Here is a 267,218-nt window from a genome sequence, read left to right on the forward strand (position 1 = left end):
AGAGCACAGTGGGATGGATGTTTAGAACACAGTGGGATGGAGGTTTAGAACACAGTGGGATGGAGGTTTAGAGCACAGAGGGATGGAGGTTTAGAACACAGTGGGATGGAGGTTTAGAACACAGTGGGATGGAGGTTTAGGACACAGTGGGATGGAGGTTTAGAACACAGTGTGATGGAGGTTTAGAACACAGTGGGATGGAGGTTTAGAACACAGTTGGATGGAGGTTTAGAACACAGTGGGATGGAGGTTTAGAACACAGTGGGATGGAGGTTTAGAGCACAGTTGGATGGAGGTTTAGAACACAGTGGGATGGAGGTTTGGAACACAATGGGATGGAAGTTTGGAACACAGTGGGGTGGAGGTTTAGAACACAGTGGGGTGGAGGTTTAGAGCACAGTGGGATGGAGGTTTAGAGCACAGTTGGATGGAGATTTAGAACACAGTTGGATGGAGGTTTGGAACACAATGGGATGGACGTTTGGAACACAGTTGGATGGAGGTTTAGAACACAGTGGGATGGAGGTTTAGGACACAGTGGGATGGAGGTTTAGAACACAGTGTGATGGAGGTTTAGAACACAGTGGGATGGATGTTTAGAACACAGTGGGATGGAGGTTTAGAACACAGTGGGGTGGAGGTTTAGAGCACAGTAGGATGGAGGTTTTGAACACAGTGGGATGGAGGTTTAGAACACAGTTGGATGGATGTTTCGAGCACAGTGGGATGAAGGTTTAGAACACAGTGGGATGGAGGTTTTGAACACAGTGGGGTGGAGGTTTAGAGCACAGCAGGATGGAGGTTTTGAACACAGTGGGATGGGGGTTTAGAACACAGTGGGATGGAGGTTTAGAACACAGTGGGATGGAGGGTTAGAACACAGTGGGATGGAGATTTGGAACACAGTGGGATGGATGTTTAGAGCACAGTGGGATGGAGGTTTAGAACACAGTGGGATGGAGGTTTGGAACACAGTGGGATGGAGGTTTAGAGCACAGTGGGATGGAGGTTTAGAGCACAGTGGGATGGAGGTTTAGAACACAGTGGGTTGGAGGTTTAGAGCACATTGGGATGGAGGTTTGGAACACAGTGGGATGGAGGTTTGGAACACAGTGGGATGGAGGTTTAGAGCACAGTGGGATGGAGGTTTGGAACACAATGGGATGGAGGTTTAGAGCACAGTGGGATGGAGGTTTAGAACACAGTGGGATGGATGTTTGGAACACAGTTGGATGGAGGTTTAGAACACAGTGGGATGGATGTTTGGAACACAGTTGGATGGAGGTTTAGAACACAGTGAGATGGAGGTTTAGAGCACAGTGGGATAGAGGTTTCGGACACAGTGGGATGGAGGTTAGGGCACAGTGGGATGGAGGTTTAGGGCACAGTGGTCTGGAGGTTTAGAACACAGTGAGATGGAGGTTTAGAGCACTGTGGGATGGAGGTTTAGAACACAGTGGGATGGAGGTTTAGATCACAGTGGGATGGAGGTTTGGAACACTGAGGGATGGAGGTTTAGAACACAGTGGGATGGAGGTTTTGGGCACAGTGGGATGGAGGTTTGGATCACAGTGGGATGGAGGTTTAGAGCACAGTGGGATTGAGGTTTAGAGCACAGTGGGATGGAGGTTTAGAACACAGTGGGTTGGAGGTTTAGAGCACTGTGGGATGGAGGTTTAGAACACAGTGGGATGGAGGTTTGGAACACAGTGGGATGGAGGTTTGGAACACAGTGGGATGGAGGTTTAGAGCACAGTGGGATGGATGTTTAGAACACAGTGGGATGGAGGTTTAGAACACAGTGGGATGGAGGTTTAGAGCACAGAGGGATGGAGGTTTAGAACACAGTGGGATGGAGGTTTAGAACACAGTGGGATGGAGGTTTGGAACACAGTGGGATGGAGGTTTAGAGCACAGTGGGATTGAGGTTTAGAGCACAGTGGGATGGAGGTTTAGAGCACAGTGGGATGGAGGTTTAGGACACAGTGGGATGGAGGTTTAGAACACAGTGGGATGGAGGTTTAGAACACAGTGGGATGGAGGTTTAGAGTACTGTGGGATGGATGTTTGGAACACAGTTGGATGGAGGTTTAGAACACAGTGGGATGGAGGTTTACAACACAGAGGGATGGAGGTTTAGAGCACAGTAGGATGGAGGTTTGGAACACAGTGGGATGGATGTTTAGAACACAGTGGGGTGGAGGTTTAGAACACAGTGGGATGGAGGTTTACAACACTGAGGGATGGAGGTTTAGAGCACAGTAGGATGGAGGTTTGGAACACAGTGGGATGGAGGTTTAGAACACAGTTGAATGGATGTTTCGAGCACAGTGGGATGGAGGTTTAGAACACAGTGGGATGGAGGTTTTGAACACAGTGGGGTGGAGGATTAGAGCACAGTAGGATGGAGGTTTTGAACACAGTGGGATGGAGGTTTAGAACACAGTGGGATGGAGGTTTAGAGCACAGAGGGATGGAGGTTTATAACACAGTGGGATGGAGGTTTAGAACACAGTGGGATGGAGGTTTAGGACACAGTGGGATGGAGGTTTAGAACACAGTGTGATGGAGGTTTAGAACACAGTGGGATGGAGGTTTAGAACACAGTTGGATGGAGGTTTAGAACACAGTGGGATGGAAGTTTAGAACACAGTGGGATGGAGGTTTAGAGCACAGTTGGATGGAGGTTTAGAACACAGTGGGATGGAGGTTTGGAACACAATGGGATGGAAGTTTGGAACACAGTTGGATGGAGGTTTAGAACACAGTTGGATGGATGTGTAGAACACAGTGGGATGGAGGTTTAGAACACAGTGGGGTGGAGGTTTAGAGCACAGTGGGATGGAGGTTTAGAGCACAGTTGGATGGAGATTTAGAACACAGTGGGATGGAGGTTTGGAACACAATGGGATGGAAGTTTGGAACACAGTGGGATGGAGGTTTAGAACACAGTTGGATGGATGTTTAGAACACAGTGGGATGGAGGTTTAGAACACAGTGGGGTGGAGGTTTAGAGCACAGTAGGATGGAGGTTTTGAACACAGTGGGATGGAGGTTTAGAACACAGTTGGATGGATGTTTCGAGCACAGTGGGATGAAGGTTTAGAACACAGTGGGATGGAGGTTTTGAACACAGTGGGGTGGAGGTTTAGAGCACAGCAGGATGGAGGTTTTGAACACAGTGGGATGGAGGTTTCGGACACAGTGGGATGGAGGTTAGGGCACAGTGGGATGGAGGTTTAGGGCACAGTGGGATGGAGGTTAGGGCACAGTGGGATGGAGGTTTAGGGCACAGTGGTCTGGAGGTTTAGAACACAGTGAGATGGAGGTTTAGAGCACTGTGGGATGGAGGTTTAGAACACAGTGGGATGGAGGTTTAGATCACAGTGGGATGGAGGTTTGGAACACAGTGGGATGGAGGTTTGGAACACAGTGGGATGGAGGTTTAGAGCACAGTGGGATGGAGGTTTGGAACACAATGGGATGGAGGTTTAGAGCACAGTGGGATGGAGGTTTAGAACACAGTGGGATGGATGTTTGGAACACAGTTGGATGGAGGTTTAGAACACAGTGGGATGGATGTTTGGAACACAGTTGGATGGAGGTTTAGAACACAGTGAGATGGAGGTTTAGAGCACAGTGGGATAGAGGTTTCGGACACAGTGGGATGGAGGTTAGGGCACAGTGGGATGGAGGTTTAGGGCACAGTGGTCTGGAGGTTTAGAACACAGTGAGATGGAGGTTTATAGCACTGTGGGATGGAGGTTTAGAACACAGTGGGATGGAGGTTTAGATCACAGTGGGATGGAGGTTTGGAACACTGAGGGATGGAGGTTTAGAACACAGTGGGATGGAGGTTTTGGGCACAGTGGGATGGAGGTTTGGATCACAGTGGGATGGAGGTTTAGAGCACAGTGGGATTGAGGTTTAGAGCACAGTGGGATGGAGGTTTAGAACACAGTGGGTTGGAGGTTTAGAGCACTGTGGGATGGAGGTTTAGAACACAGTGGGATGGAGGTTTGGAACACAGTGGGATGGAGGTTTGGAACACAGTGGGATGGAGGTTTAGAGCACAGTGGGATGGATGTTTAGAACACAGTGGGATGGAGGTTTAGAACACAGTGGGATGGAGGTTTAGAGCACAGAGGGATGGAGGTTTAGAACACAGTGGGATGGAGGTTTAGAACACAGTGGGATGGAGGTTTGGAACACAGTGGGATGGAGGTTTAGAGCACAGTGGGATTGAGGTTTAGAGCACAGTGGGATGGAGGTTTAGAGCACAGTGGGATGGAGGTTTAGGACACAGTGGGATGGAGGTTTAGAACACAGTGGGATGGAGGTTTAGAACACAGTGGGATGGAGGTTTAGAGTACTGTGGGATGGATGTTTGGAACACAGTTGGATGGAGGTTTAGAACACAGTGGGATGGAGGTTTACAACACAGAGGGATGGAGGTTTAGAGCACAGTAGGATGGAGGTTTGGAACACAGTGGGATGGATGTTTAGAACACAGTGGGGTGGAGGTTTAGAACACAGTGGGATGGAGGTTTACAACACAGAGGGATGGAGGTTTAGAGCACAGTAGGATGGAGGTTTGGAACACAGTGGGATGGAGGTTTAGAACACAGTTGAATGGATGTTTCGAGCACAGTGGGATGGAGGTTTAGAACACAGTGGGATGGAGGTTTTGAACACAGTGGGGTGGAGGATTAGAGCACAGTAGGATGGAGGTTTTGAACACAGTGGGATGGAGGTTTAGAACACATTGGGATGGAGGTTTAGAGCACAGAGGGATGGAGGTTTAGAACACAGTGGGATGGAGGTTTAGGACACAGTGGGATGGAGGTTTAGAACACAGTGTGATGGAGGTTTAGAACACAGTGGGATGGAGGTTTAGAACACAGTTGGATGGAGGTTTAGAACACAGTGGGATGGAGGTTTAGAACACAGTGGGATGGAGGTTTAGAGCACAGTTGGATGGAGGTTTAGAACACAGTGGGATGGAGGTTTGGAACACAATGGGATGGAAGTTTGGAACACAGTTGGATGGAGGTTTAGAACACAGTTGGATGGATGTTTAGAACACAGTGGGATGGAGGTTTAGAACACAGTGGGGTGGAGGTTTAGAGCACAGTGGGATGGAGGTTTAGAGCACAGTTGGATGGAGATTTAGAACACAGTGGGATGGAGGTTTGGAACACAATGGGATGGAAGTTTGGAACACAGTTGGATGGAGGTTTAGAACACAGTTGGATGGATGTTTAGAACACAGTGGGATGGAGGTTTAGAACACAGTGGGGTGGAGGTTTAGAGCACAGTAGGATGGAGGTTTTGAACACAGTGGGATGGAGGTTTAGAACACAGTTGGATGGATGTTTCGTGCACAGTGGGATGAAGGTTTAGAACACAGTGGGATGGAGGTTTTGAACACAGTGGTGTGGAGGTTTAGAGCACAGCAGGATGGAGGTTTTGAACACAATGGGATGGAGGTTTCGGACACAGTGGGATGGAGGTTAGGGCACAGTGGGATGGAGGTTTAGGGCACAGTGGGATGGAGGTTAGGGCACAGTGGGATGGAGGTTTAGGGCACAGTGGTCTGGAGGTTTAGAACACAGTGAGATGGAGGTTTAGAGCACTGTGGGATGGAGGTTTAGAACACAGTGGGATGGAGGTTTAGATCACAGTGGGATGGAGGTTTGGAACACTGAGGGATGGAGGTTTAGAACACTGTGGGATGGAGGTTTTGGGCACAGTGGGATGGAGGTTTGGATCACAGTGGGATGGAGGTTTAGAGCACAGTGGGATTGAGGTTTAGAGCACAGTGGGATGGAGGTTTAGAACACAGTGGGTTGGAGGTTTAGAGCACTGTGGGATGGAGGTTTAGAACACAGTGGGATGGAGGTTTGGAACACAGTGGGATGGAGGTTTGGAACACAGTGGGATGGAGGTTTAGAGCACAGTGGGATGGATGTTTAGAACACAGTGGGATGGAGGTTTAGAACACAGTGGGATGGAGGTTTAGAGCACAGAGGGATGGAGGTTTAGAACACAGTGGGATGAGGTTTAGAACACAGTGGGATGGAGGTTTGGAACACAGTGGGATGGAGGTTTAGAGCACAGTGGGATTGAGGTTTAGAGCACAGTGGGATGGAGGTTTAGAGCACAGTGGGATGGAGGTTTAGGACACAGTGGGATGGAGGTTTAGAACACAGTGGGATGGAGGTTTAGAACACAGTGGGATGGAGGTTTAGAGTACTGTGGGATGGATGTTTGGAACACAGTTGGATGGAGGTTTAGAACACAGTGGGATGGAGGTTTAGAACACAGTGGGATGGAGGTTTAGAACACAGTGGGATGGAGGTTTAGAGCACAGTTGGATGGAGGTTTAGAACACAGTGGGATGGAGGTTTGGAACACAATGGGATGGAAGTTTGGAACACAGTTGGATGGAGGTTTAGAACACAGTTGGATGGATGTTTAGAACACAGTGGGATGGAGGTTTAGAACACAGTGGGGTGGAGGTTTAGAGCACAGTGGGATGGAGGTTTAGCGCACAGTTGGATGGAGATTTAGAACACAGTGGGATGGAGGTTTGGAACACAATGGGATGGAAGTTTGGAACACAGTTGGATGGAGGTTTAGAACACAGTTGGATGGATGTTTAGAACACAGTGGGATGGAGGTTTAGAACACAGTGGGGTGGAGGTTTAGAGCACAGTAGGATGGAGGTTTTGAACACAGTGGGATGGAGGTTTAGAACACAGTTGGATGGATGTTTCGAGCACAGTGGGATGGAGGTTTAGAACACAGTGGGATTGAGGTTTAGAACACAGTGGGATGGAGGTTTACAACACAGAGGGATGGAGGTTTAGAGCACAGTAGGATGGAGGTTTGGAACACAGTGGGATGGAGGTTTAGAACACAGTTGAATGGATGTTTCGAGCACAGTGGGATGGAGGTTTAGAACACAGTGGGATGGAGGTTTTGAACACAGTGGGGTGGAGGATTAGAGCACAGTAGGATGGAGGTTTTGAACACAGTGGGATGGAGGTTTAGAACACATTGGGATGGAGGTTTAGAGCACAGAGGGATGGAGGTTTAGAACACAGTGGGATGGAGGTTTAGGACACAGTGGGATGGAGGTTTAGAACACAGTGTGATGGAGGTTTAGAACACAGTGGGATGGAGGTTTAGAACACAGTTGGATGGAGGTTTAGAACACAGTGGGATGGAGGTTTAGAACACAGTGGGATGGAGGTTTAGAGCACAGTTGGATGGAGGTTTAGAACACAGTGGGATGGAGGTTTGGAACACAATGGGATGGAAGTTTGGAACACAGTTGGATGGAGGTTTAGAACACAGTTGGATGGATGTTTAGAACACAGTGGGATGGAGGTTTAGAACACAGTGGGGTGGAGGTTTAGAGCACAGTGGGATGGAGGTTTAGAGCACAGTTGGATGGAGATTTAGAACACAGTGGGATGGAGGTTTGGAACACAATGGGATGGAAGTTTGGAACACAGTTGGATGGAGGTTTAGAACACAGTTGGATGGATGTTTAGAACACAGTGGGATGGAGGTTTAGAACACAGTGGGGTGGAGGTTTAGAGCACAGTAGGATGGAGGTTTTGAACACAGTGGGATGGAGGTTTAGAACACAGTTGGATGGATGTTTCGTGCACAGTGGGATGAAGGTTTAGAACACAGTGGGATGGAGGTTTTGAACACAGTGGTGTGGAGGTTTAGAGCACAGCAGGATGGAGGTTTTGAACACAATGGGATGGAGGTTTCGGACACAGTGGGATGGAGGTTAGGGCACAGTGGGATGGAGGTTTAGGGCACAGTGGGATGGAGGTTAGGGCACAGTGGGATGGAGGTTTAGGGCACAGTGGTCTGGAGGTTTAGAACACAGTGAGATGGAGGTTTAGAGCACTGTGGGATGGAGGTTTAGAACACAGTGGGATGGAGGTTTAGATCACAGTGGGATGGAGGTTTGGAACACTGAGGGATGGAGGTTTAGTACACTGTGGGATGGAGGTTTTGGGCACAGTGGGATGGAGGTTTGGATCACAGTGGGATGGAGGTTTAGAGCACAGTGGGATTGAGGTTTAGAGCACAGTGGGATGGAGGTTTAGAACACAGTGGGTTGGAGGTTTAGAGCACTGTGGGATGGAGGTTTAGAACACAGTGGGATGGAGGTTTGGAACACAGTGGGATGGAGGTTTGGAACACAGTGGGATGGAGGTTTAGAGCACAGTGGGATGGATGTTTAGAACACAGTGGGATGGAGGTTTAGAACACAGTGGGATGGAGGTTTAGAGCACAGAGGGATGGAGGTTTAGAACACAGTGGGATGAGGTTTAGAACACAGTGGGATGGAGGTTTGGAACACAGTGGGATGGAGGTTTAGAGCACAGTGGGATTGAGGTTTAGAGCACAGTGGGATGGAGGTTTAGAGCACAGTGGGATGGAGGTTTAGGACACAGTGGGATGGAGGTTTAGAACACAGTGGGATGGAGGTTTAGAACACAGTGGGATGGAGGTTTAGAGTACTGTGGGATGGATGTTTGGAACACAGTTGGATGGAGGTTTAGAACACAGTGGGATGGAGGTTTAGAACACAGTGGGATGGAGGTTTAGAACACAGTGGGATGGAGGTTTAGAGCACAGTTGGATGGAGGTTTAGAACACAGTGGGATGGAGGTTTGGAACACAATGGGATGGAAGTTTGGAACACAGTTGGATGGAGGTTTAGAACACAGTTGGATGGATGTTTAGAACACAGTGGGATGGAGGTTTAGAACACAGTGGGGTGGAGGTTTAGAGCACAGTGGGATGGAGGTTTAGCGCACAGTTGGATGGAGATTTAGAACACAGTGGGATGGAGGTTTGGAACACAATGGGATGGAAGTTTGGAACACAGTTGGATGGAGGTTTAGAACACAGTTGGATGGATGTTTAGAACACAGTGGGATGGAGGTTTAGAACACAGTGGGGTGGAGGTTTAGAGCACAGTAGGATGGAGGTTTTGAACACAGTGGGATGGAGGTTTAGAACACAGTTGGATGGATGTTTCGAGCACAGTGGGATGGAGGTTTAGAACACAGTGGGATTGAGGTTTAGAACACAGTGGGATGGAGGTTTAGAACACAGTGGGATGGAGGTTTAGAACACAGTGGGATGGAGGTTTACAACACAGAGGGATGGAGGTTTAGAGCACAGTAGGATGGAGGTTTGGAACACAGTGGGATGGAGGTTTAGAACACAGTTGAATGGATGTTTCGAGCACAGTGGGATGGAGGTTTAGAACACAGTGGGATGGAGGTTTTGAACACAGTGGGGTGGAGGATTAGAGCACAGTAGGATGGAGGTTTTGAACACAGTGGGATGGAGGTTTAGAACACAGTTGGATGGATGTTTAGAACACAGTGGGATGGAGGTTTAGAGCACAGTAGGATGGAGGTTTAGAACACAGTGGGATGGAGGTTTAGAACACAGTTGGATGGATGTTTAGAACACAGTGGGATGGAGGTTTAGAGCACAGAGGGATGGAGGTTTAGAACATAGTGGGATGGAGGTTTAGAACACAGTGGGATGGAGGTTTAGAACACAGTGGGATGGAGGTTTAGAACACAGTTGGATGGATGTTTAGAACACAGTGGGATGGAGGTTTAGAGCACAGTGGGATGGAGGTTTAGAACACAGTGGGATGGAGGTTTAGAACACAGTGGGATTGAGGTTTAGAACACAGTGGGATGGAGGTTTAGAACACAGTGGGATTGAGGTTTAGAACACAGTGGGATGGAGGTTTAGAGCACAGTGGGATGGAGGTTTAGAACACAGTGGGATTGAGGTTAGGGCACAGTGGGATGGAGGTTTAGGGCACAGTGGTCTGGAGGTTTAGAACACAGTGAGATGGAGGTTTAGAGCACTGTGGGATGGAGGTTTAGAACACAGTGGGATGGAGGTTTAGATCACAGTGGGATGGAGGTTTGGAACACTGAGGGATGGAGGTTTAGAACACAGTGGGATGGAGGTTTTGGGCACAGTGGGATGGAGGTTTGGATCACAGTGGGATGGAGGTTTAGAGCACAGTGGGATTGAGGTTTAGAGCACAGTGGGATGGAGGTTTAGAACACAGTGGGTTGGAGGTTTAGAGCACTGTGGGATGGAGGTTTAGAACACAGTGGGATGGAGGTTTGGAACACAGTGGGATGGAGGTTTGGAACACAGTGGGATGGAGGTTTAGAGCACAGTGGGATGGATGTTTAGAACACAGTGGGATGGATGTTTAGAACACAGTGGGATGGAGGTTTAGAACACAGTGGGATGGATGTTTAGAACACAGTGGGATGGAGGTTTGGAACACAGTGGGATGGAGGTTTAGAGCACAGTGGGATGGATGTTTAGAACACAGTGGGATGGAGGTTTAGAACACAGTGGGATGGAGGTTTGGAACACAGTGGGATGGAGGTTTGGAACACAGTGGGATGGAGGTTTAGAGCACAGAGGGATGGAGGTTTAGAACACAGTGGGATGGAGGTTTAGAACACAGTGGGATGGAGGTTTGGAACACAGTGGGATGGAGGTTTAGAGCACAGTGGGATTGAGGTTTAGAGCACAGTGGGATGGAGGTTTAGAGCACAGTGGGATGGAGGTTTAGGACACAGTGGGATGGAGGTTTAGAACACAGTGGGATGGAGGTTTAGAACACAGTGGGATGGAGGTTTAGAACACAGTGGGATGGAGGTTTACAACACAGAGGGATGGAGGTTTAGAGCACAGTAGGATGGAGGTTTGGAACACAGTGGGATGGATGTTTAGAACACAGTGGGGTGGAGGTTTAGAACACAGTGGGATGGAGGTTTACAACACAGAGGGATGGAGGTTTAGAGCACAGTAGGATGGAGGTTTGGAACACAGTGGGATGGAGGTTTAGAACACAGTTGAATGGATGTTTCGAGCACAGTGGGATGGAGGTTTAGAACACAGTGGGATGGAGGTTTTGAACACAGTGGGGTGGAGGATTAGAGCACAGTAGGATGGAGGTTTTGAACACAGTGGGATGGAGGTTTAGAACACAGTGGGATGGAGGTTTAGAGCACAGAGGGATGGAGGTTTAGAACACAGTGGGATGGAGGTTTAGAACACAGTGGGATGGAGGTTTAGGACACAGTGGGATGGAGGTTTAGAACACAGTGTGATGGAGGTTTAGAACACAGTGGGATGGAGGTTTAGAACACAGTTGGATGGAGGTTTAGAACACAGTGGGATGGAGGTTTAGAACACAGTGGGATGGAGGTTTAGAGCACAGTTGGATGGAGGTTTAGAACACAGTGGGATGGAGGTTTGGAACACAATGGGATGGAAGTTTGGAACACAGTTGGATGGAGGTTTAGAACACAGTTGGATGGATGTTTAGAACACAGTGGGATGGAGGTTTAGAACACAGTGGGGTGGAGGTTTAGAGCACAGTGGGATGGAGGTTTAGAGCACAGTTGGATGGAGATTTAGAACACAGTGGGATGGAGGTTTGGAACACAATGGGATGGAAGTTTGGAACACAGTTGGATGGAGGTTTAGAACACAGTTGGATGGATGTTTAGAACACAGTGGGATGGAGGTTTAGAACACAGTGGGGTGGAGGTTTAGAGCACAGTAGGATGGAGGTTTTGAACACAGTGGGATGGAGGTTTAGAACACAGTTGGATGGATGTTTCGAGCACAGTGGGATGAAGGTTTAGAACACAGTGGGATGGAGGTTTTGAACACAGTGGGGTGGAGGTTTAGAGCACAGTAGGATGGAGGTTTCGGACACAGTGGGATGGAGGTTAGGGCACAGTGGGATGGAGGTTTAGGGCACAGTGGGATGGAGGTTAGGGCACAGTGGGATGGAGGTTTAGGGCACAGTGGTCTGGAGGTTTAGAACACAGTGAGATGGAGGTTTAGAGCACTGTGGGATGGAGGTTTAGAACACAGTGGGATGGAGGTTTAGATCACAGTGGGATGGAGGTTTGGAACACTGAGGGATGGAGGTTTAGAACACAGTGGGATGGAGGTTTTGGGCACAGTGGGATGGAGGTTTGGATCACAGTGGGATGGAGGTTTAGAGCACAGTGGGATTGAGGTTTAGAGCACAGTGGGATGGAGGTTTAGAACACAGTGGGTTGGAGGTTTAGAGCACTGTGGGATGGAGGTTTAGAACACAGTGGGATGGAGGTTTGGAACACAGTGGGATGGAGGTTTGGAACACAGTGGGATGGAGGTTTAGAGCACAGTGGGATGGATGTTTAGAACACAGTGGGATGGAGGTTTAGAACACAGTGGGATGGAGGTTTAGAGCACAGAGGGATGGAGGTTTAGAACACAGTGGGATGGAGGTTTAGAACACAGTGGGATGGAGGTTTGGAACACAGTGGGATGGAGGTTTAGAGCACAGTGGGATTGAGGTTTAGAGCACAGTGGGATGGAGGTTTAGAGCACAGTGGGATGGAGGTTTAGGACACAGTGGGATGGAGGTTTAGAACACAGTGGGATGGAGGTTTAGAACACAGTGGGATGGAGGTTTAGAGTACTGTGGGATGGATGTTTGGAACACAGTTGGATGGAGGTTTAGAACACAGTGGGATGGAGGTTTAGAACAGAGTGGGATGGAGGTTTAGAACACAGTGGGATGGAGGTTTAGAGCACAGTTGGATGGAGGTTTAGAACACAGTGGGATGGAGGTTTGGAACACAATGGGATGGAAGTTTGGAACACAGTTGGATGGAGGTTTAGAACACAGTTGGATGGATGTTTAGAACACAGTGGGATGGAGGTTTAGAACACAGTGGGGTGGAGGTTTAGAGCACAGTGGGATGGAGGTATAGAGCACAGTTGGATGGAGATTTAGAACACAGTGGGATGGAGGTTTGGAACACAATGGGATGGAAGTTTGGAACACAGTTGGATGGAGGTTTAGAACACAGTTGGATGGATGTTTAGAACACAGTGGGATGGAGGTTTAGAACACAGTGGGGTGGAGGTTTAGAGCACAGTAGGATGGAGGTTTTGAACACAGTGGGATGGAGGTTTAGAACACAGTTGGATGGATGTTTCGAGCACAGTGGGATGGAGGTTTAGAACACAGTGGGATTGAGGTTTAGAACACAGTGGGATGGAGGTTTAGAACACAGTGGGATGGAGGTTTAGAACACAGTGGGATGGAGGTTTACAACACAGAGGGATGGAGGTTTAGAGCACAGTAGGATGGAGGTTTGGAACACAGTGGGATGGAGGTTTAGAACACAGTTGAATGGATGTTTCGAGCACAGTGGGATGGAGGTTTAGAACACAGTGGGATGGAGGTTTTGAACACAGTGGGGTGGAGGATTAGAGCACAGTAGGATGGAGGTTTTGAACACAGTGGGATGGAGGTTTAGAACACAGTTGGATGGATGTTTAGAACACAGTGGGATGGAGGTTTAGAGCACAGTAGGATGGAGGTTTAGAACACAGTGGGATGGAGGTTTAGAACACAGTTGGATGGATGTTTAGAACACAGTGGGATGGAGGTTTAGAGCACAGAGGGATGGAGGTTTAGAACATAGTGGGATGGAGGTTTAGAACACAGTGGGATGGAGGTTTAGAACACAGTGGGATGGAGGTTTAGAACACAGTTGGATGGATGTTTAGAACACAGTGGGATGGAGGTTTAGAGCACAGTGGGATGGAGGTTTAGAACACAGTGGGATGGAGGTTTAGAACACAGTGGGATTGAGGTTTAGAACACAGTGGGATGGAGGTTTAGAACACAGTGGGATTGAGGTTTAGAACACAGTGGGATGGAGGTTTAGAGCACAGTGGGATGGAGGTTTAGAACACAGTGGGATTGAGGTTTAGAACACAGTGGGATTGAGGTTTAGAGCACAGTGGGATGGAGGTTTAGAGCACAGTGGGATGGAGGTTTAGAACACAGTGGGATTGAGGTTTAGAACACAGTGGGATGGAGGTTTAGAGCACAGTGGGATGGAGGTTTAGAACACAGTGGGATGGAGGTTTAGAACACAGTGGGATGGAGGTTTAGAACACAGTGGGATGGAGGTTTAGAACACAGTGGGATTGAGGTTTAGAACACAGTGGGATGGAGCTTTAGAACACAGTGGGATGGAGGTTTAGAACACAGTGGGATTGAGGTTTAGAACACAGTGGGATGGAGGTTTAGAGCACAGTGGGATGGAGGTTTAGAACACAGTGGGATTGAGGTTTAGAACACAGTGGGATGGAGGTTTAGAGCACAGTGGGATGGAGGTTTAGAACACAGTGGGATGGAGGTTTAGAACACAGTGGGATTGAGGTTTAGAACACAGTGGGACTGAGGTTTAGAACACAGTGGGATGGAGGTTTTGAGCACAGTGGGATGGAGGTTTAGAACACAGTGGGATGGTGGTTTGGAACACAGTGGGATGGAGGTTTAGAGCACAGTGGGATTGAGGTTCAGAGCACAGTGGGATGGAGGTTTAGAACACAGTGGGATGGAGGTTTGGAACACAGTGGGATGGAGGTTTAGAGCACAGTGGGATGGAGGTTTAGAACACAGTGGGATGGAGGTTTCGAGCACAGTGGGATGGAGGTTTAGAACACAGCGGGATGGAGGTTTAGAACACAGTGGGATGGAGGTTTAGAGCACTGTGGGATGGAGGTTTAGAACACAGTGGGATGGAGGTTTGGAACACAGTGGGATGGAGGTTTAGAGCACAGTGGGATTGAGGTTTAGAGCACAGTGGAATGGAGGTTTAGAACACAGTGGGATGGTGGTTTGGAACACAGTGGGATGGTGGTTTGGAACACAGTGTGTTGTAGGTTTAGAGCACAGTGGGATTGAGGTTTAGAGCACAGTGCGATGGAGGTTTAGAGCACAGTGGGATGGAGGTTTAGGACACAGTGGGATGGAGGTTTAGAACACAGTGGGATGGAGGTTTAGAACACAGTGGGATGGAGGTTTAGAACACAGTGGGATGGAGGTTTAGAGCACAGGGGGATGGAGGTTTAGAACACAGTTGGATGGAGGTTTAGAACACAGTGGGATGGAGGTTTGGAACTCAATGGGATGGAGGTTTAGAGCACAGTGGGATGGAGGTTTGGAACAGAGTGGGATGGAGGTTTAGAGTACAGTGGGATGGATGTTTGGAACACAGTTGGATGGAGGTTTAGAACACAGTGGGATGGAGGTTTAGCACACAGTGGGATGGAGGTTTAGAACACAGTGTGATGGAGGTTTAGAACACAGTGGGATGAAGGTTTGGAACAGAGTGGGATGGAGGTTTAGAGCACAGTGGGATGGAGGTTTAGAACACAGTGGGATGGAGGTTTAGAACACAGTGGGATGGAGGTTTGGAACAGAGTGGGATGGAGGTTTAGAGTACAGTGGGATGGATGTTTGGAACACAGTTGGATGGAGGTTTAGGACACAGTGGGATGGAGGTTTAGAACACAGTGGGTTGGAGGTTTAGGACACAGTGGGATGGAGGTTTAGAACACTGTGGGATGGAGGTTTAGAACACAGTGGAATGGAAGTTTGGAACACAGTGGGATGGAGGTTTAGAGCACAGTGGGATGGAGGTTTAGAGCACAGTTGGATGGAGGTTTAGAACACAGTGGGATGGAGGTTTAGAACACAGTGGGATGGAGGTTTGGAACACAGTGGGATGTAGGTTTAGAGCACAGTGGGATTGAGGTTTAGAGCACAGTGCGATGGAGGTTTAGAACACAGTGGGATGGAGGTTTAGAACACAGTGGGATGGAGGTTTGGAACACAGTGGGATGTAGGTTTAGAGCACAGTGGGATTGAGGTTTAGAGCACAGTGCGATGGAGGTTTAGAGCACAGTGGGATGGAGGTTTAGGACACAGTGGGATGGAGGTTTAGAACACAGTGGGATGGAGGTTTAGAACACAGTGGGATGGAGGTTTAGAACGCAGTGGGATGGAGGTTTAGAGCACAGTAGGATGGAGGTTTAGAACACAGTTGGATGGAGGTTTAGAACACAGTGGGATGGAGGTTTGGAACACAATGGGATGGAGGTTTAGAGCACAGTGGGATGGAGGTTTGGAACAGAGTGGGATGGAGGTTTAGAGTACAGTGGGATGGATGTTTGGAACACAGTTGGATGGAGGTTTAGAACACAGTGGGATGGAGGTTTAGCACACAGTGGGATGGAGGTTTAGAACACAGTGTGATGGAGGTTTAGAACACAGTTGGATGGAGGTTTGGAACAGAGTGGGATGGAGGTTTAGAGCACAGTGGGATGGAGGTTTAGAACACAGTGGGATGGAGATTTAGAACACAGTGGGATGGAGGTTTCGAGCACAGTGGGATGGAGGTTTAGAACACAGTGGGGTGGAGGTTTAGAGCACAGTGGGATGGAGGTTTAGAGCACAGTTGGATGGAGATTTAGAACACAGTGGGATGGAGGTTTGGAACACAATGGGATGGAAGTTTGGAACACAGTTGGATGGAGGTTTAGAACACAGTTGGATGGATGTTTAGAACACAGTGGGATGGAGGTTTAGAACACAGTGGGGTGGAGGTTTAGAGCACAGTAGGATGGAGGTTTTGAACACAGTAGGATGGAGGTTTAGAACACAGTTGGATGGATGTTTCGAGCACAGTGGGATGGAGGTTTAGAACACAGTGGGATTGAGGTTTAGAACACAGTGGGATGGAGGTTTAGAACACAGTGGGATGGAGGTTTAGAACACAGTGGGATGGAGGTTTACAACACAGAGGGATGGAGGTTTAGAGCACAGTAGGATGGAGGTTTGGAACACAGTGGGATGGAGGTTTAGAACACAGTTGAATGGATGTTTCGAGCACAGTGGGATGGAGGTTTAGAACACAGTGGGATGGAGGTTTTGAACACAGTGGGGTGGAGGATTAGAGCACAGTAGGATGGAGGTTTTGAACACAGTGGGATGGAGGTTTAGAACACAGTTGGATGGATGTTTAGAACACAGTGGGATGGAGGTTTAGAGCACAGTAGGATGGAGGTTTAGAACACAGTGGGATGGAGGTTTAGAACACAGTTGGATGGATGTTTAGAACACAGTGGGATGGAGGTTTAGAGCACAGAGGGATGGAGGTTTAGAACATAGTGGGATGGAGGTTTAGAACACAGTGGGATGGAGGTTTAGAACACAGTGGGATGGAGGTTTAGAACACAGTTGGATGGATGTTTAGAACACAGTGGGATGGAGGTTTAGAGCACAGTGGGATGGAGGTTTAGAACACAGTGGGATGGAGGTTTAGAACACAGTGGGATTGAGGTTTAGAACACAGTGGGATGGAGGTTTAGAACACAGTGGGATTGAGGTTTAGAACACAGTGGGATGGAGGTTTAGAGCACAGTGGGATGGAGGTTTAGAACACAGTGGGATTGAGGTTTAGAACACAGTGGGATTGAGGTTTAGAGCACAGTGGGATGGAGGTTTAGAGCACAGTGGGATGGAGGTTTAGAACACAGTGGGATTGAGGTTTAGAACACAGTGGGATGGAGGTTTAGAGCACAGTGGGATGGAGGTTTAGAACACAGTGGGATGGAGGTTTAGAACACAGTGGGATGGAGGTTTAGAACACAGTGGGATGGAGGTTTAGAACACAGTGGGATTGAGGTTTAGAACACAGTGGGATGGAGCTTTAGAACACAGTGGGATGGAGGTTTAGAACACAGTGGGATTGAGGTTTAGAACACAGTGGGATGGAGGTTTAGAGCACAGTGGGATGGAGGTTTAGAACACAGTGGGATTGAGGTTTAGAACACAGTGGGATGGAGGTTTAGAGCACAGTGGGATGGAGGTTTAGAACACAGTGGGATGGAGGTTTAGAACACAGTGGGATTGAGGTTTAGAACACAGTGGGACTGAGGTTTAGAACACAGTGGGATGGAGGTTTTGAGCACAGTGGGATGGAGGTTTAGAACACAGTGGGATGGTGGTTTGGAACACAGTGGGATGGAGGTTTAGAGCACAGTGGGATTGAGGTTCAGAGCACAGTGGGATGGAGGTTTAGAACACAGTGGGATGGAGGTTTGGAACACAGTGGGATGGAGGTTTAGAGCACAGTGGGATGGAGGTTTAGAACACAGTGGGATGGAGGTTTCGAGCACAGTGGGATGGAGGTTTAGAACACAGCGGGATGGAGGTTTAGAACACAGTGGGATGGAGGTTTAGAGCACTGTGGGATGGAGGTTTAGAACACAGTGGGATGGAGGTTTGGAACACAGTGGGATGGAGGTTTAGAGCACAGTGGGATTGAGGTTTAGAGCACAGTGGAATGGAGGTTTAGAACACAGTGGGATGGAGGTTTAGAACACAGTGGGATGGTGGTTTGGAACACAGTGTGTTGTAGGTTTAGAGCACAGTGGGATTGAGGTTTAGAGCACAGTGCGATGGAGGTTTAGAGCACAGTGGGATGGAGGTTTAGGACACAGTGGGATGGAGGTTTAGAACACAGTGGGATGGAGGTTTAGAACACAGTGGGATGGAGGTTTAGAACACAGTGGGATGGAGGTTTAGAGCACAGGGGGATGGAGGTTTAGAACACAGTTGGATGGAGGTTTAGAACACAGTGGGATGGAGGTTTGGAACTCAATGGGATGGAGGTTTAGAGCACAGTGGGATGGAGGTTTGGAACAGAGTGGGATGGAGGTTTAGAGTACAGTGGGATGGATGTTTGGAACACAGTTGGATGGAGGTTTAGAACACAGTGGGATGGAGGTTTAGCACACAGTGGGATGGAGGTTTAGAACACAGTGTGATGGAGGTTTAGAACACAGTGGGATGGAGGTTTGGAACAGAGTGGGATGGAGGTTTAGAGCACAGTGGGATGGAGGTTTAGAACACAGTGGGATGGAGGTTTAGAACACAGTGGGATGGAGGTTTGGAACAGAGTGGGATGGAGGTTTAGAGTACAGTGGGATGGATGTTTGGAACACAGTTGGATGGAGGTTTAGGACACAGTGGGATGGAGGTTTAGAACACAGTGGGTTGGAGGTTTAGGACACAGTGGGATGGAGGTTTAGAACACTGTGGGATGGAGGTTTAGAACACAGTGGAATGGAAGTTTGGAACACAGTGGGATGGAGGTTTAGAGCACAGTGGGATGGAGGTTTAGAGCACAGTTGGATGGAGGTTTAGAACACAGTGGGATGGAGGTTTAGAACACAGTGGGATGGAGGTTTGGAACACAGTGGGATGTAGGTTTAGAGCACAGTGGGATTGAGGTTTAGAGCACAGTGCGATGGAGGTTTAGAACACAGTGGGATGGAGGTTTAGAACACAGTGGGATGGAGGTTTGGAACACAGTGGGATGTAGGTTTAGAGCACAGTGGGATTGAGGTTTAGAGCACAGTGCGATGGAGGTTTAGAGCACAGTGGGATGGAGGTTTAGGACACAGTGGGATGGAGGTTTAGAACACAGTGGGATGGAGGTTTAGAACACAGTGGGATGGAGGTTTAGAACGCAGTGGGATGGAGGTTTAGAGCACAGTAGGATGGAGGTTTAGAACACAGTTGGATGGAGGTTTAGAACACAGTGGGATGGAGGTTTGGAACACAATGGGATGGAGGTTTAGAGCACAGTGGGATGGAGGTTTGGAACAGAGTGGGATGGAGGTTTAGAGTACAGTGGGATGGATGTTTGGAACACAGTTGGATGGAGGTTTAGAACACAGTGGGATGGAGGTTTAGCACACAGTGGGATGGAGGTTTAGAACACAGTGTGATGGAGGTTTAGAACACAGTTGGATGGAGGTTTGGAACAGAGTGGGATGGAGGTTTAGAGCACAGTGGGATGGAGGTTTAGAACACAGTGGGATGGAGGTTTAGAACACAGTGGGATGGAGGTTTGGAACAGAGTGGGATGGAGGTTTAGAGTACAGTGGGATGGATGTTTGGAACACAGTTGGATGGAGGTTTAGAACACAGTGGGATGGAGTTTTAGGACACAGTGGGATGGAGGTTTAGAACACAGTGGGTTGGAGGTTTAGGACACAGTGGGATGGAGGTTTAGAACACAGTGGGATGGAGGTTTAGAACACAGTGGAATGGAAGTTTGGAACACAGTGGGATGGAGGTTTAGAGCACAGTGGGATGGAGGTTTAGAGCACAGTTGGATGGAGGTTTAGAACACAGTGGGATGGAGGTTTAGAACACAGTGGGATGGAGGTTTGGAACACAGTGGGATGTAGGTTTAGAGCACAGTGGGATTGAGGTTTAGAGCACAGTGCGATGGAGGTTTAGAGCACAGTGGGATGGAGGTTTAGGACACAGTGGGATGGAGCTTTAGAACACAGTGGGATGGAGGTTTAGAACACAGTGGGATGGAGGTTTAGAACGCAGTGGGATGGAGGTTTAGAGCACAGTAGGATGGAGGTTTAGAACACAGTTGGATGGAGGTTTAGAACACAGTGGGATGGAGGTTTGGAACACAATGGGATGGAGGTTTAGAGCACAGTGGGATGGAGGTTTGGAACAGAGTGGGATGGAGGTTTAGAGTACAGTGGGATGGATGTTTGGAACACAGTTGGATGGAGGTTTAGAACACAGTGGGATGGAGGTTTAGCACACAGTGGGATGGAGGTTTAGAACACAGTGTGATGGAGGTTTAGAACACAGTGGGATGGAGGTTTGGAACAGAGTGGGATGGAGGTTTAGAGCACAGTGGGATGGAGGTTTAGAACACAGTGGGATGGAGGTTTAGAACACAGTGGGATGGAGGTTTGGAACAGAGTGGGATGGAGGTTTAGAGTACAGTGGGATGGATGTTTGGAACACAGTTGGATGGAGGTTTAGAACGCAGTGGGATGGATGTTTGGAACACAGTTGGATGGAGGTTTAGAGCACAGTGAGATGGAGGTTTAGAGCACAGTGGGATAGAGGTTTCGGACACAGTGGGATGGAGGTTAGAGCACTTTGGGATGGAGGTTTAGGACACAGTGGTCTGGAGGTTTAGAACTCAGTGAGATGGAGGTTGAGAGCACTGTGGGATGGAGGTTTAGAACACAGTGGGATGGAGGTTTAGAACACAGTGGGATGGAGGTTTGGAACACAGAGGGATGGAGGTTTAGAACACAGTGGGATGGAGGTTTTGGGCACAGTGGGATGGAGGTTTGGAACACAGTGGGATGGAGGTTTAGAGCACAGTGGGATTGAGGTTTAGAGCACAGTGGGATGGAGGTTTAGAACACAGTGGGTTGGAGGTTTAGAGCACTGTGGGATGGAGGTTTAGAACACAGTGGGATGGAGGTTTGGAACACAGTGGGATGGAGGTTTGGAACACAGTGGGATGGAGGTTTAGAGCACAGTGGGATGGAGGATTAGAACACAGTGGGATGGAGGTTTAGAGCACAGAGGGATGGAGGTTTAGAACACAGTGGGATGGAGGTTTAGAACACAGTGTGATGGAGGTTTGGAACACAGTGGGATGGAGGTTTAGAGCACAGTGGGATTGAGGTTTAGAGCACAGTGGGATGGAGGTTTAGGACACAGTGGGATGGAGGTTTAGAACACAGTGGGATGGAGGTTTAGAACACAGTGGGATGGAGGTTTAGAGCACAGTGGGATGGAGGTTTAGAACACAGTGGGATGGAGGTTTGGAACACAGTGGGATGGAGGTTTAGAGTACTGTGGGATGGATGTTTGGAACACAGTTGGATGGAGGTTTGGAACACAGTGGGATGGAGGTTTACAACACAGAGGGATGGAGGTTTAGAGCACAGTAGGATGGAGGTTTGGAACACAGTGGAATGGAGGTTTAGAGCACAGTGGGAGTGAGGTTTAGAGCACAGTGGGATGGAGGTTTAGAGCACAGTGGGATGGAGGTTTAGGACACAGTGGGATGGAGGTTTAGAACACAGTGGGATGGAGGTTTAGAACACATTGGGATGGAGGTTTAGAGCACAGTGGGATGGAGGTTTAGAACACAGTGGGATGGAGGTTTGGAACACAGTGGGATGGAGGTTTGGAACACAGTGGGATGGAGGTTTAGAGCACAGTGGGATGGAGGATTAGAACACAGTGGGATGGAGGTTTAGAGCACAGAGGGATGGAGGTTTAGAACACAGTGGGATGGAGGTTTAGAACACAGTGGGATGGAGGTTTGGAACACAGTGGGATGGAGGTTTAGAGCACAGTGGGATTGAGGTTTAGAGCACAGTGGGATGGAGGTTTAGGACACAGTGGGATGGAGGTTTAGAACACAGTGGGATGGAGGTTTAGAACACAGTGGGATGGAGGTTTAGAGCACAGTGGGATGGAGGTTTAGAACACAGTGGGATGGAGGTTTGGAACACAGTGGGATGGAGGTTTAGAGTACTGTGGGATGGATGTTTGGAACACAGTTGGATGGAGGTTTGGAACACAGTGGGATGGAGGTTTACAACACAGAGGGATGGAGGTTTAGAGCACAGTAGGATGGAGGTTTGGAACACAGTGGAATGGAGGTTTAGAGCACAGTGGGAGTGAGGTTTAGAGCACAGTGGGATGGAGGTTTAGAGCACAGTGGGATGGAGGTTTAGGACACAGTGGGCTGGAGGTTTAGAACACAGTGGGATGGAGGTTTAGAACACATTGGGATGGAGGTTTAGAGCACAGTGGGATGGAGGTTTAGAACACAGTGGGATGGAGGTTTGGAACACAGTGGGATGGAGGTTTAGAGTACTGTGGGATGGATGTTTGGAACACAGTTGGATGGAGGTTTAGAACACAGTGGGATGGAGGTTTACAACACAGAGGGATGGAGGTTTAGAGCACAGTAGGATGGAGGTTTGGAACACAGTGGGATGGAGGTTTGGAACAGAGTGGGATGGAGGTTTAGAGTACAGTGGGATGGATGTTTGGAACACAGTTGGATGGAGGTTTAGAACACAGTGGGATGGAGTTTTAGGACACAGTGGGATGGAGGTTTAGAACACAGTGGGTTGGAGGTTTAGGACACAGTGGGATGGAGGTTTAGAACACAGTGGGATGGAGGTTTAGAACACAGTGGAATGGAAGTTTGGAACACAGTGGGATGGAGGTTTAGAGCACAGTGGGATGGAGGTTTAGAGCACAGTTGGATGGAGGTTTAGAACACAGTGGGATGGAGGTTTAGAACACAGTGTGATGGAGGTTTGGAACACAGTGGGATGTAGGTTTAGAGCACAGTGGGATTGAGGTTTAGAGCACAGTGCGATGGAGGTTTAGAGCACAGTGGGATGGAGGTTTAGGACACAGTGGGATGGAGGTTTAGAACACAGTGGGATGGAGGTTTAGAACACAGTGGGATGGAGGTTTAGAACGCAGTGGGATGGAGGTTTAGAGCACAGTAGGATGGAGGTTTAGAACACAGTTGGATGGAGGTTTAGAACACAGTGGGATGGAGGTTTGGAACACAATGGGATGGAGGTTTAGAGCACAGTGGGATGGAGGTTTGGAACAGAGTGGGATGGAGGTTTAGAGTACAGTGGGATGGATGTTTGGAACACAGTTGGATGGAGGTTTAGAACACAGTGGGATGGAGGTTTAGCACACAGTGGGGTGGAGGTTTAGAACACAGTGTGATGGAGGTTTAGAACACAGTGGGATGGAGGTTTGGAACACAGTGGGACGGAGGTTTAGAGCACAGTGGGATGGAGGTTTAGAACACAGTGGGATGGAGGTTTAGAACACAGTGGGATGGAGGTTTGGAACAGAGTGGGATGGAGGTTTAGAGTACAGTGGGATGGATGTTTGGAACACAGTTGGATGGAGGTTTAGAACACAGTGGGATGGATGTTTGGAACACAGTTGGATGGAGGTTTAGAGCACAGTGAGATGGAGGTTTAGAGCACAGTGGGATAGAGGTTTCGGACACAGTGGGATGGAGGTTAGAGCACTTTGGGATGGAGGTTTAGGACACAGTGGTCTGGAGGTTTAGAACTCAGTGAGATGGAGGTTGAGAGCACTGTGGGATGGAGGTTTAGAACACAGTGGGATGGAGGTTTAGAACACAGTGGGATGGAGGTTTGGAACACAGAGGGATGGAGGTTTAGAACACAGTGGGATGGAGGTTTTGGGCACAGTGGGATGGAGGTTTGGAACACAGTGGGATGGAGGTTTAGAGCACAGTGGGATTGAGGTTTAGAGCACAGTGGGATGGAGGTTTAGAACACAGTGGGTTGGAGGTTTAGAGCACTGTGGGATGGAGGTTTAGAACACAGTGGGATGGAGGTTTGGAACACAGTGGGATGGAGGTTTGGAACACAGTGGGATGGAGGTTTAGAGCACAGTGGGATGGAGGATTAGAACACAGTGGGATGGAGGTTTAGAGCACAGAGGGATGGAGGTTTAGAACACAGTGGGATGGAGGTTTAGAACACAGTGGGATGGAGGTTTGGAACACAGTGGGATGGAGGTTTAGAGCACAGTGGGATTGAGGTTTAGAGCACAGTGGGATGGAGGTTTAGGACACAGTGGGATGGAGGTTTAGAACACAGTGGGATGGAGGTTTAGAACACAGTGGGATGGAGGTTTAGAGCACAGTGGGATGGAGGTTTAGAACACAGTGGGATGGAGGTTTGGAACACAGTGGGATGGAGGTTTAGAGTACTGTGGGATGGATGTTTGGAACACAGTTGGATGGAGGTTTGGAACACAGTGGGATGGAGGTTTACAACACAGAGGGATGGATGTTTAGAGCACAGTAGGATGGAGGTTTGGAACACAGTGGAATGGAGGTTTAGAGCACAGTGGGAGTGAGGTTTAGAGCACAGTGGGATGGAGGTTTAGAGCACAGTGGGATGGAGGTTTAGGACACAGTGGGATGGAGGTTTAGAACACAGTGGGATGGAGGTTTAGAACACATTGGGATGGAGGTTTAGAGCACAGTGGGATGGAGGTTTAGAACACAGTGGGATGGAGGTTTGGAACACAGTGGGATGGAGGTTTGGAACACAGTGGGATGGAGGTTTAGAGCACAGTGGGATGGAGGATTAGAACACAGTGGGATGGAGGTTTAGAGCACAGAGGGATGGAGGTTTAGAACACAGTGGGATGGAGGTTTAGAACACAGTGGGATGGAGGTTTGGAACACAGTGGGATGGAGGTTTAGAGCACAGTGGGATTGAGGTTTAGAGCACAGTGGGATGGAGGTTTAGGACACAGTGGGATGGAGGTTTAGAACACAGTGGGATGGAGGTTTAGAACACAGTGGGATGGAGGTTTAGAGCACAGTGGGATGGAGGTTTAGAACACAGTGGGATGGAGGTTTGGAACACAGTGGGATGGAGGTTTAGAGTACTGTGGGATGGATGTTTGGAACACAGTTGGATGGAGGTTTGGAACACAGTGGGATGGAGGTTTACAACACAGAGGGATGGAGGTTTAGAGCACAGTAGGATGGAGGTTTGGAACACAGTGGAATGGAGGTTTAGAGCACAGTGGGAGTGAGGTTTAGAGCACAGTGGGATGGAGGTTTAGAGCACAGTGGGATGGAGGTTTAGGACACAGTGGGATGGAGGTTTAGAACACAGTGGGATGGAGGTTTAGAACACATTGGGATGGAGGTTTAGAGCACAGTGGGATGGAGGTTTAGAACACAGTGGGATGGAGGTTTGGAACACAGTGGGATGGAGGTTTAGAGTACTGTGGGATGGATGTTTGGAACACAGTTGGATGGAGGTTTAGAACACAGTGGGATGGAGGTTTACAACACAGAGGGATGGAGGTTTAGAGCACAGTAGGATGGAGGTTTGGAACACAGTGGGATGGAGGTTTAGAACACAGCTGAATGGATGTTTCGAGCACTGTGGGATGGAGGTTTAGAACACAGTGGGATGGAGGTTTTGAACACAGTGGGGTGGAGGATTAGAGCACAGTGGGATGGATGTTTAGAGCACAGTGGGATGGAGGTTTAGAACACAGTGGGATGGAGGTTTTGAACACAGTGGGATGGAGGTTTAGAACACAGTGGGATGGAGGTTTTGAACACAGTGGGATGGAGGTTTAGAACACAGTTGGATGGATGTTTAGAGCACAGTGGGATGGAGGTTTAGAACACAGTGGGATGGAGGTTTAGAACACAGTGGGATGGAGGTTTAGAACACAGTGGGATGGTGGTTTGGAACACAGTGGGATGGAGGTTTAGAGCACAGTGGGATTGAGGTTTAGAGCACAGTGGAATGGAAGTTTAGAACACAGTGGGATGGAGGTTTCGAACACAGTGGGATGGTGGTTTGGAACACAGTGGGATGTAGGTTTAGAGCACAGTGGGATTGAGGTTTAGAGCACAGTGCGATGGAGGTTTAGAGCACAGTGGGATGGAGGTTTAGGACACAGTGGGATGGAGGTTTAGAACACAGTGGGATGGAGGTTTAGAACACAGTGGGATGGAGGTTTAGAACACAGTGGGATGGAGGTTTAGAGCACAGGGGGATGGAGGTTTAGAACACAGTTGGATGGAGGTTTAGAACACAGTGGGATGGAGGTTTGGAACTCAATGGGATGGAGGTTTAGAGCACAGTGGGATGGAGGTTTGGAACAGAGTGGGATGGAGGTTTAGAGTACAGTGGGATGGATGTTTGGAACACAGTTGGATGGAGGTTTAGAACACAGTGGGATGGAGGTTTATAGCACAGTGGGATGGAGATTTAGAACACAGTGGGATGGATGTTTAGGACACAGTGGGATGGAGGTTTAGAACACAGTGGGATGGAGGTTTAGAACACAGTGGGATGGAGGTTTAGGACACAGTGGGATGGAGGTTTAGAGCACAGTGTGATGGAGGTTTAGAACACAGTGGGATGGAGGTTTTGAACACAGTGGGATGGAGGTTTAGAGCACAGTGGGATGGAGGTTTAGAACACAGTGGGATGGAGGTTTAGAACACAGTGGGATGGAGGTTTGGAACAGAGTGGGATGGAGGTTTAGAGTACAGTGGGATGGATGTTTGGAACACAGTTGGATGGAGGTTTAGAACACAGTGGGATGGTGGTTTAGGACACAGTGGGATGGAGGTTTAGAACACAGTGGGATGGAGGTTTAGGACACAGTGGGATGGAGGTTTAGAACACAGTGGGATGGAGGTTTAGAACACAGTGGGATGGAGGTTTAGAACACCGTGGGATGGAGGTTTAGAACACCGTGGGATGGAAGTTTGGAACACAGTGGGATGCAGGTTTAGAGCACAGTGGGATGGAGGTTTAGAGCACAGTTGGATGGAGGTTTAGAACACAGTGGGATGGAGGTTTGGAACACAATGGGATGGAAGTTTGGAACACAGTTGGATGGAGGTTTAGAACACAGTTGGATGGATGTTTAGAACACAGTGGGATGGAGGTTTGGAACACAGTGGGATGTAGGTTTAGAGCACAGTGTGATGGAGGTTTTGAACACAATGGGATGGAAGTTTGGAACACAGTTGGATGGAGGTTTAGAACACAGTGGGATGGAGGTTTTGAACACAATGGGATGGAAGTTTGGAACACAGTTGGATGGAGGTTTAGAACACAGTGGGATGGAGGTTTAGAACACAGTGGGATGGAGGTTTGGAACACAGTGGGATGTAGGTTTAGAGCACAGTGGGATTGAGGTTTAGAGCACAGTGCGATGGAGGTTTAGAGCACAGTGGGATGGAGGTTTAGGACACAGTGGGATGGAGGTTTAGAACACAGTGGGATGGAGGTTTAGAACACAGTGGGATGGAGGTTTAGAACACAGTGGGATGGAGGTTTAGAGCACAGGGGGATGGAGGTTTAGAACACAGTTGGATGGAGGTTTAGAACACAGTGGGATGGATGTTTGTAACACAATGGGATGGAGGTTTAGAGCACAGTGGGATGGAGGTTTGGAACAGAGTGGGATGGAGGTTTAGAGTACAGTGGGATGGATGTTTGGAACACAGTTGGATGGAGGTTTAGAATACAGTGGGATGGAGGTTTAGCACACAGTGGGATGGAGGTTTAGAACACAGTGTGATGGAGGTTTAGAACACAGTGGGATGGAGGTTTGGAACACAGTGGGATGGAGGTTTCGAGCACAGTGGGATGGAGGTTTAGAACACAGTGGGATGGATGTTTCGAGCACAGTGGGATGAAGGTTTAGAACACAGTGGGATGGAGGTTTTGAACGCAGTGGGGTGGAGGTTTAGAGCACAGTAGGATGGAGGTTTTGAACACAGTGGGATGGAGGTTTAGAACACAGTGGGATGGAGGTTTAGAACACAGTGGGATGGAGGTTTAGAACACAGTGGGATGGAGGTTTAGAACACAGTGGGATGGAGGTTTAGAGCACAGGGGGATGGAGGTTTAGAACACAGTTGGATGGAGGTTTAGAACACAGTGGGATGGAGGTTTGGAACTCAATGGGATGGAGGTTTAGAGCACAGTGGGATGGAGGTTTGGAACAGAGTGGGATGGAGGTTTAGAGTACAGTGGGATGGATGTTTGGAACACAGTTGGATGGAGGTTTAGAACACAGTGGGATGGAGGTTTAGCACACAGTGGGATGGAGGTTTAGAACACAGTGTGATGGAGGTTTAGAACACAGTGGGATGGAGGTTTGGAACACAGTGGGATGGAGATTTAGAGCACAGTGGGATGGAGGTTTAGAACACAGTGGGATGGAGGTTTAGAACACAGTGGGATGGAGGTTTGGAACAGAGTGGGATGGAGGTTTAGAGTACAGTGGGATGGATGTTTGGAACACAGTTGGATGGAGGTTTAGAACACAGTGCGATGAAGGTTTAGGACACAGTGGGATGGAGGTTTAGAACACAGTGTGATGGAGGTTTAGAACACAGTGGGATGGAGGTTTGGAACACAGTGGGATGGAGGTTTAGAGCACAGTGGGATGGAGGTTTAGAACACAGTGGGATGGAGGTTTAGAACACAGTTGGATGGAGGTTTAGAACACAGTGGGATGGAGGTTTAGAACACCGTGGGATGGAAGTTTGGAACACAGTGGGATGGAGGTTTAGAGCACAGTGGGATGGAAGTTTGGAACACAATGGGATGGAAGTTTGGAACACAGTTGGATGGAGGTTTAGAACACAGTTGGATGGAGGTTTAGAACACAGTGGGATGGAGGTTTAGAACACCGTGGGATGGAAGTTTGGAACACAGTGGGATGGAGGTTTAGAGCACAGTGGGATGGAAGTTTGGAACACAATGGGATGGAAGTTTGGAACACAGTTGGATGGAGGTTTAGAACACAGTTGGATGGATGTTTAGAACACAGTGGGATGGAAGTTTGGAACACAATGGGATGGAAGTTTGGAACACAGTTGGATGGAGGTTTTGAACACAGTTGGATGGATGTTTAGAACACAGTGGGATGGAGGTTTAGAACACAGTGGGATGGAGGTTTGGAACACAGTGGGATGTAGGTTTAGAGCACAGTGGGATTGAGGTTTAGAGCACAGTGCGATGGAGGTTTAGAGCACAGTGGGATGGAGGTTTAGGACACAGTGGGATTAAGGTTTAGAACACAGTGGGATGGTGGTTTGGAACACAGTGGGATGTAGGTTTAGAGCACAGTGGGATTGAGGTTTAGAGCACAGTGGGATTGAGGTTTAGAGCACAGTGGAATGGAAGTTTAGAACACAGTGGGATGGAGGTTTAGAACACAGTGGGATGGTGGTTTGGAACACAGTGGGATGTAGGTTTAGAGCACAGTGGGATTGAGGTTTAGAGCACAGTGCGATGGAGGTTTAGAGCACAGTGGGATGGAGGTTTAGGACACAGTGGGATGGAGGTTTAGAACACAGTGGGATGGAGGTTTAGAACACAGTGGGATGGAGGTTTAGAACACAGTGGGATGGAGGTTTAGAGCACAGGGGGATGGAGGTTTAGAACACAGTTGGATGGAGGTTTAGAACACAGTGGGATGGAGGTTTGGAACTCAATGGGATGGAGGTTTAGAGCACAGTGGGATGGAGGTTTGGAACAGAGTGGGATGGAGGTTTAGAGTACAGTGGGATGGATGTTTGGAACACAGTTGGATGGAGGTTTAGAACACAGTGGGATGGAGGTTTATAGCACAGTGGGATGGAGGTTTAGAACACAGTGGGATGGATGTTTAGGACACAGTGGGATGGAGGTTTAGAACACAGTGGGATGGAGGTTTAGAACACAGTGGGATGGAGGTTTAGGACACAGTGGGATGGAGGTTTAGAGCACAGTGTGATGGAGGTTTAGAACACAGTGGGATGGAGGTTTTGAACACAGTGGGATGGAGGTTTAGAGCACAGTGGGATGGAGGTTTAGAACACAGTGGGATGGAGGTTTAGAACACAGTGGGATGGAGGTTTGGAACAGAGTGGGATGGAGGTTTAGAGTACAGTGGGATGGATGTTTGGAACACAGTTGGATGGAGGTTTAGAACACAGTGGGATGGTGGTTTAGGACACAGTGGGATGGAGGTTTAGAACACAGTGGGATGGAGGTTTAGGACACAGTGGGATGGAGGTTTAGAACACAGTGGGATGGAGGTTTAGAACACAGTGGGATGGAGGTTTAGAACACCGTGGGATGGAGGTTTAGAACACCGTGGGATGGAAGTTTGGAACACAGTGGGATGCAGGTTTAGAGCACAGTGGGATGGAGGTTTAGAGCACAGTTGGATGGAGGTTTAGAACACAGTGGGATGGAGGTTTGGAACACAATGGGATGGAAGTTTGGAACACAGTTGGATGGAGGTTTAGAACACAGTTGGATGGATGTTTAGAACACAGTGGGATGGAGGTTTGGAACACAGTGGGATGTAGGTTTAGAGCACAGTGTGATGGAGGTTTTGAACACAATGGGATGGAAGTTTGGAACACAGTTGGATGGAGGTTTAGAACACAGTGGGATGGAGGTTTTGAACACAATGGGATGGAAGTTTGGAACACAGTTGGATGGAGGTTTAGAACACAGTGGGATGGAGGTTTAGAACACAGTGGGATGGAGGTTTGGAACACAGTGGGATGTAGGTTTAGAGCACAGTGGGATTGAGGTTTAGAGCACAGTGCGATGGAGGTTTAGAGCACAGTGGGATGGAGGTTTAGGACACAGTGGGATGGAGGTTTAGAACACAGTGGGATGGAGGTTTAGAACACAGTGGGATGGAGGTTTAGAACACAGTGGGATGGAGGTTTAGAGCACAGGGGGATGGAGGTTTAGAACACAGTTGGATGGAGGTTTAGAACACAGTGGGATGGATGTTTGGAACACAATGGGATGGAGGTTTAGAGCACAGTGGGATGGAGGTTTGGAACAGAGTGGGATGGAGGTTTAGAGTACAGTGGGATGGATGTTTGGAACACAGTTGGATGGAGGTTTAGAATACAGTGGGATGGAGGTTTAGCACACAGTGGGATGGAGGTTTAGAACACAGTGTGATGGAGGTTTAGAACACAGTGGGATGGAGGTTTGGAACACAGTGGGATGGAGGTTTCGAGCACAGTGGGATGGAGGTTTAGAACACAGTGGGATGGATGTTTCGAGCACAGTGGGATGAAGGTTTAGAACACAGTGGGATGGAGGTTTTGAACGCAGTGGTGTGGAGTTTTAGAGCACAGTAGGATGGAGGTTTTGAACACAGTGGGATGGAGGTTTAGAACACAGTGGGATGCAGGTTTAGAACACAGTGGGATGGAGGTTTAGAACACAGTGGGATGGAGGTTTAGAACACAGTGGGATGGAGGTTTAGAGCACAGGGGGATGGAGGTTTAGAACACAGTTGGATGGAGGTTTAGAACACAGTGGGATGGAGGTTTGGAACTCAATGGGATGGAGGTTTAGAGCACAGTGGGATGGAGGTTTGGAACAGAGTGGGATGGAGGTTTAGAGTACAGTGGGATGGATGTTTGGAACACAGTTGGATGGAGGTTTAGAACACAGTGGGATGGAGGTTTAGCACACAGTGGGATGGAGGTTTAGAACACAGTGTGATGGAGGTTTAGAACACAGTGGGATGGAGGTTTGGAACACAGTGGGATGGAGATTTAGAGCACAGTGGGATGGAGGTTTAGAACACAGTGGGATGGAGGTTTAGAACACAGTGGGATGGAGGTTTGGAACAGAGTGGGATGGAGGTTTAGAGTACAGTGGGATGGATGTTTGGAACACAGTTGGATGGAGGTTTAGAACACAGTGCGATGAAGGTTTAGGACACAGTGGGATGGAGGTTTAGAACACAGTGTGATGGAGGTTTAGAACACAGTGGGATGGAGGTTTGGAACACAGTGGGATGGAGGTTTAGAGCACAGTGGGATGGAGGTTTAGAACACAGTGGGATGGAGGTTTAGAACACAGTTGGATGGAGGTTTAGAACACAGTGGGATGGAGGTGTAGAACACCGTGGGATGGAAGTTTGGAACACAGTGGGATGGAGGTTTAGAGCACAGTGGGATGGAAGTTTGGAACACAATGGGATGGAAGTTTGGAACACAGTTGGATGGAGGTTTAGAACACAGTTGGATGGAGGTTTAGAACACAGTGGGATGGAGGTTTAGAACACCGTGGGATGGAAGTTTGGAACACAGTGGGATGGAGGTTTAGAGCACAGTGGGATGGAAGTTTGGAACACAATGGGATGGAAGTTTGGAACACAGTTGGATGGAGGTTTAGAACACAGTTGGATGGATGTTTAGAACACAGTGGGATGGAAGTTTGGAACACAATGGGATGGAAGTTTGGAACACAGTTGGATGGAGGTTTTGAACACAGTTGGATGGATGTTTAGAACACAGTGGGATGGAGGTTTAGAACACAGTGGGATGGAGGTTTGGAACACAGTGGGATGTAGGTTTAGAGCACAGTGGGATTGAGGTTTAGAGCACAGTGCGATGGAGGTTTAGAGCACAGTGGGATGGAGGTTTAGGACACAGTGGGATTAAGGTTTAGAACACAGTGGGATGGAGGTTTAGAACACAGTGGGATGGAGGTTTAGAACACAGTGGGATGGAGGTTTAGAGCACAGGGGGATGGAGGTTTAGAGCACAGTGGGATGGAAGTTTGGAACACAGTTGGATGGAGGTTTAGAACACAGTTGGATGGATGTTTAGAACACAGTGGGATGGGGGTTTAGAACACAGTGGGATGGAGGTTTAGGACACAGTGGGATGGAGGTTTAGAACACAGTGGGATGGAGGTTTAGAGCACAGTGCGATGGAGGTTTAGAGCACAGTGGGATGGAGGTTTAGGACACAGTGGGATGGAGGTTTAGAACACAGTGGGATGGAGGTTTAGAGCACAGTGCGATGGAGGTTTAGAGCACAGTGGGATGGAGGTTTAGGACACAGTGGGATGGAGGTTTAGAACACAGTGGGATGGAGGTTTAGAACACAGTGGGATGGAGGTTTAGAACACAGTGGGATGGAGGTTTAGAGCACAGGGGGATGGAGGTTTAGAACACAGTTGGATGGAGGTTTGGAACACAGTGGGATGGAGGTTTGGAACACAATGGGATGGAGGTTTAGAGCACAGTGGGATGGAGGTTTGGAACAGAGTGGGATGGAGGTTTAGAGTACAGTGGGATGGATGTTTGGAACACAGTTGGATGGAGGTTTAGAACACAGTGGGATGGAGGTTTAGCACACAGTGGGATGGAGGTTTAGAACACAGTGTGATGGAGGTTTAGAACACAGTGGGATGGAGGTTTGGAACACAGTGGGATGGAGGTTTAGAGCACAGTGGGATGGAGGTTTAGAACACAGTGGGATGGAGGTTTAGAACACAGTGGGATGGAGGTTTGGAACAGAGTGGGATGGAGGTTTAGAACACAGTGGGATGGATGTTTGGAACACAGTTGAATGGAGGTTTAGAACACAGTGGGATGGAGGTTTAGGACACAGTGGGATGGAGGTTTAGAACACAGTGTGATGGAGGTTTAGAACACAGTGGGATGGAGGTTTAGAACACAGTGGGATGGAGGTTTGGAACACAGTTGGATGGAGGTTTAGAACACAGTTGGATGGAGGTTTAGAACACAGTGGGATGGAGGTTTAGAACACAGTGGGATCGAGGTTTAGAACACAGTTGGATGGAGGTTTAGAACACAGTGGGATGGAGGTTTAGAACACAGTGGGATAGAGGTTTCGAGCACAGTTGGATGGAGGTTTAGAACACAGTTGGATGGAGGTTTAGAACACAGTTGGATGGAGGTTTAGAACACAGTGGGATGGAGGTTTGGAACACAATGGGATGGAAGTTTGGAACACAGTTGGATGGATGTTTAGAACACAGTGGGATGAAGGTTTACAACACAGAGGGATGGAGGTTTAGCACACAGTGGGGTGGAGGTTTAGAGCACAGTAGGATGGAGGTTTTGAACACAGTGGGATGGAGGTTTAGAACACAGTTGGATGGATGTTTCGAGCACAGTGGGATGAAGGTTTAGAACACAGTGGGATGGAGGTTTTGAACGCAGTGGGGTGGAGGTTTAGAGCACAGTAGGATGGAGGTTTTGAACACAGTGGGATGGAGGTTTAGAACACAGTGGAATGGAGGTTTAGAACACAGTGGGATGGAGGGTTAGAACACAGTGGGATGGAGATTTGGAACACAGTGGGATGGAGGTTTAGAGCACAGTGGGATGGAGGTTTAGAACACAGTGGGATGGAGGTTTGGAACACAGTGGGATGGAGGTTTAGAGCACAGTGGGATTGAGGTTTAGAGCACAGTGGGATGGAGGTTTAGAACACAGTGGGTTGGTGGTTTAGAGCACAGTGGGATGGAGGTTTGGAACACAGTGGGATGGAGGTTTGGAACACAGTGGGATGGAGGTTTAGAGCACAGTGGGATGGAGGTCTGGAACACAATGGGATGGAGGTTTAGAGCACAGTGGGATGGAGGTTTAGAACACAGTGGGATGGATGTTTGGAACACAGTTGGATGGAGGTTTAGAACACAGTGAGATGGAGGTTTAGAGCACAGTGGGATAGAGGTTTCGGACACAGTGGGATGGAGGTTAGAGCACAGTGGGATGGAGGTTTAGGACACAGTGGTCTGGAGGTTTAGAACACAGTGAGATGGAGGTTTAGAGCACTGTGGGATGGAGGTTTAGAACACAGTGGGATGGAGGTTTAGAACACAGTGGGAAGGAGGTTTGGAACACAGAGGGATGGAGGTTTAGAACACAGTGGGATGGAGGTTTTGGGCACAGTGGGATGGAGGTTTGGAACACAGTGGGATGGAGGTTTAGAGCACAGTGGGATTGAGGTTTAGAGCACAGTGGGATGGAGGTTTAGAACACAGTGGGTTGGAGGTTTAAAGCACTGTGGGATGGAGGTTTAGAACACAGTGGGATGGAGGTTTGGAACACAGTGGGATGGAGGTTTGGAACACAGTGGGATGGAGGTTTAGAGCACAGTGGGATGGATGTTTAGAACACAGTGGGATGGAGGTTTGGAACACAGTGGAATGGAGGTTTAGAGCACAGTGGGAGTGAGGTTTAGAGCACAGTGGGATGGAGGTTTAGAGCACAGTGGGATGGAGGTTTAGGACACAGTGGGATGGAGGTTTAGAACACAGTGGGATGGAGGTTTAGAACACATTAGGATGGAGGTTTAGAGCACAGTGGGATGGAGGTTTAGAACACAGTGGGATGGAGGTTTGGAACACAGTGGGATGGAGGTTTAGAGTACTGTGGGATGGATGTTTGGAACACAGTTGGATGGAGGTTTAGAACACAGTGGGATGGAGGTTTACAACACAGAGGGATGGAGGTTTAGAGCACAGTAGGATGGAGGTTTGGAACACAGTGGGATGGAGGTTTAGAACACAGTTGAATGGATGATTCGAGCACAGTGGGATGGAGGTTTAGAACACAGTGGGATGGAGGTTTTGAACACAGTGGGGTGGAGGATTAGAGCACAGTGGGATGGATGTTTAGAGCACAGTGGGATGGAGGTTTAGAACACAGTGGGATGGAGGTTTTGAACACAGTGGGATGGAGGTTTAGAACACAGTGGGATGGAGGTTTTGAACACAGTGGGATGGAGGTTTAGAACACAGTTGGATGGATGTTTAGAGCACAGTGGGATGGAGGTTTAGAACACAGTGGGATGGAGGTTTAGAACACAGTGGGATGGAGGTTTAGAACACAGTGGGATGGTGGTTTGGAACACAGTGAGATGGAGGTTTAGAGCACAGTGGGATTGAGGTTTAGAGCACAGTGGAATGGAAGTTTAGAACACAGTGGGATGGAGGTTTAGAACACAGTGGGATGGTGGTTTGGAACACAGTGGGATGTAGGTTTAGAGCACAGTGGGATTGAGGTTTAGAGCACAGTGCGATGGAGGTTTAGAGCACAGTGGGATGGAGGTTTAGGACACAGTGGGATGGAGGTTTAGAACACAGTGGGATGGAGGTTTAGAACACAGTGGGATGGAGGTTTAGAACACAGTGGGATGGAGGTTTAGAGCACAGGGGGATGGAGGTTTAGAACACAGTTGGATGGAGGTTTAGAACACAGTGGGATGGAGGTTTGGAACTCAATGGGATGGAGGTTTAGAGCACAGTGGGATAGAGGTTTGGAACAGAGTGGGATGGAGGTTTAGAGTACAGTGGGATGGATGTTTGGAACACAGTTGGATGGAGGTTTAGAACACAGTGGGATGGAGGTTTATAGCACAGTGGGATGGAGGTTTAGAACACAGTGGGATGGATGTTTAGGACACAGTGGGATGGAGGTTTAGAACACAGTGGGATGGAGGTTTAGAACACAGTGGGATGGAGGTTTAGGACACAGTGGGATGGAGGTTTAGAGCACAGTGTGATGGAGGTTTAGAACACAGTGGGATGGAGGTTTTGAACACAGTGGGATGGAGGTTTAGAGCACAGTGGGATGGAGGTTTAGAACACAGTGGGATGGAGGTTTAGAAGACAGTGGGATGGAGGTTTGGAACAGAGTGGGATGGAGGTTTAGAGTACAGTGGGATGGATGTTTGGAACACAGTTGGATGGAGGTTTAGAACACAGTGGGATGGTGGTTTAGGACACAGTGGGATGGAGGTTTAGAACACAGTGGGATGGAGGTTTAGGACACAGTGGGATGGAGGTTTAGAACACAGTGGGATGGAGGTTTAGAACACAGTGGGATGGAGGTTTAGAACACCGTGGGATGGAGGTTTAGAACACCGTGGGATGGAAGTTTGGAACACAGTGGGATGCAGGTTTAGAGCACAGTGGGATGGAGGTTTAGAGCACAGTTGGATGGAGGTTTAGAACACAGTGGGATGGAAGTTTGGAACACAATGGGATGGAAGTTTGGAACACAGTTGGATGGAGGTTTAGAACACAGTTGGATGGATGTTTAGAACACAGTGGGATGGAGGTTTGGAACACAGTGGGATGTAGGTTTAGAGCACAGTGTGATGGAGGTTTTGAACACAATGGGATGGAAGTTTGGAACACAGTTGGATGGAGGTTTAGAACACAGTGGGATGGAGGTTTTGAACACAATGGGATGGAAGTTTGGAACACAGTTGGATGGAGGTTTAGAACACAGTGGGATGGAGGTTTAGAACACAGTGGGATGGAGGTTTGGAACACAGTGGGATGTAGGTTTAGAGCACAGTGGGATTGAGGTTTAGAGCACAGTGCGATGGAGGTTTAGAGCACAGTGGGATGGAGGTTTAGGACACAGTGGGATGGAGGTTTAGAGCACAGGGGGATGGAGGTTTAGAACACAGTTGGATGGAGGTTTAGAACACAGTGGGATGGATGTTTGGAACACAATGGGATGGAGGTTTAGAGCACAGTGGGATGGAGGTTTGGAACAGAGTGGGATGGAGGTTTAGAGTACAGTGGGATGGATGTTTGGAACACAGTTGGATGGAGGTTTAGAATACAGTGGGATGGAGGTTTAGCACACAGTGGGATGGAGGTTTAGAACACAGTGTGATGGAGGTTTAGAACACAGTGGGATGGAGGTTTGGAACACAGTGGGATGGAGGTTTCGAGCACAGTGGGATGGAGGTTTAGAACACAGTGGGATGGATGTTTCGAGCACAGTGGGATGAAGGTTTAGAACACAGTGGGATGGAGGTTTTGAACGCAGTGGGGTGGAGGTTTAGAGCACAGTAGGATGGAGGTTTTGAACACAGTGGGATGGAGGTTTAGAACACAGTGGGATGGAGGTTTAGAACACAGTGGGATGGAGGTTTAGAACACAGTGGGATGGAGGTTTAGAACACAGTGGGATGGAGGTTTAGAGCACAGGGGGATGGAGGTTTAGAACACAGTTGGATGGAGGTTTAGAACACAGTGGGATGGAGGTTTGGAACTCAATGGGATGGAGGTTTAGAGCACAGTGGGATGGAGGTTTGGAACAGAGTGGGATGGAGGTTTAGAGTACAGTGGGATGGATGTTTGGAACACAGTTGGATGGAGGTTTAGAACACAGTGGGATGGAGGTTTAGCACACAGTGGGATGGAGGTTTAGAACACAGTGTGATGGAGGTTTAGAACACAGTGGGATGGAGGTTTGGAACACAGTGGGATGGAGATTTAGAGCACAGTGGGATGGAGGTTTAGAACACAGTGGGATGGAGGTTTAGAACACAGTGGGATGGAGGTTTGGAACAGAGTGGGATGGAGGTTTAGAGTACAGTGGGATGGATGTTTGGAACACAGTTGGATGGAGGTTTAGAACACAGTGCGATGAAGGTTTAGGACACAGTGGGATGGAGGTTTAGAACACAGTGTGATGGAGGTTTAGAACACAGTGGGATGGAGGTTTGGAACACAGTGGGATGGAGGTTTAGAGCACAGTGGGATGGAGGTTTAGAACACAGTGGGATGGAGGTTTAGAACACAGTTGGATGGAGGTTTAGAACACAGTGGGATGGAGGTTTAGAACACCGTGGGATGGAAGTTTGGAACACAGTGGGATGGAGGTTTAGAGCACAGTGGGATGGAAGTTTGGAACACAATGGGATGGAAGTTTGGAACACAGTTGGATGGAGGTTTAGAACACAGTTGGATGGAGGTTTAGAACACAGTGGGATGGAGGTTTAGAACACCGTGGGATGGAAGTTTGGAACACAGTGGGATGGAGGTTTAGAGCACAGTGGGATGGAAGTTTGGAACACAATGGGATGGAAGTTTGGAACACAGTTGGATGGAGGTTTAGAACACAGTTGGATGGATGTTTAGAACACAGTGGGATGGAAGTTTGGAACACAATGGGATGGAAGTTTGGAACACAGTTGGATGGAGGTTTTGAACACAGTTGGATGGATGTTTAGAACACAGTGGGATGGAGGTTTAGAACACAGTGGGATGGAGGTTTGGAACACAGTGGGATGTAGGTTTAGAGCACAGTGGGATTGAGGTTTAGAGCACAGTGCGATGGAGGTTTAGAGCACAGTGGGATGGAGGTTTAGGACACAGTGGGATTAAGGTTTAGAACACAGTGGGATGGAGGTTTAGAACACAGTGGGATGGAGGTTTAGAACACAGTGGGATGGAGGTTTAGGGCACAGGGGGATGGAGGTTTAGAGCACAGTGGGATGGAAGTTTGGAACACAGTTGGATGGAGGTTTAGAACACAGTTGGATGGATGTTTAGAACACAGTGGGATGGGGGTTTAGAACACAGTGGGATGGAGGTTTAGGACACAGTGGGATGGAGGTTTAGAACACAGTGGGATGGAGGTTTAGAGCACAGTGCGATGGAGGTTTAGAGCACAGTGGGATGGAGGTTTAGGACACAGTGGGATGGAGGTTTAGAACACAGTGGGATGGAGGTTTAGAGCACAGTGCGATGGAGGTTTAGAGCACAGTGGGATGGAGGTTTAGGACACAGTGGGATGGAGGTTTAGAACACAGTGGGATGGAGGTTTAGAACACAGTGGGATGGAGGTTTAGAACACAGTGGGATGGAGGTTTAGAGCACAGGGGGATGGAGGTTTAGAACACAGTTGGATGGAGGTTTGGAACACAGTGGGATGGAGGTTTGGAACACAATGGGATGGAGGTTTAGAGCACAGTGGGATGGAGGTTTGGAACAGAGTGGGATGGAGGTTTAGTGTACAGTGGGATGGATGTTTGGAACACAGTTGGATGGAGGTTTAGAACACAGTGGGATGGAGGTTTAGCACACAGTGGGATGGAGGTTTAGAACACAGTGTGATGGAGGTTTAGAACACAGTGGGATGGAGGTTTGGAACACAGTGGGATGGAGGTTTAGAGCACAGTGGGATGGAGGTTTAGAACACAGTGGGATGGAGGTTTAGAACACAGTGGGATGGAGGTTTGGAACAGAGTGGGATGGAGGTTTAGAACACAGTGGGATGGATGTTTGGAACACAGTTGAATGGAGGTTTAGAACACAGTGGGATGGAGGTTTAGGACACAGTGGGATGGAGGTTTAGAACACAGTGTGATGGAGGTTTAGAACACAGTGGGATGGAGGTTTAGAACACAGTGGGATGGAGGTTTGGAACACAGTTGGATGGAGGTTTAGAACACAGTTGGATGGACGTTTAGAACACAGTGGGATGGAGGTTTAGAACACAGTGGGATCGAGGTTTAGAACACAGTTGGATGGAGGTTTAGAACACAGTGGGATAGAGGTTTCGAGCACAGTTGGATGGAGGTTTAGAACACAGTGGGATGGAGGTTTGGAACACAATGGGATGGAAGTTTGGAACACAGTTGGATGGATGTTTAGAACACAGTGGGATGAAGGTTTACAACACAGAGGGATGGAGGTTTAGCACACAGTGGGGTGGAGGTTTAGAGCACAGTAGGATGGAGGTTTTGAACACAGTGGGATGGAGGTTTAGAACACAGTTGGATGGATGTTTCGAGCACAGTGGGATGAAGGTTTAGAACACAGTGGGATGGAGGTTTTGAACGCAGTGGGGTGGAGGTTTAGAGCACAGTAGGATGGAGGTTTTGAACACAGTGGGATGGAGGTTTAGAACACAGTGGAATGGAGGTTTAGAACACAGTGGGATGGAGGGTTAGAACACAGTGGGATGGAGATTTGGAACACAGTGGGATGGAGGTTTAGAGCACAGTGGGATGGAGGTTTAGAACAGTGGGATGGAGGTTTGGAACACAGTGGGATGGAGGTTTAGAGCACAGTGGGATTGAGGTTTAGAGCACAGTGGGATGGAGGTTTAGAACACAGTGGGTTGGTGGTTTAGAGCACAGTGGGATGGAGGTTTGGAACACAGTGGGATGGAGGTTTGGAACACAGTGGGATGGAGGTTTAGAGCACAGTGGGATGGAGGTCTGGAACACAATGGGATGGAGGTTTAGAGCACAGTGGGATGGAGGTTTAGAACACAGTGGGATGGATGTTTGGAACACAGTTGGATGGAGGTTTAGAACACAGTGAGATGGAGGTTTAGAGCACAGTGGGATAGAGGTTTCGGACACAGTGGGATGGAGGTTAGAGCACAGTGGGATGGAGGTTTAGGACACAGTGGTCTGGAGGTTTAGAACACAGTGAGATGGAGGTTTAGAGCACTGTGGGATGGAGGTTTAGAACACAGTGGGATGGAGGTTTAGAACACAGTGGGAAGGAGGTTTGGAACACAGAGGGATGGAGGTTTAGAACACAGTGGGATGGAGGTTTTGGGCACAGTGGGATGGAGGTTTGGAACACAGTGGGATGGAGGTTTAGAGCACAGTGGGATTGAGGTTTAGAGCACAGTGGGATGGAGGTTTAGAACACAGTGGGTTGGAGGTTTAAAGCACTGTGGGATGGAGGTTTAGAACACAGTGGGATGGAGGTTTGGAACACAGTGGGATGGAGGTTTGGAACACAGTGGGATGGAGGTTTAGAGCACAGTGGGATGGATGTTTAGAACACAGTGGGATGGAGGTTTAGAACACAGTGGGATGGAGGTTTAGAGCACAGAGGGATGGAGGTTTAGAACACAGTGGGATGGAGGTTTAGAACACAGTGGGATGGAGGTTTGGAACACAGTGGGATGGAGGTTTAGAGCACAGTGGGATTGAGGTTTAGAGCACAGTGGGATGGAGGTTTAGAGCACAGTGGGATGGAGGTTTAGGACACAGTGGGATGGAGGTTTAGAACACAGTGGGATGGAAGTTTGGAACACAGTGGGATGGAGGTTTAGAACACAGTGGGATGGAAGTTTGGAACACAGTGGGATGGAGGTTTAGAACACAGTGGGATGGAGGTTTCGAACACAGTGGGATGGAGGTTTAGAACACAGTGGGATGGAGGTTTGGAACACAGTAGGATGGAGGTTTAGAACACAGTGGGATGGATGTTTGGAACACAGTAGGATGGAGGTTTAGAACACAGTGGGATGGAGGTTTACAACACAGAGGGATGGAGTTTTAGAGCACAGTAGGATGGACGTTTGGAACACATTGGGATGGAGGTTTAGAACACAGTTGAATGGATGTTTCGAACACAGTGGGATGGAGGTTTAGAATACAGTGGGATGGAGGTTTTGAACACAGTGGGGTGGAGGATTAGAGCACAGTAGGATGGAGGTTTTGAACACAGTGGGATGGAGGTTTAGAACACAGTGGGATGGAGGTTTACAACACAGAGGGATGGAGGTTTAGAGCACAGTAGGATGGAGGTTTGGAACACAGTGGGATGGAGGTTTAGAACACAGTGGGATGGATGTTTACAACACAGAGGGATGGAGGTTTAGAGCACAGTAGGATGGAGGTTTGGAACACAGTGGGATGGAGGTTTAGAACACAGTTGAATGGATGTTTCGAGCACAGTGGGATGGAGGTTTAGAACACAGTGGGATGGAGGTTTTGAACACAGTGGGGTGGAGGATTAGAGCACAGTAGGATGGAGGTTTTGAACACAGTGGGATGGAGGTTTAGAACACAGTTGGATGGATGTTTAGAACACAGTGGGATGGAGGTTTAGAGCACTGTGGGATGGAGGTTTAGAACACAGTGGGATGGAGGTTTAGAGCACAGTAGGATGGAGGTTTAGAACACAGTGGGATGGAGGTTTAGAACACAGTTGGATGGACGTTTAGAACACAGTGGGATGGAGGTTTAGAGCACTGTGGGATGGAGGTTGAGAACACAGTGGGATTGAGGTTTAGAACACAGAGGGACTGAGGTTTAGAACACAGTGAGATGGAGGTTTTGAGCACAGTGGGATGGTGGTTTGGAACACAGTGGGATGGAGGTTTAGAGCACAGTGGGATTGACGTTCAGAGCACAGTGGGATGGAGGTTTAGAGCACAGTGGGTTGGAGGTTTAGAGCACAGTGGGATGGAGGTTTGGAACACAGTGGGATGGAGGTTTGGAACACAGTGGGATGGAGGTTTAGAGCACAGTGGGATGGAGGTTTAGAACACAGTGGGATGGAGGTTTAGAACACAGTGGGATGGAGGTTTGGAACACAGTGGGATGGAGGTTTAGAGCACAGTGGGATTGAGGTTTAGAGCACAGTGGAATGGAGGTTTAGAACACAGTGGGATGGAGGTTTAGAACACAGTGGGATGGTGGTTTGGAACACAGTGGGATGTAGGTTTAGTGCACAGTGGGATTGAGGTTTAGAGCACAGTGCGATGGAGGTTTAGAGCGCAGTGGGATGGAGGTTTAGGACACAGTGGGATGGAGGTTTAGAACACAGTGGGATGGAGGTTTAGAACACAGTGGGATGGAGGTTTAGAACACAGTGGGATGGAGGTTTAGAGCACAGTGGGATGGAGGTTTAGAACACAGTTGGATGGAGGTTTAGAACACAGTGGGATGGAGGTTTGGAACTCAATGGGATGGAGGTTTAGAGCACAGTGGGATGGAGGTTTGGAACAGAGTGGGATGGAGGTTTAGAGTACAGTGGGATGGAAGTTTGGAACACAGTTGGATGGAGGTTTAGAACACAGTGGGATGGAGGTTTAGCACACAGTGGGATGGAGGTTTAGAACACAGTGTGATGGAGGTTTAGAACACAGTGGGATGGAGGTTTGGAACACAGTGGGATGGAGGTTTAGAGCACAGTGGGATGGAGGTTTAGAACACAGTGGGATGGAGGTTTAGAACACAGTGGGATGGAGGTTTGGAACAGAGTGGGATGGAGGTTTAGAGTACAGTGGGATGGATGTTTGGAACACAGTTGGATGGAGGTTTAGAACACAGTGGGATGGAGGTTTCGGACACAGTGGGATGGAGGTTTAGAACACAGTGTGATGGAGGTTTAGAACACAGTGGGATGGAGGTTTGGAACACAGTGGGATGGAGGTTTAGAGCACAGTGGGATGGAGGTTTAGAACACAGTGGGATGGAGGTTTAGAACACAGTTGGATGGAGGTTTAGAACACAGTGGGATGGAGGTTTAGAACACCGTGGAATGAAGTTTGGAACACAGTGGGATGGAGGTTTAGAGCACAGTGGGATGGAGATTTAGAACACAGTTGGATGGATGTTTAGAACACAGTGGGATGGAGGTTTGGAACACAGTGGGATGGAGATTTAGAACACAGTTGGATGGATGTTTAGAACACAGTGGGATGGAGGTTTACAACACAGAGGGATGGAGGTTTAGCACACAGTGGGGTGGAGGTTTAGAGCACAGTAGGATGGAGGTTTTGAACACAGTGGGATGGAGGTTTAGAACACAGTTGGATGGATGTTTCGAGCACAGTGGGATGAAGGTTTAGAACACAGTGGGATGGAGGTTTTGAACACAGTGGGGTGGAGGTTTAGAGCACAGTAGGATGGAGGTTTTGAACACAGTGGGATGGAGGTTTAGAACACAGTGGGATGGAGATTTAGAACACAGTGGGATGGAGGGTTAGAACACAGTGGGATGGAGATTTGGAACACAGTGGGATGGAGGTTTAGAGCACAGTGGGATTGAGGTTTAGAGCACAGTGGGATGGAGGTTTAGAACACAGTGGGATGGAGGTTTAGAGCACAGAGGGATGGAGGTTTAGAACACAGTGGGATGGAGGTTTAGAACACAGTGGGATGGAGGTTTGGAACACAGTGGGATGGAGGTTTAGAGCACAGTGGGATTGAGGTTTAGAGCACAGTGGGATGGAGGTTTAGAGCACAGTGGGATGGAGGTTTAGGACACAGTGGGATGGAGGTTTAGAACACAGTGGGATGGAAGTTTGGAACACAGTGGGATGGAGGTTTAGAACACAGTGGGATGGAAGTTTGGAACACAGTGGGATGGAGGTTTAGAACACAGTGGGATGGAGGTTTCGAACACAGTGGGATGGAGGTTTAGAACACAGTGGGATGGAGGTTTGGAACACAGTAGGATGGAGGTTTAGAACACAGTGGGATGGATGTTTGGAACACAGTAGGATGGAGGTTTAGAACACAGTGGGATGGAGGTTTACAACACAGAGGGATGGAGTTTTACAGCACAGTAGGATGGACGTTTGGAACACATTGGGATGGAGGTTTAGAACACAGTTGAATGGATGTTTCGAGCACAGTGGGATGGAGGTTTAGAATACAGTGGGATGGAGGTTTTGAACACAGTGGGGTGGAGGATTAGAGCACAGTAGGATGGAGGTTTTGAACACAGTGGGATGGAGGTTTAGAACACAGTGGGATGGAGGTTTACAACACAGAGGGATGGAGGTTTAGAGCACAGTAGGATGGAGGTTTGGAACACAGTGGGATGGAGGTTTAGAACACAGTGGGATGGAGGTTTACAACACAGAGGGATGGAGGTTTAGAGCACAGTAGGATGGAGGTTTGGAACACAGTGGGATGGAGGTTTAGAACACAGTTGAATGGATGTTTCGAGCACAGTGGGATGGAGGTTTAGAACACAGTGGGATGGAGGTTTTGAACACAGTGGGGTGGAGGATTAGAGCACAGTAGGATGGAGGTTTTGAACACAGTGGGATGGAGGTTTAGAACACAGTTGGATGGATGTTTAGAACACAGTGGGATGGAGGTTTAGAGCACTGTGGGATGGAGGTTTAGAACACAGTGGGATGGAGGTTTAGAGCACAGTAGGATGGAGGTTTAGAACACAGTGGGATGGAGGTTTAGAACACAGTTGGATGGACGTTTAGAACACAGTGGGATGGAGGTTTAGAGCACTGTGGGATGGAGGTTGAGAACACAGTGGGATTGAGGTTTAGAACACAGTGGGACTGAGGTTTAGAACACAGTGAGATGGAGGTTTTGAGCACAGTGGGATGGTGGTTTGGAACACAGTGGGATGGAGGTTTAGAGCACAGTGGGATTGAGGTTCAGAGCACAGTGGGATGGAGGTTTAGAGCACAGTGGGTTGGAGGTTTAGAGCACAGTGGGATGGAGGTTTGGAACACAGTGGGATGGAGGTTTGGAACACAGTGGGATGGAGGTTTAGAGCACAGTGGGATGGAGGTTTAGAACACAGTGGGATGGAGGTTTAGAACACAGTGGGATGGAGGTTTGGAACACAGTGGGATGGAGGTTTAGAGCACAGTGGGATTGAGGTTTAGAGCACAGTGGAATGGAGGTTTAGAACACAGTGGGATGGAGGTTTAGAACACAGTGGGATGGTGGTTTGGAACACAGTGGGATGTAGGTTTAGTGCACAGTGGGATTGAGGTTTAGAGCACAGTGCGATGGAGGTTTAGAGCGCAGTGGGATGGAGGTTTAGGACACAGTGGGATGGAGGTTTAGAACACAGTGGGATGGAGGTTTAGAACACAGTGGGATGGAGGTTTAGAACACAGTGGGATGGAGGTTTAGAGCACAGTGGGATGGAGGTTTAGAACACAGTTGGATGGAGGTTTAGAACACAGTGGGATGGAGGTTTGGAACTCAATGGGATGGAGGTTTAGAGCACAGTGGGATGGAGGTTTGGAACAGAGTGGGATGGAGGTTTAGAGTACAGTGGGATGGAAGTTTGGAACACAGTTGGATGGAGGTTTAGAACACAGTGGGATGGAGGTTTAGCACACAGTGGGATGGAGGTTTAGAACACAGTGTGATGGAGGTTTAGAACACAGTGGGATGGAGGTTTGGAACACAGTGGGATGGAGGTTTAGAGCACAGTGGGATGGAGGTTTAGAACACAGTGGGATGGAGGTTTAGAACACAGTGGGATGGAGGTTTGGAACAGAGTGGGATGGAGGTTTAGAGTACAGTGGGATGGATGTTTGGAACACAGTTGGATGGAGGTTTAGAACACAGTGGGATGGAGGTTTCGGACACAGTGGGATGGAGGTTTAGAACACAGTGTGATGGAGGTTTAGAACACAGTGGGATGGAGGTTTGGAACACAGTGGGATGGAGGTTTAGAGCACAGTGGGATGGAGGTTTAGAACACAGTGGGATGGAGGTTTAGAACACAGTTGGATGGAGGTTTAGAACACAGTGGGATGGAGGTTTAGAACACCGTGGAATGGAAGTTTGGAACACAGTGGGATGGAGGTTTAGAGCACAGTGGGATGGAGGTTTAGAGCACAGTTGGATGGAGGTTTAGAACACAGTGGGATGGAGGTTTGGAACACAGTGGGATGGAGATTTAGAACACAGTTGGATGGATGTTTAGAACACAGTGGGATGGAGGTTTACAACACAGAGGGATGGAGGTTTAGCACACAGTGGGGTGGAGGTTTAGAGCACAGTAGGATGGAGGTTTTGAACACAGTGGGATGGAGGTTTAGAACACAGTTGGATGGATGTTTCGAGCACAGTGGGATGAAGGTTTAGAACACAGTGGGATGGAGGTTTTGAACACAGTGGGGTGGAGGTTTAGAGCACAGTAGGATGGAGGTTTTGAACACAGTGGGATGGAGGTTTAGAACACAGTGGGATGGAGGTTTAGAACACAGTGGGATGGAGGGTTAGAACACAGTGGGATGGAGATTTGGAACACAGTGGGATGGAGGTTTAGAGCACAGTGGGATTGAGGTTTAGAGCACAGTGGGATGGAGGTTTAGAACACAGTGGGTTGGAGGTTTGGAACACAGTGGGATGGAGGTTTAGAGCACAGTGGGATGGAGGTTTAGAACACAGTGGGATGGATGTTTGGAACACAGTTGGATGGAGGTTTAGAACACAGTGGGATGGAGGTTTAGAACACAGTGGGATGGAGGTTTAGAACACAGTGGGATGGAGGTTTAGAACACAGTGGGATGGAGGTTTAGAACACAGTGGGATGGAGGTTTAGAACACAGAGGGATGGAGGTTTAGAACACAGTGGGATGGAGGTTTAGAACACAATGGGATGGAGGTTTGGAACACAGAGGGATGGAGGTTTGGAACACAGAGGGATGGAGGTTTAGAACACAGTGGGATGGAAGTTTAGAGCACAGTGGGATGGTGGTTAGAACACAGTGGGATGGAGGTTTAGAGCACAGTGGGATTGAGGTTTAGAGCACAGTGGGATGGAGGTTTAGAACACAGTGGGTTGGAGGTTTAGAGCACAGTGGGATGGAGGTATGGAACACAGTGGGATGGAGGTTTGGAACACAGTGGGATTGAGGTTTAGAGCACAGTGGGATGGAGGTTTAGAACACAGTGGGATGGAGGTTTAGAACACAGTGGGATGGATGTTTAGAGCACAGAGGGATGGAGGTTTAGAACACAGTGGGATGGAGGTTTAGAACACAGTGGGATGGAGGTTTGGAACACAGTGGAATGGAGGTTTGGAACACAGTGGGATGGAGGTTTAGAGCACAGTGGGATTGAGGTTTAGAGCACAGTGGGATGGAGGTTTAGAACACAGTGGGTTGGAGGTTTAGAGCACAGTGGGATGGAGGTTTGGAACACAGTGGGATGGAGGTTTGGAACACAGTGGGATGGAGGTTTAGAGCACAGTGGGATGGAGGTCTGGAACACAATGGGATGGAGGTTTAGAGCACAGTGGGATGGAGGTTTAGAACACAGTGGGATGGATGTTTGGAACACAGTTGGATGGAGGTTTAGAGCACAGAGGGATGGAGGTTTAGAACACAGTGGGATGGAGGTTTAGAACACAGTGGGATGGAGGTTTGGAACACAGTGGAATGGAGGGTTGGAACACAGTGGGATGGAGGTTTAGAGCACAGTGGGATTGAGGTTTAGAGCACAGTGGGATGGAGGTTTAGAACACAGTGGGTTGGAGGTTTAGAGCACAGTGGGATGGAGGTTTGGAACACAGTGGGATGGAGGTTTGGAACACAGTGGGATGGAGGTTTAGAGCACAGTGGGATGGAGGTCTGGAACACAATGGGATGGAGGTTTAGAGCACAGTGGGATGGAGGTTTAGAACACAGTGGGATGGATGTTTGGAACACAGTTGAATGGAGGTTTAGAACACAGTGGGATGGATGTTTGGAACACAGTTGGATGGAGGTTTAGAACACAGTGAGATGGAGGTTTAGAGCACAGTGGGATAGAGGTTTCGGACACAGTGGGATGGAGGTTAGAGCACAGTGGGATGGAGGTTTAGGACACAGTGGTCTGGAGGTTTAGAACACATTGAGATGGAGGTTTAGAGCACAGTGGGATGGAGGTTTAGAACACAGTGGGATGGAGGTTTAGAACACAGTGGGAAGGAGGTTTGGAACACAGAGGGATGGAGGTTTAGAACACAGTGGGATGGAGGTTTAGAGCACAGTGGGATGGAGGTTTAGAACACAGTGGGTTGGAGGTTTAAAGCACTGTGGGATGGAGGTTTAGAACACAGTGGGTTGGAGGTTTGGAACACAGTGGGATGGAGGTTTGGAACACAGTGGGATGGAGGTTTAGAGCACAGTGGGATGGATGTTTAGAACACAGTGGGATGGAGGTTTAGAACACAGTGGGATGGAGGTTTAGAGCACAGAGGGATGGAGGTTTAGAACACAGTGGGATGGAGGTTTAGAACACAGTGGGATGGAGGTTTGGAACACAGTGGGATGGAGGTTTAGAGCACAGTGGGATTGAGGTTTAGAGCACAGTGGGATGGAGGTTTAGAGCACAGTGGGATGGAGGTTTAGGACACAGTGGGATGGAGGTTTAGAACACAGTGGGATGGAGGTTTACAACACAGAGGGATGGAGTTTTAGAGCACAGTAGGATGGACGTTTGGAACACATTGGGATGGAGGTTTAGAACACAGTTGAATGGATGTTTCGAGCACAGTGGGATGGAGGTTTAGAACACAGTGGGATGGAGGTTTTGAACACAGTGGGGTGGAGGATTAGAGCACAGTAGGATGGAGGTTTTGAACACAGTGGGATGGAGGTTTAGAACACAGTGGGATGGAGGTTTACAACACAGAGAGATGGAGGTTTAGAGCACAGTAGGATGGAGGTTTGGAACACAGTGGGATGGAGGTTTAGAACACAGTGGGATGGAGGTTTACAACACAGAGGGATGGAGGTTTAGAGCACAGTAGGATGGAGGTTTGGAACACAGTGGGATGGAGGTTTAGAACACAGTTGAATGGATGTTTCGAGCACAGTGGGATGGAGGTTTAGAACACAGTGGGATGGAGGTTTTGAACACAGTGGGATGGAGGTTTAGAACACAGTTGGATGGATGTTTAGAACACAGTGGGATGGAGGTTTAGAGCACTGTGGGATGGAGGTTTAGAACACAGTGGGATGGAGGTTTAGAGCACAGTAGGATGGAAGTTTAGAACACAGTGGGATGGAGGTTTAGAACACAGTTGGCTGGATGTTTAGAACACAGTGGGATGGAGGTTTAGAGCACTGTGGGATGGAGGTTGAGAACACAGTGGGATTGAGGTTTAGAACACAGTGGGACTGAGGTTTAGAGCACAGTGGGATGGAGGTTTAGAACACAGTGGGTTGGAGGTTTAGAACACAGTGGGATGGTGGTTTGGAACACAGAGGGATGGAGGTTTAGAACACAGTGGGATGGAAGTTTAGAGCACAGTGGGATGGTGGTTAGAACACAGTGGGATGGAGGTTTAGAGCACAGTGGGATTGAGGTTTAGAGCACAGTGGGATGGAGGTTTAGAACACAGTGGGTTGGAGGTTTAGAGCACAGTGGGATGGAGGTATGGAACACAGTGGGATGGAGGTTTGGAACACAGTGGGATGGAGGTTTAGAGCACAGTGGGATGGAGGTTTAGAACACAGTGGGATGGAGGTTTAGAACACAGTTGGATGGATGTTTAGAACACAGTGGGATGGAGGTTTACAACACAGAGGGATGGAGGTTTAGCACACAGTGGGGTGGAGGTTTAGAGCACAGTAGGATGGAGGTTTTGAACACAGTGGGATGGAGGTTTAGAACACAGTTGGATGGATGTTTCGAGCACAGTGGGATGAAGGTTTAGAACACAGTGGGATGGAGGTTTAGAGCACAGTTGGATGGAGGTTTTGAACACAGTGGGATGGAGGTTTAGAACACAGTGGGATGGAGGTTTAGAACACAGTGGGATGGAGGGTTAGAACACAGTGGGATGGAGATTTGGAACACAGTGGGATGGAGGTTTAGAGCCCAGTGGGATTGAGGTTTAGAGCACAGTGGGATGGAGGTTTAGAACACAGTGGGTTGGAGGTTTGGAACACAGTGGGATGGAGGTTTAGTGCACAGTGGGATGGAGGTTTAGGACACAGTGGGATGGAGGTTTAGAACACAGTGGGATGGAGGTTTGGAACACAGTGGGATGGAGGTTTAGAACACAGTGGGATGGAAGTTTGGAACACAGTGGGATGGAGGTTTAGAACACAGTGGGATGGAGGTTTCGAACACAGTGGGATGGAGGTTTAGAACACAGTGGGATGGATGTTTGGAACACAGTAGGATGGAGGTTTAGAACACAGTGGGATGGAGGTTTACAACACAGAGGGATGGAGTTTTAGAGCACAGTAGGATGGACGTTTGGAACACATTGGGATGGAGGTTTAGAACACAGTTGAATGGATGTTTCGAGCACAGTGGGATGGAGGTTTAGAATACAGTGGGATGGAGGTTTGGAACACAGTAGGATGGAGGTTTAGAACACAGTGGGATGGATGTTTGGAACACAGTAGGATGGAGGTTTAGAACACAGTGGGATGGAGGTTTACAACACAGAGGGATGGAGTTTTAGAGCACAGTAGGATGGACGTTTGGAACACAGTGGGATGGAGGTTTAGAACACAGTTGAATGGATGTTTCGAGCACAGTGGGATGGAGGTTTAGAATACAGTGGGATGGAGGTTTGGAACACAGTAGGATGGAGGTTTAGAACACAGTGGGATGGATGTTTGGAACACAGTAGGATGGAGGTTTAGAACACAGTGGGATGGAGGTTTACAACACAGAGGGATGGAGTTTTAGAGCACAGTAGGATGGACGTTTGGAACACATTGGGATGGAGGTTTAGAACACAGTTGAATGGATGTTTCGAGCACAGTGGGATGGAGGTTTAGAATACAGTGGGATGGAGGTTTTGAACACAGTGGGGTGGAGGATTAGAGCACAGTAGGATGGAGGTTTTGAACACAGTGGGATGGAGGTTTAGAACACAGTGGGATGGAGGTTTACAACACAGAGGGATGGAGGTTTAGAGCACAGTAGGATGGAGGTTTGGAACACAGTGGGATGGAGGTTTAGAACACAGTGGGATGGAGGTTTACAACACAGAGGGATGGAGGTTTAGAGCACAGTAGGATGGAGGTTTGGAACACAGTGGGATGGAGGTTTAGAACACAGTTGAATGGATGTTTCGAGCACAGTGGGATGGAGGTTTAGAACACAGTGGGATGGAGGTTTTGAACACAGTGGGGTGGAGGATTAGAGCACAGTAGGATGGAGGTTTTGAACACAGTGGGATGGAGGTTTAGAACACAGTTGGATGGATGTTTAGAACACAGTGGGATGGAGGTTTAGAGCACTGTGGGATGGAGGTTTAGAACACAGTGGGATGGAGGTTTAGAGCACAGTAGGATGGAGGTTTAGAACACAGTGGGATGGAGGTTTAGAACACAGTTGGATGGACGTTTAGAACACAGTGGGATGGAGGTTTAGAGCACTGTGGGATGGAGGTTGAGAACACAGTGGGATTGAGGTTTAGAACACAGTGGGACTGAGGTTTAGAACACAGTGAGATGGAGGTTTTGAGCACAGTGGGATGGTGGTTTGGAACACAGTGGGATGGAGGTTTAGAGCACAGTGGGATTGAGGTTCAGAGCACAGTGGGATGGAGGTTTAGAGCACAGTGGGTTGGAGGTTTAGAGCACAGTGGGATGGAGGTTTGGAACACAGTGGGATGGAGGTTTGGAACACAGTGGGATGGAGGTTTAGAGCACAGTGGGATGGAGGTTTAGAACACAGTGGGATGGAGGTTTAGAACACAGTGGGATGGAGGTTTGGAACACAGTGGGATGGAGGTTTAGAGCACAGTGGGATTGAGGTTTAGAGCACAGTGGAATGGAGGTTTAGAACACAGTGGGATGGAGGTTTAGAACACAGTGGGATGGTGGTTTGGAACACAGTGGGATGTAGGTTTAGTGCACAGTGGGATTGAGGTTTAGAGCACAGTGCGATAGAGGTTTAGAGCGCAGTGGGATGGAGGTTTAGGACACAGTGGGATGGAGGTTTAGAACACAGTGGGATGGAGGTTTAGAACACAGTGGGATGGAGGTTTAGAACACAGTGGGATGGAGGTTTAGAGCACAGTGGGATGGAGGTTTAGAACACAGTTGGATGGAGGTTTAGAACACAGTGGGATGGAGGTTTGGAACTCAATGGGATGGAGGTTTAGAGCACAGTGGGATGGAGGTTTGGAACAGAGTGGGATGGAGGTTTAGAGTACAGTGGGATGGAAGTTTGGAACACAGTTGGATGGAGGTTTAGAACACAGTGGGATGGAGGTTTAGCACACAGTGGGATGGAGGTTTAGAACACAGTGTGATGGAGGTTTAGAACACAGTGGGATGGAGGTTTGGAACACAGTGGAATGGAGGTTTAGAGCACAGTGGGATGGAGGTTTAGAACACAGTGGGATGGAGGTTTAGAACACAGTGGGATGGAGGTTTGGAACAGAGTGGGATGGAGGTTTAGAGTACAGTGGGATGGATGTTTGGAACACAGTTGGATGGAGGTTTAGAACACAGTGGGATGGAGGTTTCGGACACAGTGGGATGGAGGTTTAGAACACAGTGTGATGGAGGTTTAGAACACAGTGGGATGGAGGTTTGGAACACAGTGGGATGGAGGTTTAGAGCACAGTGGGATGGAGGTTTAGAACATAGTGGGATGGAGGTTTAGAACACAGTTGGATGGAGGTTTAGAACACAGTGGGATGGAGGTTTAGAACACCGTGGAATGGAAGTTTGGAACACAGTGGGATGGAGGTTTAGAGCACAGTGGGATGGAGGTTTAGAGCACAGTTGGATGGAGGTTTAGAACACAGTGGGATGGAGGTTTGGAACACAGTGGGATGGAGATTTAGAACACAGTTGGATGGATGTTTAGAACACAGTGGGATGGAGGTTTACAACACAGAGGGATGGAGGTTTAGCACACAGTGGGATGGAGGTTTAGAACACAGTTGGATGGATGTTTCGAGCACAGTGGGATGAAGGTTTAGAACACAGTGGGATGGAGGTTTTGAACACAGTGGGGTGGAGGTTTAGAGCACAGTAGGATGGAGGTTTTGAACACAGTGGGATGGAGGTTTAGAACACAGTGGGATGGAGGTTTAGAACACAGTGGGATGGAGGGTTAGAACACAGTGGGATGGAGATTTGGAACACAGTGGGATGGAGGTTTAGAGCACAGTGGGATTGAGGTTTAGAGCACAGTGGGATGGAGGTTTAGAACACAGTGGGTTGGAGGTTTGGAACACAGTGGGATGGAGGTTTAGAGCACAGTGGGATGGAGGTTTAGAACACAGTGGGATGGATGTTTGGAACACAGTTGGATGGAGGTTTAGAACACAGTGGGATGGAGGTTTAGAACACAGTGGGATGGAGGTTTAGAACACAGTGGGATGGAGGTTTAGAACACAGTGGGATGGAGGTTTAGAACACAGTGGGATGGAGGTTTAGAACACAGTGGGATGGAGGTTTAGAACACAGAGGGATGGAGGTTTAGAACACAGTGGGATGGAGGTTTAGAACACAATGGGATGGAGGTTTGGAACACAGAGGGATGGAGGTTTGGAACACAGAGGGATGGAGGTTTAGAACACAGTGGGATGGAAGTTTAGAGCACAGTGGGATGGTGGTTAGAACACAGTGGGATGGAGGTTTAGAGCACAGTGGGATTGAGGTTTAGAGCACAGTGGGATGGAGGTTTAGAAAACAGTGGGTTGGAGGTTTAGAGCACAGTGGGATGGAGGTATGGAACACAGTGGGATGGAGGTTTGGAACACAGTGGGATGGAGGTTTAGAGCACAGTGGGATGGAGGTTTAGAACACAGTGGGATGGAGGTTTAGAACACAGTGGGATGGATGTTTAGAGCACAGAGGGATGGAGGTTTAGAACACAGTGGGATGGAGGTTTAGAACACAGTGGGATGGAGGTTTGGAACACAGTGGGATGGAGGTTTAGAACACAGTGGGATGGAGGTTTAGAACACAGTGGGATGGATGTTTAGAGCACAGAGGGATGGAGGTTTAGAACACAGTGGGATGGAGGTTTAGAACACAGTGGGATGGAGGTTTGGAACACAGTGGAATGGAGGTTTGGAACACAGTGGGATGGAGGTTTAGAGCACAGTGGGATTGAGGTTTAGAGCACAGTGGGTTGGAGGTTTAGAGCACAGTGGGATGGAGGTTTGGAACACAGTGGGATGGAGGTTTGGAACACAGTGGGATGGAGGTTTAGAGCACAGTGGGATGGAGGTCTGGAACACAATGGGATGGAGGTTTAGAGCACAGTGGGATGGAGGTTTAGAACACAGTGGGATGGATGTTTGGAACACAGTTGGATGGAGGTTTAGAGCACAGAGGGATGGAGGTTTAGAACACAGTGGGATGGAGGTTTAGAACACAGTGGGATGGAGGTTTGGAACACAGTGGAATGGAGGGTTGGAACACAGTGGGATGGAGGTTTAGAGCACAGTGGGATTGAGGTTTAGAGCACAGTGGGATGGAGGTTTAGAACACAGTGGGTTGGAGGTTTAGAGCACAGTGGGATGGAGGTTTGGAACACAGTGGGATGGAGGTTTGGAACACAGTGGGATGGAGGTTTAGAGCACAGTGGGATGGAGGTCTGGAACACAATGGGATGGAGGTTTAGAGCACAGTGGGATGGAGGTTTAGAACACAGTGGGATGGATGTTTGGAACACAGTTGGATGGAGGTTTAGAACACAGTGGGATGGATGTTTGGAACACAGTTGGATGGAGGTTTAGAACACAGTGAGATGGAGGTTTAGAGCACAGTGGGATAGAGGTTTCGGACACAGTGGGATGGAGGTTAGAGCACAGTGGGATGGAGGTTTAGGACACAGTGGTCTGGAGGTTTAGAACACATTGAGATGGAGGTTTAGAGCACAGTGGGATGGAGGTTTAGAACACAGTGGGATGGAGGTTTAGAACACAGTGGGATGGAGGTTTAGAACACAGTGGGATGGAGGTTTAGAGCACAGTGGGATGGAGGTTTAGAACACAGTGGGTTGGAGGTTTAAAGCACTGTGGGATGGAGGTTTAGAACACAGTGGGTTGGAGGTTTGGAACACAGTGGGATGGAGGTTTGGAACACAGTGGGATGGAGGTTTAGAGCACAGTGGGATGGATGTTTAGAACACAGTGGGATGGAGGTTTAGAACACAGTGGGATGGAGGTTTAGAGCACAGAGGGATGGAGGTTTAGAACACAGTGGGATGGAGGTTTAGAACACAGTGGGATGGAGGTTTGGAACACAGTGGGATGGAGGTTTAGAGCACAGTGGGATTGAGGTTGAGAGCACAGTGGGATGGAGGTTTAGAGCACAGTGGGATGGAGGTTTAGGACACAGTGGGATGTAGGTTTAGAACACAGTGGGATGGAAGTTTGGAACACAGTGGGATGGAGGTTTAGAACACAGTGGGATGGAAGTTTGGAACACAGTGGGATGGAGGTTTAGAACACAGTGGGATGGAGGTTTCCAACACAGTGGGATGGAGGTTTAGAGTACTGTGGGATGGATGTTTGGAACACAGTAGGATGGAGGTTTAGAACACAGTGGGATGGAGGTTTACAACACAGAGGGATGGAGTTTTAGAGCACAGTAGGATGGACGTTTGGAACACATTGGGATGGAGGTTTAGAACACAGTTGAATGGATGTTTCGAGCACAGTGGGATGGAGGTTTAGAACACAGTGGGATGGAGGTTTTGAACACAGTGGGGTGGAGGATTAGAGCACAGTAGGATGGAGGTTTTGAACACAGTGGGATGGAGGTTTAGAACACAGTGGGATGGAGGTTTACAACACAGAGAGATGGAGGTTTAGAGCACAGTAGGATGGAGGTTTGGAACACAGTGGGATGGAGGTTTAGAACACAGTGGGATGGAGGTTTACAACACAGAGGGATGGAGGTTTAGAGCACAGTAGGATGGAGGTTTGGAACACAGTGGGATGGAGGTTTAGAACACAGTTGAATGGATGTTTCGAGCACAGTGGGATGGAGGTTTAGAACACAGTGGGATGGAGGTTTTGAACACAGTGGGGTGGAGGATTAGAGCACAGTAGGATGGAGGTTTTGAACACAGTGGGATGGAGGTTTAGAACACAGTTGGATGGATGTTTAGAACACAGTGGGATGGAGGTTTAGAGCACTGTGGGATGGAGGTTTAGAACACAGTGGGATGGAGGTTTAGAGCACAGTAGGATGGAAGTTTAGAACACAGTGGGATGGAGGTTTAGAACACAGTTGGCTGGATGTTTAGAACACAGTGGGATGGAGGTTTAGAGCACTGTGGGATGGAGGTTGAGAACACAGTGGGATTGAGGTTTAGAACACAGTGGGACTGAGGTTTAGAACACAGTGGGATGGAGGTTTTGAGCACAGTGGGATGGTGGTTTGGAACACAGAGGGATGGAGGTTTAGAACACAGTGGGATGGAAGTTTAGAGCACAGTGGGATGGTGGTTAGAACACAGTGGGATGGAGGTTTAGAGCACAGTGGGATTGAGGTTTAGAGCACAGTGGGATGGAGGTTTAGAACACAGTGGGTTGGAGGTTTAGAGCACAGTGGGATGGAGGTATGGAACACAGTGGGATGGAGGTTTGGAACACAGTGGGATGGAGGTTTAGAGCACAGTGGGATGGAGGTTTAGACCACAGTGGGATGGAGGTTTAGAACACAGTTGGATGGATGTTTAGAACACAGTGGGATGGAGGTTTACAACACAGAGGGATGGAGGTTTAGCACACAGTGGGGTGGAGGTTTAGAGCACAGTAGGATGGAGGTTTTGAACACAGTGGGATGGAGGTTTAGAACACAGTTGGATGGATGTTTCGAGCACAGTGGGATGAAGGTTTAGAACACAGTGGGATGGAGGTTTAGAGCACAGTTGGATGGAGGTTTTGAACACAGTGGGATGGAGGTTTAGAACACAGTGGGATGGAGGTTTAGAACACAGTGGGATGGAGGGTTAGAACACAGTGGGATGGAGATTTGGAACACAGTGGGATGGAGGTTTAGAGCACAGTGGGATTGAGGTTTAGAGCACAGTGGGATGGAGGTTTAGAACACAGTGGGTTGGAGGTTTGGAACACAGTGGGATGGAGGTTTAGAGCACAGTGGGATTGAGGTTTAGAGCACAGTGGGATGGAGGTTTAGAACACAGTGGGTTGGGGGTTTAGAGCACAGTGGGATGGAGGTTTGGAACACAGTGGGATGGAGGTTTGGAACACAATGGGATGGAGGTTTAGAGCACAGTGGGATGGAGGTTTAGAACACAGTGGGATGGATGTTTGGAACACAGTTGGATGGAGGTTTAGAACACAGTGGGATGGAGGTTTAGAACACAGTGGGATGGAGGTTTAGAACAGAGTGGGATGGAGGTTTAGAACACAGTGGGATGGAGGTTTAGAACTCAGTGGGATGGAGGTTTAGAACACAATGGGATGGAGGTTTGGAACACAGTGGGATGGAGGTTTGGAACACAGAGGGATGGAGGTTTAGAACACAGTGGGATGCAGGTTTAGAACACAGTGGGATGGAGGTTTAGAACACAGTGGGTTGGAGGTTTAGAGCACAGTGGGATGGAGGTTTGGAACACAGTGGGATGGAGGTTTGGAACACAGTGGGATGGAGGTTTAGAGCACAGTGGGATGGAGGTCTGGAACACAATGGGATGGAGGTTTAGAGCACAGTGGGATGGAGGTTGAGAACACAGTGGGATGGAAGTTTAGAGCACAGTGGGATGGTGGTTAGAACACAGTGGGATGGAGGTTTAGAGCACAGTGGGATTGAGGTTTAGAGCACAGTGGGATGGAGGTTTAGAACACAGTGGGTTGGAGGTTTAGAGCACAGTGGGATGGAGGTATGGAACACAGTGGGATGGAGGTTTGGAACACAGTGGGATGGAGGTTTAGAGCACAGTGGGATGGAGGTTTAGAACACAGTGGGATGGAGGTTTAGAACACAGTGGGATGGAGGTTTAGAGCACAGAGGGATGGAGGTTTAGAACACAGTGGGATGGAGGTTTAGAACACAGTGGGATGGAGGTTTGGAACACAGTGGAATGGAGGTTTGGAACACAGTGGGATGGAGGTTTAGAGCACAGTGGGATTGAGGTTTAGAGCACAGTGGGATGGAGGTTTAGAACACAGTGGGTTGGAGGTTTAGAGCACAGTGGGATGGAGGTTTGGAACACAGTGGGATGGAGGTTTGGAACACAGTGGGATGGAGGTTTAGAGCACAGTGGGATGGAGGTCTGGAACACAATGGGATGGAGGTTTAGAGCACAGTGGGATGGAGGTTGAGAACACAGTGGGATGGATGTTTGGAACACAGTTGGATGGAGGTTTAGAGCACAGAGGGATGGAGGTTTAGAACACAGTGGGATGGAGGTTTAGAACACAGTGGGATGGAGGTTTGGAACACAGTGGAATGGAGGTTTGGAACACAGTGGGATGGAGGTTTAGAGCACAGTGGGATTGAGGTTTAGAGCACAGTGGGATGGAGGTTTAGAACACAGTGGGTTGGAGGTTTAGAGCACAGTGGGATGGAGGTTTGGAACACAGTGGGATGGAGGTTTGGAACACAGTGGGATGGAGGTTTAGAGCACAGTGGGATGGAGGTCTGGAACACAATGGGATGGAGGTTTAGAGCACAGTGGGATGGAGGTTTAGAACACAGTGGGATGGATGTTTGGAACACAGTTGGATGGAGGTTTAGAACACAGTAGGATGGATGTTTGGAACACAGTTGGATGGAGGTTTAGAACACAGTGAGATGGAGGTTTAGAGCACAGTGGGATAGAGGTTTCGGACACAGTGGGATGGAGGTTAGAGCACAGTGGGATGGAGGTTTAGGACACAGTGGTCTGGAGGTTTAGAACACAGTGAGATGGAGGTTTAGAGCACAGTGGGATGGAGGTTTAGAACACAGTGGGATGGAGGTTTAGAACACAGTGGGAAGGAGGTTTGGAACACAGAGGGATGGAGGTTTAGAAGACAGTGGGATGGAGGTTTAGAGCACAGTGGGATGGAGGTTTAGAACACAGTGGGTTGGAGGTTTAAAGCACTGTGGGATGGAGGTTTAGAACACAGTGGGATGGAGGTTTGGAACACAGTGGGATGGAGGTTTGGAACACAGTGGGATGGAGGTTTAGAACACAGTGGGATGGATGTTTAGAACACAGTGGGATGGAGGTTTAGAACACAGTGGGATGGAGGTTTAGAGCACAGAGGGATGGAGGTTTAGAACACAGTGGGATGGAGGTTTAGAACACAGTGGGATGGAGGTTTGGAACACAGTGGGATGGAGGTTTAGAGCACAGTGGGATTGAGGTTTAGAGCACAGTGGGATGGAGGTTTAGAGCACAGTGGGATGGAGGTTTAGGATACAGTGGGATGGAGGTTTAGAACACAGTGGGATGGAAGTTTGGAACACAGTGGGATGGAGGTTTAGAACACAGTGGGATGGAAGTTTGGAACACAGTGGGATGGAGGTTTAGAACACAGTGGGATGGAGGTTTCGAACACAGTGGGATGGAGGTTTAGAACACAGTGGGATGGAAGTTTGGAACACAGTGGGATGGAGGTTTAGAACACAGTGGGATGGATGTTTGGAACACAGTAGGATGGAGGTTTAGAACACAGTGGGATGGAGGTTTACAACACAGAGGGATGGAGTTTTAGAGCACAGTAGGATGGACGTTTGGAACACATTGGGATGGAGGTTTAGAACACAGTTGAATGGATGTTTCGAGCACAGTGGGATGGAGGTTTAGAACACAGTGGGATGGAGGTTTTGAACACAGTGGGGTGGAGGATTAGAGCACAGTAGGATGGAGGTTTTGAACACAGTGGGATGGAGGTTTAGAACACAGTGGGATGGAGGTTTACAACACAGAGAGATGGAGGTTTAGAGCACAGTAGGATGGAGGTTTGGAACACAGTGGGATGGAGGTTTAGAACACAGTGGGATGGAGGTTTACAACACAGAGGGATGGAGGTTTAGAGCACAGTAGGATGGAGGTTTGGAACACAGTGGGATGGAGGTTTAGAACACAGTTGAATGGATGTTTCGAGCACAGTGGGATGGAGGTTTAGAACACAGTGGGATGGAGGTTTTGAACACAGTGGGGTGGAGGATTAGAGCACAGTAGGATGGAGGTTTTGAACACAGTGGGATGGAGGTTTAGAACACAGTTGGATGGATGTTTAGAACACAGTGGGATGGAGGTTTAGAGCACTGTGGGATGGAGGTTTTGAACACAGTGGGATGGAGGTTTAGAGCACAGTAGGATGGAAGTTTAGAACACAGTGGGATGGAGGTTTAGAACACAGTTGGATGGATGTTTAGAACACAGTGGGATGGAGGTTTAGAGAACTGTGGGATGGAGGTTGAGAACACAGTGGGATTGAGGTTTAGAACACAGTGGGACTGAGGTTTAGAACACAGTGGGATGGAGGTTTTGAGCACAGTGGGATGGTGGTTTGGAACACAGTGGGATGGAGGTTTAGAGCACAGTGGGATTGAGGTTCAGAGCACAGTGGGATGGAGGTTTAGAGCACAGTGGGTTGGAGGTGTAGAGCACAGTGGGATGGAGGTTTGGAACACAGTGGGATGGAGGTTTGGAACACAGTGGGATGGAGGTTTAGAGCACAGTGGGATGGAGGTTTAGAACACAGTGGGATGGAGGTTTAGAACACAGTGGGATGGAGGTTTGGAACACAGTGGGATGGAGGTTTAGAGCACAGTGGGATTGAGGTTTAGAGCACAGTGGAATGGAGGTTTAGAACACAGTGGGATGGAGGTTTAGAACACAGTGGGATTGAGGTTTAGAGCACAGTGGAATGGAGGTTTAGAACACAGTGGGATGGAGGTTTAGAACACAGTGGGATGGTGGTTTGGAACACAGTGGGATGTAGGTTTAGTGCACAGTGGGATTGAGGTTTAGAGCACAGTGCGATGGAGGTTTAGAGCACAGTGGGATGGAGGTTTAGGACACAGTGGGATGGAGGTTTAGAACACAGTGGGATGGAGGTTTAGAACACAGTGGGATGGAGGTTTGGAACTCAATGGGATGGAGGTTTAGAGCACAGTGGGATGGAGGTTTGGAACAGAGTGGGATGGAGGTTTAGAGTACAGTGGGATGGATGTTTGGAACACAGTTGGATGGAGGTTTAGAACACAGTGGGATGGAGGTTTAGAGCACAGGGGGATGGAGGTTTAGAAAACAGTTGGATGGAGGTTTAGAACACAGTGGGATGGAGGTTTGGAACTCAATGGGATGGAGGTTTAGAGCACAGTGGGATGGAGGTTTGGAACAGAGTGGGATGGAGGTTTAGAGTACAGTGGGATGGATGTTTGGAACACAGTTGGATGGAGGTTTAGAACACAGTGGGATGGAGGTTTAGCACACAGTGGGATGGAGGTTTAGAACACAGTGTGATGGAGGTTTGGAACACAGTGGGATGGAGGTTTAGAGCACAGTGGGATGGAGGTTTAGAACACAGTGGGATGGAGGTTTAGAACACAGTGGGATGGAGGTTTGGAACAGAGTGGGATGGAGGTTTAGAACACAGTGGGATGGAGGTTTCGGACACAGTGGGATGGAGGTTTAGAACACAGTGTGATGGAGGTTTAGAACACAGTGGGATGGAGGTTTGGAACACAGTGGGATGGAGGTTTAGAACACAGTGTGATGGAGGTTTAGAACACAGTGGGATGGAGGTTTAGAACACCGTGGGATGGAAGTTTGGAACACAGTGGGATGGAGGTTTAGAGCACAGTGGGATGGAGGTTTGGAACACAGTGGGATGGAGGTTTGGAACACAATGGGATGGAAGTTTGGAACACAGTTGGATGGAGGTATAGAACACAGTGGGATGGAGGTTTACAACACAGAGGGATGGAGGTTTAGCACACAGTGGGGTGGAGGTTTAGAGCACAGTAGGATGGAGGTTTTGAACACAGTGGGATGGAGGTTTAGAACACAGTTGGATGGATGTTTCGAGCACAGTGGGATGAAGGTTTAGAACACAGTGGGATGGAGGTTTTGAACACAGTGGGGTGGAGGTTTAGAGCACAGTAGGATGGAGGTTTTGAACACAGTGGGATGGAGGTTTAGAACACAGTGGGATGGAGGTTTAGAACACAGTGGGATGGAGGGTAAGAACACAGTGGGATGGAGATTTGGAACACAGTGGGATGGAGGTTTAGAGCACAGTGGGATTGAGGTTTAGAGCACAGTGGGATGGAGGTTTAGAACACAGTGGGTTGGAGGTTTGGAACACAGTGGGATGGAGGTTTAGAGCACAGTGGGATTGAGGTTTAGAGCACAGTGGGATGGAGGTTTAGAACACAGTGGGTTGGAGGTTTAGAGCACAGTGGGATGGAGGTTTGGAACACAGTGGGATGGAGGTTTGGAACACAATGGGATGGAGGTTTAGAGCACAGTGGGATGGAGGTTTAGGACACAGTGGGATGGAGGTTTAGAACAGAGTGGGATGGAGGTTTAGAACACAGTGGGATGGAGGTTTAGAACACAGTGGGATGGAGGTTAGAACACAGTGGGATGGAGGTTTAGAACACAGTGGGATGGAGGTTTAGAGCACAGTGGGATGGAGGTTTTGAACACAATGGGATGGAGGTTTAGAGCACAGTTGGATGGAGGTTTAGAACACAGTGGGATGGAGGTTTAGAACACAATGGGATGGAGGTTTAGAGCACAGTGGGATGGAGGTTTAGAGCACAGTGGGATGGAGGTTTTGAACACAGTGGGATGGAGGTTTAGAGCACAATGGGATGGTGGTTTGGAGCACAGTGGAATGGAGGTTTAGAGCACAGTGGGATGGAGGTTTAGAGCACAGTGGGATGGAGGTTTAGAGCACAGTGGGATGGAGGTTTTGAACACAGTGGGATGGAGGTTTAGAGCACAATGGGATGGTGGTTTGGAGCACAGTGGAATGGAGGTTTAGAGCACAGTGGGATGGATGTTTAGAGCACAGTGGGATGGAGGTTTAGAACACAGTTGGATGGATGTTTAGAACACAGTGGAGTGGAGGTTTAGAACACAGTGTGATGGAGGTTTAGAGCACAGTGGGATGGAGGTTTTGAACACAGTGGGATGGAGGTTTAGAGCACAGTGGGATGGTGGTTTTGAACACAGTGGGATGGAGGTTTAGAGCACAGTGGGATGGTGGTTTTGAACACAGTGGGATGGAGGTTTAGGGCACAATGGGATGGTGGTTTGGAGCACAGTGGAATGGAGGTTTAGAGCACAGTGGGATGGAGGTTTAGAGCACAGTGGGATGGAGGTTTAGTACACAATGGGATAGAGCGATGGAGCACAGTAGGATTGAGGGTCAGAGTACAGTGGTATAGAGGTATACAGCACTGTGGATTAGAACGATGGGGTACAGTGGGAGTGATGGATAGACCACTGTGGGATAGAGGGATAGTGCACAGTGGGATAGAGGGAGATAGCGCAGTGGGATAGATCAAAGAACAAAGAAAATTTACAGCCCAGGAACTGGCTCTTCAGCCCTCCAAATCTGCGCAGATCCAAATCTCCTGTCTCAACCTGTCAGTCAATTCCTAAGCATCTGTATCCCTCTGCTCCCCACCTATTCATGCATTTTTCCAGACACATCTTAAATGAATCTACCATGCCTGCCTCGACCGCCTCTGCTGGCAACCCGTTCCAAATGCCCTCCACAATCTGTGTGAAGTACTTGCCGCGTGCATACCCCTTAAACTTTCCACCTCTCACCTTGAAAGCATGACCTCTCGTTATTGAATCCTTCACCCTGGGAAAAAGCTTGTCTCTATCCACCCTGTCTGTACCCTTCATGGAAGATTCGAGCACAGTGGTATAGTGTGATGGAGCACAATGTGATCGAGGGATAGAGCATTCTGTGGTAAAGTGATGGAACACAGTGGTATAGAGCACAGTGGGATGGATTGAGCACAATGGGATGGATGGTGAGAGTACAGTGGTCTCGAGGGTGTAGCATAGTAGGATAGACGAATGGAGGACAGTGGGATAGAGTGATGGAGCATAGTGGGATAGAGGGATGGAGCACAGTGGGATAGAGGGATGGAGCACTGCGTGATAGAGGGATGGAGCACAGTGGGATAGTGGGATGGAGCACTGCGTGATAGAGGGATGGAGCACAGTAGGATAGAGGGATGGAGCACAGTGGGGTGGAGGGACACAGCACAATGGGATGGAGTGTTAGAGCACAGTGGGCTAGAGGGATACAGCACAATGGGATGAAATGTTAGAGCACAGTGGGTTAGAGGCATGGAGCACAGTGGGGTGGAGGCATGGTGCACAGTGGGCTAGAGGGACCCAGCACAATGGGATGGAGTTTTAGAGCACAGTGGGCTAGAGGCATGGAGCACAGTGGGATAGAGGGACACAGCACAATGGGATGGAGTGTTAGAGCACAGATGAATATGGGCATGGAGCACAGGGGGATAGAGGCATGGAGCACAGTGGGGTAGAGTCATGGAGCACAGTGGGATAGAGGGACACAGCACAATGGGATGGAGTGTTAGAGCACAGTGGGCTAGAGGCATGGAGCACAGTGGGCTAGACGCATGGAGCAAAGTGGGGTAGAGGGATACAGCACAATGGGATGGAGTGTTAGAGCACAGTGGGAGAGAGGCATGGAGCACAGTGGGAGAGAGGCATGGTGCACAGTGGCATAGAGGGACACAGCACAATGGGATGGAGAGTTAGAGCACAGTGGGCCAGAGGCATGGAGCACAGTGGGATAGAGGCATGGAGCACAGTGGGATAGAGGCATGGCGCACAGTGGGCTAGAGGGATACAGCACACTGGGATAGAGGCATAGAGCACAGTGCGGTAGAGGGTCACAGCACAATGGGATGGATTGTTAGAGCATAGTGGGGTAGAGGCACGGTGCACAGTGGGATAGAGGCATGGAGTACAGTGGGGTAGAGGGATACAGCCCAATGGGAAGGAGTGTTAGAGCGCAGTGGGCTAGAGGCATGGAGCACAGTGCGATAGAGGCATGGAGCACAGTGGGGTAGAGGCATGGAGCACAGTGGGATAGAGGCATGGTGCACAGTGGGGTAGAGGGACACAGCACAATGGGATGGAGTGTAAGAGCACAGTGGGGTAGAGGCATGGAGCACAGTGGGGTAGAGGGATGGAGCACAGTGGGGTAGAGGGACACAGCACAATGGGATGGAGTGTAAGAGCACAGTGGGGTAGAGGCATGGAGCACAGTGGGGTAGAGGGATGGAGCACAGTGGGGTAGAGGGATACAGCACAATGGGATGGAGTGTAAGAGCACAGTGGGATAGAGGCATGGAGCACAGTGGGGTAGAGGCATGGAGCACAGTGGGGTAGAGGGATGGAGCACAGTGGGGTAGAGGCATGGAGCACAGTGGGGTAGAGGCATGGAGCACAGTGGGATAGAGGCATGGAGCACAGTGGGATAGAGGCATGGAGCACAGTGGGGTAGAGTCATGGAGCACAGTGGGGTAGAGGCATGGAGCACAGTGGGGTAGAGGCATGGAGCACAGTGGGCTAGAGGCATGGAGTACAGTGGGGTAGAAGCATGGAGCACAGTGGGATAGAGGCATGCAGCACAGTGGGGTAGAGGCATGGAGCGCAGTGGGCTAGAGGCATGGAGCACAGTGGGGTAGAGGCATGGAGCACAGGGGGTAGAGGCATGGAGCACAGTGGGGTAGAGGCATGGAGCACAGGGGGTAGAGGCATGGAGCACAGTGGGGTAGAGGCATGGAGCACAGTGGGGTAGAGGCATGGAGCACAGTGGGATAGAGGCATGGGGCACAGTGGGGTAGAGGCATGGAGCACAGTGGGATAGAGGCATGGAGCACAGTGGGGTAGAGGCATGGAGCACAGTGGGATAGAGGCATGGAGCACAGTGGGGTAGAGGCATGGAGCACAGTGGGGTAGAGGCATGGAGCACAGTGGGATAGAGGCATGGAGCACAGTGGGATAGAGGCATGGAGCACAGTGGGGTAGAGGCATGGAGCACAGTGGGGTAGAGGCATGGAGCACAGTGGGGTAGAGGCATGGAGCACAGTGGGGTAGAGGGATACAGCAGAATGGGATGGAGTATTAGAGCATAGTAGGGTAGAGGCATGGAGCACAGTGGGGTAGAGGGACACAGTAAAATGGGATGGCGTGTTAGAGCACAGTGGGCCAGAGGCGTGGAGCACAGTGGGGGAGAGGCATGATGCACAGTGGGGTAGAGGGACACAGCAAAATGGGATAGAGGGACACAGCACAATGGGATGGCGTGTTAGAGCACAGTGGGATAGAGGCATGGAGCACAGTGGGCCAGAGGCATGGAGCACAGTGGGGTAGAGGGACACAGCACAATGGGATGGAGTGTTAGAGCACAGTTGGATTGAGATATGGTGCACAGTGGGGTAGAGGCATGGAGCACAGTTGGGTAGAGGCATGGAGCACAGTGGGGTAGAGGCATGGTGCACAGTGGGGTAGAGGCATGGTGCACAGTGGGGTAGAGGCATGGAGCACAGTGGGATAGAGGCATGGAGCACAGTGGGGTAGAGGCATGGTGCACAGTGGGTTAGAGGCATGGAGCACAGTGGGATAGAGGCATGGAGCACAGTGGGATAGAGGCATGGAGCACAGTGGGTTAGAGGCATGGAGCACAGTGGGGTAGAGGCATGGAGCACAGTGGGGTAGAGGCATGGAGCACAATGGGATAGAGGCATGGAGCACAGTGGGGTAGAGGCATGGAGCACAGTGGGGTAGAGGCATGGTGCACAGTGAGTTAGAGGCATGGTGCACAGTGGGGTAGAGGCATGGTGCACAGTGAGTTAGAGGCATGGAGCACAGTGGGGTAGAGGCATGGAGCACAGTGGGCTAGAGGCATGGAGCACAGTGGGGTCGAGGGATACTGCACAATGGGATGGAGTGTTAGAGCACAGTGGGGTAGAGGGATGGAGCACTGTGGAAGAGAGAGAGTGGGATGGAGGGTTTGACCATATTGGGATAGAGGTTTGCAGCACAATGAGAAAGAGATGGAGTGCAGTGTGATGGAGGCTTGGAGCACAGTGGGATAGAGGGATGGAGCACAGTGGGATAGAGGGATGGAGCACAGTGGGATAGAGGGATGGAGCACTGTGGGATAGAGGCTTGGAGCACAGTGGGATAGAGGGATGGAGCACTGTGGGATAGAGGGATGGAGCACTGTGAGATAGAGAGATGGAGCACCGTAGATATATGGATAGAGCTCACTGGGATAGAGGGATGGAATGCTGTGGGATGGTGGGATAGAGTACGGTGAGATGGAGGGATGAAACAAAATGGGAAAGAGGAATGGAGCACAGTAGGATCGTGGGATAGAGTACAGTGGGAAAGAGGATTGGCGCATAGTAGGATCGAGGGATGGAGAACCTAAGACCAAAGGACATAAAACCATAAGATATCGGAGTGGAAGTAAGGCCATTCGGCCAATTGAGTCCATTCCGCTATTTGATCATGGCTGATGGGCTTTTCCACTCCACTGAGCCGCACCCTCCCCGTAGCCCTTAATTCCTTGCGGGATTAAAAAATTTATCAATCCCTGCCTTGAACTCATTTAACTTCCAGGGTTTAGAATGTTTAAAAAGAATAGGGAGAATGGTAAAAGAGGAGGGGGTGTAGCATTGTTAATCAGAGAGTGCATCACAGCTACAGAAACAAAGGTTGTTGAGGAAGGTTTGTCTACTGAGTCAGTATGGGTGGGAGTTAGGAACAGCAAGGGAGCATTGGGAGTTTTCTACAGACCCCCTAATGAGTTTTGAGAAGATTTGTGGCTCAGGTTGAGGTTCTGGATGTAGCTGAAAGGTTAATTTTCAGATGTTTCATCACCATCTTCAGTGAGCCTCCAGATGAAGCACTGCTGATGATTCCAGCTTTCAATTTGTATGTTTGGTAATGTCATTTCCTGTGACGATGTCATTTCGTATAGTGATATCATTTCCTGTTCTTTGTCTCAGAGGGTGGTAAATGGAATCCAAGTCAATGCGTTGGTTGATAGAGTTCCAGTTGGAATGCCATGCTTCTAGCAGTAGGAAGTTTGAAGAACTCATCGGCCGGTAGATTTTGGAAAAATGCAGAAGTAGCAGGGTTGTTGTTATGGGTGACTTCAACTTTCCCAATAGTGACTGCAACCTCCTTAGTGCAGATGGTTTGGTTGGAGCCATATTTGCCAGGTATGTTCAGGAGGGTTACCTGACTCAGTATGTAGACAGGCCGATGAGGGGAGACGAGAAAGTAAAGACTGCAGATGTTGGAGATTAGAGCTGAAAATGTGTTGCTGGAGAAGCGCAGCAGGTCAGACAGCATCCAAGGAGCAGGAGAATCGACGTTTCGGGCATGAGCCCTTCTTCAGGAACAGATGAGGGGAGAGGCTATTTTGGATTTGGTGCTCAGCAATGACCCAGGACAGGTGTCAGATCTTGCGTTGAGAGAACACTTTGGTGACAGTGATCACAACTGCCTCACATTTACCATAGCCTTGGACAGGGGAAGGGGCATTTACCAAAGGAAGATATTAAATTGGAAATGGAAATTATGACACTATCAAGCAGGGAGCAATTGTCCCACAGAAAGGGCACAGCAGACATGTGGAGACTGTTTAAGGAGCTGTTGTTGCAAGTGGTGCACAAATTTGTTCCTCTGAGACAGGTAAGAATGGGTAAGATTAAGGACCCTTGGATGACGAGAACAGAGGAGCTTCTCGTCAAAAGGAAGAAGGCAGCTTATGTCAGGTAGAGGAAGCAAGGATCAAGCTTTCAAGAATTCCAGGCCAGCTAAAAAGGAGCTCAGAAATGGACTGAGGAAAGTCAGGAGGGAGCACGAAAAAGGCTTGGCAAGAAGGATTAGGGAGAACCCAAAAGCCTTTTACTCATACGTGAGGAATAAGGGAATGATCAGGGGGAAGCTAGGGCCGATCAGGGATAGTGTACGGAACTTGTGCATGGAATCTGAGCAGATAGGGGAAGCCCTAAATGTGTTTTTTGCTTTGGTTTTCACCAAGGAAAGGGACCTTGTTGTGAATGAAAACTTAGAGGAGCTGGGATACTGGCTTGACCAGATCAAGATTGATGAGGTCGACGTGCTAGAAATTTTGGAAAACATTAAGATTGATAAGTCCCCAGGGCCAGACCAGATTTATCCCAGGCTGCTCCGGGAAGAGAGAAAGGAGGTTGTCAAGTCACTGGCAAAGATCTTTGCCTCCTCACTCTCCACGGGAGTCATACTGGAGGATTGGAGAGAGGCGAATGTTGTTCCTCTTTTCAAGAAGGGGAAAAGGGAAATCCCTGATTACAGACTCATCATTCTTACATCTGTGGTCAGTAAGTTTTTGGAAAGAATTCTGAGGGATAGGATTTATGACTATTTGGCAAAGTATAGTGTGATTAAAGGCAGTCAGCATGGCTCGGTGAGGGGCAGGTCATGCCTCACAAATCTTATTGAGTTCTTTGAGGAGGTGACAAAACAAGTCGATGAAGGTCGAGCAGTGGATGTGGTGTATCTGGATTTCAGCAAGGCATTTGATATTGTTCCTCATGGTAGGCTCATTCATAAAGTCAGGAAGTATGGGATACAGGGAGATTTGGCTATCTGGATTCATAATTGGTTGGTTGACAAGGGCAGAGAGTGGTTGTAGATGGAAAGTATTCTGCCTGGAGGTCAATATTGAGTGGGGCCCCGCAGGGCTCTATTCTTGGACCTCTGCTCTTTGTAGGTTTTATAACTGACTTGAATGAGGAGGTTGAGGGGTGGGGTTAGTAAATTTGCTGAAGAGACAAAGGTTGCAGGTGCCATTGACAGTATTGAGAGCTATTGTGGCTGCAGTGTGACATAGACAAGATGCAGAGCTGGGCTGAGAAATGGCAAATGGAGTTCAACCTGGATAAATGTGAAGTGATGCATTTTGGAAGGTCGAACTCGAATGCTGAATATAGGATTTAAGACAGGATTCTTGGCAGTGTGGAGGAACAGAGGGATCTTCGTGTCCAAGTGCATTGATCCCTCAAAGTTGCCACCCAAGTGGGTAGGGTTGTTAAGAAATCATATGGTGTTTTGGCTACCATTAACAGGGGGATCGAGTTTAAGAGCCGTGAGGTTTTGCTACAGCTCTACAAGTCCCTGGTGAGACCACACTTGGAATATTGTGTCCAGTTCTGGTCGCCCTACTGTAGGAAAGATACAGAGGCTTTGGAGTGGGTGCAAATAAGGTTTACCAGGATGCTGCCTGGACTGGAGGGCTTGCCTTATGAAGAGATTTTGACTAAGGTTGGACTTTCTCTCCGGAGAGAAGGAGGAAGAGAGGTGACCTGATCGAAGTATACAAGAGGGATGGATAGATTCAATAGCCAGAGACTTTTCCCCAGGGCAGGATTGACTGGCATGAGGTGTCATAGTTTTAAGATATTAGGAGAAAGGTATAGAGGGAATGTCAGAGGTAGGTTCTTTACGCAGAGAGTTGTGAATGCATGGAATGCGTTGCTAGCTGTGGTGGTAGAAGCAGAGTCATTGGGGACATTTAAGCTACTGCTGGACATGCACATGGACAGCAGTGAATTGAGGGGTGCATAGGTTAGGTTATTTTATTTTACATTAGGAATAATCATCGGCATAACTTCGTGGCCGAAGGGCCTGTCCTGTGCTGTACTTTTCTATGTTCTATGTTAATGTCCCAGCCTCCAGTGCGCTCTGTGGCAATGAATTCCACAGGGTCACCACTCTCTGGCTGAAGAAATGTCTCCTCATTTCTGTTCTAAATTGACCCCCCCTCCAATTCTAAGGCAGTGCCCACAGTCCTGGTCTCCCCACCTAACAGAAACAACTTCCCAGCATCCACATTTTCTGAGCCTTGCATTGTCTTGTAAGTTTCTATTAGATCTCACCTCAACTTCTAAACTCTAATGAATACAATCCCACGATCCTCAGCCATTCATCATATGTTAGGCTCACCATTCTAGAGATCATCCGTATGAATCTCCGCTGGACGTGCTCCAGTGCCAGTATGTCTTTCCTTCGGTGTGGGGTCCAAAATTGGACACAGTATTCTAAATGGGGTCTGACTAGAGCTTTATAAAGTCTCAGAAGCACATCGCTGCTTATACATTCCAACCCTTTTGAGATAAATGACAACATTACTTTCTCTTTCTTAATCACGGACTCAATCTGCAAGTTAACCTTCAGAGAATCCTGGACTACCACTCCCAAATCCCTTTGTACTTTGGCTTGGTGAATTTTCTCACCGTTTAAGAAACAGTCCATGCCTGTATTCTTTTTTGCAAAATGCAAAACCTCGCACTTGTTCACGTTGAATTTCATCATCCATTTCCAGGACCACTCTCCTAAACTGTTTAAATTGTTCTGCAGCCTTCCCACCTCCTCAGTCCTACCTGCCTGTCCATCTAAATTTGTAAGGAACAGTGTAGTCATTATGGGAGACTTTAACTTCCCCAACATTGAGTGGAAATGCTAGAAGTCTAGAATGTCGTATGGATCACATTTTGTCCAATGTGTACAGGAGGTTTCCTGACACAGTACGTCGAAGGGCAACAAGAGGGGAAGCCACACTGGATCTGGTGCTTGGTTTTTGATTGAGGCCAGGTGTTTGACTTAGTTGTAGGTGAGCACTTTGGAGAGTGACCATAATTCAGTTATGTTTAGTTTTGCGATAGAAAGGAATAGGGCATAGGGCAAGAGCAATTATAATGCGATTCGGCAAGATTTAGGAGGCATGGAATGAGGCAGCAAAATGCAGAGGATGGGCACAGTCAAAATGTGCAACTGGTTTAAGGTACAGATATTGCGTGTCTTTGATAGGTAAGTCCCTATCAGGCAAGGAGGATGTGATAAGGTAAGGGAACCGTGGTTTACAAAAGAAATTGTATCTCTTTTTAAGCAGAAGAGGGAGGCTTATGTGACGATGAGATGAGATAGTTCAGATGAGGCGATGGAGAGTTACAGAGTAGAGAGAAAGGATTTAAAGAGAGAGTTAATAAGAGCAAGGAGGGGACATGAGGTGTCTTTAGCAGGGAGAATAAAAGAGAACCCTAAAGCTTTCGAAAGGTATGTGAGGAATAAAAGGATGACTAGGATAGGAATAGGAGAAAGTGAGGACTGCAGATGCTGGAGATCAGAGCTGAAAATGTGTTGCTGGAAAAGCGCAGCAGGTCAGGCAGCATCCAGGGAACAGGAGAATCGACGTTTCGGACATTCCTGAAGAAGGGCTTATGCCCGAAATGTCGATTCTCCTGTTCCCTGGATGCTGCCTGACCTGCTGCGCTTTTCCAGCAACACATTTTCAGCTAGGATAGGAATAGGGCCAGTCAAAGACAGAAGTGGGAAGTTGTGGAGATTGGAGAGGTAATAAATGAATATTTCTCATCTGTTTTCACTCAGATTAGTAAGGAGGAGATGTTATCAATTCTGGAAGGTGTGAAAGTAGGTAAATCCCCTGGGCTGGATGGGATTTATCCGAGGATTCTCTGGGAAGTTAGGGAGGAGATAGCAGAGCCTTTGGCTTTGATATTTGAGTCGTCATTATCTACAGGTTTAGTGCCAGAGGACTGGAGGATTGCAAATGTTGTGACCTTGTTCAAGAAGGGCAGTAGAGATGACCCAGGTAATTATAGACCAGTGAGCCTTACTTCTGTTGTAGGAAAAGTTTTGGAAAGGATTATAAGAGATAGGATTTATAATCATCTAGCAAGCAACAATTTGATTGGACATAGTCAACATGGATTCGCCAAGGGCAGGTTGTGTCTCACAAACCTCATTGAGTTTCTTGAGAAGGTGACCAAGCATGGAGATGAGGCTGTTGGAGAAAATGCAGAGGCATGGGATTGAGGTTGATTTAGCAGTTTGGATTAGAAATTGGCTTTCTGTAAGAAGGCAGCGAGTTGATGGAAGATATTCGGCCTGGACTCCAGTTATTAGTGGTGTGCCAATAGGATCTGTTTTGGGACCAATGCTGATTGTCATTTTTATAAACGACTTGGACGCAAGCACAGATGAATAAGTTAGTAAGTTTGCAGATGACACTAAAGTCGATGGAGTGGTGGACAGTGTGGAAGAATGTTGCAAGTTGCAGGGGGACTTAGATAAACTGCAGAATTGGGCTGAAAGGTGGCAAATGTAGTACAATGCAGCTAAATGTGAGATCATAGAGTCATAGAGATGTATAGGATGGAAACAGACCCTTCGGTCCAACCCGTCCATGCCGACCAGATATCCCAACCCAATCTAGTCCCATCTGCCAGCACGCAGCCCATATCCCTCCAAAGCCTTCCTATTCATATACCCATCCAAATGCCTCTTAAATGTTGTAATTGTACCAGCCTCCACCACATCCTCTGGCAGCTCATTCCATACACGTACCACCCTCTGTGTGAAAAAGTTGCCCCTTAGGTCTGTTTTACATCTTTCCCCTCTCACCCTAAACCTATGCCCTCTAGTTCTGGACTCCCCAACCCCAGGGAAAAGACTTTGCCTATTTATCCTATCCATGCCCCTCATAATTTTGTAAATCTCTATAAGGTCACCCCTCAGCTTTCGACATTCCAGGGAAAACAGCCCCAACCTGTTCAGCCTCTCCCTGTAGCTCAAATCCTCCAACCCTGTAACATCCTTGTAAATCTTTTCTGATCCCTTTCAAGTTTCACAATATCTTTCTGATAGGAAGGAGACCAGAATTGCACACAATATTCCAACAGTGGCTTAATCAATGTCCTGTACAGCCACAACATGACCTCCCAATTCCTGTACTCAATACTCTGACCAATAAAGAAGAGCATACCAAACGCCTTCTTCACTATCCTATCTACCTGCGACTCCACTTTCAATAGACAATAGGTGCAGGAGTAGGCCATTCTTCCCTTCGAGCCAGCACCACCATTCAATATGATCATGGCTGATCATCCTCAATCAGTATCCTGTTCCTGCCTTATCTCCATAACCCTTGATTCCACTATCCTTGAGAGCTCTATCCAACTCTTTCTTAAACGAATCCAGAGACTGGGCCTCCACTGCCCTCTGGGGCAGAACATTCCACACAGCCACCACTCTCTGAGTGAAGACGTTTCTCCTCATTTCTGTCCTAAATGGCCTACCCCTTATTTTTAAGCTGTGTCCTCTGGTTCGGGACTCACCCATCAGCGGAAACATGTTTCCTGCCTCCAGAGTGTCCAATCCTTTATTAATCTTCTACATCTCAATCAGATCCCCTCTCAGTCTTCTAAACTCAAGGGTATACAAGCCCAGTCGCTCCAGTCTTTCAACATAATATAGTCCCACCATTCCAGGAATTGACCTCGTGACGCTGCACTCCCTCAATAGCCAAAATGTCTTTCCTCAAATTTGGAGACCGGAACTGCACACAATATTCCAGGTGCGGTCTCACCAGGGCCCTGTACAGCTGCAGAAGAACCTCTTTGCTTCTATACGCAATCCCTCTTATTATGAAGGCCAGCATGCTATTAGCTTTCTTCACTACCTGCTGTACCTGCATGCTTACCTTCATTGACTGGTGTACAAGAACACCCAGATCTCTTTGTACTGCCCTTTTATCTAAATTGACTCCATTTAGGTAGTAATCTGCCTTCCTGTTCTTGCCACCAAAGTGGATAACCATACATTTATCCACATTAAACTGCATCTGCCATGCATCTGTCCACTCACCTAACCTGTCCAGGTCACCCTGTAATCTCCTAACATCCTCCTCACATTTCAGCCTGCCACTCAGCAAATTTGCAAATATTACTATTAATACCATCATCTATATCATTAATGTATATTGTAAAAAGCTGCGGTCCCAGTACTGATCCCTGCAGGACCCCACTGGTCACCAACTGCCATTCCAAAAGGGAGCCGTTTATCACCACTCTTTGTTTCCTGTCAGCCAACCAACTTTCAATCCAAGTCAGTACTTTGCCCCCAATACCATGCATCCTAATTGTGCTCACTAACCTCCCATGTAGGACTTTATCAAAGGCTTTCTGAAAGTCTAGGTACACTACATCCACTGGATCTCCCTTGTCCATCTTCAGAGTTACATCCTCAAAAGACTCCAGAAGATTAGTCAAGCATGATTTCAAGGAGCTATGAACCTGCACTCCAAGGTCTCTTTGTTCAGCAACACTCCCTCAGACCTTACCATTAAGTGTATAAGTCCTGCTAAGGTTTGCTTTCCCAAAATGCAGCACCTCACATTTATCTGAATTAAACTCCATCTGCCACTTCTCAGCCCCTTGGCCCATCTGGTCCAGATCCTGTTATAATCTGAGGTAACCCTCTTCGCTGTCCACTACACCTCTAATTTTGATGTCATCTGCAAACTTACTAACTGTACCTCTTATGTCCGCATCCAAATCATTTATGTAAATGACAAAAAGTAGAGGGCCCAGCACCAATCCTTGTGGCACTCCACTGGTCACAGGCCTCCAGTTTGAAAAGCATCCCTCCACCACCACCCTCAGTTTGGAAGAAAGTTACAGGTTGCAGGGGGACTTGGATAAACTGCAAAATTGGGCTGAGAGGTGGCAAATGGAGTTCAATGCAGCTAAATGTGAGGTGATTCACGTTGGGAAGAATAACAGGAAGGCAGCGTACTGGGTCAATGGAAAGATTCTTGGTAGTGTGGATGTGCAGAGGGATCTTGGAGTCCATGTACACAGATCTCTGAAAGTTGCCACCCAGGTGAATAGTGCTGTTAAGAAGGCATATGGTGTGTTAGGTTTCATTGGTAGAGGGATTGAGATTCGGAGCCGTAATGTCATGCTGCAGCTGTACAAAACATCAGTGCGGCCTCACTTGGAGTATTGTGTGTCGTTCTGGTCGCCCCATTACAGGAAGGATGTGGAAGCTTTGGAAAAGGTGCAGAGGAGATTTACCAGGATGTTGCTTGGTCTGAAGCGAAGGTCTTATGAGGAAAGACTGCGGGACTTGGGTCTGTTCTCATTGAAGAGAAGTAGGCTAGCAAGCAATTTAACAGAGACATACAAAATGATCAGAGGATTAGACAGGGTGGTGGACAGTGAGAGTCTTTTTCCGAGGATGATGATGTTGGCTTGTAAAGCTGCAAATTGAGAGGTGATAGATGTAAGACTGATGTTAGAGGCAGATTCTTCACTCTGAGTGTGGTAAGGGCGTGAAAAATCCTGCCTGCAAATGTAGAGGAGAAAGTGAGGTCTGCAGATACTGGAAATCAGAGCTGAAAATGTGTTGCTGGAAAAGCGCAGCAGGTCAGGCAGCATCCAGGGAACAGGAGAATCGACGTTTCGGGCATAAGCCCTTCCTGCAACACATTTTCAGCTGCCTGCCAAAGTAGTTAACTCAGCCACATTAGGGGCATTTAAACAGTCCTTGGATAAGCACATGGATGATGATGGGATAGTGTAGGGGGATGGGCTTAGATTAGTTCACAGGCCAGCTCAACATCGAGGGCTGAAGGTCCTGTTCCGCACTGTATTGTTCTATGTTGTATATTCTCTGTATCATCGATAAACTTCACCAAAATGCCTCCAGTCCCTTCATCTCGATCATTAATATATAAAGTGAACTAGCTGCGGTCCCAATACTGAACCCTACAGGACGCCACTTGTCACCGTAAAGACAAAAGAACCTTCCAAAAAAGAACCTTTTATCCCAACTCTCTGCCTTCGTTCAGACAGCCAATCCTCAATCCATGCTAGTAGCTCACCTCGAACACCATGGGCCCTCACCTTACTCAGCAGCCTCCTTGAGGCACCTTATCAAAGGCCTTTTGGAAGTCTAGACAGATGACATCCACTAGGTTTCCCTGGTCTAACCTACTAGTTACCTCTTCAAAGAATCCTAACAGGTTTGTCAGGCACGACTTCCCCTTACTAAATCCATGCTGACTTTTTCTAATCAGACCCTGCACTTCCAAGAATTTAGAAATCTCGTTCTTAATGGTGGATTCAAGAATTTTGCCAACAGCTGAGTTTCAGCCAATCGACCTATAATTTTCCATCTTTTGTCTTGTTCCTTTCTTGAACAAGGGGATTACAACAGAGATTTTCCAATCATCTGGGACATTCCCTGACCCCAGTGACTTTTGAAAGACCATAAGCAACGCCTCCACTATTTCCTCAGCCCCCTCCCTCAGAACTCTAGGATGGAGCCCATTGGGGCCAGGAGATTTATCCATTTTTAGACTTTTTAGCTTTTCTAGCACTTTCTCTTTTGTAATGGCTACCATACTCAACTCTGCCCCCTGACTCTCCTGAATTGTTGGGATATTACTTATGTCTTCCACTGGGAAGACCAACACAAAGTATTTATTAAGTTCTCCGACTATTTCCTTCTCTCCCAGCACTCGCCTTCCTGCATCAATTTGGAGCAGCCCAATGCTTACTTTTGCCTCTTGTTTGTTTCATATGTATTGAAAGAAACTTTTACTATCATTTATAATATTACTGGCTAGCTTAGCTACTCCTGAACTCAGAATCCCTCTACCTGCCTCACTTACAGTCACACCCTGTTGTCCCTGATCATTTTCTGAATTTAAATTACTTAATCTACCGGGTGTGACTGCCTCCTGAAACAAAGCGAACAGGTAACTCTCCCCCATCCCAGATTTTGAAGCTCAGCTTCCAGATCATCAATTCTGCTCCGAAGTTCTTCCAGCAACCGATATATGCTGCAGATGTGGTCACTGCCGCTCACAATGGGATCAGCCAGCTCCCACATCATACAGCTACAGCACATCACCTGCCCAGCCATCTCTACTTATTTTAATAATTTATACAAGTATTAAATAATTTCTACTACTTCTCTAAGTTCTTATTCAACTAACCAACTCACAGTAACCTTTCAATCGATCACATGATACATGACAAATATAAATTGAAAAGCCTTACCTTAGCAACACACGAGAGTCCTTTAGTTTGGTTATAGGACGAGAGCGGGTGGGAGACACTATACGTGTAGTGTCTCGGGATTCAGCCGCTGGTCAAATATATACTGTTAGAAACGAAAATCGCTTCTCAATAATCGCTCTAGACAAATTCAGGAAAACAAAGTTTTATTAACAAGTCTGCAGAGTTGGGCACCCTTGAAAACAAAAAGGCGCGCTGAGGCTTACAAAGTCTCCCATTATATACAGTACAAGTCCCTCCCCTCCTTGGCTGTAACGAGCCATGAGGTTCACATTCTTAAAAAAATCATTATTCTCCAATTTGCACTCTTATCACAAAGTCTGCACAAATGTCTTCAGAGTCTCTAAAGTTGTTGTTTTTCTCACCCTGTAGTCTTATCAGTCAAAGACTTATTCTTCTCTGTCTGTGCTAACGGGTCTTATCAATCTGTAGCAGATGTCTCTCGAGTCGTTTCCCTATCCTGCAGTCTTATCAGTCAAGGACTCATCCTTCCCTGCCTGTGTTAATGGTTTCATCAATCAAGGGCCTGTTTGTTTTTTTTACTCTGCTCACAAATTGTCAGCCTTCTGCACAATTTAAACTATTCTACTTTTGAGTATATAAAATGTTGTTAGAAAAGAAACAAAAGTTTTGTCTTTTATTATAGATCAGTCTGTGGTCCAGGCACATCTTAAAGTTTAAACCGAAATTACCTCTCACATATACCCAGCAGCCTCTGCTCCTCACTGTGGCCTCCTCCCTCTGCTGCTCCTTTAAAAACAGTTCTCGCACTCTCCCTTCCCGGCAGGCCTCGCTTCTCTCCGCCCTCTATCCTCGCCTCTCTGTAAAAGGGGAGGCCCGACTCCCGAGGTAAGTCCTTTTTTAGGTGAGAAAACGTACCCTGCCTGGCAGCCCTCGGTTCTCTCCACCCCTCTCCTCGCTGCTCTGTTAAAATGGAGGCCCAACTCCTGAGGTAAGTCCCTTTTTAAGTGGGAAAACTTACCTTCCTGGCAGCCCTCACTTCACCTCACCTTCTCTCCTCACCACTCTGTAAAAATGTTTAACAAAACACTGGGATAGAGAGTTAGGAGCACAGTGGGATAGAGATTTAGAGCATAGTGTGTTAGTGGATGGAGCACAGAGGGATAGAGGGATGGAGCACAGAAGGATAGAGGGATGGAACACAGAGTGATAGAGGGATGGAACACAGTGGGATGAAAGGATGGAACACAGTGGGATAGAGGGATAAAGAACAGCGGGATATAGAGGGAGAGAGCACAGCGGGATAGAGAGAGGGAGTGCAGTGGGATAGAGAGAGGGAACACAGTGGGATGGGGGATGGAGCACAATGGGAGAGAGGGAAAGTGCAAAGTGGGATAGAGCACAGTGGGATAGAGGGTTAGAGCACAGTGGGACAGAGGGATGGAGCACAGTGGGATAGAGGGTTGGAGCACAGTGGGATAGAGCACAGTGGGACAGAGGGTTGGAGCACAGTGGGATAGTGTGATGGAGCACAGTGGGACAGTGTGCTGGAGCACAGTGGGGCAGTGTGATGCAGCACAGTGGGATAGTGTGATGGAGCACAGTGGGACAGAGGGATGGAGCACAGTGGGACAGAGGGATGGAGCACAGTGGGATAGTGCGATGGAGCACAGTGGGACAGAGGGATGGAGCACAGTGGGATAGTGTGATGGAGCACAGTGGGACATTGTGATGGAGCACAGTGGGATAGTGTGATGGAGCACAGTGGGACAGAGGGATGGAGCACAGTGGGATAGTGTGATGGAGCACAGTGAGATAAAGGGATGGAGCACAGTGGGATAGTGTAATGGAGCACAGTGGGACATTGTGATGGAGCACAGTGGGATAGTGTGATGGAACACAGGGGGATAGTGTGATGGAGCACAGTGGGACAGAGGGATGGAGCACAGTGTGATAGTGTGATGGAGCACAGTGGGATAGTGTGATGGAGCACAGGGGGATAGTGTGATGGAACACAGGGGGATAGTGTGATGGAGCACAGTGGGACAGAGGGATGGAGCACAGTGTGATAGTGTGATGGAGCACAGTGGGACAGAGGGATGGAGCACAGTGGGATAGTGTGATGGAGCACAGTGGGACAGAGGGATGGAGCACAGTGGGATAGTGTGATGGAGCACAGTGGGATAGTGTGATGGAGCACAGTGGGATAGTGTGATGGAGCACAGTGGGACAGAGGGTTGGAACACAGTGGGATAGTGTGATGGAGCAAAGTGGGATAGTGTGATGGAGCACAGTGGGACAGAGGGATGGAGCACAGTGGGATAGTGTGATGGAGCACAGTGGGACAGAGGGATGGAGCACAATGCAAGAGAGAAAGAGTGGAATGGAGAGTCAGACCACGGTGGAATAGAGGTGTCGAACACAGTGTGATAGAGAGTTGGTGTGCAGTGTGATGGAGGCATGGAGCACAGTGAGATAGATGGATGGGGCACAGACGTTTTGAGGTATGGAACACCATGGGATAGTGGGATGGAGCACAGTGGGATACATGGATAGAGCACAGTAAGATGGATGGATTATGGTGGAAGAGAGGGATGGAGCACAGTGGAATAGATAGGTGGATAGTGAGATAGAACAGAGTGGGATAGAGAGATTGAGCACAGTAGGATGGAGGGTTAGAGCACAGTGGGATATACAGAGAGAAACCTGGGATAGAAGGAAGGAGCACAGTGGGATAGAGAGATGGAGGAGTGTAGGATAGACAAATAGAGAACAGTGGGATAGAGGAATGGATCGCAGTGGGATGAAAGGATGGAACACACTGGGATGGAGGGATACAGAACAGCGGGATATAGAGGGAGAGAGCACAGCGGGATAGAGAGGGATTAAGAACAGCGAGCGAGAGAGGGGTGGATAGAGCACAATGGGATAGAGAGGGATAGAGTACAGTGGGATAGAGAGGGATAGAGCACAGTAGGATAGAGAGGGATAGAGCACAGTGGGGGAGAATGGGATAGAGCACAGTGGGACAGACAGGGATAGAGCACAGTGGGGGAGAATGGGATAGAGCACAGTGGGATAGAGAGGGATAGAGCACCGCGGGATAGAGAGGGATAGAGCACAGTGGGTTAGAGAGCGATAGAGTACAGTGGGATAGAGAGGGATAGAGAACAGTGGGATAGAGAGGGATAGAGTACAGTGGGATAGAGAGGGATAGAGTACAGTGGGAGAGAATGGGATATAGCACAGTGGGATAGAGAGGGATAGAGCACAGTGGGGGAGAATGGGCTATAGCACAGTGGGATAGAGAGGGATAGAGCACAGTGGGGGTGAATGGAATATAGCACAGTGGGATAGAGCGGGATAGAGCACAGTGGGATAGAGAGGGATAGAGCACAGTGGGATAGAGAGGGATAGAGCACAGTGGGGGAGAATGGGATAGAGTACAGTGGGCTAGAGAGGGATAGAGAACAGTGGGGGAGAATGGGATAGAGCACAGTGGGATAGAGAGGGATAGAGAGGGATAGAGTACAGTGGGGGAGAATGGGATAGAGCACAGTGGGGTAGAGAGGGATAGAGAGGGATAGAGTACAGTGGGGGAGAATGGGATAGAGCACAGTGGGTTAGAGAGGGATAGAGCACAGTGGGATAGAGGGTTAGAGCACAGTGGGACAGAGGGATGGAGCACAGTGGGATAGAGGGTTGGAGCACAGTGGGATAGAGCACAGTGGGACAGAGGGTTGGAGCACAGTGGGATAGTGTGATGGAGCACAGTGGGGCAGTGTGACGCAGCACAGTGGGATAGTGTGATGGAGCACAGTGGGACAGAGGGATGGAGCACAGTGGGACAGAGGGATGGAGCACAGTGGGATAGTGCGATGGAGCACAGGGGGATAGTGTAATGGAGCACAGTGGGATAGTGTAATGGAGCACAGTGGGACATTGTGATGGAGCACAGTGGGATAGTGTGATGGAGCACAGTGGGACAGAGGGATGGAGCACAGTGGGATAGTGTGATGGAGCACAGTGGGACAGAGGGATGGAGCACAGTGGGATAGTGTGATGGAGCACAGCGGGATAGTGTGATGGAGCACAGTGGGATAGTGTGATGGAGCACAGTGGGACAGAGGGTTGGAGCACAGTGGGATAGTGTGATGGAGCACAGTGGGATAGTGTGATGGAGCACAGTGGGACAGAGGGATGGAGCACAGTGGGATAGAACACAGTGGGACAGAGGGATAGAGCACAGTGGGATAGTGTGATGGAGCACACTGGGATAGTGTGATGGAGCACAGTGGGATAGTGTGATGGAGCACAGTGGGATAGTGTGATGGAGCACAGTGGGACAGAGGGATGGAGCACAGTGGGACAGAGGGATGGAGCACAGTGGGATAGAGGGATGGAGCACAATGCAAGAGAGAAAGAGTGGAATGGAGAGTCAGACCACGGTGGAATAGAGGTGTCGAACACAGTGTGATAGAGAGTTGGTGTGCAGTGTGATGGAGGCATGGAGCACAGTGAGATAGATGGATGGGGCACAGACGTTTTGAGGTATGGAACACCATGGGATAGTGGGATGGAGCACAGTGGGATACATGGATAGAGCACAGTAAGATGGATGGATTATGGTGGAAGAGAGGGATGGAGCACAGTGGAATAGATAGGTGGATAGTGAGATAGAACAGAGTGGGATAGAGAGATTGAGCACAGTAGGATGGAGGGTTAGAGCACAGTGGGATATACAGAGAGAAACCTGGGATAGAAGGAAGGAGCACAGTGGGATAGAGAGATGGAGGAGTGTAGGATAGACAAATAGAGAACAGTGGGATAGAGGAATGGATCGCAGTGGGATGAAAGGATGGAACACACTGGGATGGAGGGATACAGAACAGCGGGATATAGAGGGAGAGAGCACAGCGGGATAGAGAGGGATTAAGAACAGCGAGCGAGAGAGGGGTGGATAGAGCACAATGGGATAGAGAGGGATAGAGTACAGTGGGATAGAGAGGGATAGAGCACAGTAGGATAGAGAGGGATAGAGCACAGGGGGGGAGAATGGGATAGAGCACAGTGGGACAGACAGGGATAGAGCACAGTGGGGGAGAATGGGATAGAGCACAGTGGGATAGAGAGGGATAGAGCACCGCGGGATAGAGAGGGATAGAGCACAGTGGGTTAGAGAGCGATAGAGTACAGTGGGATAGAGAGGGATAGAGAACAGTGGGATAGAGAGGGATAGAGTACAGTGGGATAGAGAGGGATAGAGTACAGTGGGAGAGAATGGGATATAGCACAGTGGGATAGAGAGGGATAGAGCACAGTGGGGGAGAATGGGCTATAGCACAGTGGGATAGAGAGGGATAGAGCACAGTGGGGAAGAATGGGATAGAGCACAGTGGGATAGAGAGGGATAGAGCACAGTGGGATAGAGAGGGATAGAGTACAGTGGGGGGAAAATGGGATATAGCACAGTGGGATAGAGAGGGATAGAGCACAGTGGGATAGAGAGGGATAGAGCACAGTGGGATAGAGAGGGATAGAGCACAGTGGGGGAGAATGGGATAGAGTACAGTGGGCTAGAGAGGGATAGAGAACAGTGGGGGAGAATGGGATAGAGCACAGTGGGATAGAGAGGGATAGAGAGGGATAGAGTACAGTGGGGGAGAATGGGATAGAGCACAGTGGGGTAGAGAGGGATAGAGAGGGATAGAGTACAGTGGGGGAGAATGGGATAGAGCACAGTGGGTTAGAGAGGGATAGAGCACAGTGGGATAGAGGGTTAGAGCACAGTGGGACAGAGGGATGGAGCACAGTGGGATAGAGGGTTGGAGCACAGTGGGATAGAGCACAGTGGGACAGAGGGTTGGAGCACAGTGGGATAGTGTGATGGAGCACAGTGGGGCAGTGTGACGCAGCACAGTGGGATAGTGTGATGGAGCACAGTGGGACAGAGGGATGGAGCACAGTGGGACAGAGGGATGGAGCACAGTGGGATAGTGCGATGGAGCACAGGGGGATAGTGTAATGGAGCACAGTGGGATAGTGTAATGGAGCACAGTGGGACATTGTGATGGAGCACAGTGGGATAGTGTGATGGAGCACAGTGGGACAGAGGGATGGAGCACAGTGGGATAGTGTGATGGAGCACAGTGGGACAGAGGGATGGAGCACAGTGGGATAGTGTGATGGAGCACAGCGGGATAGTGTGATGGAGCACAGTGGGATAGTGTGATGGAGCACAGTGGGACAGAGGGTTGGAGCACAGTGGGATAGTGTGATGGAGCACAGTGGGATAGTGTGATGGAGCACAGTGGGACAGAGGGATGGAGCACAGTGGGATAGAACACAGTGGGACAGAGGGATAGAGCACAGTGGGATAGTGTGATGGAGCACACTGGGATAGTGTGATGGAGCACAGTGGGATAGTGTGATGGAGCACAGTGGGATAGTGTGATGGAGCACAGTGGGACAGAGGGATGGAGCACAGTGGGACAGAGGGATGGAGCACAGTGGGATAGAGGGATGGAGCACAATGCAAGAGAGAAAGAGTGGAATGGAGAGTCAGACCACGGTGGAATAGAGGTGTCGAACACAGTGTGATAGAGAGTTGGTGTGCAGTGTGATGGAGGCATGGAGCACAGTGAGATAGATGGATGGGGCACAGACGTTTTGAGGTATGGAACACCATGGGATAGTGGGATGGAGCACAGTGGAATACATGGATAGAGAACAGTAAGATGGATGGATTATGGTGGAAGAGAGGGATGGAGCACAGTGGAATAGATAGGTGGATAGTGAGATAGAACAGAGTGGGATAGAGAGATTGAGCACAGTAGGATGGAGGGTTAGAGCACAGTGGGATATACAGAGAGAAACCTGGGATAGAAGGAAGGAGCACAGTGGGATAGAGAGATGGAGGAGTGTAGGATAGACAAATAGAGAACAGTGGGATAGAGGAATGGACCGCAGTGGGATGAAAGGATGGAACACACTGGGATGGAGGGATACAGAACAGCGGGATATAGAGGGAGAGAGCACAGCGGGATAGAGAGGGATTAAGAACAGCGAGCGAGAGAGGGGTGGATAGAGCACAATGGGATAGAGAGGGATAGAGTACAGTGGGATAGAGAGGGATAGAGCACAGTAGGATAGAGAGGGATAGAGCACAGTGGGGGAGAATGGGATAGAGCACAGTGGGACAGACAGGGAGAGAGCACAGTGGGGGAGAATGGGATAGAGCACAGTGGGATAGAGAGGGATAGAGCACCGCGGGATAGAGAGGGATAGAGCACAGTGGGTTAGAGAGCGATAGAGTACAGTGGGATAGAGAGGGATAGAGAACAGTGGGATAGAGAGGGATAGAGTACAGTGGGATAGAGAGGGAGAGAGTACAGTGGGAGAGAATGGGATATAGCACAGTGGGATAGAGAGAGATAGAGCACAGTGGGGGAGAATGGGCTATAGCACAGTGGGATAGAGAGGGATAGAGCACAGTGGGGGAGAATGGAATATAGCACAGTGGGATAGAGCGGGATAGAGCACAGTGGGATAGAGAGGGATAGAGCACAGTGGGGGAGAATGGGAAAAAGCACAGTGGGATAGAGAGGGATACAGTACAGTGGGATAGAGAGGGATAGAGCACAGTGGGATAGTGAGGGATAGAGCACAGTGGGATAGAGAGGGATAGAGTGCTGTGGGGGAGAATGGGATAGAGTACAGTTTGATCGAGAGGGATAGAGCACAGTGGGATAGAGAAGGATAGAGCACAGTGGGGGAGAATGGGATATAGCACAGTGGGATAGAGAGGGATAGAGCACAGTGGGGGAGAATGGGATAGAGCACAGTGGGATAGAGAGGGATAGAGCACAGTGGGATAGAGAGGGATAGAGTACAGTGGGGGGAAAATGGGATATAGCACAGTGGGATAGAGAGGGATAGAGCACAGTGGGATAGAGAGGGATAGAGCACAGTGGGATAGAGAGGGATAGAGCACAGTGGGGGAGAATGGGATAGAGTACAGTGGGCTAGAGAGGGATAGAGAACAGTGGGGGAGAATGGGATAGAGCACAGTGGGATAGAGAGGGATAGAGAGGGATAGAGTACAGTGGGGGAGAATGGGATAGAGCACAGTGGGGTAGAGAGGGATAGAGAGGGATAGAGTACAGTGGGGGAGAATGGGATAGAGCACAGTGGGTTAGAGAGGGATAGAGCACAGTGGGATAGAGGGTTAGAGCACAGTGGGACAGAGGGATGGAGCACAGTGGGATAGAGGGTTGGAGCACAGTGGGATAGAGCACAGTGGGACAGAGGGTTGGAGCACAGTGGGATAGTGTGATGGAGCACAGTGGGGCAGTGTGACGCAGCACAGTGGGATAGTGTGATGGAGCACAGTGGGACAGAGGGATGGAGCACAGTGGGACAGAGGGATGGAGCACAGTGGGATAGTGCGATGGAGCACAGGGGGATAGTGTAATGGAGCACAGTGGGATAGTGTAATGGAGCACAGTGGGACATTGTGATGGAGCACAGTGGGATAGTGTGATGGAGCACAGTGGGACAGAGGGATGGAGCACAGTGGGATAGTGTGATGGAGCACAGTGGGACAGAGGGATGGAGCACAGTGGGATAGTGTGATGGAGCACAGCGGGATAGTGTGATGGAGCACAGTGGGATAGTGTGATGGAGCACAGTGGGACAGAGGGTTGGAGCACAGTGGGATAGTGTGATGGAGCACAGTGGGATAGTGTGATGGAGCACAGTGGGACAGAGGGATGGAGCACAGTGGGATAGAACACAGTGGGACAGAGGGATGGAGCACAGTGGGATAGTGTGATGGAGCACACTGGGATAGTGTGATGAAGCACAGTGGGATAGTGTGATGGAGCACAGTGGGATAGTGTGATGGAGCACAGTGGGACAGAGGGATGGAGCACAGTGGGACAGAGGGATGGAGCACAGTGGGATAGAGGGATGGAGCACAATGCAAGAGAGAAAGAGTGGAATGGAGAGTCAGACCACGGTGGAATAGAGGTGTCGAACACAGTGTGATAGAGAGTTGGTGTGCAGTGTGATGGAGGCATGGAGCACAGTGAGATAGATGGATGGGGCACAGACGTTTTGAGGTATGGAACACCATGGGATAGTGGGATGGAGCACAGTGGGATACATGGATAGAGCACAGTAAGATGGATGGATTATGGTGGAAGAGAGGGATGGAGCACAGTGGAATAGATAGGTGGATAGTGAGATAGAACAGAGTGGGATAGAGAGATTGAGCACAGTAGGATGGAGGGTTAGAGCACAGTGGGATATACAGAGAGAAACCTGGGATAGAAGGAAGGAGCACAGTGGGATAGAGAGATGGAGGAGTGTAGGATAGACAAATAGAGAACAGTGGGATAGAGGAATGGATCGCAGTGGGATGAAAGGATGGAACACACTGGGATGGAGGGATACAGAAGAGCGGGATATAGAGGGAGAGAGCACAGCGGGATAGAGAGGGATTAAGAACAGCGAGCGAGAGAGGGGTGGATAGAGCACAATGGGATAGAGAGGGATAGAGTACAGTGGGATAGAGAGGGATAGAGCACAGTAGGATAGAGAGGGATAGAGCACAGTGGGGAGAATGGGATAGAGCACAGTGGGACAGACAGGGATAGAGCACAGCGGGATAGAGAGGGATAGAGCACAGTGGGATAGAGAGGGATAGAGTACAGTGGGGGAGAATGGGATATAGCACAGTGGGATAGAGAGGGATAGAGCACAGTGGGGGAGAATGGGATATAGCACAGTGGGATAGAGAGGGATAGAACACAGTGGGGGAGAATGGGATATAGCACAGTGGGATAGAGCAGGATAGAGCACAGTGGGATAGAGAGGGATAGAGCACAGTGGGATAGAGAGGGATAGAGCACAGTGGGATAGAGAGGGATAGAGTGCTGTGGGGGAGAATGGGATTGAGTACAGTTTGATCGAGAGGGATAGGGCACAGTGGGATAGAGAAGGATAGAGCACAGTGGGGGAGAATGGGATATAGCACAGTGGGATAGAGAGGGATAGAGCACAGTGGGGGAGAATGGGATAGAGCACAGTGGGATAGAGAGGGATAGAGCACAGTGGGATAGAGAGGGATAGAGTACAGTGGGGGGAAAATGGGATATAGCACAGTGGGATAGAGAGGGATAGAGCACAGTGGGATAGAGAGGGATAGAGTACAGTGGGATAGAGAGGGATAGAGAACAGTGGGGGAGAATGGGATAGAGCACAGTGGGATAGAGAGGGATAGAGTACAGTGGGGGAGAATGGGATAGAGCACAGTGGGATAGAAAGGGATAGAGTACAGTGGGTCAGAGAGGGACAGAGCACAGTCGGATAGAGAGGGATAGAGTACAGTGGGATAGAGAGAGATAGAGTACAGCGGGATAGAGAGAGATAGAGCAAAGTCGGATAGAGAGGAATAGAGCCCAGTGGGATAGAGAGGTATAGGGCACAGTGGAATAGAGAGAGATAAAGCTCCAGCACTGTGCTCTTTCCTTCTCAATCCAACAGTACTCTATCGCTCTGTCTCTCCCAATGTGCCTTATCCCTTTCTGTCTTACTGTGCCTTATCCAACTCTATCCTACTGTACTCTATCCCATTCTCCCCCACTGTGCTCTATCCCATTCTCCCCCACTGTGCTCTATCCCTCTCGATCCTACTGTACTCTATCCCATTCTCCCCCACTGTACTCTATCCCATTCTCCCCCACTGTGCTCTATCCCATTCTCCCCCACTGTGCTCTTTCCCTCTCTATCCCACTGTGCTCTCTCCCTCTCTATCCGACTGTGCTCTATCCCTGTATCCCACTGTGCTCTATCCCACAGTGCTCTATCCCATTCTTCCCCACTGTGCTCAATCACTGATTCCACTGTGCTCTATCCCTCTATATCCCACTGTGCTCTATCGCATTCTTTCCCAATGTGATCTATCCCTCTATATCCCACTGTGCTGTATCCCATTCTCCCCCGCTGTGCTCTATCCCTATCTATCCCACTGTGCTCTATCGCATTCTCCGGCACTGTGCTCTATCCCTCTCTATCCCACTGTGCTCTATCCCTCTCTATACCACTGTGCTCTATCCGATTCTCCCCTACTGTACTCTATCCCTCTCTATCCCACCGTGCTCTATCCCATTCTCCCCCACTGTGCTCTATCCCTCTCTATCCCACAGTGCTCTACCTCTCTCTCCCACTGTGCTCTATCCCTCTCTATCCCACTGAATCTATCCCTCTCTATCCCACTGTGCTCTATCCCTCTCTATCCCACTGTGCTCTATCCCATTCTCCCCCACTGTGCTCTTTCCCTCTCTATCCCACTGTGATCTCTCCCTCTCTATCCCACTGTGCTCTATCCCATTCTCCCCAACTGTGCTCTGTCCCTCTCTATCCCGCTGTCCTCTATCCCTCTCTATCCCACGGTACTCTATCCCTCTCTATCCCACTGTGCTATATCCCTCTCTATCCCACTGTACTCTATCTCTCTCTATCCCACTGTACTCTATCCCTCTCTATCCCACTGTACTCTATCCCTCTCTATCCCACTGTGCTCTATCCCATTCTCCCCCACTGTGCTGTATCGCACTCTATCACACTGTACTCTATCCCTCTCTATCCCATTGTACTCTATCCCTCTCTATCCCACTGTGCTCTATTCCTCTCTGTCACACTGTACTCTATCCCATTCTCCCACACTGTACTCTATCCCTCTCTATCCCGCTATGCTCTATCCCGCTCTATCCCACGGTACTCTATCACTCTCTATCCCACTGTACTCTATCCCTCTCTATCCCACTGAGCTCTATCCCATTCTCCCCCACTGTGCTCTAGCCCATTCTCCCCCACTGTACTCCATCCCTCTCTATCCCACTGTGCTCTATCCCATTCTCCCCCACTGTGCTCTATCCCTCTCTATCCCTCTCTATCCCACTGTGTTCTATCCCATTCTCCCCCACTGTACTCTATCCCTCTCTTTCCCACTGTTCTCTATCCCATTCTCGCCCACTGTGCTCTATCCCTCTCGATCCTACTGTACTCTATCCCATTCTCCCCCACTGTACTCTATCCCATTCTCCCCCACTGTGCTCTATCCCATTCTCCCCCACTGTGCTCTATCCCTCTCTATCCCACTGTGCTCTCTCCCTCTCTATCCGACTGTGCTCTATCCCTGTATCCCACTGTGCTCTATCCCACAGTGCTCTATCCCATTCTTCCCCACTGTGCTCAATCACTGATTCCACTGTGCTCTATCCCTCTATATCCCACTGTGCTCTCTCGCATTCTTTCCCAATGTGATCTATCCCTCTATATCCCACTGTGCTGTATCCCATTCTCCCCCGCTGTGCTCTATCCCTATCTATCCCACTGTGCTCTATCCCTCTCTATACCACTGTGCTCTATCCGATTCTCCCCTACTGTACTCTATCCCTCTCTATCCCACTGTGCTCTATCCCATTCTCCCCCACTGTGCTCTATCCCTCTCTATCCCACAGTGCTCTACCTCTCTCTCCCACTGTGCTCTATCCCTCTCTATCCCACTGAATCTATCCCTCTCTATCCCACTGTGCTCTATCCCTCTCTATCCCACTGTGCTCTATCCCATTCTCCCCCACTGTGCTCTTTTCCTCTCTATCCCACTGTGCTCTCTCCCTCTCTATCCCACTGTGCTCTATCCCATTCTCCCCAACTGTGCTCTGTCCCTCTCTATCCCGCTGTCCTCTATCCCTCTCTATCCCACGGTACTCTATCCCTCTCTATCCCACTGTGCTCTATCCCTCTCTATCCCACTGTACTCTATCTCTCTCTATCCCACTGTACTCTATCCCTCTCTATCCCACTGTACTCTATCCCTCTCTATCCCACTGTGCTCTATCCCATTCTCCCCCACTGTGCTGTATCGCACTCTATCACACTGTACTCTATCCCTCTCTATCCCACTGTGCTCTATCCCTCTCTATCCCACTATACTCTATCCCATTCTCCCACACTGTACTCTATCCCTCTCTATCCCGCTGTGCTATATCCCTCTCTATCCCACTGTACTCTATCAAACTGTGCTATATCCCTCTCTATCCCACTGTACGCTATCCCTCTCTATCCCATTGTGCTCTATCCCACTCTATCCCACTGTGCTCTATCCCTCTCTATCCCACTGTGCTCTACCCCATTCTCCTGCACTGTGCTCTATCCCTCACTATCCCACTGTGCTCTATCCCATTTTCCCCCACAGTGCTGTATCCCTCTCTATCCCACTGTACCCTATCCCTCTCTATCCCACTGTGCTCTATTCCTCTCTGTCACACTGTACTCTATCCCATTCTCCCACACTGTACTCTATCCTTCTCTATCCCGCTATGCTCTATCCCGCTCTATCCCACGGTACTCTATCACTCTCTATCCCACTGTACTCTATCCCTCTCTATCCCACTGAGCTCTATCCCATTCTCCCCCACTGTGCTCTAGCCCATTCTCCCCCACTGTACTCCATCCCTCTCTATCCCACTGTGCTCTATCCCATTCTCCCCCACTGTGCTCTATCCCTCTCTATCCCTCTCTATCCCACTGTGCTCTATCCCTCTCTATCCCACTGAGCTCTATCCCATTCTCCCCCACTGTGCTCTATCCCTCTCTATCCCACTGTGCTCTATCCCTCTCTATCCCACTGTGTTCTATCCCATTCTCCCCCACTGTGCTCTATCCCTCTCTATCCCACTGTGCTCTATCCCTCTCTATCCCACTGAGCTCTATCCCATTCTCCCCCACTGTGCTCTATCCCTCTCTATCCCTCTCTATCCCACTGTGCTCTATCCCTCTCTATCCCACTGAGCTCTATCCCATTCTCCCCCACTGTGCTCTAGCCCATTCTCCCCCACTGTACTCCATCCCTCTCTATCCCACTGTGCTCTATCCCATTCTCCCCCACTGTGCTCTATCCCTCTCTATCCCTCTCTATCCCACTGTACTCTATCCCTCTCTTTCCCACTGTGCTCTATCCCATTCTCGCCCACTGTGCTCTATCCCTCTCTATCCCACTGTGCTCTATCCCATTCTCACCCACTGTACTCTATCCCTCTCTATCCCACTGTGCTCTATCCCATTCTTCCCCACTGTGCTCTATCCCTCTCTATCCCACTGTGCTCTATCCCTCTCTGTCCCAATGTGCTCTATCCCATTCTCCACCACTGTGCTCCATCCGTCTCGATACCACTGTGCTCTATCTGATTCTCCTCCACTGTGCTCTATCCCTCTGTATCCCACTGTGCTCTATCCAATTCTCACCCACTGTGCTCTATCCATCTCTATCCCACTGTGCTCTATCCCTCTCTATCCCACTGTGCTCTATCCCTCTCTATCCCAATGTGCTCTATCCCATTCTTCCCCACTGTGCTCTATCCGTCTCTATCCCACTGTGCTCTCTCCCTCTCTGTCCCACTGTGCTCTATCCCATTCTCCCCCACTGTGCTCTATCCCTCTCTATCCCACTGTGCTCTATCCCATTCTCCCCCACTGTGCTCTATCCATCTCTAACCCACTGTGCTCTATCCCTCTCTATCCCACTGTGCTCGATCCCTCTTTATCCCACTGTGCTCTATCCCTCTCTATCCCGCTGTCCTGTATCCCTCTGTTTCCCGCTGTACTCTATCCCTCTCTATCCCACTGTGCTATATCCCTCTCTATCCCACTGTGCTCTATCCCACTCTATCCCACTATGCTCTATCCCTCTCTATCCCACTGTACTCTGTCCCTCTCTATCCCACTGTGGTCTATCCCACTCTATCCCACTATGCTCTATCCCTCTCTATCCCACTATGCTCTATCCCTCTCTATCCCACTGTGCTCTATCCCTCTCTATCCCACTGTGCTCTATCCCATTTTCCTCCACTGTGCTGTATCCCTCTCTATCCCACTATACTCTATCCGTCTCTATCCCGCTGTGCTCTATCCCTCTCTATCCCACGGTACTCTATCACTATCCCACTGTACTCTATCCCTCTCTATCCCACTGTGCTCTATCCCTCTCTATCCCACTGTGCTCTATCCCATTCTCCCCCACTGTGCTCTTTCCCTCTCTATCCCACTGTGCTCTCTCCCTCTCTATCCCACTGTGCTCTATCCCATTCTCCCCAACTGTGCTCTGTCCCTCTCTATCCCGCTGTCCTCTATCCCTCTCTATCCCACGGTACTCTATCCCTCTCTATCCCACTGTGCTATATCCCTCTCTATCCCACTGTACTCTATCCCTCTCTATCCCACTGTGCTCTATCCCATTCTCCCACACTGTGCTGTTTCGCACTCTATCACACTGTACTCTATCCCTCTCTATCCCACTGTGCTCTATCCCTCTCTATCCCACTATACTCTATCCCATTCTCCCACACTGTACTCTTTCCCTCTCTATCCCGCTGTGCTATATCCCTCTCTATCCCACTGTACTCTATCCCACTGTGCTATATCCCTCTCTATCCCACTGTACGCTATCCCTCTCTATCCCATTGTGCTCTATCCCACTCTATCCCACTGTGCTCTATCCCTCTCTATCCCACTGTGCCCTACCCCATTCTCCTGCACTGTGCTCTATCCCTCACTATCCCACTGTGCTCTATCCCATTTTCCCCCACTGTGCTGTATCGCTCTCTATCCCACTGTACTCTATCCCTCTCTATCCCACTGTGCTCTATCCCTCTCTATACCACTGTGCTCTACCTCATTCTCCCCCACTGTGCTCTTTCCCTCTCTATGCCACTGTGCTCTCTCCCTCTCTATCCCACTGCGCTCTATCCCATTCTCCCCAACTCTGCTCTGTCCCTCTCTATCCCGCTGTCTTCTATCCCTCTCTATCCCACGGTACTCTATCCCTCTCTCTCCCACTGTGCTATATCCCTCTCAATCCCACAGTCCTCTATCCCACTGTGCTCTATCCCTCTCTATCCCACTGTACTCTATCCCATTCTCCCGCACTGTGCTCTTTCCCTCTCTATCCCACTGTGCTCTCTCCCTCTCTATCCCACTGTGCTCTATCCCTCTCTATCCCACTATACTCTATCCCATTCTCCCACACTGTACTCTATCCCTCTCGATCCCGCTGTGCTATATCCCTCTCTATCCCACTGTACTCTATCCCACTGTGCTATATCCATCTCTATCCCACTGTACGCTATCCCTCTCTATCCCACTGTGCTCTATCCCTCTCTATCCCACTGTGCTCTACCCCATTCTCCTGCACTGTGCTCTAACCCTCACTATCCCATTCACCCCCACTGTGCTGTATCCCTCTCTATCCCACTGTACTCTATCCCTCTCTATCCCAATGTGCTCTATCACTCTCTATCCAACTGTGCTCTATTCCTCTCTATCCCACTGTGCTCTATCCCTCTCTATCCCACTGTGCTCTACCCCTCTCTATCCCACTGTGCTCTATCCCATTCTCCTCACTGTACTCATTCCCTCTCGATCCCACTGTGCTCTATCCCTCTCTATCCCACTGTGCACTATTCCTCTCTATCCCACTGTTCTCTATCCCTCTCTCTGCCAATGTACTCTATCCCTCTCTATCCCACTGTGCTCTATCACATTCTTCCCCACTGTACTCTATCAATCTCTATCCCACTGTACTCTATCCCTCTCTATCCCACTGTACTCTATCCCTGTATCCCACTGTGCTCTATCCAATTCTTCCCCACTGTGCTCTATCCCTCTGTATTCCACTGTGCTCTATCCCTCTCTATCCCACTGTGCTCTATCCCATTCTCCCCCGCTGTGCTCTATCCCTTTCTCTCCCACTGTGCTCTATCCCATTCTCCCCCACGGTGCTCTATCCCTCTCTAACCCACTGTGCTCTCTCCCTCTCTATCCCACTGTACTCTATCCCTCTCTATCCCGCTGTGCTATATCCCTCTCTATCCCACTGTACTCTATCCCACTGTGCTATATCCCTCTCTATCCCACTGTACGCTATCCCTCTCTATCCCACTGTGCTCTATCCCTCTCTATCCCACTGTGCTCTACCCCATTCTCCTGCACTGTGCTCTATCCCTCACTATCCCATTCACCCCCACTGTGCTCTATCCCTCTCTAACCCACTGTGCTCTCTCCCTCTCTATCCCACTGTACTCTATCACTCTCTATCCCACTGTACTCTATCCCTCTCTATCCCACTGTGCTCTATCCCATTCACCCCTACTGTGCTCTATCCCATTCTCCCCTGCTGTGCTCTATCCCTCTCTATCCCACTGTGCTCTCTCCCTCTCTATCCCACTATACTCTATCCCTCTATATCCCACTGTACTCTATCCTATTCTCCCCCACTGTACTCTATCCCATTCTCCCCTACTGTACTCCAACCCTCCCTATCCCACTGTACTCTATCCCTTTCTATCCCACTGTGATCTATCCCATTCTCCCCCACTGTGATCTATCCCATTCTCCCCTACTATGCTCTATCCCTCTCTATCCCACTGTGCTCTATCCCTCTCTATCCCACTGTGGTCTATCCCATTCTCCCCCACGGTGCTCTATCCCTCTCTATCCCACTGTGCTCGATCCCATTTTCCCCCACTGTGATATATCCCTCTCTATCCCACCGTGCTCTATCCCTCTCTATCCCACTGTGCTCTATCCCATTCTTCCCCACTGTGCTCTATCCCTCTCTATCCCACTGTGCTCTATCCCTCTCTGTCCCACTGTGCTCTATCCCATTCTCCCCCACTGTGCTCTATCCCTCTCTATCCCACTGTGCTCGATCCCATTTTCCCCCACTGTGCTCTATCCCTTTCTATCCCACTGTGCTCCATCCCTCTCTATCCCACTGTGCTCCATCCCTCTCTATCCCACTGTACTCTATCCCTCTCTATCCCACTAGGCTCTATCCCATTCTCCCCCACTGTGCTCTATCCCTCTCTGTCCCACTGTGCTCTATCCCTCTCTAACCCACAGTGTTCTATCCCATTCTCCCCCACTGTTCTCTATCCCTCTCTATCCCACTGTACTCGATCCCTCTCTCTGCCAATGTACTCTATCCCTCTCTATCACACTGTGCTCTATCCCTTTCTATCCGACTGTACTCTATCCCTGTATCCCACTGTGCCCTATCCCTCTCTATCCCACTGTGCTCTATCACATTCTTCCCCACTGTACTCTATCAATCTCTATCCCACTGTACTCAATCCCTCTCTATCCCACTGTACTCTATCCCTGTATCCCACTGTGCTCTATCCCTCTCTATCCCACTGTGCTCTATCCAATTCTTCCCCACTGTGCTCTATCCCTCTGTATTCCACTGTGCTCTATCCCTCTCTATCCCACTGTGCTCTATCCCATTCTCCCCGGCTGTGCTCTATCCCTTTCTCTCCCACTGTGCTCTATCCCATTCTCCCCCACGGTGCTCTCTCCCTCTCTATCCCACTGTGCACTCTCCCTCTCTATCCCACTGTACTCTATCCCTCTCTATCCCACTGTACTCTATCCCTCTCTATCCCACTGTGCTCTATCCCATTCACCCCTACTGTGCTCTATCCCATTCTCCCCTGCTGTGCTCTATCGCTCTCTATCCCACTGTGCTCTATCCCTCTCTATCCCACTATACTCTATCCCTCTGTATCCCACTGTACCCTATCCTATTCTCCCCCACTGTACTCTATCCCATTCTCCCCTACTGTACTCAAACCCTCCCTATCCCACTGTACTCTATCCCTTTCTATCCCACTGTGATCTATCCCATTCTCCCCCACTGTGATCTATCCCATTCTCCCCTACTATGCTCTATCCCTCTCTATCCCACTGTGCTCTATCCCTCTCTATCCCACTGTGGTCTATCCCATTCTCCCCCACGGTGCTCTATCCCTCTCTATCCCACTGTGCTCGATCCCATTTTCCCCCACTGTGATATATCCCTCTCTATCCCACCGTGCTCTATCCCTCTCTATCCCACTGTGCTCTATCCCATTCTTCCCCACTGTGCTCTATCCCTCTCTATCCCACTGTGCTCTATCCCTCTCTGTCCCACTGTGCTCTATCCCATTCTCCCCCACTGTGCTCTATCCGTCTCTATACCACTGTGCTCTATCCCATTCTCCCCCACTGTGCTCTATCCCTCTCTATCCCACTTTGCTCTATCCCATTCTCCCCCACTGTGCTCTATCCATCTCTAACCCACTGTGCTCTATCCCTCTCTATCCCACTGTGCTCGATCCCTCTTTATCCCACTGTGCTCTATCCCTCTCTATCCCACTGTGCTATATCCCTCTCTATCCCACTGTGCTCTATCCCACTCTATCCCACTATGCTCTATCCCTCTCTATCCCACTGTACTCTGTCCCTCTCTATCCCACTGTGGTCTATCCCACTCTATCCCACTATGCTCTATCCCTCTCTATCCCACTGTGCTCTATCACACTCTATCCCACTATGCTCTATACCTCTCTATCCCACTGTGCTCTATCCCTCTCCATCCCACTGTGCTCTATCCCATTCTCCTGCACTGTGCTCTATCCCTCGCTATCGCACTGTGCTCTATCCCATTTTCCACCACTGTGCTGTATCCCTCTCTATCCCACTATACTCTATCCGTCTCTATCCCGCTGTGCTCTATCCCTCTCTATCCTACTGTACTCTATCCCTCTCTATCCCACTGTACTCCAACCCTCCCTATCCCACTGTACTCTATCCCTTTCTATCCCACTGTGATCTATCCCATTCTCCCCCACTGTGATCTATCCCATTCTCCCCTACTATGCTCTATCCCTCTCTATCCCACTGTGCTCTATCCCTCTCTATCCCACTGTGGTCTATCCCATTCTCCCCCACGGTGCTCTATCCCTCTCTATCCCAATGTGCTCGATCCCATTTTCCCCCACTGTGATATATCCCTCTCTATCCCACCGTGCTCTATCCCTCTCTATCCCACTGTGCTCTATCCCATTCTTCCCCACTGTGCTCTATCCCTCTCTATCCCACTGTGCTCTATCCCTCTCTGTCCCACTGTGCTCTATCCCATTCTCCCCCACTGTGCTCTATCCCTCTCTATCCCACTGTGCTCGATCCCATTTTCCCCCACTGTGCTCTATCCCTCTCTATCCCACTGTGCTCCATCCCTCTCTATCCCACTGTGCTCCATCCCTCTCTATCCCACTGTACTCTATCCCTCTCTATCCCACTAGGCTCTATCCCATTCTCCCCCACTGTGCTCTATCCCTCTCTGTCCCACTGTGATCTATCCCTCTCTATCCCACTGTGCTCCATCCCTCTCTATCCCACTGTACTCTATCCCTCTCTATCCCACTAGGCTCTATCCCATTCTCCCCCACTGTGCTCTATCCCTCTCTGTCCCACTGTGCTCTATCCCTCTCTAACCCACAGTGTTCTATCCCATTCTCCCCCACTGTTCTCTATCCCTCTCTATCCCACTGTACTCGATCCCTCTCTCTGCCAATGTACTCTATCCCTCTCTATCACACTGTGCTCTATCCCTTTCTATCCGACTGTACTCTATCCCTGTATCCCACTGTGCCCTATCCCTCTCTATCCCACTGTGCTCTATCACATTCTTCCCCACTGTACTCTATCAATCTCTATCCCACTGTACTCAATCCCTCTCTATCCCACTGTACTCTATCCCTGTATCCCACTGTGCTCTATCCCTCTCTATCCCACTGTGCTCTATCCAATTCTTCCCCACTGTGCTCTATCCCTCTGTATTCCACTGTGCTCTATCCCTCTCTATCCCACTGTGCTCTATCCCATTCTCCCCGGCTGTGCTCTATCCCTTTCTCTCCCACTGTGCTCTATCCCATTCTCCCCCACGGTGCTCTCTCCCTGTCTAACCCACTGTGCACTCTCCCTCTCTATCCCACTGTACTCTATCCCTCTCTATCCCACTGTACTCTATCCCTCTCTATCCCACTGTGCTCTATCCCATTCACCCCTACTGTGCTCTATCCCATTCTCCCCTGCTGTGCTCTATCGCTCTCTATCCCACTGTGCTCTATCCCTCTCTATCCCACTATACTCTATCCCTCTGTATCCCACTGTACCCTATCCTATTCTCCCCCACTGTACTCTATCCCATTCTCCCCTACTGTACTCAAACCCTCCCTATCCCACTGTACTCTATCCCTTTCTATCCCACTGTGATCTATCCCATTCTCCCCCACTGTGATCTATCCCATTCTCCCCTACTATGCTCTATCCCTCTCTATCCCACTGTGCTCTATCCCTCTCTATCCCACTGTGGTCTATCCCATTCTCCCCCACGGTGCTCTATCCCTCTCTATCCCACTGTGCTCGATCCCATTTTCCCCCACTGTGATATATCCCTCTCTATCCCACCGTGCTCTATCCCTCTCTATCCCACTGTGCTCTATCCCATTCTTCCCCACTGTGCTCTATCCCTCTCTATCCCACTGTGCTCTATCCCTCTCTGTCCCACTGTGCTCTATCCCATTCTCCCCCACTGTGCTCTATCCGTCTCTATACCACTGTGCTCTATCCCATTCTCCCCCACTGTGCTCTATCCCTCTCTATCCCACTTTGCTCTATCCCATTCTCCCCCACTGTGCTCTATCCATCTCTAACCCACTGTGCTCTATCCCTCTCTATCCCACTGTGCTCGATCCCTCTTTATCCCACTGTGCTCTATCCCTCTCTATCCCACTGTGCTATATCCCTCTCTATCCCACTGTGCTCTATCCCACTCTATCCCACTATGCTCTATCCCTCTCTATCCCACTGTACTCTGTCCCTCTCTATCCCACTGTGGTCTATCCCACTCTATCCCACTATGCTCTATCCCTCTCTATCCCACTGTGCTCTATCCCACTCTATCCCACTATGCTCTATACCTCTCTATCCCACTGTGCTCTATCCCTCTCCATCCCACTGTGCTCTATCCCATTCTCCTGCACTGTGCTCTATCCCTCGCTATCGCACTGTGCTCTATCCCATTTTCCACCACTGTGCTGTATCCCTCTCTATCCCACTATACTCTATCCGTCTCTATCCCGCTGTGCTCTATCCCTCTCTATCCTACGGTACTCTATCACTCTCTATCCCTCTGTGCTCTATCCCTCTCTATCCCACTGTACTCCAACCCTCCCTATCCCACTGTACTCTATCCCTTTCTATCCCACTGTGATCTATCCCATTCTCCCCCACTGTGATCTATCCCATTCTCCCCTACTATGCTCTATCCCTCTCTATCCCACTGTGCTCTATCCCTCTCTATCCCACTGTGGTCTATCCCATTCTCCCCCACGGTGCTCTATCCCTCTCTATCCCACTGTGCTCGATCCCATTTTCCCCCACTGTGATATATCCCTCTCTATCCCACCGTGCTCTATCCCTCTCTATCCCACTGTGCTCTATCCCATTCTTCCCCACTGTGCTCTATCACTCTCTATCCCACTGTGCTCTATCCCTCTCTGTCCCACTGTGCTCTATCCCATTCTCCCCCACTGTGCTCTATCCCTCTCTATCCCACTGTGCTCGATCCCATTTTCCCCCACTGTGCTCTATCCCTCTCTATCCCACTGTGCTCCATCCCTCTCTATCCCACTGTGTTCCATCCCTCTCTATCCCACTGTACTCTATCCCTCTCTATCCCACTAGGCTCTATCCCATTCTCCCCCACTGTGCTCTATCCCTCTCTGTCCCACTGTGCTCTATCCCTCTCTAACCCACAGTGTTCTATCCCATTCTCCCCCACTGTTCTCTATCCCTCTCTATCCCACTGTACTCGATCCCTCTCTCTGCCAATGTACTCTATCCCTCTCTATCACACTGTGCTCTATCCCTTTCTATCCGACTGTACTCTATCCCTGTATCCCACTGTGCCCTATCCCTCTCTATCCCACTGTGCTCTATCACATTCTTCCCCACTGTACTCTATCAATCTCTATCCCACTGTACTCAATCCCTCTCTATCCCACTGTACTCTATCCCTGTATCCCACTGTGCTCTATCCCTCTCTATCCCACTGTGCTCTATCCAATTCTTCCCCACTGTGCTCTATCCCTCTGTATTCCACTGTGCTCTATCCCTTTCTCTCCCACTGTGCTCTATCCCATTCTCCCCCACGGTGCTCTCTCCCTCTCTAACCCACTGTGCACTCTCCCTCTCTATCCCACTGTACTCTATCCCTCTCTATCCCACTGTACTCTATCCCTCTCTATCCCACTGTGCTCTATCCCATTCACCCCTACTGTGCTCTATCCCATTCTCCCCTGCTGTGCTCTATCGCTCTCTATCCCACTGTGCTCTATCCCTCTCTATCCCACTATACTCTATCCCTCTGTATCCCACTGTACCCTATCCTATTCTTCCCCACTGTACTCTATCCCATTCTCCCCTACTGTACTCAAACCCTCCCTATCCCACTGTACTCTATCCCTTTCTATCCCACTGTGATCTATCCCATTCTCCCCCACTGTGATCTATCCCATTCTCCCCTACTATGCTCTATCCCTCTCTATCCCACTGTGCTCTATCCCTCTCTATCCCACTGTGGTCTATCCCATTCTCCCCCACGGTGCTCTATCCCTCTCTATCCCACTGTGCTCGATCCCATTTTCCCCCACTGTGATATATCCCTCTCTATCCCACCGTGCTCTATCCCTCTCTATCCCACTGTGCTCTATCCCATTCTTCCCCACTGTGCTCTATCCCTCTCTATCCCACTGTGCTCTATCCCTCTCTGTCCCACTGTGCTCTATCCCATTCTCCCCCACTGTGCTCTATCCGTCTCTATACCACTGTGCTCTATCCCATTCTCCCCCACTGTGCTCTATCCCTCTCTATCCCACTTTGCTCTATCCCATTCTCCCCCACTGTGCTCTATCCATCTCTAACCCACTGTGCTCTATCCCTCTCTATCCCACTGTGCTCGATCCCTCTTTATCCCACTGTGCTCTATCCCTCTCTATCCCACTGTGCTATATCCCTCTCTATCCCACTGTGCTCTATCCCACTCTATCCCACTATGCTCTATCCCTCTCTATCCCACTGTACTCTGTCCCTCTCTATCCCACTGTGGTCTATCCCACTCTATCCCACTATGCTCTATCCCTCTCTATCCCACTGTGCTCTATCCCACTCTATCCCACTATGCTCTATACCTCTCTATCCCACTGTGCTCTATCCCTCTCCATCCCACTGTGCTCTATCCCATTCTCCTGCACTGTGCTCTATCCCTCGCTATCGCACTGTGCTCTATCCCATTTTCCACCACTGTGCTGTATCCCTCTCTATCCCACTATACTCTATCCGTCTCTATCCCGCTGTGCTCTATCCCTCTCTATCCTACGGTACTCTATCACTCTCTATCCCTCTGTGCTCTATCCCTCTCTATCCCACTGTGCTCTATCCCTCTCTATCCCACTGTGCTCTATCCCATTCTCCCCCACTGTGCTCATTCCCTTTCTATCCCATTGTGCTCTCTCCCTCTCTATCCCACTGTGCTCTATCCCATTCTCCCCAACTGTGCTCTGTCCCTCTCTATCCCGCTGGCCTCTATCCCTCTCTATCCCACGGTACTCTATCCCTCTCTATCACACTGTGCTATATCCCTCTCTATCCCACTGTACTCTATCTCTCTCTATCCCACTGTACTCTATCCCTCTCTATCCCACTGTACTCTATCCCTCTCTATCCCACTGTGCTCTATCCCATTCTCCCCCACTGTGCTGTATCGCACTCTATCACACTGTACTCTATCCCTCTCTATCCCACTGTGCTCTATCCCTCTCTATCCCACTGTACTCTATCCCACTGTGCTAAATCCCTCTCTATCCCACTGTACGCTATCCCTCTCTATCCCACTGTACTCTATCTCTCTCTATCCCACTGTACTCTATCCCTCTCTATCCCACTGTACTCTATCCCACTGTGCTAAATCCCTCTCTATCCCACTGTACGCTATCCCTCTCTATCCCACTGTACTCTATCTCTCTCTATCCCACTGTACTCTATCCCTCTCTATCCCACTGTACTCTATCCCATTCTCCCCCACTGTGCTCTTTCCCTCTCTATCCCGCTGTGCTCTCTCCCTCTCTATCCCACTGTGCTCTATCCCATTCTCCCCAACTGTGCTCTGTCCCTCTCTATCCCGCTGGCCTCTATCCCTCTCTATCCCACTGTGGTCTATCCCACTCTATCCCACTATGCTCTATCCCTCTCTATCCCACTGTGCTCTATCCCACTCTATCCCACTATGCTCTATACCTCTCTATCCCACTGTGCTCTATCCCTCTCCATCCCACTGTGCTCTATCCCATTCTCCTGCACTGTGCTCTATCCCTCGCTATCGCACTGTGCTCTATCCCATTTTCCACCACTGTGCTGTATCCCTCTCTATCCCACTATACTCTATCCGTCTCTATCCCGCTGTGCTCTATCCCTCTCTATCCTACGGTACTCTATCACTCTCTATCCCTCTGTGCTCTATCCCTCTCTATCCCACTGTGCTCTATCCCTCTCTATCCCACTGTGCTCTATCCCATTCTCCCCCACTGTGCTCTTTCCCTTTCTATCCCATTGTGCTCTCTCCCTCTCTATCCCACTGTGCTCTATCCCATTCTCCCCAACTGTGCTCTGTCCCTCTCTATCCCGCTGGCCTCTATCCCTCTCTATCCCACGGTACTCTATCCCTCTCTATCACACTGTGCTATATCCCTCTCTATCCCACTGTACTCTATCTCTCTCTATCCCACTGTACTCTATCCCTCTCTATCCCACTGTACTCTATCCCTCTCTATCCCACTGTGCTCTATCCCATTCTCCCCCACTGTGCTGTATCGCACTCTATCACACTGTACTCTATCCCTCTCTATCCCACTGTGCTCTATCCCTCTCTATCCCACTGTACTCTATCCCACTGTGCTAAATCCCTCTCTATCCCACTGTACGCTATCCCTCTCTATCCCACTGTACTCTATCTCTCTCTATCCCACTGTACTCTATCCCTCTCTATCCCACTGTACTCTATCCCACTGTGCTAAATCCCTCTCTATCCCACTGTACGCTATCCCTCTCTATCCCACTGTACTCTATCTCTCTCTATCCCACTGTACTCTATCCCTCTCTATCCCACTGTACTCTATCCCATTCTCCCCCACTGTGCTCTTTCCCTCTCTATCCCGCTGTGCTCTCTCCCTCTCTATCCCACTGTGCTCTATCCCATTCTCCCCAACTGTGCTCTGTCCCTCTCTATCCCGCTGGCCTCTATCCCTCTCTATCCCACTGTACTCTATCCCATTCTCCCACACTGTACTCTATCCCTCTCTATCCCGCTGTGCTATATCCCTCTCAATCCCACTGTACTCTATCCCACTGTCCTAAATCCCTCTCTATCCCACTGTACGCTATCCCTCTCTATCCCACTGTACTCTATCTCTCTCTATCCCACTGTACTCTATCCCTCTCTATCCCACTGTACTCTATCCCATTCTCCCCCACTGTGCTCTTTCCCTCTCTATCCCACTGTGCTCTCTCCCTCTCTATCCCACTGTGCTCTATCCCATTCTCCCCAACTGTGCTCTGTCCCTCTCTATCCCGCTGGCCTCTATCCCTCTCTATCCCACGGTACTCTATCTCTCTCTATCCCACTGTACTCTATCCCTCTCTATCCCACTGTACTCTATCCCTCTCTATCTCACTGTGCTCTATCCCATTCTCCCCTACTGTGCTGTATCGCACTCTATCACACTGTACTCTATCCCTCTCTATCCCATTGTGCTCTATCCCACTCTATCCCACTGTGCTCTATCCCTCTCTATCCCACTGTGCTCTATCCCATTCTCCCCCACTGTGCTGTATCGCACTCTATCACACTGTACTCTATCCCTCTCTATCCCATTGTACTCTATCCCTCTCTATCCCACTGTACTCTATCCCATTCTCCCCCACTGTGCTCTTTCCCTCTCTATCCCACTGTGCTCTCTCCCTCTCTATCCCACTGTGCTCTATCCCATTCTCCCCAACTGTGCTCTGTCCCTCTCTATCCCACTGTGCTATATCCCTCTCTATCCCACTGTACTCTATCTCTCTCTATCCCACTGTACTCTATCCCTCTCTATCCCACTGTACTCTATCCCTCTCTATCCCACTGTGCTCTATCCCATTCTCCCTCACTGTGCTGTATCGCACTCTATCACACTGTACTCTATCCCTCTCTATCCCATTGTGCTCTATCCCACTCTATCCCACTGTGCTCTATCCCTCTCTGTCCCACTGTGCTCCACCCCATTCTCCTGCACTGTGCTCTATCCCTCACTATCCCACTGCGCTCTATCCCATTTTCCCCCACTGTGCAGTATCCCTCTCTATCCCTCTGTGCTCTTTCCCTCTCTATCCCACTGTGCTCTCTCCCTCTCTATCCCACTGTGCTCTATCCCATTCTCCCCAACTGTGCTCTGTCCCTCTCTATCCCGCTGTCTTCTATCCCTCTCTATCCCACGGTACTCTATCCCTCTCTCTCCCACTGTGCTATATCCCTCTCTATCCCACTGTTCTCTATCCCTCTCTATACCACTGTACTCTATCCCTCTCAATCCCACAGTCCTCTATCCCACTGTGCTCTATCCCTCTCTATCCCACTGTACTCTATCCCATTCTCCCGCACTGTGCTCTTTCCCTCTCTATCCCACTGTGCTCTATCCCTCTCTATCCCACTGTGCTCTATCCCTCTCTATCCCACTATACTCTATCCCATTCTCCCACACTGTACTCTATCCCTCTCTATCCCGCTGTGCTATATCCCTCTCTATCCCACTGTACTCTATCCCACTGTGCTATATCCATCTCTATCCCACTGTACGCTATCCCTCCTTATCACACTGTGCTCTATCCCTCTCTATCCCACTGTGCTCTACCCCATTCTCCTGCACTGTGCTCTATCCCTCACTATCCCATTCACCCTCACTGTGCTGTATCCCTCTCTATCCCACTGTACTCTATCCCTCTCTATCCCACTGTGCTGTATCCCTCTCTATCCCACTGTGCTCTACCCCTCTCTATCCCACTTGCTCTATCCCATTCTCCCGCACTGTACTCATTCCCTCTCGATCCCACTGTGCTCTATCCCTCTCTATCCCACTGTGCACTATTCCTCTCTATCCCACTGCGCTCTATCCCTCTCTATCCCACTGTGCTCTACCCCTCACTATCCCACTGTGTTCTATCCCATTCTCCCCCACTGTACTCTATCCCTCTCTATCCCACTGTACTCTATCCCTCTCTCTGCCAATGTACTCTATCCCTCTCTATCACACTGTGCTCTATCCCTCTCTATCCGACTGTGCTCTATCCCTGTATCCCACTGTGCCCTATCCCTCTCTATCCCACTGTGCTCTATCACATTCTTCCCCACTGTACTCTATCAATCTCTATCCCACTGTACTCTATCCCTCTCTATCCCATGTACTCTATCCCTGTATCCCACTGTGCTCTATCCCTCTCTATCCCACTGTGCTCTATCCAATTCTTCCCCACTGTGCTCTATCCCTCTGTATTCCACTGTGCTCTATCCCTCTCTATCCCACTGTGCTCTATCCCATTCTCCCCCGCTGTGCTCTATCCCTTTCTCTCCCACTGTGCTCTATCCCATTCTCCTCCACGGTGCTCTATCCCTCTCTAACCCACTGTGCTCTCTCCCTCTCTATCCCACTGTACTCTATCCCTCTCTATCCCACTGTACTCTATCCCTCTCTATCCCACTGTACTCTATCCCATTCACCCCTACTGTGCTCTATCCCATTCTCCACTGCTGTGCTCTATCCCTCTCTATCCCAATATGCTCTATCCCTCTCTATCCCACTATACTCTATCCCTCTGTATCCCACTGTACTCTATCCTATTCTCCCCCACTGTGATCTATCCCATTCTCCCCTACTGTACTCCAACCCTCCCTATCCCACTGTACTCTACCCTTTCTATCCCACTGAGATCTATCCCATTCTCCCCCACTGTGATCTATCCCATTCTCCCCTACTATGCTCTATCCCTCTCTATCCCACTGTGCTCTATCCCTCTCTATCCCACTGTGGTCTATCCCATTTTCCCCCACTGTGCTCTATCCCTCTCTATCCCACTGTGCTCGATCCCATTTTCCCCCACTGTGCTCTATCCCTCTCTATCCCACCGTGCTCTATCCCTCTCTGTCCCACTGTGCTCTATCCCATTCTCCCCCACTGTACTCTATCCCTCTCTATCCCACTGTACTCCATCCCATTCTCCCCCACTCTGCTCTATCCCTCTCTGTCCCACCGTGCTCTATCCCTCTCTGTCCCACTGTGCTCTATCCCATTCTCCCCCACTGTACTCTATCCCTCTCTATCCCACTGTGCTCTCTCCCTTTCTTCCCCACTGTGCTCTATCCCTCTCTATCCCACTGTGCTCTATCCCTCTCTGTCCCACTGTGCTCTATCCCATTCTCCCCCACTGTGCTCCATCCCTCTCTATCCCACTGTGCTCTATCCCATTCTCCCCCACTGTACTCTATTCCTCTCTATCCCACTGTGCTCTATCCCATTCTTCCCCACTGTGCTCTATCCCTCTCAATCCCATAGTGCTCTATCCCTCTGTGCTCTATCCCTCTCTATCCCACTGTGCTCTATCACATTCACCCCCACTGTACTCTATCCCTCTCTATCCCACTGTGCTCCATCCCTCTCTATCCCACTGTACTCTATCCCTCTCTATCCCACTAGGCTCTATCCCATTCTCCCCCACTGTGCTCTATGCCTCTCTATCCCACTGTGGTCTATCCCATTCTCCCCCACTGTGCTCTATCCCTCTCTATCCCACTGTGCTCTATCCCTTTCTGTCCCACTGTGCTCTATCCCTCTCTATCCCACTGTGCTCTATCCCTCTCTATCCCACTGTGCTCCATCCCTCTCTATCCCACTGTGCTCTATCCCTCTCTATCCCACTAGGCTCTATCCCTCTCTGTCCCACTGTGCTCTATCCCTCTCTATCCCACTGTGCTCTATCCCTCTCTATCCGACTGTGCTCCATCCCACTCTATCCCACTGTGCTCTATCCCTCTCTATCCCGCTGTCCTCTATCCCTCTCTATCCCACTGTACTCTATCCCTCTCTATCCCACTGTGCTATATCCCTCTCTATCCCACTGTACTCTATCACTCTCTATCCCACTGTACTCTATCTCTCTCTATCCGACTGTGCTCTATCCCTCTGTATCCCACTGTGCTCTATCCCATTCTCCCCCACTTTGCTGTATCCCTCTCTATCACACTGTAATCTATCCCTCTCTATCCCACTGCACTCTATCCCTCTCTATCCCACTGTGCTCTATCCCATTCACCCCTGCCGTACTCTATCCCATTCTCCCCTGCAGTGCTCTATCCCTCTCTATCCCACTGTGCTCTATCCCTCTCTATCCCACTGTACTCTATCCTATTCTCCCCCACTGTACTCTATCCCATTCTCCCCTACTGTACTCCAACCCTCCCTATCCCACTGTACTCTATCCCTCTCTATCCCACTGTACTCTATCCCTTTCTATCCCACTGTGATCTATCCCATTCTCCCCCACTGTGATCTATCCCATTCTCCCCTCCTGTGCTCTATCCCTCTCTATCCCACTGTACTCTATCCCTCTCTATCCCACTGTGCTCTATCCCATTCTCCCCCACTGTACTCTCTCCCTCTCTATCCCACTGTGCTCTATTCCATTTTCCCCCACTGTGCTCTATCCCTCGCTATCCCACTGTGCTCTCTCCCATTTTCCCCAACTGTGCTGTATCCCTCTCTATCCCACTGTACTCTATCTCTCTCTATCCCACTGTGCTCTATGTCTCTCTGTCCCACTGTACTCTATCCCATTCTCCCACACTGTACTCTATCCCTCTCTAGCCTGCCGTGCTCTATCCCTCTCTATCCCACGGTACTCAATCCCTCTCTTTCCCACTGCAGTCTATCCCTCTCTATCCCACGGTACTCTATCCCTCACTATCCCACTGTGCTCTCTCCCTCTCTATCCGACTGTGCTCTATCCCATTCTCCCCAACTGTGCTGTATCCCTCTCTATCCCGCTGTCCTCTATCCCTCTCTATCCCACGGGACTCTTACCCTCTCTATCCCACTGTGCTATATCCCTCTCTATCCCACGGGACTCTAACCCTCTCTATCCCACTGTGCTATATCCCTCTCGAACACACTGTACTCTATCCCTCTCTATCCCACTGTGCTCTATCCCTCTCTATCCCACTGTGCTCTATCCCTCGCTATCCCACTGTACTCTATCCCAATCTCCTCCACTGTCCTCTATCCCTCTCTATCCCACTGTGCTCTATAACATTCTCCCCCACTGTGCTCTATCCCTCTCTATCCAACTGTGCTCCATCCCTCTCTATCCCACTGTGCTCTATCCCATTCTCCCGCACTGTACTCTCTCCCTCTCTATCCCACTGTGCTCTATCCCTCTCTATCCCACTGTGCACTATTCCTCTCTATCCCACTGTGCTCTATCCCTCTCTATCCCACTGTGCTCTATCACATTCTTCCCCACTGTACTCTATCAATCTCTATCCCACTGTACTCTATCCCTCTCTATCCCACTGTACTCTATCCCTGTATCCCACTGTGCTCTATCCCTCTCTATCCCACTGTGCTCTATCCAATTCTTCCCCACTGTGCTCTATCCCTCTGTATTCCACTGTGCTCTATCCCTCTCTATCCCACGGTACTCTATCCCTCACTATCCCACTGTGCTCTCTCCCTCTCTATCCGACTGTGCTCTATCCCATTCTCCCAAACTGTGCTGTATCCCTCTCTATCCCGCTGTCCTCTATCCCTCTCTATCCCACGGGACTCTTACCCTCTCTATCCCACTGTGCTATATCCCTCTCTATCCCACGGGACTCTAACCCTCTCTATCCCACTGTGCTATATCCCTCTCTAACACACTGTACTCTATCCCTCTCTATCCCTCTGTGCTCTATCCCTCTCTATCCCACTGTGCTCTATCCCTCGCTATCCCACTGTACTCTATCCCATTCCCCCGCACTGTGCTCTTTCCCTCACTATCCCACTGTGCTATAACCCATTCACCCCCACTGTGCTGTATTCCTCTCTATCCCACTGTACTCTATCCCTCTCTATCCCAATGTGCTCTATCACACTCTATCCCAATATACTCTATCCCATTCTCCCCAACTGTACTCTATTCCTCTCTATCCCACTGTGCTCTATCCCATTCTCCCCCACTGTGCTCTATCCCTCTCTATCCCACTGTGCTCTATCCCATTCACCCCACTGTACTCTATCCCTCCCTATCCCACTGTGCTCAATCCCTCTCAATCCCACTGTGCTATATCCCTCTCTATCCCACTGTGCTCTATCCCTCTCTATCCCACAGTGCTCTATCCCATTCTCCCCCATTGTGCTCTATCCCATTCTCCCACACTGTGCTCAATCCCTCTCTATCCCACTGTACTCTATCCCTCTCTATCGCACTCTGCTCTATCCCATTCTCCACCAGTGTGCTGTATCCCTCTCTATCCCACTGTGCTGTATCCCTCTCTATCCCACTGTACTCTATCCCTCTCTATCCCACTGTGCTCTATCCCATTCTCCACCAGTGTGCTCTATCCCTCTCTATCCCACTGTGCTCTATCCCTCTCTATCCCACTGTTCACTATCCCTCTCTAACCCACCATGCTCTATCCCATTCTCCCCCACTGTACTCTATCCCTCTCTATCCCACTGTGCTCGATCCCATTCTTCCCCACTGTGCTCTATCCCTCTCTATCCCACTGTGCTCTATCCATCTCTGTCACACTGCTCTCTATCCCATTCTCCCCCACTGTGCTCTATCCGTATCTATCCCACTGTACTCTATCCCAATCTCCTCCACTGTCCTCTATCCCTCTCTATCCCACTGTGCTCTATAACATTCTCCCCCACTGTGCTCTATCCCTCTCTATCCAACTGTGCTCCATCCCTCTCTATCCCACTGTGCTCTATCCCATTCTCCCGCACTGTACTCATTCCCTCTCGATCCCACTGTGCTCTATCCCTCTCTATCCCACTGTGCACTATTCCTCTCTATCCCACTGTGCTCTATCCCTCTCTATCCCACTGTGCTCTACCCCTCTCTATCCCACTGTGCTCTATCACATTCTTCCCCACTGTACTCTATCAATCTCTATCCCACTGTACTCTATCCCTCTCTATCCCACTGTACTCTATCCCTGTATCCCACTGTGCTCTATCCCTCTCTATCCCACTGTGCTCTATCCAATTCTTCCCCACTGTGCTCTATCCCTCTGTATTCCACTGTGCTCTATCCCTCTCTATCCCACTGTGCTCTATCCCATTCTCCCCCGCTGTGCTCTATCCCTTTCTCTCCCACTGTGCTCTATCCCATTCTCCCCCACGGTGCTCTATCCCTCTCTAACCCACTGTGCTCTCTCCCTCTCTATGCCACTGTACTCTATCCCTCTCTATCCCACTGTACTCTATCCCTCTCTATCCCACTGTGCTCTATCCCATTCACCCCTACTGTGCTCTATCCCATTCTCCCCTGCTGTGCTCTATCCCTCTCTATCCCACTGTGCTCTATCCCTCTCTATCCCACTATACTCTATCCCTCTGTATCCCACTGTACTCTATCCTATTCTCCCCCACTGTACTCTATCCCATTCTCCCCTACTGTACTCCAACCCTGCCTATCCCACTGTACTCTATCCCTTTCTATCCCACTGTGATCTATCCCATTCTCCCCCACTGTGATCTATCCCATTCTCCCCTACTATGCTCTCTCCCTCTCTATCCCACTGTGCTCTATTCCTCTCTATCCCACTGTGGTCTATCCCATTCTCCCTCGCTGTGCTCTATCCCTCTCTATCCTACTGTGCTCGATCCTATTTTCCCCCACTGTGCTCTATCCCACCGTGCTCTATCCCTCTCTGTCCAACTGTGCTCTATCCCATTCTCCCCCACTGTACTCTATCCCTCTCTGTCCCACTGTACTCCATCCCATTCTCCCCCACTGTGCTCTATCCCTCTCTATCCCACTGTGCTCTATCCCTCTCTATCCCACTGTGGTCTATCCCATTCTCCCCCACTGTGCTCTATCCCTCTCTATCCCACTAGGCGCTATCCCATTTTCCCCCACTGTGCTCTATCCCTCTCTATCCCACTGTGCTCCATCCCTCTCTATCCCACTGTGCTCCATCCCTCTCTATCCCACTGTACTCTATCCCTCTCTATCCCACTAGGCTCTATCCCATTCTCCCCCACTGTGCTCTATCCCTCTCTGTCCCACTGTGCTCTATCCCTCTCTAACCCACAGTGTTCTATCCCATTCTCCCCCACTGTTCTCTATCCCTCTCTATCCCACTGTACTCGATCCCTCTCTCTGCCAATGTACTCTATCCCTCTCTATCACACTGTGCTCTATCCCTTTCTATCCGACTGTACTCTATCCCTGTATCCCACTGTGCCCTATCCCTCTCTATCCCACTGTGCTCTATCACATTCTTCCCCACTGTACTCTATCAATCTCTATCCCACTGCACTCAATCCCTCTCTATCCCACTGTACTCTATCCCTGTATCCCACTGTGCTCTATCCCTCTCTATCCCACTGTGCTCTATCCAATTCTTCCCCACTGTGCTCTATCCCTCTGTATTCCACTGTGCTCTATCCCTCTCTATCCCACTGTGCTCTATCCCATTCTCCCCCGCTGTGCTCTATCCCTTTCTCTCCCACTGTGCTCTATCCCATTCTCCCCCACGGTGCTCTATCCCTCTCTAACCCACTGTGCACTCTCCCTCTCTATCCCACTGTACTCTATCCCTCTCTATCCCACTGTACTCTATCCCTCTCTATCCCACTATACTCTATCCCTCTGTATCCCACTGTACTCTATCCTATTCTCCCCCACTGTACTCTATCCCATTCTCCCCTACTGTACTCCAACCCTCCCTATCCCACTGTGCTCTATCCCATTCTCCCCCACGGTGCTCTATCCCTCTCTAACCCACTGTGCACTCTCCCTCTCTATCCCACTGTACTCTATCCCTCTCTATCCCACTATACTCTATCCCTCTGTATCCCACTGTACTCTTTCCTATTCTCCCCCACTGTACTCTATCCCATTCACCCCTACTGTGCTCTATCCCATTCTCCCCTGCTGTGCTCTATCGCTCTCTATCCCACTGTGCTCTATCCCTCTCTATCCCACTATACTCTATCCCTCTGTATCCCACTGTACTCTATCCTATTCTCCCCCACTGTACTCTATCCCATTCTCCCCTACTGTACTCCAACCCTCCCTATCCCACTGTACTCTATCCCTTTCTATCCCACTGTGATCTATCCCATTCTCCCCCACTGTGATCTATCCCATTCTCCCCTACTATGCTCTATCCCTCTCTATCCCACTGTGCTCTATCCCTCTCTATCCCACTGTGCTCTATCCCATTCTCCCACACTGTGCTCTATCCGTCTTTATCCCACTGTGCTCTATCACATTCTCCCCCACTGTGCTCCATCCCTCTCTATCCCACTGTGCTCTATCCCATTCTCCCCCACTGTACTCTATTCCTCTCTATCCCACTGTGCTGTATCCCATTCTTCCCCACTGTGCTCTATCCCTCTCAATCCCACAGTGCTCTATCCATCTGTGCTCTATCCCTCTCTATCCCACTGTGCTCCATCCCTCTCTATCCCACTGTACTCTATCCCTCTCTATCCCTCTAGGCTCTATCCCATTCTCCCCCACTGTGCTCTATGCCTCTCTATCCCACTGTACTCTATCCCTTTCTATCCCACTGTGATCTATCCCATTCTCCCCCACTGTGATCTATCCCATTCTCCCCTACTATGCTCTATCCCTCTCTATCCCACTGTGCTCTATCCCTCTCTATCCCACTGTGGTCTATCCCATTTTCCCCCACTGTGCTCTATCCCTCTCTATCCCACTGTGCTCGATCCCATTTTCCCCCACTGTGGTCTATCCCTCTCTATCCCACCGTGCTCTATCCCTCTCTGTCCCACTGTGCTCTATCCCATTCTCCCCCACTGTACTCTATCCCTCTCTATCCCACTGTACTCCATCCCATTCTCCCCCACTTTGCTCTATCCCTCTCTGTCCCACTGTGCTCTATCCCTCTCTAACCCACTGTGTTCTATCCCATTTTCCCCCACTGTACTCTATACCTCTCTATCCCACTGTGCTCTCTCCCATTCTTCCCCACGGTGCTCTATCCCTCTCTATCCCACTGTGCTCTATCCCTCTCTGTCCCACTGTGCTCTATCCCATTCTCCCCCACTGTAGTCGATCCCTCTCTGTCCCACTGTACTTCATCCCATTCTCCCCCACTGTACTCTATCCCTCTCTATCCCACTGTGCTCTATCTCTCTCTATCCCACTGTACTCTATCCCTCTCTATCCCACTGTACTCTATCCCATTCTCCCCCACTGTGCTCTTTCCCTCTCTATCCCACTGTGCTCTCTCCCTCTCTATCCCACTGTGCTCTATCCCATTCTCCCCAACTGTGCTCTGTCCCTCTCTATCCCGCTGGTCTCTCTCCCTCTCTATCCCACGGTACTCTATCCCTCTCTATCCCACTGTGCTATATCCCTCTCTATCCCACTGTACTCTATCTCTCTCTATCCCACTGTACTCTATCCCTCTCTATCCCACTGTACTCTATCCCTCTCTTTCCCACTGTGCTCTATCCCATTCTCCCCCACTGTGCTGTATCGCACTCTATCACACTGTGCTCCACCCCATTCTCCTGCACTGTGCTCTATCCCTCACTATCCCACTGTGCTCTATCCCATTTTCCCCCACTGTGCTGTATCCCTCTCTATCCCTCTGTACTCTATCCCTCTCTATCCCACTGTGCTATATCCCTCTCTGTCACACTGGACTCTATCCCATTCTCCCACACTGTACTCTATCCCTCTCTATCCCGCTATGCTCTATCCCGCTCTATCCCACGGTACTCTATCACTCTCTATCCCACTGTACTCTATCCCTCTCTATCCCACTGTGCTCTATCCCTCTCTATACCACTGTGCTCTATCCCATTCTCCCCCACTGTGCTCTTTCCCTCTCTATGCCACTGTGCTCTCTCCCTCTCTATCCCACTGTGCTCTATCCCATTCTCCCCAACTGTGCTCTGTCCCTCTCTATCCCGCTATCTTCTATCCCTCACTATCCCACGGTACTCTATCCCTCTCTCTCCCACTGTGCTATATCCCTCTCTATCCCACTGTTCTCTATCCCTCTCTATACCACTGTACTCTATCCCTCTCAATCCCACAGTCCTCTATCCCACTGTGCTCTATCCCTCTCTATCCCACTGTACTCTATCCCATTCTCCCGCACTGTGCTCTTTCCCTCTCTATCCCACTGTACGCTATCCCTCCTTATCACACTGTGCTCTATCCCTCTCTATCCCACTGTGCTCTACCCCATTCTCCTGCACTGTGCTCTATCCCTCACTATCCCATTCACCCTCACTGTGCTGTATCCCTCTCTATCCCACTGTACTCTATCCCTCTCTAGCCCAATGTGCTCTATCACTCTCTATCCCACTGTGCTCTATTCCTCTCTATCCCACTGTGCTCTATCCCTCTCTATCCCACTGTGCTCTACCCCTCTCTATCCCACTTGCTCTATCCCATTCTCCCACACTGTACTCATTCCCTCTCGATCCCACTGTGCTCTATCCCTCTCTATCCCACTGTGCACTATTCCTCTCTATTCCACTGTGCTCTATCCCTCTCTATCCCACTGTGCTCTACCCCTCACTATCCCACTGTGTTCTATCCCATTCTCCCCCACTGTACTCTATCCCTCTCTATCCCACTGTACTCTATCCCTCTCTCTGCCAATGTACTCTATCCCTCTCTATCACACTGTGCTCTATCCCTCTCTATCCGACTGTGCTCTATCCCTGTATCCCACTGTGCCCTATCCCTCTCTATCCCACTGTGCTCTATCACATTCTTCCCCACTGTACTCTATCAATCTCTATCCCACTGTACTCTATCCCTCTCTATCCCACTGTACTCTATCCCTGTATCCCACTGTGCTCTATCCCTCTCTATCCCACTGTGCTCTATCCAATTCTTCCCCACTGTGCTCTATCCCTCTGTATTCCACTGTGCTCTATCCCTCTCTATCCCACAGTGCTCTATCCCATTCTCCCCCATTGTGCTCTATCCCATTCTCCCACACTGTGCTCAATCCCTCTCTATCCCACTGTACTCTATCCCTCTCTATCGCACTCTGCTCTATCCCATTCTCCACCAGTGTGCTGTATCCCTCTCTATCCCACTGTGCTGTATCCCTCTCTATCCCACTGTACTCTATCCCTCTCTATCCCACTGTGCTCTATCCCATTCTCCACCAGTGTGCTCTATCCCTCTCTATCCCACTGTGCTCTATCCCTCTCTATCCCACTGTTCACTATCCCTCTCTAACCCACCATGCTCTATCCCATTCTCCCCCACTGTACTCTATCCCTCTCTATCCCACTGTGCTCGATCCCATTCTTCCCCACTGTGCTCTATCCCTCTCTATCCCACTGTGCTCTATCCATCTCTGTCACACTGCTCTCTATCCCATTCTCCCCCACTGTGCTCTATCCGTCTCTATCCCACTGTACTCTATCCCAATCTCCTCCACTGTCCTCTATCCCTCTCTATCCCACTGTGCTCTATAACATTCTCCCCCACTGTGCTCTATCCCTCTCTATCCAACTGTGCTCCATCCCTCTCTATCCCACTGTGCTCTATCCCATTCTCCCGCACTGTACTCATTCCCTCTCGATCCCACTGTGCTCTATCCCTCTCTATCCCACTGTGCACTATTCCTCTCTATCCCACTGTGCTCTATCCCTCTCTATCCCACTGTGCTCTACCCCTCTCTATCCCACTGTGCTCTATCACATTCTTCCCCACTGTACTCTATCAATCTCTATCCCACTGTACTCTATCCCTCTCTATCCCACTGTACTCTATCCCTGTATCCCACTGTGCTCTATCCCTCTCTATCCCACTGTGCTCTACCCAATTCTTCCCCACTGTGCTCTATCCCTCTGTATTCACTGTGCTCTATCCCTCTCTATCCCACTGTGCTCTATCCCATTCTCCCCCGCTGTGCTCTATCCCTTTCTCTCCCACTGTGCTCTATCCCATTCTCCCCCACGGTGCTCTATCCCTCTCTAACCCACTGTGCTCTCTCCCTCTCTATGCCACTGTACTCTATCCCTCTCTATCCCACTGTACTCTATCCCTCTCTATCCCACTGTGCTCTATCCCATTCACCCCTACTGTGCTCTATCCCATTCTCCCCTGCTGTGCTCTATCCCTCTCTATCCCACTGTGCTCTATCCCTCTCTATCCCACGGTACTCTATCCAATTCTTCCCCACTGTGCTCTATCCCTCTGTATTCCACTGTGCTCTATCCCTCTCTATCCCACTGTGCTCTATCCCATTCTCCCCCGCTGTGCTCTATCCCTTTCTCTCCCACTGTGCTCTATCCCATTCTCCCCCACGGTGCTATATCCCTCTCTAACCCACTGTGCACTCTCCCTCTCTATCCCACTGTACTCTATCCCTCTCTATCCCACTGTACTCTATCCCTCTCTATCCCACTGTGCTCTATCCCATTCACCCCTACTGTGCTCTATCCCATTCTCCCCTGCTGTGCTCTATCGCTCTCTATCCCACTGTGCTCTATCCCTCTCTATCCCACTATACTCTATCCCTCTGTATCCCACTGTACTCTATCCTATTCTCCCCCACTGTACTCTATCCCATTCTCCCCTACTGTACTCCAACCCTCCCTATCCCACTGTACTCTATCCCTTTCTATCCCACTGTGATCTATCCCATTCTCCCCCACTGTGATCTATCCCATTCTCCCCTACTATGCTCTATCCCTCTCTATCCCACTGTGCTCTATCCCTCTCTATCCCACTGTGCTCTATCCCTCTCTATCCCACTGTGCTCTATCCCATTCTCCCACACTGTGCTCTATCCGTCTTTATCCCACTGTGCTCTATCACATTCTCCCCCACTGTGCTCCATCCCTCTCTATCCCACTGTGCTCTATCCCATTCTCCCCCACTGTACTCTATTCCTCTCTATCCCACTGTGCTGTATCCCATTCTTCCCCACTGTGCTCTATCCCTCTCAATCCCACAGTGCTCTATCCATCTGTGCTCTATCCCTCTCTATCCCACTGTGCTCTATCACATTCATCCCCACTGTACTCTATCCCTCTCTATCCCACTGTGCTCCATCCCTCTCTATCCCACTGTACTCTATCCCTCTCTATCCCACTAGGCTCTATCCCATTCTCCCCCACTGTGCTCTATGCCTCTCTATCCCACTGTACTCTATCCCTTTCTATCCCACTGTGATCTATCCCATTCTCCCCCACTGTGATCTATCCCATTCTCCCCTACTATGCTCTATCCCTCTCTATCCCACTGTGCTCTATCCCTCTCTATCCCACTGTGGTCTATCCCATTTTCCCCCACTGTGCTCTATCCCTCTCTATCCCACTGTGCTCGATCCCATTTTCCCCCACTGTGGTCTATCCCTCTCTATCCCACCGTGCTCTATCCCTCTCTGTCCCACTGTGCTCTATCCCATTCTCCCCCACTGTACTCTATCCCTCTCTATCCCACTGTACTCCATCCCATTCTCCCCCACTTTGCTCTATCCCTCTCTGTCCCACTGTGCTCTATCCCTCTCTAACCCACTGTGTTCTATCCCATTTTCCCCCACTGTACTCTATACCTCTCTATCCCACTGTGCTCTCTCCCATTCTTCCCCACGGTGCTCTATCCCTCTCTATCCCACTGTGCTCTATCCCTCTCTGTCCCACTGTGCTCTATCCCATTCTCCCCCACTGTAGTCGATCCCTCTCTGTCCCACTGTACTTCATCCCATTCTCCCCCACTGTACTCTATACCTCTCTATCCCACTGTGCTCTCTCCCATTCTTCCCCACGGTGCTCTATCCCTCTCTATCCCACTGTGCTCTATCCCTCTCTATCCCACTGTGCTCTATCCCTCTCTATCCCACTGTGCTCTATCCCATTCTCCCACACTGTGCTCTATCCGTCTTTATCCCACTGTGCTCTATCACATTCTCCCCCACTGTGCTCCATCCCTCTCTATCCCACTGTGCTCTATCCCATTCTCCCCCACTGTACTCTATTCCTCTCTATCCCACTGTGCTGTATCCCATTCTTCCCCACTGTGCTCTATCCCTCTCAATCCCACAGTGCTCTATCCATCTGTGCTCTATCCCTCTCTATCCCACTGTGCTCTATCACATTCATCCCCACTGTACTCTATCCCTCTCTATCCCACTGTGCTCCATCCCTCTCTATCCCACTGTACTCTATCCCTCTCTATCCCACTAGGCTCTATCCCATTCTCCCCCACTGTGCTCTATGCCTCTCTATCCCACTGTACTCTATCCCTTTCTATCCCACTGTGATCTATCCCATTCTCCCCCACTGTGATCTATCCCATTCTCCCCTACTATGCTCTATCCCTCTCTATCCCACTGTGCTCTATCCCTCTCTATCCCACTGTGGTCTATCCCATTTTCCCCTACTATGCTCTATCCCTTTCTCTCCCACTGTGCTCTATCCCATTCTCCCCCACGGTGCTCTATCCCTCTCTAACCCACTGTGCTCTCTCCCTCTCTATGCCACTGTACTCTATCCCTCTCTATCCCACTGTACTCTATCCCTCTCTATCCCACTGTGCTCTATCCCATTCACCCCTACTGTGCTCTATCCCATTCTCCCCTGCTGTGCTCTATCCCTCTCTATCCCACTGTGCTCTATCCCTCTCTATCCCACTGTGCTCTATCCAATTCTTCCCCACTGTGCTCTATCCCTCTGTATTCCACTGTGCTCTATCCCTCTCTATCCCACTGTGCTCTATCCCATTCTCCCCCGCTGTGCTCTATCCCTTTCTCTCCCACTGTGCTCTATCCCATTCTCCCCCACGGTGCTATATCCCTCTCTAACCCACTGTGCACTCTCCCTCTCTATCCCACTGTACTCTATCCCTCTCTATCCCACTGTACTCTATCCCTCTCTATCCCACTGTGCTCTATCCCATTCACCCCTACTGTGCTCTATCCCATTCTCCCCTGCTGTGCTCTATCGCTCTCTATCCCACTGTGCTCTATCCCTCTCTATCCCACTATACTCTATCCCTCTGTATCCCACTGTACTCTATCCTATTCTCCCCCACTGTACTCTATCCCATTCTCCCCTACTGTACTCCAACCCTCCCTATCCCACTGTACTCTATCCCTTTCTATCCCACTGTGATCTATCCCATTCTCCCCCACTGTGATCTATCCCATTCTCCCCTACTATGCTCTATCCCTCTCTATCCCACTGTGCTCTATCCCTCTCTATCCCACTGTGCTCTATCCCTCTCTATCCCACTGTGCTCTATCCCATTCTCCCACACTGTGCTCTATCCGTCTTTATCCCACTGTGCTCTATCACATTCTCCCCCACTGTGCTCCATCCCTCTCTATCCCACTGTGCTCTATCCCATTCTCCCCCACTGTACTCTATTCCTCTCTATCCCACTGTGCTGTATCCCATTCTTCCCCACTGTGCTCTATCCCTCTCAATCCCACAGTGCTCTATCCATCTGTGCTCTATCCCTCTCTATCCCACTGTGCTCTATCACATTCATCCCCACTGTACTCTATCCCTCTCTATCCCACTGTGCTCCATCCCTCTCTATCCCACTGTACTCTATCCCTCTCTATCCCACTAGGCTCTATCCCATTCTCCCCCACTGTGCTCTATGCCTCTCTATCCCACTGTACTCTATCCCTTTCTATCCCACTGTGATCTATCCCATTCTCCCCCACTGTGATCTATCCCATTCTCCCCTACTATGCTCTATCCCTCTCTATCCCACTGTGCTCTATCCCTCTCTATCCCACTGTGGTCTATCCCATTTTCCCCCACTGTGCTCTATCCCTCTCTATCCCACTGTGCTCGATCCCATTTTCCCCCACTGTGGTCTATCCCTCTCTATCCCACCGTGCTCTATCCCTCTCTGTCCCACTGTGCTCTATCCCATTCTCCCCCACTGTACTCTATCCCTCTCTATCCCACTGTACTCCATCCCATTCTCCCCCACTTTGCTCTATCCCTCTCTGTCCCACTGTGCTCTATCCCTCTCTAACCCACTGTGTTCTATCCCATTTTCCCCCACTGTACTCTATACCTCTCTATCCCACTGTGCTCTCTCCCATTCTTCCCCACGGTGCTCTATCCCTCTCTATCCCACTGTGCTCTATCCCTCTCTGTCCCACTGTGCTCTATCCCATTCTCCCCCACTGTAGTCGATCCCTCTCTGTCCCACTGTACTTCATCCCATTCTCCCCCACTGTACTCTATACCTCTCTATCCCACTGTGCTCTCTCCCATTCTTCCCCACGGTGCTCTATCCCTCTCTATCCCACTGTGCTCTATCCCTCTCTATCCCACTGTGCTCTATCTCTCTCTATCCCACTGTACTCTATCCCTCTCTATCCCACTGTACTCTATCCCATTCTCCCCCACTGTGCTCTTTCCCTCTCTATCCCACTGTGCTCTCTCCCTCTCTATCCCACTGTGCTCTATCCCATTCTCCCCAACTGTGCTCTGTCCCTCTCTATCCCGCTGGTCTCTCTCCCTCTCTATCCCACGGTACTCTATCCCTCTCTATCCCACTGTGCTATATCCCTCTCTATCCCACTGTGCTCTATCTCTCTCTATCCCACTGTACTCTATCCCTCTCTATCCCACTGTACTCTATCCCTCTCTATCCCACTGTGCTCTATCCCATTCTCCCCCACTGTGCTGTATCGCACTCTATCACACTGTACTCTATCCCTCTCTATCCCATTGTGCTCTATCCCACTCTATCCCACTGTGCTCTATCCCTCTCTGTCCCACTGTGCTCCACCCCATTCTCCTGCACTGTGCTCTATCCCTCACTATCCCACTGTGCTCTATCCCATTTTCCCCCACTGTGCTGTATCCCTCTCTATCCCTCTGTACTCTATCCCTCTCTATCCCACTGTGCTATATCCCTCTCTGTCACACTGGACTCTATCCCATTCTCCCACACTGTACTCTATCCCTCTCTATCCCGCTATGCTCTATCCCGCTCTATCCCACGGTACTCTATCACTCTCTATCCCACTGTACTCTATCCCTCTCTATCCCACTGTGCTCTATCCCTCTCTATACCACTGTGCTCTATCCCATTCTCCCCCACTGTGCTCTTTCCCTCTCTATGCCACTGTGCTCTCTCCCTCTCTATCCCACTGTGCTCTATCCCATTCTCCCCAACTGTGCTCTGTCCCTCTCTATCCCGCTGTCTTCTATCCCTCTCTATCCCACGGTACTCTATCCCTCTCTCTCCCACTGTGCTATATCCCTCTCTATCCCACTGTTCTCTATCCCTCTCTATACCACTGTACTCTATCCCTCTCAATCCCACAGTCCTCTATCCCACTGTGCTCTATCCCTCTCTATCCCACTGTACTCTATCCCATTCTCCCGCACTGTGCTCTTTCCCTCTCTATCCCACTGTACGCTATCCCTCCTTATCACACTGTGCTCTATCCCTCTCTATCCCACTGTGCTCTACCCCATTCTCCTGCACTGTGCTCTATCCCTCACTATCCCATTCACCCTCACTGTGCTGTATCCCTCTCTATCCCACTGTACTCTATCCCTCTCTAGCCCAATGTGCTCTATCACTCTCTATCCCACTGTGCTCTATTCCTCTCTATCCCACTGTGCTCTATCCCTCTCTATCCCACTGTGCTCTACCCCTCACTATCCCACTGTGTTCTATCCCATTCTCCCCCACTGTACTCTATCCCTCTCTATCCCACTGTACTCTTTCCCTCTCTCTGCCAATGTACTCTATCCCTCTCTATCACACTGTGCTCTATCCCTCTCTATCCGACTGTGCTCTATCCCTGTATCCCACTGTGCCCTATCCCTCTCTATCCCACTGTGCTCTATCACATTCTTCCCCACTGTACTCTATCAATCTCTATCCCACTGTACTCTATCCCTCTCTATCCCACTGTACTCTATCCCTGTATCCCACTGTGCTCTATCCCTCTCTGTCCCACTGTGCTCTATCCAATTCTTCCCCACTGTGCTCTATCCCTCTGTATTCCACTGTGCTCTATCCCTCTCTATCCCACAGTGCTCTATCCCATTCTCCCCCATTGTGCTCTATCCCATTCTCCCACACTGTGCTCAATCCCTCTCTATCCCACTGTACTCTATCCCTCTCTATCGCACTCTGCTCTATCCCATTCTCCACCAGTGTGCTGTATCCCTCTCTATCCCACTGTGCTGTATCCCTCTCTATCCCACTGTACTCTATCCCTCTCTATCCCACTGTGCTCTATCCCATTCTCCACCAGTGTGCTCTATCCCTCTCTATCCCACTGTGCTCTATCCCTCTCTATCCCACTGTTCACTATCCCTCTCTAACCCACCATGCTCTATCCCATTCTCCCCCACTGTACTCTATCCCTCTCTATCCCACTGTGCTCGATCCCATTCTTCCCCACTGTGCTCTATCCCTCTCTATCCCACTGTGCTCTATCCATCTCTGTCACACTGCTCTCTATCCCATTCTCCCCCACTGTGCTCTATCCGTCTCTATCCCACTGTACTCTATCCCAATCTCCTCCACTGTGCTCTATCCCTTTCTCTCCCACTGTGCTCTATCCCATTCTCCCCCACGGTGCTCTATCCCTCTCTAACCCACTGTGCTCTCTCCCTCTCTATGCCACTGTACTCTATCCCTCTCTATCCCACTGTACTCTATCCCTCTCTATCCCACTGTGCTCTATCCCATTCACCCCTACTGTGCTCTATCCCATTCTCCCCTGCTGTGCTCTATCCCTCTCTATCCCACTGTGCTATATCCCTCTCTATCCAACTGTGCTCCATCCCTCTCTATCCCACTGTGCTCTATCCCATTCTCCCGCACTGTACTCATTCCCTCTCGATCCCACTGTGCTCTATCCCTCTCTATCCCACTGTGCACTATTCCTCTCTATCCCACTGTGCTCTATCCCTCTCTATCCCACTGTGCTCTACCCCTCTCTATCCCACTGTGCTCTATCACATTCTTCCCCATTGTACTCTATCAATCTCTATCCCACTGTACTCTATCCCTCTCTATCCCACTGTACTCTATCCCTGTATCCCACTGTGCTCTATCCCTCTCTATCCCACTGTGCTCTATCCAATTCTTCCCCACTGTGCTCTATCCCTCTGTATTCACTGTGCTCTATCCCTCTCTATCCCACTGTGCTCTATCCCATTCTCCCCCGCTGTGCTCTATCCCTTTCTCTCCCACTGTGCTCTATCCCATTCTCCCCCACGGTGCTCTATCCCTCTCTAACCCACTGTGCTCTCTCCCTCTCTATGCCACTGTACTCTATCCCTCTCTATCCCACTGTACTCTATCCCTCTCTATCCCACTGTGCTCTATCCCATTCACCCCTACTGTGCTCTATCCCATTCTCCCCTGCTGTGCTCTATCCCTCTCTATCCCACTGTGCTCTATCCCTCTCTATCCCACTGTGCTCTATCCAATTCTTCCCCACTGTGCTCTATCCCTCTGTATTCCACTGTGCTCTATCCCTCTCTATCCCACTGTGCTCTATCCCATTCTCCCCCGCTGTGCTCTATCCCTTTCTCTCCCACTGTGCTCTATCCCATTCTCCCCCACGGTGCTCTATCCCTCTCTAACCCACTGTGCACTCTCCCTCTCTATCCCACTGTACTCTATCCCTCTCTATCCCACTGTACTCTATCCCTCTCTATCCCACTGTGCTCTATCCCATTCACCCCTACTGTGCTCTATCCCATTCTCCCCTGCTGTGCTCTATCGCTCTCTATCCCACTGTGCTCTATCCCTCTCTATCCCACTATACTCTATCCCTCTGTATCCCACTGTACTCTATCCTATTCTCCCCCACTGTACTCTATCCCATTCTCCCCTACTGTACTCCAACCCTCCCTATCCCACTGTACTCTATCCCTTTCTATCCCACTGTGATCTATCCCATTCTCCCCCACTGTGATCTATCCCATTCTCCCCTACTATGCTCTATCCCTCTCTATCCCACTGTGCTCTATCCCTCTCTATCCCACTGTGCTCTATCCCATTCTCCCCCACTGTGCTCCATCCCTCTCTATCCCACTGTGCTCTATCCCATTCTCCCCCACTGTACTCTATTCCTCTCTATCCCACTGTGCTGTATCCCATTCTTCCCCACTGTGCTCTATCCCTCTCAATCCCACAGTGCTCTATCCATCTGTGCTCTATCCCTCTCTATCCCACTGTGCTCTATCACATTCATCCCCACTGTACTCTATCCCTCTCTATCCCACTGTGCTCCATCCCTCTCTATCCCACTGTACTCTATCCCTCTCTATCCCACTAGGCTCTATCCCATTCTCCCCCACTGTGCTCTATGCCTCTCTATCCCACTGTACTCTATCCCTTTCTATCCCACTGTGATCTATCCCATTCTCCCCCACTGTGATCTATCACATTCTCCCCTACTATGCTCTATCCCTCTCTATCCCACTGTGCTCTATCCCTCTCTATCCCACTGTGGTCTATCCCATTTTCCCCCACTGTGCTCTATCCCTCTCTATCCCACTGTGCTCGATCCCATTTTCCCCCACTGTGGTCTATCCCTCTCTATCCCACCGTGCTCTATCCCTCTCTGTCCCGCTGTGCTCTATCCCATTCTCCCCCACTGTACTCTATCCCTCTCTATCCCACTGTACTCCATCCCATTCTCCCCCACTTTGCTCTATCCCTCTCTGTCCCACTGTGCTCTATCCCTCTCTAACCCACTGTGTTCTATCCCATTTTCCCCCACTGTACTCTATACCTCTCTATCCCACTGTGCTCTCTCCCATTCTTCCCCACAGTGCTCTATCCCTCTCTATCCCACTGTGCTCTATCCCTCTCTGTCCCACTGTGCTCTATCCCATTCTCCCCCACTGTAGTCGATCCCTCTCTGTCCCACTGTACTTCATCCCATTCTCCCCCACTGTACTCTATCCCTCTCTATCCCACTGTGCTCTATCTCTCTCTATCCCACTGTACTCTATCCCTCTCTATCCCACTGTACTCTATCCCATTCTCCCCCACTGTGCTCTTTCCCTCTCTATCCCACTGTGCTCTCTCCCTCTCTATCCCACTGTGCTCTATCCCATTCTCCCCAACTGTGCTCTGTCCCTCTCTATCCCGCTGGTCTCTCTCCCTCTCTATCCCACGGTACTCTATCCCTCTCTATCCCACTGTGCTATATCCCTCTCTATCCCACTGTACTCTATCTCTCTCTATCCCACTGTACTCTATCCCTCTCTATCCCACTGTACTCTATCCCTCTCTATCCCACTGTGCTCTATCCCATTCTCCCCCACTGTGCTGTATCGCACTCTATCACACTGTACTCTATCCCTCTCTATCCCATTGTGCTCTATCCCACTCTATCCCACTGTGCTCTATCCCTCTCTGTCCCACTGTGCTCCACCCCATTCTCCTGCACTGTGCTCTATCCCTCACTATCCCACTGTGCTCTATCCCATTTTCCCCCACTGTGCTGTATCCCTCTCTATCCCTCTGTACTCTATCCCTCTCTATCCCACTGTGCTATATCCCTCTCTGTCACACTGGACTCTATCCCATTCTCCCACACTGTACTCTATCCCTCTCTATCCCGCTATGCTCTATCCCGCTCTATCCCACGGTACTCTATCACTCTCTATCCCACTGTACTCTATCCCTCTCTATCCCACTGTGCTCTATCCCTCTCTATACCACTGTGCTCTATCCCATTCTCCCCCACTGTGCTCTTTCCCTCTCTATGCCACTGTGCTCTCTCCCTCTCTATCCCACTGTGCTCTATCCCATTCTCCCCAACTGTGCTCTGTCCCTCTCTATCCCGCTGTCTTCTATCCCTCTCTATCCCACGGTACTCTATCCCTCTCTCTCCCACTGTGCTATATCCCTCTCTATCCCACTGTTCTCTATCCCTCTCTATACCACTGTACTCTATCCCTCTCAATCCCACAGTCCTCTATCCCACTGTGCTCTATCCCTCTCTATCCCACTGTACTCTATCCCATTCTCCCGCACTGTGCTCTTTCCCTCTCTATCCCACTGTACGCTATCCCTCCTTATCACACTGTGCTCTATCCCTCTCTATCCCACTGTGCTCTACCCCATTCTCCTGCACTGTGCTCTATCCCTCACTATCCCATTCACCCTCACTGTGCTGTATCCCTCTCTATCCCACTGTACTCTATCCCTCTCTAGCCCAATGTGCTCTATCACTCTCTATCCCACTGTGCTCTATTCCTCTCTATCCCACTGTGCTCTATCCCTCTCTATCCCACTGTGCTCTACCCCTCTCTATCCCACTTGCTCTATCCCATTCTCCCACACTGTACTCATTCCCTCTCGATCCCACTGTGCTCTATCCCTCTCTATCCCACTGTGCACTATTCCTCTCTATCCCACTGTGCTCTATCCCTCTCTATCCCACTGTGCTCTACCCCTCACTATCCCACTGTGTTCTATCCCATTCTCCCCCACTGTACTCTATCCCTCTCTATCCCACTGTACTCTATCCCTCTCTCTGCCAATGTACTCTATCCCTCTCTATCACACTGTGCTCTATCCCTCTCTATCCGACTGTGCTCTATCCCTGTATCCCACTGTGCCCTATCCCTCTCTATCCCACTGTGCTCTATCACATTCTTCCCCACTGTACTCTATCAATCTCTATCCCACTGTACTCTATCCCTCTCTATCCCACTGTACTCTATCCCTGTATCCCACTGTGCTCTATCCCTCTCTATCCCACTGTGCTCTATCCAATTCTTCCCCACTGTGCTCTATCCCTCTGTATTCCACTGTGCTCTATCCCTCTCTATCCCACAGTGCTCTATCCCATTCTCCCCCATTGTGCTCTATCCCATTCTCCCACACTGTGCTCAATCCCTCTCTATCCCACTGTACTCTATCCCTCTCTATCGCACTCTGCTCTATCCCATTCTCCACCAGTGTGCTGTATCCCTCTCTATCCCACTGTGCTGTATCCCTCTCTATCCCACTGTACTCTATCCCTCTCTATCCCACTGTGCTCTATCCCATTCTCCACCAGTGTGCTCTATCCCTCTCTATCCCACTGTGCTCTATCCCTCTCTATCCCACTGTTCACTATCCCTCTCTAACCCACCATGCTCTATCCCATTCTCCCCCACTGTACTCTATCCCTCTCTATCCCACTGTGCTCGATCCCATTCTTCCCCACTGTGCTCTATCCCTCTCTATCCCACTGTGCTCTATCCATCTCTGTCACACTGCTCTCTATCCCATTCTCCCCCACTGTGCTCTATCCGTCTCTATCCCACTGTACTCTATCCCAATCTCCTCCACTGTCCTCTATCCCTCTCTATCCCACTGTGCTCTATAACATTCTCCCCCACTGTGCTCTATCCCTCTCTATCCAACTGTGCTCCATCCCTCTCTATCCCACTGTGCTCTATCCCATTCTCCCGCACTGTACTCATTCCCTCTCGATCCCACTGTGCTCTATCCCTCTCTATCCCACTGTGCACTATTCCTCTGTATCCCACTGTGCTCTATCCCTCTCTATCCCACTGTGCTCTACCCCTCTCTATCCCACTGTGCTCTATCACATTCTTCCCCACTGTACTCTATCAATCTCTATCCCACTGTACTCTATCCCTCTCTATCCCACTGTACTCTATCCCTGTATCCCACTGTGCTCTATCCCTCTCTATCCCACTGTGCTCTATCCAATTCTTCCCCACTGTGCTCTATCCCTCTGTATTCACTGTGCTCTATCCCTCTCTATCCCACTGTGCTCTATCCCATTCTCCCCCGCTGTGCTCTATCCCTTTCTCTCCCACTGTGCTCTATCCCATTCTCCCCCACGGTGCTCTATCCCTCTCTAACCCACTGTGCTCTCTCCCTCTCTATGCCACTGTACTCTATCCCTCTCTATCCCACTGTACTCTATCCCTCTCTATCCCACTGTGCTCTATCCCATTCACCCCTACTGTGCTCTATCCCATTCTCCCCTGCTGTGCTCTATCCCTCTCTATCCCACTGTGCTCTATCCCTCTCTATCCCACTATACTCTATCCCTCTGTATCCCACTGTACTCTATCCTATTCTCCCCCACTGTACTCTATCCCATTCTCCCCTACTGTACTCCAACCCTGCCTATCCCACTGTATTCTATCCCTTTCTATCCCACTGTGATCTATCCCATTCTCCCCCACTGTGATCTATCCCATTCTCCCCTACTATGCTCTCTCCCTCTCTATCCCACTGTGCTCTATTCCTCTCTATCCCACTGTGGTCTATCCCATTCTCCCTCACTGTGCTCTATCCCTCTCTATCCTACTGTGCTCGATCCTATTTTCCCCCACTGTGTTCTATCCCTCTCTATCCCACCGTGCTCTATCCCTCTCTGTCCCACTGTGCTCTATCCCATTCTCCCCCACTGTACTCTATCCCTCTCTATCCCACTGTACTCCATCCCATTCTCCCCCCACTGTGCTCTATCCCTCTCTATCCCACTGTGCTCTATCCCTCTCTATCCCACTGTGCTCTATCCCATTCTCCACCAGTGTGCTGTATCCCTCTCTATCCCACTGTGCTGTATCCCTCTCTATCCCACTGTACTCTATCCCTCTCTATCCCACTGTGCTCTATCCCATTCTCCACCAGTGTGCTCTATCCCTCTCTATCCCACTGTGCTCTATCCCTCTCTATCCCACTGTTCACTATCCCTCTCTAACCCACCATGCTCTATCCCATTCTCCCCCACTGTACTCTATCCCTCTCTATCCCACTGTGCTCGATCCCATTCTTCCCCACTGTGCTCTATCCCTCTCTATCCCACTGTGCTCTATCCATCTCTGTCACACTGCTCTCTATCCCATTCTCCCCCACTGTGCTCTATCCGTCTCTATCCCACTGTACTCTATCCCAATCTCCTCCACTGTCCTCTATCCCTCTCTATCCCACTGTGCTCTATAACATTCTCCCCCACTGTGCTCTATCCCTCTCTATCCAACTGTGCTCCATCCCTCTCTATCCCACTGTGCTCTATCCCATTCTCCCGCACTGTACTCATTCCCTCTCGATCCCACTGTGCTCTATCCCTCTCTATCCCACTGTGCACTATTCCTCTCTATCCCACTGTGCTCTATCCCTCTCTATCCCACTGTGCTCTACCCCTCTCTATCCCACTGTGCTCTATCACATTCTTCCCCACTGTACTCTATCAATCTCTATCCCACTGTACTCTATCCCTCTCTATCCCACTGTACTCTATCCCTGTATCCCACTGTGCTCTATCCCTCTCTATCCCACTGTGCTCTATCCAATTCTTCCCCACTGTGCTCTATCCCTCTGTATTCACTGTGCTCTATCCCTCTCTATCCCACTGTGCTCTATCCCATTCTCCCCCGCTGTGCTCTATCCCTTTCTCTCCCACTGTGCTCTATCCCATTCTCCCCCACGGTGCTCTATCCCTCTCTAACCCACTGTGCTCTCTCCCTCTCTATGCCACTGTACTCTATCCCTCTCTATCCCACTGTACTCTATCCCTCTCTATCCCACTGTGCTCTATCCCATTCACCCCTACTGTGCTCTATCCCATTCTCCCCTGCTGTGCTCTATCCCTCTCTATCCCACTGTGCTCTATCCCTCTCTATCCCACTATACTCTATCCCTCTGTATCCCACTGTACTCTATCCTATTCTCCCCCACTGTACTCTATCCCATTCTCCCCTACTGTACTCCAACCCTGCCTATCCCACTGTACTCTATCCCTTTCTATCCCACTGTGATCTATCCCATTCTCCCCCACTGTGATCTATCCCATTCTCCCCTACTATGCTCTCTCCCTCTCTATCCCACTGTGCTCTATTCCTCTCTATCCCACTGTGGTCTATCCCATTCTCCCTCACTGTGCTCTATCCCTCTCTATCCTACTGTGCTCGATCCTATTTTCCCCCACTGTGTTCTATCCCTCTCGATCCCACCGTGCTCTATCCCTCTCTGTCCCACTGTGCTCTATCCCATTCTCCCCCACTGTACTCTATCCCTCTCTATCCCACTGTACTCCATCCCATTCTCCCCCCACTGTGCTCTATCCCTCTCTATCCCACTGTGCTCTATCCCTCTCTATCCCACTGTGGTCTATCCCATTCTCCCCCACTGTGCTCTATCCCTCTCTATCCCACTGTGCTCGATCCCATTCTCCCCCACTGTGCTCTATCCCTCTCTATCCCACTGTGCTCCATCCCTCTCTATCCCACTGTGCTCCATCCCTCTCTATCCCACTGTTCTCTATCCCTCTCTATCCCACTGTACTCGATCCCTCTCTCTGCCAATGTACTCTATCCCTCTCTATCACACTGTGCTCTATCCCTTTCTATCCGACTGTACTCTATCCCTGTATCCCACTGTGCCCTATCCCTCTCTATCCCACTGTGCTCCATCACATTCTTCCCCACTGTACTCTATCAATCTCTATCCCACTGTACTCAATCCCTCTCTATCCCACTGTACTCTATCCCTGTATCCCACTGTTCTCTATCCCTCTCTATCCCACTGTACTCGATCCCTCTCTCTGCCAATGTACTCTATCCCTCTCTATCACACTGTGCTCTATCCCTTTCTATCCGACTGTACTCTATCCCTGTATCCCACTGTGCCCTATCCCTCTCTATCCCACTGTGCTCCATCACATTCTTCCCCACTGTACTCTATCAATCTCTATCCCACTGTACTCAATCCCTCTCTATCCCACTGTACTCTATCCCTCTCTATCCCACTGTGCTCTATCCCTCTCTATCCCACTGTGCTCTATCCAATTCTTCCCCACTGTGCTCTATCCCTCTGTATTCCACTGTGCTCTATCCCTCTCTATCCCACTGTGCTCTATCCCATTCTCCCCTGCTGTGCTCTATCCCTTTCTCTCCCACTGTGCTCTATCCCATTCTCCCCCACGGTGCTCTATCCCTCTCTAACGCACTGTGCACTCTCCCTCTCTATCCCACTGTACTCTATCCCTCTCTATCCCACTGTGCTCTATCCCATTCACCCCTACTGTGCTCTATCCCATTCTCCCCTGCTGTGCTCTATCGCTCTCTATCCCACTGTGCTCTATCCCTCTCTATCCCACTATACTCTATCCCTCTGTATCCCACTGTACTCTATCCTATTCTCCCCCACTGTACTCTATCCCATTCTCCCCTACTGTACTCCAACCCTCCCTATCCCACTGTACTCTATCCCTTTCTATCCCACTGTGATCTATCCCATTCTCCCCCACTGTGATCTATCCCATTCTCCCCTACTATGCTCTATCCCTCTCTATCCCACTGTGCTCTATCCCTCTCTATCCCACTGTGCTCTATCCCATTCTCCCCCACTGTGCTCTATCCGTCTTTATCCCACTGTGCTCTCTCCCTCTCTATCCCACTGTGCTCTATCCCATTCTCCCCAACTGTGCTCTATCCCTCTCTATCCCACTGTGCTCTATCACATTCACCCCCACTGTACTCTATCCCTCTCTATCCCACTGTGCTCCATCCCTCTCTATCCCACTGTACTCTATCCCTCTCTATCCCACTAGGCTCTATCCCATTCTCCCCCACTGTGCTCTATGCCTCTCTATCCCACTGTACTCTATCCCTTTCTATCCCACTGTGATCTATCCCATTCTCCCCCACTGTGATCTATCCCATTCTCCCCTACTATGCTCTATCCCTCTCTATCCCACTGTGCTCTATCCCTCTCTATCCCACTGTGGTCTATCCCATTTTCCCCCACTGTGCTCTATCCCTCTCTATCCCACTGTGCTCGATCCCATTTTCCCCCACTGTGGTCTATCCCTCTCTATCCCACCGTGCTCTATCCCTCTCTGTCCCACTGTGCTCTATCCCATTCTCCCCCACTGTACTCTATCCCTCTCTATCCCACTGTACTCCATCCCATTCTCCCCCACTTTGCTCTATCCCTCTCTGTCCCACTGTGCTCTATCCCTCTCTAACCCACTGCGTTCTATCCCATTCTCCCCCACTGTACTCTATACCTCTCTTTCCCACTGTGCTCTCTCCCATTCTTCCCCACGGTGCTCTATCCCTCTCTATCCCACTGTGCTCTATCCCTCTCTGTCCCACTGTGCTCTATCCCATTCTCCCCCACTGTAGTCGATCCCTCTCTATCCCACTGTACTTCATCCCATTCTCCCCCACTGTACTCTATCCCTCTCTATCCCACTGTGCTCTATCTCTCTCTATCCCACTGTACTCTATCCCTCTCTATCCCACTGTACTCTATCCCATTCTCCCCCACTGTGCTCTTTCCCTCTCTATCCCACTGTGCTCTCTCCCTCTCTATCCCACTGTGCTCTATCCCATTCTCCCCAACTGTGCTCTGTCCCTCTCTATCCCGCTGGCCTCTCTCCCTCTCTATCCCACGGTACTCTATCCCTCTCTATCCCACTGTGCTATATCCCTCTCTATCCCACTGTACTCTATCTCTCTCTATCCCACTGTACTCTATCCCTCTCTATCCCACTGTACTCTATCCCTCTCTATCCCACTGTGCTCTATCCCATTCTCCCCCACTGTGCTGTATCGCACTCTATCACACTGTACTCTATCCCTCTCTATCCCATTGTGCTCTATCCCACTCTATCCCACTGTGCTCTATCCCTCTCTGTCCCACTGTGCTCCACCCCATTCTCCTGCACTGTGCTCTATCCCTCACTATCCCACTGTGCTCTATCCCATTTTCCCCCACTGTGCTGTATCCCTCTCTATCCCTCTGTACTCTATCCCTCTCTATCCCACTGTGCTATATCCCTCTCTGTCACACTGTACTCTATCCCATTCTCCCACACTGTACTCTATCCCTCTCTATCCCGCTGTGCTCTATCCCTCTCTATACCACTGTGCTCTATCCCATTCTCCCCCACTGTGCTCTTTCCCTCTCTATGCCACTGTGCTCTTCCCTCTCTATCCCACTGTGCTCTATCCCATTCTCCGCAACTGTGCTCTGTCCCTCTCTATCCCGCTGTCTTCTATCCCTCTCTATCCCACGGTACTCTATCCCTCTCTCTCCCACTGTGCTATATCCCTCTCTATCCCACTGTTCTCTATCCGTCTCTATACCACTGTACTCTATCCCTCTCTCTCCCACAGTCCTCTATCCCACTGTGCTCTATCCCTCTCTATCCCACTGTACTCTATCCCATTCTCCCGCACTGTGCTCTTTCCCTCTCTATCCCACTGTGCTCTATCCCTCTCTATCCCACTGTGCTCTATCCCTCTCTATCCCACTATACTCTATCCCATTCTCCCACACTGTACTCTATCCCTCTCTATCCCGCTGTGCTATATCCCTCTCTATCCCACTGTACTCTATCCCACTGTGCTATATCCCTCTCTATCCCACTGTACGCTATCCCTCCTTATCACACTGTGCTCTATCCCTCTCTATCCCACTGTGCTCTACCCCATTCTCCTGCACTGTGCTCTATCCCTCACTATCCCATTCACCCTCACTGTGCTGTATCCCTCTCTATCCCACTGTACTCTATCCCTCTCTATCCCAATGTGCTCTATCACTCTCTATCCCACTGTGCTCTATTCCTCTCTATCCCACTGTGCTCTATCCCTCTCTATCCCACTGTGCTCTACCCCTCTCTATCCCACTTGCTCTATCCCATTCTCCCGCACTGTAGTCATTCCCTCTCGATCCCACTGTGCTCTATCCCTCTCTATCCCACTGTGCACTATTCCTCTCTATCCCACTGTGCTCTATCCCTCTCTATCCCACTGTGCTCTACCCCTCACTATCCCACTGTGTTCTATCCCATTCTCCCCCACTGTACTCTATCCCTCTCTATCCCACTGTACTCTATCCCTCTCTCTGCCAATGTACTCTATCCCTCTCTATCACACTGTGCTCTATCCCTCTCTATCCGACTGTGCTCTATCCCTGTATCCCACTGTGCCCTATCCCTCTCTATCCCACTGTGCTCTATCACATTCTTCCCCACTGTACTCTATCAATCTCTATCCCACTGTACTCTATCCCTCTCTATCCCACTGTACTCTATCCCTGTATCCCACTGTGCTCTATCCCTCTCTATCCCACTGTGCTCTATCCAATTCTTCCCCACTGTGCTCTATCCCTCTGTATTCCACTGTGCTCTATCCCTCTCTATCCCACTGTGCTCTATCCCATTCTCCCCCGCTGTGCTCTATCCCTTTCTCTCCCACTGTGCTCTATCCCATTCTCCTCCACGGTGCTCTATCCCTCTCTAGCCCACTGTGCTCTCTCCCTCTCTATCCCACTGTACTCTATCCCTCTCTATCCCACTGTACTCTATCCCTCTCTATCCCACTATACTCTATCCCTCTGTATCCCACTGTACTCTATCCTATTCTCCCCCACTGTGATCTATCCCATTCTCCCCTACTGTACTCCAACCCTCCCTATCCCACTGTACTCTACCCTTTCTATCCCACTGAGATCTATCCCATTCTCCCCCACTGTGATCTATCCCATTCTCCCCTACTATGCTCTATCCCTCTCTATCCCACTGTGCTCTATCCCTCTCTATCCCACTGTGGTCTATCCCATTTTCCCCCACTGTGCTCTATCCCTCTCTATCCCACTGTGCTCGATCCCATTTTCCCCCACTGTGCTCTATCCCTCTCTATCCCACCGTGCTCTATCCCTCTCTGTCCCACTGTGCTCTATCCCATTCTCCCCCACTGTACTCTATCCCTCTCTATCCCACTGTACTCCATCCCATTCTCCCCCACTCTGCTCTATCCCTCTCTGTCCCACCGTGCTCTATCCCTCTCTGTCCCACTGTGCTCCATCCCATTCTCCCCCACTGTACTCTATCCCTCTCTATCCCACTGTGCTCTCTCCCTTTCTTCCCCACTGTGCTCTATCCCTCTCTATCCCACTGTGCTCTATCCCTCTCTGTCCCACTGTGCTCTATCCCATTCTCCCACACTGTGCTCTATCCGTTTTTATCCCACTGTGCTCTATCACATTCTCCCCCACTGTGCTCCATCCATCTCTATCCCACTGTGCTCTATCCCATTCTCCCCCACTGTACTCTATCCCTCTCTATCCCACTGTGCTCCATCCCTCTCTATCCCACTGTACTCTATCCCTCTCTATCCCACTAGGCTCTATCCCATTCTCCCCCACTGTGCTCTATCCCTCTCTATCCCACTGTGCTCTATCCCTCTCTGTCCCACTGTGCTCTATCCCTCTCTATCCCACTGTGCTCTATCCCTCTCTATCCCACTGTGCTCCATCCCTCTCTATCCCACTGTGCTCTATCCCTCTCTATCCCACTGTGCTCTATCCCTCTCTGTCCCACTGTGCTCTATCCCTCTCTATCCCACTGTGCTCTATCCCTCTCTATCCGACTGTGCTCCATCCCACTCTATCCCACTGTGCTCTATCCCTCTCTATCCCGCTGTCCTCTATCCCTCTCTATCCCACTGTACTCTATCCCTCTCTATCCCACTGTGCTATATCCCTCTCTATCCCACTGTACTCTATCACTCTCTATCCCACTGTACTCTATCTCTCTCTATCCGACTGTGCTCTATCCCTCTGTATCCCACTGTGCTCTATCCCATTCTCCCCCACTTTGCTGTATCCCTCTCTATCACACTGTAATCTATCCCTCTCTGTGCCACTGTGCTCTATCCCTCTCTATCCCACTGTACTCTATCCCTCTCTATCCCACTGTGCTCTATCCCATTCACCCCTGCCGTACTCTATCCCATTCTCCCCTGCAGTGCTCTATCCCTCTCTATCCCACTGTGCTCCATCCCTCTCTATCCCACTGTACTCTATCCTATTCTCCCCCACTGTACTCTATCCCATTCTCCCCTACTGTACTCCAACCCTCCCTATCCCACTGTACTCTGTCCCTCTCTATCCCACTGTACTCTATCCCTTTCTATCCCACTGTGATCTATCCCATTCTCCCCCACTGTGATCTATCCCATTCTCCCCTACTGTGCTCTATCCCTCTCTATCCCACTGTACTCTATCCCTCTCTATCCCACTGTGCTCTATCCCATTCTCCCCCACTGTACTCTATCCCTCTCTATCCCACTGTGCTCTATTCCATTTTCCCCACTGTGCTCTATCCCTCGCTATCCCACTGTGCTCTCTCCCATTTTCCCCAACTGTGCTGTATCCCTCTCTATCCCACTGTACTCTATCTCTCTCTATCCCACTGTGCTCTATGTCTCTCTGTCCCACTGTACTCTATCCCATTCTCCCACACTGTACTCTATCCCTCTCTAGCCTGCCGTGCTCTATCCCTCTCTATCCCACGGTACTCAATCCCTCTCTTTCCCACTGCACTCTATCCCTCTCTATCCCACGGTACTCTATCCCTCACTATCCCACTGTGCTCTCTCCCTCTCTATCCGACTGTGCTCTATCCCATTCTCCCCAACTGTGCTGTATCCCTCTCTATCCCGCTGTCCTCTATCCCTCTCTATCCCACGGGACTCTTACCCTCTCTATCCCACTGTGCTATATCCCTCTCTATCCCACGGGACTCTAACCCTCTCTATCCCACTGTGCTATATCCCTCTCTATCCCACTGTGCTCAATCCCTCTCTATCCCACTGTACTCTATCCCATTCCCCCGCACTGTGCTCTTTCCCTCACTATCCCACTGTGCTATAACCCATTCACCCCCACTGTGCTGTATCCCTCTCTATCCCACTGTACTCTATCCCTCTCTATCCCAATGTGCTCTATCACACTCTATCCCAATATACTCTATCCCATTCTCCCCAACTGTACTCTATTCCTCTCTATCCCACTGTGCTCTATCCCATTCTCCCCGACTGTGCTCTATCCCTCTCTATCCCACTGTGCTCTATCCCATTCACCCCACTGTACTCTATCCCTCCCTATCCCACTGTGCTCAATCCCTCTCAATCCCACTGTGCTATATCCCTCTCTATCCCACTGTGCTCTATCCCTCTCTATCCCACAGTGCTCTATCCCATTCTCCCCCATTGTGCTCTATCCCATTCTCCCACACTGTGCTCAATCCCTCTCTATCCCACTGTACTCTATCCCTCTCTATCGCACTCTGCTCTATCCCATTCTCCACCAGTGTGCTGTATCCCTCTCTATCCCACTGTGCTGTATCCCTCTCTATCCCACTGTACTCTATCCCTCTCTATCCCACTGTGCTCTATCCCATTCTCCACCAGTGTGCTCTATCCCTCTCTATCCCACTGTGCTCTATCCCTCTCTATCCCACTGTTCACTATCCCTCTCTAACCCACCATGCTCTATCCCATTCTCCCCCACTGTACTCTATCCCTCTCTATCCCACTGTGCTCGATCCCATTCTTCCCCACTGTGCTCTATCCCTCTCTATCCCACTGTGCTCTATCCATCTCTGTCACACTGCTCTCTATCCCATTCTCCCCCACTGTGCTCTATCCGTATCTATCCCACTGTACTCTATCCCAATCTCCTCCACTGTCCTCTATCCCTCTCTATCCCACTGTGCTCTATAACATTCTCCCCCACTGTGCTCTATCCCTCTCTATCCAACTGTGCTCCATCCCTCTCTATCCCACTGTGCTCTATCCCATTCTCCCGCACTGTACTCATTCCCTCTCGATCCCACTGTGCTCTATCCCTCTCTATCCCACTGTGCACTATTCCTCTCTATCCCACTGTGCTCTATCCCTCTCTATCCCACTGTGCTCTACCCCTCTCTATCCCACTGTGCTCTATCACATTCTTCCCCACTGTACTCTATCAATCTCTATCCCACTGTACTCTATCCCTCTCTATCCCACTGTACTCTATCCCTGTATCCCACTGTGCTCTATCCCTCTCTATCCCACTGTGCTCTATCCAATTCTTCCCCACTGTGCTCTATCCCTCTGTATTCCACTGTGCTCTATCCCTCTCTATCCCACTGTGCTCTATCCCATTCTCCCCCGCTGTGCTCTATCCCTTTCTCTCCCACTGTGCTCTATCCCATTCTCCCCCACGGTGCTCTATCCCTCTCTAACCCACTGTGCTCTCTCCCTCTCTATGCCACTGTACTCTATCCCTCTCTATCCCACTGTACTCTATCCCTCTCTATCCCACTGTGCTCTATCCCATTCACCCCTACTGTGCTCTATCCCATTCTCCCCTGCTGTGCTCTATCCCTCTCTATCCCACTGTGCTCTATCCCTCTCTATCCCACTATACTCTATCCCTCTGTATCCCACTGTACTCTATCCTATTCTCCCCCACTGTACTCTATCCCATTCTCCCCTACTGTACTCCAACCCTGCCTATCCCACTGTACTCTATCCCTTTCTATCCCACTGTGATCTATCCCATTCTCCCCCACTGTGATCTATCCCATTCTCCCCTACTATGCTCTCTCCCTCTCTATCCCACTGTGCTCTATTCCTCTCTATCCCACTGTGGTCTATCCCATTCTCCCTCACTGTGCTCTATCCCTCTCTATCCTACTGTGCTCGATCCCATTTTCCCCCACTGTGCTCTATCCCTCTCTATCCCACCATGCTCTATCCCTCTCTGTCCCACTGTGCTCTATCCCATTCTCCCCCACTGTACTCTATCCCTCTCTATCCCACAGTACTCCATCCCATTCTCCCCCACTGTGCTCTATCCCTCTCTATCCCACTGTGCTCTATCCCTCTCTATCCCACTGTGGTCTATCCCATTCTCCCCCACTGTGCTCTATCCCTCTCTATCCCACTGTGCTCGATCCCATTTTCCCCCACTGTGCTCTATCCCTCTCTATCCCACTGTGCTCCATCCCTCTCTATCCCACTGTGCTCCATCCCTCTCTATCCCACTGTACTCTATCCCTCTCTATCCCACTAGGCTCTATCCCATTCTCCCCCACTGTGCTCTATCCCTCTCTGTCCCACTGTGCTCTATCCCTCTCTAACCCACAGTGTTCTATCCCATTCTCCCCCACTGTTCTCTATCCCTCTCTATCCCACTGTACTCGATCCCTCTCTCTGCCAATGTACTCTATCCCTCTCTATCACACTGTGCTCTATCCCTCTCTATCCGACTGTACTCTATCCCTGTATCCCACTGTGCCCTATCCCTCTCTATCCGACTGTGCTCTATCACATTCTTCCCCACTGTACTCTATCAATCTCTATCCCACTGTACTCAATCCCTCTCTATCCCACTGTACTCTATCCCTGTATCCCACTGTGCTCTATCCCTCTCTATCCCACTGTGCTCTATCCAATTCTTCCCCACTGTGCTCTATCCCTCTGTATTCCACTGTGCTCAATCCCTCTCTATCCCACTGTGCTCTATCCCATTCTCCCCCGCTGTGCTCTATCCCTTTCTCTCCCACTGTGCTCTATCCCATTCTCCCCCACGGTGCTCTATCCCTCTCTAACCCACTGTGCACTCTCCCTCTCTATCCCACTGTACTCTATCCCTCTCTATCCCACTGTACTCTATCCCTCTCTATCCCACTGTGCTCTATCCCATTCACCCCTACTGTGCTCTATCCCATTCTCCCCTGCTGTGCTCTATCGCTCTATCCCACTGTGCTCTATCCCTCTCTATCCCACTATACTCTATCCCTCTGTATCCCACTGTACTCTATCCTGTTCTCCCCCACTGTACTCTATCCCATTCTCCCCTACTGTACTCCAACCCTCCCTATCCCACTGTGATCTATCCCATTCTCCCCCACTGTGATCTATCCCATTCTCCCCTACTATGCTCTATCCCATTCTCCCCCACTGTGGTCTATCCCATTCTCCCACACTGTGCTCTATCCGTCTTTATCCCACTGTGCTCTATCCCATTCTCCCCCACTGTGCTCCATCCCTCTCTATCCCACTGTGCTCTATCCCATTCTCCCCCACTGTACTCTCTCCCTCTCTATCCCACTGTGCTGTATCCCATTCTTCCCCACTGTGCTCTATCCCTCTCAATCCCACAGTGCTCTATCCCTCTCTGTCCCACTGTGCTCTATCCCTCTCTATCCCACTGTGCTCTATCACATTCATCCCCACTGTACTCTATCCCTCTCTATCCCACTGTGCTCCATCCCTCTCTATCCCACTGTACTCTATCCCTCTCTATCCCACTAGGCTCTATCCCATTCTCCCCCACTGTGCTCTAGGCCTCTCTATCCCACTGTACTCTATCCCTTTCTATCCCACAGTGATCTATCCCATTCTCCCCCACTGTGATCTATCCCATTCTCCCCTACTATGCTCTATCCCTCTCTATCCCACTGTGCTCTATCCCTCTCTATCCCACTGTGGTCTATCCCATTTTCCCCCACTGTGCTCTATCCCTCTCTATCCCACTGTGCTCGATCCCATTTTCCCCCACTGTGGTCTATCCCTCTCTATCCCGCCGTGCTCTATCCCTCTCTGTCCCACTGTGCTCTATCCCATTCTCCCCCACTGTACTCTATCCCTCTCTATCCCACTGTACTCCATCCCATTCTCCCCCACGTTGCTCTATCCCTCTCTGTCCCACTGTGCTCTATCCCTCTCTAACCCACTGTGTTCTATCCCATTCTCCCCCACTGTACTCTATACCTCTCTATCCCACTGTGCTCTCTCCCATTCTTCCCCACTGTGCTCTATCCCTCTCTATCCCACTGTGCTCTATCCCTCCCTGTCCCACTGTGCTCTATCCCATTCTCCCACACTGTGCTCCATCCCTCTCTATCCCACTGTGCTCCAACCCATTCTCCCCCACTGTGCTCCATCCCTCTCTATCCCACTGTGCTCTATCCCATTCTCCCACACTGTGCTCTATCCGTCTTTATCCCACTGTGCTCTATCCCATTCTCCCCCACTGTACTCTATTCCTCTCTATCCCACTGTGCTCTATCCCATTCTTCCCCACTGTGCTCTATCCCTCTCAATCCCACAATGCTCTATCCCTCTGTGCTCTATCCCTCTCTATCCCACTGTGCTCTATCACATTCACCCCCACTGTACTCTATCCCTCTCTATCCCACTGTGCTCCATCCCTCTCTAACCCACTGTACTCTATCCCTCTCTATCCCACTAGGCTCAATCCCATTCTCCCCCACTGTGCTCTATGCCTCTCTATCCCACTGTGGTCTATCCCATTCTCCCCCACTGTGCTCTATCCCTCTCTATCCCACTGTGCTCTATCCCTTTCTGTCCCACTGTGCTCTATCCCTCTCTATCCCACTGTGCTCTATCCCTCTCTATCCCACTGTGCTCCATCCCTCTCTATCCCACTGTACTCCATCCCTCTCTATCCCACTAGGCTCTATCCCTTTCTCCCCCACTGTGCTGAATCCCTCTCGGTCCCACTGTGCTCTATCCCTCTCGGTCCCACTGTGCTCTATCCCTCTCTATCCGACTGTGCTCCATCCCACTCTATCCCACTGTGCTCTATCCCTCTCTACCCGCTGTCCTCTATCCCTCTCTATCCCACTGTACTCTATCCCTCTCTATCCCACTGTGCTACATCCCTCTCTATCCCACTGTACTCTATCACTCTCTATCCCACTGCACTCTATACCTCTCTATCCGACTGTGCTCTATCCCTCTGTATCCCACTGTGCTCTATCCCATTCTCCCCCACTGTGCTGTATCCCTCTCTATCACACTGTAATCTATCCTTCTCTATGCCACTGTGCTCTATCTCTCTCTATCCCACTGTACTCTATCCCTCTCTATCCCACTGTGCTCTATCCCATTCACCCCTGCTGTGCTCTATCCCATTCTCCCCTGCAGTGCTCTATCCCACTGTGCTCTATCCCTCTCTATCCCACTATACTCTATCCCTCTGTATCCCACTGTACTCTATCCCATTCTCCCCTACTGTACTCCAACCCTCCCTATCCCACTGTACTCTATCCCTCTCTATCCCACTGTACACTATCCCTTTCTATCCCACTGTGATCTATCCCATTCTCCCCCACTGTGATCTATCCCATTCTCCCCTACTGTGCTCTATCCCTCTCTATCCCACTGTACTCTATCCCTCTCTATCCCACTGTGCTCTATCCCATTCTCCCCCACTGTACTCTATCCCTCTCTATCCCACTGTGCTCTATTCCATTCTCCCCCACTGTGCTCTATCCCTCGCTATCCCACTGTGCTCTCTCCCATTTTCCCCAACTGTGCTGTATCCCTCTCTATCCCACTGTACTCTATCTCTCTCTATCCCACTGTGCTCTATCTCTCTCTGTCCCACTGTACTCTATCCCATTCTCCCACACTGTACTCTATCCCTCTCTAGCCCGCCGTGCTCTATCCCTCTCTATCCCACGGTACTCTATCCCTCTCTATCCCACTGTACTCTATCCCTGTATCCCACTGTGCTCTATCCCTCTCTATCCCACTGTGCTCTATCCAATTCTTCCCCACTGTGCTCTATCCCTCTGTATTCCACTGTGCTCAATCCCTCTCTATCCCACTGTGCTCTATCCCATTCTCCCCCGCTGTGCTCTTTCCCTTTCTCTCCCACTGTGCTCTATTCCATTCTCCCCCACGGTGCTCTATCCCTCTCTAACCCACTGTGCACTCTCCCTCTCTATCCCACTGTACTCTATCCCTCTCTATCCCACTGTACTCCATCCCTCTCTATCCCACTGTGCTCTATCCCATTCACCCCTACTGTGCTCTATCCCATTCTCCCCTGCTGTGCTCTATCGCTCTATCCCACTGTGCTCTATCCCTCTCTATCCCACTATACTCTATCCCTCTGTATCCCACTGTACTCTATCCTATTCTCCCCCACTGTACTCTATCCCATTCTCCCCTACTGTACTCCAACCCTCCCTATCCCACTGTACTCTATCCCTTTCTATCCCACTGTGATCTATCCCATTCTCCCCCACTGTGATCTATCCCATTCTCCCCTACTATGCTCTATCCCTCTCTATCCCACTGTGCTCTATCCCTCTCTATCCCACTGTGCTCTCTCCCATTCTCCCCCACTGTGCTCCATCCCTCTCTATCCCACTGTGCTCTATCCCATTCTCCCCCACTGTACTCTATTCCTCTCTATCCCACTGTGCTGTATCCCATTCTTCCCCACTGTGCTCTATCCCTCTCAATCCCACAGTACTCTATCCCTCTGTGCTCTATCCCTCTCTATCCCACTGTGCTCTATCACATTCATCCCCACTGTACTCTATCCCTCTCTACCCCACTGTGCTCCATCCCTCTCTATCCCACTGTACTCTATCCCTCTCTATCCCACTAGGCTCTATCCCATTCTCCCCCACTGTGCTCTATGCCTCTCTATCCCACTGTACTCTATCCCTTTCTATCCCACTGTGATCTATCCCATTCTCCCCCACTGTGATCTATCCCATTCTCCCCTACTATGCTCTATCCCTCTCTATCCCACTGTGCTCTATCCCTCTCTATCCCACTGTGGTCTATCCCATTTTCCCCCACTGTGCTCTATCCCTCTCTATCCCACTGTGCTCGATCCCATTTTCCCCCACTGTGGTCTATCCCTCTCTATCCCGCCGTGCTCTATCCCTCTCTGTCCCACTGTGCTCTATCCCATTCTCCCCCACTGTACTCTATCCCTCTCTATCCCACTGTACTCCATCCCATTCTCCCCCACTTTGCTCTATCCCTCTCTGTCCCACTGTGCTCTATCCCTCTCTAACCCACTGTGTTCTATCCCATTCTCCCCCACTGTACTCTATACCTCTCTATCCCACTGTGCTCTCTCCCATTCTTCCCCACTGTGCTCTATCCCTCTCTATCCCACTGTGCTCTATCCCTCTCTGTCCCACTGTGCTCTATCCCATTCTCCCCCACTGTAGTCGATCCCTCTCTATCCCACTGTACTTCATCCCATTCTCCCCCACTGTACTCTATCCCTCTCTATCCCATTGTGCTCTCTCCCTATCTTCCCCACTGTGCTCTATCCCTCTCTATCCCACTGTGCTCTATCCCTCCCTGTCCCACTGTGCTCTATCCCATTCTCCCACACTGTGCTCTATCCGTCTTGATCCCACTGTGCTCTATCACATTCTCCCCCACTGTGCTCCATCCCTCTCTATCCCACTGTGCTCTATCCCATTCTCCCCCACTGTACTCTATTCCTCTCTATCCCACTGTGCTCTATCCCATTCTTCCCCACTGTGCTCTATCCCTCTCAATGCCACAGTGCTCTATCCCTCTGTGCTCTATCCCTCTCTATCCCACTGTGCTCTATCACATTCACCCCCACTGTACTCTATCCCTCTCTATCCCACTGTGCTCCATCCCTCTCTAACCCACTGTACTCTATCCCTCTCTATCCCACTAGGCTCAATCCCATTCTCCCCCACTGTGCTCTATGCCTCTCTATCCCACTGTGGTCTATCCCATTCTCCCCCACTGTGCCCTATCCCTCTCTATCCCACTGTGCTCTATCCCTTTCTGTCCCACTGTGCTCTATCCCTCTCTATCCCACTGTGCTCTATCCCTCTCTATCCCACTGTGCTCCATCCCTCTCTATCCCACTGTACTCCATCCCTCTCTATCCCACTAGGCTCTATCCCATTCTCCCCCACTGTGCTGAATCCCTCTCGGTCCCACTGTGCTCTATCCCTCTCGGTCCCACTGTGCTCTATCCCTCTCTATCCGACTGTGCTCCATCCCACTCTATCCCACTGTGCTCTATCCCTCTCTACCCGCTGTCCTCTATCCCTCTCTATCCCACTGTACTCTATCCCTCTCTATCCCACTGTGCTACATCCCTCTCTATCCCACTGTACTCTATCACTCTCTATCCCACTGTACTCTATACCTCTCTATCCGACTGTGCTCTATCCCTCTGTATCCCACTGTGCTCTATCCCATTCTCCCCCACTGTGCTGTATCCCTCTCTATCACACTGTAATCTATCCCTCTCTATGCCACTGTGCTCTATCCCTCTCTATCCCACTGTACTCTATCCCTCTCTATCCCACTGTGCTCTATCCCATTCACCCCTGCTGTGCTCTATCCCATTCTCCCCTGCAGTGCTCTATCCCACTGTGCTCTATCCCTCTCTATCCCACTATACTCTATCCCTCTGTATCCCACTGTACTCTATCCTATTCTCCCCCACTGTACTCTATCCCATTCTCCCCTACTGTACTCCAACCCTCCCTATCCCACTGTACTCTATCCCTCTCTATCCCACTGTACTCTATCCCTTTCTATCCCACTGTGATCTATCCCATTCTCCCCCACTGTGATCTATCCCATTCTCCCCTACTGTGCTCTATCCCTCTCTATCCCACTGTACTCTATCCCTCTCTATCCCACTGTGCTCTATCCCATTCTCCCCCACTGTACTCTATCCCTCTCTATCCCACTGTGCTCTATTCCATTCTCCCCCACTGTGCTCTATCCCTCGCTATCCCACTGTGCTCTCTCCCATTTTCCCCAACTGTGCTGTGTCCCTCTCTATCCCACTGTACTCTATCTCTCTCTATCCCACTGTGCTCTATCTCTCTCTGTCCCACTGTACTCTATCCCATTCTCCCACACTGTACTCTATCCCTCTCTAGCCCGCCGTGCTCTATCCCTCTCTATCCCACTGTTCACTATCCCTCTCTCACCCACCATGCTCTCTATCCCTTTCTCCCCCACTGTACTCTATCCCTCTCTATCCCACTGTGCTCGATCCCATTCTTCCCCACTGTGCTCTATCCCTCTCTATCCCACTGTGCTCTATCCATCTCTGTCACACTGCTCTCTATCCAATTCTCCCCCACTGTGCTCTATCCGTCTCTATCCCACTGTGCTCTATCCCTCTCTATCCCGCTGTGCTCCATCCCTCTCTATCCCACTGTACTCTATCCCTCTCTATCCCACTAGGCTCTATCCCATTCTCCCCCACTGTGCTCTATCCCTCTCTATCCCACTGTGCTCTATCCCTCTCTATCCCAGTGTGCTCTATATAATTCTCCCCCACTGTGCTCTATCCCTCTCTATCCAACTGTGCTCCATCCCTCTCTATCCCACTGTGCTCTATCCCTCTCTATCCCGCTGTGCTCCATCCCTCTCTATCCTACTGTACTCTATCCCTCTCTATCCCACTAGGCTCTATCCCTCTCTGTCCCACTGTGCTCTATCCCTCTCTGTCCCACTGTGCTCTATCCCTCTCTATCCCACTGTGCTCCATCCCACTCTATCCCACTGGGCTCTATCCCATTCTCCCCAACTGTGCTCTATCCCTCTCTATCCCACTGTGCTATATCCCTCTCGATCCCACTGTACTCTATCTCTCTCTATCCCACTGTACTCTATCCCTCTCTATCCCACTGTACTCTATCCCTCTCTATCCCACTGTGCTCTATCCCATTCTCCCCCACTGTGCTGTATCGCATTCTATCACACTGTACTCTATCCCTCTCTATCCCGCTGTCCTCTATCCCTCTCTATTCCACTGTACTCTATCCCTCTCTATCCCACTGTGCTATATCCCTCTCTATCCCACTCTACTCTATCACTCTCTATCCCACTGTACTCTATACCTCTCTATCCGACTGTGCTCTATCCCTCTGTATCCCACTGTGCTCTATCCCATTCTCCCCCAATGTGCTGTATCCCTATCTATCACACTGTAATCTATCCCTCTCTATGCCACTGTGCTCTATCCCTCTCTATCCCACTGTACTCTATCCCTCTCTATCCCACTGTGCTCTATCCCTCTCTATCCCACTATACTCTATCCCTCTGTATCCCACTGTACTCTATCCTATTCTCCCCCACTGTACTCTATCCCATTCTCCCCTACTGTACTCCAACCCTCCCTATCCCACTGTACTCTATCCCTCTCTATCCCACTGTACTCTATCTCTTTCTATCCCACTGTGATCTATCCCATTCTCCCCCACTGTGATCAATCCCATTCTCCCCTACTGTGCTCTATCCCTCTCTATCCCTCTGTACTCTATCCCTCTCTATCCCACTGTGCTCTATCCCATTCTCCCCCACTGTACTCTATCCCTCTCTATCCCACTATGCTCTATTCCATTCTCCCCCACTGTGCTCTATCCCTCGCTATCCCACTGTGCTCTCTCCCATTTTCCCCAACTGTGCTGTGTCCCTCTCTATCCCACTGTACTCTATCTCTCTCTATCCCACTGTGCTCTATCTCTCTCTGTCCCACTGTACTCTATCCCATTCTCCCACACTGTACTCTATCCCTCTCTAGCCCGCCGTGCTCTATCCCTCTCTATCCCACTGTTCACTATCCCTCTCTCACCCACCATGCTCTCTATCCCATTCTCCCCCACTGTACTCTATCCCTCTCTATCCCACTGTGCTCGATCCCATTCTTCCCCACTGTGCTCTATCCCTCTCTATCCCACTGTGCTCTATCCATCTCTGTCACACTGCTCTCTATCCAATTCTCCCCCACTGTGCTCTATCCGTCTCTATCCCACTGTGCTCTATCCCTCTCTATCCCGCTGTGCTCCATCCCTCTCTATCCCACTGTACTCTATCCCTCTCTATCCCACTAGGCTCTATCCCATTCTCCCCCACTGTGCTCTATCCCTCTCTATCCCACTGTGCTCTATCCCTCTCTATCCCAGTGTGCTCTATATAATTCTCCCCCACTGTGCTCTATCCCTCTCTATCCCGCTGTGCTCCATCCCTCTCTATCCTACTGTACTCTATCCCTCTCTATCCCACTAGGCTCTATCCCTCTCTGTCCCACTGTGCTCTATCCCTCTCTATCCCACTGTGCTCTATCCCTCTCTATCCCACTGTGCTCCATCCCACTCTATCCCACTGGGCTCTATCCCATTCTCCCCAACTGTGCTCTATCCCTCTCTATCCCACTGTGCTATATCCCTCTCGATCCCACTGTACTCTATCTCTCTCTATCCCACTGTACTCTATCCCTCTCTATCCCACTGTACTCTATCCCTCTCTATCCCACTGTGCTCTATCCCATTCTCCCCCACTGTGCTGTATCGCATTCTATCACACTGTACTCTATCCCTCTCTATCCCGCTGTCCTCTATCCCTCTCTATTCCACTGTACTCTATCCCTCTCTATCCCACTGTGCTATATCCCTCTCTATCCCACTCTACTCTATCACTCTCTATCCCACTGTACTCTATACCTCTCTATCCGACTGTGCTCTATCCCTCTTTTATCCCACTGTGCTCTATCCCATTCTCCCCCAATGTGCTGTATCCCTATCTATCACACTGTAATCTATCCCTCTCTATGCCACTGTGCTCTATCCCTCTCTATCCCACTGTACTCTATCCCTCTCTATCCCACTGTGCTCTATCCCTCTCTATCCCACTATACTCTATCCCTCTGTATCCCACTGTACTCTATCCTATTCTCCCCCACTGTACTCTATCCCATTCTCCCCTACTGTACTCCAACCCTCCCTATCCCACTGTACTCTATCCCTCTCTATCCCACTGTACTCTATCTCTTTCTATCCCACTGTGATCTATCCCATTCTCCCCCACTGTGATCAATCCCATTCTCCCCTACTGTGCTCTATCCCTCTCTATCCCACTGTACTCTATCCCTCTCTATCCCACTGTGCTCTATCCCATTCTCCCCCACTGTACTCTATCCCTCTCTATCCCACTGTGCTCTCTTCCATTCTCCCCCACTGTGCTCTATCCCTCGCTATCCCACTGTGCTCTCTCCCATTTTCCCCAACTGTGCTGGATCCGTCTCTATCCCACTGTTTCTATCTCTCTCTATCCCACTGTGCTCTATCTCTCTCTGTCCCACTGTACTCTATCCCATTCTCCCACACTGTACTCTATCCCTCTCTAGCCCGCCGTGCTCTATCCCTCTCTATCCCACGGTACTCTATCCCTCTCTATCCCACTGTACTCTATCCCTCTCTATCCCACTGTGCTCTATCCCTCTCTATCCAACTGTGCTCTATCCCATTCTCCACCACGGTGCTGTATCCCTCTCTATCCCACTGCACTCTAACCCTCTCTATCCCACTGTACTCTATCAGACTCTATACCACTGTGCTCTGTCCCATTCTTACCCATTGTGCTCTATCGCTCTCTATCCCACTGTGCCTTCTCCCTCTCTATCCCACTGTGCTCTATCCCATTCTCCCCAACTGTGCTGTATCCCTCTCTGTCCCGCTGTCCTCTATCCCTCTCTATCCCACGGGACTCTATCCCTCTCTATCCCACTGTGCAATATCCCTCTCTATCCCACTGTACTCTATCCCTCTCTATCCCACTGTGCTCTATCCCTCTCTATCCCACTGTGCTCTATCCCTCTCTATCCCACTGTACTCTATCCCATTCCCCCGCACTGTGCTCTTTCCCTCACTATCCCACTGTGTTATAACCCATTCACCCCCACTGTGCTGTATCCCTCTCTATCCCAATGTGCTCTATCACACTCTATCCCAATATACTCTATCCCATTCTCCCCAACTGTACTCTATTCCTCTCTATCCCACTGTGCTCTATCCCATTCTCCCCCACTGTGCTCTATCCCTCTCTATCCCACTGTGCTCTCTCCCATTCACCCCACTGTACTCTATCCCTCCCTATCCCACTGTGCTCAATCCCTCTCAATCGCACTGTGCTATATCCCTCTCTATCCAACTGTGCTCTATCCCTCTATATCCCACAGTGCTCTATCCCATTCTCCCCCATTGTGCTCTATCCCATTCTCCCACACTGTGCTCCATCCCTCTCTATCCCACTATGCTCTAACCCACTCACCCCACTGTGCTCTATCCCTCTCTATCCCACTGTACTCTATCCCTCTCTATCGCACTCTGCTCTATTCCATTCTCCACCAGTGTGCTGTATCCCTCTCTATCCCACTGTGCTCTATCCCATTCTCCACCAGTGTGCTCTAATCCCTCTCTATCCCACTGTGCTCTATCCCTCTCTATCCCACTGTTCACTATCCCTCTCTCACCCACCATGCTCTATCCCATTCTCCCCCACTGTACTCTATCCCTCTCTATCCCACTGTGCTCGATCCCATTCTTCCCCACTGTGCTCTATCCCTCTCTATCCCACTGTGCTCTATCCATCTCTGTCACACTGCTCTCTATCCAATTCTCCCCCACTGTGCTCTATCCGTCTCTATCCCACTGTGCTCTATCCCAATCTCCTCCACTGTGCTCTATCCCTCTCTATCCCACTGTGCTCTATATAATTCTCCCCCACTGTGTTCTATCCCTCTCTATCCAACTGTGCTCCATCCCTCTCTATCCCACTGTGCTCTATCCCTCTCTATCCCGCTGTGCTCTATCCCTCTCTTTCCCACTGTACTCTATCTCTCTCTATCCCACTGTGCTCTATCCCTCTCTATCCGACTGTGCTCCATCCCACTCTATCCCACTGTGCTCTATCCCTCTCTATCCCGCTGTCCTCTATCCCTCTCTATCCCACTGTACTCTATCCCTCTCTATCCCACTGTGCTATATCCCTCTCTATCCCACTGTGCTCTATCACTCTCTATCCCACTGTACTCTATCCCTCTCTATCCGACTGTGCTCTATCCCTCTGTATCCCACTGTGCTCTATCCCATTCTCCCCCACTTGGCTGTATCCCTCTCTATCACACTGTAATCTATCCCTCTCTATGCCACTGTGCTCTATCCCTCTCTATCCCACCGTACTCTATCCCTCTCTATCCCACTGTGCTCTATCCCATTTCACCCCTGCTGTGCTCTATCCCATTCTCCCCTGCAGTGCTCTATCCCTCTCTATCCCACTGTGCTCTATCCCTCTCTATCCCACTATACTCTATCCCTCTGTATCCCACTGTACTCTATCCTATTCTCCCCCACTGTACTCTATCCCATTCTCCCCTACTGTACTCCAACCCTCCCTATCCCACTGTACTCTATCCCTCTCTATCCCACTGTACTCTATCCCTTTCAATCCCACTGTGATCTATCCCATTCTCCCCCACTGTGATCTATCCCATTCTCCCCTACTGTGCTCTATCCCTCTCTATCCCACTGTACTCTATCCCTCTCTATCCCACTGTGCTCTATCCCATTCTCCCCCACTGTACTCTATCCCTCTCTATCCCACTGTGCTCTATTCCATTCTCCCCCACTGTGCTCTATCCCTCGCTATCCCACTGTGCTCTCTCCCATTTTCCCCAACTGTGCTGTATCCCTCTCTATCCCACTGTACTCTATCTCTCTCTATCCCACTGTGCTCTATCTCTCTCTGTCCCACTGTACTCTATCCCATTCTCCCACATTGTACTCTATCTCTCTCTAGCCCGCCGTGCTCTATCCCTCTCTATCCCACGGTACTCTATCCCTCTCTATCCCACTGTACTCTATCCCTCTCTATCCCACTGTGCTCTATCCCTCTCTATCCAACTGTGCTCTATCCCATTCGCCCGCACTGTGCTCTTTCCCTCACTATCTCACTGTGTTATAACACATTCACCCCCACTGTGCTGTATCCCTCTCTATCCCACTGTACTCTATCCCTCTCTATCGCACTCTGCTCTATCCCATTCTCCACCAGTGTGCTGTATCCCTCTCTATCCCACTATGCTGTATCCCTCTCTATCCCACTGTACTCTATCCCTCTCTATCCCACTGTGCTCTATCCCATTCTCCACCAGTGTGCTCTATCCCAGTCTATCCCACTGTGCTCTATCCCTCTCTATCCCACTGTTCACTATCCCTCTCTCACCCAACCATGCTCTCTTTCCCATTCTCCCCCACTGTACTCTATCCCTCTCTATCCCACTGTGCTCGGTCCCATTCTTCCCCACTGTGCTCTATCCCTCTCTATCCCACTGTGCTCTATCCATCTCTGTCACACTGCTCTCTATCCCATTCTCCCCCACTGTGCTCTATCCGTCTCTATCCCACTGTGCTCTATCCCAATCTCCTCCACTGTGCGCTATCCCTCTCTATCCCACTGTGCTCTATATAATTCTCCCCCACTGTGCTCTATCCCTCTCTATCCAACTGTGCTCCATCCCTCTCTATCCCACTGTGCTCTATCCCTCTCTATCCCGCTGTGCTCCATCCCTCTCTATCCCACTGTACTCTATCCCTCTCTATCCCACTAGGCTCTATCCCATTCTCCCCCACTGTGCTCTATCCCTCTCTATCCCACTGTGCTTTATCCCTCTCTGTCCCACTGTGCTCTATCCCTCTCTATCCCACTGTGCTCTATCCCTCTCTATCCCACTGTGCTCCATCCCACTCTATCCCACTATGCTCTAACCCACTCACCCCACTGTGCTCAATCCCTCTCTATCCCACTGTACTCTATCCCTCTCTATCGCACTCTGCTCTATCCCATTCTCCACCAGTGTGCTGTATCCCTCTCTATCCCACTGTGCTGTATCCCTCTCTATCCCACTGTACTCTCTCCCTCTCTATCCCACTGTGCTCTGTCCCATTCTCCACCAGTGTGCTCTATCCCTCTCTATCCCACTGTGCTCTATCCCTCTCCATCCCACTGTTCACTATCCCTCTCTCACCCACCATGCTCTATCCCATTCTCCCCCACTGTACTCTATCCCTCTCTATCCCACTGTGCTCGATCCCATTCTTCCCCACTGTGCTCTATCCCTCTCTATCCCACTGTGCTCTATCCATCTCTGTCACACTGCTCTCTATCCAATTCTCCCCCACTGTGCTCTATCCGTCTCTATCCCACTGTGCTCTATCCCAATCTCCTCCACTGTGCTCTATCCCTCTCTATCCCACTGTGCTCTATATAATTCTCCCCCACTGTGTTCTATCCCTCTCTATCCAACTGTGCTCCATCCCTCTCTATCCCACTGTGCTCTATCCCTCTCTATCCCGCTGTGCTCTATCCCTCTCTTTCCCACTGTACTCTATCTCTCTCTATCCCACTGTGCTCTATCCCTCTCTATCCGACTGTGCTCCATCCCACTCTATCCCATTGTGCTCTATCCCTCTCTATCCCGCTGTCCTCTATCCCTCTCTATCCCACTGTACTCTATCCCTCTCTATCCCACTGTGCTATATCCCTCTCTATCCCACTGTGCTCTATCACTCTCTATCCCACTGTACTCTATCCCTCTCTATCCCTCTGTATCCCACTGTGCTCTATCCCATTCTCCCCCACTTTGCTGTATCCCTCTCTATCACACTGTAATCTATCCCTCTCTATGCCACTGTGCTCTATCCCTCTCTATCCCACTGTACTCTATCCCTCTCTATCCCACTGTGCTCTATCCCTCTCTATCCCACTATACTCTATCCCTCTGTATCCCACTGTACTCTATCCTATTCTCCCCCACTGTGCTCTATCCCATTTTACCCTACAGTACTCCAACCCTCCCTATCCCACTGTACTCTATCCCTCTCTATCCCACTGTACTCTATCCCTTTCTATCCCACTGTGATCTATCCCATTCTCCCCCACTGTGATCAATCCCATTCTCCCCTACTGTGCTCTATCCCTCTCTATCCCACTGTACTCTATCCCTCTCTATCCCACTGTGCTCTATCCCATTCTCCCCCACTGTACTCTATCCCTCTCTATCCCACTGTGCTCTATTCCATTCTCCCCCACTGTGCTCTATCCCTCGCTATCCCACTGTGCTCTCTCCCATTTTCCCCAACTGTGCTGTATCCCTCTCTATCCCACTGTTCTCTATCTCTCTCTATCCCACTGTGCTCTATCTCTCTCTGTCCAACTGTACTCTATCCCATTCTCCCACACTGTACTCTATCCCTCTCTCGCCCGCCGTGCTCTATCCCTCTCTATCCCACGGTACTCTATCCCTCTCTATCCCACTGTACTCTATCCCTCTCTATCCCACTGTGCTCTATCCCTCTCTATCCAACTGTGCTCTATCCCATTCTCCACCACGGTGCTGTATCCCTCTCTATCCCACTGCATTCTATCCCTCTCTATCCCACTGGACTCTATCAGTCTCTATACCACTGTGCTCTGTCCCATTCTTCCCCATTGTGCTCTATCGCTCTCTATCCCACTGTGCTCTATCCCATTCTCCCCAACTGTGCTGTATCCCTCTCTATCCCGCTGTCCTCTATCCCTCTCTATCCCACGGGACTCTATCCCTCTCTATCCCAATGTGCTATATCCCTCTCTATCCCACTGTACTCTATCCCTCTTTATCCCACTGTGCTCTATCCCTCTCTATCCCACTGTGCTCTATCCCTCTCTATCCCACTGTACTCTATCCCATTCCCCCGCACTGTGCTCTTTCCCTCACTATCCCACTGTGTTATAACCCATTCACCCCCACTGTGCTGTATCCCTCTCTATCCCAATGTGCTCTATCACACTCTATCCCAATATACTCTATCCCATTCTCCCCAACTGTACTCTATTCCTCTCTATCCCACTGTGCTCTGTCCCATTCTCCCCCACTGTGCTCTATCCCTCTCTATCCCACTGTGCTCTATCCCATTCACCCCACTGTACTCTATCCCTCCCTATCCCACTGTGCTCAATCCCTCTCAATCGCACTGTGCTATATCCCTCTCTATCCAACTGTGCTCTATCCCTCTCTATCCCACAGTGCTCTATCCCATTCTCCCCCATTGTGCTCTATCCCATTCTCCCCCACTGTGCTCCATCCCTCTCTATCCCACTATGCTCTAACCCACTCACCCCACTGTGCTCAATCCCTCTCTATCCCACTGTACTCTATCCCTCTCTATCGCACTCTGCTCTATCCCATTCTCCACCAGTGTGCTGTATCCCTCTCTATCCCACTGTGCTGTATCCCTCTCTATCCCACTGTACTCTATCCCTCTCTATCCCACTGTGCTCTATCCCTCTCTATCCCACTGTGCTCTATCCCTCTCTATCCCACTGTTCACTATCCCTCTCTCACCCACCATGCTCTATCCCATTCTCCCCCACTGTGCTCTATCCGTCTCTATCCCACTGTACTCTATCCCTCTCTATCCGACTGTGCTCTATCCCTCTGTATCCCACTGTGCTCTATCCCATTCCCCCCCACTGTGCTGTATCCCTCTCTATCACACTGTAATCTATCCTTCTCTATGCCACTGTGCTCTATCCCTCTCTATCCCACTGTACTCTATCCCTCTCTATCCCACAGTGCTCTATCCCATTCTCCCCCACTGTGCTCTATCCCTCTCTATCCCACTGTGCTCTATCCCTCTCTGTCCCACTGTGCTCTATCCCTCTCTATCCCACTGTGCTCTATCCCTCTCTATCCGACTGTGCTCCATCCCACTCAATCCCACTGTGCTCTATCCCTCTCTATCCCGCTGTCCTCTATCCCTCTCTATCCCACTGTACTCTATCCCTCTCTATCCCACTGTGCTATATCCCTCTCTATCCCACTGTGCTCTATCACTCTCTATCCCACTGTACTCTATCCCTCTCTATCCCTCTGTATCCCACTGTGCTCTATCCCATTCTCCCCCACTTTGCTGTATCCCTCTCTATCACACTGTAATCTATCCCTCTCTATGCCACTGTGCTCTATCCCTCTCTATCCCACCGTACTCTATCCCTCTCTATCCCACTGTGCTCTATCCCATTCACCCCTGCTGTGCTCTATCCCATTCTCCCCTGCAGTGCTCTATCCCTCTCTATCCCACTGTGCTCTATCCCTCTCTATCCCACTATACTCTATCCCTCTGTATCCCACTGTGCTCTATCCCATTCTCCCCCAATGTGCTGTATCCCTATCTATCACACTGTAATCTATCCCTCTCTATGCCACTGTGCTCTATCCCTCTCTATCCCACTGTACTCTATCCCTCTCTATCCCACTGTGCTCTATCCCTCTCTATCCCACTATACTCTATCCCTCTGTATCCCACTGTACTCTATCCTATTCTCCCCCACTGTGCTCTATCCCATTTTACCCTACTGTACTCCAACCCTCCCTATCCCACTGTACTCTATCCCTCTCTATCCCACTGTACTCTATCCCTTTCTATCCCACTGTGATCTATCCCATTCTCCCCCACTGTGATCAATCCCATTCTCCCCTACTGTGCTCTATCCCTCTCTATCCCACTGTACTCTATCCCTCTCTATCCCACTGTGCTCTATCCCATTCTCCCCCACTGTACTCTATCCCTCTCTATCCCACTGTGCTCTCTTCCATTCTCCCCCACTGTGCTCTATCCCTCGCTATCCCACTGTGCTCTCTCCCATTTTCCCCAACTGTGCTGGATCCGTCTCTATCCCACTGTTTCTATCTCTCTCTATCCCACTGTGCTCTATCTCTCTCTGTCCCACTGTACTCTATCCCATTCTCCCACACTGTACTCTATCCCTCTCTAGCCCGCCGTGCTCTATCCCTCTCTATCCCACGGTACTCTATCCCTCTCTATCCCACTGTACTCTATCCCTCTCTATCCCACTGTGCTCTATCCCTCTCTATCCAACTGTGCTCTATCCCATTCTCCACCACGGTGCTGTATCCCTCTCTATCCCACTGCACTCTAACCCTCTCTATCCCACTGTACTCTATCAGACTCTATACCACTGTGCTCTGTCCCATTCTTACCCATTGTGCTCTATCGCTCTCTATCCCACTGTGCCTTCTCCCTCTCTATCCCACTGTGCTCTATCCCATTCTCCCCAACTGTGCTGTATCCCTCTCTGTCCCGCTGTCCTCTATCCCTCTCTATCCCACGGGACTCTATCCCTCTCTATCCCACTGTGCAATATCCCTCTCTATCCCACTGTACTCTATCCCTCTCTATCCCACTGTGCTCTATCCCTCTCTATCCCACTGTGCTCTATCCCTCTCTATCCCACTGTACTCTATCCCATTCCCCCGCACTGTGCTCTTTCCCTCACTATCCCACTGTGTTATAACCCATTCACCCCCACTGTGCTGTATCCCTCTCTATCCCAATGTGCTCTATCACACTCTATCCCAATATACTCTATCCCATTCTCCCCAACTGTACTCTATTCCTCTCTATCCCACTGTGCTCTATCCCATTCTCCCCCACTGTGCTCTATCCCTCTCTATCCCACTGTGCTCTCTCCCATTCACCCCACTGTACTCTATCCCTCCCTATCCCACTGTGCTCAATCCCTCTCAATCGCACTGTGCTATATCCCTCTCTATCCAACTGTGCTCTATCCCTCTATATCCCACAGTGCTCTATCCCATTCTCCCCCATTGTGCTCTATCCCATTCTCCCACACTGTGCTCCATCCCTCTCTATCCCACTATGCTCTAACCCACTCACCCCACTGTGCTCTATCCCTCTCTATCCCACTGTACTCTATCCCTCTCTATCGCACTCTGCTCTATTCCATTCTCCACCAGTGTGCTGTATCCCTCTCTATCCCACTGTGCTCTATCCCATTCTCCACCAGTGTGCTCTAATCCCTCTCTATCCCACTGTGCTCTATCCCTCTCTATCCCACTGTTCACTATCCCTCTCTCACCCACCATGCTCTATCCCATTCTCCCCCACTGTACTCTATCCCTCTCTATCCCACTGTGCTCGATCCCATTCTTCCCCACTGTGCTCTATCCCTCTCTATCCCACTGTGCTCTATCCATCTCTGTCACACTGCTCTCTATCCAATTCTCCCCCACTGTGCTCTATCCGTCTCTATCCCACTGTGCTCTATCCCAATCTCCTCCACTGTGCTCTATCCCTCTCTATCCCACTGTGCTCTATATAATTCTCCCCCACTGTGTTCTATCCCTCTCTATCCAACTGTGCTCCATCCCTCTCTATCCCACTGTGCTCTATCCCTCTCTATCCCGCTGTGCTCTATCCCTCTCTTTCCCACTGTACTCTATCTCTCTCTATCCCACTGTGCTCTATCCCTCTCTATCCGACTGTGCTCCATCCCACTCTATCCCACTGTGCTCTATCCCTCTCTATCCCGCTGTCCTCTATCCCTCTCTATCCCACTGTACTCTATCCCTCTCTATCCCACTGTGCTATATCCCTCTCTATCCCACTGTGCTCTATCACTCTCTATCCCACTGTACTCTATCCCTCTCTATCCGACTGTGCTCTATCCCTCTGTATCCCACTGTGCTCTATCCCATTCTCCCCCACTTGGCTGTATCCCTCTCTATCACACTGTAATCTATCCCTCTCTATGCCACTGTGCTCTATCCCTCTCTATCCCACCGTACTCTATCCCTCTCTATCCCACTGTGCTCTATCCCATTTCACCCCTGCTGTGCTCTATCCCATTCTCCCCTGCAGTGCTCTATCCCTCTCTATCCCACTGTGCTCTATCCCTCTCTATCCCACTATACTCTATCCCTCTGTATCCCACTGTACTCTATCCTATTCTCCCCCACTGTACTCTATCCCATTCTCCCCTACTGTACTCCAACCCTCCCTATCCCACTGTACTCTATCCCTCTCTATCCCACTGTACTCTATCCCTTTCAATCCCACTGTGATCTATCCCATTCTCCCCCACTGTGATCTATCCCATTCTCCCCTACTGTGCTCTATCCCTCTCTATCCCACTGTACTCTATCCCTCTCTATCCCACTGTGCTCTATCCCATTCTCCCCCACTGTACTCTATCCCTCTCTATCCCACTGTGCTCTATTCCATTCTCCCCCACTGTGCTCTATCCCTCGCTATCCCACTGTGCTCTCTCCCATTTTCACCAACTGTGCTGTATCCCTCTCTATCCCACTGTACTCTATCTCTCTCTATCCCACTGTGCTCTATCTCTCTCTGTCCCACTGTACTCTATCCCATTCTCCCACATTGTACTCTATCTCTCTCTAGCCCGCCGTGCTCTATCCCTCTCTATCCCACGGTACTCTATCCCTCTCTATCCCACTGTACTCTATCCCTCTCTATCCCACTGTGCTCTATCCCTCTCTATCCAACTGTGCTCTATCCCATTCGCCCGCACTGTGCTCTTTCCCTCACTATCTCACTGTGTTATAACACATTCACCCCCACTGTGCTGTATCCCTCTCTATCCCACTGTACTCTATCCCTCTCTATCGCACTCTGCTCTATCCCATTCTCCACCAGTGTGCTGTATCCCTCTCTATCCCACTATGCTGTATCCCTCTCTATCCCACTGTACTCTATCCCTCTCTATCCCACTGTGCTCTATCCCATTCTCCACCAGTGTGCTCTATCCCAGTCTATCCCACAGTGCTCTATCCCTCTCTATCCCACTGTTCACTATCCCTCTCTCACCCAACCATGCTCTCTTTCCCATTCTCCCCCACTGTACTCTATCCCTCTCTATCCCACTGTGCTCGGTCCCATTCTTCCCCACTGTGCTCTATCCCTCTCTATCCCACTGTGCTCTATCCATCTCTGTCACACTGCTCTCTATCCCATTCTCCCCCACTGTGCTCTATCCGTCTCTATCCCACTGTGCTCTATCCCAATCTCCTCCACTGTGCGCTATCCCTCTCTATCCCACTGTGCTCTATATAATTCTCCCCCACTGTGCTCTATCCCTCTCTATCCAACTGTGCTCCATCCCTCTCTATCCCACTGTGCTCTATCCCTCTCTATCCCGCTGTGCTCCATCCCTCTCTATCCCACTGTACTCTATCCCTCTCTATCCCACTAGGCTCTATCCCATTCTCCCCCACTGTGCTCTATCCCTCTCTATCCCACTGTGCTTTATCCCTCTCTGTCCCACTGTGCTCTATCCCTCTCTATCCCACTGTGCTCTATCCCTCTCTATCCCACTGTGCTCCATCCCACTCTATCCCACTATGCTCTAACCCACTCACCCCACTGTGCTCAATCCCTCTCTATCCCACTGTACTCTATCCCTCTCTATCGCACTCTGCTCTATCCCATTCTCCACCAGTGTGCTGTATCCCTCTCTATCCCACTGTGCTGTATCCCTCTCTATCCCACTGTACTCTCTCCCTCTCTATCCCACTGTGCTCTGTCCCATTCTCCACCAGTGTGCTCTATCCCTCTCTATCCCACTGTGCTCTATCCCTCTCCATCCCACTGTTCACTATCCCTCTCTCACCCACCATGCTCTATCCCATTCTCCCCCACTGTACTCTATCCCTCTCTATCCCACTGTGCTCGATCCCATTCTTCCCCACTGTGCTCTATCCCTCTCTATCCCACTGTGCTCTATCCATCTCTGTCACACTGCTCTCTATCCAATTCTCCCCCACTGTGCTCTATCCGTCTCTATCCCACTGTGCTCTATCCCAATCTCCTCCACTGTGCTCTATCCCTCTCTATCCCACTGTGCTCTATATAATTCTCCCCCACTGTGTTCTATCCCTCTCTATCCAACTGTGCTCCATCCCTCTCTATCCCACTGTGCTCTATCCCTCTCTATCCCGCTGTGCTCTATCCCTCTCTTTCCCACTGTACTCTATCTCTCTCTATCCCACTGTGCTCTATCCCTCTCTATCCGACTGTGCTCCATCCCACTCTATCCCATTGTGCTCTATCCCTCTCTATCCCGCTGTCCTCTATCCCTCTCTATCCCACTGTACTCTATCCCTCTCTATCCCACTGTGCTATATCCCTCTCTATCCCACTGTGCTCTATCACTCTCTATCCCACTGTACTCTATCCCTCTCTATCCCTCTGTATCCCACTGTGCTCTATCCCATTCTCCCCCACTTTGCTGTATCCCTCTCTATCACACTGTAATCTATCCCTCTCTATGCCACTGTGCTCTATCCCTCTCTATCCCACTGTACTCTATCCCTCTCTATCCCACTGTGCTCTATCCCTCTCTATCCCACTATACTCTATCCCTCTGTATCCCACTGTACTCTATCCTATTCTCCCCCACTGTGCTCTATCCCATTTTACCCTACAGTACTCCAACCCTCCCTATCCCACTGTACTCTATCCCTCTCTATCCCACTGTACTCTATCCCTTTCTATCCCACTGTGATCTATCCCATTCTCCCCCACTGTGATCAATCCCATTCTCCCCTACTGTGCTCTATCCCTCTCTATCCCACTGTACTCTATCCCTCTCTATCCCACTGTGCTCTATCCCATTCTCCCCCACTGTACTCTATCCCTCTCTATCCCACTGTGCTCTATTCCATTCTCCCCCACTGTGCTCTATCCCTCGCTATCCCACTGTGCTCTCTCCCATTTTCCCCAACTGTGCTGTATCCCTCTCTATCCCACTGTTCTCTATCTCTCTCTATCCCACTGTGCTCTATCTCTCTCTGTCCAACTGTACTCTATCCCATTCTCCCACACTGTACTCTATCCCTCTCTCGCCCGCCGTGCTCTATCCCTCTCTATCCCACGGTACTCTATCCCTCTCTATCCCACTGTACTCTATCCCTCTCTATCCCACTGTGCTCTATCCCTCTCTATCCAACTGTGCTCTATCCCATTCTCCACCACGGTGCTGTATCCCTCTCTATCCCACTGCATTCTATCCCTCTCTATCCCACTGGACTCTATCAGTCTCTATACCACTGTGCTCTGTCCCATTCTTCCCCATTGTGCTCTATCGCTCTCTATCCCACTGTGCTCTATCCCATTCTCCCCAACTGTGCTGTATCCCTCTCTATCCCGCTGTCCTCTATCCCTCTCTATCCCACGGGACTCTATCCCTCTCTATCCCAATGTGCTATATCCCTCTCTATCCCACTGTACTCTATCCCTCTTTATCCCACTGTGCTCTATCCCTCTCTATCCCACTGTGCTCTATCCCTCTCTATCCCACTGTACTCTATCCCATTCCCCCGCACTGTGCTCTTTCCCTCACTATCCCACTGTGTTATAACCCATTCACCCCCACTGTGCTGTATCCCTCTCTATCCCAATGTGCTCTATCACACTCTATCCCAATATACTCTATCCCATTCTCCCCAACTGTACTCTATTCCTCTCTATCCCACTGTGCTCTGTCCCATTCTCCCCCACTGTGCTCTATCCCTCTCTATCCCACTGTGCTCTATCCCATTCACCCCACTGTACTCTATCCCTCCCTATCCCACTGTGCTCAATCCCTCTCAATCGCACTGTGCTATATCCCTCTCTATCCAACTGTGCTCTATCCCTCTCTATCCCACAGTGCTCTATCCCATTCTCCCCCATTGTGCTCTATCCCATTCTCCCCCACTGTGCTCCATCCCTCTCTATCCCACTATGCTCTAACCCACTCACCCCACTGTGCTCAATCCCTCTCTATCCCACTGTACTCTATCCCTCTCTATCGCACTCTGCTCTATCCCATTCTCCACCAGTGTGCTGTATCCCTCTCTATCCCACTGTGCTGTATCCCTCTCTATCCCACTGTACTCTATCCCTCTCTATCCCACTGTGCTCTATCCCTCTCTATCCCACTGTGCTCTATCCCTCTCTATCCCACTGTTCACTATCCCTCTCTCACCCACCATGCTCTATCCCATTCTCCCCCACTGTGCTCTATCCGTCTCTATCCCACTGTACTCTATCCCTCTCTATCCGACTGTGCTCTATCCCTCTGTATCCCACTGTGCTCTATCCCATTCCCCCCCACTGTGCTGTATCCCTCTCTATCACACTGTAATCTATCCTTCTCTATGCCACTGTGCTCTATCCCTCTCTATCCCACTGTACTCTATCCCTCTCTATCCCACAGTGCTCTATCCCATTCTCCCCCACTGTGCTCTATCCCTCTCTATCCCACTGTGCTCTATCCCTCTCTGTCCCACTGTGCTCTATCCCTCTCTATCCCACTGTGCTCTATCCCTCTCTATCCGACTGTGCTCCATCCCACTCAATCCCACTGTGCTCTATCCCTCTCTATCCCGCTGTCCTCTATCCCTCTCTATCCCACTGTACTCTATCCCTCTCTATCCCACTGTGCTATATCCCTCTCTATCCCACTGTGCTCTATCACTCTCTATCCCACTGTACTCTATCCCTCTCTATCCCTCTGTATCCCACTGTGCTCTATCCCATTCTCCCCCACTTTGCTGTATCCCTCTCTATCACACTGTAATCTATCCCTCTCTATGCCACTGTGCTCTATCCCTCTCTATCCCACCGTACTCTATCCCTCTCTATCCCACTGTGCTCTATCCCATTCACCCCTGCTGTGCTCTATCCCATTCTCCCCTGCAGTGCTCTATCCCTCTCTATCCCACTGTGCTCTATCCCTCTCTATCCCACTATACTCTATCCCTCTGTATCCCACTGTGCTCTATCCCATTCTCCCCCAATGTGCTGTATCCCTATCTATCACACTGTAATCTATCCCTCTCTATGCCACTGTGCTCTATCCCTCTCTATCCCACTGTACTCTATCCCTCTCTATCCCACTGTGCTCTATCCCTCTCTATCCCACTATACTCTATCCCTCTGTATCCCACTGTACTCTATCCTATTCTCCCCCACTGTGCTCTATCCCATTTTACCCTACTGTACTCCAACCCTCCCTATCCCACTGTACTCTATCCCTCTCTATCCCACTGTACTCTATCCCTTTCTATCCCACTGTGATCTATCCCATTCTCCCCCACTGTGATCAATCCCATTCTCCCCTACTGTGCTCTATCCCTCTCTATCCCACTGTACTCTATCCCTCTCTATCCCACTGTGCTCTATCCCATTCTCCCCCACTGTACTCTATCCCTCTCTATCCCACTGTGCTCTATTCCATTCTCCCCCACTGTGCTCTATCCCTCGCTATCCCACTGTGCTCTCTCCCATTTTCCCCAACTGTGCTGTATCCCTCTCTATCCCACTGTTCTCTATCTCTCTCTATCCCACTGTGCTCTATCTCTCTCTGTCCAACTGTACTCTATCCCATTCTCCCACACTGTACTCTATCCCTCTCTCGCCCGCCGTGCTCTATCCCTCTCTATCCCACGGTACTCTATCCCTCTCTATCCCACTGTACTCTATCCCTCTCTATCCCACTGTGCTCTATCCCTCTCTATCCAACTGTGCTCTATCCCATTCTCCACCACGGTGCTGTATCCCTCTCTATCCCACTGCACTCTATCCCTCTCTATCCCACTGGACTCTATCAGTCTCTATACCACTGTGCTCTGTCCCATTCTTCCCCATTGTGCTCTATCGCTCTCTATCCCACTGTGCTCTATCCCATTCTCCCCAACTGTGCTGTATCCCTCTCTATCCCGCTGTCCTCTATCCCTCTCTATCCCACGGGACTCTATCCCTCTCTATCCCAATGTGCTATATCCCTCTCTATCCCACTGTACTCTATCCCTCTCTATCCCACTGTGCTCTATCCCTCTCTATCCCACTGTGCTCTATCCCTCTCTATCCCACTGTACTCTATCCCATTCCCCCGCACTGTGCTCTTTCCCTCACTATCCCACTGTGTTATAACCCATTCACCCCCACTGTGCTGTATCCCTCTCTATCCCAATGTGCTCTATCACACTCTATCCCAATATACTCTATCCCATTCTCCCCAACTGTACTCTATTCCTCTCTATCCCACTGTGCTCTGTCCCATTCTCCCCCACTGTGCTCTATCCCTCTCTATCCCACTGTGCTCTATCCCATTCACCCCACTGTACTCTATCCCTCCCTATCCCACTGTGCTCAATCCCTCTCAATCGCACTGTGCTATATCCCTCTCTATCCAACTGTGCTCTATCCCTCGCTATCCCACAGTGCTCTATCCCATTCTCCCCCATTGTGCTCTATCCCATTCTCCCCCACTGTGCTCCATCCCTCTCCATCCCTCTATGCTCTAACCCACTCACCCCACTGTGCTCAATCCCTCTCTATCCCACTGTACTCTATCCCTCTCTATCGCACTCTGCTCTATCCCATTCTCCACCAGTGTGCTGTATCCCTCTCTATCCCACTGTGCTGTATCCCTCTCTATCCCACTGTACTCTATCCCTCTCTATCCCACTGTGCTCTATCCCTCTCTATCCCACTGTGCTCTATCCCTCTCTATCCCACTGTTCACTATCCCTCTCTCACCCACCATGCTCTATCCCATTCTCCCCCACTGTGCTCTATCCGTCTCTATCCCACTGTGCTCTATCCCAATCTCCTCCACTGTGCGCTATCCCTCTCTATCCCACTGTGCTCTATATAATTCTCCCCCACTGTGTTCTATCCCTCTCTATCCAACTGTGCTCCATCCCTCTCTATCCCACTGTGCTCTATCCCTCTCTATCCCGCTGTGCTCTATCCCTCTCTTTCCCACTCTACTCTATCTCTCTCTATCCCACTGTGCTCTATCCCTCTCTATCTGACTGTGCTCCATCCCACTCTATCCCACTGTGCTCTATCCCTCTCTATCCCGCTGTCCTCTATCCCTCTCTATCCCACTGTACTCTATCCCTCTCTATCCCACTGTGCTATATCCCTCTCTATCCCACTGTGCTCTATCACTCTCTATCCCACTGTACTCTATCCCTCTCTATCCGACTGTGCTCTATCCCTCTGTATCCCACTGTGCTCTATCCCATTCTCCCCCACTTTGCTGTATCCCTCTCTATGCCACTGTAATCTATCCCTCTCTATCCCACCGTACTCTATCCCCCTCTATCCCACTGTGCTCTATCCCATTCACCCCTGCTGTGCTCTATCCCATTCTCCCCTGCAGTGCTCTATCCCATTCTCCCCTGCAGTGCTCTATCCCTCTCTATCCCACTATACTCTATCCCTCTGTATCCCACTGTACTCTATCCTATTCTCCCCCACTGTACTCAATCCCATTCTCCCCTACTGTACTCCAACCCTCCCTATCCCACTGTACTCTATCCCTCTCTATCCCACTGTACTCTATCCCTTTCTATCCCACTGTGATCTATCCCATTCTCCCCCACTGTGATCTATCCCATTCTCCCCTACTGTGCGCTATCCCTCTCTATCCCACTGTACTCTATCACTCTCTATCCCACTGTGCTCTATCCCATTCTCCCCCACTGTACTCTATCCCTCTCTATCCCACTGTGCTCTATTCCATTCTCCCCCACTGTGCTCTATCCCTCGCTATCCCACTGTGCTCTCTCCCATTTTCCCCAACTGTGCTGTATCCCTCTCTATCCCACTGTACTCTATCTCTCTCTATCCCACTGTGCTCTATCTCTCTCTGTCCCACTGTACTCTATCCCATTCTCCCACACTGTACTCTATCTCTCTCTAGCCCGCCGTGCTCTATCCCTCTCTATCCCACGGTACTCTATCCCTCTCTATTCCACTGTACTCTATCCCTCTCTATCCCACTGTGCTCTATCCCTCTCTATCCAACTGTGCTCTATCCCATTCGCCCGCACTGTGCTCTTTCCCTCACTATCTCACTGTGTTATAACCCATTCACCCCCACTGTGCTGTATCCCTCTCTATCCCACTGTACTCTATCCCTCTCTATCGCACTCTGCTCTATCCCATTCTCCACCAGTGTGCTGTATCCCTCTCTATCCCACTGTCCTCTATCCCTCTCTATCCCACTGTACTCTATCCCTCTCTATCCCACTGTGCTCTATCCCATTCTCCACCAGTGTGCTCTATCCCAGTCTATCCCACTGTGCTCTATCCCTCTCTATCCCACTGTTCACTATTCCTCTCTCACCCACCATGCTCTCTATCCCATTCTCCCCCACTGTACTCTATCCCTCTCTATCCCACTGTGCTCGGTCCCACTCTATCCCACTGTGCTCTATCCCTCTCTATCCCGCTGTCCTCTATCCCTCTCTATCCCACTGTACTCTATCCCTCTCTATCCCACTGTGCTATATCCCTCTCTATCCCACTGTGCTCTATCACTCTCTTTCCGACTGTGCTCTATCCCTCTGTATCCCACTGTGCTCTATCCCATTCTCCCCCACTTTGCTGTATCCCTCTCTATCACACTGTAATCTATCCCTCTCTATGCCACTGTGCTCTATCCCTCTCTATCCCACCGTACTCTATCCCTCTCTATCCCACTGTGCTCTATCCCATTCACCCCTGCTGTGCTCTATCCCATTCTCCCCTGCAGTGCTCTATCCCTCTCTATCCCACTGTGCTCTATCCCTCTCTATCCCACTATACTCTATCACTCTGTATCCCACTATACTCTATCCTATTCTCCCCCACTGTACTCTATCCCATTCTCCCCTACTGTACTCCAACCCTCCCTATCCCACTGTACTCTATCCCTTTCTATCCCACTGTGATCTATCCCATTCTCCCCCACTGTGATCTATCCCATTCTCCCCTACTGTGCTCTATCCCTCTCTATCCCACTGTACTCTATCCCTCTCTATCCCACTGTGCTCTATCCCATTCTCCCCCACTGTACTCTATCCCTCTCTATCCCACTGTGCTCTATTCCATTCTCCCCCACTGTGCTCTATCCCTCGCTATCCCACTGTGCTCTCTCCCATTTTCCCCAACTGTGCTGTATCCCTCTCTATCCCACTGTATTCTATCTCTCTCTATCCCACTGTGCTCTATCTCTCTCTGTCCCACTGTACTCTATCCCATTCTCCCACACTGTACTCTATCCCTCTCTAGCCCGCCGTGCTCTATCCCTCTCTATCCCACGGTACTCTATCCCTCTCTATCCCACTGTACTCTATCCCTCTCTATCCCACTGTGCTCTATCCCTCTCTATCCAACTGTGCTCTATCCCATTCGCCCGCACTGTGCTCTTTCCCTCACTATCTCACTGTGTTATAACCCATTCACCCCCACTGTGCTGTATCCCTCTCTATCCCACTGTACTCTATCCCATTCTCCACCAGTGTGCTGTAACCCTCTCTATCCCACTGTGCTGTATCCCTCTCTATCCCACTGTACTCTATCCCTCTCTATCCCACTGTGCTCTATCCCATTCTCCACCAGTGTGCTCTATCCCAGTCTATCCCACTGTGCTCTATCCCTCTCTATCCCACTGTTCACTATCCCTCTCTCACCCACCATGCTCTCTATCCCATTCTCCCCCACTGTACTCTATCCCTCTCTATCCCACTGTGCTCGGTCCCATTCTTCCCCACTGTGCTCTATCCCTCTCTATCCCACTGTGCTCTATCCATCTCTGTCACACTGCTCTCTATCCCATTCTCCCCCACTGTGCTCTATCCGTCTCTATCGCACTGTGCTCTATCCCAATCTCCTCCACTGTGCTCTATCCCTCTCTATCCCACTGTGCTCTATATAATTCTCCCCCACTATGCTCTATCCCTCTCTATCCAACTGTGCTCCATCCCTCTCTATCCCACTGTGCTCTATCCCTCTCTATCCCGCTGTGCTCCATCCCTCTCTATCCCACTGTACTCTATCCCTCTCTATCCCACTAGGCTCTATCCCATTCTCCCCCACTGTGCTCTATCTCTCTCTATCCCACTGTGCTCTATCCCTCTCTGTCCCACTGTGCTCTATCGCTCTCTATCCCACTGTGCTCTATCCCTCTCTATCCCACTGTGCTCCATCCCACTCTATCCCACTGTGCTCTATCCCTCTCTGTCCCACTGTGCTCTGTCCCTCTCTATCCCGCTGTCCTCTATCCCTCTCTATCCCACGGTACTCTATCCCTCTCTATCCCACTGTGCTATATCCCTCTCTATCCCACTGTACTCTATCCCTTTCTATCCCACTGTGATCTATCCCATTCTCCCCCACTGTGATCAATCCCATTCTCTCCTACTGTGCTCTATCCCTCTCTATCCCACTGTACTCTATCCTATTCTCCCCCACTTTACTCTATCCCATTCTCCCCTACTGTACTCCAACCCTCCCTATCCCACTGTACTCTATCCCTCTCTATCCCACTGTACTCTATCCCTTTCTATCCCACTGTGATCTATCCCATTCTCCCCCACTGTGATCAATCCCATTCTCTCCTACTGTGCTCTATCCCTCTCTATCCCACTGTACTCTATCCCTCTCTATCCCACTGTGCTCTATTCCATTCTCCCCCACTGTGCTCTATCCCTTGCTATCCCACTGTGCTCTCTCCCATTTTCCCCAACTGTGCTGTATCCCTCTCTATCCCACTGTGCTCTATCTCTCTCTATCCCACTGTGCTCGATCTCTCTCTGTCCCTCTGTACTCTATCCCATTCTCCCACACTGTACTCTATCCCTCTCTAGCCCGCCGTGCTCTATCCCTCTCTATCCCACGGTACTCTATCCCTCTCTATCCCACTGTACTCTATCCCTCTCTATCCCACTGTGCTCTATCCCGCTCTATCCAACTGTGCTCTATCCCATTCTCCACCACTGTGCTGTATCCCTCTCTATCCCACTGCACTCTATCCCTCTCTATCCCACTGTACTCTATCACTCTCTATACCACTGTGCTCTGTCCCATTCTTCCCCATTGTGCTCTATCGCTCACTATCCCACTGTGCTCTCTCCCTCTCTATCCCACTGTGCTCTATTCCATTCTCCCCAACTGTGCTGTATCCCTCTCTATCCCGCTGTTCTCCATCCCTCTCTATCCCACGGGACTCTATCCCTCTCTATCCCACTGTGCTATATCCCTCTCTATCCCACTGTACTCTATCCCTCTCTATCCCACTGTGCTCTATCCCTCTCAATCCCACTGTGCTCTATCCCTCTCTATCCCACTGTACTCTATCCCATTCCCCCGCACTGTGCTCTTTCCCTCACTATCCCACTGTGTTATAACCCACTCACCCCCACTGTGCTGTATCCCTCTCTATCCCACTGTACTCTATCCCTCTCTATCCCAATGTGCTCTATCACACTCTATCCCAATATACTCTATCCCATTCTCCCCAACTGTACTCTCTTCCTCTCTATCCCACTGTGCTCTATCCAATTCTCCCCCACTGTGCTCTATCCCTCTCCATACCACTGTTCTCTATCCCATTCACCCCACTACTCTATCCCTCCCTATCCCACTGTGCTCAATCCCTCTCAATCCCACTGTGCTATATCCCTCTCTATCCGACTGTGCTCTATCCCTCTCTATCCCACAGTGCTCTATCCCATTCTCCCCCATTGTGCTCTATCCCATTCTCCCACACTGTGCTCCATCCCTCTCTATCGCACGATGCTCTAACCCACTCACCCCACTGTGCTCAATCCCTCTCTATCCCACTGTACTCTATCTCTCTCTATCGCACTCTGCTCTATCCCATTCTCCACCAGTGTGCTGTATCCCTCTCTATCCCACTGTGCTGTATCCCTCTCTATCCCACTGTACTCTATCCCTCTCTATCCCACTGTGCTCTATCCCATTCTCCACCAGTGTACTCTATCCCTCTCTATCCCACTGTGCTCTATCCCTCTCTATCCCACTGTTCACTATCCCTCTCTCACCCACCATGCTCTATCCCATTCTCCCCCACTGTACTCTATCCCTCTCTATCCCACTGTGCTCGATCCCATTCTTCCCCACTGTGCTCTATCCCTCTCTATCCCACTGTGCTCTATCCATCTCTGTCACACTGCTCTCTATCCAATTCTCCCCCACTGTGCTCTATCCGTCTCTATTCCACTGTGCTCTATCCCAATCTCCTCCACTGTGCTCTATCCCTCTCTATCCCACTGTGCACTATATAATTCTCGCCCACTGTGTTCTATCCCTCTCTATCCAACTGTGCTCCATCCCTCTCTATCCCACTGTGCTCTATCCCTCTCTATCCCGCTGTGCTCTATCCCTCTCTTTCCCACTGTACTCTATCTCTCTCTATCCCACAGTGCTCTATCCCTCTCTATCCGACTGTGCTCCATCGCACTCTATCCCACTGTGCTCTATCCCTCTCTATCCCGCTGTCCTCTATCCCTCTCTATCCCACTGTACTCTATCCCTCTCTATCCCACGGTGCTATATCCCTCTCTATCCCACTGTGCTCTATCACTCTCTATCCGACTGTACTCTATCCCTCTCTATCCGACTGTACTCTATCCCTCTGTATCCCACTGTGCTGTATCCCATTCTCCCCCACTTTGCTGTATCCCTCTCTATCACACTGTAATCTATCCCTCTCTATGCCACTGTGCTCTATCCCTCTCTATCCCACTGTACTCTATCCCTCTCTATCCCACTGTGTTCTATCCCATTCACCCCTGCTGTGCTCTATCCCATTCTCCCCTGCAGTGCTCTATCCCTCTCTATCCCACTGTGCTCTATCCCTCTCTATCCCACTATACTCTATCCCTCTGTATCCCACTGTACTCTATCCTATTCTCCCCCACTGTACTCTATCCCATTCTCCCCTACTGTACTCCAACCCTCCCTATCCCACTGTACTCTATCCCTCTCTATCCCACTGTACTCTATCCCTTTCTATCCCACTGTGATCTATCCCATTCTCCCCCACTGTGATCTATCCCATTCTCCCCTACTGTGCTCTATCCCTCTCTATCCCACTGTACTCTATCCCTCTCAATCCCACTGTGCTCTATCCCATTCTCCCCCACTGTACTCTATCCCTCTCTATCCCACTGTGCTCTATTCAATTCTCCCCCACTGTGCTCTATCCCTCGCTATCCCACTGTGCTCTCTCCCATTTTCCCCAACTGTGCTGTATCCCTCTCTATCCCACTGTACTCTATCTCTCTCTATCCCACTGTGCTCTATCTCTCTCTGTCCCACTGTACTCTATCCCATTCTCCCACACTGTATTCTATCCCTCTCTAGCCTGCCGTGCTCTATCCCTCTCTATCCCACGGTACTCTATCCCTCTCTATCCCACTGTACTCTATCCCTCTCTATCCCACTGTGCTCTATCCCTCTCTATCCAACTGTGCTCTATCCCATTCGCCCGCACTGTGCTCTTTCCCTCACGATCTCACTGTGTTATAACCCATTCACCCCCACTGTGCTGTATCCCTCTCTATCCCACTGTACTCTATCCCTCTCTATCCCAATGTGCTCTATCACACTCTATCCCAATATACTCTATCCCATTCTCCCCAACTGTACTCTATTCCATTCACCCCACTGTACTCTATCCCTCCCTATCCCACTATGCTCAATCCCTCTCAATCCCACTGTGCTATATCCCTCTCTATCCCACTGTGCTCTATCCCTCTCTATCCCACAGTGCTCTATCCCATTCTCCCCCATTGTGCTCTATCCCATTCTCCCACACTGTGCTCCATCCCTCTCTATCCCACTGTGCTCTAACCCACTCACCCCACTGTGCTCAATCCCTCTCTAGCCCACTGTACTCTATCCCTCTCTATCGCACTCTGCTCTATCCCATTCTCCACCAGTGTGCTGTATCCCTCTCTATCCCACTGTGCTGTATCCCTCTCTATCCCACTGTACTCTATCCCTCTCTATCCCACTGTGCTCTATCCCATTCTCCACCAGTGTGCTCTATCCCTCTCTATCCCACTGTGCTCTATCCGTCTCTATCCCACTGTTCACTATCCCTCTCTAACCCACCATGCTCTATTCCATTCTTCCCCACTGTACTCTATCCCTCTCTATCCCACTGTGCTCTATCCCTCTCTATCCCACTGTGCTCTATAACATTCTGCCCCACTGTGCTCTATCCCTCTCTATCCCACTGCACTCTATCCCTCTCTATCCCACTGTACTCTATCTCTCTCTATCCCACTGTGCTCTATCTCTCTCTATCCCGCTGTCCTCTATCCCTCTCTTTCCCACTGTACTCTATCTCTCTCTATCCCACTGTGCTCTATCCCTCTCTATCCCGCTGTCCTCTATCCCTCTCTTTCCCACTGTACTCTATCTCTCTCTATCCCACTGTGCTCTATCCCTCTCTATCCCGCTGTCCTCTATCCCTCTCTTTCCCACTGTACTCTATCTCTCTCTATCCCATTGTACTCTATCCCTCTCTATCCCTCTGTGCTCTATCCCTCTCTATCCCACTGTGCTCTATCCCATTCTCCCCCACTGTGCTGTATCCCTCTCTATCACACTGTTCTCTATCCCTCTCTATTCTGGATCAGTGGTGCTGGAAGAGCACAGCAATTCAGGTAGCATCCGAAGACAGGCAAAATCGACAATTCGGGCAAAAGCCCTTCATCAGGAAAGATTTCCTCGGATGCTGCCTGAATTGCTGTGCTCTTCCAGCATCACTGATCCAGAATCTGGTTTCCAGCATCTGCAGTCATTGTTTTTACCTCTATCCCTCTCTATCCCACTGTGCTCTATCCCTCTCTACCCCACTGTACTCTATCCCATTCTCCCACACTGTACTCTATCCCTCTCTCTCCCGCTGTGCTCTCTCCCTCTCTATCGGACTGTGCTCTATCCCATTCTCCCCCACTGTGCTCTATCCCCCTCTATCCAACTGTGCTCTATCCCTCTCTATCCCACTGTACTCTATCCCATTCTCCCCCACTGTACTCTATTCCATTCTCCCCCACTGAACTCCAACCCTCCCTATCCCACTGTACTCTATCCCTAACTATCCCACTGTACTCTATCCATTTCTATTCTGCTGTGATCTATCCCATTCTCGCACACTGTGATCTATCCCATTCTCCCCCACTGTGCTCTATCTCTCTCTATCCCACTGTACTCTATCCCTCTCTATCCCACTGTCCTCTATCCCATTCTCCCCCACTGTACTCTATCCCTCTCTATCCCACTGTGCTCTATCCCATTCTCCCCCACTGAGCTCTATCCCTCTCTATCCCACTGTGGTCTATCCCATTCTCCCCCACTGTGCTCTATCCCTCTCTCTCCCACTGTGCTCTGTCCATCTCTATCCCACTGTGCTCTATCCCATTCTCCCCCACTGTGCTCTACCCCTCTCTATCCCACTGTGCTCTATCCCATTCTCCCCCACTGTACTCTATCCCTCTCTATCCCACTGTGCTCTATCCCATTCTTCCCAACTGTGCTCTATCCCTCTCTATCCCACTGTGCTCTATCCCTCTCTGTCCCACTGTGCTCTCTCCCATTCTCCTCCACTGTGCTCTATCCCTCTCTATCCGACTGTGCTCTATCCCATTCTCCCCCTCTGTGCTCTCTCCATCTCTATCCCACTGTGCTCTATCCCTCTCTATCCCACTGTGCTCCATCCCTCTCTATCCCACTGTACTCTATCCCTCTCTATCCCACTGTGCTCTATCCCTCTGTATCCCACTGTGTTCTATCCCATTCTCCACCACTGTGCTGTATCCCTCTCTATCCCACTGTACTCTAACCCTCTCTATCCCACTGTGCTCTATCCCCCTCGATCCCACTGTACTCTATCCCATTCTCCCACACTGTACTCTATCCCTCTCTATCCCGCTGTGCTCTATCCCTCTCTATCCCACTGTACTCTATTCCTCTGTATCCCACTGTGCTATATCCCTCTCTATCCCACTGTGCTCTATCCCTCTCTATCCCATTGTGCTCTATCCCATTCTCCCGCACTGTGCTCTATCCCCCGCTATCCCACTGTGCGCTATCCCATTTTCCCCCACTGTGCTGTATCCCTCTCTATCCCACTGTACTCTATCCCTCTGTATCCCACTGTGCTCTATCCCTCTCTGTCCCACTGTACTCTATCCCATTCTCCCACACTTTACTCTATCCCTCTCTATCCCGCTGTGCTCTATCCCTCTCTATCCCACGGTACTCTATCCCTCTCTATCCCACTGTACTCTATCCCTCTCTATCCCACTGTGTTCTATCCCTCTCTATCCAACTGCGCTCTATCCCTCTCTATCCCACTGTACTCTATCAGTCTCGAAACCCTGTGCTCTATCCCATTCTCCCCCACTGTGCTCTATCCGTCTCTATCCCACTGTGCTCTATCCCTCTCTATCCCACTGTGCTCCTCCCATTCTCCCCAACTGTGCTCTATCCTTCTCTATCCCGCTGTCCTCTATCCCTCTCTATCCCACGGTACTCTATCACTCTCTATCCCACTGTGCTATATCCATCTCTATCCCACAGTGCTCTATCCCATCCTCCCCCACTGTACTCTATCCCTCTCAATCCCACTGTGCTCTTTCCCATTCTTCCCCACTGTGCTCTATCCCTCTCTATCCCACTGTGCTCTATCCCTCTCTATCCCACTGTACGCTCTCCCATTCACCCGCACTGCACTCTATCCCTCTCTATCCCACTGTGCTCTATCCATTTTCCCCCTCTGTGCTCTATCCCATTCTCCCACACTGTGCTCTATCCCTCTCTATCCCACTGTGTTCTATCCCTCTCTATCCCACTGTGCTCTATCCCATTCTCCCCCACTGTGCTTTATCCCTCTCTAACCCACTGTGCTCTATCCCTCTCTATCCCACTGTGCTCTATCCCTCTCTATCCCGCTGTCCTCTATCCCTCTCTTTCCCACTGTGCTCGATCCCATTCTCCCCCACTGTGCTCTATCCCTCTCTATCCCACTGTGCTCAATCCCATTCTCCCCCACTGTGCTCTATCCCTCTCTATCCCACTGTGCTCTATCCCTCTCTGTCCCACTGTGCTCTATCCCATTCTCCCCCACTGTGCTCTATCCGTCTCTATCCCACTGTACTCTATCCCATTCTCCTCCACTGTGCTCTATCCCTCTCTGTCCCACTGTGCTCTATCCATCACTATCCCACTGTGCTCTATCCCTCTCTATCCGACTGTGCTCCATCCCACTCAATCCCACTGTGCTCTATCCCTCTCTATCCCGCTGTCCTCTATCCCTCTCTATCCCACTGTACTCTATCCCTCTGTATCCCACTGTGCTCTATCCCATTCTGCCCCACTGTGCTGTATCCCTCTCTATCACACTGTAATCTATCCCTCTCTATGCCACTGTGCTCTATCCCTCTCTATCCCACTGTGCTCTATCCCATTCACCCCTGCTGTGCTCTATCCCATTCTCCTCTGCTGTGCTCTATCCCATTCTCCCCTGCTGTGCTCTATCCCTCTCTATCCCACTGTGCTCTATCACTCTCTATCCCACTATACTCTATCCCTCTGTATGCCACTGTACTCTATCCTATTCTCCCCCACTGTACTCTATCCCATTCTCCCCTACTGTACTCCAACCCTCCCTATCCCACTGTACTCTATCCCTCTCTATCCCACTGTACTCTATCCCTTTCTATCCCACTGTGATCTATCCCATTCTCCCCTACTGTGCTCTATCCCTCTCTATCCCACTGCACTCTATCCCTCTCTATTCCACTGTGCTCTATCCCATTCTCCTCCACTGTACTCTATCCCTCTCTATCCCACTGTGCTTTATTCCATTCTCCCCCACTGTGCTCTATCCCTCGCTATCCCACTGTGCTCTCCCCCATTTTCCCCAACTGTGCTCTATCCCTCTCTATCCCACTGTACTCTATCTCTCTCTATCCCACTGTACTCTATCTCTTTCTGTCCCACTGTACTCTATCCCATTCTCCCACACTGTACTCTCTCCCTCTCTAGCCCGCCGTGCTCTCTCCCTCTCTATCCCACGGTACTCTATCCCTCTCTATCCCACTGTACTCTATCCCTCTCTATCCAACTGTGCTCTATCCCATTCTCCACCACTGTGCTGTATCCCCATCTATCCCACTGCACTCTATCCCTCTCTATCCCACTGTACTCTATCAGTCTCTATACCACTGTGCTCTGTCCCATTCTCCCCCACTGTGCTCTATCGCTCACTATCCCACTGTACTCTATCCCTCCCTATCGCACTCTGCTTTATCCAATCTCCCCAACTGTGCTGTATCCCTCTCTATCCCGCTGTCCTCTATCCCTCTCTATCCCACGGGACTCTATCCCTCTCTATCCCACTGTGCTATATCCCTCTCTATCCCACTGTACTCTATCCCACTCTATCCCACTCTCTATCCCATTCTCCCCAACTGTGCTGTATCCCTCTCTATCCCGCTGTCCTCTATCCCTCTCTATCCCACGGGACTCTATCCCTCTCTATCCCACTGTGCTCTATCCTTCTCTAACCCACTGTGCTCTATCCCTCTCTATCCCACTGTACTCTATCCCATTCTCCCGCACTGTGCTCTTTCCCTCACTATCCCACTGTGCTATAACCCATTCACCCCACTGTGCTCTATCCCTCTCTATCCCACTGTACTCTATCCCTCTCTGTCCCAATGTGCTCTATCACACTCTATCCCAATTTACTCTATCCCATTCTCCCCAACTGTACTCTATTCCTCTCTATCCCAATATACTCTATCCCATTCTCCCCCACTGTGCTCTATCTCTCCACATCCCACGTGCTCTATCCCATTCACCCCACTGTACTCTATCCCTCCCTATCCCACTGTGCTCAATCCCTCTCAATCCCACTGTGCTATATCCCTCTCTATCCCACTGTGCTCTATCCCTCTCTATCCCACAGTGCTCTATCCCATTCTCCCCCATTGTGCTCTATCCCATTCTCCCACACTGTACTCCATCCCTCTCTATCCCACTGTGCTCTAACCCACTCACCCCACTGTGCTCAATCCCTCTCTATCCCACTGTACTCTATCCCTCTCTATCGCACTCTGCTCTATCCCATTCTCCACCAGTGTGCTGTATCCCTCTCTATCCCACTGTGCTGTATCCCTCTCTATCCCACTGTACTCTATCCCTCTCTATCCCACTATGCTCTATCCCTCTCTATCCCACTGTGCTCTATCCCTCTCTATCCCACTGTTCACTATCCCTCTCTAACCCACCATGCTCTATCCCATTCTCCCCCACTGTACTCTATCCCTCTCTATCCCACTGTGCTCGATCCCATTCTTCCCCACTGTGCTCTATCCCTCTCTATCCCACTGTGCTCTCTCCATCTCTGTCACACTGCTCTCTATCCCATTCTCCCCCATTGTGCTCTATCTGTCTCTATCCCACTGTACTCTATCCCAATCTCCTCCAGTGTGCTCTATCCATCTCTATCCCACTGTGCTCTATAACATTCTCCCCCACTGTGCTCTATCCCTCTCTATCCCACTGTGCTCCATCCCTCTCTATCCCACTGTGCTCTATCCCTCTCTATCCCGCTGTCCTCTATCCCTCTCTTTCCCACTGTACTCTATCACTCTCTATCCCACTGTGCTATATCCCTCTCTATCCCACTGTACTCTATCACTCTCTATCCCACTGTACTCTATCCCTCTCTATCCCACTGTGCTCTATCCCTCTGTATCCCACTGTGCTCTATCCCATTCTCCCCCACTGTGCTGTACCCCTCTCTATCACACTGTGCTCTATCCCTCTCTATCCCACTGTACTCTATCCCATTCTCCCAAACTGTACTCTATCCCTCTTTATCCCGCTGTCCTCTATCCCTCTCTATCCCACTGTGCTCTATTCCATTCTCCCCCACTGTGCTCTATCCCCCTCTATCCAACTGTGGTCTATCCCTCTCTATCCCACTGTACTCTATCCCATTCTCCCCCACTGTGCTCTATCCGTCTCTATCCCACTGTACTCTATCCCATTCTCCTCCACTGTGCTCTATCCCTCTCTATCCCACTGTGCTCTATCCCATTCTCCCCCATTGTGCTTTATCCCTCTCTATCCCACTGTGATCCATCCCTCTCTATCCCACTGTGCTCTATCCCTTTCTATCCCGCTGTCCTCTATCCCTCTCTTTCCCACTGTACTCTATCCCTCTCTATCCCACTGTGCTATATCCCTCTCTATCCCACTGTACTCTATCGCTCTCATCCCACTGTACTCTATCCCTCTCTTTCCCACTGTGCTCTATCCCTCTGTATTACACTGTGCTCTATCCCATTCTCCCCCACTGTGCTGTACCCCTCTCTATCACACTGTACTCTATCCCTCTCTATTCTGGATCAGTGGTGCTGGAAGAACACAACAATTCAGGCAGCATCCGAAGACAGGCAAAATCGACATTTCGGGCAAAAGCCCTTCATCAGGAAAGATGTCCTCGGATGCTGCCTGAATTGCTGTGCTCTTCCAGCACCACTGATCCAGAATCTGGTTTCCAGCATCTGCAGTCATTGTTTTTACCTCTATCCCTCTCTATCCCACTGTGCTCTATCCCTCTCTATCCCACTGTGCTCTATCCCATTCTCCCCCACTGTGCTCTACCCCTCTCTGTCCCACTGCGCTCTATCCCATTCTCCCCCACTGTACTCTATCCCTCTCTATCCCACTGTGCTCTATCCCATTCTGCCCCACTGTACTCTATCCCTCTCTATCCCACTGTGCTCTATCCCATTCTTCCCCACTGTGCTCTATCCCTCTCTATCCCACTGTGCTCTATCCCTCTCTATCCCACTGTGCTCTATCCCATTCTCCCCCACTCTGCTCTATCCGTCCCGATCCCACTGTACTCTATCCCATTCTCCCGCACTGTGCTCTTTCCCTCACTATCCCACTGTGCTATAACCCATTCACCCCCACTGTGCTGTATCCCTCTCTATCCCACTGTACTCTATCCCTCTCTATCCCAATGTGCTCTATCACACTCTATCCAAATATACTCTATCCCATTCTCCCCAACTGTACTCTATTCCTCTCTATCCCACTGTGCTCTATCCCATTATCCCCCACTGTGCTCTATCCCTCTCTATCCCACGTGCTCTATCCCATTCACCCCACTGTACTCTATCCCTCCCAATCCCACTGTGCTCAATCCCTCTCTATCCCACTGTACTCTATCCCTCTCTATCGCACTCTGCTCTATCCCATTCTCCACCAGTGTGCTCAATCCCTCTCTATCCCACTGTGCTGTATCCCTCTCTATCCCACTGTACTCTATCCCTCTCTATCCCACTGTGCTCTATCCCTCTCTATCCCACTGTGCTCTATCCCTCTCCATCCCACTGTTCACTATCCCTCTCTAACCCACCATGCTCTATCCCATTCTCCCCCACTGTACTCTATCCCTCTCTATCCCACTGTGCTCGTTTCCATTCTTCCCCACTGTGCTCTATCACTCTCTATCCCACTGTGCTCTATCCATCTCTGTCACACTGCTCTCCCTCCCATTCTCCCCCACTGTGCTCTATCTGTCTCTATCCCACTGTACTCTATCCCAATCTCCTCCAGTGTGCTCTATCCCTCTCTATCCCACTGTGCTCTATAACATTCTCCCCCACTGTGCTCTATCCCTCTCTATCCAACTGTGCTCCATCCCTCACTATCCCACTGTGCCCAATCCCTCTCTATCCCACTGTGCTCTATCCCATTCTCCCCCACTGTACTCTATCCCTCTCTATCCCACTGTGCTCCATCCCTCTCTATCCCGCTGCCCTCTATCCCTCTCTTTCCCACACTGTACTCTATCCCTCTCTATCCCACTGTGCTATATCCCTCTCTATCCCACTGTACTCTATCCCTCTCTATCCCACTGTGCACTATCCCTCTGTATCCCACTGTGCTCTATCCCATCCTCCCCCACTGTACTCTATCCATCTCAATCCCACTGTGCTCTTTCCCATTCTTCCCCACTGTGCTCTATCCCTCTCTATCCCACTATGCTCTATCCCTCTCTATCCCACTGTGCTCTATCCCTCTCTATCCCACTGTGGTCTATCCCATTCTCCCCCACTGTGCTCTATACCTCTCTATCCCACTGTGCTGTCCATCTCTATCCCACTGTGCTCTATCCCATTCTCCCCCACTGTAGTCTATCCCTCTCTATCCCGCTGTGCTCTATCCCTCTCTATCCCACTGTACTCTATCCCTCTGTATCCCACTGTGCTATATCCCTCTCTATCCCACTGTGCTCTATCCCTCTCTATCCCACTGTGCTCTATCCCATTCTCCCCCACTTTGCTCTATCCCATTCTTCCCCACTGTACTCTATCCCTCTCTATCCCACTGTGCTGTAACCCTCTCAATCACACTGTGCTATATCCCTCTCTATCCCACTGTGCTCTATCCCTCTCTATCCCACTGTGCTCTATCCCATTCTCCCCCACTTTGCTCTATCCCATTCTTCCCCACTGTGCTCTATCCCTCTCTATCCCACTGTGCTCTGTCCCATTCTCCACAACTGTGCTCTATCCCATTCTCCCACACTGTACTCTATCCCTCTCTATCCCGCTGTGCTCTATCCCTCTCTATCCCACGGTACTTTATCCCTCTCTATCCCACTGTACTCTATCCCTCTCTATCCCACTGTGTTCTATCCCTCTCTATCCAACTGCGCTCTATCCCTCTCTATCCCACTGTACTCTATCAGTCTCTTTACCCTGTGCTCTATCCCATTCTCCCCCACTGTGCTCTATCCGTCTCTATCCCACTGTGCTCTATCCCTCTCTATCCCACTGTGCTCTATCCCATTCTCCCCAACTGTGCTCTATCCTTCTCTAACCCGCTGTCCTCTATCCCTCTCTATCCCACGGTACTCTATCACTCTCTATCCCACTGTGCTATATCCCTCTCTATCCCACAGTGCTATATCCCTCTCTATCCCACAGTGCTCTATCCAATCCTCCCCCACAGTACTCTATCCATCTCAATCCCACTGTGCTCTTTCCCATTCTTCCCCACTGTGCTGTACCCCTCTCTATCACACTGTACTCTATCCCTCTCTATTCTGGATCAGTGGTGCTGGAAGAGCACAGCAATTCAGGCAGCATCCGAAGACAGGCAAAATCGACATTTCGGGCAAAAGCCCTTCATCAGGAAAGATGTCCTCGGATGCTGCCTGAATTGCTGTGCTCTTCCAGCACCACTGATCCAGAATCTGGTTTCCAGCATCTGCAGTCATTGTTTTTACCTCTATCCCTCTCTATCCCACTGTGCTCTATCCCTCTCTATCCCACTGTACTCTATCCCATTCTCCCACACTGTACTCTATCCCTCTCTATCCCACTGTGCTCTATCCCATTCTCCCCCACTGTACTCTATCCCTCTCTATCTTACTGTGCTCTATCCCATTCTCCCCAACTGTGCTCTATCCTTCTCTAACCCGCTGTCCTCTATCCCTCTCTATCCCACGGTACTCTATCACTCTCTATCCCACTGTGCTATATCCCTCTCTATCCCACAGTGCTCTGTCCCATCCTCCCCCACTGTACTCTATCCATCTCAATCCCACTGTGCTCTTTCCCATTCTTCCCCACTGTGCTCTATCCCTCTCTATCCCACTGTACTCTATCCCTCTCTATCCCACTATACTCTCTCCCATTCACCCGCACTGTGCTCTTTCCCTCTCTATCCCACTGTGCTATAGCCCATTCACCCCACTGTGCTCTATCCCTTTCTATCCCACTGTACACTATCCCTCTCTATCCCAATGTACTCTATCACTCTCTATCCCAATATACTCTATGCCATTCTCCCCCACCGTACTCTCTTCCTCTCTATCCCACTGTGCTCTATCCCATTCTCCCCCACTGTACTCTATGGGGGGAGTACATCCCTCTCTATCCCTCTGTGATCCATCCCTCTCTATCCCACTGTGCTATATCCCTCTCTATCCCACTGTACTCTATCGCTCTCATCCCACTGTTCTCTATCCCTCTCTTTCCCACTGTGCTCTATCCCTCTGTATTACACTGTGCTCTATCCCATTCTCCCCCACTGTGCTGTACCCCTCTCTATCACACTGTACTCTATCCCTCTCTATTCGGGATCAGTGGTGCTGGAAGAGCAATTCAGGCAGCATCCGAAGACAGGCAAAATCGACATTTCGGGCAAAAGCCCTTCTTCAGGAAAGATGTCCTCGGATGCTGCCTGAATTGCTGTGCTCCTCCAGCACCACTGATCCAGAATCTGGTTTCCAGCATCTGCAGTCATTGTTTTTACCTCTATCCCTCTCTATCCCACTGTGCTCTATCCCTCTCTATCCCACTGTGCTCTATCCCTCTCTATCCCACTGTACTCTATCCCATTCTCCCACACTGTACTCTATCCCTCTCTATCCCACTGTGCTCTATCCCATTCTCCCCCACTGTACTCTATCCCTCTCTATCCCACTGTGCTCTATCCCATTCTTCCCCACTGTGCTCTATCCCTCTCTATCCCACTGTGCTCTATCCCTCTCTGTCCCACTGTGCTCTATCCCTTCTCCCCCACTGTGCTCTATCTGTCTCTATCCCACTGTGCTCTATCCCATTCTCCCCCTCTGTGCTGTATCCATCTCTATCCCACTGTGCTCTATCACTCTCTTTCCCACTGTGCTCCATCCCTCTCTATCCCACTGTGCTCTATCCCTCTCTATCCCACTGTGCTCCATCCCTCTCTATCCCGCTGCCCTCTATCCCTCTCTTTCCCACACTGTACTCTATCCCTCTCTATCCCACTGTGCTCTATCCCTCTCTGTCCCACTGTGCTCTATCCCATTCTCCCCCACTGTGCTCTATCCGTCTCTATCCCACTGTACTCTATCCCATTCTCCTCCACTGTGCTCTATCCCTCTCTATCCGACTGTGCTCTATCCCATTCTCCCCCTCTGTGCTGTATCCATCTCTATCCCACTGTGCTCTATCACTCTCTTTCCCACTGTGCTCCATCCCTCTCTATCCCACTGTGCTCTATCCCTCTCTATCCCCACTGTGCTCCATCCCTCTCTATCCCGCTGCCCTCTATCCCTCTCTTTCCCACACTGTACTCTATCCCTCTCTATCCCACTGTACTCTATCCCTCTCTATCCCACTGTACTCTATCCCTCTCTATCCCACTGTGCTGTATCCCTCTCTATCCCACTGTGCTCTATCCCTCTCTATCCCACTGTTCACTATCCCTCTCTAACCCACCATGCTCTATCCCATTCTCCCACACTGTGATCTATCCCTCTCTATCCCGCTGTGCTATATCCCTCTCTATCCCACGGTACTCTATCCCTCTCTATCCCACTGTACTCTATCCCTCTCTATCTCACTGTGCTGTATCCCTCTCTATCCCACTGTGCTCTATCCCTGTCTATCCCACTATGCTCTCTCCCATTCACCCGCACTGTGCTCTTTCCCTCTCTATCCCACTGTGCTATAGCCCATTCACCCCCACTGTGCTGTATCCCTCTCTATCCCACTGTACTCTATCCCTCTCTATCCCACTGTGCTCTATCTCTCTCTGTCACACTGTACTCTATCCTATTCTCCCACACTGTACTCTATCCCTCTCTATCCCGCTATGCTCTATCCCGCTCTATCCCACGGTACTCTATCACTCTCTATCCCACTGTACTCTCTCCCTCTCTATCCCACTGTGCTCTATCCCTCTCTATACCACTGTGCTCTATCCCATTCTCCCCCACTGTGCTCTTTCCCTCTCTATCCCACTGTGCTCTATCCCATTCTCCCCAACTGTGCTCTGTCCCTCTCTATCCCGCTGTCTTCTATCCCTCTCTATCCCAAGGTACTCTATCCCTCTCTCTCCCCGACTGTGCTATATCCCTCTCTATCCCATTGTACTCTATCCCTCTCTATACCACTGCACTCTATCCCTCTCAATCCCACAGTCCTCTATCCCACTGTGCTCTATCCCTCTCTATCCCACTGTACTCTATCCCATTCTCCCGCACTGTGCTCTTTCCCTCTCGATCCCACTGTGCTCTATCCCTCTCTATCCCACTGTGCTCTATCCCTCTCTATCCCACTATACTCTATCCCATTCTCCCGCACTGTACTCTATCCCTCTCTATCCCGCTGTGCTATATCCCTCTCTATCCGACTGTACTCTATCCCACTGTGCTATATCCCTCTCTATCCCACTGTACGCTATCCCTCTCTATCCCACTGTGCTCTATCCCTCTCTATCCCACTGTGCTCTATCCCATTCTCCCCCACTGTGCTCTATCCCTCTCTATCCCACTGTGCTCTATCCCGTTCACCCTACTGTACTCTATCCCTCTCTAGGAGGAAGTGAGGTCTGCAGACGCTGGAGATCAAAGCTGAAACTTTATTGCTGGAACAGCACAGCAGGTCAGGCAGCATCTAGGGAACAGAAGATTCGACGTTTCGGGCACATGCCCTTCTTCAGGAATGAGCAGAGAGTGTTCAGCAGGAGAAGATAAAAGGTAGGGAGGAGGGACTTGGAGGAGGGGCGTTGGAAATGTGATAGGTGGAAAGAGGTCAAGGTGAGGGTGATAGGTCGGAGTAGGGTGGAGGCGGAGAGGTCAAGAAGAAGACTGCAGGTCAGGAAGGCGGTGCCGGGCTGGAGGGATTCGGCTGAGACAAGGTGGGGGGAGGGGGGATGAAGAAACTGGTGAAGTCCAAGTTCATCCCCTGTGGTTGGAGGGTTCCCAGTCGGAAGATAAGACGCTCCTCCTCCGACCGTCGCGTTGTTGTGGTTTGGCGGTGGATGAGTCCAATGACCTGCATATCCTCGGTGGAGTGGGAGGGGGAGTTGAAATGCTGTGCTACAGGGTGATTGGGTTGGTTCGTCCGGGTGGCCCAGAGGTGCTCTCTGAATCGCTTTTTTTATGGATTCTTCTGTAAATGAAGAACAGTTTTTTTATGGATTCTTCTGTAAATGAAGAACAGTTTTTTTATGGATTCTTCTGTAAATGAAGAACAGTTTTTTTATGGATTCTTCTGTAAATGAAGAACAGTTTTTTTATGGATTCTTGTGTAAATGAAGAACAGTTTTTTTATGGATTCTTCTGTAAATGAAGAACAGTTTTTTTATGGATTCTGCAAACCACAACAACGCGACGGTCGGAGGAGGAGCGTCTTATCTTCCGACTGGGAACCCTCCAACCACAGGGGATGAACTTGGACTTCACCAGTTTCTTCATCCCCCCTCCCCCCACCTTGTCTCAGCCGAATCCCTCCAGCCCGGCACCGCCTTCCTGACCTGCAGTCTTCTTCTTGACCTCTCCGCCTCCACCCTACTCCGACCTATCACCCTCACCTTGACCTCTTTCCACCTATCACATTTCCAACGCCCCTCCTCCAAGTCCCTCCTCCCTACCTTTTATCTTCTCCTGCTGAACACTCTCTGCTCATTCCTGAAGAAGGGCATGTGCCCGAAACGTCGAATCTTCTGTTCCCTAGATGCTGCCTGACCTGCTGTGCTGTTCCAGCAATAAAGTTTCAGCTCTATCCCTCTCTATCCCACGGTGCTCTATCCCTCTCAATCCCACTGTGCTATATTCCTCTCTATCCCACTAGGCTCTATCCCTCTCTATCTCACTGTGCTCTATCCCATTCTCCCCCACTGTGCTCTATCCCATTCTCCCACACTGTGCTCTATCCCTTTCTATCCCACTGTGCTCTATCCCACTCACCCTACTGTGCTCAATCCCTCTCTATCCCACTTTACTCTATCCATCTCTATCGCACTCTGCTCCATCCCATTCTCCACCAGTGTGCTGAATCCCTCTCTATCCCACTGTACTCTATCCCTCTCTATCCCACTGTACTCTATCCCTCTCTGTCCCACTGTGCTGTATCCCACTCTATCCCACTGTACTCTATCCCTCTCTATCCCACTGTGCTCTATCCCTCTCTATCCCACTGTGCTCTATCCCTCTCTATCCCACTGTTCACTATCCCTCTCTAACCCACTGTGCTCTATCCCATTCTCCCCCACTGTACTCTATCCGTCTCTCTCCCACTGTGCTCTATCCCATTCTTCCCCACTGTGCTCTATCCCTCTCTATCCCACTGTTCACTATCCCTCTCTAACCCACTGTGCTCTATCTCATTCTCCCCCACTGTGCTCTATCCCTCTCTATCCCACTGTGCTCCATCCCTCTCTATCCCACTGTACTCTATCCCTCTCCATCCCACTGTACTCTATCCCTCTCTGTCCCACTGTGCTGTATCCCACTCTATCCCACTGTACTCTATCCCTCTCTATCCCACTGTGCTCTATCCCTCTCTATCCCACTGTGCTCTTTCCCTCTCTATCCCACTGTGCTCTCTCCCTATCTATACCACTGTGCTCTATCCCATTCTCCCCAACTGTGCTCTGTCCCTCTCTATCCCGCTGTCCTCTATCCCTCTCTATCCCACGGTACTCTATCCCTCTCTATCCCACTGTGCTATATCCCTCTCTATCCCACTGTACTCTATCTCTCTCTATCCCACTGTACTCTATCCCTCTCTATTCCACTGAACTCTATCCCTCTCTATCCCACTGTGCTCTATCCCATTCTCCCCCACTGTGCTGTATCGCACTCTATCACACTGTGCTCCATCCCTCTCTATCCCACTGGGCTCTATCCCTCTCTATCCCACTTGCTCTATCCCTCTCTATCCCACTGTGCTCTATCCCTCTCTATCCCACTGTTCACTATCCCTCTCTAACCCACTGTGCTCTATGCCATTCTACCCCACTGTACTCTATCCGTCTCTATCCCACTGTGCTCTATCCCATTCTTCCCCACTGTGCTCTATCCCTCTCTATCCCACTGTTCACTATCCCTCTCTAACCCACTGTGCTCTATCCCATTCTATCCCACTGTGCTATATCCCTCTCTATCCCACTGTGCTCCATCCCTCTCTATCCCACTGTACTCTATCCCTCTCTATCCCACTGTTCTCTATCCCTCTCTGTCCCACTGTGCTGTATCCCACTCTATCCCACTGTACTCTATCCCTCTCTATCCCACTGTGCGCTATCCCTCTCTATCCCACTGTGCTCTTTTCCTCTCTCTCCCACTGTGCTCTCTCCCTCTCTATCCCACTGTGCTCTATCCCATTCTCCCCAACTTTGCTCTGTCCCTCTCTATCCCGCTGTCCTCTATCCCTCTCTATCCCACGGTACTCTATCCCTCTCTATCCCACTGTGCTATATCCCTCTCTATCCCACTGTACTCTATCTCTCTCTATCCCACTGTACTCTATCCCTCTCTATCCCACTGTACTCTATCCCTCTCTATCCCACTGTGCTCTATCCCATTCTCCCCCACTGTGCTGTATCGCACTCTATCACGCTGTACTCTATCCATCTCTATCCCACTGTGCTCTATCCCTCTCTATCCCACTATACTCTATCCCATTCTCCCACACTGTGCTCTATCCCTCACTATCCCGCTGTCTTCTATCCCTCTCTATCCCACGGTACTCTATCCCTCTCTCTCCCACTGTGCTATATCCCTCTCTATACCACTGTACTCTATCTCTCTCAATCCCACAGTCCTCTATCCCACTGTGCTCTATCCCTCTCTATCCCACTGTCCTCTATCCCATTCTCCCGCACTGTGCTCTTTCCCTCTCTATCCCACTGTGCTCTATCCCTCTCTATCCCATTGTGCTCTATCCCTCTCTATCCCACTATACTCTATCCCATTCTCCCAGACTGTACTCTATCCCTCTCTATCCCGCTGTGCTATATCCCTCTCTATCCCGGTGTATTCTATCCCACTGTGCTATATCCCTCTCTATCCCACTGTACGCTATCCCTCTCTATCCCACTGTGCTCTATCCCTCTCTATCCCACTGTGCTCTACCCCATTCTCCTGCACTGTGCTCTATCCCTCACTATCTCATTCACCCCCACTGTGCTGTATCCCTCTCTATCCCACTGTACTCTATCCCTCTCTATCCCAATGTGCTCTATCTCTCTCTATCACACTGTGCGCTATCCCTCTCTATCCCACTGTGCTCTTTCCCTCTCTATCCCACTCTGCTCTCTCCCTCTCTATCCCACTGTGCTCTATCCCATTCTCCCCAACTGTGCTCTGTCCCTCTCTATCCCGCTGTCCTCTATCCCTCTCTATCCCACGGTACTCTATCCCTCTCTATCCCACTGTGCTATATCCCTCTCTATCCCACTGTACTCTATCTCTCTCTATCCCACTGTACTCTATCCCTCTCTATCCCACTGTACTCTATCCCTCTCTATCCCACTGTGCTCTATCCCATTCTCCCCCACTGTGCTGTATCGCACTCTATCACGCTGTACTCTTTCCCTCTCTATCCCACTGTGCTCTATCCCTCTATCCCACTATACTCTATCCCATTCTCCCACACTGTGCTCTATCCCTCTCTATCCCGCTGTGCTATATCCCTCTCTATCCCACTGTACTCTATCCCACTATGCTATATCCCTCTCTATCCCACTCTACGCTATCCCTCTCTATCCCACTGTGCTCTATCCCACTCTATCCCACTATGCTCTATCCCTCTCTATCCCACTGTGCTCTATCCCTCTCTATCCCACTGTGCTCTACCCCATTCTCCTGCACTGTGCTCTATCCCTCACTATCCCACTGTGCTCTATCCCATTTTCCCCCACTGTGCTGTATCCCTCTCTATCCCACTGTTCTCTATCCCTCTCTATCCCACTGTGCTCTATCCCTCTCTGTCACACTGTACTCTATCCCATTCTCCCACACTGTACTCTATCCCTCTCTATCCCGCTATGCTCTATCCCGATCTATCCCATGGTACTCTATCACTCTCTATCCCACTATACTCTATCCCTCTCTATCCCACTGTGCTCTATCCCTCTCTATACCACTGTGCTCTATCCCATTCTCCCCCACTGTGCTCTTTCCCTCTCTATCCCACTGTGCTCTCTCCCTCTCTATCCCACTGTGCTCTATCCCATTCTCCCCAACTGTGCTCTGTCCCTCTCTATCCCGCTGTCTTCTATCCCTCTCTATCCCACGGTACTCTATCCCTCTCTCTCCCACTGTGCTATATCCCTCTCTATACCACTGTACTCTATCTCTCTCAATCCCACAGTCCTCTATCCCACTGTGCTCTATCCCTCTCTATCCCACTGTCCTCTATCCCATTCTCCCGCACTGTGCTCTTTCCCTCTCTATCCCACTGTGCTCTATCCCTCTCTATCCCATTGTGCTCTATCCCTCTCTATCCCACTATAATCTATCCCATTCTCCCAGACTGTACTCTATCCCTCTCTATCCCGCTGTGCTATATCCCTCTCTATCCCGCTGTATTCTATCCCACTGTGCTATATCCCTCTCTATCCCACTGTACGCTATCCCTCTCTATCCCACTGTGCTCTATCCCTCTCTATCCCACTGTGCTCTACCCCATTCTCCTGCACTGTGCTCTATCCCTCACTATCCCATTCACCCCCACTGTGCTGTATCCCTCTCTATCCCACTATACTCTATCCCATTCTCCCAGACTGTACTCTATCCCTCTCTATCCCGCTGTGCTATATCCCTCTCTATCCCGGTGTATTCTATCCCACTGTGCTATATCCCTCTCTATCCCACTGTACGCTATCCCTCTCTATCCCACTGTGCTCTATCCCTCTCTATCCCACTGTGCTCTACCCCATTCTCCTGCACTGTGCTCTATCCCTCACTATCTCATTCACCCCCACTGTGCTGTATCCCTCTCTATCCCACTGTACTCTATCCCTCTCTATCCCAATGTGCTCTATCTCTCTCTATCACACTGTGCGCTATCCCTCTCTATCCCACTGTGCTCTTTCCCTCTCTATCCCACTCTGCTCTCTCCCTCTCTATCCCACTGTGCTCTATCCCATTCTCCCCAACTGTGCTCTGTCCCTCTCTATCCCGCTGTCCTCTATCCCTCTCTATCCCACGGTACTCTATCCCTCTCTATCCCACTGTGCTATATCCCTCTCTATCCCACTGTACTCTATCTCTCTCTATCCCACTGTACTCTATCCCTCTCTATCCCACTGTACTCTATCCCTCTCTATCCCACTGTGCTCTATCCCATTCTCCCCCACTGTGCTGTATCGCACTCTATCACGCTGTACTCTTTCCCTCTCTATCCCACTGTGCTCTATCCCTCTATCCCACTATACTCTATCCCATTCTCCCACACTGTGCTCTATCCCTCTCTATCCCGCTGTGCTATATCCCTCTCTATCCCACTGTACTCTATCCCACTATGCTATATCCCTCTCTATCCCACTCTACGCTATCCCTCTCTATCCCACTGTGCTCTATCCCACTCTATCCCACTATGCTCTATCCCTCTCTATCCCACTGTGCTCTATCCCTCTCTATCCCACTGTGCTCTACCCCATTCTCCTGCACTGTGCTCTATCCCTCACTATCCCACTGTGCTCTATCCCATTTTCCCCCACTGTGCTGTATCCCTCTCTATCCCACTGTTCTCTATCCCTCTCTATCCCACTGTGCTCTATCCCTCTCTGTCACACTGTACTCTATCCCATTCTCCCACACTGTACTCTATCCCTCTCTATCCCGCTATGCTCTATCCCGATCTATCCCATGGTACTCTATCACTCTCTATCCCACTATACTCTATCCCTCTCTATCCCACTGTGCTCTATCCCTCTCTATACCACTGTGCTCTATCCCATTCTCCCCCACTGTGCTCTTTCCCTCTCTATCCCACTGTGCTCTCTCCCTCTCTATCCCACTGTGCTCTATCCCATTCTCCCCAACTGTGCTCTGTCCCTCTCTATCCCGCTGTCTTCTATCCCTCTCTATCCCACGGTACTCTATCCCTCTCTCTCCCACTGTGCTATATCCCTCTCTATACCACTGTACTCTATCTCTCTCAATCCCACAGTCCTCTATCCCACTGTGCTCTATCCCTCTCTATCCCACTGTCCTCTATCCCATTCTCCCGCACTGTGCTCTTTCCCTCTCTATCCCACTGTGCTCTATCCCTCTCTATCCCATTGTGCTCTATCCCTCTCTATCCCACTATAATCTATCCCATTCTCCCAGACTGTACTCTATCCCTCTCTATCCCGCTGTGCTATATCCCTCTCTATCCCGCTGTATTCTATCCCACTGTGCTATATCCCTCTCTATCCCACTGTACGCTATCCCTCTCTATCCCACTGTGCTCTATCCCTCTCTATCCCACTGTGCTCTACCCCATTCTCCTGCACTGTGCTCTATCCCTCACTATCCCATTCACCCCCACTGTGCTGTATCCCTCTCTATCCCACTGTACTCTATCCCTCTCTATCCCAATGTGCTCTATCTCTCTCTATCCCACTGTGCTCTATCCCATTCTCCCGCTCTGTACTCATTCCCTCTCGATCCCACTGTGCTCTATCCCTCTCTATCCCATTGTGCACTATTCCTCTCTATCCCACTGTGCTCTATCCCTCTCTATCACACTGTGCTCTATCCCTCTCTATCCGACTGTTCTCTATCCCTGTATCCCACTGTGCCCTATCCTTCTCTATCCCAATGTGCTCTATCCCTCTCTATCCCACTGTCCTCTATCCCATTCTCCCCGCTGTGCTCTATCCCTCTCTATCCCACTGTGCTCTATCCCTCTCTATCCCACTATACTCTAACCCTCTGTATCCCACTGTACTCTATCCTATTCTCCCCCACTGTACTCTATCCCATTCTCCCCTACTGTACTCCAACGTGGGCGACACGGTGGCACAGTGGTTAGCACTGCTGCCTCACAGCGCCAGAGACCCGGGTTCATTCCCGCCTCAGGCGACTCTCTGTGTGGAGTTTGCACATTCTCCCTGTGTCTGCGTGGGTTTCCTCCGGGTGCTCCGGTTTCCTCCCACAATCCAAAAATGTGCGGGTTAGGTGAATTGACCATGCTAAATTGTCTGCAGTGTTAGGTGAAGGGGTAAATGTAGGAGTATAGGTCTGGGTGGTATCCCTCTCTATCCCACTGTACTCTATCCCTTTCTATCCCACTGTGATCTATCCCATTCTCCCCCACTGTGATCTATCCCATTCTCCCCTACTATGCTCTACCCCTCTCTATCCCACTGTGGTCTATCCCATTCTCCCCCACTGTGATCTATCCCATTCTCCCCTACTATGCTCTATCCCTCTCTATCCCACTGTGGTCTATCCCATTCTCCCCCACTGTGCTCTATCCCTCTCTATCCCACTGTGCTCGATCCCATTTTCCCCCACTGTGCTCTATCCCTCTCTATCCCACTGTGCTCTATCCCTCTCTGTCCCACTGTGCTCTATCCCATTCTCCCCCACTGTACTCTATCCCTCTCTATCCCACTGTACTCCATCCCATTCTCCCCAACTCTGCTCTATCCCTCTCTGTCCCACTGTGCTCTATCCCTCTCTAACCCACTGTGTTCTATCCCATTCTCCCCCACTGTGCTCTATCCCTCTCTATCCCACTGTGCTCTCTCCCATTCTTCCCCACTGTGTTCTTTCCCTCTCTATCCCACTGTGCTCTATCCCTCTCTGTCCCACTGTGCTCTATCCCATTCTCCCCCACTGTACTCTATTCCTCTCTATCCCACTGTACTCCATCCCATTCTCCCCCACTGTACTCTATCCCTCTCTATCCCACTGTGCTCTCTCCCATTCTTCCCCACTGTGCTCTATCCCTCTCTATCCCACTGTGCTCCATCCCTCTCTGTCCCACTGTGCTCTATCCCATTCTCACCCACTGTACTCTATTCCTCTCTATCCCAATGTGCTCTATCCCATTCTTCCCCACTGTGCTCTATCCCTCTCAACCCCACAGTGCTCTATCCCTCTGTGCTCTATCCCTCTCTATCCCACTGTGCTCTATAACATTCACCCCCACTGTACTCTATCCCTCTCTATCCCACTGTGCTGTATCCCTCTCTATCACACTGTAATCTATCCTTCTCTATGCCACTGTGCTCTATCCCTCTCTATCCCACTGTACTCTATCCCTCTCTATCCCACAGTGCTCTATCCCATTCTCCCCCACTGTACTCTATCCCATTCTCCCCTACTGTACTCCAACCCTCCCTATCCCACTGTACTCTATCCCTCTCTATCCCACTGTACTCTATCCCTTTCTATCCCACTGTGATCTAACCCATTCTCCCCCACTGTGATCTATCCCATTCTCTCCTACTGTGCTCTATCCCTCTCTATCCCACTGTACTCTATCCCTCTCTATCACACTGTGCTCTATCCCTCTCTGTCCCACTGTGCTCTATCCCTCTCTATCCCACTGTGCTCTATCCCTCTCTATCCGACTGTGCTCCATCCCACTCTATCCCACTGTGCTCTATCCCTCTCTATCCCGCTGTCCTCTATCCCTCTCTATCCCACTGTACTCTATCCCTCTCTATCCCACTGTGCTATATCCCTCTCTATCCCACTGTACTCTATCACTCTCTATCCCACTGTACTCTATCCCTCTCTATCCGACTGTGCTCTATCCCTCTGTATCCCACTGTGCTCTATCCCATTCCCCCCCACTGTGCTGTATCCCTCTCTATCACACTGTAATCTATCCTTCTCTATGCCACTGTGCTCTATCCCTCTCTATCCCACTGTACTCTATCCCTCTCTATCCCACAGTGCTCTATCCCATTCTCCCCCACTGTGCTCTATCCCTCTCTATCCCACTGTGCTCTATCCCTCTCTGTCCCACTGTGCTCTATCCCTCTCTATCCCACTGTGCTCTATCCCTCTCTATCCGACTGTGCTCCATCCCACTCAATCCCACTGTGCTCTATCCCTCTCTATCCCGCTGTCCTCTATCCCTCTCTATCCCACTGTACTCTATCCCTCTCTATCCCACTGTGCTATATCCCTCTCTATCCCACTGTACTCTATCACTCTCTATCCCACTGTACTCTATCCCTCTCTTTCCGACTGTGCTCAATCCCTCTGTATCCCACTGTGCACTATCCCATTCCCCCCCCACTGTGCTGTATCCCTCTCTATCACACTGTAAACTATCCTTCTCTATGCCACTGTGCTCTATCCCTCTCTATCCCACTGTACTCTATCCCTCTCTATCCCAATGTGCTCTATCTCTCTCTATCCCACTGTGCTCTATCCCATTCTCCCGCTCTGTACTCATTCCCTCTCGATCCCACTGTGCTCTATCCCTCTCTATCCCATTGTGCACTATTCCTCTCTATCCCACTGTGCTCTATCCCTCTCTATCACACTGTGCTCTATCCCTCTCTATCCAACTGTTCTCTATCCCTGTATCCAACTGTGCCCTATCCTTCTCTATCCCACTGTGCTCTATCACATTCTTCCCCACTGTACTCTATCAATCTCTATCCCACAGTACTCTATCCCTCTCTATCCCACTGTACTCTATCCCTGAAAATCACTGTGCTCTATCCCTCTCTATCCCACTGTGCTCTATCCAATTCTTCCCCACTGTGATCTATCCCATTCTCCCCTACTATGCTCTATCCCTCTCTATCCCACTGTGGTCTATCCCATTCTCCCCCACTGTGCTCTATCCCTCTCTATCCCACTGTGCTCGATCCCATTTTCCCCCACTGTGCTCTATCCCTCTCTATCCCACTGTGCTCTATCCCTCTCTGTCCCACTGTGCTCTATCCCATTCTCCCCCACTGTACTCTATCCCTCTCTATCCCACTGTGCTCCATCCCATTCTCCCCAACTCTGCTCTATCCCTCTCTGTCCCACTGTGCTCTATCCCTCTCTAACCCACTGTGTTCTATCCCATTCTCCCCCACTGTGCTCTATCCCTCTCTATCCCACTGTGCTCTCTCCCATTCTTCCCCACTGTGTTCTTTCCCTCTCTATCCCACTGTGCTCTATCCCTCTCTGTCCCACTGTGCTCTATCCCATTCTCCCCCACTGTACTCTATTCCTCTCTATCCCACTGTACTCCATCCCATTCTCCCCCACTGTACTCTATCCCTCTCTATCCCACTGTGCTCTCTCCCATTCTTCCCCACTGTGCTCTATCCCTCTCTATCCCACTGTGCTCTATCCCTCTCTGTCCCACAGTGCTCTATCACATTCTCCCCCACTGTGCTCCATCCCTCTCTGTCCCACTGTGCTCTATCCCATTCTCCCCCACTGTACTCTATTCCTCTCTATCCCACTGTGCTCTATCCCATTCTTCCCCACTGTGCTCTATCCCTCTCAATCCCACAGTGCTCTATCCCTCTGTGCTCTATCCCTCTCTATCCCACTGTGCTCTATAACATTCACCCCCACTGTACTCTATCCCTCTCTATCCCACTGTGCTCTATCCCTCTCTATCACACTGTGCTCCATCCCTCTCTATCCCACTGTACTCTATCCCATTCCCCCCCACTGTGCTGTATCCCTCTCTATCACACTGTGCTCCATCCCTCTCTATCCCACTGTACTCTATCCCATTCCCCCCCACTGTGCTCTATCCCTCTCTATCCAACTGTTCTCTATCCCTGTATCCAACTGTGCCCTATCCTTCTCTATCCCACTGTGCTCTATCACATTCTTCCCCACTGTACTCTATCAATCTCTATCCCACAGTACTCTATCCCTCTCTATCCCACTGTACTCTATCCCTGAAAATCACTGTGCTCTATCCCTCTCTATCCCACTGTGCTCTATCCAATTCTTCCCCACTGTGATCTATCCCATTCTCCCCTACTATGCTCTATCCCTCTCTATCCCACTGTGGTCTATCCCATTCTCCCCCACTGTGCTCTATCCCTCTCTATCCCACTGTGCTCGATCCCATTTTCCCCCACTGTGCTCTATCCCTCTCTATCCCACTGTGCTCTATCCCTCTCTGTCCCACTGTGCTCTATCCCATTCTCCCCCACTGTACTCTATCCCTCTCTATCCCACTGTGCTCCATCCCATTCTCCCCAACTCTGCTCTATCCCTCTCTGTCCCACTGTGCTCTATCCCTCTCTAACCCACTGTGTTCTATCCCATTCTCCCCCACTGTGCTCTATCCCTCTCTATCCCACTGTGCTCTCTCCCATTCTTCCCCACTGTGTTCTTTCCCTCTCTATCCCACTGTGCTCTATCCCTCTCTGTCCCACTGTGCTCTATCCCATTCTCCCCCACTGTACTCTATTCCTCTCTATCCCACTGTACTCCATCCCATTCTCCCCCACTGTACTCTATCCCTCTCTATCCCACTGTGCTCTCTCCCATTCTTCCCCACTGTGCTCTATCCCTCTCTATCCCACTGTGCTCTATCCCTCTCTGTCCCACAGTGCTCTATCACATTCTCCCCCACTGTGCTCCATCCCTCTCTGTCCCACTGTGCTCTATCCCATTCTCCCCCACTGTACTCTATTCCTCTCTATCCCACTGTGCTCTATCCCATTCTTCCCCACTGTGCTCTATCCCTCTCAATCCCACAGTGCTCTATCCCTCTGTGCTCTATCCCTCTCTATCCCACTGTGCTCTATAACATTCACCCCCACTGTACTCTATCCCTCTCTATCCCACTGTGCTCTATCCCTCTCTATCACACTGTGCTCCATCCCTCTCTATCCCACTGTACTCTATCCCATTCCCCCCCACTGTGCTGTATCCCTCTCTATCACACTGTAATCTATCCTTCTCTATGCCACTGTGCTCTATCCCTCTCTATCCCACTGTACTCTATCCCTCTCTATCCCACAGTGCTCTATCCCATTCTCCCCCACTGTACTCTATCCCATTCTCCCCTACTGTACTCCAACCCTCCCTATCCCACTGTACTCTATCCCTCTCTATCCCACTGTACTCTATCCCTTTCTATCCCACTGTGATCTAACCCATTCTCCCCCACTGTGATCTATCCCATTCTCCCCTACTGTGCTCTATCCCTCTCTATCCCACTGTACTCTATCCCTCTCTATCCCACTGTGCTCTATCCCTCTCTGTCCCACTGTGCTCTATCCCTCTCTATCCCACTGTGCTCTATCCCTCTCTATCCGACTGTGCTCCATCCTACTCTATCCCACTGTGCTCTATCCCTCTCTATCCTGCTGTCCTCTATCCCTCTCTATCCCACTGTACTCTATCCCTCTCTATCCCACTGTGCTATATCCCTCTCTATCCCACTGTACTCTATCACTCTCTATTCCACTGTACTCTATCCCTCTCTATCCGACTGTGCTCTATCCCTCTGTATCCCACTGTGCTCTATCCCATTCCCCCCCACTGTGCTGTATCCCTCTCTATCACACTGTAATCTATCCTTCTCTATGCCACTGTGCTCTATCCCTCTCTATCCCACTGTACTCTATCCCTCTCTATCCCACAGTGCTCTATCCCATTCTCCCCCACTGTGCTCTATCCCTCTCTATCCCACTGTGCTCTATCCCTCTCTGTCCCACTGTGCTCTATCCCTCTCTATCCCACTGTGCTCTATCCCTCTCTATCCGACTGTGCTCCATCCCACTCAATCCCACTGTGCTCTATCCCTCTCTATCCCGCTGTCCTCTATCCCTCTCTATCCCACTGTACTCTATCCCTCTCTATCCCACTGTGCTATATCCCTCTCTATCCCACTGTACTCTATCACTCTCTATCCCACTGTACTCTATCCCTCTCTATCCGACTGTGCTCAATCCCTCTGTATCCCACTGTGCACTATCCCATTCTCCCCCCACTGTGCTGTATCCCTCTCTATCACACTGTAAACTATCCTTCTCTATGCCACTGTGCTCTATCCCTCTCTATCCCACTGTACTCTATCCCTCTCTATCCCAACGTGCTCTATCTTCTCTATCCCACTGTGCTCTATCCCATTCTCCCGCTCTGTACTCATTCCCTCTCGATCCCACTGTGCTCTATCCCTCTCTATCCCATTGTGCACTATTCCTCTCTATCCCACTGTGCTCTATCCCTCTCTATCACACTGTGCTCTATCCCTCTCTATCCAACTGTTCTCTATCCCTGTATCCCACTGTGCCCTATCCTTCTCTATCCCACTGTGCTCTATCACATTCTTCCCCACTGTACTCTATCAATCTCTATCCCACAGTACTCTATCCCTCTCTATCCCACTGTACTCTATCCCTGAAAATCACTGTGCTCTATCCCTCTCTATCCCACTGTGCTCTATCCAATTCTTCCCCACTGTGCTCTATCCCTCTGTATTCCACTGTGCTCAATCCCTCTCTATCCCACTGTGCTCTATCCCATTCTCCCCCGCTGTGCTCTATCCCTTTCTCTCCCACTGTGCTCTATCCCATTCTCCCCCACGGTGCTCTATCCCTCTCTAACCCACTGTGCTCTCTCCCTTTCTATCCCACTGTACTCTATCCCTCTCTATCCCACAGTACTCTATCCCTCTCTATCCCACTGTGCTCTATCCCATTCACCCCTACTGTGCTCTATCCCATTCTCCCCGCTGTGCTCTATCCCTCTCTATCCCACTGTGCTCTATCCCTCTCTATCCCACTATACTCTATCCCTCTGTATCCCACTGTACTCTATCCTATTCTCCCCCACTGTACTCTATCCCATTCTCCCCTACTGTACTCCAACGTGGGCGACACGGTGGCACAGTGGTTAGCACTGCTGCCTCACAGCGCCAGAGACCCGGGTTCAATTCCCGCCTCAGGCGACTCTCTGTGTGGAGTTTGCACATTCTCCCTGTGTCTGCGTGAGTTTCCTCCGGGTGCTCCGGTTTCCTCCCACAATCCAAAAATGTGCGGGTTAGGTGAATTGACCATGCTAAATTGTCTGCAGTGTTAGGTGAAGGGGTAAATGTAGGAGTATAGGTCTGGGTGGTATCCCTCTCTATCCCACTGTACTCTATCCCTTTCTATCCCACTGTGATCTATCCCATTCTCCCCCACTGTGATCTATCCCATTCTCCCCTACTATGCTCTATCCCTCTCTATCCCACTGTGGTCTATCCCATTCTCCCCCACTGTGCTCTATCCCTCTCTATCCCACTGTGCTCGATCCCATTTTCCCCCACTGTGCTCTATCCCTCTCTATCCCACTGTGCTCTATCCCTCTCTGTCCCACTGTGCTCTATCCCATTCTCCCCCACTGTACTCTATCCCTCTCTATCCCACTGTACTCCATCCCATTCTCCCCAACTCTGCTCTATCCCTCTCTGTCCCACTGTGCTCTATCCCTCTCTAACCCACTGTGTTCTATCCCATTCTCCCCCACTGTGCTCTATCCCTCTCTATCCCACTGTGCTCTCTCCCATTCTTCCCCACTGTGTTCTTTCCCTCTCTATCCCACTGTGCTCTATCCCTCTCTGTCCCACTGTGCTCCAGCCCTCTCTGTCCCACTGTGCTCTATCCCATTCTCCCCCACTGTACTCTATTCCTCTCTATCCCACTGTACTCCATCCCATTCTCCCCCACTGTACTCTATCCCTCTCTATCCCACTGTGCTCTCTCCCATTCTTCCCCACTGTGCTCCATCCCTCTCTATCCCACTGTGCTCTATCACATTCTCCCCCACTGTACTCTATTCCTCTCTATCCCACTGTGCTCTATCCCATTCTTCCCCACTGTGCTCTATCCCTCTCAATCCCACAGTGCTCTATCCCTCTGTGCTCTATCCCTCTCTATCCCACTGTGCTCTATAACATTCACCCCCACTGTACTCTATCCCTCTCTATCCCACTGTGCTCTATCCCTCTCTATCACACTGTGCTCCATCCCTCTCTATCCCACTATACTCTATCTCATTCCCCCCCACTGTGCTGTATCCCTCTCTATCACACTGTAATCTATCCTTCTCTATGCCACTGTGCTCTATCCCTCTCTATCCCACTGTACTCTATCCCTCTCTATCCCACAGTGCTCTATCCCATTCTCCCCCACTGTAATCTATCCCATTCTCCCCTACTGTACTCCAACCCTCCCTATCCCACTGTACTCTATCCCTCTCTATCCCACTGTACTCTATCCCTTTCTATCCCACTGTGATCTAACCCATTCTCCCCCACTGTGATCTATCCCATTCTCCCCTACTGTGCTCTATCCCTCTCTATCCCACTGTACTCTATCCCTCTCTATCCCACAGTGCTCTATCCCATTCTCCCCCACTGTGCTCTATCCCTCTCTATCCCACTGTGCTCTATCCCTCTCTGTCCCACTGTGCTCTATCCCTCTCTATCCCACTGTGCTCTATCCCTCTCTATCCGACTGTGCTCCATCCCACTCAATCCCACTGTGCTCTATCCCTCTCTATCCCGCTGTCCTCTATCCCTCTCTATCCCACTGTACTCTATCCCTCTCTATCCCACTGTGCTATATCCCTCTCTATCCCACTGTACTCTATCACTCTCTATCCCACTGTACTCTATCCCTCTCTATCCGACTGTGCTCAATCTCTCTGTATCCCACTGTGCTCTATCCCATTCCCCCCCCCACTGTGCTGTATCCCTCTCTATCACACTGTAATCTATCCTTCTCTATGCCACTGTGCTCTATCCCTCTCTATCCCACTGTACTCTATCCCTCTCTATCCCACAGTGCTCTATCCCATTCTCCCCCACTGTAATCTATCCCATTCTCCCCTATTGTACTCCAACCCTCCCTGTCCCACTGTACTCTATCCCTCTCTATCCCACTGTACTCTATCCCTTTCTATCCCACTGTGATCTATCCCATTCTCCCCCACTGTGATCTATCCCATTCTCCCCTACTGTGCGCTATCCCTCTCTATCCCACTGTACTCTATCCCTCTCTATCCCACTGTGTTCTATCCCATTCTCCCCCACTGTATTCTATCCCTCTCTATCCCACTGTGCTCTATTCCATTCTCCCCCACTGTGCTCTATCCCTCGCTATCCCACTGTGCTCTATCCCATTTTCCCCAACTGTGCTGTATCCCTCTCTATCCCACTGTACTCTATCTCTCTCTATCCCACTGTGCTCTATCTCTCTCTGTCCCACTTTACTCTATCCCATTCTCCCACACTGTACTCTATCCCTCTCTAGCCCGCCGTGCTCTATCCCTCTCTATCCCACGGTACTCTATCCCTCTCTATCCCACTGTACTCTATCCCTCTCTATCCCACTGTGCTCTATCCCTCTCTATCCAACTGTGCTCTATTCCATTCTCCACCACTGTGCTGTATCCCTCTCTATCCCACTGCACTCTATCCCTCTCTATCCGACTGTGCTCTATCCCTCTGTATCCCACTGTGCTCTATCCCATTCTCCCCCACTGTGCTGTATCCCTCTCTATCACACTGTAATCTATCCCTCTCTATGCCACTGTGCTCTATCCCTCTCTATCCCACTGTACTCTATCCCTCTCTATCCCACAGTGATCTATCCCATTCTCCCCCACTGTACTCTATCCCATTCTCCCCTCCTGTACTCCAACCCTCCCTATCCCACTGTACTCTATCCCTCTCTATCCCACTGTGCTCTATCCCTCTCTATCCCACTATGCTCTATCCCTCTCTATCCCACTGTACTCTATCCCATTCTCCCGCACTGTGCTCTTTCCCTCACTATCCCACTGTGCTATAACCCATTCACACCCACTGTGCTGTATCCCTCTCTATCCCAGTGTACTCTATCCCTCTCTATCCCAATGTGCTCTATCACACTCTATCCCAATATACTCTATCCCATTCTCCCCAACTGTACTCTATTCCTCTCTATCCCACTGTGCTCTATCCCATTCTCCCCCACTGTGCTCTATCCCTCTCTATCCCACTGTGCTCTATCCCATTCACCCTACTGTACTCTATCCCTCCCTATCCCACTGTGCTCAATCCCTCTCAATCCCACTGTGCTATATCCCTCTCTATCCCACTGTGCTCTATCCCTCCCTATCCCACTGTGCTCTATCCCTCTCTATCCAACTGTGCTCTATTCCATTCTCCACCACTGTGCTGTATCCCTCTCTATCCGACTGTGCTCTATCCCTCTGTATCCCACTGTGCTCTATCCCATTCTCCCCCACTGTGCTGTATCCCTCTCTATCACACTGTAATCTATCCCTCTCTATGCCACTGTGCTCTATCCCTCTCTATCCCACTGTACTCTATCCCTCTCTATCCCACAGTGCTCTATCCCATTCTATCCCATTGTGCTCTATCCCATTCTCCCACACTGTGCTCCATCCCTCTCTATCCCACTGTGCTCTAACCCACTCACCCCACTGTGCTCAATCCCTCTCTATCCCACTGTACTCTATCCCTCTCTATCGCACTCTGCTCTATCCCATTCTCCCCCACTGTACTCTATCCCTCTCTATCCCACTGTGCTCTGTCCCATTCTTCCCCACTGTGCTGTATCCCTCTCTATCCCACTGTACTCTATCCCTCTCTATCCCACTGTGCTCTATCCCATTCTCCACCAGTGTGCTCTATCCCTCTCTATCCCATTGTGCTCTATCCCTCTCTATCCCACTGTTCACTATCCCTCTCTAACCCACCATGCTCTATCCCATTCTCCCCCACTGTACTCTATCCCTCTCTATCCCACTGTGCTCGATCCCATTCTTCCCCACTGTGCTCTATCCCTCTCTATCCCACTGTGCTCTATCCATCTCTGTCACTTTGCTCTCTATCCCATTCTCCCCCACTGTGCTCTATCCGTCTCTATCCCACTGTACTCTATCCCAATCTCCTCTACTGTGCACTATCCCTCGCTATCCCACTGTGCTCTATAACATTCTCCCCCACTGTGCTCTATCCCTCTCTATCCCACTGTGCTCCATCCCTCTCTATCCAACTGTGCTCCATCCCTCTCTATCCCACTGTGCTCTATCCCTCTCTATCCCGCTGTCCTCTATCCCTCTCTTTCCCACTGTACTCTATCCCTCTCTAACCCACTGTGCTCTATCCCTCTGTATCCCACTGTGCTCTATCCCATTCTCCCCCACTGTGCTCTATCCCCCTCTATCCAACTGTGCTCTATCCCTCTCTATCCCACTGTACTCTATCCCATTCTCCTCCACTGTGCTCTATCCCTCTCTATCCCACTGTGCTCTATCCCATTCTCCCCCACTGTGCTGTACCCCTCTCTATCCCACTGTACTCTATCGGTCTCATCCCACTGTACTCTATCCCTCTCTATCCCACTGTGCTCTATCCCATTCTCCCCCACTGTGCTGTACCCCTCTCTATCCCACTGTACTCTATCGGTCTCATCCCACTGTACTCTATCCCTCTCTGTCCCACTGTGTTCTGTCCCATTCTCCCCCACTGTGCTGTACCCCTCTCTATCACACTGTACTCTATCCCTCTCTATTCTGGATCAGTGGTGCTGGAAGAGCACAGCAATTCAGGCAGCATCCGAAGACAGGCAAAATCGACATTTCGGGCAAAAGCCCTTCATCAGGAAAGATGTCCTCGGATGCTGCCTGAATTGCTGTGCTCTTCCAGCACCACTGATCCAGAATCTGGTTTCCAGCATCTGCAGTCATTGTTTTTACCTCTATCCCTCTCTATCCCACTGTGCTCTATCCCATTCTCCCCCACTGTGCTCTATCCCTCTCTATCCCACTGTACTCTATCCCATTCTCCCACACTGTACTCTATCCCTCCCTATCCCACTGTACTCTATCCCTCTCTATCCCACTGTACTCTATCCCTCTCTATCCCACTGTGCTCTATCCCATTCTCCCCCACTGTACTCTATCCCTCTCTATCCCACTGTACTCTATCCCTCTCTATCCCACTGTACTCTATCCCATTCCCCCACACTGTACTCTATCCCTCTCTATCCCGCTGTGCTCTATCCCTCTCTATCCCATTGTGCTCTATCCCTCTCTATCCCACTGTTCACTATCCCTCTCTAACCCACCATGCTCTATCCCATTCTCCCCCACTGTACTCTATCCCTCTCTATCCCACTGTGCTCGATCCCATTCTTCCCCACTGTGCTCTATCCCTCTCTATCCCACTGTGCTCTATCCATCTCTGTCACTTTGCTCTCTATCCCATTCTCCCCCACTGTGCTCTATCCGTCTCTATCCCACTGTACTCTATCCCAATCTCCTCTACTGTGCACTATCCCTCGCTATCCCACTGTGCTCTATAACATTCTCCCCCACTGTGCTCTATCCCTCTCTATCCCACTGTGCTCCATCCCTCTCTATCCAACTGTGCTCCATCCCTCTCTATCCCACTGTGCTCTATCCCTCTCTATCCCGCTGTCCTCTATCCCTCTCTTTCCCACTGTACTCTATCCCTCTCTAACCCACTGTGCTCTATCCCTCTGTATCCCACTGTGCTCTATCCCATTCTCCCCCACTGTGCTCTATCCCCCTCTATCCAACTGTGCTCTATCCCTCTCTATCCCACTGTACTCTATCCCATTCTCCTCCACTGTGCTCTATCCCTCTCTATCCCACTGTGCTCTATCCCATTCTCCCCCACTGTGCTGTACCCCTCTCTATCCCACTGTACTCTATCGGTCTCATCCCACTGTACTCTATCCCTCTCTATCCCACTGTGCTCTATCCCATTCTCCCCCACTGTGCTGTACCCCTCTCTATCCCACTGTACTCTATCGGTCTCATCCCACTGTACTCTATCCCTCTCTGTCCCACTGTGTTCTGTCCCATTCTCCCCCACTGTGCTGTACCCCTCTCTATCACACTGTACTCTATCCCTCTCTATTCTGGATCAGTGGTGCTGGAAGAGCACAGCAATTCAGGCAGCATCCGAAGACAGGCAAAATCGACATTTCGGGCAAAAGCCCTTCATCAGGAAAGATGTCCTCGGATGCTGCCTGAATAGCTGTGCTCTTCCAGCACCACTGATCCAGAATCTGGTTTCCAGCATCTGCAGTCATTGTTTTTACCTCTATCCCTCTCTATCCCACTGTGCTCTATCCCATTCTCCCCCACTGTGCTCTATCCCTCTCTATCCCACTGTACTCTATCCCATTCTCCCACACTGTACTCTATCCCTCCCTATCCCACTGTACTCTATCCCTCTCTATCCCACTGTACTCTATCCCTCTCTATCCCACTGTGCTCTATCCCATTCTCCCCCACTGTACTCTATCCCTCTCTATCCCACTGTACTCTATCCCTCTCTATCCCACTGTACTCTATCCCATTCCCCCACACTGTACTCTATCCCTCTCTATCCCGCTGTGCTCTATCCCTCTCTATCCCACGGTTCTCTATCCCTCTCTATCCCACTATACTCTATCCCTCTCCATCCCACTGTGTTCTATCCCTCTCTATCCAACTGCGCTCTATCCCTCTCTATCCCACTGTACTCTATCAGTCTCTATACCCTGTGCTCTATCCCATTCTCCCCCACTGTGCTCTATCCGTCTCTATCCCACTGTGCTCTATCCCATTCTCCCCCACTGTGCTCTATCCCATCCTCCCCCACTGTACTCTATCCCTCTCAATCCCGCTAGCTCTTTCCCATTCTTCCCCACTGTGCCCTATCCCACTCTATCCCACTGTGCTCCATCCCTCTCTATCCCACTGTACTCTCTCCCATTCACCCGCACTGTGCTCTTTCCCTCTCTATCCCACTGTGCTATAGCCCATTCACCCCCACTGTGCTGTATCCCTCTCTATCCCACTGTACACTATCCCTCTCTATCCCAATGTACTCTATCACTCTCTATCCCAATATCCTCCATGCCATTCTCCCCCACTGTACTCTCTTCCTCTCTATCCCACTGTGCTCTATCCCTCTCAATCCCACTGTGCTATATCCCTCTTTATCCCACTGTGCTCTATCCCTCTCTATCGCACAGTGCTCTGTCCCATTCTCCCCCATTGTGCTCTATCCCATTCTCCCACACTGTGCTCCATCCCTCTCTATCCCACTGTGCTCTAACCCACTCACCCCACTGTGCTCAATCCCTCTCTATCCCATTGAACTCTATCCCTCTCTATCGCACTCTGCTCTATCCCATTCTCCACCAGTGTGCTGTATCCCTCTCTATCCCACTGTGCTGTATCCCACTCTATCCCACTGTTCTCTATCCCTCTCTATCTCACTGTGCTCTATCCCTCTCTATCCCACTGTTCACTATCCCTCTCTAACCCACTGTGCTCTATCCCATTCTCCCCCACTGTACTCCATCCGTCTCTATCCCACTGTGATCTATCCCATTCTTCCCCACTGTGCTCTATCCCTCTCTATCCCACTGTGCTCTATCCCTCTCTATCCCACTGTGCTCTATCCCATTCTCCCCCACTGTGCTCTATCCCTCTCTATCCCACTGTGCTCTATCCCTCTCTATCCCACTGTGCTCCATCCCTCTCTATCCCACTGTGATCCATCCCTCTCTATCCCACTGTGCTCTATCCCCCTCTATCCAACTGTGCTCTATCCCTTTCTATCCCACTGTACTCTATCGCTCTCATCCCACTGTACTCTATCCCTCTCTTTCCCACTGTGCTCTATCCCTCTCTATCCCACTGTGCTCTATCCCATTCTCCCCCACTGTGCTGTATCCCTCTCTATCACACTGTACTCTATCCCTCTCTATTCTGGATCAGTGGTGCTGGAAGAGCACAGCAATTCAGGCAGCATCCGAAGACAGGCAAAATCGACGTTTCGGGCAAAAGCCCTTCAACAGGAAAGATGTCCTCGGATGCTGCCTGAATTGCTGTGCTCTTCCAGCACCACTGATCCAGAATCTGGTTTCCAGCATCTGCAGTCATTGTTTTTACCTCTATCCCTCTCTATCCCAGTGTGCTCTATCCCTCTCTATCCCACTGTGCTCTATCCCTCTCTATCCCACTGTACTCTATCCCATTCTCCCACACTGTACTCTATTCCTCTCTCTCCCGCTGTGCTCTCTCCATCTCGATCGGACTGTGCTCTATCCCATTCTCCCCCACTGTGCTCTATCCCCCTCTATCCAACTGTACTCTATCGCTCTCATCCCACTGTACTCTATCCCTCTCTTTCCCACTGTGCTCTATCCCTCTCTATCCCACTGTGCTCTATCCCATTCTCCCCCACTGTGCTGTACTCCTCTCCATCACACTGTACTCTATCCCTCTCTATTCTGGATCAGTGGTGCTGGAAGAGCACAGCAATTCAGGCAGCATCCGAAGACAGGCAAAATCGACGTTTCGGGCAAAAGCCCTTCATCAGGAAAGATGTCCTCGGATGCTGCCTGAATTGTTGTGCTCTTCCAGCACCACTGATCCAGAATCTGGTTTCCAGCATCTGCAGTCATTGTTTTTACCTCTATCCCTCTCTATCCCACTGTGCTCTATCCCTCTCTACCCCACTGTACTCTATCCCATTCTCCCACACTGTACTCTATTCCTCTCTCTCCCGCTGTGTTCTCTCCCTCTCGATCGGACTGTGCTCTATCCCATTCTCCTCCACTGTGCTCTATCCCCCTCTATCCAACTGTGCTCTATCCCTCTCTATCCCACTGTACTCTATCCCATTCTCCCCCACTGTACTCTATTCCATTCTCCCCCACTGTATCCAACCCTCCCTATCCCACTGTACTCTATCCCTAACTATCCCACTGTACTCTATCACTTTCTATTCTGCTGTGATCTATCCCATTCTCCCACACTGTGATCTATCCCATTCTCCCCCACTGTGATCTATCCCATTCTCCCCTACTGTGCTCTATCCCTCTCTATCCCACTGTACTCTATCCCTCTCTAAACCACTGTACTCTATCCCTCTCTATCCCACTGTGCTCTATCCCTCTCTATCCCACTGTGGACTATTCCATTCTCCCCCACTGTGCTCTATCCCTCTCTATCCCACTGTGCTCTGTCCATCTCTATCCCACTGTGCTCTATCCCATTCTCCCCCACTGTGCTCTACCCCTCTCTATCCCACTGTGCTCTATCCCATTCTCCCCCACTGTACTCTATCCCTCTCTATCCCACTGTGCTCTATCCCATTCTCCCCCACTGTACTCTATCCCTCTCTATCCCATTGTGCTCTATCCCATTCTTCCCCACTGTGCTCTATCCGTCTCTATCCCACTGTACTCTATCCCATTCTCCTCCACTGTGCTCTATCCCTCTCTATCCGACTGTGCTCTATCACATTCTCCCCCTCTGTGCTCTATCCATCTCTATCCCACTGTGCTCTATTCCTCTCTATCCCACTGTGCTCCATCCCTCTCTATCCCACTGTGCTCTATCCCTCTCTATCCCACTGTGCTCCATCGCTCTCTATCCCACTGCCCTCTATCCCTCTCTTTCCCACACTGTACTCTATCCCTCTCTATCCCACTGTGCTATAACCCTCTCTATCCCACTGTACTCTATCATTCTCTATCCCACTGTGCTCTATCCCTCTGTATCCCACTGTGTTCTATCCCATTCTCCACCACTGTGCTGTATCCCTCTCTATCACACTGTACTCTATCCCTCTCTATCCCACTGTGCTCTATCCCCCTCTATCCCACTATACTCTATCCCATTCTCCCACACTGTACTCTATCCCTCTCTATCCCGCTGTGCTCTATCCCTCTCTGTCCCACTGTACTCTATCGAGCTGTATCCCACTGTGCTATATCCCTCTCTATCCCACTGTGCTCTATCCCTCTCTATCCCATTGTGCTCTATCCCATTCTCCCGCACTGTGCTGTATCCCTCTCAATCCCACTGTGCTATATCCCTCTCTATCCCACTGTGCTCTATCCCTCTCTATCCCACGGTACTCGATCCCTCTCTATCCCACTGTACTCTATCCCTCTCTATCCCACTGTGTTCTATCCCTCTCTATCCAACTGCGCTCTATCCCTCTCTATCCCACAGTGCTCTATCCCATTCTCCCCAACTGTGCTCTATCCTTCTCTATCCCGCTGTCCTCTATCCCTCTCTATCCCACGGTACTCTATCACTCTCTATCCCACTGTGCTATATCCCTCTCTATCCCACAGTGCTCTATCCCATCCTCCCCCACTGTACTCTATCCCTCTCAATCCCACTGTGCTCTTTCCCATTCTTCCCCACTGTGCTCTATCCCTCTCTATCCACTGTGCTCTATCCCTCTCTATCCCACTATTCTCTCTCCCATTCACCCGCACTGTGCTCTTTCCCTCTCTATCCCACTGTGCTGTAGCCCATTCACCCCCACTGTGCTGTATCCCTCTCTATCCCACTGTACACTATCCCATTCTCCCCCCCGTGCTCTATCCCTCTCTATCCCACTGTGCTCAATCCCTCTCTATCCCACTGTGCTGTATCCCTCTCTATCCCACTGTACACTATCCCTCTCTATCCCAATGTACTCTATCACTCTCTATCCCAATATACTCTATGCCATTCTCCCCCACTGTACTCTCTTCCTCTCTATCCCACTGTGCTCTATCCCATTCTCCCCCACTGTGCTCTATCCCTCTCAATCCCACTGTGCTCTATCTCGTTCACCCTACTGTACTCTATCCCTCTCTATCCCACTGTGCTCTATCCCTCTCAATCCCACTGTGCTATATGCCTCTCTATCCCACTGTGCTCTATCCCTCTCTATCTCACTGTGCTCTATCCCATTCTCCCCCACTGTGCTCTATCCCATTCTCCCACACTGTGTTCTATCCCTCTCTATCCCACTGTGCTCTATCCCACTCACCCCACTGTGCTCAATCCCTCTCTATCCCACTTTACTCTATCCATCTCTCTCGCACTCTGCTCCATCCCATTCTCCACCAGTGTGCTGTATCACTCTCTATCCCACTGTACTCTATCCTCTCTATCCCACTGTACTCTATCCCTCTCTGTCCCACTGTGCTGTATCCCTCTCTATCCCACTGTGCTCTATCCCTCTCTATCCCACTGTTCACTATCCCCCTCTAACCCACTGTGCTCTATCCCATTCTCCCCCACTGTACTCTATCCGTCTCTATCCCATTCTTCCCCACTGTGCTCTATCCCTCTCTATCCCACTGTGCTCTATCCCTCTCTATCCCACTGTGCTCTATCCCATTCTCCCCCACTGTGCTCCATCCCTCTCTATCCCACTGGCGTCTATCCCTCTCTATCCCACTGTGCTCTATTCCATTCTCCCCCACTGTGCTCTATCCGTCTCTATCCCACTGTGCTCTCTCCCTCTCTATCCCACTGTGCTCTATCCCATTCTCACCCACTGTACTCTATCCATCTCTATCCCACTGTACACTATCCCTCTCTATCCCAATGTACTCTATCACTCTCTATCCCAATATACTCTATCCCATTCTCCCCCACTGTACTCTCTTCCTCTCTATCCCACTGTGCTCTATCCCATTCTCCCCCAATGTGCTCTATCCTTCTCTATCCCATTGTCCTCTATCCCAATCTATCCCACGGTACTCTATCACTCTCTTTCCCACTGTGCTATATCCCTCTCTATCCCACAGTGCTCTATCCCATTCTCCCCCACTGTACTCTATCCATCTCTATCCCACTGTACACTATCCCTCTCTATTCCAATGTACTCTATCACTCTCTATCCCAATATACTCTATCCCATTCTCCCCCACTGTACTCTCTCCCTCTCTATCCCACTGTGCTCTATCCCATTCTCCCCCACTGTGCTCTATCCCTCTCTCTCCCACTGTGCTCTATCCCATTCACCCTACTGTACTCTATCCCTGTCTATCCCACTGTGCTCTATCCCTCTCAATCCCACTGTGCTATATCCCTCTCTATCCCACTGTGCTCTATCCCTCTCTTTCCCACTGTGCTCTATCCCATTCTCCCCAACTGTGCTCTATCCCATTCTCCCACACTGTGCTCTATCCCTCTCTATCCCACTGTGTTCTATCCCTCTCTATCCAACTGCGCTCTATCCCTCTCTATCCCACTGTACTCTATCCCATTCTCCCCAACTGTACTCTATCCCTCTCTATCCCACTGTGCTCTTTGCCATTTTTCCCCACTGTGCTCTATCCCTCTCTATCCCACTGTGCTCTATCCCTCTCTATCCCACTGTACTCTATAACCTGTGCTCTATCCCATTTTCCCCCACTGTGCTCTATCCGTCTCTATCCCACTGTGCTCTCTCCCTCTCTATCCCACTGTGCTCTATCCCATTCTCCCCAACTATGCTCTATCCTTCTCTATCCCGCTGTCCTCTATCCCTCTCTATCCCACGGTACTCTATCACTCTCTATCGCACTGTGCTATATCCCTCTCTATCCCACTGTGCTCTATCCCATTCTCTCCCACTGTATCCTATCCCTCTCTATCCCACTGTGCTCTTTCCCATTCTTCCCCACTGTGCTCTATCCTTCTCTATCCCACTGTGCTCTATCCCTCTCTATCCCACTTTACTCTCTCCCATTCACCCGCACTGTGCTCTTTCCCTCTCTATCCCACTGTGCTATAGCCCATTCACCCCCACTGTGCTGTATCCCTCTCTATCCCACTGTACACTATCCCTCTCTATCCCAATGTACTCAATCACTCTCTATCCGAATATACTCTATCCCATTCTACCCCACTGTGCTCTATCCCTCTCTATCCCACTGTGCTCTATCCCATTCACCCTACTGTACTCTAACCCTCTCGATCCCACTGTGCTCTATCCCTCTCAATCCCACCGTGCTATATCCCTCTCTATCCCACTGTGCTCTATCCCTCTCTATCCCACAGTGCTCTATCCCATTCTATCCCATTGTGCTCTATCCCATTCTCCCCCACTGTGCTCTATCCGTCTCTATCCCACTGTGCTCTATCCCTCTTTATCCCACTGTGCTCTATCCCATTCTCCCCAATTGTGCTCTATCCTTCTCTGTCCCGCTGTCCTCTATCCCTCTCTATCCCACGGTACTCTATCACTCTCTATCCCACTGTGCTATATCCCTCTCTATCCCACTGTGCTCTTTCCCATTCTTCCCCACTGTGCTCTATCCCTCTCTATCCCACTGTGCTCTATCCCTCTCTATCCCACTATACTCTCTCCCATTCACCCGCACTGTGCTCTTTCCCTCTCTATCCCACTGTGCTATTGCCCATTCACCCCCACTGTGCTGTATCCCTCTCTATCCCACTGTACACTATCCCTCTCTATCCCAATGTACTCTATCACTCTCTATCCCAATATACTCTATGCCATTCTCCCCCACTGTACTCTCTTCCTCTCTATCCCACTGTGCTCTATCCCATTCTCCCACACTGTGCTCTATCCCTCTCTGTCCCACTGTGCTCTATCCTGTTCACCCTACTGTACTATATCCCTCTCTATCCCACTGTGCTCTATCCCTCTCAATCCCACTGTGCTATATCCCTCTCTATCCCACTAGGCTCTATCCCTCTCTATCTCACTGTGCTCTATCCCATTCTCCCCCACTGTGCTCTATCCCATTTTCCCACACTGTGTTCGATCCCTCTCTATCCCACTGTGCTCTATCCCACTCACCCCACTGTGCTCAATCCCTCTCTATCCCACTTTACTCTATCCATCTCTATCGCACTCTGCTCCATCCCATTCTCCACCAGTGTGCTGTATCACTCTCTATCCCACTGTACTCTATCCCACTCTATCCCACTGTACTCTATCCCTCTCTGTCCCACTGTGCTGTATCCCACTCTATCCCACTGTACTCTATCCCTCTCTATCCCACTGTGCTCTATCCCTCTCTATCCCACTGTGCTCTATCCCTCTCTATCCCACTGTTCACTATCCCTCTCTAACCCACTGTGCTCTATCCCATTCTCCCCCACTGTACTCTATCCGTCTCTATCCCACTGTGCTCTATCCCATTCTTCCCCACTGTGCTCTATCCCTCTCTATCCCACTGTGTTCTATCCCTCTCTATCCCACTGTGCTCTATCCCATTCTCCCCCACTGTGCTCTATCCCTCTCTATCCCACTGTGCTCCATCCCTCTCTATCCCACTGTACTCTATCCCTCTCTATCCCACTGTACTCTATCCCTCTCTGTCCCACTGTGCTCTATCCCTCTCTATCCCACTGTGCTCTATCCCTCTCTATCCCACTGTTCACTATCCCTCTCTAACCCACTGTGCTCTATCCCATTCTCCCCCACTGTACTCTATCCGTCTCTATCCCACTGTGCTCTATCCCATTCTTCCCCACTGTGCTCTATCCCTCCCTATCCCACTGTGCTCTATCCCTCTCTATCCCACTGTGCTCTATCCCATTCTCCCCCACTGTGCTCTATCCCTCTCTATCCCACTGTGCTCCGTCCCTCTCTATCCCACTGGGCTCTATCCCTCTCTATCCCACTGTGCTCTATTCCATTCTCCCCCACTGTGCTCTATCCGTCTCTATCCCACTGTGCTCTCTCCCTCTCTATCCCACTGTGCTCTATCCCATTCTCCCCAACTGTGCTCTATCCTTCTCTATCCCATTGTCCTCTATCCCAATTTATCCCACGGTACACTATCACTCTCTATCCCACTGTGCTATATCCCTCTCTATCCACAGTGCTCTATCCCATTCTCCCCCACTGTACTCTATCCCTCTCTATCCCACTGTGCTCTATCCCATTCTTCCCCACTGTGCTCTATCCCTCTCTATCCCACTGTGCTCTATCCCTCTCTATCCCACTGTACTCTCTCCCATTCTCCCGCACTGTGCTCTTTCCCTCTCTATCCCACTGTGCTATAGCCCATTCACCTCCACTGTGCTGTATCCCTCTCTATCCCACTGTGCTCTATCCCATTCACCCTTCTGTACTCTATCCCTCTCTATCCCACTGTGTTCTATCCCTCTCAATCCCACTGTGCTATATCCCTCTCTATCCCACTGTGCTCTATCCCATTCTCCCCCACTGTGCTCTATCCCATTCTCCCACATTGTGTTCTATCCCTCTCTATCCAACTGCGCTCTCTCCCTCTCTATCCCACTTTACACTATCCCCTCTCTATCCCACTGTGCTCTTTCCCATTCTTCCCCACTGTGCTCTATCCCTCTCTATCCCACTGTGCTCTATCCCTCTCTATCCCACTGTACTCTATCCCCTGTGCTCTATCCCATTCTCCCCCACTGTGCTCTATCCTTCTCTATCCCGCTGTCCTCTATCCCTCTCTATCCCACGGTACTCTATCACTCTCTATCCCACTGTGCTACATCCCTCCCCCACTGTATCCTATCCCTCTCTATCCCACTGTGCTCTTTCCCATTCTTCCCCACTGTGCATTATCCTTCTCTATCCCACTGTGCTCTATCCCTCTCTATCCCACTGTACTCTCTCCCATTCACCCGCACTGTGCTCTTTCCCTCTCTATCCCACTGTGCTACAGCCCATTCACCCCCACTGTGCTGTATCCCTCTCTAGCCCACTGTACACTATCCCTCTCCATCCCAATGTACTCAATCACTCTCTATCCCAATATATTCTATCCCATTCTCCCCCACTGTACTCTTTTCCTCTCTATCCCACTGTGGTCTATCCCATTCTCCACAACTGTGCTCTATCCCTCTCTATCCCACTGTGCTCGATCCCATTCTCCCCTACTGTACTATATCCCTCTCTATCCCACTGTGCTCTATCCCTCTCAATCCCACTGTGCTATATCCCTCTCTATCCCACTAGGCTCTATCCCTCTCTATCTCACTGTGCTCTATCCCATTCTCCCCCACTGTGCTCTATCCCATTTTCCCACACTGTGTTCGATCCCTCTCTATCCCACTGTGCTCTATCCCACTCACCCCACTGTGCTCAATCCCTCTCTATCCCACTTTACTCTATCCATCTCTATCGCACTCTGCTCCATCCCATTCTCCACCAATGTGCTGTATCACTCTCTATCCCACTGTACTCTATCCCACTCTATCCCACTGTACTCTATCCCTCTCTATCCCACTGTGCTCTATCCCTCTCTATCCCACTGTGCTCTATCCCTCTCTATCCCACTGTTCACTATCCCTCTCTAACCCACTGTGCTCTATCCCATTCTCCCCCACTGTACTCTATCCGTCTCTATCCCACTGTGCTCTATCCCATTCTTCCCCACTGTGCTCTATCCCTCTCTATCCCACTGTGTTCTATCCCTCTCTATCCCACTGTGCTCTATCCCATTCTCCCCCACTGTGCTCTATCCCTCTCTTTCCCACTGTGCTCCATCCCTCTCTATCCCACTGTACTCTATCCCTCTCTATCCCACTGTACTCTATCCCTCTCTGTCCCACTGTGCTCTATCCCTCTCTATCCCACTGTGCTCTATCCCTCTCTATCCCACTGTTCACTATCCCTCTCTAACCCACTGTGCTCTATCCCATTCTCCCCCACTGTACTCTATCCGTCTCTATCCCACTGTGCTCTATCCCATTCTTCCCCACTGTGCTCTATCCCTCCCTATCCCACTGTGCTCTATCCCTCTCTATCCCACTGTGCTCTATCCCATTCTCCCCCACTGTGCTCTATCCCTCTCTATCCCACTGTGCTCCGTCCCTCTCTATCCCACTGGGCTCTATCCCTCTCTATCCCACTGTGCTCTATTCCATTCTCCCCCACTGTGCTCTATCCGTCTCTATCCCACTGTGCTCTCTCCCTCTCTATCCCACTGTGCTCTATCCCATTCTCCCCAACTGTGCTCTATCCTTCTCTATCCCATTGTCCTCTATCCCAATTTATCCCACGGTACACTATCACTCTCTATCCCACTGTGCTATATCCCTCTCTATCCACAGTGCTCTATCCCATTCTCCCCCACTGTACTCTATCCCTCTCTATCCCACTGTGCTCTATCCCATTCTTCCCCACTGTGCTCTATCCCTCTCTATCCCACTGTGCTCTATCCCTCTCTATCCCACTGTACTCTCTCCCATTCTCCCGCACTGTGCTCTTTCCCTCTCTATCCCACTGTGCTATAGCCCATTCACCTCCACTGTGCTGTATCCCTCTCTATCCCACTGTGCTCTATCCCATTCACCCTTCTGTACTCTATCCCTCTCTATCCCACTGTGTTCTATCCCTCTCAATCCCACTGTGCTATATCCCTCTCTATCCCACTGTGCTCTATCCCATTCTCCCCCACTGTGCTCTATCCCATTCTCCCACATTGTGTTCTATCCCTCTCTATCCAACTGCGCTCTCTCCCTCTCTATCCCACTTTACACTATCCCCTCTCTATCCCACTGTGCTCTTTCCCATTCTTCCCCACTGTGCTCTATCCCTCTCTATCCCACTGTGCTCTATCCCTCTCTATCCCACTGTACTCTATCCCCTGTGCTCTATCCCATTCTCCCCCACTGTGCTCTATCCTTCTCTATCCCGCTGTCCTCTATCCCTCTCTATCCCACGGTACTCTATCACTCTCTATCCCACTGTGCTACATCCCTCCCCCACTGTATCCTATCCCTCTCTATCCCACTGTGCTCTTTCCCATTCTTCCCCACTGTGCATTATCCTTCTCTATCCCACTGTGCTCTATCCCTCTCTATCCCACTGTACTCTCTCCCATTCACCCGCACTGTGCTCTTTCCCTCTCTATCCCACTGTGCTACAGCCCATTCACCCCCACTGTGCTGTATCCCTCTCTAGCCCACTGTACACTATCCCTCTCCATCCCAATGTACTCAATCACTCTCTATCCCAATATATTCTATCCCATTCTCCCCCACTGTACTCTTTTCCTCTCTATCCCACTGTGGTCTATCCCATTCTCCACAACTGTGCTCTATCCCTCTCTATCCCACTGTGCTCGATCCCATTCTCCCCCACTGTGCTCTATCCCTCTCTATCCCACGGTACTCTATCCCTCTCTATCCCACTGTGCTCTATTCCTCTCTATCCCACAGTACTCTATCTCTCTCTATCCATCTGTGCTCAATCCCTCTCTATCCCACTGTACTCTCTCCCTCTGTTTCCCACTGTACTCTATCCCTCTCTATCACACTGTGCTCTATCCCTCTGTATCCCACTGTGCTCTATCCCTCTCTATCCCACTGTACTCTATCCCTCTGTCTCCCACTGTACTCTATCCCTCTCTATCCCACTGTACTCTATCCCTCTCTATCCCACTGTGCTCTATCCCTCTCTATCCCACTGTGCTCTATCCCATTCTCCCCCACTGTGCTCTATCCCTCTCTATCCCACTGTACTCTATCCCTCCCTATCCCACTGTGCTCTATCCCTCTCTATCCCACAGTACTCTATCCCATTCTCCCCCCCTGTGTTCTATCCCTCTCTATCCCACTGTGCTCTATCTCTCTCTATCCCACTGTGCTCTATCCCTCTCTATCCCACTGTGCTCTATCTCTCTCTATCCCACTGTGCTCTATCCCTCTCTATCCCACTGTGCTCTATCCCTCTCTATCCCACTATACTCTCTCCCATTCACCCGCACTGTGCTCTTTCCCTCTCTATCCCACTGTGCTATAGCCCATTCACCCCCACTGTGCTGTATCCCTCTCTATCCCACTGTACACTATCCCTCTCTATCCCAATGTACTCTATCACTCTCTGTCCCAATATACTCTATGCCATTCTCCCCCACTGTACTCTCTTCCTCTCTATCCCACTGTGCTCTATCCCATTCTCCCCCACTGTGCTCTATCCCTCTCTGTCCCACTGTGCTCTATCCAGTTCACTCTACTGTACTCTATCCCACTCTATTCCCACTGTGCTCTATCCCTCTCAATCCCACTGTGCTATATCCCTCTCTATCCCACTAGGCTCTATCCCTCTCTATCTCACTGTGCTGTATCCCATTCTCCCCCTCTGTGCTCTATCCCATTCTTCCACACTGTGCTCTATCCCTCTCTATCCCACTGTGCTCTCTCCCACTCACCCCACTGTGCTCAATCCCTCTCTATCCCACTTTACTCTGTCCATCTCTCTCGCACTCTGCTCCATCCCATTCTCCACCAGTGTGCTGTATCACTCTCTATCCCACTGTACTCTATCCCTCTCTATCCCACTGTACTCTATCCCTCTCTGTCCCACAGTGCTCTATCCCTCTCTATCCCACTGTACTCTATCCCTCTCTATCCCACTGTGCTCTATCCCTCTCTATCCCACTGTGCTCTATCCCTCTCTATCCCACTGTTCACTATCCCTCTCTAACCCACTGTGCTCTATCCCATTCTCCCCCACTGTACTCTATCCGTCTCTATCCCACTGTGCTCTATCCCATTCTTCCCCACTGTGCTCTATCCCTCTCTATCCCACTGTGTTCTATCCCTCTCTATCCCACTGTGCTCTATCCCATTCTCCCCCACTGTGCTCTATCCCTCTCTATCCCACTGTGCTCCATCCCTCTCTATCCCACTGTACTCTATCCCTCTCTATCCCACTGTGCTATATCCCTCTCAATCCCACTGTGCTATATCCCTCTCTATCCCACTAGGCTCTATCCCTCTCTATCTCACTGTGCTCTATCCCATTCTCCCCCTCTGTGCTCTATCCCATTCTCCCAAACTGTGCTCTATCCCTCTCTATCCCACTGTGCTCTATCCCACTCACCCCACTGTGCTCAATCCCTCTCTATCCCACTTTACTCTATCCATCTCTATCGCACTCTGCTCCATCCCATTCTCCACCAGTATGCTGTATCACTCTCTATCCCACTGTACTCTATCCCTCTCTATCCCACTGTACTCTATCCCTCTCTGTCCCACTGTGCTGTATCCCACTCTATCCCACTGTACTCTATCCCTCTCTATCCCACTGTGCTCTATCCCTCTCTATCCCACTGTGCTCTCTCCCTCTCTATCCCACTGTGCTCTATCCCATTCTCCCCAACTGTGCTCTATCCTTCTCTATCCCATTGTCCTCTATCCCAATCTATCCCACGGTACTCTATCCCTCTCTATCCCACTGTGTTCTATCCCTCTCTATCCTACTGTGCTCTATCCCATTCTCCCCCACTGTGCTCTATCCCTCTCTATCCCACTGTGCTCCATCCCTCTCTATCCCACTGTACTCTATCCCTCTCTATCCCACTGTACTCTATCCCTCTCTGTCCCACTGTGCTCTATCCCTCTCTATCCCACTGTGCTCTATCCCTCTCTATCCCACTGTTCACTATCCCTCTCTAACCCCACTGTGCTCTATCCCATTCTCCCCCACTGTACTCTATCCGTCTCTATCCCACTGTGCTCTATCCCATTCTTCCCCACTGTGCTCTATCCCTCTCTATCCCACTGTGCTCTATCCCTCTCTATCCCACTGTGCTCTATCCCATTCTCCCCCACTGTGCTCTATCCCTCTCTATCCCACTGTGCTCCATCCCTCTCTATCACACTGGGCTCTATCCCTCTCTATCCCACTGTGCTCTATTCCATTCTCCCCCACTGTGCTCTATCCATCTCTATCCCACTGTGCTCTCTCCCTCTCTATCCCACTGTGCTCTATCCCATTCTCCCCAACTGTGCTCTATCCTTCTCTATCCCATTGTCCTCTATCCCAATCTATCCCACGGTACTCTATCACTCTCTATCCCACTGTGCTATATCCCTCTCTATCCCACAGTGCTCTATCCCATTCTCCCCCACTGTACTCTATCCCTCTCTATCCCACTGTGCCCTATCCCATTCTTCCCCACTGTGCTCTATCCCTCTCTATCCCACTGTGCTCTATCCCTCTCTATCCCACTGTACTCTCTCCCATTCTCCCGCACTGTGCTCTTTCCCTCTCTATCCCACTGTGCTATAGCCCATTCACCTCCACTGTGCTGTATCCCTCTCTATCCCACTGTACACTATCCCTCTCTATCCCAATGTACTCTATCACTCTCTATCCGAATATACTCTATCCCATTCTCCCCCACTGTACTCTCTTCCTCTCTATCCCACTGTGCTCTATCCCATTCTCCCCCACTGTGCTCTATCCCTCTCTATCCCACTGTGCTCTATCCCGTTCACCCTACTGTACTCTATCCCTCTCTATCCCACTGTGCTCTATCCCTCTCAATCCCACTGTGCTATATCCCTCTCTATCCCACTGTGCTCTGTCCCTCTCTATCCCACTGTGCTCTATCCCATTCTCCCACACTGTGTTCTATCCCTCTCTATCCAACTGCGCTCTATCCCTCTCTATCCCACTGTACACCATCCCATTCTCCCCCACTGTACTCTATCCCTCTCTATCCCACTGTGCTCTTTCCCATTCTACCCCACTGTGCTCTATATCTCTCTATCCCACTGTGCTCTATCCCCTTCTCCCCCACTGTGCTCTATCACTCTCTATCCCACTGTGCTCTATCCCATTCTCCCCCACTGTGCTCTATCCGTCTCTATCCCACTGTGCTCTATCCGTCTCTATCCCACTGTGCTCTCTCCCTCTCTATCCCACTGTGCTCTATCCCTTTCTCCCCCACTGTGCTCTATCTGTCTCTATCCCACTGTGCTCTCTCCCTCTCTATCCCACTGTGCTCTATCCCATTCTCCCCCACTGTGCTCTATTCATCTCTGTCCCACTGTGCTCTCTCCCTCTCTATCCCACTGTGCTCTATCCCATTCTCCCCAACTGTGCTCTATCCTTCTCTATCCCATTGTCCTCTATCCCAATTTATCCCACGGTACACTATCACTCTCTATCCCACTGTGCTATATCCCTCTCTATCCACAGTGCTCTATCCCATTCTCCCCCACTGTACTCTATCCCTCTCTATCCCACTGTGCTCTATCCCATTCTTCCCCACTGTGCTCTATCCCTCTCTATCCCACTGTGCTCTATCCCTCTCTATCCCACTGTACTCTCTCCCATTCTCCCGCACTGTGCTCTTTCCCTCTCTATCCCACTGTGCTATAGCCCATTCACCTCCACTGTGCTGTATCCCTCTCTATCCCACTGTGCTCTATCCCATTCACCCTTCTGTACTCTATCCCTCTCTATCCCACTGTGTTCTATCCCTCTCAATCCCACTGTGCTATATCCCTCTCTATCCCACTGTGCTCTATCCCATTCTCCCCCACTGTGCTCTATCCCATTCTCCCACATTGTGTTCTATCCCTCTCTATCCAACTGCGCTCTCTCCCTCTCTATCCCACTTTACACTATCCCCTCTCTATCCCACTGTGCTCTTTCCCATTCTTCCCCACTGTGCTCTATCCCTCTCTATCCCACTGTGCTCTATCCCTCTCTATCCCACTGTACTCTATCCCCTGTGCTCTATCCCATTCTCCCCCACTGTGCTCTATCCTTCTCTATCCCGCTGTCCTCTATCCCTCTCTATCCCACGGTACTCTATCACTCTCTATCCCACTGTGCTACATCCCTCCCCCACTGTATCCTATCCCTCTCTATCCCACTGTGCTCTTTCCCATTCTTCCCCACTGTGCATTATCCTTCTCTATCCCACTGTGCTCTATCCCTCTCTATCCCACTGTACTCTCTCCCATTCACCCGCACTGTGCTCTTTCCCTCTCTATCCCACTGTGCTACAGCCCATTCACCCCCACTGTGCTGTATCCCTCTCTAGCCCACTGTACACTATCCCTCTCCATCCCAATGTACTCAATCACTCTCTATCCCAATATATTCTATCCCATTCTCCCCCACTGTACTCTTTTCCTCTCTATCCCACTGTGGTCTATCCCATTCTCCACAACTGTGCTCTATCCCTCTCTATCCCACTGTGCTCGATCCCATTCTCCCCCACTGTGCTCTATCCCTCTCTATCCCACGGTACTCTATCCCTCTCTATCCCACTGTGCTCTATTCCTCTCTATCCCACAGTACTCTATCTCTCTCTATCCATCTGTGCTCAATCCCTCTCTATCCCACTGTACTCTCTCCCTCTGTTTCCCACTGTACTCTATCCCTCTCTATCACACTGTGCTCTATCCCTCTGTATCCCACTGTGCTCTATCCCTCTCTATCCCACTGTACTCTATCCCTCTGTCTCCCACTGTACTCTATCCCTCTCTATCCCACTGTACTCTATCCCTCTCTATCCCACTGTGCTCTATCCCTCTCTATCCCACTGTGCTCTATCCCATTCTCCCCCACTGTGCTCTATCCCTCTCTATCCCACTGTACTCTATCCCTCCCTATCCCACTGTGCTCTATCCCTCTCTATCCCACAGTACTCTATCCCATTCTCCCCCCCTGTGTTCTATCCCTCTCTATCCCACTGTGCTCTATCTCTCTCTATCCCACTGTGCTCTATCCCTCTCTATCCCACTGTGCTCTATCTCTCTCTATCCCACTGTGCTCTATCCCTCTCTATCCCACTGTGCTCTATCCCTCTCTATCCCACTATACTCTCTCCCATTCACCCGCACTGTGCTCTTTCCCTCTCTATCCCACTGTGCTATAGCCCATTCACCCCCACTGTGCTGTATCCCTCTCTATCCCACTGTACACTATCCCTCTCTATCCCAATGTACTCTATCACTCTCTGTCCCAATATACTCTATGCCATTCTCCCCCACTGTACTCTCTTCCTCTCTATCCCACTGTGCTCTATCCCATTCTCCCCCACTGTGCTCTATCCCTCTCTGTCCCACTGTGCTCTATCCAGTTCACTCTACTGTACTCTATCCCACTCTATTCCCACTGTGCTCTATCCCTCTCAATCCCACTGTGCTATATCCCTCTCTATCCCACTAGGCTCTATCCCTCTCTATCTCACTGTGCTGTATCCCATTCTCCCCCTCTGTGCTCTATCCCATTCTTCCACACTGTGCTCTATCCCTCTCTATCCCACTGTGCTCTCTCCCACTCACCCCACTGTGCTCAATCCCTCTCTATCCCACTTTACTCTGTCCATCTCTCTCGCACTCTGCTCCATCCCATTCTCCACCAGTGTGCTGTATCACTCTCTATCCCACTGTACTCTATCCCTCTCTATCCCACTGTACTCTATCCCTCTCTGTCCCACAGTGCTCTATCCCTCTCTATCCCACTGTACTCTATCCCTCTCTATCCCACTGTGCTCTATCCCTCTCTATCCCACTGTGCTCTATCCCTCTCTATCCCACTGTTCACTATCCCTCTCTAACCCACTGTGCTCTATCCCATTCTCCCCCACTGTACTCTATCCGTCTCTATCCCACTGTGCTCTATCCCATTCTTCCCCACTGTGCTCTATCCCTCTCTATCCCACTGTGTTCTATCCCTCTCTATCCCACTGTGCTCTATCCCATTCTCCCCCACTGTGCTCTATCCCTCTCTATCCCACTGTGCTCCATCCCTCTCTATCCCACTGTACTCTATCCCTCTCTATCCCACTGTGCTATATCCCTCTCAATCCCACTGTGCTATATCCCTCTCTATCCCACTAGGCTCTATCCCTCTCTATCTCACTGTGCTCTATCCCATTCTCCCCCTCTGTGCTCTATCCCATTCTCCCAAACTGTGCTCTATCCCTCTCTATCCCACTGTGCTCTATCCCACTCACCCCACTGTGCTCAATCCCTCTCTATCCCACTTTACTCTATCCATCTCTATCGCACTCTGCTCCATCCCATTCTCCACCAGTATGCTGTATCACTCTCTATCCCACTGTACTCTATCCCTCTCTATCCCACTGTACTCTATCCCTCTCTGTCCCACTGTGCTGTATCCCACTCTATCCCACTGTACTCTATCCCTCTCTATCCCACTGTGCTCTATCCCTCTCTATCCCACTGTGCTCTCTCCCTCTCTATCCCACTGTGCTCTATCCCATTCTCCCCAACTGTGCTCTATCCTTCTCTATCCCATTGTCCTCTATCCCAATCTATCCCACGGTACTCTATCCCTCTCTATCCCACTGTGTTCTATCCCTCTCTATCCTACTGTGCTCTATCCCATTCTCCCCCACTGTGCTCTATCCCTCTCTATCCCACTGTGCTCCATCCCTCTCTATCCCACTGTACTCTATCCCTCTCTATCCCACTGTACTCTATCCCTCTCTGTCCCACTGTGCTCTATCCCTCTCTATCCCACTGTGCTCTATCCCTCTCTATCCCACTGTTCACTATCCCTCTCTAACCCCACTGTGCTCTATCCCATTCTCCCCCACTGTACTCTATCCGTCTCTATCCCACTGTGCTCTATCCCATTCTTCCCCACTGTGCTCTATCCCTCTCTATCCCACTGTGCTCTATCCCTCTCTATCCCACTGTGCTCTATCCCATTCTCCCCCACTGTGCTCTATCCCTCTCTATCCCACTGTGCTCCATCCCTCTCTATCACACTGGGCTCTATCCCTCTCTATCCCACTGTGCTCTATTCCATTCTCCCCCACTGTGCTCTATCCATCTCTATCCCACTGTGCTCTCTCCCTCTCTATCCCACTGTGCTCTATCCCATTCTCCCCAACTGTGCTCTATCCTTCTCTATCCCATTGTCCTCTATCCCAATCTATCCCACGGTACTCTATCACTCTCTATCCCACTGTGCTATATCCCTCTCTATCCCACAGTGCTCTATCCCATTCTCCCCCACTGTACTCTATCCCTCTCTATCCCACTGTGCCCTATCCCATTCTTCCCCACTGTGCTCTATCCCTCTCTATCCCACTGTGCTCTATCCCTCTCTATCCCACTGTACTCTCTCCCATTCTCCCGCACTGTGCTCTTTCCCTCTCTATCCCACTGTGCTATAGCCCATTCACCTCCACTGTGCTGTATCCCTCTCTATCCCACTGTACACTATCCCTCTCTATCCCAATGTACTCTATCACTCTCTATCCGAATATACTCTATCCCATTCTCCCCCACTGTACTCTCTTCCTCTCTATCCCACTGTGCTCTATCCCATTCTCCCCCACTGTGCTCTATCCCTCTCTATCCCACTGTGCTCTATCCCGTTCACCCTACTGTACTCTATCCCTCTCTATCCCACTGTGCTCTATCCCTCTCAATCCCACTGTGCTATATCCCTCTCTATCCCACTGTGCTCTGTCCCTCTCTATCCCACTGTGCTCTATCCCATTCTCCCACACTGTGTTCTATCCCTCTCTATCCAACTGCGCTCTATCCCTCTCTATCCCACTGTACACCATCCCATTCTCCCCCACTGTACTCTATCCCTCTCTATCCCACTGTGCTCTTTCCCATTCTACCCCACTGTGCTCTATATCTCTCTATCCCACTGTGCTCTATCCCCTTCTCCCCCACTGTGCTCTATCACTCTCTATCCCACTGTGCTCTATCCCATTCTCCCCCACTGTGCTCTATCCGTCTCTATCCCACTGTGCTCTATCCGTCTCTATCCCACTGTGCTCTCTCCCTCTCTATCCCACTGTGCTCTATCCCTTTCTCCCCCACTGTGCTCTATCTGTCTCTATCCCACTGTGCTCTCTCCCTCTCTATCCCACTGTGCTCTATCCCATTCTCCCCCACTGTGCTCTATTCATCTCTGTCCCACTGTGCTCTATCCCATTCTCCCACACTGTACTCTATCCCTTTCTATCCTGCTGTGCTCTATCTCATTCTCCCACACTGTGATCTATCCCATTCCCCCCTACTGTGCTCTATCCCTCTCTATCCCACTGTACTCTATCCCTCTCTCTCCCACTGTGGTCTATCCCATTCTCCCCCACTGTACTCTATCCCTCTCTATCCCACTGTGCTCTATCCCTCTCTCTCCCACTGTGGTCTATCCCATTCTCCCCCACTGTGCTCTATCCCTCTCTATCCCACTGTGCTCGATCCCATTCTCCCCCACTGTGCTCTATCCCTCTCTATCCCACAGTGCTCTATCCCTCTCTATCCCACTGTGCTCTATCCCTCTATCCCACTGTGCTCTATTCCTCTCTATCCCATAGTACTCTATCTCTCTCTATCCATCTGTGCTCAATCCCTCTCTATCCCACTGTACTCTCTCCCTCTGTTTCCCACTGTACTCTATCCCTCTCTATCCCACTGTGCTCTATCCCTCTGTATCCCACTGTGCTCTATCCCTCTCTATCCCACTGTACTCTATCCCTCTGTCTCCCACTGTACTCTATCCCTCTGTATCCCACTGTACTCTATCCCTCTCTATCCCACTGTGCTCTATCCCTCTCTATCCCACTGTGCTCTATCCCATTCTCCCCCACTGTGCTCTATCCCTCTCTATCCCACTGTACTCTATCCCTCCCTATCCCACTTTGCTCTATCCCTCTCTATCCCACTGTACTCTATCCCATTCTCCCCCCCGTGTTCTATCCCTCTCTATCCCACTGTGCTCTATCCCTCTCTATCCCACTGTACTCTATCCCTCTCTATCCCACTGTGCTCTATCTCTCTCTATCCCACTGTGCTCTATCCCTCTCTATCCCACTGTACTCTATCCCATTCTCCCCCACTGTTGACTATCCCTCTCTATCCCAATGTGCTCTATCCCTCTCTATCCCACTGTGCTCTATCCCTGTATCCCACTGTGCTCTATCCCTCTCTATCCCACTGTGCTCTATCCCTCTCTATCCCACTATGCTCTATCCCTCTCTATCCCACTGTGCTCTATCCCTCTCTATCCCACTGTACTCTATCCCTCTCTATCTCACTGTGCTATATCCCTCTGTCTCCAACTGTACTCGATCCCTCTCTATCCCACTGTGCTCTATCCCTCTCTATCCCACTGTGCTCTAACCCTCTCTATACCACTGTGCTCTATCCCATTTCCCCCCACTCTACTCTATCCCTCGCTGTCCCACTGTGCTCTCTCCCTCTGTATACCACTGTACTCTATCCCCCTCTATCCCACTGTACTATATCCCTCTGTCTCCAACTGTACTCTATCCCTCTCTATCCCACTGTGCTCTATCCCTCTCTATCCCACTGTGCTCTAACCCTCTCTATACCACTGTGCTCTATCCCATTCCCCCCCACTCTACTCTATCCCTCGCTGCCCCATTGTGCTCTATCCCTCTCTATCCCACTGTAATCTATCCCTCTCTATCCCACTGTACTCTATCCCTCTCTATCCCACTGTGCTCTATCCCATTCTCCCCCACTGTGCTAAATCACTCTCTCTCCCACCGTGCTCTACCCCATTCTCCCCCACTGTGCTCTATCCCATTCTCACCCCACCCGTGCTCTATCCCTCTCCATCCCACTGTGCTCTATCCCACTCTATCCCACTGTGCTCTATCCCATTCTCCCCCATTGTACTCTATCCCTCTCTCTCCCACTGTACTCTATCCCTCTCTATCCCACTGTGCTCTATCCCATTCTCCCCCCCTGTGCTCTATCCCTCTCTATCCCACTGTGCTCTATCCCATTCTCCCCCACTGTGCTCTATCCCTCTCTATCCCACTGTGCTCTATCCCATTCTCCCCCCCCCCCCTCCCCACTGTGCTCTATCCATCTCTATCCCACTGTGCTCTCTCCCTCCCTATCCCACTGTGCTCTATCCCATTCTCCCCAACTGTGCTCTATCCTTCTCTATCCCATTGTCCTCTATCCCAATCTATCCCACGGTACTCTATCACTCTCTATCCCACTGTGCTATATCCCTCTCTATCCCACAGTGCTCTATCCCATTCTCCCCCACTGTACTCTATCCCTCTCTATCCCACTGTGCACTATCCCCTTCTTCCCCACTGTGCTCTATCCCTCTCTATCCCACTGTGCTCTATCCCTCTCTATCCCACTGTACTCTCTCCCATTCTCCCGCACTGTGCTCTTTCCCTCTCTATCCCACTGTGCTATAGCCCATTCACCTCCACTGTGCTGTATCCCTCTCTATCCCACTGTACTCTATCCCATTCTCCCCCCCGTGTTCTATCCCTCTCTATCCCACTGTGCTCTATCCCTCTCTATCCCACTGTACTCTATCCCTCTCTATCCCACTGTGCTCTATCTCTCTCTATCCCACTGTGCTCTATCCCTCTCTATCCCACTGTACTCTATCCCATTCTCCCCCACTGTTGACTATCCCTCTCTATCCCAATGTGCTCTATCCCTCTCTATCCCACTGTGCTCTATCCCTGTATCCCACTGTGCTCTATCCCTCTCTATCCCACTGTGCTCTATCCCTCTCTATCCCACTATGCTCTATCCCTCTCTATCCCACTGTGCTCTCTCCCTCTGTATACCACTGTACTCTATCCCTCTCTATCCCACTGTACTATATCCCTCTGTCTCCAACTGTACTCTATCCCTCTCTATCCCACTGTGCTCTAACCCTCTCTATACCACTGTGCTCTATCCCATTCCCCCCCACTCTACTCTATCCCTCGCTGTCCCACTGTGCTCTATCCCTCACTATCCCACTTTAATCTATCCCTCTCTATCCCACTGTACTCTATCCCTCTCTATCCCACTGTGCTCTATCCCATTCTCCCCCACTGTGCTAAATCACTCTCTCTCCCACCGTGCTCTATCCCATTCTCCCCCACTGTGCTCTATCCCATTCTCACCCCACCCGTGCTCTATCCCTCTCCATCCCACTGTGCTCTATCCCTCTCTATCCCACTGTGCTCTATCCCATTCCCCCCACTGTGATCTATCCCTCTCTATCCCGCTGTGCTATATCCCTCTCTATCCCACAGTGCTCTATCCCTCTCTATCCCACTGTGCTCTATCCCTCTCTATCCCACTGTGCTCTATCCCATTCTCCCCCACTGTGCTGTATCCCATTCTCACCCCACCCGTGCTCTATCCCTCTCCATCCCACTGTGCTCTATCCCACTCTATCCCACTGTGCTCTATCCCATTCTCCCCCACTGTACTCTATCCCTCTCTCTCCCACTGTACTCTATCCCTCTCTATCCCACTGTGCTCTATCCCATTCTCCCCCCCTGTGCTCTATCCCTCTCTATCCCACTGTGCTCTATCCCATTCTCCCCCCCCCGCTGTGCTCTATCCCTCTCTATCCCACTGTGCTCTATCCCTGTATCCCACTGTGCTCTATCCCATTCTCCCCCACTGTACTCTGTCCCTCTCTATCCCACTGTGCTCTATCCCTCTCTATCCCACTGTAATCTATCCCTCTCTATCCCACTGTACTCTATCCCTCTCTATCCCACTGTGCTCTATCCCATTCTCCCCCACTTTGCTGTATCCCATTCTCACCCCACCCGTGCTCTATCCCTCTCCATCCCACTGTGCTCTATCCCACTCTATCCCACTGTGCTCTATCCCATTCTCCCCCACTGTACTCTATCCCTCTCTCTCCCACTGTACTCTATCCCTCTCTATCCCACTGTGCTCTATCCCATTCTCCCCCACTTTGCTGTATCCCATTCTCACCCCCCCCGTGCTCTATCCCTCTCTATCCCACTGTGCTCTATCCCTGTATCCCACTGTGCTCTATCCCATTCTCCCCCACTGTACTCTGTCCCTCTCTATCCCACTGTGATCTATCCCTCTCTATCCCGCTGTGCTATATCCCTCTCTATCCCACAGTGCTCTATCCCTCTCTATCCCACTGTGCTCTATCCCTCTCTATCACACTGTGCTCTATCCCTCTCTGTCCCACTGTGCTCTTTCTCTCTCTATCCCACTGTGCTCTATCCCTCTCTATCCCACTGTGCTTTATCCCCCTCTATCCCAATGTGCTGTATCCCTCTCTATCCCGCTGTGCTCTATCCCTCTCTATCCCACTGTACTCTGTCCCTCTCTATCCCACTGTACTCTATCCCATTCTCCCCCACTGTACTCTATCCCTCTCTATCCCTCTCTATCCCACTGTGCTCTCTCCCTCTTTATCCCAATGTGCTCTTTTCCTCACTGTGCTCTATCCCTCTGTATCCTGCTGTGCTCTGTCCCTCTTTGCTCTCCATCTCACTTTGCTCTGTCCATCTTCCTTTAAAGTTGCTTTCAGCTATAGTTGTCACGAGATTGTAAATTTCATTGTGCCGTTCATGTGCCCTGCAGATATTTTGCTTTCAGTGCCATTTACTGCAAAGCTGGTTTCATTAACTTTGTTTTCTGTCATTCTTTTTTCAATTACTTATATCACCTAATTTCCTAACTGTTCTTCTCTCTTCAGTACTTCCGACCGTTGAACGTTCGTGTTTGTCCAATGGGAGTTCATGTGTTTGAAGTAGACCCATTTGTTGTCAGCACGGATGCTTCAGCCACCCTGACTCGATTTCTGACCTGGAGGTTGAATCGGTTGAGCCGTAGAACTCCCAATGACAATGCCCAACTCCTTATGTGAGTGAATTCTGAAGTTTTCTGCAAAGAAAACAAATCCAATTGTAGCAACTGATGCAGAAAGGTGAATGTGGAATCAGGCTGCATGTTCCCTGTGGTTTAAATATCTCCGTTTAAAGGCTGAGTGCCCAGTCTCAAACACAGACACAATCAGCACTTGCTGGATCCTGAAGGGCAGAGGGAGTTACGAGTTGTCATGTTTTATTTCACAATTTAGCATGTCGGTGCATCACATGATTAAAAAGGCTAACAGGGATTGCTATCCTTTCAAATGGGAGGAAGTGAATGTAAAAGTAAAGGATGTTATAATTCAGTGATACAAGACAATAGGGAGCACACATCTCTCATCCTGTGTGCTGTTTTCGTTAGCTCATTCAATGAGTGATGGAAATATACTGAAGGCATTTCATACGGGGGGCTATTTGATTGATACCTGGAACAAGTGAATTGTGTTTTGAGGAAAGATTGGACAGGCTGAGCTTGTTAATCAGGAGGTTAGCAGACTGAGTGGTGAGACTTGATTGAAGTTTGTAAGATCTTGGCGAAGTAAATGTGGAAAAGATATTTCCTCTTGTGGGTCAGTCCAGAATTGGGAGATCCTATTTTAAAGTGAGGGCTCGCGCTGTTAGGTCAGAGCTGAGGGGAATACTTTTCTCTCAGCAGATTGTGTGTTTGGAACTCTCGCAAAAGTGATGGAGTCAGGGGCAGAGAGATGGATGGAGTTCTGGTTTGACAGCGGAATTACAGGATCTGCCCAAGGCCGAATGTCTGTGTGGTTCGAAAGGTGGTACAGGATGGAGGATGTTTGATTCTCTCAGACCCTGGCATTGGTTCTGGGGAAGATGGCACCTGGAGAGGCTGACAGGTTTTTCCCTGAACGGAGCTGTGACTGAGGGGGTTTAAGTGAACTTGGCAAGGGAGTGAGAATAGAAGAGGAGAACAGCAGGGTTTACAAAATCTTTCAGATTGCAGAGAAAATACTAAGTTAATAAGTGAGAAAGAAAGGAGATCCAAAACAGAGCTGGCTTATATGTATGGAAATATATGAGTACAGTAAATTCAGTTCGGGAGCCCCAGGCACAGACTGCAATGTGCAAATTACAATGTTGCAGCAATGCTGGAGACCTCGCTCAAGGAAGGCTGTGAGTAGGTGTGAAATGTTCCTTGGGAAAGTTGCTCAGGAAAGATAGAAAAGGAAGGAAAGAAGAAGAGGGGAGCAGTGTTGGTAAAGCATAATGTCTCAATGTTTATAGAAAGAGTCAATTTGGCCGGAGCTAAAGAATAAAAAGGGTACAATTACATTGCTCAGTGTAGTCTCCAACGAGTAGAAAAGATGGAGAGGTACAAATCTGCAAGGAGATTCGAGAAAGACCAACATTGCAGAGCAGTTATAATAGGGGACTTCAGTTCCCCAAATATAAACATGCACCTGGAGTCAGAGGAGGTAGGGGAGGGCCTTAATGAATACTTTGCTTCAGTATTCACTCATGAGAGGGACCTGCACATTTCTGAGGATGGCGGGAAACATGTTGATGTGCTCGAACAGGTGAGGAAAGAGGAGGGGCTGAAAATTTTGTAGGACATAAGAATAGATAAGTCTCCTAAGCTAGACAGGATATACCCAAGGTTACTGAAGGAAGTGAGGGAAGAAGACATTGCATCCTCACTGTTCACTGGAGTAATGCCAGATGATTGGAGGGTAGCAAATGTTGTTCCCTTGTTCAGAAAGGGAATAGGAATAATCCTGGGAATTATAGACCAGTTAATCTTACACTGGTGGTGGGCAAATTGTTGGAGAGGATTCTAAGAAACAGAATTTATGATTGCTTGGAAAATGATAGCTTGTTTAGAGATAGTCAGCATGCCTTTGTGAGTGGTAGGTCATACCTCACAAGCCTTGCTGAATTCTTTGAGGATGTTACAAAATACACTGATGAGGTTTGAGCAGTGGATGTGGTGTATTTGGATGTCAGTCAGGCATTTGATAACGTTCCTCATGGTAGGCTCATTCAGAAAGTAAGGAGGCATGGGACATTTGGCTGTCTGGAAACAGAACTGGCTGGCCCATAGGAAACAGAGGGTAATGGTAGATGGAAAGTATTCAGCCTGGAGCTTTGTGACTAGTGTGTTCCACGGGGATCTGTTCTGGGACCTCCGCTCTTTGTAATTTTTATAGATGATTTCGATGAGCAAATGGAAGGGTGGGTTAGTAAGTTTGCTGATGACACCAATGTTGATGGAGTGGTGGATAGTGTGGAGGGATGTTGTATGTTACAATGGGACATTGACAGGATGCAGAGCTAGGCTGAGAAGTGGCAGATGGTGCTCAACCTGGAAAAGTGCAAAGTGATTCATTTTGGAAGTTTGAATTTAAATGCAGATTACTGGATTAAAGGCAGGATTCTTGGCAGTGTGGAGGAACAGAGGGATCTTGGGGTCCATGTCCCATCGACTCCTCAGAGTTGCCACAAGTTGATAGGGTTATTATGAAGTTGAGTGGAGTGCTAGAAAAGCCAGCAGGTCAGGCAGCATCTGAGGAGCAGGAGAATCGATATTTCGGGCATAAGCCCTTCATCAGGAACGTCGATTCTCCTGCTCCTCGGATGCTGCCTGATCTGCTGTGCTTTTCCAGCACCACACTCCCGACTCCGATCTCTGGCACCTGCAGTCCTCACTTTCTCCTCAGGGTTGTATTGAAGGCGTACGGTGTGTGAGCTTTCATTAGCAGAAGGATTGAGTTTAAGAGTGGTGAGGTGATAGAACATAGAACATAGAACAGTACAGCACAGAACAGGCCCTTCAGCCCTCGATGTTGTGCCGACCATTGATCCTCATGTGAGGTAAACCTAATGTATGAACCCTCAAATTTCTGTGACCATATGCATGTCCAACAGTCTCTTAAACGTCCCCAATGACCTTGCTTCCACAACTGCTGCTGGCAATGCATTCCATGCTCTCACAACTCTCTGTGTAAAGAACTCGCCTCTGACATTCCCTCTATACTCTCCGCCAAACAGCTTAAAACTATGACCCCTTGTGTTAATAATTTCTGCCCTGGGAAAAAGTCTCTGGCTATCGACTGTCTCTATGCCTCTCATTATCTTGTATACCTCAATTAGGTCCCATCTCCGCCTCCTTTTCTCCATTGTAAAAAGTCCGAGCTCAGTCAACCTCTCCTCATAAGATAAGCCCTCCAGTCCAGGCAGCATCCTGGTAAACCTCCTCTGAACCCTCTCCAAAGCATCCACATCTTTCCTATAATAGGGCGACCAGAACTGGACGCAGTATTCCAAGTGCGGTCTTACCAAAGTTTTATAGAGCTGCAACAAGATCTCACGACTCTTCAACTCAATCCCCCTGTTAATGAAAGCCAAAACACCATATGCTTTCTTAACAACCCTGTCCACTTGGGTGGCCATTTTAAGGGATCTATGTACCTGCACACCAAGATCCCTCTGTTCCTCCACACTGCCAAGAATCCTATCCTTAATCCTGTACTCAGTTTTCAAATTCAACCTTCCAAAATGCATCACCTCGCATTTATCCAGGTTGAACTCTATCTGCCACCTCTCAGCCCATCTCTGCATCCTGTCAATGTCACGCTGCAGCCTAAAACAGCCCTCTATACTGTCAACGACACTTCCAACCTACATGTCGTCTGCAAACTTGATGACCCATCCTTCAATCCCCTCATCCAAGTCATTAATAAAAATTACAAACAGTAGAGGCCCAAGGACAGAGCCCTGTGGAACACCACTCACCACTGACTTCCAGGCAGAATATTTTCCTTCTACTACCACTCGCTGTCTTCTGTTGGCCAGCCAATTCTGTATCCAGACAGCTATGTTCCCCTGAATCCCATTCCTCCTGACCTTCTGAATGAGCCTACCATAGGGAACCTTATCAAATGCCTTGCTGAAGTCCATATACACCACATCCACCGCTCGACCCTCATCAACTCGTCTAGTAACATCCTCAAAGAACTCAATAAGATTTGTTAGGCATGACCTGCCCCTCACAAAGCCGTGCTTACTGCCTTTAATCAAGCCATGCTCTTCCCTCAGAATCCTTTCTAACACCTTGCAGACGACAGACATGAGACTTACTGGTCTGTAATTGCTGGGGATTTCCCTATTTCCTTTCTTGAAGAGAGGAATTACATTTGCCTCCCTCCCATCCTGAGGTATGACTCCGGTGGAGAGCGAGGATGCAAAGATCTTTGCAAGTGGCAAAGCAATCACATTTCTCGCTTCCCAAAGCAGCTGAGGCCAAATCTGGTCTGACCCTGGCGACTTGTCAATCTAAATGTTTGTCAAAAATTTCAGCACATCAGCTTCCTCTATCTCTATCTGCTGAAGCTCTATAGAGACATGGTTTGACCACACTTGGAATAATGAGCTCAGTTCTGGTTACCCCATTTAGGAAGGATGTGGAAGCTTTAGAGACAAGCAGAAGACATTTACCAGAATGCTGCCTGGACTGGAGGACATGTCTTGTGAAGAAAAATGAAGGGAGCTTGTGCTTTTCGCACTTGAGAGAAGAAGGAAGAGAGGTGACTTGAACCTTCGGCTGGATTCCCTCAATAACAAGAATGTCCTTCCTCAGACGAGGAGACTAAAGCTGCACACAATACTCAAGGCCCTGTATAACTGCATTACTCTGATTCTTAAATCCTCTTCATCTCTTATCATCAAAGACTAACTTGTTCCCATATCCCTTAAAATCTGAATTTCTTGACCTATTCCTCCCAGTACACGAGTAAACCTTACCAACAAAAGTAAATTCTTTCAACAGATCTGGCACTTTCTTGTTGGAGGTAAAATGATACCAAAACGACTTAGCAGTGAATCAGACTCAGTTTATTTCCCTAAAGCTTTTGGGACGAGTGAGATTTAACCCCAAACGTAGTTGTTGACCAAGTTGCCTCTCCAATTACAAAATTCAGCAGGTTTTATATCTTTGCGTTCCAGTGATGATACATTTTTTATCATGTTCACAATAGTTCTTGAGAAAACCCCAGAATGTTTGATGGGTATGAGCCAAGTCAGTGTGATCTGCTGATACTGCAGCAACAGTTGGAGTTCCGCCTGGTTTGAATTTGTGGTTTTACTTGGTAATGTATCACAAAATGCCGTCAAATATCCAAGCATGTTTGACAAATTTGGTCAACTATCCCAGTTTACTCTACTTCAGTCACCTCTGATGGTCAGAGACCATGGTGAACCATGGATTCCAGACCACTTACAGCCATATTACAAATGTCTTGGTGTCCTCCATTGGTGGATGCTCTACTGTCTTATCAGTATGAACACTGGCACCCAGCATAACTCTCACAGTCATAAGTCAAAGGCAGCCAGAACATGCAACAAGCAATTAACGATAGCAACGGATATGATGAAGGCACGTAAAAGGTAGGAGTCCCAAGAACCACCCAGGAGCCATCCAAGCCACTCCAGGGGGTTATTATCATGAAATTGCTTCCCTTCCTGCCAGACCTTATCTTCCCCCAGGTGGATGTGATCCACTAGGTTAGTTATATTGTCTGAAGTGTCTGGAATGTAGGTGCAACTTGGGCCCAAGAACAGCATGCTGCAAGCAAATAGTCAAGGGCCAGACAGTTCTGTAAAGTGACAGGAGGATCATTTCTGTTTTCTCCTTACACGACAGCTCACTGTCACCATTTTAAAGTCAGTTTCTCCATGTATTATGAGTCAAAGCCATATTGTTTACATGATGGTCTTGTGCCCTCCAAAGTCACACTGACTCATTCTCAAGGAAGTGTACATGTCTAAGGCCTGTTCTTCAGTGCAAAGATATTTTACAGCATTCACACATGCTCGTTACTTGTGAAGATCAATGAGATTTGACTTCTGTCTCCATGCATAGTGCTGATGCCTCGGGTAGTGGCTTGATCACCACGTTCACCAAGGAAAGACAAGGACATAAACATCACCGAGAGAAAGCTATCAGTTCAGTCCTCTCACCTCAACTGCCTTTTCACTAGAATGCATGATCATTTCAATTACCATTCCAATCCATCCCCAGCTGGGGTTAGTTCCCTCTTTAAGCTTACGCATTTCAATTTACTTCCCTGCAAATTTGTCCAAATTCAGAATTCTGTTTGGAGACCTCTTACAATGATAGCTCTTTCCCAGGATGCTACATTTTGGGCCCAACTCATGCCTGCGTGATGGAACAAAAAGCAGGATCATGATGACAATGGTGCTTACGGTGAACAATATCTAGGTCAGCACAATTCCAGTGATACTTACCCCAGTGGCTATGAGGCAAAGGGCCCACAGTGAAAACGAACAAAAACATTCCGAAACTTAACGGAATGGAGTTTGGTAATTGTTCAAAGGCAATACAGTCTACGCAGAGCAACCCGCCGTAACGGTGCACACACAGCAACTCACCCTCACGGTGCTCACACAGCAACTCACCCTCACGGTGCGCACACAGCAACTCACCCTCACGGTGCACACACAGCAACTCACCCTCACGGTGCACACACACAGCAACTCACCCTCACGGTGCGCACACAGCAACTCACCCTCACGGTGCGCACACAGCAACTCACCCTCACGGTGCACACACAGCAACCCACCCTCACGGTGCACACACAGCAACTCACCCTCACGGTGCGCACACAGCAACCCACCCTCACGGTGCACACACAGCAACCCGCCCTCACGGTGCACACACAGCAACCCACCCTCACGGTGCACACACAGCAACCCACCCTCACGGTGCACACACAGCAACTCACCCTCACGGTGCGCACACAGCAACCCACCCTCACGGTGCGCACACAACAACTCACCCTCACGGTGCACACACAGCAACTCACCCTCACGGTGCGCACACAGCAACTCACCCTCACGGTGCGCACACAGCAACCCACCCTCACGGTGCGCGCACAGCAACCCACCCTCACGGTGCGCACACAACAACCCACCCTCACGGTGCGCACACAGCAACTCACCCTCACGGTGCGCACACAGCAACTCACCCTCACGGTGCACACACAGCAACCCACCCTCACAGTGCGCACACAACAACCCACCCTCACGGTGCGCGCACAGCAACCCACCCTCACGGTGCGCACACAACAACCCACCCTCACGGTGCGCACACAGCAACTCACCCTCACGGTGCGCACACAGCAACTCACCCTCACGGTGCACACACAGCAACCCACCCTCACAGTGCGCACACAACAACCCACTCTCACGGTGCGCACACAGCAACTCACCCTCACGGTGCGCACACAACAACCCACCCTCACGGTGCGCACACAGCAACCCACCCTCACGGTACACACACAGCAACCCACCCTCACGGTGCGCACACAGCAACTCACCCTCACGGTGCACACACAGCAACCCACCCTCACGGTGCGCACACAACAACCCACCCTCACGGTGCGCACACAGCAACCCACCCTCACGGTACACACACAGCAACCCACCCTCACGGTGCGCACACAGCAACCCACCCTCACGGTGCACACACAGCAAATCACCCTAACGGTGCACACACAGCAACTCACCCTCACGGTGCACACACAGCAACCCGCCCTCACGGTGCACACACAGCAAATCACCCTAACGGTGCGCACACAGCAACCCGCCCTCACGGTGCACACACAGCAACCCGCCCTCACGGTGCACACACAGCAACCCACCCTCACGGTGCACACACAGCAACTCACCCTCACGGTGTGCACACAGCAACTCACCCTCACGGTGCACACACAAATACTCACCCTCACGGTGCGCACACAGCAACTCACCCTCACGGTGCGCACACAAATACTCACCCTCACGGTGCGCACACAGCAACCCACCCTCACGGTGCACACACAGCAACTCACCCTCATGGTGCACACACAGCAACTCACCCTCACGGTGCGCACACAGCAACTCACCCTCACGGTGCGCACACAGCAACTCACCCTCACGGTGCGCACACAGCAACCCACCCTCACGGTGCACACACAGCAACTCACCCTCACGGTGCGCACACAACAACTCACCCTCACGGTGCGCACACAGCAACCCACCCTCACGGTGCACACACAGCAACTCACCCTCACGGTGCACACACAGCAACTCACCCTCACGGTGCACACACAGCAACCCACCCTCACGGTGCACACACAGCAACCCACCCTCACGGTGCGCACACAGCAACCCACCCTCACGGTGCACACACAGCAACTCACCCTCACGGTGCGCACACAGCAACCCGCCCTCACGGTGCGCACACAAATACTCACCCTCACGGTGCGCACACAACAACTCACCCTCATGGTGCACACACAGCAACCCACCCTCACGGTGCGCACACAGCAACCCACCCTCACGGTGCACACACAGCAACCCGCCCTCACGGTGCGCACACAACAACTCACCCTCACGGTGCACACACAAATACTCACCCTCACGGTGCACACACAAATACTCACCCTCACGGTGCGCACACAGCAACTCACCCACACGGTGCACACACAGCAACCCGCCCTCACGGTGCGCACACAACAACTCACCCTCACGGTGCACACACAAATACTCACCCTCACGGTGCGCACACAGCAACTCACCCACACGGTGCGCACACAGCAACCCACCCTCACGGTGCGCACACAACAACTCACCCTCACGGTGCGCACACAAATACTCACCCTCACGGTGCGCACACAGCAACCCACCCTCACGGTGCACACACAGCAACTCACCCTCACGGTGCACACACAGCAACTCACCCTCACGGTGCGCACACAGCAACTCACCCTCACGGTGCGCACACAGCAACCCACCCTCACGGTGTGCACACAACAACCCACACTCACGGTGCGCACACAGCAACCCACCCTCACGGTGCACACACAGCAACTCACCCTCACGGTGCACACACAGCAACTCACCCTCACGGTGCGCACACAGCAACCCACCCTCACGGTGTGCACACAGCAACCCGCACTCACGGTGCACACAGCAACCCGCCCTCACGGTGCACACAGCAACCCGCACTCACGGTGCACACACAGCAACCCGCCCTCACGGTGCACACACAGCAACTCACCCTCACGGTGCGCACACAGCAACCCACCCTCACGGTGTGCACACAGCAACCCGCACTCACGGTGCACACACAGCAACCCGCCCTCACGGTGCACACACAGCAACTCACCCTCACGGTGCACACACAGCAAACCACCCTCACGGTGCGCACACAACAACTCACCCTCACGGTGCGCACACAAATACTCACCCTCACGGTGCGCACACAGCACCCCACCCTCACGGTGTGCACACAGCAACCCGCACTCACGGTGCACACACAGCAACCCGCCCTCACGGTGCACACACAGCAACTCACCCTCATGGTGCACACACAACAACACACCCTCACGGTGCGCACACAGCAACCCACCCTCACGGTGCACACACAGCAACTCACCCTCACGGTGCGCACACAAATACTCACCCTCACGGTGCACACACAGCAACTCACCCTCACGGTGCACACACAGCAACTCACCCTCACGGTGCACACACAGCAAACCACCCTCACGGTGCACACACAGCAACTCACCCTCACGGTGCGCACACAAATACTCACCCTCACGGTGCGCACACAACAACTCACCCTCACGGTGCACACACAGCAACACGCCCTCACGGTGCGCACACAGCAACTCACCCTCACGGTGCGCACACAACAACTCACCCTCACGGTGCACACACAGCAACCCGCCCTCACGGTGCGCACACAACAACCCACCCTCACGGTGCGCACACAACAACCCACCCTCACGGTGCGCACACAACAACCCACCCTCACGGTGCGCACACAACAACCCACCCTCACGGTGCGCACACAACAACTCATCCTCACGGTGCGCACACAGCAACTCACCCTCACGGTGCACACACAGCAACACGCCCTCACGGTGCGCACACAGCAACTCACCCTCACGGTGCGCACACAACAACTCACCCTCACGGTGCACACACAGCAACCCACCCTCACGGTGCGCACACAGCAACCCGCCCTCACGGTGCGCACACAGCAACCCGCCCTCACGGTGCGCACACAGCAACCCACCCTCACGGTGCGCACACAACAACCCATCATCACGGTGCACACACAGCAACCCACCCTCACGGTGCGCACACAGCAACCCACCCTCACGGTGTGCACACAGCAACCCACCCTCACGGTGTGCACACAGCAACCCGCCCTCACGGTGCGCACACAGCAACCCACCCTCACGGTGCGCACACAACAACTCACCCTCACGGTGCACACACAGCAACCCACCCTCACGGTGCGCACACAGCAACCCACCCTCACGGTGTGCACACAGCAACCCGCCCTCACGGTGCGCACACAGCAACCCACCCTCACGGTGCGCACACAACAACTCATCCTCACGGTGCGCACACAGCAACTCACCCTCACGGTGCACACACAGCAACCCACCCTCACGGTGCGCACACAGCAACCCGCCCTCACGGTGCGCACACAGCAACTCACCCTAACGGTGCGCACACAGCAACCCACCCTCACGGTGCACACACAGCAACTCACCCTCACGGTGCGCACACAACAACTCACCCTCACGGTGCACACACAGCAACCCACCCTCACGGTGCACACACAACAACCCACCCTCACGGTGCACACACAACAACCCACCCTCACGGTGCGCACACAGCAACCCACCCTCACGGTGCGCACACAGCAACTCACCCTCACGGTGCACACACAGCAACTCACCCTCACGGTGCGCACACAGCAACTCACCCTCACAGTGCGCACACAGCAACCCACCCTCACGGTGCGCACACAGCAACTCACCCTCACGGTGCGCACACAACAACTCACCCTCACGGTGCGCACACAACAACTCACCCTCACGGTGCGCACACAACAACCCACCCTCACGGTGCACACACAGCAACCCACCCTCACGGTGCGCACACAGCAACCCACCCTCACGGTGCGCACACAGCAACTCACCCTCACGGTGCGCACACAACAACTCACCCTCACGGTGCACACACAGCAACCCGCCGTAACGGTGCACACACAGCAACCCGCCCTCACGGTGCGCACACAGCAACTCACCCTCACGGTGCGCACACAACAACTCACCCTCACGGTGCACACACAGCAACCCGCCCTCACGGTGCACACACAGCAACCCACCCTCACGGTGCGCACACAACAACTCACCCTCACGGTGCGCACACAAATACTCACCCTCACAGTGCGCACACAGCAACCCACCCTCACGGTGCACACACAGCAACTCACCCTCACGGTGCACACACAACAACTCACCCTCACGGTGCGCACACAACAACACACCCTCACGGTGCGCACACAACAACTCACCCTCACGGTGCGCACACAACAACCCACCCGCACGGTGCGCACACAACAACTCACCCTCACGGTGCACACACAACAACTCACCCTCACGGTACGCACTCAACAACTCACCCTCACGGTGCACACACAACAACTCACCCTCACAGTGCACACACAACAACACACCCTCACGGTGCGCACACAACAACTCACCCTCTCGGTGCACACACAACAACTCACCCTCACGGTGCGCACACAACAACTCACCCTCACAGTGCACACACAACAACACACCCTCACGGTGCGCACACAACAACTCATCCTCACGGTGCACACACAACAACTCACCCTAACGGTGCGCACACAACAACTCACCCTCACGGTGCGCACACAACAACTCACCCTCACGGTGCACACACAACAACTCACCCTCACAGTGCGCACACAGCAACCCACCCTCACGGTGCGCACACAACAACTCACAATCACGGTGCACACACAACAACTCACCCTCACAGTGCACACACAACAACTCACCCTCACGGTGCGCACACAACAACTCACCCTCACGGTGCGCACACAACAACTCACCCTCACGGTGCACACACAACAACCCACCCTCACGGTGCGCACACAACAACTCACAATCACGGTGCACACACAACAACTCACCCTCACAGTGCACACACAACAACTCACCCTCACGGTGCGCACACAGCAACTCACCCTCACGGTGCACACACAACAACTCTCCCTCACGGTGCGCACACAACAACTCACCCTCACGGTGCGCACACAAAAACCCACCCTCACGGTGCGCACACAACTCACACCTACGGTGCACACGCACCAACTCACTCTCACAGTACGCACTCAATAACTCACCCTCACGGTGCACACACAATAACTCACCCTCACGGTGCGCACACAACTCACACTCAGGGTGCACACGCACCAACTCACTCTCACAGTACGCACTCAACAACTCACCCTCACGGTGCACACACAATAACTCACCCTCACGGTGCACACACGGCAACTCACCCTCACGGTGCACACACAATAACTCACCCTCACGGTGCACACACAGCAACTCACCCTCACGGTGCGCACACAACAACTCACTCCCACGGTACGCACGCAAAAACTCACCCTCACGGTGCACACACAATAACTCACCCTCACGGTGCACACACAATAACTCACCCTCACGGTGCGCACACAACAACTCACTCTCACGGTACGCACACAACAACTCACCCTCACGGTGCGCACACAATAACTCACTCTCACGGTACGCACACAACAACTCACCCTCACGGTGCACACACAACAACTCACCCTCACGGTCCTCACACAACAACTCACCCTCATGGTGCGCACACAACAACTCACCCTCACAGTGCACACACAACAACTCACCCTCACGGTGCACACACAGCAACTCACCCTCACGGTGCGCACACAACAACTCACCCTCACGGTGCGCACACAGCAACTCACCCTCACGGTGCGCACACAGCAACCCGCCCTCACGGTGCGCACACAGCAACCCACCCTCACGGTGTGCACACAACAACTCACCCTCACGGTGCGCACACAAATACTCACCCTCACGGTGCGCACACAGGAACCCACCCTCACGGTGCACACACAGCAACTCACCCTCACGGTGCACACACAGCAACTCACCCTCACGGTGCGCACACAGCAACTCACCCTCACGGTGCACGCACAACAACTCACCCTCACGGTGCACACACAACAACTCACCCTCACGGTGCGCACACAGCAACCCGCCCTCACGGTGCGCACACAACAACTCACACTCACGGAGCGCACACAGCAACTCACCCTCACGGTGCACACACAGCAACTCACCCTCACGGTGCGCACACAGCAACTCACCCTCACGGTGCACACACAACAACTCACCCTCACGGTGCGCACACATCAACTCTCCCTCACGGTGCACAAACAACAACTCAACCTCACGGTCTAAACACAACAACTCACCCTCACGGTGCACACACAACAACTCACACTCACGGTGCGCACACAACAATTCACCCTCACGGTGCGTACACAACAACTCACCCTCAAGGTCCAAACACAACAACTCACCCTCAAAGTGCACACACAACAACTCACACTCACGGAGCGCACACAACAACTCACCCTCACGGTGCACACACAACAACTCACCATCACGGTGCGCACACAACAACTCACCCTCACGGTGCGCACACAACAACTCACCCTCACGGTACGCACTCAACAACTCATCCTCACAGTGCGCACACAGCAACTCACCCTCACGGTGCGCACACAACAACTCACCCTCACGGTACGCACTCAACAACTCACCCTCACAGTGCACACACAAAAACTCACCCTCACGGTGCACACACAACAACTATCCCTCACGGTGCACACACAACAACTATCCCTCACGGTGCGCACGCAACAACTCACCCTCACGGTGCGCACGCAACAACTCACCCTCACGGTGCGCACACAACAACTCACCCTCACGGTGCGCACACATCAACCCACACTCACGGTGCGCACACAGCAACTCACCCTCACGGTGCGCACACAGCAACCCACCCTCACGGTGTGCACACAACAACCCACACTCACAGTGCGCACACAGCAACCCACCCTCACGGTGCGCACACAGCAACTCACCCTCACGGTGCGCACACAACAACTCACCCTCACGGTGCACACACAGCAACCCGCCCTCACGGTGCACACACAGCAACCCGCCGTAACGGTGCACACACAGCAACCCGCCCTCACGGTGCGCACACAGCAACTCACCCTCACGGTGCGCACACAACAACTCACCCTCACGGTGCACACACAGCAACCCGCCCTCACGGTGCACACACAGCAACCCACCCTCACGGTGCGCACACAACAACTCACCCTCACGGTGCGCACACAAATACTCACCCTCACAGTGCGCACACAGCAACCCACCCTCACGGTGCACACACAGCAACTCACCCTCACGGTGCACACACAACAACTCACCCTCACGATGCGCACACAACAACTCACCCTCACGGTGCGCACACAACAACACACCCTCACGGTGCGCACACAACAACTCACCCTCACGGTGCGCACACAACAACCCACCCTCACGGTGCGCACACAACAACTCACCCTCACGGTGCACACACAACAACTCACCCTCACGGTACGCACTCAACAACTCACCCTCACGGTGCACACACAACAACTCACCCTCACAGTGCACACACAACAACACACCCTCACGGTGCGCACACAACAACTCACCCTCTCGGTGCACACACAACAACTCACCCTCACGGTGCGCACACAACAACTCACCCTCACAGTGCACACACAACAACACACCCTCACGGTGCGCACACAACAACTCATCCTCACGATGCACACACAACAACTCACCCTAACGGTGCACACACAACAACTCACCCTCACGGTGCGCACACAACAACTCACCCTCACGGTGCACACACAACAACTCACCCTCACAGTGCACACACAACAACTCACCCTCACGGTGCACACACAACAACTCACCCTCACGGTGCGCACACAACAACTCACCCTCACGGTGCGCACACAACAACTCACCCTCACGGTGCACACACAACAACCCACCCTCACGGTGCGCACACAACAACTCACAATCACGGTGCACACACAACAACTCACCCTCACAGTGCACACACAACAACTCACCCTCACGGTGCGCACACAGCAACTCACCCTCACGGTGCACACACAACAACTCTCCCTCACGGTGCGCACACAACAACTCACCCTCACGGTGCGCACACAAAAACCCACCCTCACGGTGCGCACACAACTCACACCTACGGTGCACACGCACCAACTCACTCTCACAGTACGCACTCAATAACTCACCCTCACGGTGCACACACAATAACTCACCCTCACGGTGCGCACACAACTCACACTCAGGGTGCACACGCACCAACTCACTCTCACAGTACGCACTCAACAACTCACCCTCACGGTGCACACACAATAACTCACCCTCACGGTGCACACACGGCAACTCACCCTCACGGTGCACACACAATAACTCACCCTCACGGTGCACACACAGCAACTCACCCTCACGGTGCGCACACAACAACTCACTCCCACGGTACGCACGCAAAAACTCACCCTCACGGTGCACACACAATAACTCACCCTCACGGTGCACACACAATAACTCACCCTCACGGTGCGCACACAACAACTCACTCTCACGGTACGCACACAACAACTCACCCTCACGGTGCGCACACAATAACTCACTCTCACGGTACGCACACAACAACTCACCCTCACGGTGCACACACAACAACTCACCCTCACGGTCCTCACACAACAACTCACCCTCATGGTGCGCACACAACAACTCACCCTCACGGTGCACACACAACAACTCACCCTCACGGTGCACACACAGCAACTCACCCTCACGGTGCGCACACAACAACTCACCCTCACGGTGCGCACACAGCAACTCACCCTCACGGTGCGCACACAGCAACCCGCCCTCACGGTGCGCACACAGCAACCCACCCTCACGGTGTGCACACAACAACTCACCCTCACGGTGCGCACACAAATACTCACCCTCACGGTGCGCACACAGCAACCCACCCTCACGGTGCACACACAGCAACTCACCCTCACGGTGCACACACAGCAACTCACCCTCACGGTGCGCACACAGCAACTCACCCTCACGGTGCACACACAACAACTCACCCTCACGGTGCACACACAACAACTCACCCTCACGGTGCGCACACAGCAACCCGCCCTCACGGTGCGCACACAACAACTCACACTCACGGAGCGCACACAGCAACTCACCCTCACGGTGCACACACAGCAACTCACCCTCACGGTGCGCACACAGCAACTCACCCTCACGGTGCACACACAACAACTCACCCTCACGGTGCGCACACATCAACTCTCCCTCACGGTGCACAAACAACAACTCACCCTCACGGTCTAAACACAACAACTCACCCTCACGGTGCACACACAACAACTCACACTCACGGTGCGCACACAACAATTCACCCTCACGGTGCGTACACAACAACTCACCCTCAAGGTCCAAACACAACAACTCACCCTCAAAGTGCACACACAACAACTCACACTCACGGAGCGCACACAACAACTCACCCTCACGGTGCACACACAACAACTCACCATCACGGTGCGCACACAACAACTCATCCTCACAGTGCGCACACAGCAACTCACCCTCACGGTGCGCACACAACAACTCACCCTCACGGTACGCACTCAACAACTCACCCTCACAGTGCACACACAAAAACTCACCCTCACGGTGCACACACAACAACTATCCCTCACGGTGCACACACAACAACTCACCCTCACGGTGCGCACACAACAAGTCACCCTCACGGTGCAGACACGACAACTCACCCTCACGGTGCGCACGCAACAACTCACCCTCACGGTGCGCACGCAACAACTCACCCTCACGGTGCGCACACAACAACTCACCCTCACGGTGCGCACACATCAACCCACACTCACGGTGCGCACACAGCAACTCACCCTCACGGTGCGCACACAGCAACCCACCCTCACGGTGTGCACACAACAACCCACACTCACGGTGCGCACACAGCAACCCACCCTCACGGTGCACACACAGCAACTCACCCTCACGGTGCACACACAGCAACTCACCCTCACGGTGCGCACACAGCAACCCACCCTCACGGTGTGCACACAGCAACCCGCACTCACGGTGCACACAGCAACCCGCCCTCACGGTGCACGCAGCAACCCGCACTCACGGTGCACACACAGCAACCCGCCCTCACGGTGCACACACAGCAACTCACCCTCACGGTGCGCACACAGCAACCCACCCTCACGGTGTGCACACAGCAACCCGCACTCACGGTGCACACACAGCAACCCGCCCTCACGGTGCACACACAGCAACTCACCCTCACGGTGCACACACAGCAAACCACCCTCACGGTGCGCACACAACAACTCACCCTCACGGTGCGCACACAAATACTCACCCTCACGGTGCGCACACAGCACCCCACCCTCACGGTGTGCACACAGCAACCCGCACTCACGGTGCACACACAGCAACCCGCCCTCACGGTGCACACACAGCAACTCACCCTCATGGTGCACACACAACAACACACCCTCACGGTGCGCACACAGCAACCCACCCTCACGGTGCACACACAGCAACTCACCCTCACGGTGCGCACACAAATACTCACCCTCACGGTGCACACACAGCAACTCACCCTCACGGTGCACACACAGCAACTCACCCTCACGGTGCACACACAGCAAACCACCCTCACGGTGCACACACAGCAACTCACCCTCACGGTGCGCACACAAATACTCACCCTCACGGTGCGCACACAACAACTCACCCTCACGGTGCACACACAGCAACACGCCCTCACGGTGCGCACACAGCAACTCACCCTCACGGTGCGCACACAACAACTCACCCTCACGGTGCACACACAGCAACCCGCCCTCACGGTGCGCACACAACAACCCACCCTCACGGTGCGCACACAACAACCCACCCTCACGGTGCGCACACAACAACCCACCCTCACGGTGCGCACACAACAACCCACCCTCACGGTGCGCACACAACAACTCATCCTCACGGTGCGCACACAGCAACTCACCCTCACGGTGCACACACAGCAACACGCCCTCACGGTGCGCACACAGCAACTCACCCTCACGGTGCGCACACAACAACTCACCCTCACGGTGCGCACACAGCAACCCGCCCTCACGGTGCGCACACAGCAACCCGCCCTCACGGTGCGCACACAGCAACCCACCCTCACGGTGCGCACACAACAACTCATCCTCACGGTGCGCACACAGCAACTCACCCTCACGGTGCGCACACAGCAACCCACCCTCACGGTGCGCACACAGCAACCCGCCCTCACGGTGCGCACACAGCAACTCACCCTAACGGTGCGCACACAGCAACTCACCCTAACGGTGCACACACAGCAACTCACCCTCACGGTGCGCACACAGCAACCCACCCTCACGGTGCGCACACAGCAACCCACCCTCACGGTGCACACACAGCAACTCACCCTCACGGTGCGCACACAACAACTCACCCTCACGGTGCACACACAGCAACCCACCCTCACGGTGCGCACACAGCAACCCACCCTCACGGTGCGCACACAGCAACTCACCCTCACGGTGCACACACAGCAACTCACCCTCACGGTGCGCACACAGCAACTCACCCTCACAGTGCGCACACAGCAACCCACCCTCACGGTGCGCACACAGCAACTCACCCTCACGGTGCGCACACAACAACTCACCCTCACGGTGCACACACAGCAACCCGCCGTAACGGTGCACACACAGCAACCCGCCCTCACGGTGCGCACACAGCAACTCACCCTCACGGTGCGCACACAACAACTCACCCTCACGGTGCACACACAGCAACCCGCCCTCACGGTGCACACACAGCAACCCACCCTCACGGTGCGCACACAACAACTCACCCTCACGGTGCGCACACAAATACTCACCCTCACAGTGCGCACACAGCAACCCACCCTCACGGTGCACACACAGCAACTCACCCTCACGGTGCACACACAACAACTCACCCTCACGGTGCGCACACAACAACTCACCCTCACGGTGCGCACACAACAACACACCCTCACGGTGCGCACACAACAACTCACCCTCACGGTGCGCACACAACAACCCACCCTCACGGTGCGCACACAACAACTCACCCTCACGGTGCACACACAACAACTCACCCTCACGGTGCGCACACAGCAACCCACCCTCACGGTGCGCACTCAACAACTCACCCTCACGGTGCACACACAACAACTCACCCTCACAGTGCACACACAACAACACACCCTCACGGTGCGCACACAACAACTCACCCTCTCGGTGCACACACAACAACTCACCCTCACGGTGCGCACACAACAACTCACCCTCACAGTGCACACACAACAACACACCCTCACGGTGCGCACACAACAACTCACCCTCACGGTGCGCACACAACAACACACCCTAACGGTGCGCACACAACAACTCACCCTCACGGTGCGCACACAACAACTCACCCTCACGGTGCACACACAACAACTCACCCTCACGGTGCACACACAACAACTCACCCTCACGGTGCGCACACAACAACTCACCCTCACGGTGCACACACAACAACCCACCCTCACGGTGCGCACACAACAACTCACAATCACGGTGCACACACAACAACTCACCCTCACAGTGCACACACAACAACTCACCCTCACGGTGCGCACACAGCAACTCACCCTCACGGTGCACACACAACAACTCTCCCTCACGGTGCGCACACAACAACTCACCCTCACGGTGCGCACACAAAAACCCACCCTCACGGTGCGCACACAACTCACACCTACGGTGCACACGCACCAACTCACTCTCACAGTACGCACTCAATAACTCACCCTCACGGTGCACACACAATAACTCACCCTCACGGTGCGCACACAACTCACACTCAGGGTGCACACGCACCAACTCACTCTCACAGTACGCACTCAACAACTCACCCTCACGGTGCACACACAATAACTCACCCTCACGGTGCACACACGGCAACTCACCCTCACGGTGCACACACAATAACTCACCCTCACGGTGCACACACAGCAACTCACCCTCACGGTGCGCACACAACAACTCACTCCCACGGTACGCACGCAAAAACTCACCCTCACGGTGCACACACAATAACTCACACTCACGGTGCACACACAATAACTCACCCTCACGGTGCGCACACAACAACTCACTCTCACGGTACGCACACAACAACTCACCCTCACGGTGCGCACACAATAACTCACTCTCACGGTACGCACACAACAACTCACCCTCACGGTGCACACACAACAACTCACCCTCACGGTCCTCACACAACAACTCACCCTCATGGTGCGCACACAACAACTCACCCTCACGGTGCACACACAACAACTCACCCTCACGGTGCACACACAGCAACTCACCCTCACGGTGCGCACACAACAACTCACCCTCACGGTGCGCACACAGCAACTCACCCTCACGGTGCGCACACAGCAACCCGCCCTCACGGTGCGCACACAGCAACCCACCCTCACGGTGTGCACACAACAACTCACCCTCACGGTGCGCACACAAATACTCACCCTCACGGTGCGCACACAGCAACCCACCCTCACGGTGCACACACAGCAACTCACCCTCACGGTGCACACACAGCAACTCACCCTCACGGTGCGCACACAGCAACTCACCCTCACGGTGCACACACAACAACTCACCCCCACGGTGCGCACACAGCAACCCGCCCTCACGGTGCGCACACAACAACCCACACTCACGGAGCGCACACAGCAACTCACCCTCACGGTGCACACACAGCAACTCACCCTCACGGTGCGCACACAGCAACTCACCCTCACGGTGCACACACAACAACTCACCCTCACGGTGCGCACACATCAACTCTCCCTCACGGTGCACAAACAACAACTCACCCTCACGGTCTAAACACAACAACTCACCCTCACGGTGCACACACAACAACTCACACTCACGGTGCGCACACAACAATTCACCCTCACGGTGCGTACACAACAACTCACCCTCAAGGTCCAAACACAACAACTCACCCTCAAAGTGCACACACAACAACTCACACTCACGGAGCGCACACAACAACTCACCCTCACGGTGCACACACAACAACTCACCATCACGGTGCGCACACAACAACTCATCCTCACAGTGCGCACACAGCAACTCACCCTCACGGTGCGCACACAACAACTATCCCTCACGGTACGCACTCAACAACTCACCCTCACAGTGCACACACAAAAACTCACCCTCACGGTGCACACACAACAACTATCCCTCACGGTGCACACACAACAACTCACCCTCACGGTGCGCACACAACAAGTCACCCTCACGGTGCAGACACGACAACTCACCCTCACGGTGCGCACGCAACAACTCACCCTCACGGTGCGCACACAACAACTCACCCTCACGGTGCGCACACAACAACTCACCCTCACGGTGCGCACACAACAACTCACCCTCACGGTGCGCACACATCAACTCTCCCTCACGGTGCACACACAACAGCTCACACTCACGGTCCAAACACAACAACTCACCCTCACGGTGCGCTTACAACAACTCACACTCACGGAGAGCACACAACAACTCACCCTCATGGTGCACACACAACAACTCACCCTCACGGTCCAAACACAACAACTCACTCTAACGATGCACACACAACAACTCACCCTCTCGGTCCGCACACAGCAACCCACCCTCACAGTGCGCACACACCAACTCACTCTCACGGTACGCACTCAACAACTCACCCTCACGGTGCACACACAACAACTCACCCTCACGGTGCGCACACAGCAACTCACCCTCACAGTGCACACACAGCAACTCACCCTCACGGTGCACACACAACAACTCACCCTCACGGTGCACACACACCAACTCACTCTCACGGTGCACACACAACAACTCACCCTCACAGTGCACACACAACAACTCACACTCACGGAGCGCACACAACAACTCACTCTCACGGTGCACACACAACAACTCACCCTCACAGTGCGCACACAGCAACTCACCCTCACGGTGCGCACACAACAACTCACCCACACGGTACGCACACAACAACTCACCCTCACAGTGCACACACATCAACTCTTCCTCACGGTGCACACACAACAACTCACCCTCACGGTGCACAAACAACAACTCACACTCACGGTCTAAACACAACAACTCACCCTCATGGTCCAAACACAACAACACACCCGCACAGTGCACACACAACAACTCATACTCACGGAGCGCACACAACAACTCACCCTCACGGTGCGCACACAGCAACTCACCCTCACGGTGCGCACACAACAACTCACCCTCACGGTACGCACTCAACAACTCACCCTCACAGTGCACACACAACAACTCACCCTCATGGTGCACACACAACAACTCACCCTCACGGTGCGCACGCAACAACTCACCCTCACGGTGCAGACACGACAACTCACCCTCAATGTGCGCACGCAACAACTCACCCTCACGGTGCGCACGCAACAACTCACCCTCACGGTGCGCACGCAACAACTCACCCTCACGGTGCGCACACAACAACTCACCCTCACGGTGCGCACACAACAACTCACCCTCACGGTGCGCACACATCAACTCTCCCTCACGGTGCACACACAACAGCTCACACTCACGGTCCAAACACAACAACTCACCCTCACGGTGTGCACACAACAACTCACACTCACGGAGAGCACACAACAACTCACCCTCATGGTGCACACACAACAACTCTCCCTCACGGTGCGCACACAGCAACTCACCCTCACAGTGCACACACAGCAACTAACCCTCACGGTGCACACACAACAACTCACCCTCACGGTGCACACACACCAACTCACTCTCACGGTGCACACACAACTCACCCTCACAGTGCACACACAACAACTCACACTCACGGAGCGCACACAACAACTCACTCTCACGGTGCACACACAACAACTCACCCTCACGGTGCACACACAGCAACTCACCCTCACGGTGCGCACACAACAACTCACCCTCACGGTGCGCACACAACAACTCACCCTCAAGGTGCACACACGGCGACTCACCCTCACGGTGCGCACACAACAACTCACCCTCACGGTGCACACACAGCAACTCACCCTCACGGTGCACACACACCAACTCACTCTCACAGTACGCACTCAACATCTCACCCTCACGGTGCGCACAGAACAACTCACCCTCACGGTGCGCACACAACAACTCACAATCACAGTGCACACACAACAACTCACCCTCACAGTGCACACACAACAACTCACCCTCACGGTGCGCACACAGCAACTCACCCTCACAGTGCGCACACATCAACTCACACTCATGGTGCACACACAGCAACTCACCCTCACGGTGCGCACACAACAACTCACCCTCACGGTGCGCACACAACAACTCACACTCATGGTGCACACACATCAACTCACCCAAACGGTGCGCACACAACAACTCACGCTCACGGTGCACACACAACAACTCACTCTCACGGTCCACACACAGCAACTCACCCTCACGGTGCGCACACAGCAACTCACCCTCACGGTGCGCACACAACAACCCACCCTCACGGTTCGCACACAGCAACTCACCCTCACGGTGCGCACACAGCAACTCACACTCACGGTGCGCACACAACAACTCACCCTCACGGTGCGCACACACCAACTCACTCTCACGGTACGCACTCAACAACTCACCCTCACGGTGCACACACAACAACTCACCCTCACGGTGCACACACAATAACTCACCCTCATGGTGCGCACACAACAACTCACCCTCAAGGTGCACACACAGCAACACACCCTCACGGTGCACACACAACAACTCACTCTCACGGTGCGCACACAACATTTCACTCTCACGGTGCACACACAACAACTCACCCTCACGGTTCGCACAGAACAACTCACTCTCACGGTACGCACTCAACAACTCACCCTCACGGTGCACACACAACAACTCACCCTCACGGTGCACACACAACAACTCACCCTCACGGTGCGCACACACCAACTCACTCTCACGGTACGCACTCAACAACTCACCCTCACGGTGCACACACAACAACTCACCCTCACGGTGCACACACAATAACTCACCCTCATGGTGCGCACACAACAACTCACCCTCACGGTGCACACACAGCAACACACCCTCACGGTGCGCACACAGCAACTCACCCTCACGGTGCGCACACAACAACTCACCCTCACGGTGCGCACACAGCAACCCACCCTCACGGTGCGCACACAACAACTCACCCTCACGGTGCACACACAGCAACCCACCCTCACGGTGCTCACACAACAACTCACCCTCACGGTGCACACACAGCAACCCGCCCTCACAGTGCGCACACAGCAACTCACCCTCACGGTGCGCACACAACAACTCACCCTCACGGTGCACACACAGCAACCCGCCCTCACGGTGCACACACAGCAACCCACCCTCATGGTGCACACACAACAACCCACCCTCACGGTGCACACAGCAACTCACCCTCACGGTGCGCACACAAATACTCACCCTCACGGTGCGCACACAGCAACCCACCCTCACGGTGCACACACAGCAACTCACCCTCACGGTGCGCACACAACAACTCATCCTCACGGTGCGCACACAACAACTCACCCTCACGGTGCGCACACAACAACCCACCCTCACGGTGCGCACACAACAACTCACCCTCACGGTGCGCACACAACAACCCACCCTCACAGTGCACACACAACAACTCACCCTCACGGTGCCCACACAACAACTCACCCTCACGGTGCACACACAACAACCCACCCTCACGGTGCGCACACAACAACTCACCCTCACGGTGCACACACAACAACTCACCCTCACGGTACGCACTCAACAACTCACCCTCACGGTGCACACACAACAACTCACCCTCACGGTGCGCACACAACAACTCACCCTCACGGTGCGCACACAACAACTCACCCTCACGGTGCACACACAACAACCCACCCTCACGGTGCACACACAACAACTCACAATCACGGTGCACACACAACAACTCACCCTCACAGTGCACACACAACAACTCACCCTCACGGTGCGCACACAGCAACTCACCCTCACGGTGCACACACAACAACTCTCCCTCACGGTGCGCACACAACAACTCACCCTCACGGTGCGCACACAAAAACTCACCCTCACGGTGCGCACACAACTCACACCTACGGTGCACACGCACCAACTCACTCTTACAGTACGCACTCAACAACTCACCCTCACGGTGCACACACAATAACTCACCCTCACGGTGCGCACACAACTCACACTCAGGGTGCACACGCACCAACTCACTCTCACAGTACGCACTCAACAACTCACCCTCCCGGTGCACACACAATAACTCACCCTCACGGTGCACACACAATAACTCACCCTCACGGTGCGCACACAACAACTCACTCTCACAGTACGCACACAACAACTCACCCTCACGGTGCGCACACAATAACTCACTCTCACGGTACGCACACAACAACTCACCCTCACGGTACGCACGCAACAACTCACCCTCACGGTGCACACACAATAACTCACCCTCACGGTGCGCACACAACAAATCACTCTCACAGTACGCACACAGCAACTCACCCTCACGGTGCGCACACAACAACTCACTCTCACGGTACGCACACAACAACTCACTCTCACGGTACGCACGCAACAACTCACCCTCACGGTGCACACACAATAACTCACCCTCACGGTGCACACACAATAACTCACCCTCACGGTGCGCACACAACAACTCACTCTCACGGTACGCACACAACAACTCACCCTCACGGTGCGCACACAATAACTCACTCTCACGGTACGCACACAACAACTCACCCTCACGGTGCACACACAACAACTCACCCTCACGGTCCTCACACAACAACTCACCCTCATGGTGCGCACACAACAACTCACCCTCACGGTGCACACACAGCAACTCACCCTCACGGTGCGCACACAGCAACCCGCCCTCACGGTGCGCACACAGCAACCCACCCTCACGGTGCGCACACAACAACTCACCCTCACGGTGCGCACACAACAACTCACTCTCACGGTACGCACACAGCAACTCACCCTCACGGTGCGCACACAACAACCCACCCTCACGGTGCGCACACAGCAACCCACCCTCACGGTGCGCACACAGCAACTCACCCTCACGGTGCACACACAACAACTCACCCTCACGGTGCGCACACAACAACTCACCCTCACGGTGCACACACAATAACTCACCCTCACGGTGCGCACACAACAACTCACTCTCACGGTACGCACACAACAACTCACCCTCACGGTGCGCACACAATAACTCACTCTCACGGTACGCACACAACAACTCACCCTCACGGTGCACACACAACAACTCACCCTCACGGTCCTCACACAACAACTCACCCTCACGGTGCGCACACAACAACCCACCCTCACGGTGCGCACACAGCAACCCACCCTCACGGTGCGCACACAGCAACTCACCCTCACGGTGCACACACAACAACTCACCCTCACGGTGCGCACACAACAACTCACCCTCACAGTGCGCACACAACAACTCACCCTCACGGTGCGCACACAGCAACCCACCCTCACGGTGCGCACACAGCAACTCACCCTCACGGTGCGCACACAACTACTCACCCTCACAGTGCGCACACAACAACTCACCCTCACGGTGCACACACAGCAACTCACCCTCACGGTGCGCACACAGCAACCCACCCTCACGGTGCGCACACAGCAACCCACCCTCACGGTGCACACACAGCAACTCACCCTCACGGTGCGCACACAGCAACCCACCCTCACGGTGCGCACACAGCAACCCACCCTCACGGTGCGCACACAGCAACCCACCCTCACGGTGCGCACACAGCAACTCACCCTCACGGTGCGCACACAGCAACCCACCCTCACGGTGCGCACACAGCAACTCACCCTCACGGTGCGCACACAGCAACTCACCCTCACGGTGCGCACACAGCAACCCACCCTCACGGTGCACACACAGCAACTCACCCTCACGGTGCGCACACAGCAACCCACCCTCACGGTGCGCACACAGCAACCCACCCTCACGGTGCACACACAGCAACTCACCCTCACGGTGCGCACAAAACAACTCACCCTCACGGTGCGCACACAACAACTCACCCTCACGGTGCGCACACAACAACTCACCCTCACGGTGCGCACACAAATACTCACCCTCACGGTGCGCACACAGCAACTCACCCTCACGGTGCACACACAACAACTCACCCTCACGGTGCACACACAGCAACTCACCCTCACGGTGCGCACACAGCAACTCACCCTCACGGTGCACACACAACAACTCACCCTCACGGTGCGCACACAACAACCCACCCTCACGGTGCGCACACAAATACTCACCCTCACGGTGCGCACACAGCAACTCACCCTCACGGTGCGCACACAGCAACTCACCCTCACGGTGCGCACACAGCAACCCACCCTCACGGTGCGCACACAACAACTCACCCTCACGGTGCGCACACAAATACTCACCCTCACGGTGCGCACACAGCAACTCACCCTCACGGTGCACACACAACAACTCACCCTCACGGTGCACACACAGCAACTCACCCTCACGGTGCGCACACAGCAACTCACCCTCACGGTGCACACACAACAACTCACCCTCACGGTGCACACACAACAACTCACCCTCACGGTGCGCACACAGCAACCCGCCCTCACGGTGCGCACACAACAACTCACACTCACGGAGCGCACACATCAACTCACCCTCACAGTGCGCACACATCAACTCTTCCTCACGGTGCACACACAGCAACTCACCCTCACGGTGCGCACACAACAACTCACCCTCACGGTCTAAACACAACAACTCACCCTCACGGTGCACACACAACAACTCACCCTCACGGTGCGCACACAACAATTCACCCTCACTGTGCGTACACAACAACTCACCCTCACGGTCCAAACACAACAACTCACCCTCACAGTGCACACACAACAACTCACACTCACGGAGCGCACACAACAACTCACCCTCACGGTGCACACACAACAACCCACCATCACGGTGCGCACACAACAACTCATCCTCACAGTGCGCACACAGCAACTCACCCTCACGGTACGCACTCAACAACTCACCCTCACAGTGCGCACACAAAAACTCACCCTCACGGTGCGCACACAACAAGTCACCCTCACGGTGCAGACACGACAACTCACCCTCACGGTGCGCACGCAACAACTCACACTCACGGAGCGCACACAACAACTCACCCTCACGGTGCACACACAACAACTCACCATCACGGTGCGCACACAACAACTCATCCTCACAGTGCGCACACAACAACTCACCCTCACGGTACGCACTCAACAACTCACCCTCACAGTGCACACACAACAACTCACCCTCACGGTGCACACACAACAACTATCCCTCACGGTGCACACACAACAACTCACCCTCACGGTGCACACACAACAACTCACCCTCACGGTGCGCACACAACAAGTCACCCTCACGGTGCAGACACGACAACTCACCCTCACGGTGCGCACACAACAACCCACCCTCACGGTGCACACACAACAGCTCACACTCACGGTCCAAACACAACAACTCACCCTCACGGTGTGCACACAACAACTCACACTCACGGAGAGCACACAACAACTCACCCTCATGGTGCGCACACAACAACTCACCCTCACGGTCCAAACACAACAACTCACCCTCACGGTGCACACACAACAACTCACCCTCACGGTGCACACACACCAACTCACTCTCACGGTGCACACACAACTCACCCTCACAGTGCACACACAACAACTCACACTCACGGAGCGCACACAACAACTCACTCTCACGGTGCACACACAACAACTCACCCTCACGGTGCACACACACCAACTCACTCTCACAGTACGCACTCAACATCTCACCCTCACGGTGCGCACAGAACAACTCACCCTCACGGTGCGCACACAACAATTCACAATCACAGTGCACACACAACAACTCACCCTCACAGTGCACACACAACAACTCACCCTCACGGTGCGCACACAGCAACTCACCCTCACAGTGCGCACACATCAACTCACACTCATGGTGCACACACAGCAACTCACCCTCACGGTGCGCACACAACAACTCACCCTCACGGTGCGCACACAACAACTCACACTCATGGTGCACACACATCAACTCACCCAAACGGTGCGCACACAACAACTCACGCTCACGGTGCACACACAACAACTCACTCTCACGGTCCACACACAGCAACTCACCCTCACGGTGCACACACAACATCTCACCCTCACGGTGCACACACAGCAACTCACCCTCACGGTGCGCACACAGCAACTCACCCTCACGGTGCACACTCAACAACTCAACCTCACGGTGCACACACACCAACTCGCTCTCACGGTACGCACTCAACAACTCATCCTCACGGTGCACACACAGCAACTCACCCTCACGGTGCACACACATCAACTCACTCTCACGGTACGTACTCAACAACTCACCCTCACGGTGCACACACACAAACTCACTCTCACGGTACGCACAAAACAACTCACCCTCACGGTCCAAACACAGCAACACACCCTCACGGTGCACACACAATAACTCACCCTCACGGTGCGCACACAACAACCCACCCTCACGGTTCGCACACAGCAACTCACCCTCACGGTGCGCACACAGCAACTCACACTCACGGTGCGCACACAACAACTCACCCTCACGGTGCGCACACACCAACTCACTCTCACGTTACGCACTCAACAACTCACTCTCACGGTACGCACTCAACAACTCACCCTCACGGTGCACACACAATAACTCACCCTCATGGTGCGCACACAACAACCCACCCTCACGGTGCGCACACAACAACTCACCCTCACGGTGCGCACACAACAACTCACCCTCACGGTGCGCACACAACAACCCACCCTCACGGTGCGCACACAACAACCCACCCTCACGGTGCGCACACAGCAACCCACCCTCACGGTGCACACACAGCAACTCACCCTCACGGTGCGCACACAACAACTCACCCTCACGGTGCACACACAGCAACCCACCCTCACGGTGCGCACACAGCAACCCACCCTCACGGTGCGCACACAGCAACTCACCCTCACGGTGCACACACAGCAACTCACCCTCACGGTGCGCACACAGCAACTCACCCTCACGGTGCACACACAACAACTCACCCTCACGGTGCACACACAGCAACTCACCCTCACGGTGCGCACACAGCAACTCACCCTCACGGTGCGCACACAACAACCCACCCTCACGGTGCGCACACAGCAACCCACCCTCACGGTGCACACACAGCAACTCACCCTCACAGTGCTCACACAACTCACCCTCACGGTGCACACAGCAACCCACCCTCACGGTGCGCACACAGCAACCCGCCCTCAAGGTGCACACACAGCAACTCACCCTCACGGTGCACACACAACTCACACTCACGGAGCGCACACAACAACTCACACTCACGGAGCGCACACAGCAACCCGCCCTCAAGGTGCGCACACAACAACTCACCCTCACGGTGCACACACAACTCACTCACGGAGCGCACACAGCAACGCACCCTCAAGGTGCGTACACAGCATCTCAACCTCACGGTGCACACACAACAACTCACCCTCACAGTCCACACTCAACAACTCACTCCCACAAGGCACACACAATAACTCACCCTCAGGGTGCACACACACCAACTCACCCTCATGGTCCGCAAACAGCAACTCCCCCTCACGTTGCACACACAATACTCACCATCATGGTTCACACTCAACAACTCACCCTCACGGTCCACACACAACTCACCCTCACGAACCCGTTAGTCACTCACTGTTACATTCCGAGCATTAAAGACCATAAATCATCAGTTACTCACTGTTACACTCCGAGCATTAAAGACCATAACCCATCAGTTACTCACTGTTACACTCCGAGCATTAAAGACCATAACCCATCAGTTACTCACTGTTACATTCCGAGCATTAAAGACCATAACCCATCAGTTACTCACTGCTACACTCCGAGCATTAAAGACCATAACCCCTCAGTTACTCACTGTTACACTCCGAGCATTAAAGACCATAACCCATCAGTTACTCACTGTTACACTCCGAGCATTAAAGACCATAACCCATCAGTTACTCACTGTTACACTCCGAGCATTAAAGACCATAACCCATCAGTTACTCACTGTTACACTCCGAGCATTAAAGACCGTAACCCATCAGTCACTCACTGTTACACTCCGAACATTAAAGACCATAACCCATCAGTTACTCACTGCTACACTCCGAGCATTAAAGACCATAACCCCTCAGTTACTCACTGTTACACTCCGAGCATTAAAGACCATAACCCATCAGTTACTCACTGTTACACTCCGAGCATTAAAGACCATAACCCATCAGTTACTTACTGTTACACTCCGAGCATTAAAGACCATAACCCATCAGTTACTCACTGCTACACTCCGAGCATTAAAGACCATAACCCCTCAGTTACTCACTGTTACACTCCGAGCATTAAAGACCATAACCCATCAGTTACTCACTGCTACACTCCGAGCATTAAAGACCATAACCCCTCAGTTACTCACTGTTACACTCCGAGCATTAAAGACCATAACCCATCAGTTAGTCACTGTTACACTCCGAGCATTAAAGACCATAACCCATCAGTTACTCACTGTTACACTCCGAGCATTAAAGACCATAACCCCTCAGTTACTCACTGTTACACTCCGAGCATTAAAGACCATAACCCATCAGTTACTCACTGTTACACTCCGAGCATTAAAGACCATAACCCCTCAGTTACTCACTGTTACACTCCGAGCATTAAAGACCATAACCCATCAGTTACTCACTGTTATACTCTGAGCATTAAAGACCATAACTAATCAGTTACTCACGATTTCACTCCAAGAATTAAAGACCGTAACTCATCAGTTACTCACTGTTACACTCCGAACATTAAAGACCGTAACTCATCAGTTACTCACTGTTACACTCCGAACATTAAAGACCGTAACTCATCAGTTACTCACTATTACTTTCCTAGCATTAAAGACCATAACCCATCAGTTACTCACTGTTACACTCCGAACATTAAAGACCATAACCCATCAGTTACTCACTGTTACACTCCGAACATTAAAGACCATAACCCATCAGTTACTCACTGTTACACTCCGAGCATTAAAGACCATAACCCATCAGTTACTCACTGTTACACTCCGAGCATTAAAGACCATAACCCATCAGTTACTCACTGTTACACTCCGAGCATTAAAGACCATAACCCATCAGTTACTCACTGTTACACTCCGAACATTAAAGACCATTTGGGCGGCACGGTGGCCCAGTGGTTAGCACTGCTGCCTCACAGCGCCTGTAGACCCGGGTTCAATTCCCGACTCAGGCGACTGACTGTGTGGAGTTTGCACATTCTCCCCGTGTCTGCGTGGGTTTCCTCTGGGTCCTCCGGTTTCCTCCCACAGTCCAAAGATGTGCGGGTCAGGTGAATTGACCATGCTAAATTGCCCGTAGTGTTAGGTTAAAGGGGTAGATGTAGGGGTATGGGTGGGTTGCGCTTCGGCGGGTCGGTGTGGACTTGTTGGGCCGAAGGGCCTGTTTCCACACTGTAAGTAATCTAATCTAATGTAAGTAATCTAATCTAAACCATAACCCATCAGTTACTCACTGTTACACTCCGAGCATTAAAGACCATAACCCATCAGTTACTCACTGTTACACTCCGAACATTAAAGACCATAACCCATCAGTTACTCACTGTTAAACTCCGAGCATTAAAGACCGTAACCCATCAGTTACTCACTGTTACACTCCGAACATTAAAGACCATAACTCATCAGTTACTCACTGTTACACTCCGAACATTAAAGACCATAACCCATCAGTTACTCACTGTTACACTCCGAGCATTAAAGACCGTAACCCATCAGTTACTCACTGTTACACTCCGAACATTAAAGACCATAACCCATCAGTCACTCACTGTTACACTCCGAACATTAAAGACCATAACCCATCAGTTACTCACTGTTACACTCCGAGCATTAAAGACCGTAACCCATCAGTTACTCACTGTTACACTCCGAGCATTAAAGACCGTAACCCATCAGTTACTCACTGTTACACTCCGAGCATTAAAGACCGTAACCCATCAGTTACTCACTGTTACACTCCGAACATTAAAGACCGTAACCCATCAGTTACTCACTGTTACACTCCGAACATTAAAGACCATAACCCATCAGTTACTCACTGTTACACTCCGAGCATTAAAGACCGTAACCCATCAGTTACTCACTGTTACACTCCGAGCATTAAAGACCGTAACCCATCAGTTACTCACTGTTACACTCCGAACATTAAAGACCGTAACCCATCAGTTACTCACTGTTACACTCCGAACATTAAAGACCATAACCCATCAGTTACTCACTGTTACACTCCGAACATTAAAGACCGTAACCCATCAGTCACTCACTGTTACACTCCGAACATTAAAGACCATAACCCATCAGTTACTCACTGTTACACTCCGAGCATTAAAGACCGTAACCCATCAGTTACTCACTGTTACACTCCGAACATTAAAGACCGTAACCCATCAGTTACTCACTGTTACACTCCGAACATTAAAGACCATAACCCATCAGTTACTCACTGTTACACTCCGAACATTAAAGACCATAACCCATCAGTTACTCACTGTTACACTCCGAACATTAAAGACCATAACTCATCAGTTACTCACTGTTACACTCCGAACATTAAAGACCGTAACCCATCAGTTACTCACTGTTACACTCCGAGCATTAAAGACCGTAACCCATCAGTTACTCACTGTTACACTCCGAGCATTAAAGACCATAACCCATCAGTTACTCACTGTTACACTCCGAGCATTAAAGACCGTAACCCATCAGTTACTCACTGTTACACTCCGAGCATTAAAGACCATAACCCATCAGTTACTCACTGTTAAACTCCGAGCATTAAAGACCGTAACCCATCAGTTACTCACTGTTACACTCCGAACATTAAAGACCATAACTCATCAGTTACTCACTGTTACACTCCGAACATTAAAGACCATAACCCATCAGTTACTCACTGTTACACTCCGAGCATTAAAGACCATAACCCATCAGTTACTCACTATTACACTCCGAGCATTAAAGACCGTAACTCATCAGTTACTCACTGTTACACTCCGAACATTAAAGACCATAACCCATCAG

The 267,218-nt window shown here is 50.8% G+C and overlaps 1 long non-coding RNA gene across 2 annotated transcripts; it reads left to right on the plus strand.

Annotated features, from left to right (window-relative positions):
- The first annotated feature begins 80,198 nt into the window (after nucleotides 1-80,198).
- On the plus strand, nucleotides 80,199-237,444 carry LOC148152296 (uncharacterized). 2 transcript variants are annotated; one of them, XR_015760528.1, is made up of 3 exons: nucleotides 80,199-80,230; nucleotides 232,469-232,635; nucleotides 237,058-237,444. It is a non-coding gene; the product is annotated as an uncharacterized LOC148152296 (long non-coding RNA). The 2 variants fall into 2 exon arrangements; XR_015760533.1 differs by having other exon boundaries at nucleotides 80,214-80,333.
- The last annotated feature ends 29,774 nt before the right edge of the window (nucleotides 237,445-267,218 follow it).

The sequence above is a fragment of the Chiloscyllium plagiosum genome, unplaced genomic scaffold, assembly GCF_037043375.1.
Source record: "Chiloscyllium plagiosum isolate Xiang-an unplaced genomic scaffold, Cpla_swu_hap1 HiC_scaffold_1, whole genome shotgun sequence".
NCBI lineage: Eukaryota > Metazoa > Chordata > Chondrichthyes > Orectolobiformes > Hemiscylliidae > Chiloscyllium > Chiloscyllium plagiosum.